Below are 288,358 nucleotides of genomic sequence, written 5' to 3'. Positions count from 1 at the left end.
GTATTACAATCCTGTCTGTTCCATTTTCTGTCCCCGATCACTCCTTCCAGACAGTCATTCTTTCATGCTGCCAATAGTTCTGATCTGCTCAAGACTACTACTGTCCCAGTAAATGAATATCTTAACCAATTTCTCAAGACTGTGTGACAATAAGAAGTAGCTTTTTGTTCTCATTCAATAACTATTCTTCCTCCAGTCATCATTCCTACCTACCATTGAATAGAGAGACTCTGGAGCCAGTGTGTGTCAAGACTTAGCAGAGCTGTGCCAAAAAAAGCATCATGCAGGAGACACAGGCTAGTTCTTCATTGAAGAAGCCATACCAGAAAGAGTATAATGAAAGCAACATCCTGGAATCAATAAAGAAGAACTGAAGTAGCAGAGATATATGATGAGAAGAGTTATTAGACAAGCCAAGAAGCAGTCTGGGATTAGTAGAAATAAGAAACCGTCATAGAGAGCATTAAAAGGACTTTCCCAGCTGCCTGAGGCTGAAGGACACAAAAAATGGAGAAAGCAGTCATGGTTTAGAGAGAAGGAAATTGCGAGGAAAAGACAGGAATCCAGGAAGGAAACTGCATTTTCAAAAGGTGTTAGGTTCATTGTTTATTTTTTCTTCAAAGGATCATTGAAATATTTTATATGTGTATAGGTGAATTTGAGATTATTTTTCTGTGACTTTTAGTTTGATCCTGCTCAGAAATCATTAAAAAATTGTTAACCTAAAATCTATCAGGCTGTGTATGTGAACCCTTTGTAGCAAGAAGCAGAGGAAAAGGTAACCTCCCTTGAACGGGCAGTGACATACAAGCCTTGTTAAAGTGTTCAAACTCAAACCTCAACCAGAACCTCAGGAAGTCTCTTCTCATGGACGAGAAGGTTCCTTATTCTTTAGGGAAATTTAACTGCCATCTCAGCAAAGGTTAAAATTTCCCAAGTCCAGTCAATTGCTACTGTGTGGAATGTTTTATCTTTTGTAACATGTACAACTGTTGGTATGAAATAGCTTTTCAAAGCAAGGAAAGCAGTATGTTGACATTGAGGAGGTGATTTTCTTGTAGAAGACAGATGAAAAGAAATAGTAAAGCATTATTAATCTAAAGCTATAAGTTCCAATGCCTTCCGTTTGCCACTTCTACATATAACAAATTTAGAAATTAATTTTGATATAAATTCAGGGTAATTGCAAGACTATGTTGTCAGCATGCATCATTTCCATCTGCTGTTCATATTGCAACTAAATGATAGCAGACTACATGTTTCTGCAGAGTGGCTGCAAATCCTAGTTATATATTGGCCTTTTTTTTAAAAAAAAGAGTCATATGGTTTGAAGGGTTTCAAAAAATAGTTCAACCATGAAAGTTATATTCGTCAATTTAGACTAATTTAGGACCTGATATTTTAAACTGCTAAAAACAAACTATTAAGTAGAACTTCAGTCAGAGAACAAATAGCATTAGTCAGATTTACTGAGGATGGTAATTAATAGTAGCTATGCTGCATGATACCCAGTAAATAAATTCCATGCCCTATACACCACTTAGGGATTTAATTTATCATGTTGCAAAGTAAAAAAAGACAGAGGGAAACATACAAACCTAGAATAACTTACACAGCATTTGTCTGAAGTACCATAGACATGACTTCTGCTTTATGTTTTCATTTAAACACATTAATTGCATGTCATTTGCATTTTTAACTCTTGTATGAGTGTTGCAGTACAAGCACAAATATTTAAAAAAACCTCAGATTTTTCTGTGGCACTGTTGGAAAAACCTTAGCAGTGGACGATACCAATGCCTACAAGCAGTTCAGGGGTGCTACCTGCTGGATCCTACCAGTGGTTTTGAGGACAGTCATTGCAATGGATAATCATGGAAGAGCCCAGCTACTGGAGCACTTAGCTGCTTCTTAGCTTCAGACAGTGTACGTCGACAGTGTCATGTGAGCATTAGAAAGGAGAAAAAATTACCAAGGAAGTGTAAATTCTTGTTTTTCAGTACCACAGAGTTACTAACTGTGCTGAACCTACTCTGACACATAGAATATTAAAGACCTATAATTACTACTAACAGTGTCATGCCTTCAATGATAAGAGTTCATTCAAGATTCTGAAGTTTTCGTGGTTCAATTGTTATATATTGAAGATAGAATGATACGGGGCTTTAATTACTGCATTTGTTGTGGAAAGCCCAAATAATGGGATCTGAAAGACCTGACAAACTTCTGATGCCTGTTCTCTTAAAATTTGATAAAATTGTTAAGGGTTTTTTAGCTTATGAAAAGTCTTTTAGCATTTTTTTCTGCTACAGTCTAATAAGAATATTGTAAACAGCATCAAAGTTCCATTTGCTAGATCAGCTTAATCCACCTGAAGGTAAACAATTACACTCAGTTAAAACTCACATTCTTTTAAGAAATCAGAATATATTAACATGGAATAACGCATTTCAGATATTATATTACAATTTTGATCAATCTTGATGGCAGATTACTCTTGGTACCTTCCTGTTTGGAATCTGACCTACTGCTTTTTAATTTACAGGCTTCTGAGAAGAAGCCAGCATATTTACATAATAAATCCATTGCAGTCTTGGACCTGCCAATATTGTAAGTATTCAAAGATTAATTAAGGTATGGTAGTGATTAGAATCCTACATTGGAGATAAACTTTGCTAGAGATACAATTATAAAAGAAAGACTTCCCACTCCCCTACAGATTCCTAATCTTCTTGCATTATAAGAGACCACAAATCAACATTTGAAAATAAAAAAATAAGAAAAATAAAGTGGCTTTACATGGGAAAACTGCAGTAATGCATACCTTACTGAAAATATCTCCCAATGGAAAATCCACTCTGGTAGGTTTGTTTGTCCATCTCACCACCTGTCCGCCCACCTTCCCACCCCACCCCCATTTGAAGGGATGTGGCACATTTCTCTGTTTCTATTACAGATAAGTAAAGTACAGATAAGTGAAACGTAGTGAAATGTTTGTAGTTGTTGTTACATAGAAGAACAAATGGCTTTTAAAGCTCAAATTAATGAAGGTTCTTCGAGATTCAAATCTTAGAAAAGGTAGACCTCTTAGCCTCCAAAAGTCATCCCACTTTTCCTAGCCAATAATGTTGTAGTTGCCTTACTGAGCCCAGGATCAGACCTGGCCCCTGCTGAAATCTCTGTGAATGATGTACCCTCCTCCTTACCTAACCTTTTCTTTGTCTGAGAAACAATGTTAAAAATGCTGCCTTTTAACCAAAAGAAACTTAATCTAAGTTGTATTTCCTGAAGTAAGGCCAAGAAACAGCTTGACTGTGATAACACACTTCCTCACTTTCTCCTTATTATGGAGTGTGAGTGTGTGACATTTAGATCCCCTTTGCTTTAGCAATACATTCTGAAGACTGTTAATTAGTCAAGCTAAATTAATTATCCAAATACATAATATTTGCTACAGCCAGCAATTTTATGCCTGTCAGAGTCTTCCAAGACTAACAGTAACAAAAAAATCTGAAATACTTTCTTAATGGTATACGATATCCTTTAAGGGGAGCTCACAACCTTTAAATGCTAGATTCAGAGGACCAACTCCAGCCATTGGGTAACATTTGCAGCAGGCTCAATAGTAACAAAGAAGAATTGACCATTTGTATTCAATGTTAGGAAAGCCAACATCTTTCTGGATTCAGCATTTCATTATTATTGGATAAACATTAAGGAACAATAACAAAACAATTTACTTTAGCTGTGTTTACCTGAACTAACATTAAGGTTGCCAAAGGGGAGAAACTTCCCAAAATGGAGAGATCCTGATAAAAAAAAATTGCAGAAGACAAACTAGTGGGCAATATTTTCTCTGATAGTCAGAAAAATAATAGCAATTATGACCCTGGCAAAAGATTGCAGATAGAATCATGATCCATTCCTCACTGACTGATCTCTAGCCCATCTGCAGCTTAACAGCACGTACTCCTCAACTTGTTTCTTGAAGCTGTTCTGCATATATATGTAGAACCATTTCATTATTGATAGAACAAAACACCAGCATCCTGAAATTAAACAATCCTCGAGCCAAATCCTGAGGAGAGTAGCCTAGCAAAGTCTCCCAAAGCATGCCTACCAGTTCAGGATATCTTGAAAAGAAATTCCTAAAAAGTGATAGAAACTGTTATTTGCTCTGAAAGCATCCTGGCAGCATGGTCTATGTCCCTTCTTCCATAGTCCTATGCTTTGTAGAATCATATATGTTGTGGGAGATCCAGCTCCAATTGCTTTCACAAGGAAGATCAAATCCTAAACCCCACTTATATGCCTTAGCAACAAAGCAATAGGCTGTTTCTGGAAAGGAATTAAAAAACCAATCTTAATCCCTTCTATTCCACATCAAAGGATTTGGAATTAATTGGCAGAGAATAGACTGAGAAGAAGTGTAACTGAATGTCTAGAGCAGTTTCTTGGAAGATAAAGTCAAGTAAACTACAAAGGATGTATTTTGAAATGCACAAACAGATTCTAGAAACCTACTCCCATTTCCTGCCAGAAGCCAATCATTAGCAATAAACTCAAAAGAATTATTTCCTACTTGGGTTTTGGAATTTTGTTTGTTTGCTGGGTGAGGAAAGAACATGGAGTCAATCCTGACTCTACAAAATGTCTAAACTTTCGAGAAGACAAGACCGAGCTGTATTCTCAATATTTCCTATTGGCCACCATTAGACAACCTACTTAGCTTTTTTGTTCTGTCTTGTGAAGACTGCCTGGTTTGATCCCAATCTTCAGCAGTTACCTCTCTATTCATGCATTCTGTAGGATGCTCAAAGTGTTTAATTTTTGAGATTTTATCTGAAACAGCATCATTGCAATTAGACCACTTTATGAATCCAGTATCAAATGTTCCACCAAATTTGCTTTTGTCTTCCTTATTTCTAACCAAATTTCAAAATAGTGAGATAAAGGTAATCCAGATGCACAGTGAGATATCACAGGCTACACAGAAAGTCGCCATAAAAAGACTTTACTAGGAGTTCATTGCTTTTATTTAGGCCTGTATACACACTTGCAGCCTATAAGTAAAGAAATACATAACCCATTTTTTCTATCCTCCCCAACCAGATTTAGGAGTATTTTACTCTGCTCAGTAGCCCATGTAGCCCCGCAGCATTCAGACTGACCCAATTCAGACTATCACTAGTTATAATGAGGAGCAATGCCTCTGCTGTACTTCAGCTGTAGACAGCAACCAAACAACTCCACAAATACAACTGTAAAAATACCTGACAAAACCAGTTTCATTTCTGTATTAGTGCCTTTAATACGTCACAGCCAACAGCACAGGAACAGGAGCAAATGGTGACCAAATTCCTACTCTGCCTTAAGAAGGAGAAAGTACTATTGAAAGTTCACTTAGTAATCTCATAGTCAGCAGATTTACAATGTGATCATGACAACAGAGGCATGAGAAAAGTCATGGCATCCCTACTTCCCTTTCTTCAAATCTACTTTCCTAATGCATCCTGTAGAGATAAAGGGTACTTGTCAGGATTCTGTAGTGTCAGAGACTGCTGATACCACAGGACAAGCCTCTGCACAGCAAAAGAAATATTCATAGTTCACTTTTATAAAACCAATATAACATTGGTTTCCAAAATAAACAGTGCTTGACAAGCCTGTACTCTGCCTAAGTCAAGCTCATTCTTATGAGCTTATGCCATGACCTATTACCATTCTATGTATAATATACTGACCTTCCTTCAATGTATTACATAAAGGAAACTGCCTCTCTCCTAACCACATTTCTCTACATTTCCCTAATATGTATATTTCCTAAACTTCTGCTTCCTCTGGTTTACTTCAATTTTTGTAAGGATTTTTGTCCTTTTATAAGCCAGCTTCCATCCTATATTGTTTTAAATAACATCTAAACTTAAAATACATGCAAGGATCCAAGAATTCTTGTCTGATATTTTGACACTGGGGACGTGGTCACTGTTGACTGTAAGTGAATTAGTTTCTGTATGGATACTGTCTAGATGTATCATCCAGCTATTGCAAATCTTTGCAGGCATGAAATCTAAATATGCCTGAAAGTGTCTGTCAAACTATCTCCGTACTCTTCATCCACTTGTTCTAATGCTCAATAAATGTCTTCCCTTATCACAGAAAAGAAATTCGATGCCATTGCATGACCTTGCCACAGGCAGAATATCTTTGACTGCTTTCACATTAAAAACAGCCTTGTAAGATCAGCCTCCTACATACACACAGAAGCCTTCTTCCCAGCTAGTTAGGCACCTGTTCACAGTTGCTATCCAGTGCAAGTTGAATCATCCCAAAACCACTGATAGCAAAAGTGCATTGTAAAGGCATGGTATTAATCAACTGCCTTATTTTGGTCATGTCACAAATTGCTTGGAAGGGGAAAGGAAATAATTTTACGGGTATATATTTCCTATAGGCAAGACAGCAAATTCTATGAAAAAAAAAACAAAAAGCAAAACCTGCAAATGTCACACCTTCTTTTTCAAGCTATAAAACAGACAAAGCTTGTCAGTTTACAATTCAAATTCCTTCAACCTGGTGAACCCATACTTCATCCTGAACATTCATACGGGACATAAATAGCCTAACCCTGCCCCTGCACAACCACTGTTTTATCTTTTAATTCTGTTTATCCCAGCTAAGCAGTGTTCCTCATGTTGCTTTCACCAACAACGTCAACATTGGTTCCTACCTAATAGCTTCTAATGGAGTTGGAATAGCCAGAAGTCTTAGTCATGGGTTCCTCAAATCTAAAAAAACCCCTGTTAGATTACATAATTTCATGTGATTACATAGTGAAATCCTCACTCTGGAACTGCTTTCACCAGTGAGGTTGCACCACTAAACCAGTACCACCACTATGTAATAGAGACACCCTCACTACAATCTATTACTGTAACTACAACCCACAACCTGTGCAGGCACCTTGCCTGTGGCCTTCTTTCTTGGCAGATACTGCAGGTCTTTGCAACTGAAGAATGTACTTACCTGACAAATGTAAGCTTCCAGCACTGCATATAGCTGAGCGTCTTGATCAGTTCCTGTCCTCAGATCTGTCAAGTTATTGTCTGAGACCAGTAAACCAAATATAAAGTTATTTGTGACTCAAGTGGATTCTCACTTTTTTATTTCTTGGGAAAAAAAGCCTATTTGCTTAATGCATTAGAACTGCCACATCCTTCTCAAGTTGGGGTTTTAATTTAATGTTGTATTAAATAAACTGCATGATTTTGTACCTTTGGTGGTGCTGCCGTGAAGAATTTTATGATTGCCTCTGAATGAGTCAGACTCCCTTTAAACCTTTCTCCCATACACATATCACTCATTTCTCTATATATTATTCACATATTCTATTAACTTTTGTGCAGCCTATGCATAGTTTTTTACCAGATATGACTCAAGTGCATTAGCTGCTTCCAGGATTTTTACAGCAACATGATCTTACATCCTGTCTCTTTCTCTGTATACTGCTACATGCTCTCACTTTTTAGTGAAGCTACTGATTTCATTTAGATGAAGGAAGAAATTTTTTGGCGTCCCATTTAAATAGTAAAGTCACAGTTCAGAAGAGGTGCAAAATATAGCAAATGTTGCAGTAACCTTCATGGCTAAATCTGCATGTAAATGAGACATTTGCAGAAATTGAACTCAAATTCAAGGGAGTGCTATTTGTTCTAACTTCCATGCTTAGGAACTGGCAAAGGATATAAGAGGTTACTGCTTTTAAACCAGATCATTAAAGAGAGCCTAAGAGCCTCTTGCATAATTTCTGCATTTGACCTCAGTCTCCTGTTTCATAAGATCACTGCCAAAATTCAAGCATTATGAGCAGAAACATTTGTTCACAGCAGGAAGATGAATTTAGGCTTCTCTAGTTAAACAAAACATGATGAAAGAGCAAGGACAGAAAACTCATTGCTGTGGGACCCATTCACCACCCATTAGTGATATTTCTTTACAAACATTTACATTTGGGGGTAAAAATAAAAATGACAAATAAAAAAATGCCTGGAAATAAACAAATTATTGGCAAGGAACTAAACAGTACTACCTCTGGGGATTTAAATGAGAGGTGATAAGGACATCAGCTGTTCCTATTCTGATTTTCCCAAACATGGTTATGTTTAATTTTTTTAGTATTCCTAAAACCTTTCAAGCACATAACACAGTGAGCTCCAATGAGTTGGAACCTACTGTTTCATCATGTTGTCCTTTTTTTCTTGTCTCCTACCACAGGGCCAGTATTTTTTGGCTTTGACAAAATGTACAGTGTCCACTCATTTTCTGTGACAAAGGTACCATTTCCACTGCTTTCCTATTATGCCAAAAAGCCGGTGATGAAAAAGAAAGTAGTGTATGTACAGGTGCAGCATTAAAGAAACAAAAATTAACTCAAGCAGTGTGCAGGTGTATTCTGAATGTTAATGAATGGATTTTTTTTTTTGTGTCAAGACTTCCATACAACCACTGCTGTTATAAAAATTGGCAACTACAAGATAGAGAAAAGCCATTCCTGTCTTTCATTATGTAAGTCTTCATCTGGGTCCACATGGAAGAAGAAGGTTGTTTTGCCTCCACACAAGTGTTTTCAAAGTCTAGAAGAAGGTTCCAGTTAAAAAAAGTTAAAAAACAATGATCACACAATCCACATGAGTTCTATGCATTTCTCCTTAACAGCCTGTAGCTTGTTTCTGCAAGCTATAAATGGAGACAGAGCAGAAAACCACACATATCTGATGTATGTATGATGCAATTTGCTTCTACTTTTGGGTTTAGGCAAGAATAATTTGGATTTGATAACTCTCCCTTACCCCACAATAGGGTTCACATTATTTTCCTAGCTCACCGCTTCCTTCCATCTGTATGGTAGGAAATTATGTGTTACCACTTCCTAGAAGGATGCTTTGGTATGAGAAGGAACATGGTCCTTATAAAGCAAGACTGAGATGGGATTGCAGCAAAGAAATACTAGGCACAATATGCACTGTTACAAAGGACTGGCCTCAGAAGGTACTGGGAGTTTGGTTTCCTATAAACTACCATCAAAGTTTTTAACAGAGTATTTATTAGATGAATGTTTGAGGATCTAATCTTTACGTGCAAAACCACTACCATTCAGAGATTTAAAAAAAAATTCTCAAGCCCGGCTTAATTTTATGTTATAATGATGGGATTTATCTCACTTAGTATTAGATATCTGCATTCTAAGCTTATTATATTAGCTTTCCTTCAGTCAATTATGAGAATAGGCACATTTAAGGCATAAAGTACCTGGTCTGTCAAATGAACTGTGCTTTAGCTTGTCTATAGAAGTCTCCAGTATAAACAGAACCTCAAAAACTAAATCAAATATAGACAATCTACATTTCATCAGATGAAACCATCAAATGAGATTAAGCTAAACACAGTATTAGAGGAAACAGATGTTGAAAAACAACTGACTGGAAAGGATTCAGCCTCAGATTCCCTGGTTTGCTAGTCTCAGGTATCAGTATTCCAGCCTTACTCCTAACATGTAATTCCAGCTACCTCCACTCATGGTGTGAAGCCAGTTCAAGGGGAAGGGAAGTTCCATGAGTAATCTGAAAGCTGATCTCCTAAATTTCAGGGTCAGTCCTCTGTTAATTCTTTTCTTCATTCACCTCAGGGTCTTTAACTCCACTATTTCATGGTCACTGTAGCCAGTGCTACCATTATTTATTCTATCCCCGATTAGTTCTTCCCTTTCTGTGAATAACAGATCCACCTGTGCATCACTCCTCAGTCTATCCAGTACCCATGTTGAGAATTCATCCCTGACATCCTCCAGAAATCTCCTGGCTTCCTTATGTTTTGCTGTTTTGCCCTTTCAGAAGACACCAGGGAAAGCACAGCCCCCCCATAAGAGCCAGAGACTTCCAAGTTGTTTAAAGAAGACTTCATCTGATTTTTCATGCTGATCAAGTGGTCTGAAACAAACTTCCATCACAATGTCAACCTTCACAGGCTGATTTTATTAGTAAAAGGTACAGCACTAATAATTCCAAACTAATGAGCGCAGCTTTGGGAAAAGGTTTACCGTGATTTATTAGATGATATACAAGACCGCATAGCAGGAAATCTGGACTCTATGCCCAGTTCTGCAATTCATTTGCTGTTTGACCTTGAAAAGTTATTTTGTATACCTGTCTTTAACTTCACAATAAGAAAAAAAATTTCCCCTCTTTGCTCTCAATTTAAAATAGCACTCAGTGAATCTGACTTATTTTATTTGTTTGAATATTATATTGGAGCAGCAGCCTTATTGAAAATTTAAAGGAGTTGTGTTCAGTGAACATTTTCAAAGCTTTATTTGTTAGAGTACATTTCGTTCCTTCTAAGCTTAAGTGAGTACAAAATGTTAGCAAATTTGTGTTCCTGAAGTCTCTCTAGTAAATATGCTTGCATCTTTTCAGACCATAAAACTCCTTCTGGCTGCTAAATTAGCAGGATACTAGAACAGTACAAGAAAAATGTTTTCTTTTAAAGACTTTCCTGGAGATAATCAAATATAGGTTTTATTCCTCTCCAGGTGACAAACGTAACAAATGTCAGTTTATTTAAAGATGGAATAATACTTATGGAAAGCAGATGTTTCTTTGTGCTATTTTCTCATTAAAATATGCATTAGAAAATGAATACATATTTTAAATTGTATTCTTATATATACATATAGACATTTGGATCTCCATTATGAGTCCATGTAAACAACAAAGGCAATGCGATGCATTCATGAAAGAAGCCGCAGTCTCAGTTCAACAGTGTAGCAACAAGCAACAGCAAAATTCTACTTAGTACATGAAGAAAGGTGAAAAATAAAGATTAGCCAGTTTATGGCAAACAGTTACAAGAAATTACAATGACTAAAATACAAAAGAAAATAAACTATTCTACATGCCATATTATTGAAAAACAGTATTTGAAATAGATCTTGATAACCAAATGCCAGTATATCAAGAAAGTGTCACTTTATTTTGCTTTATTGTACGTGGGTATTTTGCACTTTTGTATACCCAATAAGGCTTTTCTTGCTTCTGATCGGTTTTCAAGTGGATGTCTGATCAGAAACCAAATATTACCATCTCTGAATATTACCTTTCTTTCTCAGTCCAAAATTCTGTCTGGATGGCTGAACTTACTTAGTCCAATAACTCTTGAACCTGGCATCATGCTTACTTCATGTATAGAACATATGGTAGAGGTTTATAAAAGTTAGATGTTTAAGTAGCATGTTATCTGCAGAAGACTGTGAAAAAATTTTGAAGGATTCCGCTTTCACTTACCCAATAGTTACAATCACTTTTGTGGAGACACCATTAGTTTACTCTCAAAGAATGTGTCTCCTGAAACAGTATCAGTTTTATAAAGTCTTACCTTTCTCCACAAAGTATATTAGGACAAAATTAAGTTTAGATCAAAATACCAGCAATATTCCTAACCAACCTTTCTGGAAAATCTTTAGGCAAAACTTAAACCAATTTTCTAAATTTTATTTTAGTTTTGAAAGCCTTCTTCTGAGGAGCATTTAGAAACACTAGTATTTAAAATAACAAAAGAAAAAAAGTATTTCAAGAGGAGACTTCAACCTCTTTAGTTATTTGCTTGGAAGGATCTTAATGAATATGGTCCTGGATGTAAGAAGGTTGCAAGATATATGGTCCTTCAACCTCAAGAAAGGTTCATCCTAACAAGTAGAAAATCAAGCAAAGGCATCAGGAGGCCTGCATGGATAGCAAGGATGTCCTATTTGAATTCAGACATAAAAGGAAGTGTGCAAAGATTGGAGGCAGAAGCAGGTAGCCCAGAAGGAGTGTAGAGTTGCTGTCCCATTGTGCGGGGATGAGGTTAGAAAAGCCAAGGTTGACCTGGAGTAGAATCTGGCAAGGGATATGAAGGACAATAGGAAAGGGATTCTGCAAGTGCATAAACAGCAAAAGGGAGTCAAGTGAAAACACATGCCTGCTGCTGGGAGCAAGGGAACTGCTGACAAATAAAATGGAAAAGGCCAAGGTACTAAATGCTGCCTTTGCCTCAGTCTCCAGTGGTAAGACTGACCTTCAGGAATCCCAGACTTCTGAGACCAGAGGGAAAGTCTGGTACAAGGAAGACCTACACTTGGTGGAGGAGAACAGGTCAGGGAGCACTTAAACAAACTGTACATAAATATGTTCATGAGGTCTGAGAGGTTGCACCTGTAAGTGCTGAAGAAACTGGCTGATGACTTTGTGGGGTCACTTTTTATTGTCTTTGAACAGTTATGGCGACTGGGAGAGGTTCTGGAGGACTGCAAGAGCGCAAATGTCACTCCTTTCTTCAAGAAGGGCAAGAAGGAAGAACTGGAGAACTACAGATTGATCAGCCTCACTTCAGTAGCTGTGAAGGTGATGATGATAATCCTCCCGAAAAGCATTTCCAAACACATGAAGGACAAGGTGATCAAGAGTAGTCTGCATAGAATTATGAAGGGGTAATCATGCTTGACCAACCCATTAGCCTTCTACAATGAGGTGACTAACTTGGTGAATGAGAAGAGCGTAGTGGATGTTATTTACTTTTACTTTCGTAGGGCTTTTAACACTGTCTTCCATAGCATTCTCTTAGACAAGGTGATGAAGTACAAATTATGTGAGTGCACAGTGGGGTGATCGAAAACTGGCTGAACAGCTGAGCCCAGAGGCTTTTAACCAGTGGCACAAAGTCCAGTTAGAGGCAGACCACTAGCTGTGTACTCCAGGGGCTGATATTTGGACCAATACTGTTCAACCTCTGAATTAATGACGTGGACTATGGGACAATGTACCCTCAGCAAGTTTGCAGATGATATGAAATGGAGAGGAATCAGATGATTGTGGTGGGTTAGTCTTGGCTAGTGGCCAAACACCCTCCACCCCCTTTATTGCTCAGTCCCCACAGACACACACCCAGCAGCACAGGGGAGAAAAAAAGAGAGAGGAATGAGAAAGTTCATGGTTCAAGATAAAGATAGAAAGATTACTTCCCATTACCATCACTGGCAAAACAGACTTGACTTTAGGAAAAATAACTTATTGTCTATTTAAATAGATATTTAACTACTGATTTGGGCAGTGGGGAAAAAAAAAAAGGCAAACATTAAAACAGCACCTCTCCTCCCTCCTTTCCTAGGCTCAACTTCACCCTGGACTCCTTCCCCACCCCAAGAGGCACAGGGGGCACGGAGGTGGGGGCATGGGTATCAGTACATACTGGTTTCTAACCACCAAGCAGCTGGAAAGCAGCTTTGCTGAGAAGGAACTGATGATCCTGGTGGACAACAAACTGAACATGAGCCAGCAGTGTGCCCTCTCAGTAAAGCAGGCCAACTGCCTCCTGGGCTGCATTAGGCAGAGTATTGCCAGCAAGTCGAGGGAAGTGATCCTTCCCCTCTACTGAGCACTGGTGAGGCCACACCTGAGTGCTGTGTCCAGTTCTGGGCTGGGCTCCCCCGTATGAGAGACATGGACATACCTGAGAGAGTCCAATGAAGGGCCACTAAGATGGTTAAGGGACTGGAGCATCTCTCCTATGAAGAAAGGCTGAGAGAGTTGGGACTGCTCAGCTTGGAGAAAAGAAGGCTCAAGGCAGGGGGATCTTATCAATATGTAGAAAAATCTGATGGGAGGGAATGAAGAAGACTGAGCCAGACTCTTCTTAGTAGTGCCCACTGACAACACAAATTAAAAAATATGAAAATCTGAACACGATAAAAGACTTTTTTACTGTGACGGTGGTCAAAGATGGGAACAGGTTGTCCAGAGAAGTTGTGAAGTCTCCATCTGTGAAGATATTCAAAAGCCATCTGGACATGTTTCTGGGCAACTTGCTCTAGCTTGAGTAGGGGGTTTAGACTAAATGGTCTCAAGAGGTCTCTTCCAACCTCAACCATTCAGTGATTTTGTGAATAGCCCTTTTACAAGGCAATATTTTTAAGGCAGTAGGTGTTATACCTGGGACATTTGTAGTGTAAAGATGATCAATAACACATATCAGACCTTTTTGTGTTACTACATAAGGATGCTTTTGTGCTCTTTCATGCATCTCCCATGAACACTTTGAAACAGTATTTAAATACCAAAACTCCTGTTAAATGGATCAGCTATATGACAGCAGAAATACTCAATATTGCATTTTCAGATTTGCCAGATCAAAATAATTACTATTACTGATGTGTATTTTGAAGTAGGACCAAGTTGCAAAATAAGGTTCCATCAGGATAAACTCATTCTGAAGTTTAACTTTGCAAAAAATATTCAATTTTTAGAAAACAGTTTATTCTATTCAGCATAAACAAGACCACTACGTATATCCTTCCATTAGACTACTCACATAGTGTGAAGAATCCTGAGCATAAGACTGCCATCCCCTAAAACAGTTTAAAACAGTGGCAGAATTAACATTATAAATGATGAGTTATAGATTCTTCTGCTTTTATAGATAACTGTACACCTATTGAGCTACACCTTAGAAAGAGCAGTGTTTCAGAGGTAGCATGTTTAACCTTCATCTCATTCATATAATATTGGCCATTGTCAAAGATGCAATTTTCAAACTAGCTACCCCATTGGTCTTTTCTGCTATGGTTATAACACCTTTATGTTCTTCTATATTAGAAAAAGAAAAATGGTGATAACATGGCAGCACTGGTAAACTCTTCCCTGGGTCTATAGTGATTTAATTCTACATGGAAGGTTGTATTTATCTGGATAAATTATGTAAAAATGAAACTTTAGCTTCCTAGGATATTGAGAATTTGTATTTTCAGACTCCTTAGCATCATTATATCTTAGTTTCTTGATGATCTGAATTTCATTAACCAAGCTTTTTTTTAATGCTGTTTGAATTGTTGACTCTTGATTTGTACTCAGCTATATACCTTAGTTAATTAAGTTTGTTTCTTCATGCTGCAAGGACTTTGCACTGTTCTGAAGCAAGAATAGGTAAAAACCGGGGATGCTCATTCAGCTGGTAAGCTGTCAGTCCATCATAACTTGAATATTGATTTTGGGGGATTGGTGACATTCCCTAGATGTACGTGTCAAGTTTGTTGACAGAGAGGTCTATACTTAATTGAATGTGATGTCTGTATGTGAAGTGATGAAGTATGTCAGTGATGTATATGCTCTTCCTCCCCTCCAGCCCCTTCCAATATATTCAATGGAGTGTTATGAAATTCCACATTGTTCTGAAAAAGCTTTCTTTAACTTCATAAATTCAAAAGCTGGGTCTGCTCTCAGGTAATTTCCTCGCAGGTACATCTTAACTGCACTGTGAGACGACAAACAAGTCCTACCCTTTTAAACACTCATTCAGTTCTCCTGAATGTTTATGTGAAGGGTAAAGATGAACTAATAGGTAGCAAGGCGCATTGTAACTTTAGTCTTATCTAAATCTTAATAAAAGCTTTGCATGTTCTGCAGACCACTAAAATTCACCCACTAGTGAATTAATAATCTTATGCCATTTTTACTCCACTCATCAATACTATGCTAACTAAACAAAATATATTGGTTCAATCTCAGGTGGTATAAAGCTTATAATATATATATTTTCCTCAGTGTTCCTAAATCACAGATAATCATCTTAATATCCATGTCATACCTTGCCTATTTCAAGCATGAGAAAGAAATAAAAAGCCAGGGGATTTCCTATCGTCAGTTATCATCATATTTGATACTGCAGAGCAACTCAGAGGGGTCTTTCTACCACACTTTTTTCTGTCAATTACCTTGACTCCTGTTCATCTAAGTGGACTGTTGTTCTCAACTGTGAAAAGCAGAAAGAAAACAGTATCTCATAAAGCTGCTGGGCTATTCCTGTCTTGTAACCAGTCCGCCTTGACTCAAATAACAAACAAACGCATATGTTTATAAAACCTGGTTGTCAGCTTTCACTTTGTCTTCCTGTTTATCAGAGTTGCCTCTCACAGATTTCAGAGATTAGATTTTTTTCAAAAGGAGCTCTTGATGTTAAATTTTTAAAAAGCAAAAATGTGCATTTGCAGACATGTGCAAGGGGAAAATAGTGATGCTGTAACATGCCATTAAGTAAGAGATTATATGTATCGGGAAAATACATACCTAAGTGGAAATTTGGAGGAGGCTCAGCAGGCAGGTGCAAGGCATTGGTTAGGACAGAAATTCACACCCTTTCACCAGCCAGGAAAACATGTTCTTGTTCCAACAGAGGGGTGGCAGAACCAAGGACAAAGGGAACTGACTGACTAACCGAGAGTAATGAAGATAAGGAAAGGAAAAATATTCCCACCAGACAGAGCAAGGCAATGACTGCAGTCTGCTTCCAACAGAACAGGTATCAGCACAAGCCAGAAGCATTGGTGAACAGCTCAGTGATTGGGGTTAGGAAACAGTAGAGAATAAGATAACATTTCTAAATTAACAATGAAATTGTACAATGCAATGGAAGCACCAGCCTAGCAACATGAATTTCCATTTGAAAAGTTCATGTAGCTGTAATAGCAAATCAACATGTCCATCAGAGTCATCTTTATTTTGTTGATTTCTCCAAATGGAGAAGGAACTTCCCCAAAACAGGAAGAAGTCACAATGTGGCTCTACTTAGCAAAAATATAGTACAAAAAGGAAAACAATAGTTCTTTAATTCTTTAATATGAATTTGATTTCTGAAACTACACGTTTGAACCACTTCAAACATAAATATCATCCTCTTGTTCAAAATTTCCATTAGGATTTAGGGTTTTCAGCAAAGGACGTTTGAGTCAGACCTTTTATGTTAATGTGTTTTCCTCTCTCTGTCTCTACATTAAAACATCATTATTTACATGAGAATTTTTAACCAAGTTCGTCATAAACATGAATTTACCTTTCTGGGGGAAAAGAGTTAAATATTTAACATAGTGGAAAGAAAAAAACCCATCAAGAATCCTTCATCTGATGTGAGCTTGGAAACCCAAAACTTACCTTCTTATACCCAAAACCTACCTCATTATACCCTTGCTGGCTGAAATTCTGTGGGGTTACATCTGAACAGGCAATAACCTGCCTCAAAATTTCTCTGATGGAGGCTGCACCAACTCTCTGAAGAAAAAAAAATGTTTAAAAAAAAAAAGATAGTGACTGTACTAAGTTTTGTACTAGGAATCCAAATAGACTTTCAAAAATCTTTCTGCTTTAAAGACAGTTTGACATTCAAAAATTGAAGTCCTTTACAAAGTCACATATTTTCTGATGTGTTTAAGTACTTCATGTGTTCAGTAAATGTCATAATGCCATTAATTCTCTTTGCAGAGACATGCAATTTTTTCCTGTTATCAAGGGGATTGCACTGTAGTGCAACCAGTGGAGTATTTTGCTGAACACTGGAAGTCTGGAGTGGTCTTGTCTGTAAAAAAATTCAAAACTAATTGCTTGAAATTTGGGGTTCAGTGAATGTTTGTACGTGAAGTATCTGAGCAAAGTAAAACTAAATTTAAATAAAATTTTAAAATTTTAATAAAATCTAGTTTTCTTCTTACCTAGTCAGTCATTTTGAAAAGTATACTCTGTAAGTGAAAAGTAACTCCCCTCTTTTTTTTATAATTTTAATGTGAACTTTTTTTGGCATCCTAGTACTTTTATCACATGACTACACCGAGGAGGTTGCTAAGCAACCTTCTGCAGCCAGGGGAAAGCACAGGCAGTCTGAACAGAAGATTTATGTTAGTGACTGTAATACTAAGAAAAAAAATCAAGAGAATATCTAAAATTCTCCATTGTTTTTTTAAAACCCCTTTAGCCAAACATCAATAATTTACTAAGTCAAGAGTCATTTGAGAAAATGCTCCAGCCACACAACATTTTCACATAAAACTTCTGGGCAAATAAATGGGTAAATAATACTTTTATATCGCACTATTGCAGCCTTGAAGTATTTCTGCAATAGTTGTTACGGTATTTACAGAAGCTTTTGAACATGATGGTCCTCCTCGGTTAAATAAGGGCGTGGTTAGATGCTCCTTCTCGCAGTGATAGCTGAAAAAACGCGAACACACCAGGGGTCAGCCAGCGCTGACACGGAGAGAGAGCTGGCACCATGCACACAGCCCTGCTGCAGTACCCACAGCCTCGGCCCCGCCTGGTGTCACCAGAGCTGCCTGGACAAGGAGAGGGTGTCTGCAGGCAGCACAGCAGTAGCAGTGCTTGTAGTGCTGCTACTAGCTCCCAGAGAACAAGGTAACCTGGCACAAGTCCTGTTCTGCTGACAAACAACCTCCACGCACACACACAATTTTTTTGTGCAGCACTAGCATCCAAGCAACGGGATTTATGGCAGGACAAGGTTAGTCTAAATCCCCTTTTAAACAGCCATCCAGGTCTGTTCTGAAGTGCAAATCCACCCATCATAAACACTGTTAATGCACCACCACACATTCAGGTGTGTGTGTCTCCCATGCTCTGGACCATGCTGGGCCGAGATCCCTGGCTCGTGGGGGCTGAATGCATTAAACAAATACATGTGCCAGTATCCCATCCACCCCCTGACCTGGAGGCAGCCTTCACCTGGGTACCGATCTGTGCTTTGAATTAGAGCAACCTACAAGCAGTACGTGTCGAAAACACAGCTCATGAGATCCAGATCCTTCCATATGCTCTTCATATTGTAGCATGCACTAGCAGGTCATTGTGGGGACAGCCAGACTAGATCCCATGCCGACTTGGGTGGTGGGTTTCCTATCACTCTAGTAACACCTTAATAGTTAGATATTAATAATAGGACCCTAGGTGGGTAATGAACTGGATTGCAATTTTACAAGAGTGCGACAGGTGAAAAACAGCAGAAACGCAAAGAAACAGACATTCAGTGAATGGTAGAGGCAGACAAACCAAGCTTGTGAAACAGTGGCCTGACTAGATAAAAGACATCTGAAATTTTAAACAGAAACATTTTTGCTGTTGTTCGTTTCCTGCTGTGTACAGGAAACAACAAATATATAATTACATATGTAAATATTAGCTCCCTAGCTAATCTTTGAGATCCATTATTTATACATTTTACTTATTTCCTTGAATTTTCATTACTTCTTGTTTTGCTGATCATTTTTTGGCCATTGGAAATATGCTTTTATTTTCCATTACAATTTAAAAAATATCTAACTAGCTGCAGATTTCTCTTGTAAACAAGATCTTGATGTAACTCATGACTACTTTAAAAAACAAAGCACGGTTTCTTAAAAAGGCTTAGATACATGTTCTTCTACCCTAGAGAGTAGCTTCATATTTACTGGGGCAGTTCCTTTCCAGCTATAATTTCTGAAGGAACTTTAGCATATTGTGGACCACTCTGTAAAAGGGCGATGATGACAAGAGAACCCTTGACCTGCTTCTGACTTGTACTGCACCTTACTTCATAGACCAGATTATCCCATGAAGTACCTCTGCTTTGTGTAAGAAAAGAGAATTCTTCTTTCAATCTCTGTAGTAGATGAACACCTCACAGAAGTTAATTAATTTGTCCTTAGAACACCATCGTTTAACAGAGGAATGTGCCTCAAAACTAGAACACAAAGAGAATGTGTGACTTTCTCAAGGTTATCTTCAGAGTCAGTGACAAGGACAAGAACTGCTACCTCTACCTCTCCTCTGTTATCGCTGTCTCCAAAAACTGTCACTTCTCTTATATATTTCAGTGTTTCAGCCAGAACCCATTCTGTCACAGCTCTACCCGAGGTAACCTAAGAACCAGCAGTTCTTTTTACAAAGAAGCATTATTCCCTTTCTAAACATTGGGGAAATTATTGAGGTGAACTAATTTGCCCAAGTTCACAAAGGAGCTCAGTGACAGAAGAGGAAAAATAACTTTTTTCTCCCCTTCTGGGTCCAAATCCAATGCCCCACTCAGCTACAAAGCATAACTTGTTATAATGGTATCAGCTCTGTTCAAAGAAAAATCACCTGGAGGTATACACAGAGGCTTGTTTATAATCATCAGGGACGAGGAGGCAGACCGCTAAACCAGCTCTGTACACAGAAACCTGAAAGATAAGAGAGAACACAGACAAACTTCATATCTGTTCTCAAGGCCACTTGGCTCTTTAGAGGTTTAATTTTGCAGATTACCAAGAGGGTGTCCTGCAAGCTGGGGTCACTTCAACTTAGCTCCCAGCAGTGTGGTAAATCAGATCCTGCCCATGTAACTGCAGTATAAGCTCCTGTTTGGAAGAAAAAATCTACACTTAGGAATCTATTGTGGTGAAGAAAACACTGCAAAAGGAAATGCACACTGTGGTGCCTGCGAGAGCTGACAGTTCAGCCAGCAACAAAAAGTAGAGCTAGGAGTGAAGTACGCAAGTCCTCCATTCATCTCCCTGAGTGATAATTCTAAAACCTATTTTGCCACCAGTGAGTGTTATTTCCCTGCTGAGCAGGGAACAAAAGAAAAAAGGAAGATATCACTATAATAATCAGCAACCTGTTTCTCCCCATAAGAGGCACAGACTGAACTTCAAGCAGAGTTTTTAAAAATGCTTCCATTCTGCTGAGTGAAACCCTGAGTTCACTGAAATCAAGAGTATTTTTGCCACTGAATTCAGTGGGGTCAAGGTTTCATCCACGATTTATCCAGTTTAATCTGTGCAACGAACAATAGAATGTGTATTTTCAAGAGCTCAGTTCTAAGTGCTGATTCTCCTTAAAATATGGCACTTTATTACAACACTTAAGTAGGAATTAAGCCCTTCAGAAAACCTAGCTAAAATAGTCCATATAGTTCAATTTGACAAAATCCTTTTGGCATTTGGATTTTTAATAAATTAGATTAGATTGCAAACTACTGGGATATGAAGCTAAAAATGCCAAGGTAAATTCAGTGACAAGTATCTTGTGCCCAGGCTTTTGATACTTAAATATCTGCAAATAGTAATTAAGTATTAGAATTTCTTACTTAACAGAGTTGTCCATCTACGGGCCACTGTCAGCTTGCTGAATTCCCTCCTGGTCTGTGAAATTATCTGAAGGGAAGCTGATCTTCGCTGATCATCAAGTGAAGTGAATAAGCATTAGGATTTCTGGAATGCAAGGCAGGGGCAACAATTAAAAAAAGCAGCAGCATCAACAAATAACCATAAGTAATGTTCATAAACCTTTTAGGAAAGTTCTGTTATGCAAAGAATAACTGGTATTAGAAACAGACCCCTTATCTCTGGAAAACACATTTGTTAGGCTTATAAACAAGATATAAATTATGTATACCCTTGCTGCTGTGACAAAATACAACAAATGCATGAAAAAAACATTTCATTAAATTTTAAATAAATTGCAGTTTTAACTCATGAGGAGATTGTTTATTTCAATAGTTTATTTTTTTTAACTTTTTTATTCTTATATGGCAAAAGTTGTTGCTAACTCCTTCAGAAAAAAAATACCATTATTGCTGTGAAAAAGAAAAAATAATGACTTGCATAACCACGAGAAAAAAAATTAATGGCTCTGTCCCCTTGCCCTTCTACAGTGTTAGAGAAGCAAATTACAACGTCAGTCACCAAAAATTTTGCCCACAATTTTGGAAAGAAAAAAAGTACTTCTTAATAGTCCTCAAAGACATTTCAGTCTTCATGATTTCACCAGATTGTTGAAATTTTTTTCTCCAAAAACAGTTGAGCTTTCCTCATTGTTGCTGTGGCCTTTGCTAGCATAAAGAACTGTTTGTTTCTGTATCATTTCAAGCTTCTATGACAGTGATATTTAGGTAGCATAATGCTTTATGCTTGTTTTTTCTTTTGGCTGATCTTTCTGTGCTTTCCCTTTTCTCCTCATGTTCATCCCTTCTTTTCATCCTCCACATTCTGTATCACTCCCCGCCACATCAGACAATATTCTCCTCTCTGCCCATACTTCATAACATCTCTTTTTAGGTAAACAAGGACTTAAGAAGAGCATTACTAAAAGTGATAGTGGCAGAATGTGCTCTATAATGACATGTTTTTTGCAAGGAAACCTCAGACAGCACAGCTACCTATCAACAGTATTACTATCAACATACCCTACCTAGAAAATCTGTTTAATTTAGGAGGAAAGCAGGCAATAAGTGGGTTTTGCGTGTTGCATCAGTTAACAAATCATTCTGCTGATCAATTAGGTGCATTTGTGAAAGGTCAGAGTTTGCTAGGGTAACAGCTGAGTGGATTTTCAGTTTGTAGAAAAGTATGGTTGGCAGCATCAGCAAACTGAAGCCCTTTGAATCTTTTGTTCTGACAGATACTCTGAAAGAATTTCTATAGCAGCTGAAGCAAAGTAAGGTAACAGGTTTTGTTAGAAAAAGTATAGCTGATCTAAACTATGCTTTCAAATATACAGAAGGTTTATCCATTTAATCTTATTGACTTCCCAACAGAACCTTTTAAAGGAGGAAAAAATTGCAGAACTGTTCAATGGAGTAAAACTCTTTCTCTACATGAAAGTATAATAATGTTTTATGCTTCTCATTGTTTCAGTGGTCATGTGTATAACTGAAGAGGGCTAAATACAGTGTTTGAAGCAGGTCCTTTGTCATAAATCTGGATCAATCAGGTAGAATGAAATTCTCTTCAACAGGGATTTTCAAAACAACTAACCATTGGCCACTGCTTTAACTGAAGCTAATAGACACTGCAGACAGAGCAAAAGCCTATGGTCTCTCAGGTAATTTAGGCTGATAGGCTGAAGAGAAGCCGAAGGGAGAGTGAAGCACTTAGATTTCAGAAAAGAGGGGGTGTTAGTCTCAAGAGAAATATTGAAATAAGGTCCCAGTTATTAAATTATAAATACTTATCTGACAGAAACATATCTAAGCATTGCTGATATAGTTCAAAAGGAAAATGTGTTGACCTGGTCAGTGGGTATTAGTATATATGAATAAATGAGTTATGGGTAAAATAAGGTGTTCCTACATTAATTGCAGAAATCCCTGGTGATTACTACAGGGTAGTGACTGAGAGCCTTTTTCTAAGGTGAGACCACTGACATATTTCAGAACTCAGGAAAAAAGTGGCTCGCTTTTATTTCCCCAGTTAAACTTTAGTTTTCAGTTGAGGTAATTTGATACTTTATGCATTTGTTTGGGTTTGTTAAGAAAGATGGACTGCAATGTATCAACAGTTGAGTTTTGGACAGTTAAGGTACTTTATACTAATATTCTGAATAGTTACTTTGAAAGTTTCACTGCCTAAGGTCAGGGAAGGTTTTCTGATAGTTTTCTTGAAAACAGAATTAGATTTTAGACTGAAGGAAACTATGAGTTTGGAGATTTTGAAGAAGGGGAGATTACAGCACAACCTATCTTGTGGAATAATAATTCCGACTTTCAGTTTGACCAGTGGTCTAAGAAACCTCATTCTTTGAGCCTTCATTCATTTTGCCTAGGGTTAAAGAAAAACCTTTATATATGAATGAGAGACAACCTGGAATTATTACCAATGTTAACACCCTAATAAACTGAAATCCTATAGAAGATTGGATGTTCTTTTTCATGTGAAACTCCCATTAAAAATTTAATTCTTCTCCTGGACAAAAAAAAAATTCTTGCAGAGCAATTCTAATTTTACAGAGTAGTTGAAATTTCTACCTGTGATAGTAACCACACTGACCTCCCTTCCCTTTTACATCCTTCAGGCATTACCTCTTACAGGTCTAACTAGAAAATACATTTTGACATGACATCATGCAGTCCTCCTACACTCAAATGCAATACACCAGAGCAATCTTGACTTACAGTCGCAACATGGAACAATGAATATTGCTTAAATTATTTATTTAGTACAAAAGCATACGGAGAAGACAGACTTTCTACCAACAGAACAGAAAGAAGCCATTGACCAAATACACAACGAAATTCATGCAACGAGTTGCCCAATATGTCTAAAGTGGATGGATGGATCACCTGCTAGGTCCCATGTTATTGTCCTTGATTTAGAAACTATTTTAGCATAAATGAGGGTGAGAGACTGAGAGAGAGAGAACTCTTCAGAAACTGCCTTTTTGCTCATCGAACTTCTTCAAGGATCACAGCACTTTTTATACTTTTCCTGCCATATAGACACTCATTTTTTAGGAAAAAATTTAATATCATAGGAGACAACAAAACAATCAAAAATAAGTGAGGCTTTCCATTGCAGGCGTATGGGTCCTCATCTGCAACCACCATTATCTCTGTACCATGGAAATTTAGTGGCATAGGTTTTTAACCAATGTCTCGATTTGTAAGATCAATATATTTGCAGCGCATTCCTTATGTTTAAAAAAAGTGGAATTTGCAAAATTCTAAGGCTACCACACAGTTAAATAGTGATTTTATATAATTCATAAGGGCCAATAAGAGATTCGTACAAATTTTAAGTTGCTATATATCAATTTTATTACTAATGCCGACATGTTTTAAGAAGACACATGCAGAAAAATTATTGAGGTGGTTTATTACTAATAGCAAAGCAGATAAGAGCAGAATGCTTACTTTTATTTGGGGTGGATTTTAAGAAGAGTATCAAGAGAGCAGCAGTGCTGCAATTGTCCAGCTGTTTGTTCCATGTGCCTCTCTTCTTCCCAATCAGAAAATCCATATCTGTACATAATAAGCAACAAAAAATCCATATCTGTGCATAGTAAACAACAAAAGCACAGCGAATAGCATAGTCTTATCAAACTCATTTTCCACCCAGAGAAAGAGAATATTGAAAACTTTCTAACCAAGTTAGTAATTTCACAATCGTTACAGTTTCAACTTGCAGAAATAAAGTATTTTTTCTTCTGTTAACAGTGAGGAAAAAATGCTCCTGGAGTGTGTTTCCATGTGATTTATTTTTTCACTTTCTATAAAACCTCCTTTCTTTCACATCAAGTTAGGTATAGATCTTATTTTTCATTAACAGATAGTTTCTGGAATTTCTCAGATTGAAACTGTAACATTTACTTACCCCAAAGCCTTCCCTCCACCTCCCTGATATTGATCTAGTTGCAGTGTTAAAATACTAAAATCTTGCATCACTTTAAATCTAATTTCTTCCACCATCCAAATAATTACAGAATCATAGAATAGTTTGGGTTGAAAGGCACCTTTTAAAGGTCATCTAGTCCAACCCCCCTGCAAAATGCAGGGACATCTTTGACTAGATCTGGTTGCTCAGAGCCCTGTCCAACCTGATTTTGAATGTTTCCAGGGATGGGGCATCTACCACCTCTCTGGGCAAGATGGCCTTGAACACTTCCAGGGCGGGGACATCCACAACTTTTCTGGGCAACCTGTTCCCGTGTCTCACCATCCTCACAGTAAAGAATTCCTTCCTAACATCTAATCTAAATCTACTCTCTCTCAGTTTAAAACTATTACCCCTACACTCCCTGATAAAGAGTGCCTCCAGATCATTCCTGTAGGCCCCCTTTAAGTACTGAAAGGCTGCAATAAAGTCAGCTCAGAGTCTTCTCTTCTCTAGGCTGAACAACCCCAACTCTCAGCCTGCCCTCATAAGGGAGGGGCTCCAACCCCCTGATCATCTCTGTGGTTCTCCTCTGGACGTGCTTGAGCAGGTCCATGTCTTATGCTGGGGAACCACAGCTAACACAGTACTCCAGGGGGGTCTCACGAGAGCAGAGTAGAGGGGCAGAATCACCTCCCTCGACCTGCTGGCCATGCTTATTTTGACACAGCCCAGGATACAATTGGCTTTTGAGGCTGTGAGCACATATAACTGGCTCATGTCCAGCTTTTCATCCACCAGTACCCCCAAGTCCTTCCCCACAGAATTGCTCTCAACCCAGTCATTGCCCAGCCTGTATCCATATTTGGAATTGTCCCAGCCCAGGCACAGGACCTTGCATGAGTTGAACTTCATAAGGTTCACATGGGCCCACCTCTCTAACCTGTCAAGGTCCCTCTGGATGACATCCCTTCTGTCTAAAGTATCAACCACACCACTCAGCTTGGTGTCATCAGCAAACTTGCTGAGGGTGCACTCAATCCCACTGTCCATGTCACTGGCAAAGATGTTAAATAATACTCGTCCCAGTACAGACCCCTGAGGGATGCCACTCATCACTGGCCTCCACCTGGACATCAACCTGTTGACTGCAACTCTTTGAGTGCAACCATGCAGCCAGTTCCTCATCTACCAAATGGGCCACCCGTCACATCTATGTCTCTCCATTTTAGAGACAAGGATATTGTGCAGGACAGTATCAAATACTCTGCGCAAGTCCATTATCCACCAATGCTGTAACCCTGCTGTAGAAGGCCACCATATTTGTCAGGCATGATTTGCTCTTAGTGAAGCCATGTTGGCTGTCACCAATCACCTCTCTGTTTTCCATGTGCCTTAGCATAATTTCCAGGAGGATCTGCTCCATGATTTTGCCAGGCACAGAAGTGAGACTGATGAGTCTGTACTTACCTGTGTCTTCCTTTTTTCCTTTTTAAAAATGGAGGTTATGTTTCCCTTTTTCCTGTCACTGGGAACTTCACCAGTCTGCCACAACCTCTCAAATATGATGGACAGTGTCTTAGCAACTTCATCTGCCATAAAAACAACAATGGCAAGTTGTTCTTTGGAGTTCATGGCCTGGATGCATCAATCCACTCCTTTGGCTTCTCTATCCTGTCCTGTCACTACACAGGAATTACCATTGTAGTCCTTATTAATTTCTTGTCCTGGCAGGTGTCAAGACAAATTCTTTAAAAAATAATATAAAAAATTACGATACACAATCTAATATACAATCATATCATGCAAGGAAATTTTTCTCTGATCTCATATTTTAAGATAGTGGATTATTATTTTATGCTTTATCCTAAATCTTATGTATCTTAATCTTCAGTAATTTTAATAACCAGTGACAAAGTTTCTGTTATCCTCACACTTAAAAATGTATATGGATTAGTGCAAGCTAAGAGCAAGCCAAAGATGCTCAATATTTTGATCAATAAACAAATTTGATATTAACTTCAGATTTGATTTTTATCTTTTTAATGACTTTCTGAAAGCAAGTTAACCTCTCTCTGGTATTTTTTTCCCAGATCTATAGTGAGTTAAATCTACTTTTTGTCTTCAGCCAAAGAATATTGCAGAACTGAGTACAAATGATGAATTACCATATTCTGCAGGAAAATAATTTTATGTGTTATATTTCCTGCTTTGTTGATATTGTACAACATATAACTAAAAGATAAAACTACATCTTAATGGCTGTATGTTATCCATTACATCACAAAGTTTCTTTTTATTTCAAAAGATACACCAGCATGTGTATTACCCTCATTGCTGAAGTACCTTGTTAATTTTGCAGCTGGAGACATTGAACCATCTCAAAGATGAGAACTGTTCCAGCTATCTCAAGAAAGTTGTGGCAGAGGATTTGGAATTGCTCAAATAATAACTTCACTGTATAACAACTTTTCTTTCTTCAGATATTCGTTCAGATTTCTATTTGGTCTCCCTTTTCTGAAACAGAACGACAAATCAAATTTAGAAATTTAGGTAGTACTAAGCAAAATAGTGTAGCAGCAGCACTACACGTTGTAGATCACAACTATCTCAGAATCATCACTTTTTCCTGGAGATGTGAGCACCCTTTTTTTTGAGCATTTCATTATCATAGATACGTTTATGTCTTTTTCATCTATCATCAGTTACCAAATTATCTAGCTTTAATATTTCTTTCTAATATTTCCAAAAAATCTCCCTAGTTGCAGGCAACTTGTATAAATGATAATTTTAGTAAAAGTTATAAGTTCATATTCACCCCTTTTTTAGCCCATTGGTACTGATTTCTAATCACTGTATTATTTCAGGCTTTTTCTGTGATAAAAATTCATTCATATATTTCTTGTTTATCTTCAGGCTTTTTTTTATTTTTCATATTCTTGCCTCTTTGAACTCTCTCACCAGCAAATTAGTCTTCTTCTGAAACACTGCTAAACAAATATGCTGCTTGAAAAATATATTTTTATTTAATTTATTTCTTCTGTTGTTTGTTCGTTGCCCTTGTATTAAACAGTGCATTTTCAAAAAGTGGGTATTTGTCTAAACAGAAGAAACTATGCTGTATACATAAAAATAAGTACATAGCTCTTTTGACACTTCACAAATACCTCTACATTTTTCAAAATATGCTAAAGACACAAAAAAGATCAATGAAAACAAAACTAATGATGGATCTCCAACAAAATATTGAAGGCAATTTTTGAATTGAAAGAACACTTTGACTATACCCTAGTTATAGTTTAGAAATTCCATTAGCAGTACTATACCCACAGCCTTCCTTTAAGTAACTTTGCTGAAGCTGACAAACCTTTAGAGTAAAAGCACTGGGAAAATGCTCTATTTGCATGGGAATGTTGCTTTATAGGAATATTTACCTGAAAAACAGCTCATAAAACAATGCACCATACAGTAAAGGTGTGTGTGTGCTTCCTAACAACTCATACTCTCTTGTAAAGTTCTATCTATTATTATTCCTATTAAGAAGGTGGATTCATATTTGTAGAGATTGTACAGTGCTCCAATCCTGTGGTTCTTCAAAAAATTAATGAAGAAAAAGAGAGAAAGAGAAAGGAAGAAAAAGAATGAAAGAAACAGAAAGAACCAAATAAAGAAGTACTTTTTTTTTAAAATCACATTTTGAATTGTGTTGTTTAGGCTTCCATATCTTTAAAAAAAAAGTTACACAGAATGCAAAGCAATAAGATGATGTACAAACCTGGGATGCAGGTGGGGGATAAGAAAAGGGAAAGGAAAAAGAGTTTATCAGACTGGAAAAATGTCAGTTGTATTATTATTTTTTCTTAGCAGTAAGTATGCTGCAAAAAAGTTCGTAAGCGTTGTAAGAGTTCACAAACTAGCCCCAATGTGTTGTCCAGTTTCATGCATATTATAGTGCTGAAAGGAATAGGGCATATATAAATAAATTGCCTATTCAAAGAGTTGATGTATACAGGTTTCTGAGATATGTCCTTTGGCATTCTTAAAGTATTTAACATTTTTTTCATAAAAATCAGTCCTCTATTCTCATATAGTTTTAGGTGCCTTTTTGATCTGATTAAGCTAGCAGATAACTAGGTGCAATAGAGGTAAGGATATAATTTGCTTAAAATGCTCCTACATGTCAAATTTGCTGAATATTTATAGAACTGGTTTACTCACCTTCTGAACATGCATCTTTTTTCTACTTGCCATGAATTCTTTGCTCATTTGGAAAAGATTGTGTCATGCCTTGGTGAGGATTTTAAATGGAAACACCTAGATAAAGTGAATGCCACTAAACATTCAGCTGTTTGCTGTGTGTTCTTTTCTGAATTTATGACATTTGACTTCTATAACAGAACCCTGAAAACCAACCTTCCAATTTACATGAATATAAAAATCGTTAACATTTTGAGTTATCCTGAGGACACAAACAGAAAACTTTAAGCTGGAGAAAAATATTATACTTGAACAAAGCAAATTTCCCAGAAGTCTGATCAAGGAGAAAATGTCAAAGTCATTGAGAAAAGTCAAAACAGGAAGTATATTTGACAACTTCCACTGAAGTAACTTTACAGTATCCATTCTGCCATTTCTGTTGTTTTCAGTCTCACAAGGGAACAACAAATAATTACCCATTCTGTTAAAAAATCTCGGCAAAAAGGAAGAGTATGTTTCTCCATTTTTACACATTATTTAACATATTCAATATTATATCATATATAGGTAACTCCACTGCCCTCAGTTTCCTCTGCTGTTTGTGTATGCCACACTCCAAACAGCAGCAGGAAAAAAATCTGGTAAAACTAGGGCCTGTGTTTGCAGTACCACAAAACTTTATCAAATGCTGTTATCATAGGGTATAATATATAAAAATATTTTTCCTTTTTAGTTTTGACTCTGCTAGATTTAAAATTCAGTAGATCATCCGTGCAATCTCTACACAAAACACCTAGTAAGCCCAGTTTTAAACTCAGTTCCACTTTTCCATTCTTATATATGTCTCTGGTGATGTTAACTAACAGCAAAGGTCGGGAAGAGAGAGAGTTTTCACCAGAGAAGGGAAAAAAAGAGAGAGGAAGAAAGAAAATAGTCTTTTCCCATAATCAGACACTCTTCTTCTCTGTAGGGATGTTCAAACAGTTAAGAGAGCACCTGCTGTTCATGGGACGAGAAACATTTGTACTGCCAAAGAAAGGCTTTTGTATAAAACCGCATGGATCAACAGTGCCCCCCAGCGGCCAATGCTTTTGCCGTAGCGACGCGTTTACTAAGGCTGCATTTCCCTGCTCTTTTGTCTAGTATGCTTTCTGCATGTAAGGAACAACTCTTAAGCAAGTCTGGTTTAATAGGATTAAGCCAAATATTGTTTTGGGTTTTTTTTTTTATTTTTTAGTAAAAAAGCATTTTTTAATATAATGAACAGTATGCACTGCATGATGTTTGCAAGTGTGAGTTTTATATAGGTTTAAGACAGACTTTTACTGGTTAATGCTGAAAGTAACGTATGAAGCTATGTGAAAGAAAAATGAAGGCAATTAATAAAGACAAAATAGCATCTGTGCTTAATACTGTGAAAGCTGTTAAGTTTAAGGCGTGCTTACGTGTAACACATTATACTAACTTTAATTAATATTATAGTAAATAAAATAAACAATAAAATTAATATTAGAATTATTAATTTTAATATATTATTAGAATATTGGAAATATTAAGTAAAAAAATCCATTATCTAAAAAAAAGCACACACATTACTTCTAGTAAGCAATTACCTATATGGTTGCACTCACATTTCTTTTTCTTAAGCCCTGCTCTTGCCAGTGAATCAACACAAAAGGACTGTAAATTCTTCCAGGCACAAGCTGTGTCTTAAGGTTTGTAGGCAGGATTAACTGAAATAGAAGGAAAAGAAAAGGGATCTGTATTTAAATGTTGTACTTTTCTTTCAAAGTTCTAGGATATGGCCAACTAAAGTGTGTTCCCATATGGCATATGAGGGAAGGAATAATATCTAAATTACCCTGCCTGTAGTTTTCAGGCTAATCATTACACAGATTTTCTCCTACCTGATGTTGTGGTTAGGAGTTTCACTTGCTATAAGACAACACAGTCTACTGATTTCATTGAAGATGAAGTTAATAACTTCTTCACCACAGGACTAGTGATATGTATACAAATAACTATATAAGTTTATGTGTAAACATGTCTTACTCTCCTTGCATTATTATTTATTATCCAAAGAAGGTAAATACTACCCTGCTCTAGACTGATGAACACTATTTGTTTAATCACTGCCCTCACATGCAATTATGGTAGCATTGATGGTAAAGCCTAAATAATCACAACTGAAAATCTAGTGTTGAAAATCAGAACCCAAACTTTGAACTGAAAGTGAAAAAACACTTAAGTCTACCACTGGAAGGACTAAAACTGCAGAGCAGGTGGCCTAATCCTCAGATAAATTAGGTTTTCTAAAAAATACAGATGCATTTGAAAACAAAAAAACCCCAAACTTGTTTTCTTCTAACTGTAGCTTTGTTAATACGCTGATGCTAAGGAAAGCTTTCCAATAGGTTTTCTAAAATTTTCCTATAAATATTCTCTTCCAGTAGGATTTTCAAGTTCAGTCATGCAGTCTTGTTTTTTTCAGAAGACAGTATAGTACCCTTGTCTAATTGAAGTATTAACAACTTTAAAAAGACAGTATGGAAACATGAAAAATAATGCTGTCTGCTTTTTCCTCTCTATTATCAGTCAGTTTTGGAGATACCACTCTTTCTATGAAGCAGATTCTAGTGTTCTGGCTGAGATTCCTAAAAAGTAAGGTTACCTGTGTATTTTCTATTCCTTCTTTTCAGAACTGGGAACATCAATACTGCAAGGCAGACTGTACTGGGTTTGAGTGACAAGATTCTGGTAGCAGGGGGGCTACAGTGGTGGCTTCTGTGAGAAGTTGCTAGAAGCTTCTCCTATGTCCAACAGAGCCAATGCTGGCCGGCTCCAAGATGGACCCACTGCTGCCCAAGGCTGAGCCCATCAGCGACTGTGGTAGCACCTCTGGGATAACAGGTAAGAAGGGGGAAAAAGCCCAGTGCAACAGCAATTACAGCCAGAGAGAGGAGTGAGAATACGTGAAACAACTCTGCAGACACCAAGGTCAGCGCAGAAGGAGGGGCAGGAGGTGCTCCAGCTGCCAGAGCAGAGATTCCCCTGTAGCCCGTGGTGAAGACCATGGTGAGGAAGGCTGTGCCCCTGCAGCCCATGGAGATCCACGATGGAGCAGATATCCACCTGCAGCCCATGGAAGACCCCACACCGGAGCAGGTGGGTGCCCAAAGGAGACTGTGACCCTGTGGGAAGCCCACACCGGAGCAGGTTTGCTGGCAGGACTTGTGACCTCACGGGGGACCCAGGCTGGAGCAGCCTGTTCCTGAAGGACAACACCCCGTGGAAGGGACCCAGGCTGGACAAGTTCATGAAGAACTGCAGCCTGTGGGAAGGACTCATGTTGGAGAAGTTCATGGAGAACTGTCTCCCGTGGGAGCAGTTCCCCACTCTGGAGCAGGGGAGGAGTATGAGGAGTCCTCTCCCTGAGGAGGAAGGATCAGCAGAGACATCATGTGATGAACTGACCACAACCCCCATTCCCTGTCCCCCTGCGCCACTGGTGGAGAGGAGGTAGAGAAAACTGGGAATGAAGTTGAGCCCAGGAAGAAAGAAGGGGTGGGGGGAAGGTGTTTTCTAGAGTTGGTTTTATTTCTCATTAACCTTCTCTGGTTTGATTGGCAATAAATTAAACCGATTTCCCCAAGTTGTGTCTCTTTTGCCAGTGACGGTAATTGCTGAGGTATCTCTCCCTGTCCTTATCTCAACCCATGAGATTTTGTTGTATTTTCTCTCCCCTGTCAAGCTGAGGAGGGGAGTGATAGAATGGCTTTGGTGGGCACCTGGCATCCAGCCAAGGTCAACCCAAAATATCCATATTCTTTTTACCAAAAAATAACTTGCAAGCACTCAGAATCTACTACTGCTTGACAGATCTTAAGTACAGAATGCTATGGCATGGTTATAAGATTAAATTCTATATAGTTTCTTAATAAAAACATCTAACAATCTACAAATTTCTATTAAAATCTATATATTCCAAAGTACTTTCTACAAAAAAGCTGTTTGCTTTCATACTTAAAAACTTAAAACCAAAAGGTTTTATGATGTTACCATTACAAGGAGACACTATCCTCCAAGCATTCTGTCCACTGCCCTTCTACCTGCCAAGGGTAGTCTGATTAATACTTCCCTCTGGGAAGCATTTCTGCTAGACCAACACTCTGCTTTATCAGCTCCTTTGTAGCTTAGCGAAACAGCATCCACGACCTCTCGAAGCCGCCTTGACCTTATATTATAGTTTTCCACAGCTGAGAAATGTGATCACTTCTTCCAAAAGAATATTCAACAGCTATATTCTGTCACCCCAGAAACACTGTTGTCCCAGTTATTACTGGCAAATAAAAATCCATCAGCTAGCTGGTATTTGATATAAACAAAGTTATTTACCCACGGCAAATTTCTTCTGCAGGCCAGGAAACAGAAGTTTACATTTTAGTTCATAACCACTTACACTAGAAAAATTACACTTCATACAAAGGGGGAACAATGAATGTGGCTCATTATTAACTCTTAAGAGAAGGAAAGATGTAGAAGTAATAAAACAACTACAATGGGATAGTTCAGGATGAGTGGACTCTAAATCTTGCTTGCCATGTTTCAGCAAATGAAGGCCATCAGATTGTTTGAGGACCAGTTCAGGATTTTTTGCATAAATCTAGTAAGAAAACATTTATTAAAAAAATAATATGCAGAGTCAGATCCTAAAAACAATGAACCGTTCATTGTGATACAGTATTTTAATTACAGAAAATTTAAATTTAAAATGGAGATTAAAAAACCAGAACAGGATAAATTATTTTCCTCTCCTTAGCAGAGAGTTTTCTTTATAACAAGAATATGAGAATTTTCATATACATTGATATTTGTGCTATAGCTATTATATATGTAAAACTAGAAAGAGTTCATTTGTACATGTTATTCTTGTGCTTCAGACAAGTTATTCATTAACTGACATATTTATTGCATTTAATACTGTTCCATACGAGTTATATGGGAGGAACATACTGCATGATTTGCTGGACCAAGGAACTGTAATTCACAATCTCATTTTACAAAAAATACCATTTTATGCAGTCCTCAGGAAGGCATTCTTAGATACCTTGTTTTTGTCATCACCCACTTGACAAGTCTTTTTATCCACAATAGAAGACATTTTACCACTGATATTTAGTATCATGTCATTTTGATACAACAGAGCAAATTATATACTAAAATTTGTCTGAGTGACATGCATTAAGTAAAAACATGCAGTCTTCAACTGAAAAAAAGTATTTTATTAGTGAAGTCTTGGTTTCTGGGCATAAACACACAACCAAACAAAATCTATGTTGCAATACTCCAAAAAAATCTACACTTTATAGCCATTTACCTATACCAGTGCGAAGAAAATGTATGGGCGTTTTGCTCAGGAAAACCTTATTCTATCTCAGACACTACAGAAGCTGTTTAATTTGAAGAGGGAGGATTTATCAGTGGAGAATAGGAAGTGTCTGCTCTCATTTCATAGCCCTGCAGTGCTATCGTCTCCATTTTCCTGTGTAGGAAAAATTTTAGAAAATGCTATTATAGTAATCATGGTCTTCATACTTCTTTCCAAGAGCTTGTAAATTCTGTTCCTAGATCTTTTCTCTCATCTTATTCTATTGCATGGATCCCAACACCAGGTCCTTTCTCAAGTTTCAAATTATGTACACAGGTTCCTTGTCCACCTCCTTTGCACATGGTAAGATAAGGAATTTATAGTCCTCACCAAGAAGTCACAAATCCATCTGACTGTTTGCCAGATGACTTTTATAAAACACTGTACACTGTCTCTTCCTTTCAGGTGGCATCTCTGGGAGCAGACATTTTGGTGTTATCCAATGGGGCGTACCTTTCACTGCCACCATTTCTCCCTTTGCCTGTCAGCCATTTAGCAGAACCTACAGTTCTGGCACTCGCATCACTATGAAATACAGTGTTGTATGCTAAACCCTCCTTTTGCAACAAGAGAGGCGCGTGTCAAAAAAGTGGCTACAGAGGATGCTTTACAACTCCAGTAATAACCGTGTACTCATTAGAGCAAGTACTTCCTCTCTTAGCCTCTTGGTGAGTCATACTCTTTCTCTGGTTAATCCACATCCTGTAGATTAATCAATTTTTAAAAGTGGCTTTATAGTTGGAAATAAAGATTTAAATATTGTTATGACAGACATGTTTTTAAGGAAGTATTCAATGCTTGGAAGGCACTGTAATCATCAGTGATAGGCAAGATAGAAAAGTAAACACATACAGAATAATGAATTACTTTCCAAATATAATAGTCCTCATGCCCTGATCACAAGACACAAACTCAGGAGACTGAGTGACCTCTGGCAAATCAATGATAGTGCAAAGGAAGAACCCCAGGATTTCATAATTGTATTCTTTTAGTCTTATCCCAGAAAAATAGTAGTCTCAATATTCTCCGTTATTCATTAAATTTCAGAATAAATTGGAAGAGGGAAATATGATATTCTTCATGGAACAATACCTTATTCAATCATACCAACATTTTGTAACTACATAGGGCAAACTTTCCATGATGGCTTCAGCTCTGAATTTTTTATTTCTATTTTTAATCTAGTTTTCTGTAGGCTGCTTTGCATTGTCACATTGTGATTCAGCTGAGCTCAAGTTCAGTGTTGAATAAGCCTCCCAAGCAAGCTGAAGAATTTTTATGTCTTAGATCCAGTTGAAAAGGTTGCTGCATTAAAACCATTGATGTGTGTGAACTAAACATTCCTTCAGTGTTGGTGTTTGAATGAAATATTCAAGACCATAAAATCTGGTCTCAAAAACTCTGGAATCTGGTTTAACATTAAAAGTAGTATCAATACAATACCATAAGATCAATGATGCTTTTTTAGTCTTACTATTACTATCTGTAAGTCTGTATATATATCTATTTTTCATATAAATTCCTTACAAAATAAAAAAAGAATTTGACAGTCTCTATCAGCAACCTAAAGGCAAAATCTTCTTGAAGGCTGTTGTGACATACCAGATGAAAAAACCCAAACATTATGGAAGGACAAGAAATTTACATATACAAAATGAATTTTCATCTGGCAGTACAGAAATAAAGAACTGAGATACCTCTTTATTTTAATATCACACCAGATTAATATTCTACCTGGTATACTGGTATAAAAAAAAGTGCTTATAGAATAGTGAGAATATGTATGAAATATCGAGTGTCTAGCTACACAGTGTCACAGTGTTGTTTACTTACTCTTCAGCAGAAACAATAATTACATATAGGAATTACCTTGCTTTACTAGTAGCAAAGTATTTGCAGCAATTAAAGGCCATTATTCACAAGGAAGACAACAAAATAGAAATATTTGAGCTCCCATAACAATACCTTCAAAAATTCTTTAAAAGTTGTTTTGTATGCTCTGTATTGTCACTTACAGATCCCAGTTTTGTTTATTTTCTGAAAATAATCTCATCCTACGTAATGATAAATGAGGTAAATGCCCTGGAACTCCAAAATCAAAGCAGAGAGGATTTTTGTACGTAATTTTCTTAGTTTTTGGAGTCTAGCGAAGTCAGAGAAAACATCTTCTGTTTTCACTGACAAGGATGAAATCTGGCCTAGACTACTCTCAGAAGCAGAGCAACTGTTGATTTCAGTGGGGACAGAATTTCACTCACCCCTTAGTGTTCCAAGTTGCAAGTTCCTTTTTCCTGCATATTTACACAAAATATAAATAAGCATTGTGGTTTAGACTTTCAAAGAAAGCCATGACTCAGAAAGAACACCCTTACAGCCACAGGAAATTTTAAAAGTTAAAATCAAGAAGGCTCACAGAGATGAATATTTTTAGTAACAGCACAGTCCTTGTTGGGCTATGTTACCACAAAAATTGGAGAACACCGATTTAAGGAAGTTCAACATGTTACTGATAGCAACTGGACTTTCTGCATAAGCATGCAGTTTAATCAGCCCAGGTTCATATTTAAATCTTCAGTTATATCACATTTGTTCAGTCTAGTGGTATAATTTGTAGGAGTTGAAATAACATCACACTTACAAAAAAGAGGAAAAGAAAGAATTATTTGCATGATTACTTTGCTTGCTATAAGCATTAGGCTTCTGCCCTCTGGAATCATAAGGGAAGTGTTAGATTCTTTTTCTTTCAGACATAATAAATTTAAGATGCAAAACAAATTTTAATCTTGATTCTCAGGTATTCTGAACCCTATTCAGCACTGCTCCCAGAGAGATGGAAAGATGTACATTTGAAACGTACGCTTCTCAATTCCCATCTGAGCTTCATGAGCTTTATCTCTCTTCTACCTCATATCAGAGATCTTTACCTCTATTTTGATGTCAGTCAAGATAGTTGTGACACCAAGGATCATTTTTAGAAGATGAATAGAATGGCCAGGCTAGCAATGGATGTTCCAGCTTATTCTCTTACCTCAGACAGCAAAGGAGAAAACCTTGGGAGAGACAGCTGGCTTTGTCTTTTCAAGTATTTTGTTTAAAAGGTTTCTGATTGCTGGGCCTGCTGATGTTGCAGCCTTTTTTACAGCACAACAGCCACTGAAAGGAACAGAAAATTTTTGATATAGTGTTTTTCCACCAAAGTGTAGTAAACAGCTGAGCCAAACTGAAATTCTATTATTTGCAGATAAAGTGAAATCTCTAACTTGACCAGGCATATACACCTTTAATATGCTTGGGTTTTTATTTTCCAATATACTTTGAGTTAAATATTAGTTTGGGGGAAAAGGTAACATGCATCATAAAATAGAGTTTAAAAAAAAATAAGAAAAAAAATTAGGTGTCATCAACTGTGACTGAGTAAAACTAAAGATTGTGCCGGAGAGCTTCATAGCAGTGCAGTGGTCACAGAAGCCTGGTGTTTAAAAATTAATTTCTAGTTTGAAGCTATTACTGGCCGTGCCAAGAGCATACAAAGTACATTTGTTCATTACCAGAGCTAGTTTCAGAGTAGAAAATCCAAAAGGAAGACAGTGAGGTCTGTCCAGTTTCTAAAATAGATCTGGGAAATATGTAAAATCTCCAGGCAGTGAAAAATAGATTTCCACAAAATAAGAGCTAAAGGGCAAATTAGAGAAATATCTCATCCCCACATTTTACAAGGCTATAAACTTGTCTACTTCACAAAGTATGGTCTCCTATTAATATGATAAAAAGCTAATCAGATGCAATTTAGGTTTCTCTAAAATGGATATTTAGGGAACATCTGCTGTCTCTGCTCCCACTTGAAAGGAAAAAGATGTTTATCAGACCATTGACTTCTTAAAACAGAAACAAATATTACACCACTTTTCATGCTGTAAATGGAAAGAGAAACAGATTTGCAAATTCAGTCACTGAGCTGTAAATATATTCCTGCAGCTACTCACAAGCGTAGCAGAAAGACTTTATTGTACCCATCAAAGATGTCACTATGTGCACCAATATCAAATAGTTTGTACCTTCATCTGTGAACTGAAAATTCCTGAACAAGACTGAGCACTCCTGACCATCAGTCCTAATATTTTAACAGAGGTACTGAGAATGTGTTCTGTCTAGCTAAGCACTATTACCTGCTCTATTTCCAGCACCTCAGTGAATGAAAGTGATGACCTAAAGAGATAAGATTGCACACTGCAGGAGCACGGAAAGCAAGCAAGCAAGCACCAAAATTTGAAAGCCAAGACAGTTCTAAAGACCAGCTTTTGATGGTTAATAGCATTCTTCCAGCATCAGAGGTAGACAAAAATCATTTTGTCTTGAGGAAATTACTCATAGTAAACAAGTTCTGTAGTGAGTACTGTTCAGTAAAAAAAGATTTATTTCTGTGAAAATGCTTATTATTTAGACCTACTTGACAGATAGCCAAACAATCCTGAAACATTTTGTGGATTCAGTTGTTTGCCATTTCTATTCAGGGCATGCCAATGGTCATCTAACAGTTACAGTTTTTTTCTGTTCCCTGACTGGCTGGTTGAAGTGCTTTAGAATGGAAAAATACAAGGACTGAATAATCTTTTTATTGCAGAAATACTTATTTGCATGCAAATACATGTCTCTATATGTAGAGTAGCTATTCCCCAAAGATTCTTGGGAACAATAATATGTTCACATGAATATTTGTAAATAGCAAATAAAAAGGGGGAAGGAATATGGTCAAAGATGACAGCTGTTCAGAATTTAAATTCACGATTTCCAGCATCTAGACAAAAAAAATTCAGTGGATCTGATTTTCCACTGAATGTAGTTCATTTGGTCATTTACACTTGTGTGAAACATGAACAATGTAGGAGTTACTCACTAGCAGACTGGACTCATCCATTCTTGTACTAGTTACACTTTTTGCACATCCAGTTTCCCAACGTTGGGGGAGAGTCATGCCCCAAATGACTGTCTGCGGCGAGTAATGTTTCACATGACTTTACAGCATAGTTAGAAATGCCAGCTTAATCGTGAAGGAGCAGCAAAAGATCAATTAAATTGATAATGTTATTGATAACAGGCTTTCAGCCTAGCAGCTGGCAGTATAACAAGATCCTAAGGCTGGCAGCTGAAATGAGACAACTCAGCTTTTTAATCAGGTGCATATTTTTAACTGTGAGGGGAAGTAATTAGAACAGGTTACATAGGTTTCTGTTGGCAATTTGAAAATCAAGACTGACTATTTTCTAAAAACATATGCTTCAATTGTAAGTGGAAAGTTCAGGATGACCTCTACCCTGAAAAGGAGAAATTAAATGATCACAGTTTGAATGTATCTGATCACTTATTCAGGAACTCCTTCAAATTAACTGCTACTAGTTTTGCCATCCACTAACTACCATGGCTATTGAGGTTGTAAAGCTGCTGGACTTGTGACAGCCTAAGACCCGAGAGAAAGCAAGGCTTAAAAGGAGATGAAACTTTTCTGAAAAGGTTATATGAAAAGGGGAAACAGGAATAAAGAGACAAGATTTGGGGTCACATAAGTGATTCTAGAAGTTGAAACAGAAGCAACAAATTCTGAGATTGAAGTTAGGAATAGTTATTCTGAGTTTAACTTATGTTATTCATTTATGTAGTTTGAAAGGAAAAAGGAGGTCAACACCTGCAGAACAGATGGGATTTTACCAAGTATCAGAAGAACAGAAAAAAAACATTAGGCCCAAGGTTATGTTTCCCCTACTGTGCATGACTAGTGCATGACTATTCGATGAGCACTCTACAAAAACCAAATACTGCTTCTGATGGGTCTTGTAATGCCACAAATAAATAAAATAAGGACCTTCTTTATTCATTAGTTAAAAATATCATCCTTATTTCAATTTTAGCTGTACAACCTTAATGGAAAGGACAAAGCAGGACAAAGAAGTGCCAATTTTATTCTACACTGGCTGTATCAAGGTTTAGTACACATGCTGAGGAGAGTGTAGATACCTATTAAAGATGCTGACATTGGCATAAAAAGTAATTACAGTATTGTGCCTCCCTTTATAGCAAACAACTCTACTTCCCTATCTTAAAGGTGACTTAAAGCCTTAAATTAGAAGTCTCAGGGTTTCCCACACAGGCAAACACTGCAGGATTTGAACAAGTGGATATGCTTCCTGCTCATATGGCTTACTGCTAACTATAATTATAGTGTTTATGAATTTAAATCTTAATGACAACAAACACAGTAGTTCCAGTGCTTTTGTACTAGAGACGTCACTTTTATTTTTCTCCATAGCACTATATTAAAAATGGGGGAACATTCAGAGGGTGTTAGAGAGAAAGATTTTTTCTTCCCTTTTCCCCTGCTCCTTTTTTCCCCCTTTTCACCTCAGATGTAGGGATGCTTGGAGAGATTTCCATGTAACACATGGACACACTGATGCAAACCCTTAAATATTTGTTAAATCTTTCCTGAAAAATAAATAAATAAATAAATAAATGAAAAGGAATGGTTTGCAGCAATTTTTTCCTGTCTCAAGATCTGGATGGGGTTTCTGGAAACTATAAACTGGTAACCTTGACTAACATCTCTGGTAAAAGGGAAGATCTATAATAAAGAAGAGCTCTAGAGTCAGTATGGATTTTGTGAAAGACAACACTGTCTCACCAACCTCCCAGCATTTTATGAGCATGTAAATACATGCATAGATAAAGAGGATTCTGTGGACATAAAGTATTTGGATTTTTCGGTAGCGTTTAGAAGGTTCCATGCTAAAAGCTTTGACAGGGACAAAGCTGCCATGCTCATGGTCTTTGAATGTAGGAAAGGTCATTTTATGAGTTGAAAGCTGGCTAAAAGATAGGAAACAAAGGGTTAAGACTTAATAGTTTCTGTCTGGGATAGAGAAGAGCCAGAAGTGATGTCGTCTGGGGGGTACTGTCTTTGTTCTCTAAATAACATCACTTTTTTGCCATTACAAGAGGCAGGCCAGATGAGCCATTGGTCTGAGTTAGTAGGTTGGTGTCCTGTACAGTGATCTTCTTACAGCTTATTATCTTTTTTCCAATACTTTGGTTTTATGCATATCTTTAAGAACAAAAAAAAAAATTCTGGGGTAAAAATTAAAAAGAAATTTTATGAAATGTTGTAACAAAGTAAGGACAGATCTGAAGCAGCAAAAAAACCCACTGTCCAAGTGTGGGCATATGCAAGTTATGTGGCCTGACAGAGGGCATCCCATGCTTGGGATAGCTCAGCCTACCTTACTTAGGATATCTCTGAACAGTTTACAGCATTGTTCATAACATCTTGTATTTTAAGTTGGTTTGGTTTTTGCTTCACTCCTGACATTGTGTCTGTGAGAGAGGAATATCCATTTTCTGTTTGCTTTATTTTGTTCTGGTTTTTAAGCATCATCTCTTATCCACCAGTAGCACTTTAGTAAGGCCTATTACATTTTGACAGTTTGAAAGATGAAGCTGTGAAGATAAGGTGATGCTATAGTGAAAAGGGACATTTTCTAGCAACAGAACAGCTATATATTTGAATAGTGAAAGGAGAAATATAGTACAATCCAGTTTTCCCCCCTAGTTTTTGTTTCTGTGATTGTTATCTCCTTTCTAATGAATTTATCCCTTCTTTCTCTTGTCATATTTACACATTGTTGTAGGTCCTATTGAGCAAAGTTAACTTAAGCATATGCATTAATCCCGAGAACAGCCCCACCCAGCACTAACATCAACGTGGGATGATCTGATGTGATGTGGCACTACCTGAGATAGTCCTCATAGAGGCAGCCGCAGTATTGGGAGGTGCAGATTCAGTATGCTTTAGCTAGTTTTATACCTTATTGAAAGCATCACTTGACAAGATAAATTTCCAGTTTGTCTGAGATTATTACTCCAAGGACAGTACAAGTTCACACATTTAATAGTATTCATAAAATATCTCAGGTTCCTCTGTCTCGTAAATGTCCTTTATCTCTCACACTGCAGTGTGATTTAGTTAGGTTTGGGGGAGAGTCACTGTTTTGTTTGTTTGTTTTTTAATTGCCAAATAAGTACATAATCATATTATAATGAAGTGGAATTTTAAAAAGTTCTGCAAACACTTTCATGGCTCCTTCTGGAGAATCTCTTTGCCATTTCTTTTCTCCTTTCCTTGCTCCATGTTTGCCCACGTATCATGGGCAGCCATGGGCAGCCACTTACAGTAGAGGGGATGTGCAATGAGGTCCCCTCAGAAGATCTTTTGCTATCAAGATCAGTGAATCCAGGACTGCATCCACAGCCTGAAGCCTACAATGGATATGAAGCACCTCCAGACTGTGAGGGGTGTTTGCTCAGTGATGCTGTCACTCTTACATGAAACGTATCCAGGATTTAAATATTTTCATGAGTTCTGGCAGGAATATTTACCAGTTGGAATGAACCTTTTTAGTTAAAAGAAAATCTAATTTCCTGGAGATCTGAGATTGCCATTCTACAGCACTAAATAGGAGCATCTTCTATTCCTAAAAGCTCCCAGAAATAGAAGTTATACACAGCACATGAAAAATAAATAGAAAACCAGATTTATTTAGAATGTTTTTGTTATATCATTTGTATAGACAATAGAGTTTGAAAGCAAAAAATAAAGTATATGATTTAGAAAGATAATTTTCCTGCATTTCCTTAGTAGTATTATAATTCCTTGTCTTTATTTTGCACTTCAATTGATTACTTCACTTTGCCATGACTTTCAATGCATCAAAACTTTCTCATCCAACTTTTGCTAAAGTATTTTAATTATATAGGAGTCTTTGCAGTTGTTATATCATATTAATATTCCAGTAGGTTTAAAATTTTCACTAAATAATATTGAACAATTAAGAAGGAATACATTATTGATCAGATAAGAACAGTTTCATACAATATAAAATGCTATTGTGCTTTGTTTTTTTTTTAATATCTGTTATTGAAACCTCAAGTTGATATCAGTAAATGACTTTCTACCATACAGACTAAGCAAATTTTAAATGAGCATCAAGTAGTGCTATACAGATATAGAGGACATTATCTAGTGTTGTAAATATGAAAATGAACATCAGACTCTTGTTTATTCCTGCCTCAAAATAGGGTTTTAAAATACCCAAAGATAGTAAAAGTTAAATTTTTTACTTTCTGTACTATTTATTAAGTTTCCTACTTACTGTATCATCTCACGATTCCCTCTAGGTTGTAACCCCAAAGGAATACCTTATCAGGTAATTTATCATGTATAAATATTTTTTTTTTGTTATATGCCTTGTGCTATTCTTCAGAATAAGCCTGAAATAGGTATTATGGGGAACCTGATAGTGATTATGAAAAGGAGACCATATTGTGAAATGAGAGTACACTGAGACATTTCTCTCCTTCTGAAAATAGTCTGTTGATGTAGAATTTCACAGTTTGAATTTTCTGTGCAGTCTCATGGTTTCTTTTCATAAATGTTTAAGGGATAGTTTTTGAAAGTGCTCTCACACAGAAACTTTTCAGCCTTCTTTTCATTTTTTACCAGTTTCTTGAAAAGAAATCTTACAGAACATCAAGTAACTCTAATACAAAGGTGATGCACAGTCTATATTTTAACTTTGTTTCCTCAGGAAATTAAGTTCTTGTAACATCACTCACTCTTTCTTTTCCCTCTCCTTTCACACATTTTGATCTTGTTTTCCAGGTTTAACTCTGTTTGACAGAGGAGTCTCAAAGGCTTTATCCAAACTAGAGGACCTACACACCAGAGCGCAGCCCAGTTGCCCACTGACCAGCCACATGTTTTCCAGCTGCACAGCATCCTCTTCCTCTGAGAGTGAAGGAAAGCTCCTGCCCTATGCACTGTAAGGAGCAAGGAGACAGCACATTGCCGATGGCCCTGGGCTGCAGATGCAAGAAGCTGCGAACCGCCAGCTGCACTGAAGAACACAGCTCAGGGGCAGCCAAAGGCATGAAGGTTTTGTATTAAAGGCAGAAGATGGACAAAGGAAAGACATTCAGGTTAGTGCCCTACCAAAGAAGAGTCTGCATTGTGTGCTTAGCATTGCTTATGGTATTTGGAAAATCAACAGGTCAGTCAGAATGCACAGGCTCTGCCCCAACACAGAAGCACCTGATAAGTGGAATCAAGCAAGAGATGATGGATGGATATAGCAAGTGACTGGTGATTCAGCGAGATGGGCCAAAGAACATGAGCAGGATCCAGAACTATCACCAGAGGGAATCAATGAGGAAGATTAAATACATCATGGACCTGGAGAGAGCTGGCTGTATCATGATGGGAGTATGGGAAGTACATAAGACACAACTTGCTAAGAAGCTAGGGTTTACTAGTTTGGAACTGTTGAATTCATGGAATTGTTGTTTCTGGGTCAGTTATTGTTGTTGACACTAGTTATTATTGACTCATGGAATTTTTATTTAATGTCTACTAAATTATTTGTTCAAGAGTTTCACTTCGAAGCATAGTTCATATGTTAGCACTCACACCTGATCATTGGTGAAAGGGCTCAGGTGTGAATGGTTATGTAGATGTACATCCAGCACATAAAATATGAGAAAATGTGACATTTAGACCTAAATAAAAACAGCCATCTTGCTTCTATCCTCCCACAGGACCAGCAGATACTTTAAGGAATCATCTTACAGTCTCTAATTAAGCATCATAAAACCTAGAAAAATAATGATGTACATTAAAAAAGAAGCTTTTTCTGAAGCATATTAGCTGCTTCACTTCCACAGGCTTACTGAAGGACTACAAGAATAGGGAATGGCAATTACGTCTGGCAGTATTTATATTCCTACTGACAGACCCATGCTTTATTACCCAATTACCATGTGCCATAGGCCATGGTCTGGAATGTGATCCTCTCCTAAATCACCCTTCCCGAGCACAACTAACACCAAAAAAAGTCTTCAGTTACTAACGCAAATCTATTAGGATTGAGTGTGTAGGAAAAAGAAGGATGATAGTTGAGATGTGTTGAATCAATTCATCAAACAGACGCACCCTGAGAACAATCACTCCAGCAATACAAAGTACTCTCAAAGGGTAAAAAGAAGTCCTTAGCTTGTAAAGCCTGCAGAAACCCTTTATGTTTCTATACTTTCACTTTACTATTTGCAGAGTTCACCAACCTTGTTGTATTTGTAGCTTATTCTACAGTGAACAATTTGTAATTTTATATTTATTCACCTTAGATCTCCAAGTCCCTGATATACACGCACACCACTTCTAAAATGCAACCATCTCTATTGTATTTGCAAACTATTCAGATAAATTCGTTATATGAACCAGAGTAGGAAAGATTGGATTTTTATATGACAGAGAAACAAGAACAAAAATGGAGCTGTATGCTTCTACCTCTAAGACCTAATGGCCTACATCACTTTATCCTACTAGCTCTCATAGATAAAAAAGTGGTTTTGCCTTCTCTTTTTCCCGTGCCACTTAAAAACACGTTAGTCCAGTCGGAGTTGAGGTCCTGTAGAAAACAAACATGACTGACAAACCTTTGCTGTCATTACTGCAGAAGCTGAAGAGCTGAGCTGAAAATATTAAAATTCTTTTATTGTCATTTGCTATTGCTTCCTCTGTCACCTAGTCAAAAAGAGCAGTTCAGCTTTGAAAGCTTTATCAGGTGCTGTGCACTTAGCTAAGTTACAGATCAGATCAATATTTAAAGCATCTGACTATACTCAGTAATGATCTTCTCAAAGCTGCAGAAAATACTATGTTTGGGGCCTATTTAAAGTGTAAAATGTATGCAATCAGATGACTAGGTTGTTTTTCAGTTTATTAGATGATTTACTATTTCAGTTTAATGAAAATTGATAGTTCTCATCACCTTGGAAATAATTTGACTACCTCTATACCCCTCTAATTTTTCTTCAGCATGACTATTTTTATTTTTTTTTTTTTCCTCTACTGGCTATGTACTTTTTCGGTCTGTAAGCCAAAATACTATGTATGAATACCACTAACTTGATTTTAGAATTGGTGGGTAATAATTTCCTCAAAATGTTATTCTTTTTCCTGCAAAGATTCTCCGCTACCAGTGCTGAGCTATCCCTCTCCTTGACTAAAGCATCATCTAATACAAACAAGTATCTAAGTACATACAATACTGACTCAAGTCCACCAAGCAGCAGACTTAGAGATTTGTCATTCAGTTTTGGATGAACAAGGTTATAGGTAGAGATACAGACAATGAGAGGATTTTTTTTTTTTTTTAAAAAGGAACCCCCCATACATGCACAAATAAGACATACAAAATGGATATTTGTAGCTTTGAGTTCTTATTCTTAAAAACAGGTAGAAATCCTAATTCTGACACAATCTTTGATATGGTCAAGTGGCAGAGAATTAGATGCATGAAATAACATAAACACCAAAAAATTAGTCAGCACAGTATATTGCCAGCAGTCCAGCTCTAGGAGGATTCTAGGATTAAAAAACCCTGAGATGCATTAAGGGCCATCTGCAGTGCACAGGGAGAGTTAAGCTGCATCTATTCTCGACATCCAATGAGCACTTCAGCCCAGCAGTGTAGAGATGATGCAGACTACCGCTTCTGTAGAGCATGTTACTGCTCCTAGAGCACTTTTTGTGTAAACGTAGAGAAGCAAGCAGCATAACCATGCCCGGGTGTCCTTCTGACGAGGATATGTAATGAAACTACAAGACAGTGGCTGTGGCTGGGATTAGGAGACAGGGAACAATCCTTGCTATAGCAGTATTCAGCATAACCTTGGACATCACAAATGGAACATGAAGTGACCTATATGCTGATAAAAAGTACTTCTTGCTAGACAAACTAGAAAACGTTAGAAACAGCTGTTCCTCTGAAAGCCTAATACACTGTGTAGCTTCAACACCACATAAAAGCAATGCAAAGGTACCTCAATTCCGGTCCAGAAGAGTGGTGATACAAGTAATTTTATTTTCCACTCACTTTTGCCTGAAAAGAGAATAATCTGAATTGCTCTTCACCCTGGAGGGAGTTAAACCTTCTACCTAGAAGTAAATGACATCAATAATAATGACAAACATGCAGAGGTAATTATAATTCAAAACAGAAATATTCATATATTTTTAAAAGCTTTTAAAAGGAAAGTGAACTTCCTGGGTTTTGAGTCACACAAGTACTTACATACTTACCCTCTTTTCACTAAAACAAACCATTTTTCATTAAGTAAGATGGCAGCTATCTTATTTTAGGGCTACTAGTTTTCTCTGCTTTGTTAATGATAGAATTCCATTTAAAATTCTGATACTTTACAGAAAGCTTGATTTGGCAGATACAGAGAAAATGTTTTTCTACTACCTAAACTGCATACAACAAAATAGTTTTGATCTGTACCTCACACAATATATTTTTTTCTTTTTTTCCAAATTAGTTAACCAGTCATGTTATTCTGTTTTGAGACAGGCACTTTGTTTACACCATGAAACTTGTTTTGGCAGGAATTACGTACCTACACTAGGATTTATATTACAGAGTCTTAGCACCTAGATCGATAGAGTAAGTCTGTAGGGGAAAGGAATGACATTTATGAATATGTTTTTGGTTTTGTTTCTTTTTTTCCATTTTTGTTTATTGCCTTACCTGGTGGAAACCAATAGTCTTTGGTTTTCTTGCATTTAAGGAAACACACGAGTCAAATTTCTCAAGATGACATCAAACATATGAAAAATGTATCAGGAATCATGCAAATACTTGGACTGTGATGGAAATAAATCTGATATAAACTATAATAAAAGGTTAAACTAGATTTACAGTATCAAATCTATAGAAATTAGAGTTATGTCTCATTTCCTATTCATCTGAATTCTTATATTGCCATAGTACCATTAAATAAAATATGCACAACTTTTTCAAAAGCAAAAAAGTAGGTGCCAAGAAGCACCAATCAAAATACATGCACTCCTATTGAAAGAAGTGGTGTAATTTGTTAAATAAACTTGGGAATATTATTTCCTATCATACCAATAATATAACTTTATTTTAATCCGTATAGATATTTTAAAACTTACAGAAAGTCCAGGGAATATACACGGCTACAAATGGGAGTATTCTAGATAGACTGGGTTACCTAGTGTAAAATTGACTGCAGAGAAACTCCTGGAGATCTTTGCAGCAAGGCAGTCTTGGTGCAGGGGTGCTGGGGAATCATGCAAGTGTTTCTAATAAGGCATTTGCAGGTGCTGAAATGTTATTACTAAGCTACCAATTGCTTTGAGGAGTCAGATGTGAAAAATTCATTTCTGGTATCAGAGGAGACACCACTGAAACAAGGTGAGAAAGGGTTTATATGTGAGGGGCTTCAGTTTCTGCAGAAATCTTTTGAACATCACAAAACCTGAAAGGCGCATCATTAGGATTCATTTGTAGATAAATGAACATGTTTTGCATGAAATCCAAACAGAAACTCAGTGAAAAAGCTGCTTTTAAAGAGCCTGAAAGTGATTCCACAGATATTGCAATGCAGCACCTTGCAAATAATTTATTTAAATCTCTTACTGTAGTTCACATTCTCCTCTAATTATGAACTGGAAACACCAGTTTTCAGCACGTCTTGGTAATACTGTGCTGAACCTGTAAGCTATTCAGTATGAAATTATAATGAAACGATAGAATATTAAGTATAATCCCAATTCAGCGGGAACAGAATAACCTCAGGTGCTGGAAGAGGACTCCACACCCTCTCATTTCTCAAGAGGCAGTCTACACTCAGCCAGGCTGGTAGCAAAGGAGTTTTAGCATCTAGCCAAGATTTGACCAGGGAACAAACTAGCAATCTGTGAGTGCAGAAGAAACCTCACTGGTGAGGAAGCATGGCGGCCCTCTCACCTCTCCACAGCGTTATGCAGTATTGAGCAACAGACAAAAAAAATAGAGGTCCCTGAAATAATAAACATATTTTACCATTAAATATTTAAGCAACCCCAATGAAAACAGGGAATCACACATGAATAAACTTGACTAAAAATATCTCTGTGCTTACCTGCCCTGCATATGGACATCAAAGGCAACTCGGGATTTGTCATTTCAGAGTTTAAGGTTAGTGGGACCACACTCCTTCCTTCCTAGGAAGGACATTCCTGTAGGTGGTGGCATTTCAGCCTAGACTGCAGTCCTTGGCCTTTGTGAATTCAGGCATGGGTGCCCAGGCGCTGGCAGCAGGGGCGGCCTCTGTGAGGAGAGGCCGGGGCTGCTCCGTGCCAGACACAGCTGGTTCTGGCTGGTTCTAACAGACCCGCTGCAAGGCACAGCTGAGGCCCTCAGGCAAGATGGTGGTGCCCCCTGTGAAAAAAATATTTTAAAATAAAGGCAAAAAATGCTGCATGGCAGCTGTGAGAGAGAGGAGTGAGAAAAATGAGAAACAGCCCTGCAGACGCCCAGGTGAAGTCCATGAAGGAGGAGGAGGAGGCACAGGTGGTGCAGAGACTTCCCTGCAGCCCATGGAGGACGCCACGCCAGAGCAGGTGGACTGCACCCTGTGGGAAGGACCCACTTTGGAGCGGTTTATGAAGGACTGTCTCCTGTGGGAGGGACCCCACGTGAAGCAGGGGAACAGCCTGAGGAGGAAGGAGCAGCAGAGACAGTTTATTTTAGTTTCTCAGTATAAACCAATGTTTCGCTTGCCATTTTCTCTTCTGTTTTGCCATTTTGCAGGAAAACATGACACATGAAAATAAACCTCTCCTTGTTGGTAATAATGAAACTTCTAAAAGCATGTTAGCCCATTCTAAAATGCTGAATTAATTTTGTTTCAAATCATCATGTTTTCTAGCAGTTTTGAAGTAATACATGAGAAGATGATGACCAGAAATTAGTATTTAAGAGGATCATCTGTGTAAATGGGTTAATAATTTTACACCTCTAATGGGAGAAACAGAAATTACTTACACTCTATCCATTCCTCTGGTTCTTCTATGATCCTTAGTACTTGCTCTGCCTTGTGGGTTTTGGGTTTGTTGTTTTTTGTTTTAAATTTAATCAGTAGCATCACTGGACTCACATCTGTTGGTTAGATCTTAAAAGGTATCTCATCTATCATTTCTGATGTTTGGTGCTTGGCAGATCTATGTGCAAGCACGGGGTGAATCAGATGATAAATGTGGTATAAGTATTTAGAAAAGCAGATGTAAATATAGCTCTGTTTAAATTCATTACTTTCAACAGAGTACTAATCCTTACAAAATCATGTGGATGGTGTTTTATGAATACTGTTAACACAAGTTTTATTGTACAAGCCAAAAACCCAAATTAAAATGAGAACTCTCTCAAAGCAATAAAGTTATTTTCTTCTAACCGAAAGCCAAGTTCAATGGTTTCAAGTGCAGCAAAGTTTAGCAAAAAAAAAAAAAAAAATTATATGGGCCTTTTTTAAGCACCTAAAGACATATGAAAAAGTTTTCCTAAGAATTTTTACTGAAAATAAGATTTCCTCTACCAGTAGCCTTGGCCCATATGTCCAAGTTCATAGTAGTAGTAGTAATAGTAAAGGACAGGTAGTTTTATGCATAAATGAAAAAAATAATTGACAAGAACAAATCTTGGCTTTGGTATGAATTTTATGTTGAAAATTGCATGAAAATTTAACTTTCAATACTGCTGGCCAACTCATTTGCTGTGCGCTTCATGTGGATACTAAAGAGGCTTCAGTAAAGCCCTACAAAGACATTTCCTTTGTTCTTAGGTATTTCCCTATGATATAGCTGAAGGACCAATTGAAAAAGAGCTCTCTGTTCATACCATACATTCATGTAAATTACATTGTCATATTGTGTTGCTATGACACATGCTGCATTCATTAACTTATCCTACTGATTAGTCCTCTCACACTTTCTATTTGTGGTTTATTCCAGCTGCAGAAAATACAGTACACTTTGTGATGGCACAGATTAGAGTGAAACTACTTTTTTCCTTTTCACTTTACTCCTCCTGGACACATATAAAGTGGAAGTCAAAATCAGGTCCCTGGTTAGGTCAATGCATAAACTTCAACCAGCTTCAGTGGAACCAGGATTTCATCCCAAAGGACGACATTCAGACTTCAGTTGCCTTTCATCTCTGAAAACTGGCAGGTACACACACGGTAAACTACACTTTTTATTCAACTGTTTCTTGAGAGGAACACAGACACCTATATTTCCTCAGTTTGGTGTTCTGCCAATTCCCACTGCACACTGACAACAATGAGACAGGAAAGAGCAAGACAGGGCTCAAAAGCTATGATTTTGTAAACCTAAGGACATACATCCAATAAAGCTTATAATTTAACTCACTGGACAGGATAAAGAAACTAAACCAGCCAGCAAAGAACAAGATGTACAAAGGATGGGGTTGTGTGTGAAATACTGCCTTTCTTGACACTGATGATTTAAGGCTCGGGGAACACCTTGAATTCAGAGCTTAAAACTCTGACCTGGAGCAGGATACCCCCACTGTCCTTCACACAGGAGCAAACAGATCTCAGATTTTGCTTTTAAGAAATGACAGTAGAGACTGAAGTTTAGGTGTATATTCAAAAGGAGTCAGAAAGGAAGCAAAAAAATAGAGAAGGAAATACTAATGAAAAGTACATAATTAGGTATGGAAATTTAAAGAGAGACATAAAAATGGTGGCAGTCAATGACAAAAAAATGAAGGAAGGGAAATAAGAAACTCAGAAGAAAAACACTGTGAGAGAAAAATAACCCTTTAAGGAAAAGTAATAGGGTCACAACTCCTTAAATATCTCGAGAGCCCTCTAGAGGTACGTACTGCATGTTGTGCTTTTGAGGTTATCAATCAGCACCACAACACGTACACAACCAAGGCTGTGTCACTTGCATATTTTTACCAAGCACAATAATTTGGGGAGACAGCTGTGTAATTATTGCATATTGTTGAAAGACCAGCTGCATTGCAATAACAGATGAAAATGCTGCTACTTGACAAAAACATACGATAGATAAAAGTACAAACATGTCAGAGAACTTGAAACAGGAGTCAATATTATTTATATTGCTGAAGCTAAATGACCTTTGTGGGTTTGTTTTGTTTTTAAACAATAATGAGAAGTATAATTTCTTGCATCTCTGAACTTTTTTTAATATAGTGTGCCATTTTTAGACTGGTATGGTATCTTAATGTCTGATAAGTGTGTGGGTTTCTGCAGGTAGAATTTCACTCAGAGAGTAAAGCCAGCAGGTGAAAATTTCTGATTCTCATTTAACCGCTCTGTCACATCTGACCATCTTTGGAAAGCACAAGGAGATATTTCACAGTTATCAGTACATTTGAAAACTGACAGTTTTATTTTCACAAGCCTTTCTGGTCATTTTGTTTCAGTCATGACTTTATGCTTCTGAAATATTTTCAGAATACTTTCCTCATTCCTCCTCTTCAGATCCACTTTTTGGTTATGTTGATCTTTTAGTGTTATCTGAGTGTTTAGGAAATGATCCATCAGACATTCAGGTTACCACTAAGCTTGTGTAACAGGTAATTTTGCGTATGTCACTACATAAAATCCAGACTATAAACTAGTCAATGTATATTATATGAAAAGCAAGGGTTTAGAAAACAAGTGAATCACTTTGCCACTGTTTAGTGTACTTTGTAAAAAGCTCAGATTATATCCCCCTGTATCATTCTGAAAACATGACGACTTGAGGAATCTTACACTGATGGCAACATCAAACCTTCCACCACTAAATGTGCCAAAGCATATCGGAGAAAAGAAATGGTGAAGCTATTGTACTCAGCAGCATAGTAGAGTTCCTGTGCTCCAGCAATGTAATAGGGCCATACGTCTTACAAACCCTGTTCTCTCCTGTGAGTTCAGTTAATAACAGAAGGAACTTTCTTTGGGTTTACCTGCCAGATATATGATACATATTTCGGGGAGTGGAATTTTTCTACTTCATTCTACAATGGTGGCTTCAGAAGGATTATTTCTAATTCGTTAGTCTTGTGGAGATGAGTCAGAAGAACCAAAATGTAAATCTCGTTATAACTAAATTAATCCAATCCTTTTTCATTTGTCATCACAGTGACAAAGCTATATTGTCAGCTGAACAGATGTACTAAATGCTTGTCACTTGCATGTGGTTTTTAAAAGAGCAACAACTAAAAAGAGATAATTTCTCCTGACTAATATATGTCAAAGCAGAAGGATCTTTTTTTGTTTAGTAATTTGCTTGGGTGTTTTGTTTGCTTTATATAAGGTATGAACTTCTAGTACCACTGGTATATTGAAAAAGAATCATAAATATATTACACCTTTTCAAATTCCAGGAACCCGTAACTCCTTTTATGCCTTCATTCTATCTTTATATCAAAATGCACAGTTTATGATCTCATAATGAAAGAACAGTTACCAAAATATTCCTATTAAAATGCAAATGTTGACCTTCCACCAAGCCTTATGTTAGAACTTCTTTCCCTTTAATTTTTGTGGAATAGACATTCTTTGCAACAGGAGAACAATTTTCTTGGTATATCATGCTGCTTTTATTTTTCTAATGATTTAACATTCTTTAGAGGTTTTGTTCTTGATTTTTTTTAGAAAAGTGGAATATAAAAATTTCTTTGAAACTGAAAAGAAAGCATTACATTTTATTATTATTAGAAAATAAAAGATGAATAGATTAAGTCACTGTTATCATAAGAAAATCAAATATAATTTCTCCTGTGGAAAAATAACATAAATGACAAAAATAATGTGACAATATAAAAGCAATAAAGATATTCAAGGATCATACTGGAATTCCTATCTATAAATTATGATTTTTGTATTCTATTCTTCTACCTTAAATCGTTGGCAAGCTATTCTAATTCTGGGGAGATGCACTATGAACTAGACTGCTGACTTAGCTTTGTTCCCATTGAAATACAGTAAGAATGAAAATTACATCATCCAAACTAAGATGCCTAAAATATGTGAAGATATTTTAGTCTTGGAAATACAATACTTGTACTTAGGCAAACGAACAATATTGTACATTTTGCAAACATTCTTCAGAGTTCTGGCAGAAAGAAAGGGACCTTATCTGCCCAGAGCTGTTATACCCAAATTGCAGTTTAGGTTAAGAGGACCTTCAAGAAGAGTTCTTAAGAAGTCATTTCCTAGTGAAGTGTTCACTAAGACAAGAAGCAGCAGCAGGCATTAGGTCTAAATAACTGATATTTTCAAATGTTCTCTCTGAGGGTCTAAAGCCAATCTTGTATCCTGAAAAAATTGAGCACTAATAACACATGTCCAGAATCTTACACAGGCTGTCTTCCTTACCTGTTGCAGGCTGGCAATCCCTGGTCTTTTCTGTAAAAATAATGAATAAAGGTACTTGTATATTCACCAAGATCTCTCTCAAAGAACAAAGCAAATGCTAATAATGTTGACAAATAATTAGCATTTGGGGCTCCAAATGAAACTGTTGCCTATTCATTCCCATCGTGAGCAGCCAGGCCTTCTGTTTGCTTATAGTTAGAAAAAAAGAAGATGGCAATCTTAGTTGCCATATATAAAAAAAAAAAAAAGAAAAAAAACATTGAACAAGAAATTAAGGCAAATCTCTGGACGAATGCTGTTTTGTATTATTTTTCTTGTATTCCACAGATGAAATACAGTTTCTATAATTTGTATAATGACTTCTATCAGATCTAGGAAAACAAAACCAAAGCTGTGCAAGTTGTACTTGCAGTCGGACCACAAACCTCTGTTTCCACACTAATCTGCACACAGACATAAATTCCCTGTGCATGTGTATTTGAAAGGATGGGGGGAGGATGAAATCAGCCAAGGAAAGTTGTGCTATCTCATGTGTTTTTGCAGCATGAAGATGAACCTCTTTTCTGTGTAATGCCAGAAGATAACTGCTTTCATTGCAGGAAGGATTACCCTCCTCTTCTTGCTCTCCTCCAAGAGAAAAACTTCTTATGAAGCACCAGAGCTTGCCCGTAGCTAAAGGCAGGCCAAGATCCATGGTGCTACTGGTGGTTTTAAGATATCTAGGTCACTACTAAAATTCCTTGGGCATTTAAAATTTTAGTCTGGAAAAATGTTTCCTCCATCTCAGAAGAAAAGGAGTTTTAAATCTCTCTTGGTCAGACGTGGTACATTATACTTCCCACAGTCAACTCAGCATGCGATCAACTGGTAACACATTTCATTTTCTTTCTCTTCCCTGTTCCCATTAAATTGCTACTTTTGGTTAAGCAGCACTAGTCTTAGGTTTTCCATATAGTGCGGCCAGTGTGTGAACTCTAGTGCACGAGGAGGGGAAGGTGTTTTATTTTGGATTTTGGTTTTTTTTGTTCTTTGCTGTTTTGTTTTTTTTTTTTCCCAATTTTAGGTGGCTGGACACAATGATGCAGGAGGCCCCTTCCAGTTCTACAGTCCCGTGTTAGACGTATTTAAAAATCAATAGGATAATACCAGTAAAGTGAATTCATTTGACTTGACTAGCTTTCCCTCTATCAGAGAGCAACTTTAGCATATCTGTAATGCCGAATTCACCTTTCATTATACATTACTGCTGATTTTTCCACCACCACCATCATCAACCCCCACCCCCATATTCTAGAACACCAAGACTGACATTTCTGGGTAAAGCCACAATGTAACTAATAATAAAAATAAATTTTAGGTAGAAAGACTACCCATAGATAAAATAACAAAACTAAACACTGGTTGTCAGAGGCAGACAAATGCACAGTTTCAATCTTATATGGTCACTTTGGATAGACAGGAAAAATAAAAGATTGATCAATTTTATTTGTAATCAAATAAGTCAACAATACATTGAAATATCTAATGCTTGTATGTTTTTTTTACCACCTATTCAAAGTGAAAGCATACAACTTGGCTATAGTTTTAAACTAATTTTCACTGGGCTTAACAGAAGGAAAAGGAAGAAAATTAAATGCTACTGGCAGACCATCCATAAAGTACACTAAGCTCATCAGTTCTTTGAAAAAAATATTGGGAAATGGCCAAGTTATTTAACTTTGCAAAACAGCTGCTTAGCATTCACAATACTCAGTATGACTAATGTTATGAATGCCTCGCAGAAGCTCAGAATACTTTTATTTGGGTTAAAAGAATGTCATTTGCAAAAGCAGTTCAGAAAAGATGCTGTCAAAATGCCTTTGAGAAGCCTCAGACCCAGCTCTGATGAATATGCCTTGATTTCGATTTTAATCTAATGCTAAGTATGAGAAATATAGAGAAATGAGAAATATACCTTCGAACTAACAGTTCATTTCCAGTGCAACTTCGTGAATCTAGTGTAAAGCTGGGGGCAAAGGTCCACTGTTAACGTCACCATTTCTGCTATCCCAGATTCATGGAAACAACTTAAAGCACAAAAGGAAAACTATAGTCCCACTACCAAGTTTCTACCACAGGGATTTTTTTGTGTGTGTTTTTTTTGGTTCTTTTTTCCTTTTTTTCCTTGAAATTCTGTCACTGATCAAGACTAGCAGAAGAGGTGGGTAGAGCAGTGCAAAATTAACCATTCACACGTGGCAGGAGCAGGGAGGAAATATTGCAGCAGATGATCTTGAACCTTCTTGAGCAAACTTAGGAAGAAGGAGTGGATGTAGAGTGTGGCGTAAGAGAATGGTAATGAGTGGTAAGAAAGGCATTTAGCTGAAAATCTGAACCTGGGAAACTTGCCTGATCTCACACTTGTGACTGTGATTTTCATCACTGGCCCTGCAACTTTGTGACATTTCTTAATCCTGCCACTAGAATCTACGATTTCCAGTAAAAAACACAAGAATGTCTATATTGTTCTCTGAAGTAACTCAATTCTCTCTCTTTTGAAAACAAATGGATGTTTTCATACTTCATAAAAGCATCTCTTCCTCCTAAAATCTTCATCTGAGCTAGTCCTTTTAGCAGAGCTCTCACATTGTTAAGAATTAGATACAACCTCTTTTAACAATTTCAAAACTTACGGTATTGTATTTCTATTGAAGGATCTACTTTTCATTCCATGGGCATGAAGCTTACCTTTCTTCTCCTGCGTGGACAGACCTGCAAAGCCAGATCAAAGGCAAAAGAAGTCAAGCCTGCCACAGGAACTGGCTATCATTTGTATAGGAGACTCTGTAACACCTGGAGCTGTCAGTCTGCTGTGAAAACATGACTAATTTCTCACCACTAAAACTGTGAAATATAAATCTTCATATATCAAGTCTACGGAAATTCTCTTGTTGCTCCATTACAAACACTTCACTTCCTTTTTAACCTAGATAGCCCAAGACTTCTCAATGACTGTTTCATGCTTGTATAATGCCTGTACTCTTCCCTTAGCTCTGTTAATGATGGTTTTTTTGCCTCAGTATTAGTTAAGCAAGCACTAGATCCATGGAAAAGCTGTCAAGTTCATTTTGTGGCTACTTCTTTTTTCATTTTGTTTTGATACATACCAACATTTTTGCTTTTTTGAGCAAGGGTGTATATTAAATAGAAGCTTATTATTCTCATTATATCACCAAATTGGTTTCCAGAAAGGCCTAGAAGGTGGCTGGCTGCAATACATGTGAATCATTCAAACTCTTTCAGTATGAATCACCTTACATTTATCCAAAACGGTGTATCTGAACTTACACTCAGCTTTTTCTAGCTTTGGTTAACCTAAGTGATTCTGTCATCTGCAGATTTCCTTCCCTTTTCCCATTGTCTCTGCCAGTAAATCTGTAACTGAATGTGTATTTCAGAGTGCTCAGTGAACAAAAACAGTCAGGACAAGTTTCACAGATTTCTTTTTCATTGCTGCTGGTCCTAAAGATTTCTGCAGTGATTACTTTTCATAAACAAAGTCAAGACAATACATATATGGATTATTTATTCACTCCACAATACTAGTCAGAATAAACATAGGCCACATTCATATGGACTGTACACTGCCTGGAAAAACTAGACTTCAATCTGAAATAACAACATAATTTCTCAAAATATCATTAAGCAGTAGGAAGTTGCTGTAGGCAAACTGCTTCCTGCATCCAGGAAATGTATCTGGTTTTCTGCCTAGTAAACCTTTTCCTAAAAGAAAGTCTTTTAACTGCTAGTAAACTTTAAAAAAAAAAAAGTAAAAAAACACAAGGTATTGCAAGCTGCCCTGAAAAAAATAAGTGAACATGATGTTGGATTCTTGTGCTAGTCTCAAGGAATAGCATTCATCAGAGCCAGTCAATATGACTAAAATGTGCATTTATAAAACAACAACTCCAAAAAGACTTCCATGCCAGTGACAGTAGGTGATTCAACTAGCTGGCTGGCAGTAAAGGTTGTTTACCAGGTTCTGGATTCCTAATTGATGCCTAACTTGCTAAGTAGCAGCTGGTCTTTAATTAGTTGAAAAATTATTATCACTAAAAGTTTCCATAAAAAGAAAGAGAACAATATAATTAAAGTGTTAAAATCCATATGGTGGGATACGTATCTTCTCTTGTCAATAGCTGGTTTTCCTCTCTTTTCTACTCAGCATTAAGGCAAAACTGTTCATTTGCCAAAAAAAGTCTCCTTTTTCAATTTGTATTGAAAGTAATATTAAAAATGAAGTGTGCGCTGAAAGACTGTACATAGTGTAATGTTTCTCTTTGACTGTCAAATTATCCAAGATGTTATTTTCTATAAGGGTGAGTTAGGATTGATGAGTCACCCTTGCCAGTACACCTAATCATGGTAGGACAATATTATCTCACCTTCATTCATTAATTATAAAGTAAAACTAGATGAAAATCTCTTTGTATATAAGACTTAGCAAAATACAAATTTTATGTCTGTGATGTATTAAGTATGACCATAGCCTGAATGCACATTGCAATCTGTAACTGGAAATCTGCAAGTGGTTGCACTATAACCATCTGAAAATATTTTATGCACCACTATTTCTAGAGGTTTACAGACCTTCTCTGCACTTAAGGAATTTTTGCCAATGCATGTGGAATGATGACATGACATGTGATGAAATATGGTGTTAATATAAAAGAATGTCTGGGCATACTTTTTTCTAAAATATTTTAAGCACCCGTGCTATCAATTTTAATATTATAGAGTATTACACTATTTTTATACTTACTGTACTTACGGATTTGGTCAAGGGCAGAGGGAGGAGGACAGTATTACTTGGTTGTGTAACAGCTGAATCCCCTCCAGTTCAAAACTTGACAGAATCATCTCATCCATTAACCCTTTTTGTGACTGAAAAATTCAGTTGTTGGGAAAGGTATTACTTATATAGCAGTGCAGTATTAAAGAAAAAACAGAGGAAGAAAGTATTGACTCTCTCTAGTATCCAGATCAGCTGTGGAAAACGGATAAACTCTACATTGCTTATGTTAGCAGCAGCATAACAATTGTTATTGTTTATATTACAGCAGAGAAATCTAAGAAATAAAATTATCTTCTGCTCTACAGGAGTAGATTGACCATATTGCTAATCTAGAAAAATCTTTGTCAGCTGGAGTTAAAGACAGGACATAAAAGTATAAAAGAAAGGAACTGTTTGAAAGCCTAAATTTCCAAGTGTCTCAATTATCCTGAAATCTACCTCTGCAGCAGGTGGTTGAGAAAATTAATTTTAAAATAACCCTTCACCATAAAATCAATTGCTCTTGGCAGTAACTACATACAGTAGAAACCACCTCTCATAATTTTACATAAGCCTTCCTTTAAGGTTAGAAAGCTGCAGACAGCAAAGAAAATATTCATCAGATAAGCTGCATATAGCAATATGCATCAGCTTCAGTCCTTCACTATAAGGCCTTCCAAAGGCTAAGTCATTATTTTTTCCCCGCTGAACTGTTGTTTCCTATCTAGATTGTTCTACGTTCAAACCTCATTCGTATTAGGCCACTGTAAGGCACCAGAAGAGATGAATGTGCCCTAAGGCAACTATAATACAGTAAAAATAAATGTATCAACTTTCCAGCTTAAAATATATTATCACCACGTCTTCAAATTACATTGCTGGGATGAGGTAAAAAAAGGTTTATCTAGGAATGCCATTTCATTTTTCTCTTGAACTGATTTTAATAGGAGGCTAGTGCAATTTTCAGTAATTTAAGATACAAAGTTTTTTTTGGTGAACATGAAATTATATAATGAAGATATGACTTGGCAGAGGGAGGGTGGGTGGAATTTGGTTTAATATATTTAGGTCTTCTCCTGTCCTTAATAACAAAATAATCCATTAATGATGGTTAACACTTTTTCTATCTCACTGTCACCCACAGGTCAACAAACATCTCTATCGGACTAGAAACAGGAGTTATATCCTTGACTCACTGTACATTGAAGAAAATCAACATACTCTGAAAAGACAACGAAGGCACTTGTAACTCACCCCCACATTACTTTTTAAAAATATCACTGCTAATGGTTGTGCCCCATAATGTTCCCACCAATGTTTTAGTAACTCAGCTACTCGACCACTTTCCAGTGTGAGTAGAACAGAGAGGTCCTAATTTACTCTGACAGTGGAAATGGATCAGTGGGACTGAAGGGGCCTTTCTCCCTGTAGTCCTACAAAGCACAAGATGATGGAGACTGGAGAAAGGGGAAAATGGAGCCAGCACTGAAGATCAGGTTGGCATTCCACGGGAATGCAATCCACTTGGCTTGGACAGCAAACCTGCCATCAGGACATGACAGTGGCTTTGAAATATATTTAATACAGACATACATGCCAACTAACAGCAGCAGAAGAGGCACTAGCATTAGAGAAATACTTGATGAACTGCAAAGGGAAGTGCAATGAATAAATACTTTCACTCACAAATGTGCATGTACAAGCACAAAACTGTGACTTACCAGCCTGGTATACAACCATTTTTTTCAATTTTATAATACATATATAACAGCAGACTGCCATTTGTTTACAATTACAGACAGCTTTGTTCTAATCAGGACTCCATAAGTTTTCTTTCAATTAATTTGAATCCATATTTATTTATTTGAGTTTTTCTCTATTTTAAAAATAATTTTTATTTGATTTAGTGTGGAAAAATGGATCAAAATAAGGCATCCTAGCTTTCAGACTGTTGCATGGACCTTCATGTAATTTCCAGTGGCAGGTGATAAATGAAGAGATGGAAAAAGAGAACTGTTACAGAATTCTGATTACCAAGCCCTTTCTAACTTCAATGAGAAAAAATGAAGACTATTTGATTTCCATGAAACAGACTGTATATTACAAGCAGCAGCTGGAAAAAAGCTTATTAAAAATGTAACTGTTAAAAGATGACACTCTTATGGTATCTGTTTCCTGTGAGGGCTGAGCCACCCTGACCTGTGTCATTGAAAGCTCCTTAAACTCACTAAAGCTTCCAAGGAGAGCCAGACTAAATACAAAATAACAACAGCAAAATAAAAAGCTGAGAAAAATCTTTATTTCTCTAATCACAGTTATCAAGTAAAATGGTTTTAAACCAGCATTCTGCACTGCAGTGTAAAGACTAGTAGAAAGGATGAAAAAAGAAATTTTTCATTCACTAATGTACAACAAATTTCTGGTTAATGACCTGATATTTCATTTTCTGGAAACTCAGCTCATACTTAAAACTGAAAAGAGTGTTTCCTCTTGGTAGAGTCCCTAAATATAGTTTCAAGAAGCTAGAAAACTTTTCATTATTTTTAATCTTATATCCTATACTTCATAATTTCATTAGATATTACTTACAAACGTGGACAAGTTTTGCCTTGATAAATAGCTATGAAGGCCATCTGCAAGACATTTAGATGTTAAAAACTTAAGCAGTTTAGAGAGGTGTATTTGTAAAACAGTCTAATATATATCAGTTGAAAACTCTGCGATCTATTATTTGCTAGACTGCTTTGGTATAGGAAAAAACAACAAAAAGAACCTAGTTGATCTTTTTGCTCTTCAGAATTTTTTCATTGTTTCTGGGTTATATGCTTCAACAAGTGAGCTGCCTGGCACATTTCTCCCTCACAGCTCCATGTTAATGCAAAGTTCTGAGATCAAGAAACTACAAGGGGCAAACATAAGCAACTTACAATAGCTTGCTTACATTATTCAGCATGTGGTATATGAGCACAAAATATTTACAAGGTTCATTTTACATGCACATTAATTATGTAAAATTAGAGACACCAAGAGAGAGCCATTAAGTGTCGATTAGACAATAAGATCAAGAATGCTGGCAGTGCTGGTAATAAGAAACCTAGAGTTTACTTCCAAAGGGAAGACAGTTCATTAACATTTTAATTTGTTTCTCAACAGTTCAATTATAACATGCCTAATGTACTGGACATTAACCTTTGGGGGCCTGAACCAAATTGTAGATCACAGTAAAATGACCTTACTCTTTTCATAAAGACGCAGATGTGACTTTTTTGGGAACTTTTATTGCTGCAAACCAGTTGATCACCTTATTCTGAAATGTCTTTTAAGAGGCACACCTTCACCTTTAAATGTTTAGGGCAACACAGTAAATGGATGAGAAATTTTTCTTTTCCACTGGAATCTGGAATTCTCCAACTGAAAATATAGTGCACACGAATGTCAGGGAACACAAGAGCAAATATTTGGTCTTAGGAACATAAAAAGTGGCAACATGATGCTTTTTTCAGTACTATAAAATGTACAGCACACAATGTGTTGGGTACCTTAGTCTGTGTGGTAAAGCTTTCTCATGGTTCAGTCAATTGTGCAAAAGAACTTAAGTTAAGACATACTTTAAAAATATAAATCTAGATACCAAAGTTTGTTCCAAGAAATCCATGGCAAAGAGTTTTGATTCTGGGAAAGAAAACAGTTTCCGGTGTACATAGTAGTTCAGAAGATGTTATTAAAAGCAGATAGTGATGTAGACTCTAGCCTCTTAATAAAACTAAAGTTATTGTCTGAAAATGGAGTATATAAATAGGAAGGTTAAAAAGAATTTTTTTCTCAGAGTAAAGCCTATATAATTTTGCTTGCATTCAGAATTTTTCTTCCTCTGGGCCTAGTAGACATTTTATCTTCATAATAACAAAAAAAAAAAAAAAAAGGGAAAATAAGTGATTTTTGCAAACCAAGTCGCATATAAACTGGCTCTCCATTTAGGATCTAATCATAAATACAGCTGCATAGGTAGTATCCTTTTACTGTGCAATTTCTTTTCACAGTTCATTAATTGTGAAGAGATAACTTGAAGGAAAAAAATGATAGTGTCCTATACAGCCATGAGGATGGGATACATTTTTATGTGTCCTTCTCACTAATGATACATCAGGGAATTAATAGCTAAGAAACTGAAAACATTTATAAGAACGGGCAACATACTGTACTTCTGGAGGCAACAAGGTCTGGCCTGCCTTTAATTTTTACTACTTGTTTTTCAGCTCCGAATAGCTGACAACAGGCAAGGCTAAAGAAAATTCTCATCATAGATATTAAGTAAAAAGAAGAGAACCTGAGTGCCACAGAACACAATTTGACCACAAAAACATGCCTTCAAAGGTAGTGAAAGAGTAGGTAAAGGGTAAAATAATACATATACAGCAATGATAGTTCATATCTATCCATTGCTTTTGCTTAGGACAATCAGGAAAAAAATTGAGTCCTGTACTTGTCTATTAAAATGTCTTCTTAAATAGCCAAAGCAGAAGCTTGAAAGGAAAGCTTGAATGAAATAATGTTAGTTAATTTGTAAAACATTTTTGAATTATTTTTATTTGCTATAAAAGATTTACTATGAAAACCAAAGCAATGTAAATGCATTATTGAAAAAGGTTACCGATTAGTGACAAATGTGTGATGCTGCTGACCACATACTTTTAACAACTTTTTTTTGTTTTGTTACATACCTTCAGACATACCAGATTACGTTCTGCCAGAGATCTAATACTTGGCTGCATGACTTCCATTGCTTCATTAACAAAAAAAACCAAATCACATGAAACCTCCATGTGAAGAAGAACATTCTATTTAATGTAAACACCCAAAAAGAGTATTCACCCTAATACTCTGGCACAGTTAACTAAAATCTGACTATAAACTTTGTCCATTTAAAGCATGGCTGCTCATTTTGGAATATATCAATGACAGAAATTAGGTTAGTTCCACAAAAATCTTATTTGGCTATAGATTTCATTAGCCTTCACTGAAAAGTCCAGCGTGACAATAAACTCTAACAAAGACCTTTTACAAATAAGATACGCTTTTTGATACCTCTCAGGAGCACAAATCCCAGATACAGGCCAGAGCATATGCTCAAAGGTGGAAAAACAATGTTATTTATAGAGCAGGGGTTTTCACCTTTCTTGTTCTAGTTGTGTATTCTAGGCATCCCAGACAAATGTATAACTGTGAAGACCAGTTTAGTCCTATAAACGAAATTTCCAAAAGCTGCAGCAGAGGAGTAATTAGCAATAATCAGTAAATAATGCATGACCAGATGCATACCAACAAGGCCTAAGTCTGGACTACAGTATCCACAAGCTGGAAAGGTGTCCTGGTTTCAGCCAGGATCGAGTTGGTTTTCTTCACAGAAGCTAGTGTGAGGCTGTGTTTTGGATTTGGGATGAGAAACTGTTGATAACGTGCTGATGTTCTGAGTTGTTGCTGAGCAGTCAAGGACAGTCCAGCTTCTCGTGCTGGCCTGCAGCGAGCGGGCTGGGGGTGCACGGGGAGCTGGGAGGGGACACAGCCGGGACAGCTGACCCAGGCTGGCCAAAGGGGTATTCCATACCGTATAACGTCATGCCCAGTACATAAACTGGAGTTGGCCGGGGGGTGGAAATCGCTGCTCGGGGATGGGCTATCGATTGCCGAGTGGTGAGCAATTGCTGTATTGGGCATCCCTTGTTTTTGTACATTCCTTTGTCAGTATTATTATTGTTGTTATCATTGTTGTTTCCTTCTCTCTTGCTGTCCTGTTAAACTGTTTTTATCTCAACCCACGAGTTTTTTCCCAATTCTCTCCCCGTCCCACTGCAGGAGGGGGAGTGAGCGAGCGGCTGCGTGGTGCTTAGTTGCCGGCTGGGGCTAAACTATGACAGTCCCTTTTGGTGCCCAATGTGGGGCAAAAGACTTGAGATAGTAACAGTTGCAGGTCATGGTATCAGTTAATTTGATTTGCATGATGCTCTTGTCTTTGCTGTACATGTTAAGGATCGGTGTTGGTTTCTGCGGGCTGCTGTACTCTGCGATGATTAGTAATGTCTCGCCTACAAGATTTGTTTTTAGAGCACTGACCTTGAGCTTAATGTGGTATCTGAGCTCTGTACTAAAGCCGTTACTGTATTTCAGGTACTATCTTGTGGAGACAATTAGCAATTACACTTCTGCCTCCAAAAGGCTTTTTATGGAGGAAATCCAGAACGGTACCTTCGCTACCCTCTATCATAATGTTTCCTTCTTCATCACAATAACTTTTCCGTATTTTGAACACCCTTGGGTAGTTAAAATACCTCTATTGCTACTTCTGGGGAACACTGTTTCAGTTTTGTCTAAGGTTGGCAAGCGATTTAAGAATATAATCCAGAGATCTGCCCCAAGGCTGGATAGTTATGAATGGCAGGGCGTGTGGAACAGCATGGGCAAATGCCTGGGGCGGTGGGCACCTCCGGTGTTTTGGAACTTCACTCCCGAACAAGTGCAGAATCCTGATAAACTAGCAGAATATTTGGAAGAAGTATGCTGTCAGCCTGGCAGCTCCAAGGAGACACAAATCATTGCAATGTGCTGGGGCCTGGCCCATGCCTACCGAGCTCTATTTAACACTATTCAACAAGGAGAGAGAGTCTCTGCATCTGATGACAATGTGACAGGCACTGCGAGTACTCCAACCCCTGTGACGGGCACTGTGACTATTCCAACCCCTGCAACAGGCACTGCAACTACTCCAACCCCCGCGACGGGCACTGCCACTACTCAGACTGCTGCAGCTGAACCAGAGAACCAGCCCATCCTGGTATCAGTTGCCCCTGTACAAAAGAAGAAATTTTGGAAGCGGAAGTCAGCTCGTTTAGTAAGGGATGAGGAAGATTCTGCTAAGAAGGAGGCAGAGGAAGAGAGTGAGGAGGCAGAGTGATCCGAAGCAGGGCCATCACAAGGACGAAAGAGGGAAGAGAGCGAGTCGTTGCTTGAAGAGGAGGAAGAGGAAGAACTCATAAAAGAGATGGTAACTACCCGATCTCTATCCCTGAGAGAACTGCGAGATATGCGAAAGGATTTCAGCTGTTGTCCAGGTGAGCACATTGTCACCTGGCTGCTCCGATGCTGGGATGATGGGGCCAGTAGCCTGGAATTAGAGGGTAGGGAAGCCAAGCAGCTGGGATCCCTTTCTAGGGAAGGGGACATTGACAAAGCAATTGGAAAAGGTGCATGAGTCCTCAGCCTCTGGAGGCGACTCCTGTTGGGTGTGAAGGAAAGGTATCCCTTCAAGGAACATGTTCTATGTTACCCAGGCAAGTGGACCATCATGGAGAAAGGTATCCAGTACCTGAGGGAGCTAGCTGTGCTGGAGGTGATTTATGGTGACTTGGACAATGGTCGATCATCCAAAGATCCAGATGAAGTCAATTGCACGCGACCTACGTGGCGGAAGTTTGTACAGAGTGCACCATCATCATATGCCAACTCATTAGCAGTAATGGCCTGGAAGGATGGAGAGACCAACGGTGGATGAATTGGCTGGCCAACTCCGGCAATACGAAGAAAGTCTCTCTTCCTCCCTACAGGCCTGCATCTCTGCTGTAGAGAAACTGTCCCGGGAGTTCCGGCAATTCAAAGAGGATATGCCCTACCCTCCACCCGTACGGACCAGTGTCTCAGCCATTAGGAGTAAGAGCTCTTCTGTTCAAGAGAGAAGATATAGAGGATACACACCACGAGCCACCCTGTGGTTTCAATTGCATGACTACACAGAGGACATGAGGAGGTGGGATGGAAAACCTACCTCGATCCTAGAGGCACGAGTGCCTGCAAGCAAAAAGGGGGGTTCATGTTCCTGCAGAAAAATCATTGCTCCATTTTCCAGTGGGAAGTTCCCCAGAAAGAATAGAAGACCTGATCTCACCTCTGATCCTCTTGAAGAGACTTCTGATTCATATTTACAAGAAGTGGGTAACGAGTACTATGAGCAGGATTAGAGGGGCCCTGCCTCCAGCCAGGCGGAGGAGAGGGATAACCGAGTTTATTGGACTGTGTGGATTAGATGGCCTGGCACATCAGACCCAGAGGAATATAAGGCTTTAGTGGACACCGGTGCACAACGTACCCTGATGCCATCAAGCCATATAGGGGCAGAACCCATCTGTATTTCTGGAGTGACAGGGGGATCCCAACAGCTGACTGTACTGGAGGCTGAAGTGAGCCTAACTGGGAATGAGTGGCAGAAGCACCCCATTGTGACTGGCCCAGAGGCTCCGTGCATCCTGGGCATAGACTACCTCAGCAGAGGGTATTTCAAGGACCCAAAAGGGTACCGGTGGGCTTTTGGTATAGCTGCCTTGGAGACGGAAGAAATTAAACAACTGTCTACCTTGCCTGGTCTCTCCAAGGACCCTTCTGTTGTGGGGTTGCTGAGGGTTGAAGAACAACAGGTGTCAATCGCTACCACAGCAGTGCACTGGCGGCAATATCGCACCAACAGAGACTCCCTGATCCCCATCCATGAGCTGATTCGTCGGCTGGAGAGCCAAGGAGTGATCAGCAAGACTCGTTCACCCTTTAACAGCTCCATATGGCCGGTGCGAAAGTCTAATGGAGAGTGAAGACTGACAGTAGACTATGGTGGCCTGAATGAAGTCACGCTGCCGCTGAGTGCTGCCGTGCCAGACATGCTAGAACTTCAATATGAACTGGAGTCAAAGGCAGCCAAGTGGTACGCCACCATTGATATTGCTAACGCGTTTTTCTCAATCCCTTTGGCGGCAGAGTGCAGGCCACAGTTTGCTTTCACTTGGAGAGGTGTCCAATACACCTGGAATCGACTTCCCCAGGGGTGGAAACACAGCCCTACCATTTGCCATGGGCTGATACAGACTGCACTGGAACAGGGTGAAGCTCCAGAGCACCTGCAATACATTGATGACATCATCATATGGGGCAACACAGCAGAAGAAGTTTACGAGAAAGGGAAGAAAATAATTCAAATGCTTCCGAAAGCTCGTTTTGCTATAAAACAAAGTAAGGTCAAAGGACCTGCACAAGAGATCCAGTTTTTAGGAATAAAATGGCAAAATGGACGTCGTCAGATCCCAACGGATGTGATCAACAAAATAACAGCTATGTCTCCACCAACTACCAAAAAAGAAACACAAGCTTTTTTGGGCATTGTGGGTTTCTGGAGAATGCATATTCCAAATTACAGTCTGATTGTAAGCCCTCTATCAAATGACCCGGAAAAGAACGATTTTAAATGGGGCTCTGAGCAATGACAAGTCTTCGAACAAATCAAACAGGAGATAGTTCATGCCGTAGCCCTCGGGCCAGTCCGGGCAGGACAAGGTGTTAAAAATGTGCTCTACACGGCAGCTGAGGAGAATGGCCCTACCTGGACTCTCTGGCAGAAGGCACCAGGAGAGACTTGAGGTTGACCTCGAGGGTTTTGGAGTCAAGGATATAGGGGATCTGAGTCCCGCTATACTCCAACTGAAAAAGAGATATTGGCAGCATATGAAGGAGTTCAAGCTGCCTCAGAAGTGGCTGGTACTGAAGCACAGCTCCTCCTGGTGCCCCAACTGCAGATGCTGGGCTGGATGTTCAAAGGGAGGGTCCCCTCTACACATCATGCGACTGATGCTACGTGGAGTAAGTGGGTCATGCTTATTACGCAGCAGGCTCGAATAGGAAACCCCAATCGCCCAGGAATCTTGGAATTGATCATGGACTGGCCAGAAGGCAATATCGCCAGAAGAGGAGGTGGCGTGTGCTGAAGAGGCTCCACCATATAATAAACTGCCAGAGAACGAAAGGCAATATGCCCTGTTTACTGATGGGTCCTGTCGTATTGTAGGCAAAGATTGAAGGTGGAAAGCTGCTGTATGGAGCCCTATACGACGAGTCACAGAAGCTGCTGAAGGACAAGGTGGATCAAGTCAGTTTGCAGAGGTGAAAGCCATCCAGCTGACTGTAGATATTGCTGAACGAGAAAAATGGCCAATACTCTACCTCTATAGTGACTCATGGATGGTCGCAAATGCTCTATGGGGGTGGCTACAGCAATGGAAGCAGAGCAACTGGCAGCACAGAGGCAAGTCCATCTGGGCTGCTGAACTGTGGCAAGATATTGCTGCCCGATTAGAGAATCTTGTCATAAAAGTATGTCATGTAGATGCTCACGTACCCAAGAGTCGGGCCACCGAAGAACATCAAAACAACCATCAGGTGGATCAGGCTGCTAAGATTGAAGTGGCTCAGGTGGATCTGGACTGGCAACATAAGGGTGAATTATTTATAGCTCGGTGGGCCCATGACACCTCAGGCCATCAGGGAAGAGATGCAACATATAAATGGGCTCGGGATCGAGGGGTGGACTTGACCATGGACTCTACTGCACAGGTTATCCATGAATGAGAAACGTGCGCTGCGATCAAACAAGCCAAGCGGTTAAAGCCCCTCTGGTATGAAGGACGATGGTTGAAATATAAATATGGGGAGGCCTGGCAGATTGACTATATCACACTTCCACAAACTCGCCAAGGCAAGCGCTATGTGCTTACCATGGTGGAAGCAACCACTGGATGGCTGGAAACATACCCTGTGCCCCATGCCACCGCCCGGAACACTATCCTGGGCCTTGAAAAGCAAGTCTTATGGCGACATGGCACCCCCGAAAGAATTGAGTCAGACAATGGGACTCATTTCCGAAACAACCTCATAGGCACCTGGGCCAAAGAGCACGGCATTGAGTGGGTGTATCATATCCCCTATCATGCACCAGCTTCCGGAAAAATTGAACGATACGACGGACTGTTAAAGACTACACTGAGAGCAATGGATGATGGGACATTCAAACATTGGGATAAACATTTAGCCAAAGCCACCTGGTTAGTCAACACTAGGGGATCTACTGATAGAGCCGGCCCTGCCCAATCAAAACTTTTACGTACTGTAGAAGGGGATAAAGTCCCTGTGGTGCACATGAGAAACATGCTGGGGAAGACAGTCTGGGTTACTCCTGCCTCAGGCAAATGCAAACCCATTCACGGGATTGCCTTTGCCCAGGGACCTGGGTGCACTTGGTGGGTAATGCAGAAGGATGGGGAAGTCTGATGTGTACCTCAAGGAGACTTGATTTTGGGTGAAAATAGTCAATGATTTGAATTGTATTATGTTAATTGTTACACAATACAGTATGACATTACTACTATGGCTGCTATCTACCATACCAATGGTATTACAGTAAGAATTACCCAGACTGATGAAGAATGAGCTTCACTGAAACCAAGCAACGTGCAGCAGTGATGGAACTAGAACTGGCTTCAGCAGCTTGCGCCCAACAATCCCCTCAAGACCGACATCTTTGACCTGCAGATCATGGACATGGACTGTGCCAGACAACAATCCAACACCACATACCATCTCCCCTGCCTGAGAGACTACTATGATGGATGAAGCCGAGAGTCATGGACCGAATGAATTCCACAGACTTTTTAAAGTGATGGCCCATGGACCAAGAGAATAGTATCTGTGTGTATATATTAAAAGACAGGAAGAGTAATAATGGATTGGAATGTATTGAAAAGTGTAGGACCCGAGCATGACGTAAATGGTATGGAATAAGGGGTGGATACTGTCCTGGTTTCTGTCAGGATCAAGTTGGTTTTCTTCACAGAAGCTAGTCAGAGGATATGTTTTGGTTTTGGGATGAGAAAATGTTGATAATGTGCTGATGGTTTGGGTTGTTGCTAAGTAATCAAGGACAGTCCAGCTTCTTGTGCTGGCCTGCCAGCAAGGAGGCTGGGGGTGCACAGGAAGCTGGGAGGGGACACAGCCGGGACAGCTGACCCAGGCTGGCCAAAGAGATATTCCCCACCATACGTCATGCCCAGTGCATAAACTGGAGTTGGCTGGGGGGGTGGAAATCGCTGCTCGGGGATGGGCTATCAATTGCCGAGTGGTGAGCAATTGCTGTACTGGGCATCCCTTGTTCTTGTACATTCCTTTGTCGGTATTATTATTGTTGTTATTGTTGTCTCCTTCTCCCTTGCTGTCCTGTTAAACTGTTTTTATCTCAATCCATGAGCTTTTTCCCAATTCTCTCCCCCGTCCCACTGGGTAAGTGGGGAGTGAGCGAGCAGCTGCGTGGTGCTTATTGCTGGCTGGGCCTAAACCATGACAAAAGGGAATCAGAGAAACTCCTAAATTCCACTTCCTTGAGCTACATTTGAGGTCTTCCTAAAACAACTGAAATAAAAATTTTGGTAAAACCATTGAGAGAACATTAATCTTTGAAGTCCTCAGCACGACACAGGTGCAATTTCTTGCCAGTGACTTCTGATCTTGATTCAGGCCATTCAAAATATTTGCTTGATCACCTTAACCCACCTGATGGAGAAAGAACTATTCTAAGGCAAATAATATTTACTTATTGCAGAACTGGTTCGTATTTCAGTAGGCATGTCACCCCTCTGTTTGTTATATGCCTCTCAAAAATCATTTAATATAGGAAGTTTATGCAAACACATTAAGGAGGAGGGGTTTTTTGTGTGTGTTTTTTTTCTTAAAATAGAATTTTCAAGATGAATGTCTAGCTGTACGTTTGGAATTCTGAACTAATGCTTTTTTTTGAAATCCAAGGAGTTTGGAGAAAGAGGAGATGGCCACAAGAGACTCAGTTGGAGATAAATTAATTGCTAACTGCAGAAACGTCAGATCCCCTGTAACTACTTCGTCATCATTGGCCATAACAAATCAACATTGTATTATTCAAGTAAGCAACATATTCATGGCTGTTGAATTTCATTGGCAATATTTTACCTAATGCTGTCAGGTTGTTTTGACAAATTCCAATAGTAAACAGTAAATATCCTAAATTTGCATTTTTTATTAATTCAGTCATATATAGGAAACTTTTGAATTTTTTTCATGAATGACATTAAAAAAGATTAATAATCATCACAGGATACCTATTTATCCCAGAAGTACTACTCAGAGATAACTAAACAAGTTAATGCTGCTATGATGTGGTTAGTTTGTAGGAAACCAAAGCTTTATAAAAAATCTTTTAAAAATATTTTACATTTAGTAAGTTCTCTCTATCAAGATTTAAGTCTTGGAAGATAAGCTTTCTAGGATGAAACTCAGTTACTAATATTGAAAATTCACAGAAAGTTCAATTTTTGTTTAAAAGCTGGGAGGGACAAACAATTAATCTGAATTTACTTCTATTTTGTTATTTAATGAGTAAAAAAGAAACTTCCTTGAGCTAATGGTGGGACTTCTCGCTATTTTACAGATATTTCATATTTATTTTTCTGTTCTTAGGACCGATTCTATGCCAACATTCTGAAAACTCGTTTCCCTGTCTAAGGTATGCTATACAAGACCAAAAAGTGACAGAATGGGAACGAAACCAAGACTTTCCAGAATATGGATAAAATGTACTGTTGTTTCACTCGGTGATTTAACCAAGACACCAAGACACATTCTCCTACATGAAAGTTGTGTAATGTCCCATGAAACCTGATTTCCCCTGGAAGTAAAGCCTGTAAGGATCCTCATATAAAAATGTTCTACCTATAACAGCCTGGGAAGACCTGAGGATTGTTATACGCAGGTTATGATATTTATCATCCAATGAGCTTGAACAGTTCCAACGTATAAGATGAATGAGTAAACAGCGGAAAAGAAACCAACCCTGAAAACAAACTTAAGTGCTGCACACCAATCACAAGTGTAAACTATTAAGACAAAATAAACAAAAGGCTAATGGCTAACGCCTATTTGAAGAAATTATATTTCAATCATGTTGTAATTTAAACAGAATTACAAAGCAAAACTAGTCAAATACAAACACATTATTAGCTTTGAAATGGAACATATTGGAAATGTAGATAGGGGAGAAAATGACAAGTTATAAAACTCATATGTACAGCAAACCTCAATTTATTCAGACCTATTAGTTCTTAAGCAGTCTGCAGTACTGGACAACCAATGCTAATTAAATTTTGAAAGAAAAGGCTTTGCTGTTTATGTAACCAAAGGTATAATTTGCAAGAAATTGCATTCCTTTATTACCCAGGCACAACACATACTATAGGATCATTAAGGCACTGAACTAAAATAATTTAAAAAGGCAAACAGAGTACATTTGCTTTACTTTGCCTTCCGATTTGCTGAGGACTACAAATGTAAATATGTAGAAGACCTTCGTGTCATTTATAGAAATGGGTTACAGACTTTGTAACACCTATTTGTCAACATCTAAACCTCTATCTCCCTTGGACAGTTCAGTGAAATCCTTCTCTATAGGGAAACACTGAGAAGATCTCTACCAGGATTTAAAATAAAGGTTAAGGCAAGCTTGACATAACAGGTTTGCCCATAATGCACATACCATCTGCAAACCAAGCCAAAGTCAATAGCCAGACATGTCATGAGATCTAAACAGAAAGCATGTCTAAAGTTTGAGTCATAAATTAGAAAAGTGGAGCAAAACCACATTGAGCCAATGAGGAGAATGGGAGTGTGTATAGAAGACAACAACATCAGGATGTTACAGAGTCTATGACACAGAATAGGGTCCAGAACAAAAAGCAGAAAGGGATCAAGTAAAGTCAGGTAGGCTAAGCAAAGCACTGCAAAAACATGAACTGCAGTGCAAGAGTATAGCTATGTAGGAAGATAAAATTGCCTACTGCAACTGTGGCATCAACATCCACATTCTTCTTCAATATCACAGATCGCCATGATTTTCTAGTAAAACATGAGCATCAAAGTGTAACAGGAATATTCTCAAAGAAACTTCAGCAAAGACAATAACCAGACAATTAACCTATAGCAGTGGTAAGAACTAAAAGAGCAGGACTCTTTTCCCCTAAACTGAGCTACAGATGGATCCCATTTGCAGCGCAGCAGTGAGTAGTACAACATCCAAATCTAGTGTGAACCATGAAGAAAACTTTGCAAAGCTTCCTGACTTTTTTTTTTTTTTTTTTTTTTTTTCCAGAGAACAATCTAGCCTCAAAACCCACTGAATTTGACAAATACTCCTTTTCTGACAGGGCAGAGAATATTCCTGGCAGGTCAGAAGCAGGAATACTGTATAGATCGTATCCAAGCATTCTGAATCTTCCCAGTCAATCTTGCTCTGATAGGCTCAGTTTTGGCAAGCTAGTACATACTTTTTCAAACAATTCAACTTGGAATACATTCCATCTATCCATCAAGGTAATCTGTTTCTACCCCACACATACATAGTTCAGGTTTCCTAATGTAACTTATTAAAACTGCAGATTTGCCTTAAGTAGCCCAGATCAAATTATTTTTTTAGAACATGCTATGCTCACAACAAGGACTTCAAGTCAGTACTTTTTTTAGGCACAGCTGAAGTTGTTCTAACTGGGAGGCCAGCAACAGTCTGATAGCTGATTCTCTCCCACTGAAACAGCTTGCACTGGAAAATGGTAATTAAAAATCAGAAAGTTGATATGACAGGGCAGGCTCATAACAAAAGTGTCTCAGCCAGTAAGATATGTACCTCTTACCTCCTGACTCCTTCAGGCACCACCAGCAGCAGAGCATATAAGTTTTTTCCCCCCAACTCCTTAATCTGGAACTTGAGACGTGGAGCTGGTGGTGACCTGGCAGCACTCAGGAACGCGAACTGTGCCAGCACTGGATTGGGGAGAGAAGAATCATAGCCGTGAGATAAAATTCCCGTAACTTTCACTCTCTGATAAACCTGTATCTGCAAAGCAGTCCAAAACTACCTCCACATGTGACAGTGGAAGGCATGCCAGGAGTGCCTCTGGCAGACAGAGCCAGTGGCCTCCTAACAACTTGCTTTAAGTGCAACAGCCCAGAGCTCTTCATAAGGAAGAAACAAAAACCAACAATATGGCCAAGCCCTCCCTGTCAACTGAAGAAATCTTTGGGGATATCCTTCACCCACTGGACAGATTCTTGGACAACATTTGCAAAACCTTATAATGCAGAAATTGTATCTCAACCTGAGTCACACAGTAAAAGATAAGCTCTGCATGAACACACTCTGTAGATCTCAGCTGGTCAAATTGACCCCACACTAAAGCAGTCTCTGCTGAGACACAAAACCTATTAGTCAAACTGCTCTTTTGAACTGGTAGCCCAAAATAGCATCTTGGAAAAAGGTCTGTTTCAGAGAAAAATTCCAAAAGAGTAGTCAATATTCATCTCAACTAAAGGAAAAAAGAAAACAAAGAGATTCTAGCTTGTATTTTCCTTTGGTTTTTGGGTTGTTTCCCTCCCCCACCCTAATAAATTTGAAAAATCCCCCACAAACAGAAAACAGGCATTATATTAAAGCAGTTAGTATAAGCAATGTTATCAGCTTTACACTTACGATGGTTGTAGAAGTCTAACAAGGAAATGATGAACCTGAGAATTACTGAGATTTTAATCTTAGTCTTCCCACTGTTGTAAGTCCATACATAAAATACCTGTGTCTCATTTAACTTCATTTTGCAGACCAGAAAGTAAACACTTACCAGATTATTCAATAGCTCTCATATGGAAAGACATACATAAATCTTTGGGTTTTAAACATTTTGATGGATTTATTTTTCTGAAAAAATCCATCACCTATTTTAAAGAAATAATAATATTCAAATAATAAGATTCAAATAATTATCATTTATATTCTGAAAATTACATTCCATTTACCATTCCACAACATGGCACAGGAACAATAAAAGATCAGCAGCCATTAAGGTATTGCAACAAAACACATTTATTCTGCAGGTCTTAAATTAGTCTGTGTAGTGCAACAGTGATATGTCAGATAATTGGTCCAAAACTGTGATACCTATTTTAAATAATTAATTGCAAATTTAATTTCTACTTTACCAAATAAGTTTTCCTTGGGTTAACTCTGTCACCACTCAGTGTGTCTCTGTGGATGGGTACATAACTGTGTGCACATATACACATATATAGTGTATTTGTGTATATACACATACAAAACCAGATTTAAACATATTTTAGTAAACATCTTTTCCTCTTGATTTTTAGGGTCTTTTAACAGCAGCCATACAGATACTTTATCTGTGAGATGCTTTTGAAATAGAACAAATGTTTCTGTAGCCCTCAGATCCAACAAAAATACACAAAACATTTTCTTCACAGCCATATTCACTTCAATGCACAAACCCCTTCCATTGCTCCATTTATTCCATTAGTGTAGGGGCTTAAATGATGCATGAGGCTTTCAGCAGCGAGGTGAATGTCATTTTTAAGAACCCAATAAAAAGATAAGCAATACAGCAACCATAACTCAATACTGAAAAATATTTGCAAATAAAAGTACAACTACAAACAGTACATTCAGGTCCAGCCTCAGACAGAAAGTAATTTCTCCTGATGGCATTAAGCCCCAATTCAAATCGGCATTTAAGAATGTGCTTATTAACATTAAGCACAGGCTTTAGTCAATACAATTTAAGTTCAGGCTTATATGCTTTCTTGAGCCGGGGCCTCAATGATTAGAAGAGGCTCAATTACAAATTAAAGGTAGCAAAACAGTCAATAGTGCACTGGGAAAATTAAAATCTACAAACTTGTTTCAGATTTAACAACTGGTCAAATATGGTAAGTGCAAAGCTGGAAAGACTAAACTTGCTTTGTCAGTGCTACTTTCCAGACGAATAAATACCAAAGTATTTGAGTTTCATCTTATTTTCCCTGTACTTCCTAGCAGAGTTGCCAGACACATTATTAGAGTCATTCGTCTAATTTCTTCAATCAAACAAATTATTTTTCCAATTAAGCTGCTCAATACAATCAAGAATAGAAGTAAATGATGTGAGAAAGGTTACGGCACCCGTGACTACCAAAAATAGAAGAGGACATAAGTGAACATACTGCTTCTGTATGGGAAGAAATTCAGTAGCAACATAAAGCATCCTCAAAACTATCCATTAATAAAAATCAAGTGTCTTTGACACTGATTACATTGAGTTTTTCCTCTGAAATTTTAAGGAATTAAGAGTCTATTTAAAACAATTTCCAATAAACAAGAAATAGTTTAAAATTCTCTCTTCTACCCTAAGAGGTCTGGCCCATTCCAATCAAACTCGAGGAACACTAACAGCATCAGTAAGTTCTTAAAAGGCTGGTGAAAACCTGGGGCAGAGTGACTAACCAGACTGCAAAAGAGGCAGCAGCAAAACAAAGCAGATGTTGTCATTAACGCCTCCCCTGAAGCAAAGGTGCAGTGTGAGCTCATTAGCTCTCTGCTCTGTTGGTCCTGCTGCTTAACCAGGATCTGCAGCACCTGGAAACAGCCTCAGCACAGCAGTGCCTTTTGCCTATCCAGCTGTTATGGGACCAAGTAAAAACTGGGATATGCCACGAGGGAGGAAAGAGGCAATCCCATGGGATAAGTGAAAGTGAGATCCACAAAACAACTGAAGAAAACCAGGTAATTTCATTGCTCACACAGGTTTTGTTTTGAAGCCAGATTCCAATTTTTAAATTTAAGGAACTCGGGGCTTAAAAACCAAAGTAGCTGCAGGGTACTACATCATGTGTCTTCAGGAACTGCTACCTACATACTCAGAATGCAGAAAATGAGGCTGTTGTCCCAACCTTGGGACCTCTCCTCACACTCAGAAGAGCCGCCGCACTACAGTTGTAGCCCAAGCATTTCCTAGTCCCTGCAAACAGTGTACTGTTCACCGTTGTCCTGATGTGGGTTAGTACCCTTCTGATAGATATGTTTGTGCGGGGACCATTTTTTCTTAAGGAAATTTCTTATGTGACTATTAAATATTAATCAGATGCCAGCAGCTTTGCCAGCACCAAGCAAGCTCTATCCAGTGATAGAAAAGTCAGCCTTTGTCACCCTGAGCTAACCAAGGTCTGCTAATAAAATTACTTCAGCCTGTTAAGCAAAAAGAGATGATGCTACTCTTCCAGTTCATATAGCCTTTTAAGTTAGATGTTGCTTTGAAGACTTCTTTTTGTCATCTGCAGTATTCTCTCTCATTGCTTAGATGTCATAATCAGATGTACACGATACAGACACAGTTTTGAGTTACAAGAAATAATACACTGTCTTATCTACTACATACCTCTCCCTTTTGATTCTTTCACATGCTGCTCTGTCAGAGGACAAATCTATGGAAGCAGATACTAATTTTATTCTTAAATAAAAAAAAAACCCAAAAACATGCAAAAATCACTTTTCAAAGCAGATGTTACTAATTTTTATGTTAGACAATTAAAAATATAGCAGGCCAACAGGTTGAATTTCAGTGTATACCTTGTCTTCCTTCCCAAAACATCTCTCCAGTACTTACAAGATGATACAGAGAATAGACAGAGCAAAAGCTTTTGATAGTGCTTAGAATTATTATATCAAACAAAATCTTCAATTAAAAAATAATTGACAAAACCCTGGTGTCATTGCACTTCACAAGAAAACTTCCAAATTTCAAGAGTTTTACATAATCAGTTCTTCCAGTTCAATCTTAAATTATAGTATGTGGCATATGTATATAGAAAATCAACAGCTGCAATATAAAAAAATTATATTTCCTCTGCACTGTACAAACTACACACATCAAAAAAGACTACTTTTGCCCAGAAAACACACATACACACATATATATGTATATACATATGTGTTATGTATGTGTATATATATGTATATTAAACTTCAGACTCAGGAAATCAGCTGGAGGTTTCATCGTGAAGTGCTCTGTTCTTCTGCAGCACTGTATTTAGTTCCTGAATCACATTTGATGGCAATTTGTTATCTAATTCCAAAGTAGTTTTGTTTGTTTTGTTCTTATTTTTTTTCAGTGCCTTAAGTGGTCTTTGGTGTAGGTCAGTCATCCCTGCACTTCCATCCTCAACAGAGATCGAGCTCCAATGTGTTTTTGCATGATTTCGCACTTTCTCCTCCTTCCGTTCCAAACATTGTGCCACAATAGATGCTTTTTCTTTCAAGTTTTTTCTTTCCTCCAGAAAGTCGTTTTCATGATGCTCACCAAATTTTGGTTTCACAGATTGTGGTTCTATATTCTGAGCAAACAAACAAAGAGAAATAAAAGCATTCACATTCACACAATAATAAATAATATTTACATTGCAAATTTTGCTTGCTATTTTCACATAACAGTTTAGAAGAAAAATCAATTTTACTCAAGAGCTGAGACAGCACAGTTAATAGTTTTGAACAGCACAATTTGTGCTATCATTTAGTAAGCATTTTTATAGTGAGCATATTTTCTCAATTAGTGATACTTCTGAAAATTACATAAATCTTTCAATTAAATGTACCATGACAATCAAGACATTCATTTTCATATATTCACAATTTGATTTTTTCATGTTACCACAGTAGACTAAATTTTAATGTTTTACAGCAGATCCATATATTCTTAAACACTCAGAATTCTTGAACTGAACAAATACAACTGAGAATGTTGCCATTTTGATAGCTACATGAATGTACAAAAGATAATTTTAAGTGATCACATGAACATTTTCAGCAGCTATTCAGTACTACCTGGTAAATTATGAAGACTGCTTTTTCAAATTTTGGCTAGCAATTTTAAGTACTGGGAACTCAGATAAAACAACAAACTGATGGCAATGCAACTATTCCGTATTGGTGGACTGTTTTCAATTTCTTAAGCTGTAGACAAGGAAAGGTAAATCAAATGCTGCATCTAAATTCACAAACTGATGTGGCCCATTAGGAACACATCTGTACAGTGAAAGAAAAAGTGCTAAGAACCAGCCATCCATGCTAATGCTATCTGAGGGCTGTTGCCTTTTTTTTTTTTTAAATACCTTTCAAACTAGCTTTAGCTTTGTCCTACTGGCAGAAGACCTATTTTTGGCTGCAGTGCATTAGATGTGCTCCTGCAGAACATCTTCAACTTCAGTTTCGTCTGAAAGCAAGCAAGCTCCAGAATGACTCCACAATACGAAACAAAACACAGTGGTAACTACTGGAAGAGTTGCTCCTAAACTGCACTCCTGAGCCTAAGTAGAACACTCATGTAGGTGTAACTAAACTAGCTCCTCTCTAGTGTTTGAATATTTTTTAATGTTTGCTTTAACATATAGGAGGTATCAAGATTCCATGAGACAGTTTGCTCGTATGCTATGGTTGAAGACCTCCATAAAAAGCCAGCCAAACTGAACAAGTACCACACAGGAAAGACAAAGAGAATCAAAGTCTCCCTCAGCTTTGAGCATCTTCTAGCAGTCAACAAAGATGTCATAAATGAAAGAAGCATTCCAAGACCTCATTTTCTTCAAGAACTGTAAGGCTCTTGCACAAAATAAATAATCTGCTTACTGCCACACCAGCTGAGCAGACAGAATACAGTAAACTCCTCTACCATTCTTATTTGCCTTATGTTTTACTGTGACATTTCCTTCTTCATGAGGACAGCAAACATAAGCCCATTACAAAAATGTGTGTTGATGCAGCAAATTAGTTGCTGTGTAGGAAGAAAAACCAGTAAATATTGAATGAGTTTACATTGAAGAGATCTAAGCTATAAAACAAAGTCTAAATTTGTGCAGTTTTTTGAAATTTCACCTGAGTTAGCATCTGTTCAATAATAAGAGAAACAAACATTTGGATGACATAAATCACAATTTTTAGAAGAGCAGATAAAGGGGTTATTTTATTGGTATCACTCAGCATTAAGAAGGTTGGTATTTCTATTTGTGTTCAACATGAATGAAAACTACCCATTAATAACAAAGCACCATTGGCCATAACATGCAAAAAAAAAAAAAAAAATCAATCCCAGAACAGCAATGCACATGACAGTTCATACTGCTGCATGGTTTACCACTGGTGTGTGCTGTGGAGCAGATTTTAGCTTGCCTGAAGACTTTTAAATTCTACTGCCATCAGTAACAACTGCTATCAGTTTAGAATCTCCTGCTATTACCTAAGCCAGCAAGAAGCATCTTAATATTTAACATGTTCAGCTATATTCAGTGAAAGAAAAGTTCAAGGCAACTGAGGAACTGTTCCAATGAGGAGATCTGTTCTGCCAAATATCTGAAAAAGCTATGATTTTCCATTTAAAATATTTTCTTTTCATTGAAAACAATGTTCTTGCATGAACAACAGTGAGATTATCACCAGTCATTCATGTTCAATTAATTAAATAATAATAAAAGGTCTATCTGTGATAATATACACGCAATATGTGAAATGAAAATTGTCATGCAGTACCTTTCAGAAAACACAGTAACACACTCCAAGCTATTCACTGTTACTCAGCAAACTAAGGTAAGAATTACTCATGAAATTCAGTCAGGAGCAACAATCTTCTATTTACAGAATTTTTGACGTCATGTTTCCATTTTGCATCTTTTGAGAAGAAAAATCCTAACTACACTTCTGAAATCAGTATCGTTCTCCTGCTAAACTGGGTATAGCAGGAGCCCTTTATATAATGAAAGTAGGAACAGATCAAATACAGCACTCAAATTTAAACGTTGCCTGCTTCTCTGAAACAGTCTTGTATGTTTTCATGTAGCCCCTTAGACTACTCCTCAACATTCTGAGCATTTAAATTAGATTCAGTATATACAGGAAACCTAATTCCCAGATATTTGCATTCTAAGAATATTAAATTGATGGAGCCAAATTCTGTTGTTTAAACTAGAGCACTAACAGTTACTGTTATAAACAGTTTCCTTTATAAATAACATATCCAAATGATGTGAGAACAAAACCACCACATAAAATTTCTTAATAATATTATTTCTTAGTATTTGATCCACTGCCCATTGTTAGTCACATGCTATAAATTACACCTAATGTAAAAACCAATAATTTCATGTTAGAAGCAGCTGTTTGCCTCTAAACCTCAGCCCCTTAATGAAGTAATTGGTGAATATATTGATAATAATATGTACAACTTATCTTTTTTATTTTTCTGCACATGACCAGCAAAAAAATATGGAGTAACTCTATATGCATCCTCCACTATCCCCATGACATACTGCTCTTTTCGAAATGGTACAAACTTATAACCTATTATAAGTCAGTATGGTATTTGACCATGCCTTGGAAGAAAGGGAAGGTATTTCCTCATTCCTCAATCTTCCCATATTTTGAAATGAATTACAGCCTCACTGCAGATATACAACAATGTATTTATATTTCAATTAAGCGATTCTGTATGAGAAATATGCATATTTTAAATGCACTATCCACGTATGCAACAAGTGGTACAGAAATAATGGAGATCTTAGGATTTTATTTGTTATTAGAAGGATTTTTAGTTATACAATAAAACTAGCACACAATAAAACTACTTCCGATAACGGGAAGAAAGACGACTTTCAATATAGACTTTTTAGCACAGAACATTAAACTTGTTGGTTTCTGGGTATCTCTGAGTTTGGGGTTTTTTCCCCCCACTCATCTCCACGTCACAAAGACGTCATTTTTTTCACTGCTTGGAAAACTTTCAGTCTCTTTTCCTGCTTATATGAAGATAACTTTGACCAGATTTCTACTACAAGTTTACACATTGATCTGTAAACAGGCCTCCATTTTTTATAAACCTACAGCTTTCAGAAAATGCTTGCTCCTGTTATTAATCTCCAATGCTTTAAAATGGAGATATTTTTGCTTATTGGAGGAGTACTACAAATCCATGGAAAGACTGGAGGCATGGTCTCCAAATGGATTTCTATTGCTTTACTGACTACACTGCTGTACAATATTTCTCCTTAATAAACCATATCATACACTTACTTTCCACCACTATTTTACTGTTCATTCCAGTTTGGGCTTTCCATGTAAAAAAAAGTGTTAGTTTTTATGTTCCATTATATAATTTTGTGTTAAACTTCCTAAAGCAGGCAAATACCCTGCGCATAAAACTTTCCTAGGTCTATTCATAGCACAAATAATGAAGACTGTGATCTTCTATTTTTAAGTTTAAATGCGGACTTTCTCTAAGTCACAGTGTACAAAACATTAGAGTCCTTCCAAATGAAGCATATTAAAAACAAAAATAGTAAAAGGAATAATTCTAGTACTATACAGTATTAAGGATTTTAAATCATGAAAGCGCAAAATCCAAAACCTTTACCCTAGAATGTCTGAATTTGTAGCCATCTCAAAGAATGTATTAGAGATCTCAACTGTACCTGCACAAAGGACAGGTAAGAAACATATCTAAGGGTTATGAAGTTTTTTCAATGAAAAGACCTATGATCTATTTCATCAAAAAAAATTTAAAAATGCAAACATTAGAAGGAACTTACCAAAGAATTGCAAAAATACATTCTGAGAGAAGGTTAAAACAAAAGGACAAATTGAACAAAATAGGAAAAACATAACTGCATTACTCATTTGGTAAGGCAGAGCAGAAATGCCTGAAGAAAGCATAATAAAAAAAGATGGAGTCGCCTTTTAGATAAAGCACTACTACTACCACCTTTGCTTTTGGTTTGCTATGGTACTGAGTCAGCTTCTCCAGTCTGTACCTGAACCACTGTCTCTGTAAGTGGAGGTAACACATGCCATATTATCTACCTCCCTTCAAAATCTTCCAAAACATACAAGAAATAAGACTGCGTACAGTCAACACACCAATCTGTTTTGTTTCAACACTTAGTTTCTGCTGCATTCGGATTAGTTACCACTATTTTTCCCAAGCAGAACAGTGCATCCACAACTACCGCTGCTTCTCAGCTGGAAGTGAGGCCAGTAAGTCCTCCCCACAGGCATCAGTATCTCTATGTGGATACCAGAAATTCATCTCAAGCTAATATGATATAGTTGAGACGTATCACTAGTGCACGTAAGGTAGTGACACAGTCCAGTCTCTGCAAAGAGTTGTAACAAAACCCTCTTGTTCTTCTTTGAGACTAATATTATTACAACTTAAATGTATCACAGTTACTTCCATCAGAGCTTTTCCATTACATTCACAGAGCAGATAACTAAAACAGTGCAGTTATTTTAGACAGAAGAAAAGATATCGTAGAATACATATACAGGACAGTTTTCAAGGACCTTATTAAAATAAAACCGTTATAAACTGCACTGTAATATGCATTAGATTTCCAGGTCAAAGTCCTATTTATGTCTAAGATTTCCAGGTCAAAGTCCTATTTATGTCTAATGAACAATCATTGCTCAAAAAAATGCCAAACTCAAATAAAAATCCACTATTGATTTACTGAACAAAGAGGTGACACAAGTTTAGGTCACATTTTTTTACCTTAAATTGTCCTAACTGTTCCTTTAATGACAAAGCAATGAAAAGGACACTGATAATAAGAGCATCTACATTTTATAGTATCCAGCTCTAGAGAGTTCATTAATACTGGACTTCTTAAAAGTACAGCGTTGTGGTTAGAAGTTATACACACCAAGTTTAAGCTGCACTTACTTCTGTACTCCCTCTGATTTTACAGGTGTTCTCCTGATGAATGGGAATTAGTGGTAAGCCTCCGATCTTTGGACTTTTAGTTATAGACTGTTTTCTTGCTTTTCCAGCAGGTGGCCATATATCTGCATGCTGAAGAACAAAACAATTCCTTATTTTGGTGTGGAATTTCATAAACACACAACATTCTTTTGTATGTAAAACTCTTGGAAAAAGCCATGCCCTCCTCTTGTGGGGAAACAATACGGTGCTTAAAATTATGTTAATATTTTGTAAGTGCTGCACAATACTGAGTGAACAGAACCAAAGTGTCTCCATAAAATTTTCATGTATCAAACATCTTCCCTCCATATTGTTATTCCAATTATCTTCTAACAACAGAAAATATCATCAAGACACAATTTCAAAGTTCCACATAAGCATGCTTTCAGGAGTCCCAACAAAAGCTTCTGAAATAAAGTAAAATTACCCCAATTTGAAAACAAGCATTTCAAAATTTATATTAATAATTTAGCAGAAAAAATCATTGCTTAACCTACAATAACAACATGTGTTATCCAAAAGGAAATGGCTTGACATTCTGTCTACTCCAAAAAAAAAAAAAACCCAATCTACAAATAAACAGATCTGGCTTGAATAATAGATTTTGTTTTAGCTCTACTGAAACAGGCCAGTTTTGGGGAGAACGCCAAAGTGTGAAGCTTCGTTCTCAGTGAGAGACATGACTGGGAAGAGAAGGGAATGAAAAAAAAAAATCATTAACTGAGAAACTGACATGAGGTCAGCTGTATGAGGTTGAATGAGGCCAAATGCCAAGTCCATTGCCAGCAGTGACTGAGTCCCAGCACTCGGGTCACAACCACCCCAGGCAACGCTACAGGCTTGGGGAGGAGTGGCAGGAGAGCTGCCCAGCAGAAAAAGACCTGGGGGTGCTGGTTGACAGCCGGCTAAATATGAGCCGGCAGTGTGCCCGGGTGGCCAAGAAGGCCAAGAGCATCCTGGCCTGTATCAGCAATAGTGTGGCCAGCAGGAGTAGGAAAGTGATCGTGCCCCTGTACTCGGCGCTGGTGAGGCCGCACCTTGAATCCTGTGTTCAGTTTTGGGCCCCTCACTACAAGAAGGATGTTGAGGTGCTTGAGCATGTCCAGAGAAGGGCAACGAAGCTGGTGAGGGGGCTGGAGCACAAGCCTTATGAGGAGCAGCTGAGGCAGCTGGGGTTGTTCAGTCTGGAGAAGAGGAGGCTGAGGGGAGACCTCATTGTTCTCTACAACTACCTGAAAGGGGGTTGTCGTGAGGTGGGTGTTGGTCTCTTCTCCCAAGTAACTAGCAATAGGACGAGAGGAAGTGGCCTCAACTATTAAAAAGCCATCAGTATCAGTGATTATTGACTTAGAATAGCAGCCTAGAAATCAGAAGCCCCAATTCCAAATTTAGAAAAAGTATTTTATAGATTCACAACTTTATGCAGTAAAAACTTCTCAGCCATGGTGCTGACCAGCATGATATTAGAGTCTGCTGTAAGAGTTCTCCTCAGTAAACACTAAGAACATTATCTCCCAAAGAAACATTGAGAAGGTGTTACCTGAAAGAGCAGGTCTTGCCAACCAAAATCAGCTTATTGTGGACCGAGACACAAGAAAAAGATGCAGTTCAGAAAGTGACTAAGAAACATTAAGTCAGCTTCTGAAGGAAACTGCCTCCCTTAACTCTCAGCAAGCTTAAGGAAACCCTCACTTGTCAGTTAAGCAGCCTGATTTCCCTTTTATGTCTGTAACATTTCTTAAAATAGAACTCTGGGAAAGTACATCAGAAATACTAGCAATGCATTAGGGCACGTAATAAATGTATTTATTCATAGTTTTGTCCTATCTGCTCAACTGCACCTCATGGTAATATAACGGTTCTCTAGGTAATCAAAGGCAATGGAACTGGAAGAATATTATTGTGTCCATCTTCATATCAATTAATTACTTCCAACTGTATGCTATGTATGCTATTAAGTGATTTTGTAAAAAACTATTACAGAATTCAAGAATCAAGTTTCAGCCATACATTTCAAGATGATTCTATGTAGAAATGAAAGGAACAATGGTCCTCCTTCAAACCCTCTTAATATTTACCAGCTAGAAGTACAAGATTAATAACCTCTGGGCTAGCTTGGTTTTCTGTACCAAAAGTACTCTTGTTACGAGATTACAGTGGTAACTACACTTTGCTATTTATATTCCCTGCACTATTTATACTACAGGAGTAAATATTATCAGAGAATGGGTAGAAAAAAAAAGATAGTACTACTATCTTACTGATATTAATTACCAATAAAGTCTTATTCTGCTCAAGCACTGAGGAACACAGTAACATAGATTTATCTCCCTCCTAATTGCACTGGGTCACTAAATGTCAATGTCTTAACACTTCAAAACCTACTTTACAGCATTTTTCAATTTGTAATCTAAGCTATTCCACTGACAAATAAGATGTGCTGCCTGAAGTCGAACATAAAGGTGTTCAAATACTGTGATAACAGATAAGGTAAAAGACAAGCTATCTTCCCTAAAGATGGCCTCAATTTGAAAATTCTAACTGGAAATAACCTCAGTTGACATTTACCAGTTTTCTGGTTTTGAAATGGGATAATGTGATAATTGTCTGCTGCTGCATGATACAAAACATTTGGAGATCTTATAGTAAGCTTTAGCAACATGAGCTGCTGCATTCTCAGGGAGATTTTCACTTTAAATTATATTTAAAGCAGTAGATTATAATAAGAACAATACAGCAAGTCTGCATCGTTAGCCCCTAATTTCTCATGTAATTCAAAGACCGACGATTTTACTGATGTCCAGAATGCTAATTAAAAGAAACAACAAACCGCACAAAACCAAAACAAAACCAAAAACCTCTCCTAATGTAGCTCATTAGTACTGCTAATTCATTGGACTGTTTGTTCATTGGAATAAAGTTTTTTAAAAACAATAGTATTGATTCACAGCATTTTTTTTAAATGCATGTTAAATTATTTTTATTTTTTTGTTAGAAAAAATATCCTGAACATTGAGCAGTGTCTCTCCGTTTTTTATCTATGTTGTCAGAGGAATGTTCTACATTCCACTCTAGCTCATCGGAATCCTAATAGATTGCCCCTCTTACATCAAAAGGACTTCAGCAGTTACCAAGCTTGTATCAGTTATTTCTAAGTAGCCTACGTCAATAACCTCTGAGCCTATTTGTCGTGACACCGCTTACGTTATGCCCATGAGGTGTATGCCAGGACTGGTGGCTGTTTCCATAGAAACTACAATAGTTACTTCAGTTAAAGAAGCTGAATAAGACAAAAATTTGGAAGTCTTACTTACAATGCATGCATTATACTTCTAGCACTACTATCTCTGAAGGTCAGATTCTGGTTTAGAAAGCCTCTAAGAAGTATGTGTTGCAATGATGTTGTGCCTAGTCCACTTTATGTAATACCTAAAGCTCACAGGTAATCATAAATCTAGTGATGTTTATTCACAGTGATATTCCCCAAAGTTCTTTGAACATCATGGCAAAGACAAGAAATATCTGACATAAATACAAAATCTTTGTAAAATCTTAAACTGTGTTCCAGTCTCCTGTCATGTTGAATTCTTCCCATCTCTCTTACTCCCGCTTCCTCCAATGTAAATATTAAACTCTATTTGCAAGGTGTGTTATATGGCACTCAAATGTACAGCCTCCTTACAGCATAGTAGCAAGGAGAAGATTACATAATTTAAGATAATGCCTATCCATCACAATGAATTGTCAGTGTTAACTAAGCTAACATGGATACTGGAGAGATACAGCTGTATTGACGCTGCTCTTCAACAGGGCTAGTACATACCACTATGTTTTTAAAGAGGACACCCTTCTTTCATGACTACTTTGCATGCAGCACCCAAATCAGTGAGCAGAGAAATAGCAGTCAGGCACATAGACACACCCGTTAGGTCAATGGCCAGAATTTCACCCAGAAGAGGTTTATTACTGCAAAGGAAATAAGTTGTCTGTCTTTAACCAGCTTCTCTACAACACAGCAGGAAAAAACCAGCCAGAATGTAATGATGTTCTTATTCTCAAAGCACTGAGCTTTAATATGAAAATGACTTTATAAATAATAGTCTTCATAGACTGAGATCCACCTTTTTGCAGTTTTATTACATTGAGTATTCCAGAAACTTTAACGGCATTGCAACTTTATCTATAACAGATCCATAACGCATACCTATAATTGTTTAACATGATTTTCATAACAGCAGCAAAAGTTACATTTCTTTGAATCCATTAGTACCTGTGCAGTAAAAATGCTGATCATCCACTCCATCTGCGCATCTTGTCCATCACAACATATATACCTAGAACGCAATATATAATTAACCATAAAAAGAACAAAAACCCGTTACAGTTAAACATATTAAAGAATGGGCTTCTAAAGAACGTCAAACAGTGCTTACATTCATTTATGAATGCTGTCTATATTTATTATCGAGAGTCCCATAAAAAGATAGGGAAATAGAAATACTTAAAATTATCACTTTACCCTACTTTGAAGACAATGCATGTGTTTCATTTAAAGCATGTGCATAGGTTTAAAATCTACCATTCTAAATTTATGAAAATCATTTGCTTTATGCCACAGAAGGGAGACAAGACACCTAATCCCGAGACCACCAAAACATATGAATTAAGACTTTATTTAAGTGAGAAAACATAGCAAAAAGTCAGCATGCAAACAAAATAATGCCCATTAGTTTTTAAGCATTCTTATTTTGAAATTGAACATTTCAACAAATATTAAACACTGATATTATTAAAATATTAAACCAATCCTGAGTTCCATGTTTACCTACCACTGGTGTTTTTCAGAAAATACTGCAAGTCCCCAGCTGAAACAAACAAAATTTTTAAAAATTAGTTCCAGAAACTTAAGACAGGGACATATTCCTCAAACTGCAGAGCCATTACCTTTATATAGTGCTTTTAAGTGGAAAAAAAAAATCAGGAAGTTTAAATGTGTACTGCAAAACTAGAGAAATTGTGGGTTTGATGATGGATTTTGGTCATTTTGTCACAGTTGATTCACAGGTAATGAACATTCTGTTCTGGACAAAAGGTCCAAGCCTCGCAGATGACGGCTAACTACTTGTCTCATTTTGGCTGTGGCTGTACTTTCTGAAAGCTGCTGGAAGTAAAACTGCTAAAATGTTGCCCAGCAAAGGGTCCACTGCAGTGTGGAAGTCACAGAGGGAAGAGGGGTATGCTTGCACTACAAACATAAGGAATCACAAGAGTTTACAGAGATTTAAAAATTGCTGGGGAAAAAAAAAGGGAATAGGTACAATGAAGCTTCTGAGGTCAGAACAGAAATAGAAACACAGAGACTCCTGGAGATCCAGAAGAGACTTTGCAAAGTCTGGTTTTGAAAGTAGACTGAAAATAAATCTCAAGGAATCTCTACCTGTGAAGACTCGTTTACATAATGTTTTTACTCCTATTTCAGACTAATCTTCTACTCATTCTATTCTTAACTCAAAAAAAACCAAAAACAAGAAACAAAACCAAAAACCAAGCCCACTCCAAAAGAACGAAAACAACCCCAAAACCAAGCCACCAACTTTTTCTCTAGTACAAATAAGCTTTGAAATGTATAGATCTTTTTGGGGTGTTTTGATGTGCCAACTGTAAAGGAAAAGTTCAAGTAGATCTGCTTAAAGGCTGCAGCCATCTTAGAATCCCCTTGGGATAGGATCCTATGTGCATTGTCTCCGTGTCTCAAAGTTTTGACCAAACAAGTACTGGAAACATCTGAGAAAAACAGGTGTCATTTTTCACTGCTCTCTTCCAGAGACATAGTCACTGATATTTGTAAAGGGCACTGTAGTGTTCAGCTAGAAAAAATATCAAAGTAACAAGGATCCTGAAAAGGAAAATCCTCTACTGAACAACAGGGATTGTCACTAAAGGCCACGACTAGTTGGTTTTCTCTTCTCTGTTTTTTCTTGGTGCAAAGAAAGCATGTCCACCAATGCAGGGGACATACTACAAAACGAAGTAAGCAAGCAGAAAGCATATCCACAAGAGATAATACACTTAAGATTAAGAAAAGCCAATCAATAAAGTAATTTCCTAGCAAAGAAGAGTTAACATGGAACACAAAACCAGAGATAGAAACAGAACAATTAATATTGTAGAGGGTAATTTAATTCAGCATACTTCAGTTGGCTTCTTGACTTCTCCTTGTTCCGCAATGTTTTATGTTCCCCATTCTTGACAATACTAGAAGTACCATACTACACAGTGTTTAGCTTACTATCTTTTCTCTTCTTACCTTGTTGGTGGCTTCATTTTCTTTTTCACTCCAAGATAAAGCTTCAGGGAATTGACAGGCAACACTTTTTCAGGTTTGCTAGCCTGCAAATAACATGTGAATTATTGTATCAGGAATGTGCAAAAAAAAAAAACCACACATGACTATCTTCACAGCTAGGCTTCTTTCATGGGCTGCACCCCTCTTTTCTAACAGATCATTAAGATTGTTAATGGGAAAGAAAGAGGGTAAAAAAGTGTGCCAGTCTCCATCATTGGAAGCAGACTAATTAAGAATTTGAGGTCCATGTGAAGTCACAAAACTGTAACACAACTGTAATCATGAATATGTAGTGGTACAATTCACCGCTCCTTGAATACTGTGTTCAGTTTTGGGCCCCTCACTACAAGAAGGACATTGAGGTGCTGGAGCATGTCCAGAGAAGGGCAACAAAGCTGGTGAGGGATCTGGAGCACAAGTCTGATAAGGAGCGGCTGAGGGAGCTGGGATTTTTTAGTCTGGAGAAGAGGAGGCTGAGGGGAGACCTTATCGCTCTCTACAACTACCTGAAAGGGGGTTGTGGTGAGGTGGGTGTTGGTCTCTTTTCCCAAGTAACCAGCGATAGGATGAGAGGAAGTGGCCTCAAGTTGCGGCAGAGGAGGTTGAGACTCCCTATTAGCAAAAATTTCTTTACTGAGAGAGTGGTCAAACATCGGAACAGGATGTCCAGGCAGGTGGAGTCACTATCACTGGGAAGTATTCAAAAAACATGTGGACGTGTCACTTCAGGATATGGCTTAGTGGGCATGGTGGTGTTGGGTTGATGGTTGGACTTGATGATCTTAAAGGTCTTTTCCAACCTTAATGATTCTGTGATTCTCTATGCTTACAAGACAGGATTCAAGGAGGAGAATAATGACTGCACTAGACGAACACTGGATCAAGTCAGGAAAGACTTGAGAGAATTTAAGTCATGCATCTCCAGTGGATCAGATAGGCTGCATCCAAGGCTTCTGAATGTGCTGGCTGACATCCTTGAGATGTTGTTATGTGTCATCTTGAAAGTGTCAGAGATAAGGGGCAAGTGCTGGTAACTGGAAAAAGGAAAACATTGCATACACCCTCAATAACAGCTGAAAAGATGACTGGAAGAACTAGTTGCCTGCCAACATCCTTTCAGTCCCATTTCAGGGAAATCCTGGACTAAGTTTTCTTGGAGCATGTTTCTAAGCACATGGAAGAGAAGGTGCTACTGGGAGCACGCAGCATGACCGACATGATTGATTTCTAAATAAAATGGCTGGATTTGTGGATGAGGGGGCAGTGGTGGATGTCATTTACCTCAAGGCTTCTCACAGTCTCTCACAATATTCTTCTACACAAGCTGGGATGTTACGGCCTGGATGGGTGGATGTCTATATCAGTAAAAAGCTAGTTGCATGATCAGATTCAGAGGGTGACAGTTAATCAGACATACTCTAACTGCGGACCTATGACAAGGGGAGTACTGCAGGGGTCTATCCTGGGACCCGTCCCTTTTAACATCTTCATCAATGACCTGGAGGAGTCAATCATCGGGTTTGCACAATGACCCAGAGGACGAGTCAATATGCTTGGGGGCAGGGCTGACTTCCAGAGGGTCCTATACAGGCCAAAGAAATAGGCCAACAGGAATGTTATGAAATTCAACAATGATATAACACCAAGTGCTGCACCAGGGAAAGAAAAAAAAACCCTGCAATGACACAGACTGGGGAGCAGCTCTGCTGAGGAGGATGTGGAGGTGCTGGTAGATGGCAAGCTAGGCATAAGCCAGCAGTGTGTCCTGGGCAGCAAAGAAAGTCTCCTGGGCTGTGTTAGCAGAAGCACAGCTGGTAGGATGAGGAGAGTGATTTTCCCCCTCTCCTCAGCACTTGTGAGACTGCATGTGCAGTCCTGCATGTGCAGTCCTGCATCCAGTTTTGGGCCTCCCCGACAGAAAAAAGGGAATCAATAATCTGGAGTGAGTTCATCAAAGGCCCACCAAACTGGCTAGGGGCTGAAACACTTGCCCTGTGAGGAGAGGCTGACCTAGCAGCAGCCCTCCAGCACCCACAGGGAAGTTATCAAGACGACCAAGTGAGGGTCTTTACATTGTGAGAAGATGACAAGATACAAGGACAAACTTCTTCCCATGAAGACAGTCAGGTACTGCAACAGACTTCCCAGAGAGATAGTGCAATCTCCATCCACAGGGGTTTTCAAGACTTAACTGCATCAAGCCCTGAGCAACCTGTTCTGACCTCAGCTGCTAGTCCTGCTGTGAACAGGAAGTTGGACTCGCAATGTCCTAAGGTTCCTTCCTTCCTTGTCGCATCTTGAACAAACTACCTTTAGCCAACCTACAAAAGACATATACCCACGCTAGGTATGAGAACTGAACATGACTGGAGGACAAAATGCTGAAAAGAAACAACAACATTCTCATGAACACTATTCTACTACAGAACGCAATTAACATCTATCACAACACGTCAACATCCCTTTAGCATTTTCAGGTCAAGTGTGTTAGCTTTCTATTTAGAAAAAAACAACTCCAAACTTAACAAGTCTTATAATCCCACTACATAAAGCTTCTCCATAGTGTTTACTGTCCTGCATTCTCAATTTCTCCCTCTACAGTCTTCAGTCTCTAACACTCCAGTGTGGGAAAAGAGAGACAGTATCCGAGATGGCATAAACAATTAAGAAAACAAAACAAAAAACGATGCAACAATTTTATGGTTGGTATTCTGGTGTAACTTTACACTCAAATGCAAGGGTACTGCCAGGATGACAAAACATCCTTACAAAACATACTATTTTGTTAACTGTATACTTCTTACAAAAATATACCTGAAGGAAGCCATTTGTCTGCGTGTGAGCTTATCTCTTAACAACAGTACATTAAAGTTGTATGTTATTTCAGTCAAGTTACAGTATTGTGCTAATTAACATACAGTATAATGGAAACTTTTCACTTTTTTGATAATTGCTCTTGAACAAGAGAAACACTTAACAGAATGTATCCCTACTTGCATATATAAACTTAATGTGTTGTTAATGAGAATTTATAAATTAATTAGTACGTGCAGTCTTATTAAATACAATTTTCCATCTGCAATGTCAAGCTTCCCTACTCTTCATTTCTAAATATGACTAAAATTAAACCAAGATTATTAGTGGTAGATGTACATTTCTCAAAAGAAAATAAAACAAACTGATATACACTATTGTGTCAGAATGGTATTTCCATTTGCTTTTTAAAAAAAACCACTAATGTAAAGCCATTTAAAAGTAACACTGTTCAAAATTCCACCCCAGCTGGGGAATTTAATGTTTTATAATTAAGAATGGCTTAAAAAAGCAGGTTATAAAGTAGTACAACAATCTTATCATAAACTCTTTCCAAGATACTAATTAAGGTTTTATGGCCATATTAATTTATTCTCACATGTGCCAATTTGCATTTTAGCACTAAATTATGATACTCTATTTTTGACATCCTGGGGTCATTCTAATTAAGATTATACCCACAGTATAACAAGACGACACAATATTTCTTTTGCATTAGCTTGAGCAATGGATCTGTCTTTAAAAAAAGGACTTTATGAAGGTCAGTAAGTATACATCTATATGTGCTGGATGGGCAAATCCACCAGTCAGCAAAAATAAAAGCACCTTAAACTTTAAGAGGTTTTTGGTTTTTAAATCAGAAATTATAAAAACTAAAATGAAAACATAGTTCATGATGCATATTATTTAGTTTATACTTTAATAACAAGCTGCATACACCCAAAAACACTTTTTAAAGAAAACTCCAGAGAAATGTTTAAAATTGAACTCATCATGCTATTCAGTATGCCTAAATTTGCTGCTTCTGTGGATTCTGAGGTATACCTAATTATCAATACTAGTTTTTGGAGGACTAACAATACATCCGAAAACTGTTGTTGGGAAGCAGGGGAACATTTTGCAAGTGTATTGAGAGTTATTGTTTCCTATAATCTCTTCTATCATGATAATTGTAGGTATAAAAACCCTGTTCCTTGTAATTTCTAATGGCTTTCTGTGAGACACCAAGAAAAAAACGGTATGCAGGTCACAAGTTCCATATTACTTCTGCTACTGCCTTCTACAATAGGTTCAAAAAACTTAGTCACAGCACAAGCTGTACGCATTCCTAAGCATTAGTTTATTTTTATCTTTTAAAGCTTATAGTAATGCGTAATTACAATAGCTAAATGAGCAACTGAAACAAACTGCTTTTACTAAAGCATCTGTGAAATAGTAAGATAAAAATTTGTACTTCAACTCCAGACTCTAGAAGTTGCCATTTAATATCAGAAATGTTGATCTGTTTGCCTTCTCTTTTTGGTATGAAAAAGAAAGCTTAAGTGAGTGCTTAAGAGTTTAGTGAAGAGTTTGTCTGTTGTACCTTCATATCCTTATAAAGAAGTAAGTTTCCTTCCTGTAACACAAAATAACGCTCTTGAAATTTGTTTCCGGACAGTAGTTTCGATGGTTCTTCTTTGTACTTCAGATTGCCTGCTTTCACACTACCTTTCTCATTTTTCTCTATTAAGAAAATAAAAAAACATTTTGTTAGAAGATTTTACAACACCAGAAGCTGTTAGATTTTACGTGCTCCTAGTATTACTGTTTATTAAAAGACTAAAATTACAATTTCACTGTTATGTATTGGAAATAATAAAATTAATTATATATAAGTATATAATTATATTATTTAAAAATACATGTTATTTGTTAATATAATATATATTAATAAGAAGGTATTATTAAATATTGACACCATTATGATTTTGATTACTGGGGGGAAAAAAGTCTTCTCTGTTTCATTTGCAAGATAACATAGAAAGAATCCACAAACACACTTTGATTAAAAGAATCTTTTCAGAATAGAATGTGTAGTTAATTCCAAAAGTATCACATTGATACATTTAATCTCTGTGCTTCAGAGAGGCAAAAATTTTCCATAAAGATATGATCTTGTTATGAATCTGTCTACATTTTTCTGTTTGAGTCAAAATAACACACAGAAGCACACATATATTTGGTAAAATGAAAAAAAAAAACCCCCACAAACCAACGAACCAGAACAAAAAAAAAATCAAGCAATCCCTGCACAAAAAAAAAACCCACACAACTTTGCTGTCAGCTTTATAAGCCATTTAACTTTGTACCAAAAAAGCTTTTATTTAAAAAAAAATACCAGAACCATTGGAGGTTTTTAGTGTTAGAGACTAGATTTTTCAGTACATTCTCACCAATTTAAAATTCTAAATAAAATACAAAAAAGTATTACTAGTACACTTAAATCACTGCATCACCACTTTTAAATGGTTTTGGTTTTCCTATTCTGCCAATATATGTGTGGGTTTTTTAAACTAGTTTATCAGCTTCTCCCAGCAAGTCCACTTTCAAATAGCAAACATTTCTGACCACTAATTTCAGCAATTACCATGCTGATATGACTCATGTATATAAACTCAAACCAAAACAGCATTTTAACAAAGTAAAGAACAACAAAAGAAAAAAAAATTTCCTACTTATATCTTACGAAGTCTTTATGAAAGAGAACAGAATTAAGAAGAATTCTGAGGTATTCTTTTCTCCTTGAGGTAACTAGTGCTGAAAGCAGACTGCCAGCATGAAGAGAGAGCAGCTGGCAGGAGATGAACTCTTCTCCTCTATTCCAGTCAACACCATTTTACCTTGAAGAGGAAGCCGTACTAACAGGGCTCATAATTCCTTTATCCCAAAACAATACAAGCTTACTACTTATGCCATATTTTGGCTATCATCATCTCTTTTCTTTTGCTAAGTGTAGATGTTTCCTACAAGTCATTCACTTATTTAGGAAATACTGTATAAACTCGTTTTGGAGTCCCAGAATGATACCACTATTTTTTTATAATATATTAATTTCAAGATAATAAATAAAATTGTGGTGTAAAAGGAGTATGCGATGTATGGAGAATAGCATCCTTATATAACTACTCAGTTGGCTCTTTTCATTAAAATTCCACTTAGGATTTGAGCATCTGATATAAAAATTCTATTATTAAGAAGCAGCACACGATATAGTCACACAATAAAAACAATATATTTTAAATAAATCAATAATAAAAAGTAACATAAATATATTTTCATTTGGTCAGGGAAGACAGTAATACAGAAAAGACCAATTTTCATTGTCTGCATAGTTTTTTTTATTTGTGAAGAGAGGTATTTCACAGTCATGCTTTGGAAGCAACACTTGCTGTAACGTACTAATCGAAATTATGTATTTTTTTCCATCTTCAGACATTTTACTAAATGAGCAGTCAATATCTTCAAGTACTGCCTGACATGCAACAAAGCAAGTACGAGAGTTGACAAGGGAGAATTAAGAATTTGCAGGAAACATCACTAATGAACACAAAATGCAGGGTCTAATACAAATATATTGCACAGCAATGTTTACAACTACCTGCATTTCAGTATTTATGGGTTTTGTTCTTCTTTTAAAGAACCTGTAGACAGTTATTCCACACATGACTGTTTAGGAAAAAACCCAACATTTAGTAGTGAAAAATATACTAATGCATTAGATGCATGGTTGTGCATGTACAAAAAGTACATGAGTGATATCCAGTTTCAAACACCCAATTATGCAAATACACTTTAAAATGCATACAAAAAAACAGCTATGTTATATTTCAAAACTCGGAGTCAGATTCTACTATTGTTTGTACAGTGTAGAGAGAATTTGGGACTAACTTAAAAAGTTGTATCTCAATCTCATCTTTCATACTGGCTGAAACACAGTTGTTTAAAGAGTCAGAATTAAATTATTCCTCCTACCAACCCCAATTATTTGTAAAAAGAAGATAATTAAAAATTGTGAACCTAATTCCATCTTGCTTTATATCTTAGTGCAAACTGATGCTATGAAAAACATTTTAAAATATAATGGAAGTTTAAAAGATAATAAGCTTCACTGATTTCATCAAATAAACCCATCTACATTCTAATTAGCATGCTTGTTGTGAAAGGAAAAGCTCAAAAGAAAATTTCCCGCTATTTTCATTAGAGTTCAAGATAGAATCTAAAGCCAGGATCAATACATTTCTACATTAAAATCAGAAGTTATTTGGATTGCCTCAGTTCTAAGTGCAAATATACATACAGATTTTTAAAAAGCACTAATGCATTCCCTCTTTGCCAATAAGAATGTTTGTTTCATGGTCAGAATAGAATATGAATCTTTATCCACACAATCACAAGCTTTGATACAAAATCAGAGTACCAGGATACTTCCACATCTGTATCAAATTGCAAGATTTTTTAAATTTCTGCACATAGCTCTCTACATGACAAAAACTCATTCTAAACTTCACAGCATTGCCACCACAGCAAATCTATCAAACACTTGATACTTAACACAGATCTTAGAAAAGCCTGAAGGAGGAAAAAAAAATCCTCTAAATTGATGATGTTCTATAGTATTATCTATATTCTAATTAATTATTATCTATAGTCTACAGATAATAATTAGAAGCCAGTATTTAATAAAGTAAATCTAAAATAATCCAGAGATGTCCTAATCAGAGTGATTTTTCAGATAAAAACTTTACAAAACATGCAAAACTTTCTAGAACTTTGCAACTACTAGGAACTAGATGCACTCAGTCCATTCAGGATTGATCCACCTATAGTTTAGATGTTTGTGTTTGAAGAATATGTCTGAATAATAGCCCCTGTTCTCAGAAATCAATACTTCCCACTCAAATTATACAACCCTTTACTGGTAAATTTTCAAGGACCTATATATGCACACTTTAGAGTGGATCTATTCTCTCCTGTTTTTCTAACAAATAAAACTTTAATGTGGGAAATATTCAGGTAAGGAGAAGAAAAAGGGTCTTGAAATAGAACCAAGCTGTACTGAGTATCTGTTAGACCAAAATATAATGCACACCTTGCCCTTCTGAAAAGCACTTGAAAGGGTGCTCCTGCAACAAGCACGTAAAGCTGTGGAGTAAGTTGTCAAGGGAGAATAACTAAAGAACTAGAGGAAAGTGGAAAACTCACCACCAGTTTACTGAAACATATCAATACAAATAAACTAATACTTCAACTTGAAAAAGAAAGTTGATTTCTAGACAAACTGAAATATACATCTAGACCTCAATACAATGTTTGATATTGCACAACATAAGAAATTCGTTTAAAATGGACAAAATGAGTATAATATTATGAAAATGGAGAATGTACTATGTGTAAGGAACATGGGAAAAATTGCAGTGACAGGGAAGACAATAATAAGTTGCCAAGATGAAACAAGGCTAATAGAGTTGTTTTTTTAGGCTCACTATTGAACCAACACTATTTCAAACATCACTGAAGTCTCTGGAAGAAAAGGGAGAAAAGTGTTGATGACATAAAGCTCTGAGGTAACATTAAGAGAAAAAAGGTCAGGAATATCGTAATTTAGTCTGTAAGATTGTAACATAAATCAGAGAACCAAGGGAAATTCATGGAATTCAGTGATAAATGTACTATGATCACAGCCCTATTAATTTTGCTGTGGAGGAGAAGGACATCCATCCACACACTTGTCCATTTGTATGGGCAAGTTGTTAAAATACATACTTCAAAAACTAGTGGTTGGATGTCTGGCCTCAGCCCTACTACTCAGTGAGGAGGAATTATCCACATAAAGAACGAAGAAGACTGAAAAGATGGTGGTCTCCCCTTCCTCCTTCAAGCCAGCAGTTATTTCTTGTGCTCTTTGAGATGGAGAACTCCAACGTAACCACAACTGCCTCCTCCTCTAGACACTGGGAGCATCCTTTCCCCAATGACCTCATCCTGTATCTTTTCTCACTCTGACACTGTCTAGTGATGGAAGCACGACATTTATCTAAAAAAACCCTGTATCTTTTTGTCCTGAAGTAGCTGCTTACTTGTTTTCACACTGTGTACAGATGCAAGATTAGAAATAGATACAGCATGTAGATTCCCGCAACTACAAAATGTGGATGAATGGTGCAGATTTTCTGTGCATTTTAGCCTATACTTAATATACACACTGTTTTGCCGAAGCTAGTGAACTTGCTCCTCAGTCTTGCTAATGTTTCACAGTAAATGTACAAGCTAAAAGTGGACTCAAAAACTCTAACGAGATGAATTTACTACAGAACTGTGTTTATTTTAAACATTATTTTATTATAACAACATCCAGTCACAAAAAGCAACATTTTAGAAATTAAAGTATGTTCACCATGAAAAAGTTCCTTAAAATGACAATTCCAGTCTCAAGAAAAAATTTTGTAATACATGAGACTGCCATGTAGAATTTGCAGAGATCAACACTGTACGTCTGCAACATGGCAGAGATTTTTTCCCTTCACACCACTAAGAAAACCAATATAGCTTATTAACTATGGTTTTAATTATTTAAAAAACCCAACAGTAGACATAAACATTCAGTCAAAAGCCTGTGTGTGTAGACTAAGGTCAAAATGAATAGAATTAATGCAAACAATTACTGTGAGGGGTTGAGAGAACAAATGGATGTAGAAATTAGGAGAGAAGTAGGAGGGCAAATGGCAGATCTCCCCTTTAAATAGTACTACATTTTGTGAATTAACACTAGCCTAATCCTTATGTGTTTCTCAGAGCAGCAGTTCACACAGTCCTTATGATGAGAGGTGATGGGAGTTCATTTATCAAGCTTTTAATGAAATAGGCCATTTCTCTCTTTTCACTATCTGCTATGAAACGTTTAGAGACAGTGAAACTCAAACATAAAAGTCATGAATAGCACACCTGTTAAGGTTGGTTCATATTTGTGGAATATAGGATGAGAGAAGGTTATTGCTTTCAGAAGAATAAGCATAACAGCATAACTTTTACTTCTTGAGATAAAGACAGAAGAGATACATAGATGGAGAGATTAATACCTTTGTGTATGGGCAAGAGAGGAAAAGTTTACATATTTGAATAAGTCATTAGATAAAATCAGATGGGCATTAAATCAGGCATCATGTGTCACCATCACATGTTTTACAGTGATGGCATGCAGGATTTCAATTGCTTGAAAACAGTATAGTTAATTTTGGACATGTTTAATATCTAAAGTCCTGCTTCCCTCAAAGCAAATACTACATATTATTACATGGGATACTTAAATCCAGGTATTATGTAAAAAAAACAAAACAACAAAATAGGACTGGGGCAGCTTGTAAATCATATTTTTCCACTAAATATTTGAGCTGTATTTCCTTTCAAGTGTCAGATCTTAATTCCTCATCCTTTTTAATGGCCACATACTCTATAAGTTATTCAGTTGCTTATGTCATTCAAATTAGCTTTGTAGTTTGGAGGCATCAGATTATATAGTAGAAATTATTATTTGTATATAACATACTTACATAATTTTATAAAAATGTACATTTTATATATATAATGTAATCATTCTATAGACAAGATATGCATATATGTAGTCCACAGACAGTATAGTGTAGTATGTATGTGGATGGACTGTGCAGAGCTGCACTATGGATGAAAAAGCAGTCTCAAGCTTCACAGCTTCAGAACACAGAACTTCTGTATACTTTTATGTTCAAATGGGAGAGCTTATAGTTTGTAGAAACAAGAACATCCATAATTTCTATGTTTTAAAAGGAAGTTGGCACAACCCTCAGTAAATCACTACCCGTCATAAAGTAGTAGTAATTCAGATGTTCTGGGAGACTTTGCCCCAAAGAAACAGCTATAAAAGAATTGCCATCCTCATGTCCCCATGTGAAATATCTAAGTTTTAAAAAAAGATACGTACCACTATAGAGTTTTATCATGTCTGCTGTTAGAAATCTCTTTATTATCAGATATGCAGTGCCAGGCTCTGGTAGTGAACTCCAGTGAAGAACTTGTTCTAGTACATTCTCTGTATAATGCAGAGGACGCTCTGAAAAGTTCCGGAGAAAAACAAAAAACAAAAAACATTGAAATAAAAAAAAAAAACACACCAAGATTGGAGGCCCTTAGAAGTTACACACACTTATACACAACACTGTCTCATTCACTTTGAGCTATAAAAGAAAACCACTGCTTTCAAAATAAGGCAACTAGGCACTTCAATGACTTTCTGCAGCAACACCTTTGCTGGCAGGGTCTGCACAGGTAATGAGTATCAAGTTAAACAAGCAGTAGTTAAATGTTCAGTGACTCTTTTGTATTTAGTTATAAATATTTTCTTACATAAATACTTTAAAACACTGCTTTCAAACTGAATACAAAAGTTAGGAACTGCCGTAGAACATTCATAAATGTGATCAAACAGAACTGAGACCTGCAGCTATACTGGGCCCCTTTTGCCTAGGCTCAATATAAAAATGAATCATCATAGCTACCAATTCTCTGTAATCAAAAACCAAAGAATTTGGAGCAGTTACAGTGAAAAAAATATACAAACAAACTGGTATAGATCATATTGTCTGTTAATGATCAAAGCAGACTGAGACAGAATCTACATTCCTTTTACTAGAAGGGAAAAGTATGTGGTCTTCCTAGGTCTTCACCCTGTTGCTGTGGTCGGGGAATTTCCAGACTTCCACTTTTATATTCCAAACTCATACAAAGAGTACAGCAAGATTAAAATGCCAGTAGATGAAGGCATGACTAGACTTTATGTGTGCGCTTCAACGCTTCAGTTGCTCAAGCATACATTCGTTGATCAGTAACACATCCTAAAAGAGAAATTCTGAGACCCTTTCACAGGATTGAAAAACTGCAGTCATAAGGAATTCCAGACAATACCCCATATAAACCCCAGTTCATATGCCAAATGAAAGTAGCGAAGAGCTTGCAAATAGTCACTAAATCTGCATTATCAGATCAGCAGAAATATGAGTGTGACACGTTCTGCAACACGGCCTGAGGTATCATAGAAGGCAACACTGATGTGGATGGAGGGAGATCGCACAGTTCCCCTCTCTGCTAATCCTTCTTCCACACACACCGCACTGAATGCTTTCACCTGCCCAGCAGTAGGCACCTACTACAATTCATGAAAGCACAAAAAAATTAATAATGGCTTTGCAGGCTACAATTTAGAGCAGTGGATCCAAGTGTCATTTTATCTCCAAAGAGAGATTTTTCCAAAAGGTCTGTGTTGCCATTTGCATACCAACTTATGTGGGTCAGGCCCTGAAAATAGCTGGGTACAGCTCCTAGAAAGTCACGCTTGTGTGACACTGTCATGTTGGGTCAGGCAGTCTAGCCCTGTGTCTCTTGAGTACTGAAGGGAAAAGTATGCCGCCATAATCTCGCTTTTCACTTCTGCTAGGGTAGGTGAATATGAAATGTCAACAGCTGCTTTGGGACTGTCCAGCACTACACTCTGGCAGAACATATTTTCCTGAACACCAGAGCTTCAGAAAGCGGCACCTACAAATAACATATTTAAGAGAGAGAAAAAACTACCATTGTTTTGGGATGCAAAAAACCTACCTTAGCTGCAAACTTGCTATACCAGTTATATGAAGATTTTATTATTCAGACATGACAACAAAGCAGTCTAACAAAAATACTATTATGTAGACAGCAGCTCAATCCCTACTGTATAACATCATTTCTTCTGGCCCTTTTGTTTTAAATGGTAAAACTTTTAAAATACCTTTTCAACTTTTGGAAAACTGTGGACTCTGATGTGATAAAGTTAAAACAACTTGTTGCCTTTGTACAACAGAGAAAAATCCGTTTTAAGGAGGAGAACTTTACAAATCAAAAGCAGGCAACACTGGCAAATCACCACATCTTCCTAGAACACCAGCACTCCTGGAGTAAACACCTACTGTTTCATTTATAGTTACGTTTAAGACCATCTGTCAGCATGGATTACACGGTACATAAATCATCATGCTGAAAAGCAGTAGCTATTTTACTGGTAACACACCTCATTTACAAAATATCCATCAAGCACAAATTACTAAGAAAAACCCCTATAGACTCCATTTTGTACAAGCATATGGTATTGAATGTTCTGCATTTGGTTAGATAGAATTATCAATTATTGCAACTTTTCAGTATGTAAATAATTTAGTTGATTTTTAATATTGCAATTTTAGTATTTTGGACAGCAAGCAGTCAACACATATGTCCAATTACCCTTTTACTGAGGTCATCATATGCTGGTAAATATCCAAATCCAGTCATTTTCACCTTAAACAACATTAACTATCAGGAGAAAATTACTTTTTAGGAAATGTAAGATTCTAATTTTCTTGCCTTCTCAGGGTTAGTTTTCAGGGCAGTGTATCTTAAAAAGTAAAATAACTTGCAAAAAAATTCAGGATTGAGTATAACAAACTGAATACCGCCATGCATTGGACAGGTACCAGACCCATGCCAGGAACACAAGCAGGAAATTAATTTCTGTCAGAAAGACACCATGATCATTAACATGCATTTGAAACAAATAAGCAAACTTTTTTCTGTGATGACATGTCAGAATCTCAACTTACTTGTAAATGCCTTCAATTACAAATAAAAATAGTAAAACTTGATGAACATGTGTAACTAAGTTTCACTAACCCAGTTCTCCATTTTCAAGTACTTCAAAAGCAGCCCAGATATCATCTTTGTTGGGAATAATGTTTTTGATTCCTAAAACATCATTAGTTAATTCTTCTGCTTCCATCAAAGGTGATACCTGTAATACAAATTGAGTCAGTTTATAATATATTACAATTACTGATTTCTGATTTTTTCAAAATCTTCCTCCCTGCAGTTTTTAAGTTGAATTAAAAACAAAAAACAACAACAAACCAAAAAAAGAAAAAACCAAACCAGCAGCAGATATATTGAGTTGGAAACCCATAAATGATTTGTCAGACCCCAGTATGCTTTCCTTATTTTGTTCCATGAAATCGAAGTTATAATTTTTAGTTGACTGATAACTTGGTAATTTGAAATTCCTTTTCTCTACCCTTGAAAAATTAGGAAAACAAAAAAAGCCTTGTGTTTTCTTGGGTATGGGAAGGTAAATATCACAACAATATTAGACAACACAGCCAATTAAAAAAATACCTAAAAGAATAGCGATAGATATAAATTCATACTTTCATTATGTAATTATATAAAAACATGTATGAAAATAAATTTGGTATACTTAATGTGAAAGTGCTTCGTAAAAACACTGTATCACTTTTATACACTAACCCTGATTATAATACTACAGTCTGGCTCCTTTCTTTCCACGTAAGCTTCAATAAGCAAATCTCCAGCCTGAGAAACCTAAAACAAAACAAAACAAAAAATCAGACTGTCTTAAAAATATTTGAAATATCCTTTTAAATAGGGAAAGTACAATTATTATCTAGTAGATGTGCGAGAACCTAGTAAACTCAAACTTTTTTTTTCCACCCACTCATCTACAAAAATAGTTCAAATGTTGACTCTAATGGGAAAACCTGCACTGCATTCACTTTTATTTGACTAACATAAGAAAAAAAACAAACCTTATTCACAGATTCAGGAGGAAAATCCAAACCATGACTAAATCCAACAGAATCATATCAAACAAAATGAACACAGTTTACAAATATAAATTCAAGAGCAAGAAAGCTAGGGGAGACATGAAATAACTTAAAAATTATATTTAAGGCTGCAAAGTCTAAGATATGAGTGTACCTTAGTATCTTAAACTGCCAGAACCATAAATCTGATTTAGAGCCAAGCTCAATTCAGAGCCAAAACAGATGAATAGAATTTAAAACGATAAAAAAGGATAGAACAGGAACCCCCAACTAAAATGAGTTAGTTAAAAATGAGAGAAAAAATTACAGACAACAGAATATTTCAGCCATATAGCCATATGTACATATCCAAAATTCATTACTACCAAGACTACATTTATGATTATTAATCACAATGACAACTTGTCGTTACATATTTAAAAAAGGAATCAAAATAAATGCTCTTGATATTAACCTCTGCAAAATATAGCTCTTCAAATTTGTCAGAGAGATATCTAAACTTTATGTACAATGCTAACATGTGGAATGATTAGATGAGACAGTAAATACATTATATAACGGTTTAATATACTCAATACCGACAAACATAATTAAAAATGTGTAACAATATGAAACTCACAAAGAAATTGGAAAGTCAGTAAATCCAACATTTTATGACTGAGGAGAAAAAAAGTCTAATTCATGAGAGGGAATTTAGTATTTTCCATTGTTACTAGGTTTGGCATTAAAATTATCTTCATGGATGAGAAATTACTTTACTTTTCTACAGTTAAAAAGGTCTCACGTTTTTTCCTGCTCTAGTTCCTTTGCAATACTGCGAAGTATTTGCAATGTTGCAAAGTCGCAAGTATCTTAAAAAGATTGTCATTCATCCCAGTACCAAAAATATTTTCCAAAACTGAATACATGATGACAATCAGAGCATAGGAAGAAAAAATAAGGCAGAAAACTGGACTTTTCAGGAAGTATACCCTTTTATTAATAACCCAATATTAAGAATTAATAATCAAATTAAAATCAAGAACAAGAATTTGTGTCTTAATTTTGAGAACAGTATTCATAGTGATGCTACTTATTTATATATTAGTACAAAGGAAGAGGTTAAGAACAGTAAAACAACTTCATCATATACTGAATAAGTTATGGAGAAAATGATAGAAACAGGTGAGCTTTGGGATACATTTTGACTAATTTACAGAAGGTAAAACTACTTTTCTATAGAAAAATAAATCGGAGCACTCAATTTTAAAGAACATTAACGTCACGAAAAATAGTGACTTTAAAGTTAGTTTAGCCTCTGAGAATAGAAAACTAATGGAAGCATTTGTGAGGAAAAACATTACAAAGCTACTTTGAAGAAAACTGCTTAATTATAGTGGCACAGACTCAAAAAAGCTCATTTAGTTGTAAAATTTGCTTTTCAGATGATATTACAGAATAAAGGTTGGAAATAAGAATGAAGCTGACATTTGATTTCTACTGGGCTCATGTAAACAACCGTATGGAGAGAAAACGTGATGTAAATTAAAACAGCAAACAGAAACAGCTGGCATAAGTATATGGTGGACAGAAAATGAAGAGCAGCTAATGAAGTGCCACCTGGAATGGAACTTCAGTGACATTTCAGACATGAGAACATCCAGGCCTTCAGTAGAAATTTGGTTCAGTTGTTCTTCTCTGAACACTCTGCATCACCAGCCTGGAGATAATACTACTATAGCAACCTATATACTCAAATGTATTAAGTATCCACATCACTGATTTTCCCACAAATACGCACAGGTTTTGATGCAATAATGTCAGACTATCAGTTGTTAAATGGAAAGGATTCTTACACACAATTCTTAATTGTAGCCACTTGAGGTCTAAGTTACCAATCACCCATGCTGTTACATCACTCGGTCTGCACCGTGTCATCAGTTTTAACAGTAACTGGAAGACCATCCAGAAAGTTTCCCAAAGAGCTACCTCTCCTGCATGAGCCTGAAGTCCAATCTCCATGCTACATGGTCTGCATATGCAAGTCTTCCATATGCATGGTCTTGCAAACTGCTTACAGGCTGTATGATGGTAGTTACTGAGAGACGAAGTAGAGCAGCTGAAAAAGAGTATGTTTCAGCATACCCCTTTCTTTCACTGAAATAATGGAAGATAGCAAGTCAAAGCTACACCATTCCAACTAACCACTGTTTTTATTCTGAAGATGTTTATCCTGTTGCAGGTCTGTATTGGCAAATACAGCTCATGACAATTGGCTGGGGTCTGGCTATTCTTTACATAGTATTATGTAAAACATCAAATGCTAAGTTGGACTTAACAACAGTAGTATAAAAGAAGTTTATATGGCCAAGCCTAGTAAAATATATAAAGTGTTGGCATCCATATAATCTAGTCTTCCGAAATGATGAGTAGTATGCAATTTATACTCATGACAGAAGTTACAAATATAACATATAACAAAGAGTAAGGTCAATTTTTTCAAAAGCACTTAGCGTTAGTCCAGGTCTGGCTCTAATATATTCCCCCAGCAAAACCTACTGACAACACCATGCATAGTTATGGAAAAGACATTAGACATCCATGCCTTTCACATGTTATATGCACATGGAGTTTCAGAAAAACATGTTTTTAATTTGAAACACTAGTTATATTAACCATGTCTGCTACAGAAAAATTGGCATCTAGCAAAAAATGTTCCACAGATTAATTCAGAGGGGAAAAATGTTCATAGTTACAATCAAATTGCCACAAACAACAGTCAGGCTCTTGAGAACTCTATTCCTCAGTTGTTATATTCAAGGGATAATAGGCTGACATAACAGAGAGAATGCATTCCCTATCCTTAAAAGTAGTTCAAACTTCAATTTATCAACCATTAAAACATAGAAGTTTTGTTCCAAGGTCCATTACTTGTTTAGAAAGCTAAAAAGAAAAAGGCCGTTATTTCTGCGGCAAATGCTCCCAAACTACTAAAGTCTCCTGAGTTCGTATTTGCTATTTTGACTTCTGGTGACTCTTTTTCCAGGAAATGACATACAGAGTAAAGATACCAATGATTTGATAAGATCCAAAAAACACTTTCTAACTTAAATTCAGCATTTTATGATGTCTTCAGATACAATATTGGCAGAGATTAATTAATAAAATCCAGCAGCTCAGTTACTATTTTCCTCGTAACAGGTTGTGAAAACTTATACTGACTATTAAGAATTTATGTTTTCCAAGCAGGAATCTGAAATCACTTCAGATGATACACAATTTTAAAATGCCCCAATGACCAAGTTTGTTCTAGGAGTTTTGCATTACTTATTTGCTTTATAGGGAGAAGAACATCAACCACAGCACTAAGTTGAGATCATTGTCCTGTTTGGGAAACAGGGAAATCAATAATTCTGTATACTATTTTCCATTTTATGCCATTCAAGTCTATAATAGAGAATAAAGCTATAAAACAATGTGCACAATTTACAGTGCAAATCCATTTTGCCCACACAAAACAAATAATATAGCATAAAATATTTCATTAGATCTTAGTAGTAAAATATGTCTAGAAGACAGTGAAAAAGGTGGTACTCTACTACAATAATTTTTCAATAATAATCAATCTTTCTGTCTGTCCTCGTTTCAGGATTTCATTTTTGCATTGAGATTTTCTAGCATCCAGATATTTCTGATATATTTTTCCTTTATGTAACATTTCATACAGAATTCCAAAGTGTTTGGTCACATAAGGTCTTCAGCAATGCAAAAAGAGACAGAACAGATTTTTCTGTTTAATTTCACAATAGCAATCCTCAAAATAATCACTTTTGTACATGGGTACAAAACAAATTAGCCTTTTCTACTGAAACATTCTTGGTACCTAAAGTTTCTTTTCTTACTTAGGACTGATGCCATCTTAGTAAAGCCAAGGAGCACAATCCATCTAATCAGTAAACTCACTCAGGATACGCTCTGAATGAGCCCACTGCCAAACCCAATAATTTGAATTCACATTTCCAAGACAGCGCCATAAGAGAGGCTCTAAGTTATTCCAGGTGATTGTAAAGTTGTGGAAGGACTGTGAACAGGTGGAATGAGATACAAAGGAAGCAATACACTCCACTGCAGCTAATAAAGCTGTACCACACTGTCACCACAGATATACAAGAGCAGGAAACATGCGTTCAAGGTCAGCCCTTATGTTGGCTCAAGGAAGTATTTAGCCTCCTCATTCCTCATCTGCATGTTAAAATGGAAGAAAATGTTCAAGTTCTCCTTTAGAAAGTACCTTATCTTAAGGTGATGGTTTGGGTCTGTGAATCAGCATCTGACACACACATGTTCAGCCACACAAGAAAGGGAGAATTTGAGAGGCTCCTCTTCCTTCAACATCCTAGCTACCAGCTAGGGTCAGAAGGCTTCCTATGCAGCATGATAGCTGTTAAAGAGTCTAAGTCTCCCTCCCCCACCCATTTCACAAGTAACTTAAGTGCTTAATCTGGGGCAGAACAGTACATCTGGGATCCAGGAGCCTTGCACTAAATTCTTAAAATGGAAATACTGCTTCTTACATGACACAATGCCTGAGTTCATCCCACCAGAAGCCTAATAGCATAGGTCTGGAAAGAACCAGGGCACACTCTGGTCAGGCCTCTGCCCTGAGCAACTGGAGTCCCAAGATCACAGAGCGAGCCAGGGAGGGCTTCTGCACCTCGGATAAGTTTAGACCTCATGCACTTAAGACCTTTGGACTTTCACAGGTCTTTGTGGTATGCAAACACAAGACCTCTTGCCAGGAAAGGGGAAAAAACAAAACAAAACAATGCTGAGATGGAAATCAGAGCTGTGGTGTAATAAATTACTCTAGAAATTCTCTGAGAAGCACTTAATGAATACCGCAAAAATTTACAGATAAACCCAGGTGATAACATGATTCAGTGACATGTCATATATAGGAGACTTAGTAGGCAGACTCCATAGTCCAACTGAGAGTCTCTCATACATTCTATCTAAGTATTTAGAGCTTGTTTATCACATTCTTTGGAGATCTTTTTTTCCCATGGAATGAAAAAAATAGATTTTCAAACGTATACATTTAAGTACAGTTCCTAATGCATTTCTTTTTAGCCCTTTCTCTTCCTTTAAACTAAAGTAGGAAAAGAAGTGCCATTTTCTTCAATTTTATAAGTTCTACTTGTACAAGTGTTCTCTCTGAAACTAAAAGTAGTCATTTCTAGCAATGTGTTAAGAATGAATGAGAACAAATTTGACAGTTGCTTACCATTTAATAAAAATAAGAAGCTCTTTCACTGCTTCCTTCCAAATTTTAAGTACTATAAAGCACTGCAAATCATTCCTTTCTATTTATGAGGCCTGGATGGATGAGCAAAGAGCTCCTGACTGAACTCAGATGTACAAACCAAGCATAGAAGAGAAGGAAGCAGGGGCAGGTGACCCAAGAACTGCACAGAGCTACTATCCCATTGTGCAGGGGTGAGGTTAGAAAAACCAAGGCTGACCCCAAGTTGAGGCTTGCAAGGGATGAGAAGGGGAACAGGAAAGGGTTCTGCAAGTACATAAGCAGCAAAAGGGAGACTAGGGAAAAGATGGGCCTGCTGCTGAACAGGGCAGGGAACCAGGTGATAAATCACACAGACGGGGCCAAGGTACTCAATGCCTTCTTTGCCTCAGCCTTTACTGATAAGGCTGACCTTCAGGAATCCCAGGTCTGTGAAGTCAGAGGGAAGGTCTGGAGCAAGGAAGATTACCCTCAGTGGAGGAGGACCAGATTAAGGAGCACGTAAAGAAACTAGATGTCTGTGGGGCCTGACAAGTAGGACCCACAAGTGCTGAGGAATCTCACTGATGTCACATCTTTGAAGAGTCACGATGACTGGGAGAGGTTCCCAAAGACTGGAAGACCACAAGCATCAATCCCATCTGCAAGAACAGCAAGAAGAAAGATTTGGGGAGCTAAAGGCTAGTCAACCTCACCTCAGTCCCTGGGATGGTGATGGAGAAAATCCTCATGGAAAGCATTTCCAAACACATGAACAAGAACAAGGTCATTGGGATTAGTCAGCATGGACTTACGAAGGGGAAATCATACTTAACCAAACTGATTGTCCTCTACAAAGAGGATACTACTGGATGACAGGATAGCAGTGGATGTAGTTTACCACACTTTTAGCAAAGTCTTTGACCGTGTCTCCCATAACACCATCATTGACAAGCTGATAAAGTACACGTCAGCTACATGGACAGCAATGTGGATTGAAAATTGGCTGAAGAGCCAGGAGACCATTAATCTTCATCAATGACCTGGATAATGAGAGAGAGCACATCCTTCAAGAAGTTTGCAGATGATACTAAACTGGAAGGAGTGGTTGATACATTCAAAAGGACTTCGACAGGCTGAAGAACTGAGCAGAGAAGAATCTCAAAAAGTTCAACAAGGGGAAATGCAAGTTTTGCACCTTGGGAGGTTGCCAACAGCTTCCTGGGCTACATTAGGCAAAGCACTGCCAGTAGGTTGAGAGAAGTGATTCTCCCTTCTGTTCAACACTGGTGAGGCCACATCCGAGTACTCTGCCCAGTGCTGGGCTCCTCAGTACAAGAAAGAGATGGAACTACTAGAGAGAGCCCAGTGAAGAATCACCAGGACGATGAATGCACTGTAGCATCTTTCATATAGGAAGAGGCTGAAAGAGTTGAGACTGTTCTGCCTGGAGGAGAGAAGGCATGGGGGAAATCTTTTCCACATGTACAAATACCGGATGGGAGGGTGTATGGGGTTTGCATGGCAAGGTTTTGGTAACAGTGGGGTTACAGGGGTCGATTCTGTAAGAAACTACTTGAAGCTTCCGTTACATCTGATACAGCCAATGCCACCTGGCTCCAAGACAGACTCACCACTGGCCAAGGCTGAGCCCATCAACAACAGTGGTAGCACCTCTGGGAGAACACAGTTAAGAAAGAGGGAGAAACACCTGCACATTTGAAGCCAGAAAAAGAAGTGAGAATATGTGAGAGAAACAACTCTGCAGACACCAAGGTCAGTGAAGAAGAAGGGATAGGTTGTGCTCCAGGTGCTGGAGCAGAGATTACCCCGCATCCTGTGGTGAAGACCATGGGAAGGCAGGCTGTCCCCCTGCAGCCCATGGAGCTCCATGGTGGAGCAGATATCTACCTGCAGCCCATGGAGGACCCCACGCCAGAGTAAGTGGAGGTGCCTGAAGGAGGTTGTGACCTCTGTGGGAAGCCCATGCTGGAACAGGCTCCTAGCAGGACCTGTGGACCCTTGGAGACAGAGGCGGCCACATGGCCACATTTGAGCAGGTTTGCTGGCAGGACTTGTGACCCCGTAGGGGACCCACAGTGGAGCAGTCTGTCCCTGAAGGACGGCACCCTGTGGAAGGGACCCATGCTAGAGCTGTTCATGAAGAACTGTAGCCCATGAGAAGGACTCACATTGGAGAAGTTTGTGGAGAACTGTCTCCCATGGCAGGGACACCACGTGGGAGCAGGGGAAGATTGGGAAGAGTCCTGCCCCGAGGAGGAAGGGGAAGCAGCAGAGACATCATGTGATGAACTGACCACAGCCCCCATTCCCCATCCCCCTACACCACTGGTAGAGGTGGAAGTAGAGAAATCGAGAGTAAAGTTGAGCCCAGGAAGAAGTGGGGGTGGGGAGAAGGCGTTTTAAGATTTCTCATTACCCTACTCTGATTTGATTGGTAATAAATTAAACTAATTTCCCTGAGTCCAGTCGCTTTTGATCATGATGGTATCTGACGACTGATCTCTCGCTGTCCTTATCTCAAACTATGAGCTTTTTGTTGTATTTTCTCTCCCCTGTCCAGCTGAGGAAGGGAGTGATAGAGCTGCTTTGGTGGGCACCTGGCATCCAACCAGGGTCAACCCACCACAGGGGAAATGAAGAAAACTGAGATACTCTTCTCAGTGACACTACAAGAGGCAATGTGCACATATTAAAAACACACAAAAAACAATCTGAACACAAGAAAGCAATTATACTGTGAGGGTGCACAAATACTGGAAGAGGTTGCCCAGAGAGGTTCCAGCCTTGGAGATATTCAAAATCTGACAGGACACAGTTCCCAGGCAATCTACTCTAAGAGGGCCTGCTTGAGCAGCAGTGTAATTAGAGACAATCTCAAAAGGTTCCTTCCAACCCAGACAACTGGAATAAAGCTGTGTCAGGGGCAGTTCAGATTGGACATTAGGAAAAGGTTCTTCACTAAGAGGGTGGTTGGTCATTGGAACCATCTCCCCAGGGAAGTGATCATGGCACCAAGCCTGTCAGAGTTCAAGAAGTATCTGGATGATGCTCTTAGTCATATGGTTTAGTTTTAGGTAGTCCCATGAAGAGCAAGGAGTTGGGACTGGATGATCCTTATAGGTCCCTTCCAACTTGAGATAGTCTATGATTCTATCATAATTCTGTGATTAGGTAGCAGTTTTTGTTCCATTGTTAAGGTTAAAGTGATATTACTATTTTTTTGTAAAGAATTTAAAGCTTAGCCATGTGTGTTATGAGAATCAATCAGTCTATTAACACAGTAGGTATAACCATCAATTCAGAAAGCTGATTGTTAATGCTAGAGACTTTGCTGAGAGCAAAATAAAAACAGTTAAAATCCCAGTTCAATCTTTGTATAACTTCACCTCCCAAGAACCTGGAAAGTCCCAGCGAAACCAGTTTAAAGAGGCCCAATTATTCATGAAGGTTCCAATTTGATTATTAAGTTTAAAATTTGGAAGACTAGCTTTTCAGGTGCAAGAAGCTTTTTAATAAAAACCTCACCAATTTTAGAAAGCCTAGACTTTTATTTAACAAAAAAAAAAACAAAAGAAAGTGTCTCTCTCTTTCTTCAATAGGCAGTCTTCTAAATACAATACAGCTCATAAAGGTGATTTCGCAGCGGTATCTGGAACAAACAAAACTGTTGCTGGAAGGGGGAAGGCAGCCAACAGACAAAAGCATTATAGATTTTTTCTGCTAGCTTTCTATTAGTTTCTAAAGCCCTATAAGCTCCAAAATCACTGAAAGCTTCTCCTCCACTACTTTAGATTTCTGAAAAATCTTCTAAGCTCCCTACATTTCCTTTTACCTCTCTTAATTCAACCACCTTGGAAATGTTATGAAACTTAAAAATTTTTGGTTTAATTAGGACTGTACTCAAATACCATTTTGTGGGACAGTGAAACATGCTATCACTTCACTGTTTCTTAGCACTCCGAAGTTATTGAAAAGTTGTTACAGGTAAGACCAGAACTCAAGATGATAAATAAGTGGCGTAAGATCTCCCATTTTCTTATATTGTATCCTGAAGTTCAGTTTGACTGTTAGTGTGCGTCTGAAGCTTCCCCAAATAATATTTTTGCTCTGGGGTTCTAGAAATCATCACAAAACAGGATGCAGCTAAAGATTCAAATGCTTTAAACTCAAAGGGATGGCGAAACTCTAATGAAAAGAGACCGTGTATACCCAAAGCTCATGAAATAATAAAAGTATTAATATACACTTGAAGGAATTTAATACGCATGTTTAAAATTAAAAAAAGACAGATCATCATTTTCACACTTGCAAATGTTGACCATTTCCTTCTAATACAATTTATGATGCTTAGTAAAAGCATGTAACAACCTGTAAGTTATCCTGGTGCTCAGGCCAGAACATAATATCACACTATGCTTTACACAGAACTGTTTTGCTTTATCAGTTGATGCTTCCTCTTTTATTCCATTTTATTTCCCTCAGCTCTGTAGTTAACACCACCAGTCACTACACAAACTTAGAAATTTACTTTTAGAAATCTAGGTATAAAAACCTGCGAACAACAAAGTAGTCTTTATTAAAATTTTTTTCATACCAGTTGATATCTGCCACTTACCTGAGTGTCTTTCCACCTGGTAATAAAGCTGTTCTCTATGTCCATTTGTTTGACCTGGTCTTCATTTACCTGTTTAAAATGAATCATTTTTGATCTAGTAAGTAGAAGGGAGCTGGTATAAAAATTACAACATAAGCTAGCAAACACTGATTTATTAAACTAATTTAATAAACTAATTTCTTAAAATAAACTAAGATAAATAAAAATATAAATATAGAGGAATGCTTACATCTAAAAATAGTTAATAATTAATAATAATGTAACAATAATAAATATCATAACAATTAACAATACTGTTAATCATGTTCCTATAGAGGCAGCTATACTAAATATTCTATCAGTCAGAAACAGCACTGCACTGATGGGATGCATTAGTACAAACTCTATGAAATAAATATTAGAAGAGAAAGGACTCCATGAAAAATTGCCAAACAACGTTATAGTGGCACAGTAAACCAAACTGGCTAATACAAATTGTTGCTAGTAGGATATTTTCTATCCAGTTGGATTTAATGTTCTTTCTAGTCCTAAGGAACCAAACACTCTCTCTAGTCTTTATTGTAACCACAGCTCAGATAGTAAGAACACAGAATTCTTCCATGCTTCAGTTCTGATCAGGCCCATAAAGTTTGAATAGAAGTAGTGTTTTTAATAGTCATAATCTTAAAATTTTCTTAAAGTTGGTATGCTGGTGTCAGCAAGAAGAATGTGCACCATTTTGGAAAACAGTAGCTCACAGTAATCCTATAAACATAGTCTTTCCTACACAGGCTAAGCTAGCTTAGAAATAAAATTTAAAGCAAACAACAATGTCCACTGAATTAGAGTTCAAAGGCCCTGCAAATCCTCAGACAGCATAACTAATAACAAGATCATCTTTAAGAAGATTTCTATATTTCAGCTGAGCAATTAGGACACTTTTATATAAAGATACCTACATCAAAAATTTGTACATAATTTTTAATTAGATCTTCAATTACATTGACTTCTTCACTAGTTTGGCCTTTAGTTTGAAATAAGCATGAGGAAAAGACCATGGCTAGATTGTGAGGGTTCATATGATTGATTTCAGAACACTTCTGCACCCTGTTGAAGGAAAAAAAAAAACATATTTAGAAAGTTTCATTGTTTCTCTCATTGTCTGAGGCTCCTCTACAGAATATGGACTGCACTTCAAAAAGAATAACTACATTAAATGCAGTGAAAAAATATCTAATATTATTTATTTTTTAATATTTATTTCTTTATATTCTTTATCTCACATCTCAAGTGATATCAAAATTATTTAGATTACAATAGAAAAAAAATATGAAAGAATAGTTCAGTTGGAAGGGACCTACAACAATCATCCAGTCTGACTGCCTGATCACTTAAGGGCTGACCGAACGTTAAAGCATGTAATTAAGGGCATTGTCCAAATGACAGGCATGGGTCACCAACCACCTCTCTAGGAAGCCAAATTCCAGTACTTGGCCACCCTCTTGGTAAAGAAATATTTCCAAATGTCCAGTCTGAACCTCCCGGATGCAGCTTTGAACCATTCCCATGCGTCCTGTCACTGGATACCAGGGAGAAGAGATCAGCACTTCCCTCGCCACTGCCCCTCCTTAGGAAGCTGTAGAGAGCAATGAGGTTGCCCCTCAGCCTCCTTTTCTCCAAATTAGACAAGCCCAAAGTCCTTAGCCACTTCCCATAGGACATTCCTTCCAGCCCTTTCACCAGCTTTGCTGCCCTCCTCTGGACGCATTCAAGGACCTTCACATCCTTAAATTGTGGGGTCCAGAATTTCACACAGTACTCAAGGTGAGGCCGCACCAATGCTAAATACAGCTTCGCTATGTTAGGTTACATAAGTATATCCTCCAAACTTAACGATCTAAGATCAATCCAAATGTGGAAAGAAATTAGATCCTTCTTAGCTTCCACGCTTATGGTAAAGTTTTCATATCAGTTCTGTTGCTTACACAATGCATCCTCTTTTAGAAGCAAACACTTTAAAGTATCAGAGAACTTTGGCTGTTATACACATGAATTTAAACTACTTTCAGAATAGATGTAACAGCGTATTTATATATCTAAACTGGATATAATCTTTATCCCAATAATGGCACCAACAGATTTAATAACCATATAAATAGTTTTTAAAGGACATCTGCTAGGTACTTGGCTATGTAATGTAATTTCTAAACACAATATCCTGTAAAGTAAAGGTTCTACACATTCTCTACCCACTACAATTTACCAGGAATATAATTTGTCTTGTTCAATAGATCATGTAATACGATATAATATAGACCATTACTATTTCACCATAACATTGCAGAGTCATCCAAGTCACACGTTTTTTATACACTTGCTGCTGCTTATTTGATCTAGGAACACAAGTTGATTAAAAACGTTTATATGTTGGATATTCTTTACCAATACCCCAGTTGCAAAATGAAGCATTGATGAAAAACGGAAAGGGTAGCTAATTCTCTAAGTTATTATGTGCAATACAGATTGGGGAGAAGGACATTTTCCCTGAAAAAGTCTTTTAATTTCAAGAACCATTTGCAATAAACCTCTGGAAGATTAGCAGACTGGGGTAAAATGGGTTTGTACAAAGAAGCTACATTAAAGATTACCCTACGTGGACACATACGCTGGCAGCCCTGTCTTGCTGTAAGGCTGTTCCATCCCATTTGATGTTTATAGATACCTACTGCTAAAAATACAACCAAAGAAAAAACAAATTATAAAGGGAATCAAAAATAACTGTCACAACTAGGCAAGCTTTTGATGCTTACTAATTAATGAAACAAGCCACATTTCATTTATGGTAGAGTTATACTGAGAACACAATACAAGAATTTCTCTACTACAGTGCATCATTTGCATTGACCTGTAAAGATGTTCAATTAAAGCAGCCAAAGTTGCCCTATTGACTGGTGGAAGCGTCCGAATAAAAGCTCCATACTTCCTTACCCGTTCCTTTTCATTCTGTGTATCTGCCAGAAAATAATAATCATTGAGCATTAATAACAATGCACACTAAAAACCAACAGCAGCTCTCTAACTATATTGGCATCATCTAGTCATTTAAAATTACAATGTACCCAATCAACCCCTTCTTCATAAAGGCAATACTCAATCTACTATTAACAAAGTCTGTTATTGTACACCAGTTCAGGGAAACAGTATCAGCAATAAAGAGGGCCAGTTCTATATTCAAGCACCATTTGCCACAGTTTAAGACTAAATCCCAGGATAGCAATTGCTTTTCCTCTCAAAGGATATTTAATTTGCAGTTTGTGTGTGGACATGTGTGAGTGCATCTGTGTATGCACAAGTGCAAACGTACTTCTAAGAGTTCAGAGAACAAAGGAGAACAAAGGAGAAGGGGTGGTTGTACAAAGTTTTATAGCTGAACAGTGGCAGAGCCAACGATAGGAATTCCAGTCTTGGGAATTACAGTATCTGAGGCACAGCCACAGCTCTTTACCTCCAAGTTAGGACTGCCTCCCTGTGCTCCATAGATACTTTAGAGCATAATCCTGCTTGGGGCATGAGCAAAGTTAATGTAAATTTTATTTATTTCATTATGACACAGTGCAATATTGGTCTACTGTTTATATTTTCAAGGAAACATTGCTGCTTCTTCTTATTATTATGGTTCACTTAAAGGCAATCAAATAATCTCTGATTAACATAAATCTATTGCAGCCAAGCTCAAACATTTTCTTCCTCACTACAATTGTTTTATTGATTATCAAATAATACAGGTCAACACAGGGCAAGTAATTAACCCCCCCCTCAAATTTGATACTGAAAATCTACATACAACCTTTCTTGTATTGAATGCTATGGTATATATTACCTAATGCAGAGATCCAGAATGGATAAAGTTCTTTAGTGAGAAGCGCATCATCTATCTGCGAAAGAAAACTTTTCAATACATCAGTCACATCTTCAAGCTGATGTTTTCCTGCTCTTAGTTTAACACTCCTCGCATCTTTTTTGAAGCTTTCCAGCAGTTCAGCCACATTGGAAGAATTGCCATTCTTAAGGTAGATCTGCTTGCTACCTAAACCTAAGTTACAAAAATACAGGACAGAAAAATAAATAAATGTAAAATCTAGTTCTCATTTAAAAATTCCAAACATTATTACACAAAAAGCATATCTGGCTGCCAAACACATCATATTTCCTACTAAAATCTCTCTGACCTTTTGCACATACTCACTTTGTTAGTAAAAATACTGCCAAGTCTGCTTGCACCCAACCAGACCTCTTTGCAAAAATACACATCATAATATTAAGCAAGCCTGGGATCACAATTTCAGGAATACTTTACAGGCATTCAAATCCCCAAATCTCTTCAGGACTTCTGAAAACAATAGTTTTAAAAGGCACAGTAAAGGAAAGAAGTTTTGATGACTGGTATTGTATTGCACATAAAACACAGTCACTTTCATGAGCAGAACTACCACTATTTTATTACCCTAGTCAACTTAGGACTCAGTAAAGTATTATTGTTTTCATCCAACCTGAAACATTTCACTCTTAAAAGCCTCAAGATTAGTAGAAAGTATTCCTTTTTTCTGATTTTTCTCACATTCAGGAAGATATCAGGCAGCCACTATTCTTGTATCAGTCCAAAGCCAACTTAAATGAAAATTCATAGTCTAAAACACAGGCAAGACTACCTTCAGTTACTGCATATGAAAGTAGGCAAAACTTTTTTTTTTTTTTAAAAATGTGCAGTCCCATTGTTTTTCTTTGCAGGGGTGTTTCCTGCGTTCCCCATATTTCTTGAAAGATAATCGTATTTTATACAAAACCCTGCTTTTCTTATGTACCTGTCAAATTAAGTACTCTGTCAAAATCTATGAAATCATGTCTCATGTTCTTGCAATTCAGCTTTCCTGTAATGCCCACAAGCACTACCATTTGATACTGTCTTTGTGCTGTTACTGTCAGGAACAGCTGTGGGACCCGATAGTGTCTGTCATCTGTAGACCACAACTAAAGACAGAATCTTTTACCATGATGACACAAAAACACGTATGCACACACACTTCAGCTTTCAAATTAATATTTTAACATCCAGTAATGCTGATCCTGAAAAAAGATATTTTTCAATAAAGATCTAACTTATTTAAAAGACAGTAGGAAATTGAATTTTAATTTAGAACACACACGAGCAATTGTTCTGAGTGGCCAACATAATTACCCTGCTTTAACAACATTTCAGTACATGAAACAGTGTACATTATACTTAGAATAATTCCAATTGCTAATGATTAAAAAAATAATTTAGTGAAAACATTGTTTTTCCTTGGTTTTAGGCAATAGTTGTAACCCAGACACAACAATTTACTGTAATGCAGTGTTGCCATATTCAAAAATTATTTAGTTAAACTTCAATCACTCAAATGTAAATTAGGCACTCTCATACTGACAGGGGTTACAGACACATTTATCCTGAAGACAGATTTGTACAGGGTTGATATGTGTTTAGCATTTCACAAGAAAACTGATGAATTTGCAGTAGTAAAAAAGACAAAAGACACCATCTGCATATGATCTAATGCTATGGAAAGTTACACTGGCAAAATTGACGTAAACAAACGGTAACTGACTGTACATCCTTAGGCTATTATGAGGAAAAAACAGCAGCCTTAAGACTGAACTCAGTTCTACAGTTAACATAAGTTTCCCAGATGTGCTGAACAGTCCAGGCCATAGCCTTTCCTGGTTCACACAGCTAATTTTCAGGGGTGAAGTTTTCTGTACTGAGGCACCAGACCCCAAGGCTGAGCTACATCAAACAAACAAGTCAATTTTTAAAATAGGAAGGTGCCTATAAAGGGCACCTGCCAAGTTGTCTTTCCCAAATCTGCCCTTTCTCAGATGTGTGGCAGTGTACTTCACCATCACATCGAAGAGCAGTAAGGCTAATGAGGGACATGGTTTTAATGTAGGTAATAGATAAACTCATTCAATAAGATCTGATCGTGTGGGAGCTTAGGTATTATACAAATGATCTCATGTTGAATAAAATCCACTATACTTACCATACTGTGTAACAAATGCTATACAGCTGTTCACTATAATAGGAACATCATTTTTGCTGAGCTGCTGATCTTGTAATGCATTACCATCTGTACCTGCTGCTTTTTCAATTGCAGTATGCCAGACCATGAAATCCAGCTTTGTATGGCCATGGATGTATAGCGTTCTGAAAAGTATAAAAATATTTTGAATGCAGGAAAGAAATAGAAAACTGATGTTGTTATATTACAGCAACATAGCAGATGTCTAGAAAAAGTAAGAAATACTTAGAATAAGACATCAAGGCACCTTCCACCACATAAAGCTGTGGTGGTAGCCTACTGTTACAACATCTTTTTTTTTTTTCCCCCAACTACATTTGTACTAGCAGTGTCACAATAAATGAAAGAAGATCCACCAACACTGTCACAGGTCATTGGAAAGACCTGACCAACATTTTAATTACTCTTCTTCAATCTTGCTCCTACACTGTGCATTCATAAGTCCAGTGGGAAACAGGTTTAGAGACAACTTTCAATACTGGAAAAGGTTTCCCTTCTTTTCTATTCCCCACCCGCACACACACTTCTGTAGAGGAGCTGAGACATATTGAACTTCCCTCCTTCACATGTATCAAAAGGATCACCATCAGGAAATCACAGAGCTAAGGGAACATGTATGAAAAAAATGAGTTGAGGTAGAATAAGTTAATGCAACACTTCAATCACACCTGTTTATCTCAAAGCATGGTCCTGGTCTGATTTTATTTTTTAAACATGCTACAATAATCTCTTCTGTTTACCCCTGACAGTCTAGCTTCTCAGAAACAATTCCAAAATTTAAAAGTTTAAGGCTGCATGTCCATCCATATACATGTATGTAATAAACAACTGTTTTAAGAAAAACTTGCTTGCTATTTTAACACTATGTACATACTCTTTGTCTCCCGCTAAAGAAATGTAAGGGATTTATTTTCTTTAACGACAATTTATTTGCTAATTAGGAAAAGTAAAAATGTTCTACTGAACTTCTATGAAAATACTTTCATCAAAATATAAACAAACATTAATTCTGATTATTTTATTTAGAAAAAAACAAAGCATTTTATATAATGATGGAATATTTAATTTCAAATTTTGTTTATTAGCATCTTTCAATTTTGCTTTTATAAACATTTCCATTCTAGCATTCCTATCTCAACAGGAAGAGAGGATGCAGTCAATGTACACACTCAGAGACAGGATCTGAAATATCCTCAGGGTGCACCACACAGACTTAGCCGTTCAGCAACAGAGTAGGAGACACTAGCATACTTCATCTTCCTGAAGCCCCTTTTTAAAAAATCTCTACTTCATGACTTTGAGAGTCATATTAACCACCACACATGCCTGGCTAGTAGAAATACTCAGCCTCTCTCTCCCATTAAGAAAAACCAATAATTTGCAAAAAGCTCACAAATTTTTACAGCAAAATGAGTGTGCCTAATTCAACACTTTCAAATATTTTCTGAAGACCTCTCAGAATAGATATCCTATGTGGGTCGTTCTCAACCAGCGGCTTCCGAACAACACCTCCCTGACATCCTCCAGTATTGCTGTATCCATATATAAGAGGAAATTAGAAAATTTCATTGAGCTGAATGAAAAAGAGTCTGACAATGCATGTTACGCTATTCCTTTAGTACCATTATCCACAGATCAGCAGAGGTTAGGACTATGATTTATTTTATAAATCTTGCTTCTATTGTGGAACTTGGATTGTTCATGGAAGGCAACTGATTATTTTCCCCCAAAAATTATTATTTGCCCAGTCAAAAATCTCCAGAGCTGTCACCTATGAAAATCAGACAAGTCAGAGAAGCCATTTCAGCATTTACTACAACACTGTAAAAGACAAAAAGGGAGAAAAGGAAATGAAACCAGTTCCAGACATGGTTCAGAATTCAGTCAATTACTGTGGAAGTGGCTTAGAAAGTTCATCTCAAACAGCAGTATTTTAGGCAGAGAGAGAGAGAGCACACCTAGGATACATTTAAATCATAAAAACATACAACAATGTTGTTTCAACATTCCTTCTAATCTTAACACTTTCAGACAAACTTAACATTTTTTTCCCTAGTTAGAAACCACTTTTTGACCTCCATGAACTCAGAAGGTGGCATGAAAAGGAAAGGGGAAATAGCTACCAGCAGAAAAGCAGAAGTTTCCTCACAGCACAGTAGAAGTTTTCTACAGAACTTCATGAAGTAATAGAGACAGCTTTGCAAATCTAACTTCTGCTTTTCATGTCAATGTCATCACCTCTTCAACACAGTTTTCAGAGACGGTAGTAATAATAAATACATGTATTTCTCACTGAACTAATTGCTATTATAAAGTTACATTAAATGCAAGGCTTAAGACTAAGCATATAAATACAGGCTGAAGTGTACTGCCATCTCATGTATCACAAAACTGAGCAACTTCTAAGCTTATAGAAGTAATCTTGTTTGAAAGAATTTTTACTGCAATGTTTACAAAGATCTACCTATCATGCAGACAACTACTTTGCACAGACTCCGAACCAAAATGCATTCCTAGAATATACATTCAGTGCCTTCTACAGTATATACATATGTGCTGCTACTTCCTGTTCAAAAAATTGATAAAGAGCATACGCTTCATAAAAAAAAGTTAACAATAGTGACTACAGAATGAATAATGGCAGAGTTTTTGATCTGTTAAGTGTGAAGCACGTACAGTCCATACCCAAGAAATTAATAATTTAAGTGCTCAAACAAACAAGAAAGCCCGCCAACATAGATTTCTGCCTTAGTGAATTGAGGCAATTGAATTGGCACAAGTGACTGCAGCAGCCCAAGATCACCGAGTCTCAACATCAAGGAAGCTATCGTTAGCTTTTCAACTTCATCGTGGACTACCATCACATCCTTCTGCACCAGTAGTCAGACAAACAACATACGTGAGCACACCTCATCCACAACAGGGCAAAGGCTCATCTTACCTTTAACCCACTTTGCAAAGTTCACTAGCTTTAGCTATCTGTGTCTATGCTTTGTTGCACAACTCTGCTTTGGGAAAGCAGTGATACTATGTGCTTCAGGGTAAGGGTTGAGGGGAGGAAGGGTGAAAAACAGGCATCAGCACAACTCAGTGCCCTCTGACAATTTGAGCGATTCTAATAATCTACATGTCTGAAAACAGAAGGCATGCATTGCTATGAAATTATATTGGAAACAAATTGCAACAAAAGCATGGAAATTCCACTAATAATTACATATATATATAACAGAGGTCAGCAGTATTTCTTCAAAGGATATTAAAGGTCTTGTGTCCAGCACATCATACTGGAAGCACAAGTCTTTTCACTCCTCTGAGTCTTATGTTTGGATTATTTCTGGATTCTAGAATTTTGTGCTCATAACTGCATTTTATTTGAAATCTTATTGCTATCATCAAAGACTTAAGAAAAAAGCATTGTAATTAATGAACCATCAGCACAAAGAAATTGTGCCAGTATGTAGGGAAGGTTTATTATCTATACTAAGAAAGAGCAAACTACAAGAGAAGTGTAACAGGGGGGGAAAAAAAAAAAAGGCACCATCTGGATTACATTATGGTCTGAAAACATTCACTGACACCTAAGAGAGCTTAAATGATTACAGAAAAAAAAAAGAAGAAACGTTTGAAACTGAATTGTCTGCATAACTTTTTTCCTTAAAGTATGTCATTAGAGATTTTGCATTACATTTTATACATAGAAGATACATTTAAAAGTTACTGTGTACAGTTGTTTTCAGACACGTTTCCTCTCTTCAGTGTACAGATCCCTCTGCTGAACTACATAGGAGTAGCTTCTTCACCTATCTAGTATGCAACCGCTGTTTGGATGGCAACAAGAGATCAAGTATCACCACTCACTTCACAAGTTTTACAAATAGATAGGAGAGATCAAGGGGAAAAAAAACCCCAAACTGAATACAGAGCAAACCAGAGGACATCTCTGTGTGAGATGGAAGTCTCAGCCACAGAAATCTGTAAAAAGGTTTGCCACTTCTAGCAAGAAGTCAAGAAGCATTTTAACTATGAAAGCGAAACATAAGAGGAGGCAAATGACTATCTGATTATGGCATAAGAAGACAACATTGTGAGAAGTCAGGATCTCCAGCTGGGTTGGAGATAGCTCTAACAGGTTGAACAATATGTCCCAACAGAGATCAGAGTGCAATAAAATATCAATAGGTGCTACAAAAAGGAGTGTGTGCCTCTCTAATTTACTTTAGCAAAGATACCCAGAGACAAACATGAAACATTTTTGAGATCTGAAGAAAAAAATATCTAAAATTAGAAATAGTCTAGAATTATTGTAAAAATGTAGGAAGTGCATTGAGCTTCAAAAACAGCAGCAATCTTCAAAAAAGAAATAGTCTTGTTGTTTTGACAATGTTTAGTCGGGTTCAACCTCTCATGATATGCTCTTACTTTTCAGTGTACAGTACGATTACTGCCTCTTATTTCAGAGCTGGTAGTCTTCTGTCACTGAACATGTTAGAGAGAATAAATGAACAGCAAGGTGCTAAGTAGAGGAAGAGGTGAAAAAAAGGGGGGGCAGGAGTGGATTGTATTCATACCTAAGACACTTCAGAAAAATCTTACATGCCTTTTATTCTCTCTGAATTCTTGTATTTGATACAAGCTGGAAAGTATTATGCACCTTGCAGCCCAAACTAAATTGTAAACTTTTCCTCTGAGTAGTTATGGATCAGACGAAAGTTAAATTTACGTACCCCATGAATTTAACATACACATAAATTTACTAAGTATTTTTTAAAAGTCCAGAATTCATAGGTTCATCACATTATAATTATTTCAGCAGTAAGGCTTGAAGTTTTTATAGTTTCGAAACCGATTATTTGTGTACACAATCATTCTTAAGTGAGAAGTCCGTTTGTAACAACTTAAGTCATTCTTTTGTCTAAAGTAGCCAATGGAAAAAGTGCCAAAGAAAAAGGTATACAATACACGTAATGTATGATTTTCCATAACTAATCAACCGAATAACTGAGGTGTGAATAAAAGGCATAAATACTTGTAAGTGATGGGAAGTCAATAACAAAAACAACAAAACAATATGAGTTTCAATAGGAAAATATTCAAGGTATTTTCATCATTTCTTCTAAGAAAATTTATCAAGATGTTGTAAGACATCAATCACACTTATTTCTTTATGCAAAGAAGGGTGGCAGGTTGTTTTGGGTTTTTGTTTGGTTTTGGTCTTTTGCTTTTTTTTCTCCAAAATGTTCTTAATTCTGGAAGAATATTACTTGTTTTGTTTCATTCTTGTAATACTGTTGTCAATAGATCAGTATATAGGGTCTCTTCCAAGTGATCAATCTATGCCAAAGTTGGCATTAGACAAGCACTGCTATAAAATAACATACAAAATAGGAAAACCTAGAAATTATGATATATCATTTAATTGATGCTGATGACGTCTCAAAAATATTAATTTATCTAGGGGACATAAGGAGGATTGCTGGTTTTGTTCCCATTTACAATAACTGAGTCCAAAGATAAAGGTGATTTTATACTTAATCATTTTCCACACACACATTAAATTTCTTATCACTGCAAGATGTAATACCATGCAACTGTGCTGAACACCTGGATACTTTTGGAGTAATATTCTAAGCAAGAATCACTACGCCAAAGTTTATATACCCATATGGCTTTTAATGGTTAAGGTAATGTGAACACCATGCATTTAAATTCTTTATGTCAGACTTCAGTGAAGAAAAATTAAACATATTCATGGCCACCATAAATCAACCAGTGCCCCTGTTGAAATTATTTTCAAATAGTTCAGGATTTCCATTAAACTACTAAAGCAGTTCAGGGAAAACCTACCCTCACTTGACAGAAATATTATAATGAAAGAAATAATAAAAGCTGACTTGGAGAAGTTTTGCTCGGCATTGATATCTATGAAATTAGATGCACAGTTTGTATTCATCTATTGGACTGCACCTTGAATAGGATACATCTTGTTCCCTGGGTGGTCTATGCAACTTACTTAACGATGAATCTTTCATATGCTGTTTTCAAAAAAACCAAACAGGAAAAAGCGTTTGTTTCTGATCTGTATCACTTTACTGTTTAAGTTCCAGAATTCAGTATCTTGGGAAGAGTTAAAATTCAGAACACACAAGTTACAATGAGTTTCTTCAACTCTGAATAGATGTCAAAGGTATCTGTGGGTTTTTGTTTTGTTTTGTTTCCCCAACAGAGAAAAACAATATTCCTTTATTAATCTATTATTAGCTGTTCAGAAGACTGTGTAAACACTGCACCAGTTCTTATACAGATGTTTGCCTAATAATCTATCATTGAAATAAAAAAAACAACCAACCTATTACAAAGTAAAAATTATTTTCAATAATGTTACTTTCATCTTTAAATTTGTACCCATATATGAGGCAGAAATACCCTACCTCACTTCAAGTTTCAACTTCCCATATTACTATATTTGACAGAGTCATCTCAGCAAAATGTTACCTACTTGGAAGCAGATGCAGATCACAGTTTGTTTTTTTCTAGCTAGTATGTTAGTTAACTGAGATCAGACATTACAATAAGACTAACCAGGGGACTCATACATACCCTCTTAATCCAGACCTACACAGACTGAGACACAGAATTCTGAGACATAAGAGTGATAAAAAAATTGAGAAGTAATTGGTAACTGCTCCAAAGAAATACTCTTCATTTGCAGGGTAAAAGAAGTTAGGTGCTTTTGAAGAAGCCATTATTGGCAGACTAATCTGACTGGGAATAATTTTCTCAGTAGGAAAACTGCTTTTAATTAAGCACTACTTGTTAGCGTTTCCTGACACAGACATAAAACATAATTAATACACAAAGACTTTCCCTCCTTTAGAAAGTCTGCAAATTTACTCTCTTTAGCAACTGCAAGTGAAAAAGCTCCATGACTGATCAGCAAGAATTCCAAGACATCAATATAAAAGCAGATCAAAGCTTTATTCAGATGTGAACCTTACCTTCCTTTTTCAACGAGAAGCAGGACGTCTATTTTCTCTCCATTTTGCATCACACTACTGATTGCTGTAAACAAAACACACATTCATATGATCTACACAGACACATATATATAGAAAAACCCATACATGCATGCATATATAGGCATGTTTTTTCAAAACTATCTGCAGTGACAAAAGGAGCATGGAATTATTAAACATTTCAAATAAAGAATGCTGCTGATAATAGAAACAAAACTCCACGAAATACCACAATACACTCACATTTACAAGAAAGATTATTTCAGAAAATTACAAAGAAATATTGAACACGTACTTTTTAATGTGAAAACATGCTACAGTGTTTTCTTATATTAAAATTAAACTTGTAAATACAAGTTCTAGAAGACATAATGATTCAGAATTAAGCCGGATTTTTTAATCCATTAATTTACTTGCACCCTAATGGCTGCAGATATTTACAATAACATAACATGAGTTATATGTTATACTGTGATGAACACTGCCACCATTCTTTATGTTGCCTTATGCTATTCCTACTAAAAAAAGCACCCTGCAAAACACCTATATTATACAGAAAATATATCTGAATAGTTTCCAGTAACAGTGCTTATAAAACTACACTGTGCGCTATACTAAAAACGGTAAATTAAACGTAACTGTTCACTAATTCAAAATACTGAAAAGTCAATTCTTTCAAAGTTTAGGTCATGTATATAATCCATATCTTATCTCTACTAATTCCCAGAGACAGGAAAGTGATGAGTATCAGTGAAGCTCAATAAACATATTCTGATGTATATTATACGGTGGTTTTGTTATCACACATACTCCTGGCCTCATTTACTTTTACTGAGTCAAATATCAAGAAGGTAAGTGACTATACTTCCACTGATGATTCATTAATTGGCAAGTTTCAGTTATACAATTCAGTCTTAATAGTGGAACAGATTTATTTTGGGGAAACCAGAAATCAAAGAAAAGATAGGAGTATGGATATATATTTCCAAGAAATACAGCTCTGTTATACAACTAATATTTAAAAATCAAAACCCAAGGAAAAACGATTTTCAACCAAAAGCTAAATGTGTGTTTCATTTTTATACTTGAGCTATACACAGATTTTGGATGCTCATATGATTACGGTAGGAGCAATTACAGTTGCATTATCAAAACTAATAGGAGAAACAGTTCTCCTACTGTCTAACATTTAATTCTGAATGAAGATTAAAAAGTATTCACAAGTTAAAAGATAGCTAGAGGGATAAAAATATTCATGATTAAAAGCCACCTTCACGGTGTTATTCACAGCAAATGTAAGGTGGCAGTAAATAAACAGTAGAAAGCCAAATGGCATTTAGGCAAGTTCTTGCAAAACAGTCCACAATCTGACAGCATTTATAAAGATGATGATCAATAAAGAGCTAAAGTATCTTCTCTATGTTACTTTAATATAAAAATCTCAAATTATTTTTAGTTTTCTACATAACATAGTGCCTTGTTTAATATAAAAACAAGTAGGGCAGAGATGTTTAAAGAGGTTTCAGAGCATAATTACAGACAATGATGTAAAATTGGTCATAGAAGACCAATTGTACACATATTCTCATCTTTCCACGTCATGATATTGAGCAAAGAGTATTTTTAGTATCAGAAAAAGTCTATTATTCTGTGAAATAGCTTTCCAAGAAAATCATAATTTTTACAGTACATTTGAGTATTTTAAAACTAGGCCTGCCAATCATCTCAAGAATATGTTTTGCAGTGAGTATTTCTGCTCTGTCAAAAATATGAGACAATAATCCCAAAAGGTTATATACTATTATCCAATTCTGTATTCTTGTAAGAAATATACTGCTGCAACAGGAACAAAAATTGTCTTCAGTCATTATGAAGCTGTGAAAAAATATCTCTAGTGTGTGCCACTAAGTAGGGAAAAAAATCCAAGGCAGAATTTTACCAACTCCATACTTAGATGACAGTTGGAAGAGCATCTGGCTTGCGCAAAAGAATAGTTACTGAGCTCCCTAATGTTTATGACTTTAAAATGTAATGGAAATGTCCTTAACAGTGAATTAATACCATAGAGTATTTCCTGAATTCGAGATGTTAAGCAAAATTCTTACTTAGTTCTTGCAACCGCCTTAGATATATGGAATCTTCTTCAGCACTCTCCATTTCAAGACAAAAATAAAGGCTTGACTTCTCTATAGCAAACCAGCCTTTTCTCCACTGATCCAGGTTATGGCAATCTTTGTAGTACAGCTGGCCAATCAGGTCACAGTCTCTCTCTAATAAGCATTCAGCCACAGGGGGAACAAAATGCTACCAAAGAAAATGGGGTGAGTCAGATGAAGAAAAAAAACCCTCTTCCCCTAAAAAAAAAACAAATCAAGATATTGCAAATCTATAAGAGTCAAGGATGAAAGCCACAGTAAAAAAAAAAAAAAAAAAAAATCAGATTTATCATTCATAAACCCATATATACACTAAATTTAAATTATAAGAGCAAGTAAAACATGTTTTTTCCATTCATAGTCTACAATTCAAGCATTTTTGCTTTTCAAGCTACAATTGATTTAATTAGTAATGTGACTATTAGCATTTGGTACTGTATAAAATATGGTACTGCTTTATGAATTCTGTTTCAGCAAATAAAAGAACAGAATTGCAACCATAAACAACTTCGATGAAATAAATTCATATAGTATATGTCTTTATTCTAGAGCACCTTTAATAAATTCTTAAGGTCAGCATTAAAATGTTGCTTCAATTCCTTTTCCATTTAATTTTATTATCTTGTTTCAAACATTAAATCACAGAAGTTATTTCTTCCCACTGCACACGAAACCTTTACACCCAAGATAGATCAGTATTCATCAAGAATGGCTTCTCAAAGGATTTTAAGCTAACAATGACACTTTATTCTTTGTGCAAAGGCTCCTGGCCTAACTGGAAGAGATCATTATCAGTATTACCTTAGCTATTGCCCAAGTCCATTTTCTTTGTGAATATGCAGTTTCAGCTCCAAATAGAAAAACACGTTCTGACATTAAGTAGATTTCAAAGGTAAAGATGTCCCTAAAGCAAGCAAGAAAAAAGGCAGCTGTATTTAGTCTTCGTAACAGTAGACACAAACAAGTCCCATTTCTCTATTTTTCCATTATTTCATACCTATGGAATGGAATTCATCCGCACTTCTCCTCCACTCTTACAAGTACAGCCCAGCTAATAAGAGAGTATTTTATGACACAACATGACCAAAGTGCTTTTCAGGTCTATTATAGAGTGGTTAGAGGCTACTGCATAAGTTTTTTCAGTAATTCTGAAATTAATAAAGATGTTTACATATAGTCATTAAAATTGACAGGGAATTTTTTGCATTTGCAAGTTCATGTGATTTCAGCAAGTGTATTTTTATGATGCATTCAAAACATTTTGTTTAGGTTTAATATAAGCAGACCAACTCATTGAATGGAAAGTTGCAAACATATTATCACAGCATCATAAAAATGTTGGTTCAAAGGGACTTTTTGATGTCACTTGGTCTAATCTCCTGCTCAAAGCAGGAATATCACTAACCATATATCAGAACAGCAATGAAAAGCCTTGAAAACCTTCGAGGATGCAGACTACTATTTCTCACAGCAACCTGTTCCTGTTCTCCCCCACTCTTCTAATGAAGAGACTTTTCCTGTCATTGAGCCTGAACCTCCTAGGGTGAAATGCACGGTCACTGCCACTCCTTTTATCACCAGCCACCCCCAAGAAGTTTGGTTCTGTTGAGTTAATGTCTACCCTTTGAAGTTGCTGTAGCTCAAGAAGTTCTTAAAGTTTTGGGTGGGGCATTTTTTTGTTTTCTTTTTAAAAAAATATATCATTATTTAAAGAGATGGATCCTGTTTTTCCATTTTTAACTGACAAATAATAAGGATAGTAAAAGAAGAAAAAGCAAACTGTTTGAAATTGGGGTGGAATTTGGAAAGTAAATATCTTGTTGGATTTAGGGTTACTCTTTAACTTACAAATTATGGTTCACCAATTTATAGTATGATTTCTTCTGTGACCTCTCCGTAGAATCCAAATAGATGGAGTATGCTTTTTTCTTTCAATGTTGGAGACTGAGATTTGTATAAAACTGGAGAACTGACTGTGAGTCAGTTCTCTCATTTTCAATAACCACTCTGAAAATTATATGTGAATACTTAATTCTGACTAATAGAATAGACAGTTTAGGGGCCGACTGTTTCACTACATGAAATATCAAATTTAGGGAAGTTTATCATAAAACTATGCAATTGCAGGTAAAGCACAGCAGGAGGTTAGTCATTCCCTAAAAGTGAAGTATTCAGCCAAGACATTTTTAATTTAGGCATTATCCTGAAGTGGAACCATTTGGAGATGTAGCAAGCAAAAGTTAGATTTGACAACAAAAGAAGAAAGTGGTATTTTTCTTTTTTCTGGATACCACAAAGCTATGCTACTGCAGAGTAGTGAAGGCCATCTCTAATAAGGGATCATCATGTTTCAGGATTTCTCCTGTCTGAACACCCTTTATCTCTGTGGTAGCTAAAGTCCTTTCTTCCTGTTATCTTTTCCAGAAGCTTACCAAATAGATTATTTTCTTTGCAGATACTTTTGTTTTGTAACTAGAAGCATTATGGTATTATACTGTAGAAAGATCTTGTTACTTTACATACACACACAAAGAAATTTAAAAGGAAGTGTTATGGAGTTTGTTAGACAGATTCAAAGTATAAACAAAAATGTTGCTTAGGGCAACACTGGGATGCAACTCAGATTTAGGTGAATCTCCACATCCTGTTTTCAATGTACAAATGGGATGTGAGCAAGTTATAAAAGAAAAAGAAGACCATAAAAAAAAGTTATCTTCAAACTAACACAATGTTCAACAGTTACACTGTTGTCTCCAGCTGCAGAACAAAGAATGGGTTTCAAAGACTGATAAATCTGTAACCAAAGCATTGTGGAGAACTCTAATCTGCTGCAATATTATCAAGAAGAAACAAAGCAAGAGTTTTGGCTTGAAGCAGAGGCCAATCCCAGAAAGAAAAATGAGTATTAATTGTTCAATTTATCATCATGCAACCTTTTAAGCGCTGAAAATATGCACTACAGTTTTAATAAGAAACAGATGTATCTAATTTATGCTGATCTTTTAAATTACCGTAACATTTTCATTATATCACTACTTAAAAAAAAAATTCCCCAAATACCACTTAGCACTTAGTTCTTGAAGTCAACATGAAACGATTCAGCTTTTTTCTAAATTGCATGTTCAAAATTCAGGAACAAATGAACAGCTCTGAAAACCCAGGATAAAGTCTTTGAAATACCTGAGTTTGTTTATTGATATATTAATTTGGGAACATACCCTCTATTTAAAAAGAAGTCTGACTTGTGCACTACAAGACAGATAACTTCACTGATGTCAATCATACCATTGGGAGTGGTAGTTTTATCATTTTCATAGTAGCTCAGAAAGCCACTTTCCAAAGTGCACCATCTTTTGTTGCAATCTGTGATTAAAGAAATAATAGAAAAGTCAGTGTTAATTTAAGAAAAGAACATTTCAAATATAACACACTTATTTTTACTTTATGAGTGTATTTAATTGCTTCATAAGTTAACTTTACCATTGTATAGGGCTTTTACTTCACTTGCTATGGAACTTGATGGGGGAAGAGCTAGTACACAATACCATGTTACATGAAGAGAGTTAAGGAAGCAAAAAGAAAGCATGCTGCGAAGTTAGAAACACTGAAAGCCATACAAACAATATATTCTGACAATAGCAAAATGAGTGAGTGAATTACAGTATGGAGTAGCAAAAAAGGGCTACTCTTTCTTTCACGATACTGGAACTAGAGGCCAAAACCAAGTCAATCTGTCTTCCATTGTTTGGTACTTCTTGGGTGTCCACTCATTGTCACAAGATCAAGGAAAATAATTTAAGTCTTTCAAATAGCCTAGAAAAAAACCAATGTCATATATGCCAGAGCTTGTATCCATTGCACAGTACTAGAAAACACAAGGAAAACACTATCAGAAGTTGTGTTATTTAACATGATTTTTTTTTTTTTTTAATATGCTACCAAAATAGTAGATGACAACAAACTGAAGAACAGAAAAACTAGCAGAACAACCCTTTCCAGGTACATCAGCGGTTGAGCTCAATTCTCTCCTACTGCAGGCCCAAGTGTCAGATAGTAATGAAATTGTACAGAATTTATTTCTGTATACAGGTGGAGATAAATGGATACATCTTAGACAGGCGGTAGCTATAGCCATTTCAGGATGGCATGTTCACTTTAGGAGGAACTGCAGCTCTCTCTTGTTGCTATTCACATATATACACAGCATGGGTAAATTCATTTAGCAACACTGTAGTTTACAGAATGCTAACATTTGTAGGGTGCTTTTAACGTGTGACAATTTATAGGTGCTGAGCATGGTTAAATTACATAGTTGAGAATTCTATCTTCAAATAACTTTGAAGATATGTGGGAGTATCCAGTAATTACCATCTATACTTTAAAAAAACTCAACAAATAAAGAAAAAAACAAAAAAGGTGGAGAAAAAAATCTGCAGAGCAACTTAAAAGTATTATTTGGCATATTTAAATAAGACCAAATGTCTACTCCCTAAAATATGAATGCAGCACATGATATAGCATATTAATGACAATTTGCTACTCAAAATTTTCATACATTCATTCTAGTTTACATCTAGTTCTTAGAATATAATTTGAGATGCATCTATTCCCACCACTGCAGAGAAGGAGGTCCTAAGAGAAAATACGCTGTTTATTTCTACAGTCTTAAAATTTCTATACAGATGCAGATACCCTAACAAAGTATTTGTGAGAATTTGGTAAAACAACTCTGGAAAAAACAAACAAACAACCCCCCCCCAAAAAAGCAAACTGCAGTTGTAGTTAGCCAATCCTTACTTAGTATATTATCTGATATTTTAATGACTTATTTTTTCTGTTATTTCCTATATGATTTATACAGAGTTTATAAATATCTTGGTACTATTTTATCAGTATTTATTTGTATCATGCTACTTGCTATCTAGTTCTATCTATATTCTGTCTAAATATCCATTTTAAATACTAAAATAAACATACGATAAAGGGTTTGAAAATGTATAGGTTTACAGCAGTTGAGCACCGAATTTGGAGGTTTTGACTGTTCAGGGTTTTTTGGTCCCCAGCTTTTCACCTCCTGTCCCCCAAAGGCAATTCTAAACAATAACTCACTGTTTCAATATTCATTAAACTGTTACAGCGCTCAAGGAAAATTTTGGAATGTCTAGACTTTTAACAGGATGCCATAAAACCTTTTACACTAAAAACAAAACAAAACAATCAAACCTGAGCCACTAAACCTCTAACCTTAACTTTTTGATCTGCTACATCAGAATGGCACCAGTGTTTGAGCTCTCTTCTTGCTGATCATCAACAGCTGATAATTAACAAAAACTTTCCTCAAAAGTTATGCACCCCTGCTGAAACCACTGATGCTGCTATAATGCGAAGTACACACAAAGTTGGCTTACTCTTTCCTGCAGTATCTGAAACGCACATAATGAAAAACTGGACAGTATTTCCAGGTGTTCCACCTGGCTGTTCAATTCACAGCACTGAATGATTTCTTGAGTTTCCTTCTACCATGAGGGTTCATCCCACAAAGACATAAGTTTTCTGTGACAATAAACACAGCTCTTAAATTTTCAGCCCTTGGCACTAAAGGAAAGGCTGACAACTGCCTCAGAGATTCGTAACACTGAGGAAGAACTTAACTCTAGTTTAATGGTTAGACAGCTTAACAGGATTCTGGCTTGCAGCCCTTTCCTCAAACAGCGTTTAAAAAAAAAAAAATCAGTAGATCAAAAACCCAATGTACTTTGGGACAGGGCCCAAAATTTAGACAAGTGCTGTAATCCCCAGTGAGAGAAAGGTGCTCCCTCTCTGTCCCAGTGAGAATTCAATTAGTTCACAGCAAGTCAGAACTGCTTCAACAGAAAAGCTTATTTCTTTTCCCTACAACTAAACAGCTAGGTCACTTTTTTGGGTAATGTGACCTTCTTATTTGAATCTTTACAGGCAGAGAAGGGAACTGAAACTGTATCTCCCACACATCAGTACTCTAATCATCAAATTATTTTCTAAAGACAGTAAAAAGGAAAAAAAAATATTACCACCTATTGCCAATAATCTGTGATATGCATATCCCATATTGCTTCATGTTAATGAGATTTTATAAAGGTAGAAACAGTTCGTAACTTAGGGGGGGAAAAAAAAAGCAATACAGAAGGGAAAAAGATTACATTTTCTATTTTAAATAGTAAAACCCCCCACTTTTGTCATAACACTTCTTACACATGGCTGAGATATATTACAGCCCTCAGGCAAGAGCAGTTTCTAATTCAAAATTGCAGGGTTTTTTTGTTGCTGTTGAAAGGATGTTGTTATTACACCTTCCTCCCTTGTCCCATTTATCATTTGTCTTCTTGAACCGCAAATGGTCAAGGAAACCCATCTTCCTACGTACCTGTAAAGCACCCGTACTAGAAACATCTGTCCTGACAAACACATGGGTAATTCAACGTTAATGCAAAAAGAAAGCAAGCGCCGCCCCCCCCCCCCCCAAAAGAAAAAAAAGCCCCCCAAAACGAAGAGCAGAACATCTACCATCTACAAAACACTACCACAATTTCAGGGGCCAAAACCTGAGGTGAGGGAGATCTGGTTCCTTTCCATTTACTGCACATTCCTGCAAGTACTAAGTGCAATGAGAAGCAATACACTACAAACTTCCAAAGCAGCTTCATTTCTGCCCACTAAAAACTTACGATGGAAGACAGTCAAAATTCAGTTGTTTCTTGTCTGAGGGCTTTCTTCATAAATATTTTTAAGGCATCCTACTAATGATGTTCATTCCCATTGCATCTCCACAAAAAGTACTACAGAACACATTCTGTGAGCATTTATAGCTAAATCTTCAATCTATACAGGTATTTACAATCTATACTGCACTTCTAACATACCATTGTGTTAGAAGAATCCAGTATTGCCTTGTATCTGCTCTCTACTTCTCTTAGTGGGTTTTTTTGTTTTGTTTTGTTTTTTTTAAAAAAGGGAGTTTTAATGAAACTGGATGTAGATACCCACAGCACAGAAGACAGGGTCTGCACTGGGATCAAGTAGTAGTGAGGTTTGCAGTTATTCCTTTCTTTCCTAAATAAACTCAGTGCAGAAAGTCCTGTACAGCAGCAGTCCTCTGCCACAACAGGTGTCTTTGTTAACAAGTGCAAAGTTGCGGGGGAATGTCTGTGATCAGGAATTAGTTCTGTGGATCACCCAATGCTTTCAAGCATTTAGACCCACACTAAGATATAGGTTTTTCAAAAGCATATTTAAAGAGGAATAATGTGCTTTAACATACTTTAATCTCCACTAAGGATATTAAAGGCATACACCACAAGAATATGAACATAATCATATGTATATACCGACACAGGATGCAGTGTCAAGATTTTAGGAGCAATAAACTCAATCATAAGTCAGCCCAGATTTTAAAAATCCACATCATTTTTTTATTTAAATGGAAGAAAAATATAGGGACACAACTGGGGAGAAAAAGGAATAAAAAAAGCTAAGAAAATTATCTGATAACATCCCTCAAAAAAAAGAGAGAAATCACAGAAGACTGATATACACAAAAGGCAATGTATATCTACTGTGATATACACACATTTTCACCCCACAAGGCTCAATTTGTTGTAAAATTGTTGGAAGTGCTCATTTCTACTTGTAATACTTTTCAAGTTTGTGAGCTTGAGAAACCTCCTAGGTGTTTGCCATTTAGACTCTTAATAAAGAGTCAGTGATACTTTTAAATCATTTCTGGAATATCATCATTTTAGATAGAAACTATTTTTTGGCAGTTAGCATTCATCTAAATAAAATTAAAGTGAGAAGTGTTTTTAAGTGTTTATTTATCAGTAGCTCTTGTTAACTGAATAATTTTTCAGCAGTTTAGTTTTCTTCCTCTGTTAACCACTGAATAAAGAGATCAAGACAATCAGCATTTTCTTTATGTGAAAGAGGTCTGCTGAATCAAAAGAGGATATGTCATATCTGAGATATTTTATCTTTTAAAAAGTAATGGAAGAAATTAAAAAGAACCAAATTCATCCAAACCATACATATTCATGTATATTCAAATGCATAAAGTAGAAGTGAATACCTTCTTTTAATTTCTTCTCTGTAAGAAGCTTAGCAGTATTAGAAGAAACTTTGTATAAGAATTCACAAAGAAAGGTGGAATGTGAAGAATCTTCAGAGAAGCCGCTTTCAAAACAGGTATCATAGTTCGGGAAATCTATTAAAAGACAAAGGAATAAGTAACATACAGAACTTCACTTATATCAGTTATAACCATTTCAGCACATACCTTTCTAACTGCCTATCTGTAGATAGGTAGTTGCTCTGTAATATCTTTACTACAACACAGACACATCGATTTATTTTTATAATTGGAGTAAAATTCTTACCTATTCATCAAAAAAAATTGGTTCACATTTGTTACAACACTGCCATGGTCTACCACTGCTTGCCAATGTAATCTAAAATACAGTTTTCTGCTGTACTAAGCTTTTATTTTCATCTCCTATGTAACATACTTCAACAGAAGGGAACTGTTTCTCTTAAGGGCTTATCTCAAAGTTTACCACCAACTCCAGCAGCAGATAGACTATGATTCAGAGAATCACTGTCAACCTGCAATGACCTCCCTTTTTCTGAGGCAAAGAACAAACACTAGCACCAGCACATGGTGATGCTGCTTTGGCTGGAAGGCTAAAAGTAGAAAAGACAGAGCCAAGACAAGCAAAATTCTCTCTATAGCCTTAGGACTACTTGGGAGCATAGCTAGCAAAAAAAAAACCACAGCTGCATGTTTGCACAGTGACTGAGCTCAACATCCTACTGGCTGGCTCTTGTGACAGAGCCATGCTCAGGCAGAACTTAAGGTGCCATGTTTGCTCTAGAAAACCCTGAAACATTCCTGCGTTCCCCACAGAAACCTTTGTTTTTCAGCCTACACAGTGTTACTTTGCAGAGTGGCAGGAGACAATGGAAAGTTGGTCCACAAGTAGGTCCACAATACTGGCTCAGGTACAGAATAGCCTGTAGTGTAAATCTGTGTATGAACTTTCATTTCCCGACTGCTTCAGATAGTGTACAGCCCTTTTAAAAGATAAGCTCACGCACATCCATACTCTACAATTTATTTATTTTTAAGAACAGCTTTCTGTTTTTAAGAGCCTCATAACAGTCACACGCTGCAACCAGAACTGTTGACATTCAAGACCAAAGTTTATCACATTCTCCAAGCTGTAACTGAAGTTGTGATCTGAAAAAAGGTTGCTGAGATAGATCATATTACAGGTTCAAGAGGTGAATTTTATTTTGGGAGGAAGTTTGTGAAAAAACAGGTAGGTCTTGTGTGCAGTACAGACAGATATGAATTTAAATAATATTTAAGAAAAAACAAAGCCCCAGAAAAATACTTTAGACACATAGAATCATAGAATCTTTGAATTAGAAGGGACATGTAAAGGTCATCTAGTACAAGCCCCCTGCACTGAGCAGGGACATCTTCAACTAGATCAGGTTGCTCAGAGCCCCATCCAACCTGACCTGGAATGTTTCCAGGGATGGGGCATCTACCACCTCTCTGGGCAACCTGTGCCAGGGTTTCACCACCCTCACTGGGAAAAATTTCTTCCTTATATCTAGTCTAAATCTCCCCTCTTTTAGTTTAAAACCATTACCCCTTGTCCTGTTGCAACAGGCACTGCTATAAAAAGTCTGGTCCCTTCTTTCTTATAAGCTCCCTTTAAGTACTGAAAGGCTGCAGTAAGGTCTCTCCAGAGCCTTCTCTTCTCCAGGTTGAACAACCCCAACTCTCTCAGCCTGTCCTCCCAGGAGAGCTGTTCCAACCCTCTGATCATTTTTGTGGCCTCCTCTGGACCCGCTCCAATGGGTCCATGTCTTTCCTGTGCTGAGGACTCCAGAACTGGATGCAATACTGCAGGTGGGGTCTCAGGAGAGCAGAGTAGAGGGGCAGAATCTCCTCCCTTAACCAGCTGGCCACACTTCTTTGGATGCAGACCAGGCTAAAGTCGGCCTTCTGGGCTGCGAGCACACATTGCTGGCTTATGTCCAGCTTTTCACCCCGCAGTACTCCCAAGTCCTTCTTGGAAGGGCTGCTCTTGATCCCTTCATCCCCCAGCCTGTACCGATAGCAGGGGTTGCCTCGACCCAGGTGCAGGACCCTGCACTTGATGTTGTTGAATCTCATGAAGTTCACACAGGCCCATTCTTCCAACTTGTCCAGGTCCCTCTGGGTGGCATCCCATCCCTCAGACATGTCAACCACATCACTCAGCTTGGTTTTATCTGCAAGCTTGCTGAGGGCACACTCGACCCCAATATACATGTTAACTGTATATCTTTTTCTGGTAAAAGCCTGACAATACTGGCAGAGCAGATGACTTATTTCCTCTGTGTTACAAATAAGGGTATGAGGTCTATGACTTATCACTGTCTTTTTTTTTTTTTTTTTTTTTTTTTTTTTTTGAGTCCTAAACTTGATGTCAGAGCAAAATAAAAGTAAGTTGCACACAATTACATACACTGTCTGCTGAAATACAGTTAACGTCATCACAACTCCCCCTCCACTATACCACTGTTGTTCAAATCAATACTAATATTTCTTCTGAATTCTTTCATTCCTTTTCACTCCGTATAAGATTAGAAGATCAAAACAAAGAGAATGTATCCTACCTGAGAACTTATTATGGTACAGGAATTCCATCTGCAGTCTTTGTCCAGCTTTCTTGGCTAATAAGTATGGAGTACTGTAAACAGGGTCTCCAGTGGCACACATAGCATCAGCCCCACTAAACAGCAACATCAGAGTTTCTAGGACATCTTGTTTAACTACAGCAGCACACAGGGCCTTATCATAGAGAGGGAAAATAAGAAGTCTGTTTAAATTAGAAAGTTATTTGCAACAGGTACATGTAATTTAGATGCAAATCCTTTCACCTCTAATACAGTTCCCCTGCATTTTCAAAGACCATAAACATCGAGGAGCAGGAATTATATTCTGAATCTAGAAAAAAGCAGCAACAGTAAGAAAAGAAAACCCAAAACATCATCAACCCAAACCTTGCAAGATGTTGCTGCCACAAGTTTCACTTGGAAAGGATAATATGAATTAATACAACTGGAGGGGAAGGTCATTGTTTTTTACATGAAAAAATTCCCCCTCATTTTCATTCACACACCAAACTTGTAAACAAAAAATTCTTATTATTTCAGACCTCAGAAGTTGAACCAAAGAGACAAGATTTGATCCTTAAACAATATTACTAAGAAGCAGACTGAAATTCATAGGTAGTTTTTCAAAATTATGGTCAGAGTCAATTAGGCAACTATTCTTTAGGGTATCTTCATACTTGATCATCTTCCTTGAGACTTAAAGATCTCACCACATCCTAAAACACCAGTCCCCTTTCACTTTTGTCTAGATGAAGACAGAGAAACATAACAAACCTTTTTTTTTTCTTTTCCTTTCAAAAATCTTTCCTTTGGTCAAAAATCTTAAAACCAGGAGTAGCTACACAATTACAGCAATCTATTGCATAACAATGTCTATGATTTAATATGTATTTAAATTATTTAGTTAATGAGTTTTTCTGAAATGATTCAGGCAGAAGTCACTCAAGACAAGAAGAGTACTACTCTAAAATTCAGCTGCTCTAATAAACATACAAGCATCCAGTAGGCACAAAATGACAGGGCAGACAGCTCAGTAAAAGTTCTAGAATTACATGACAATGATCACCTTATTACACAGCTACTTCATGTCTCTCTAAGAGAATTTGATCATTCATCTGATTTTTTTTTCCCAGTAGTTAAATGATTAATTGACAAACACCATTCCCCCCGCCAACAAAAAACACAGACTTCAGAAAAATCAAGCCTGTAAAACACAGAGCTATTTTCTGTGGTCCACAGTTACAATATTAAATAAAGTCTCTTGCACAGATGCTACCAACAAACAGAAAACAATTCAAATGTTTTATTTTGCAAAGACATAAAGAGTTCCCCATGAAGCCCCAAAACGTTTCCTAATTCCAGGGAAATGCAGAAAACCTAAATTCAAGCTCTACAGTGAGATGGTTCTATACTTTGGCCACAGGTGTTTTAACAACAACTATTCTTATATGCCCTTGTTTTAACTTCTTATGTGTATAACTGACATACAACTTATAACATGTATGGAAAATAATTTACATGATAACCACTGAACAAATGAGGGCCTCTCTAGTTCAAACCACAGTAACTCTTAAATGCTACTGCCTCCCCACAATCTCTGCATAGCCTTTGAGAAAATTTGACTCATGTAATTGAATGCATTAGCATTGTAATACATATGCATTTAAACTCTTCTATATTCATAAACCCTAAACAACCATGACTCTGAAAACAACAGATATTAGAAGTCAGTCAAATGGACATAAAAAATTAGAGAAATCGATAATTATCATTTTCCACTTTATAACTGTAAATATTTTATTTTTGTTATTTTTCTAAAAGGAAACACTGACAATACACATTTTTATCATTAGTTTTAGCTTGTTTTATTTCCAATTAGCTACAAGCTAGTATAAAAGTGTGCATGAGCTACTTTCACCATTGATAACACTGAATCATCTAATGTACAGGAATTTAGATGTCAGACATATAAGATACCAAAAAAATACATAAAGAAAGAATCTAAAGAAGTGAAATGGGAATTTGCATCTCCAGAGTGTGCATTTGAAGAAAAATAAAGTTCCATATTCATTGATGGCTCTGGAAGATACATTGCAGGCACCATATAGATACCATAACCTTCTATAAACAAACTAACTGGAAAAAAATAAGAACTAAGAAATCATTAAATGGCTCCTATGAAGGCTCCAAAACAACCCTTATTCAGTTCTGTGAGAATGCCACTCAGGATTCTGAATTTATCTCTCAATAGTTTAACAAGATTATCAAATTGCACACAGATACAGTACTATACAATAGATATGGCATGGGCTTACCCATCCTGGTATTACCTTGTTCAACTGTTCCTTAGTTTTGTAGGGAAAAGGTGTTTTCCTGAATTTTCCCTCTTTGTATTTTTGTGTAATGAATGCTATCCTTTTTTCTGCAGGGGCATCCATATGCAGCTCTTCATCTGGAGGAAGATTTCCTGCCCAAAAACTGTTTGCCCTCTTATTTCCAATGATGATAAAGAGCTGGATGAGGTGCAAGAAAAAAATAAGCTTAATATCCTTCATGCTATTTTGCTTACCTTGGAATAGTTTTCAGCTACTAAAAGTTGAAAAAGAAAGTTATTAAAGAAAATTGACTGCAGGAGACAGAAGCCTTTCTCAGTCACTGTCTGTGGTCATCTATAAATGAATAATAAAGTCTGTAGTCATCATTTACTATCAATAGCAACTAAGTTTTACAAGGCTAAGCAGTTACAATATTTCAATATATATTAGAAAATACCACTAAAAGGTGAGAGAAGACTAGCATATGTTTTAAAGAAAACACTGATGATTCAACCCTCTCCATCAGCACCACTTTTTAACACCCCAAACAACTAAACTGGTAGTGAGAAGTCTCCTTTCTTTTCACCTTCCCAGTACTGCCCATCATGATTTCTCTCCAAAAGCATCTTATTTCTTTTTTCCCCAAAAAACCCAAGATGCTTGGAGAGATACTAAGAGAAATTGTACAGATGGTTATCTGTCGTGGTTTAGCCCAATCCAGCAACTAAGCACCACACAGCCACTCACTCACCTCCCCCCTCCCCATGTGGGATGGTGGACAGAATCAGAAAAAAAATAATAATTCATGGGTTGAGATAAAAACAGTTTAATAAGATAGTGAAGGAAGAGAAGATAATAATACCAAAAATAATATTACTAATAAAAGAATATACAAAAGCAAGTGCTGCCCAGTGCAGCAATTGCTCACCACCCGATTGATAGCCCGTCCCTGAGCAGCGATTCCCGCCCCCCAGGGTCAATTCCAGTTTATATACTGAACACAATGTTATCTGGTAGGGAATATCCCTTTGGCCGGTCTGGCTCAGCTGTCCTGGCCGTGTCCCCTCCCAGCTTCTTGTGCCCCTCCCGGCTGGCAGAGCATGGGGAGCTGAAAAGTCTTTGACTTGAGTATAAGCACTACAACTACTTAGCCACAACTAAAACTTCAGTGTGTTATCAACATTATTCTCATGTTAAATCCAAAACACAGCACTATACCAGCTATTAGGAAGAAAATTAACCGTTTCCCAGCCAAAACCAGGACAGTATCAAAACAAATGTTGAGTGACACAAAGGTCCATTATTCCCAGAAACATCAAGTTTACTATAACAGCAGCATGCTATTTGGCAGCTATATGTTCAGTTTTCTTGTGAGTAAACCAGTAATTAACTCCTGTTCATACAGTAGTTTTCAAGATGGAACAAAGAGTTAGAATATGTCAGAACATACCTCAATAAGTTCACTGCTCCAAATACTGGCATCCATTTTTAGACTCCGGACCTTTGAATCTCTTGGTCCTAAAGATCTGTGCTGTCCTGGAAATCCAAAAGTATTATTACTTAACTAAGGGCCTTAAACTGTGTTTCTCTTCCACTGAGATAACAAAAAAATTTAATGAAGACAAATTTATTCTAACTGCTATTTTTCAAAAAGGCTGGGTTTAACATTTGAACATAAAATAAAAGCACCAAAAAATGCCAAAATTAAAAAAAAAAGTCTCAATTGCATTTGACAGTAATAAATAGAGTAGGCCATCTGATGTGGAATATTTTTGAGAGGGTTTGTTTTGAAAGAGAGGCTAGAGTTAGAAACTATTGCCCTGAATCTACTGCTTAAGCACTTATATTTAAATATAAAACATGATAGAACTACGTTTTTAGTAGTATTTGAAAAAGCTATCCCTATGGGCAGTAAAACATGCCCTGATGTAATAGAATTAATACCCCAAATTTATACACTGAGAATTGTTATCCATTGGCATTCAGCCTTGCAAAAGCCAGCTTTTTCCCACAAAGTGCTAGTGTGTCTTAATTTTCACTAATTGTGAAGCATTATTCATCTGAGGGAAAGCAATCACCTTACAGACCTGTCATTTATGCATGGAAGTGCTTTAGAATAAGGATGACCTTGATATTAAAAAAAAAAAGTTATGTTCACTTTTTGTTTATCACAACTTTCACAAGGATGGCACTATAAAAATAAAAAAAAGCCAATTTAAGGACATACACAGATATGCAAATATAATATTTTGTAGAATCCACACAACCTGTCATTAATTACTCTACCTGCGCACTTCTTACAAATGACAACACAGAGATTGATGGATGCCCAGTCAGGACTGGGAGCTTTACAGTCAGCACAGCTCCTGTTGGACTCATTGAACCAAATCTTCTCAGCTACTTCATAATCAGACAGAGTTTCTGCTATTGATTGCTGCAGTACTTCAATCCAGTCTTGTTTCTCTCTTTCCGACTCTGCTGTAAAGCTGAAACAATTGACTTTTCTGTGTTATTGATCTTTATTTTAAAGCCCAATTAAACATAGTCCATAGTCTCTCATTTATTACATTTACACCCAAAATCACAGTAAAAAAAAAAAAAAATCTTCTTCTACACAGATACAAATACTAAGATGGAATGTACTATTTTGTATTTTTAGTCAATGAAAACTCCTTGTTTTTGTGTTCAGTTTTCAATAAAACCACTACTAGCATGAGCTACATAGGTTTTGTAACATTCAAGTTACGTTCCTGAGGTACTCAGTGTTTGTGTTACCACATAACAAACTTAAAGCCTGAACTTTAACAAAAGCATGGAATGACCTAAGCAAACGTGGAGACTTACTGAGGACTAAAAACAGACCTGCTAACTACAACAGCCAAAAAAACACCTTTCACTTGAATTGATCTTTTCGAAAATATAAATAATAATAAGCAAACACTAACATGGTGATGGCTTCAAGAAAGTCAAAGAACTATCTACCAACTAGCCACAGATTCAAATCACTGATCAAGACTAATTTCCCTGCTACTCCAGTCAACTGAGAATGAAAGGAAATAAAGGAAATCCTTTGCTAACATTTAGCAAGCCCAGGAAAACAGTGATTTGTTCTATCTTACTGAGATTTCATTTAAGAACTACTACAACACTTACCAAAAGGCTTTTATTAGCATATACTTTTATTTTCTTAAATATAAGTCACAGCATCAGCCGAAGTGAAACTTTCTATTGATTTCAATGGAAGATTTCTACAAGAGGTGGTCCATGAGTGAATCTTTTCAAATAAAAAACTTAATATTAAATGGATGCAGCATTATTTCCCTACTGCAATTTATTATTCTTTAAGATAGAGTCAAGTTGTTAAAGTGACTTTTTTTGCCCTTGCACAGAATGAACAAATGTGACACTGTAAGAATACGAATCCGTGGGCATAGGATGTCTTCTGAAGGAGGTAAAATGAAGCACATTGCTAAACAAAGGAAAGAAAATCCTCCTGTTTTTAAAAAAGATGCTGAGCATTCTTAATGAAAACATTACCTTTTCATCCAAACTAGAGAAGTCACTGTAGGATGAAGCAAGTATTTCTTTAATACATTAGTTATTTGCATATTTTTTAGTGTAAATAGTAAAGTTCTCACCTAAAGCTTTTATAAGGAGTAATTATTTCAAAAGATTGCTTTGCAGACCGATCCACTTGTTTTACATTTGCCACGTTCATAGGGATTAAAGTGATACCAAATCCTGTCTTAAAATCCTAGGGAAAAGACAATAAAAGTTCAGGGTTTTATCATTCAAGAATCAAACGTATAGAACAATTAGATCAGCATGGTCCAAAAAACCATGGTCAGTAATACATGTTTTGGCTACAACATGCAAGCTCCTTCCAATTCATTAATGGATGAATAAACCTATACTAAATTTCCTCCAAATACTATGCTTCTAATTGCTAGAATGACCTTACTTGATTGTTAGTAGGAAAAAAAAAATGCACATTGTAACTATTAATAAAAGGAAAAAAGGTTAAATAACAGATTGCATTAAAAATGTAGATCCAAAACTATGGAATTATCTAGCTTAAATCACGCTTTAGTGACTAAATATTTAGACATCTAAATCCTTCTCATTGACAGCAGTTTTATCTGCTTTTAAACAGACTGTTTTAACAAAATAAAATATATTATGTATAAAAATCTTTCTTAAACCTTTGGTTGCATATGCTTCTGAGGTATTACATGAACTGAACATGTCAAACGTCTTTGAAAAAACATGTCCTATAGAGCAGCTAAAATAGACGAAGGGTTATCTGTGACTCAATTATTAGAAATGATAAGCATTTTTACCTTAAACCAAGAGAAATTATTATTTTTCGACTACATGGGACAATGTACTTAAAGTAAAAGTCAATCTTACATTAACACAACTGGGAAAGAAAATGGTCAGTGAGCTCTTGTGAGGCTCTCTCAAATGCATGCATATTAGAAACACCGATAGGTACATATGTTATTTCTGATCTATTCAGACCACCACCAATATCTCCTTCTTAAATTGATTTAGATGTTCATTTAATGGTAGCCACTTCCACACGTTAAATTTCTGGAAATATAAGCATACTTCTTGGAAACAGTACCTGCATCAGAAGCAAAACCAAACTACATCACCCAAGCAAAAAGCCAAATCCACGTATGTTACCATCTGCAAGATGTTTATTAAGTTACCTCCCACATAGCAAGTAGTTGGGTATGGGCTGATAAAAATACAAGCATTGGAGGGGAACAACTTCAGAGTTACCTGCCTGTGCAGAGGGGATTGTTTTTTCTAGTAAATACATATTTAAATCTGCATCACTGACAAGTTTCTCTTCATAACACTTTCAAATTTTGTGAGCATTAAAACTTCCATGGAAAAGATACTTCACAAAATTCTTTTCACTTCATTCCCTTATTTCTGGTATAAGTAAATAAAAGTATTGTTTTAGCCATGATTGATAAGGCTAAATCTGACATAACACACACGTATGCGTCTACGCACAAGTGGAAGTACTAATTATATCACAAGGCATTGAAGAGAATTATGCCCTGAAATGCATTACAGTGTCCATTTTAAGATAACATTTTTAAAATGCCATTATTTTCTACTAATTAAACATGGTGTGGGATAAATCAGCTAATGTTTCCTTGCCATACTTCTTCAGAATCCTTTGGTTTTTTAACTTCTGTTACCTTTGACAGTAACGGTGTGGAACCCAGGTGTGGACTTCAGCACAAATCTTTATAAAAAGTAGTAATCTTCCAACAAGTACCCTGGCTTAGCCACTCCTCATATAATGTATTTTTTAATATTTCTACTTTTTTTCTACACTCATATCCTGTAACATACATTTTTATTCTCCCCCCTCATCTTTATCCCCCACCCCATTTTCCTATAAATCAATGTTTTTTGTACTGACACGTCTGCCTTAGAAGAGCAGAGTTCTATGAAGCCTATACAGTCCCTAATTCATCCTCAAAGATCAGTTCTATGGGAAAGGAGTGGGCAGAATAATCTCTTTTTGAGTATGAGCTTGACAGCATGCTCTGTAGCAGTGAAGCATTCTTAAAGTCAGACATGACCAGTGAGAAAAAAAGAAGCATTAAATATAGAGGGGGAAAAAAGAGATTGAGGGTAGAAAAATACTAAATTTTTATTTCTATTAGTAGCAGTATCTTAAATCAAATGAGCAAAATAAAAAAAAAAAAACAAATCCAACCTTTTAACATTCTAGAATTAAATGGTTTGTGCTTCTGAGATGTAAACTGGATGCAGGTTTCATTTGTTAGTTTCAATTATTTCAAATAAATGGTGTTAAGAAGTTCTAATTTTTGAAGGACAGGTAACAAGACTATATTTGTACCTGAACAACAGTGCAATGCATTCTTCGTTTATTAAATAATAGCTGAATGACTGCTAGAAGCCATGCTTAATAGGAGTCCAATATCATCTTAGGTCCAGATTAGAGTTTACTGAAGGTAAGCGATGAGTAATGAAGACTACTGAAATAACAACTACCATATTGAGCCACACCAGAAGTTCATCTTATGCAGTAGCTTCCCTTTAAGCGCTTGCTACAGGCAAGAGTCATAAAAAGAATGTAAATAAGAAAAGGTACATTCTCATCTTCTCAAATAAGCTTCCAGCAATCTAAAGGCTTCCAGCTCGGAAAGTCCCTGAACAAATAGTTGCAGCAAAGCTGTTAATACTTACTAGCCATTGACAGATAAATACTCGTAGAATTTAAACAAATTCATGCTTTGAGGCCTCCACAGCATCCTACTTCATAAATTGCTCAAATACTAACTGTGCAAAAAAGTAGTTCCTTTGGTGCATGTATGTCAGGGGTTTCTGCCTGATGACTAAGAACTTCATAACTTGATGTTAGAGAAAAGAAACAGTAACTAAACTTTATTAATCTAACTATTCCATACTGTTCCTTCTTGAAACTGCCAAGTTCTCTGACACTGTCCCACACGACATCCTTGTCTCTAATTTAGAGACACATGGATTTGACGGATGGACTACTCACTGGATAAGGAACTGGCTGGATGGTCGCACTCAGAGTTGCAGTCAACAACAAGATGTCCAAGTGGAGAGCAGTGACAAGCAGCATTCCTCAGGGGTTGGTATTGGGAGTGGAGCCATTTAACATCTTTGTCAGCAACATAGAGGGATTGAGCGCACACCTAGCAAGTTTGTTAACACCACCAAGCTGCATGGTGTGTTGGAGGGAAGGGATGCCATCCAGAAAGACTATGACAGGCTTGAGAGGTGAGCCCCTGTGAACCTCATGAAGTTCAACGAGGCCTAGTACAAGGTCCTGCACATGGGTCAGGGCAATCCCAAGCACAAATACACGCTGGGCAGAGAATATATTGAGAGCAGCCCTGAGGAGGAGGACTTGGGGTGTTGGTTGATGACAAGCTCCTGGGCTGCATCAGAAGCAGCATGGCCCGAAGGTCAAAGGAGGTGATTCTCCCCCTCTACTCTGCTCTCCTGAGACCCCACCTGGAGTACCATATTCAGCTCTCGGTTCTCCAACATAAGAGGGACATAGACCTGTTGAAGCAAGTCCAGAGGAGGCCACAAAAATGATCAGAGGGATGGAACACCTCTCCTATGAGGACAGGCTGAAAGAGTTGGGGTTTAACCTGGAGAAGAGAAGGCTCCGGGGAGACCTTACTGCAGCCTTCCAGTACTTAAACGGAGCTTATAAGAAAGAAGGGGACAGACTTTTCAGTAGTGCCTGTTGCAATAAGACAAGGGGTAATGGTTTTAAACTAAAAGAGGGCAGATTTTGACTAGATATAAGGAAGAAATTTTTCCCAGTGAGGGTGGTGAAACACTGGAACAGGTTGCCCAGTAACATGGTAGACGCCCCATCCCTGGAAACACTCCAGGTCAGGTTGGACGGGGCTTTGAGCAACCTGGTGTAGCAGAAGGTGGCCCTGCCCACTGCAGAGGGCTTGGAACTAGATAATCTTTAAGGTTCCTTCCAACCCAAACCATCCTATGATTTCATGAAAATCTCTATCTTATATTCACTTCAGTCTCTTTTTTTTATGCCTTCAAACAGCTAGCTGCGCCAACTTTCCTTGGAGCAAAAAGGGAGCAGGATACATGGAAGCACCCTGTGAGCAGAAGATCACACACGTTCATGTCTGTGAACACAGACATGAAACTTTGCTGTACAGAACTTAACAATGCGAAACCAAGAATTGAAAACCAAGAATGCAAAACAACAATGCGAAACCAAGAAAGCACTCTAAAAATGAAACACATTAATTTGAAAGTCTTAACCTTTCACTGGAGCACCAGCCCTCCAAAACTTGCACACGTACCCAGTGTGAGAGCAATCCCACTGAAGAGAGAATAACTATTTATGTTTTAAATTCAACAAGCGCATAAGAACTTACAGTACTGAATTTCAGTGTGAGGAATGTCAGAAAGGTTAAGAAATTAGAAGTGAGGAATATACTTTTCAGAACTGAAGATAGTGGTAAATTAACCAATTTCATTGGTACATTATAGTGAAGTTATTGCCGTAATGGTCCAAACAAACTCTTTACGGTAACTGTACAACACGCAGCACAAACCAGTCCTTGTGAGTGACAGGTACACTGGAATCTAATTTTCAAGCTTCAGAATTATATGCTTTCAGGAGTGCAGTCTTGTTCTCTCCTTCAGAAACAGAAGTGGAAACTGGTACAGGTAAGAAAGAAATGCTCCACTTCGAAAGATAAATTCATTCACTTTGAGTGCACAAGAGGGCAATAGGGCCATTCAAACACTATACAAAATGTACTGACAGCAAGACCAAGCAGTACCTTTTCAGAATAAGAGTTGTCTTGCTTCTACAGCTTATTGTTTCAGCTGGAATAAACTTTGTTAGACTTTCTGACAAATGAAGATTTTAAAAGATTCAAAAACGCACAGAGAAAGCTGAGAGTTGTTTGCTTTGTTTCTTTTTTTTGTTTTGGTTTGTTTTTTTTTTAAATATAGGTATGTCTTAAATGTCTATATTTACAGTATCGTCATGAATTTGCATAAAGCTTGAAAAATGGCTTGACAATAAGAGCTTTAAAAAAACCAAATTCTTTACGTATATAACAGATCAAAAGTACTCACTAAATAACAGTTTTATATTTTAGCAGTTATAATCATGTCTTTGGATGCACTGTCTTCTATGACTATAACATTACTTCCACAATACATAAAGTTGATTAAAAAAAGCTTGCTTCAGGAAAAATCTCGGGAAAAACCCAACCAAAAAAACCAACGACAATTATAAGTTTACCCTTACCCCTTACATAAAATTTACTGGAAATAAATCCCAAGTTTGACTTTAAAGGTTAATTAACTCTATTATTTTCACATTAGAAATATCATTCTGTAGTTTTATCTTAATTTTTTTGCCAGAGGACTAAGGGGATAACAGCAACAGCAGAGAAAAAGGAAAATTGATCCCATGATTTCGAGAGAATATATTTCTATATACACACACATGCATTTACATACCTTTGTAAATATATATTTGTAGCATATTTTGAAGCACAGAAAATACAGAAGTAGAGAACTCTAGTATAGAAATAGTACTGGTGTATGCTGGGAGCATAGCACTTTTGGAAATCACTACATCAACTGAGTATTCTCACTGCACATCAGGTTCCTTCCTGTGAATTAAGAGAGCATGGTCCCCTTGCTTTTTTTGTCTTTGGCTGTCAGATCTTGAGGTCATGAAATATTTAAGAGCGTGCGCACACACACAGGTGTGTGTATACATATAATAGGCTCTAATAATGGTAAGAAGTACCACATAACACAACAAGAATATACTACATATAAACATGTATTTACACACGCGTATATGTGTGTGTGTTTAAACATATATATGTGTTTGTTGGGTTTTTTTTTACCATGCATCTCTCAACAGCCTAGCACTAATTTACAAATGGCCCGTCCATATTTCTGACACTACTCTTGTCCTACTGCCTATACACAGAAGGTTCTTGACCTTTAATCAAAATCTCTCTGATCAGAGTTCAAAAATACAACCTTACATGTTTCCTTGAATTTACCTTTGCTATTTGCAATAGCTCTTTAGGTTTACTTTGGGGAAGTTACCACAAAGTTTGTGACAATTAGACTAAGACTTATTTCTGAAAGATCTGAGAAGTCCCTTAACAATTTAACATGATTTAGACTTTTCCTTCATTCTAGCCCCATGGCATTTGATTCTTTTCAAACAACTAAATTATTCCAGACAGATTAAAAGCCAGTAACCAGAATCCTTCAGATAAAGCAATCATAGTTTCTCTTCTCTCTTCCTTAATTGGAGGTATATATTTCAGCCTTTCCAGCTATTAAGGAAGGCTAATTTCTGTAACAGAAAGGTGGGAAAAATTTATTTCCATGTTAATGAAAAATTAACACATATTTATGGATTAGAATTTGAGAAACAGTGACTGGTAATGCAGAAATTGCTTTGATGATATTAATCCTTCTCCACAAGTTTGTATTGATTTTGTCTCCTTTTAAACTGTACTTAGGCTTAGCCTCCCCAGTTACCTTTCAAATCTTTAGAGACTTACGTCCCTCATCACAGCCTAAAATCTTTTAATATAGATTTTAGGTGATAGTTACATGTCATGGATTGGAATAAAAACCTCCACGAGTAAAGACATAGGTACTCTCTACAGCCTTCCTAGTGAGGTCTCAAAATGAAATAGCAATGAAGCATATAGTATATAATTACACACAAAAATATGATGTTAAAAGAACATGAAATTTGCCAACTGATGAGCAAGAAGATGCTAGAATTCAAGTTGTCTGTGCATGTTAACTCCGCAGCTTTGTGCTTATCTGTTATGGTTTGTGAGGTAGTTATATCATCAGTTTTAGGTTCTTAGTTAAGCAAAATTCCTGCATCCCATAATAGAATCCCTTGAAAATTATTTGAGCTGTTATTGCAAAACATTTTGTAATGACAACCTGACATCCATAATTTTGGAGGTTAAAAAAAGGAAGAGAGTAAAAGGCAGGAAGGGCCACTTGGATTAGCTCTAGTCAGTGCCATGCATTAGGCTTGGTTGCAGTGGAGTGTATTGGGTATGCTACTGGAGTATAACCTGCTCCACATCACTCCACATCATTACATTATAAAGAAATTTAGTACATGTACTTTGAGATGGCCCTATGATGAAAGCCAACACATACGAAGTGGGGACAACTAAAAGATTTGTTTCAAAAATGCATTCCTGACCAACACTCTAAGGTAGTTACAACCTTAGACGTTATTTTTCATATAAGTTACAAATCTCTCCATTTACTACAGAAGTAACTCAGAATCCTCTTTTCAGCAGCTATGTGTGTGTATTTTGCAGTATCAATACAATTTTAAAATCACTTGATTGTGCACCATCAGGCCCACGCTTTGCTTCTTGTATGGGATGGATCTAGGACACACGGAAGATGAAAGCCTGTATAGGCTGCAAAATACAAAAAAAAGGAGGATCACATAATTAAAGTGACTGAATACTATCCTGGAGAGTTAGCTCTTATCTTTGCCTTTGCCAATTTCTATCTACTCAGTGTAAATCAAAAGCCTTAGCATACAGTCATTTCACCGTACATTTTTCATTTCCTAGTACCTGACTTTATGCTTTAGGGTTTGATTTGCAGAACTGCTGAGCAACTGGAACTTCAGCTGAGACCTATGAAAGCAGTATTTTGAGCAGGTATAGTTTCATGGAAAACTATTCCCTCCCAACCCCCCATAACAGACAGAGAAAACAGAGAATGCAAAATATATGGATATTTGAATCATTCATTCTGTTTCTCGTAAATGTGTGGTCATATGGAGGAAACAATCATGTTCCTTTACCTAACAGAAAATGATGAAAAATAAATTAATCATTGTTCCTCAGATAACCAAAGACAGCAATTATTGATCATTTCCTTACAGAACATTCCTTTACTGGTGAAAAATTCTTTCTGTAAGGCACTCTTCAACAGTGTGCAATAAAAAAGGCACAAGTTACTCCATGAAAAGAAATTAAAATTATCAGTTACTAAGTAAACAATGCACTGAATGAGGTAGCGAACCTGTGGAAGAAAATAGCATATCATAGTACCTACTGCACAGTATTAAATTGTATAGATTTAATTGGATGAAATTAAGATATTTAGAAATAAGCCCAGTTTTCCCATGTTCAGTGTGGGTGCACAAATCTGTAATTGTAGTAATGTTATTTCACACAGATCTTTGAATTTTCACACATTTTCAATTAACTTCTCCCCAAAAATGAAGTTTACATAATCACAGGAACATCTGTCTCCCTGTGTAACCCCAAGTAAGTTTTTACTCTAGATAGATGCTTGGCTTCAATCAAATTCAACATAATAGCAGCCACTGAATACCTCGTATCTTAAGAAAGATTTAAGAAACATAAGTCAGAGCAGAGGACATGGACTCTAAGTTTCCCCACTCCCCTCCTCTCCAATCGAGGAGGAAAGGCTTTAGTGTATGGTCACAGTGAATTAAGACAAGATGGTACAAACTGGAAAGTGATGTTCAAAGACAACAGCTACAAATATATACATACATAAATTGAAAAATTATATTTCCTACTCCTCAAACGCAAAGGAAGAAGATGACAGAGAACTGAGAAAAGTTGTAATTTCAAATATTCACAAGTTTCTCACTAGTGCAGAAGCATGCTGAAAAGGAAGGGGGGACGGGAAATCCATGCTGCAACCATGCCTTGCCATTACCAATAATTTGTATGCATGCCATTTAATGATGACCTAATAATCTTTTTGTTATTTCTGAAACAATTTGTGTGAGCTGTTGCATCAATGCAAGGAACTGACTCCACATAAAGTTTTACAGTTTTAAAGTTTTTTTTACATTTTAACACAAAGAAATTTAAAGCTCTTACTGGAAAGTAGAGTTCATGACTTAAAGGTACCAGAGGCATTTGCATTGCTGCTTTAGAAAAATACTGAAAGGACTGAATTATTCAACTGTTCTACAATTCAGAGTTCAGCTGAGGTACAGAAAGTGTGATTCAGACCATACTCTATCCTGCATGCACATGCTCTCTTTTTCTTGTCACTCAACATACTAGGAAAGCATCAGTCTCACATCTAAGGCACACAAGACTGAAGCAAGCATCAAAAGTAAGCTGGTAACACTGCATACAAAACCTGCCTTGCTATCTTCCCGAATACCCTGACAGATACCAAGCGAGACAGACAGAACTGCTCTCTTTGTTGCCAAAGCCCCCCCCGCCATGTGAAAGACAAATGCAGACAAAGCTCCAATCTGAACAATGACGGTAACTCCCTTCCAGCAGGGCTCCTCTGCAGCATGGAGCTCATTCACAAATTAGCCTCTGACTAGCTACAGAGGCTGAAGCAACTGCAGCCTGCCTGGGCTATGTCCTTTACTTCTGCTGCTTCATGAAACACGAGATGACATAAAGATAGTCCAGCTAAGCAAACACGTAAATAAAATTCAAAGCCTGTCATGAGCAAGTACAGCCTAGACTAAAGGCTTTCATCTTTATTCTTTTTCCGATGGCCATTTATAACATTGCCTCATATTAAAAGATACATAACTCGTAACACATGGAAGTTCATTCCATTTCAGAGTTCGTTTCTTGCTCCTCGCTCCACACATTTTCCATCCCAAAGGGATGCCATTTTAACATAAGCAAAACCCATTATTACCTGGAAATTCCTCAATTTTCCTCACTTTTATTGTTTGACCCCTTCCACCTGCCTATGATTTTTTTTTTTTTTTCATTTAGCTGAAACAGGTATCCCTATAGCCACCATTTCAAACTCAGATAGTTTTAAACACTTCCCCTGTAACAAGCACCCAGAGCACCTCTTGGTGATACACAGAGATTTTTAAACACAGCTATTAGTATTAAAATTTTAAGTAGCCATCTGGACCCTTCTTTGGAAGTGCTTCACAACTGGAAACTTTCTTGGAAGATTTATCAAGACTGTTCTCTGGAGACCAGAAGGATCTGTGTATTTTAAAAGTACCATGTACAATTATGGTTTTCTGAATTCACATCTTTATAATTTTCTTGCTGAAGCTTTACATACATAGCAAAGATCTTGTTATGTATTCATAGTCCAGACAAACTGCTAACAAAGTATTTGAACTCCTAGAGGAAGGACAGATTGTGAATATTTTTGAGGTATTTTAAAATCTAGAATGGTGGTCATGCAAAATTGATGAACCTCTTTATAGACCTTTTTGTACTGTTGTCACTGGACAAAACAGAAAACTGGTACAATACCCCACTTGCAAAGATCCCCTAATGCACCAAGAAAATCTCCAAATAATTGAGTTCCTGCTTTCCTCCAAATTTACCTGTGGAGATAAATAAATACGACATTTAACAGTAAAAAGCATCACTGACCAAGCACAATGCAGTGGTGGGTTGACCCTGGCTGGATACCAGGTGCCCACCATAATTGCTCTATCACTCCCCTTCTCAGCTGGACAAGGGCAGAGAATATATAACAAAAAGCTCATAGTTCGAGATAAGGACAGGGAGAGATCAGTCAGCAGTTACCTTCATAGGCAAAAGCAGATTCAACTTAGGGAAAATTAGTTTAACATACTGCCAATCAAAATCAGAGTAGGGTAATGAGAAATAAACCCAAATCTTAAAATACCTTCCCCCCCACCCCTCCCTTCTTCCCAGGCTCGATGTCACTCCTGAATTCTCTACCTCCTCCCCCTGGGTGGCACAGGGGGACGGGGAATGGGGGTTGTGGTCAATTCATCATACATTGTTTCTGCTGCTCCTTCCTCCTCAGAGGGAGGACTCCTCACCCTCTTCCCCTGCTCCAGCATAGAGTTCCTCCCACGGGAGACAGTCCTCCACCAACTTCTGCAGCATGAGCCCTTTCCACAGGCTACAGTTCTTCATTAACTGCTCAAGCCTGGGTCCCCCACGGGGTCACAAACCTGCTCCAGCCTGGGATCCTCTCTCCATGAATCCACAGGTCCTACCAGGATCCTGCTCCAGCATGGGCTTCCCACAGGGTCACAGCCTCCTTTGGGCACATCTACCTGCTCCGGTGTGGGGTCCTCCCTGCGCTGCAGGTGGAGGTCTGCTCCACTGTGGAGCTCCATGGGCTGCAGGGGGAGAGCCTGCCTTACCATGGTCTTCACCACAGGCTGCAAGGGAATCTCGGCTCTGGCACCTAAAGTACCTCCTCCCACACCTTCTTCACTGGCCTGTGTGTCTACAGTTGTTCCTCTCACATAGTCTCACTCCTCTCTTCAGCTGCAATTGCTGGGTGCCATTTTCTTCTTCTCCTTCTTAACTATGTTCTCCCAGAGGAGCTACCAGATCGCTGGTGGGCTCAGCCTTGGCCAGTAGCCTGTCCATCTTGGAGCTGGCTGGCACTGGCTCTATTGGACATAGGGAAAGCTTCTAGCAACTTCTCACAGAAGCCACCCCTGCAGCCCCCCGATACCAAAACCTCACTATGCAAACCCAATACAAATCTTTTTACTTATTGAGTACAAACAGTTCGGTGCTAAGACAATTAGTTCTCACTATATGTAAAAACTTATTTTCTGTACTAGTTCCTACTTTAATAAAATAAAATTTAATCAATTTAATCACAAGTAAAAATAATTCATAACTGCTCCTTCAATAAGTATTCACAAAAGTAACATTTTGTGATGGAGAAAGATATCCAAAGCTTTTTTTTACTAATTAATCTGATCTTCAAGTAATCTGCAAAATTCAAAATATTTACAAAGGACAATTAATTAAAAAGAAAGTTTCAACACTTTTTAAAGTGTCATGCAAATGAGATTAACTATGATGGACATTTTTACATCTTAAAAAAAAAGTATTTATGCCTTTCTGAATACCCTATATTCCAAACACACCCCATTTTATCATAACTGGATCACTACAGGATTTCCCCGCTGCCGTTAATAAAACAGTTCAGATTTCTGATCCTATCAAACTGAACAGCTCTTCTGAGATGATGCAAACTGCAACAAAACACACACAAAAAAACTTATAAGAAGTATTTTAATGAAATATGGAGAGCTCTGGATTGCACTAACAGTATTTTTTCCAGCTACACCTGCTGCTCGCAGAACCATGAAGAGAAAAGTTTCACTTTAACAAGTAGCATTATGATCTTCAATTTAAGAAGAAAAAATAAGTTAAGGATAGTATAGACCCACATAGAAGCTTCTGGCCAGATGGTAAAAATTATGCTGAAGAATTATTTGCCCTAGCAGAAAGGAGACATTAAACCCCATCAAATATCAGAGTTGCTTAAAATTTGAAATCCAGAAACTTTTCAAATATCTGAACCAAAATAGCAAAATAAATGTTGTTCTTATGAAAGACATAAATACGTATTTAGTAGAAGAACTATATTTTGAGTGTGTTCATGCATGCCCAATAACTTTGAAGAATGTACCTCAGACTCCATGGAGGTACAGAAATTTTCTAGAAGCCAGTGTAAAGTAGCAACTGCCCACTAACGCCTAGAATCAGAAACCTAAGGAGACCAAACTATGATTTGTGAATCCTTCCCACTTCTGTAATATTTACTCTAAAACAGTAAAGAGACAGCAGCACCAAGTTTTGCCCTACATTCTTCTGTGCCTGGACGAAGAGAGGGCTGATGCCATGACAACAGCAACGCTGCACAGTGGCTTCTGATAAGCAGGAATCTCTCCTAACCCAGCCAGTCATTTCAGCATTTTCTCTCCTGGGAAGACATCCGTCTTACATTTAGTTCAACCAAAAATAAAGCGGGGTTTTGGGTTGTTGTTTGTTTGTTTGTTTTACTTTGTTTTTTGTTCTTAAGTAAAATATTTTCTTCTGCTGGCTTTAGATTCACACATACTAATTTGTCTTTATGAGACAAAGATGAAAAAAGCTGATGAATGCACAGAAAGTATTTTGATTTTTTGTAAAGTAAAATCAGTAATGGACACACATACAGCTCCTGCTTAGAAGCTATTCACTTTCATATTTATCTAGGCTTTTTGTCATGAAGGTAATAATTCCACGTAAAGAAAATACCATTAGCATAAAAGTAAATATGTAAAAGTTTCACAAATCACTGCAGTTTACAAAAAAGCAATCTCCTTTTCGCTACTTAAATACTGAAATGGCTAGGGTATTAAATGCTTATAGTGTTTACTGAACTCCTAGTAAATCCATGATCAATAAGTTTTATTATGACTTCATATAAAAAACACTGCCATTTGTTTCTGGTGGTTTTTTTTTTTTTTTTAGTTTTGATTAAAATTAACAATTAAAATTAACGATTAAAGCTAAGAAGGGCAAATATCACAGCTACACAATTTAACCAAAGGCATTTACAACCCAAATACAGAATAACCAATAAAGAATAATCCCATATAATTAGAGAGAAGCTATCAAAATATTTTTATGATAGTCAAAAATAAAACAGCTCTAAAACATCTGCACTGCACTCCTGTTTCTGAATTGGGTCTAGAATTAATATAGTCTTACTAAACCAAAATGCCTTTGTCTTAATTAACATAACAGTCTACATCTTTTATGAAGATGCCTTCCCAAACTCAAAAATTATGAGCTAGAAGCACCTTATGTAAAAATCAAGTAAATTCAATCTTGCAATGAAATTATTTTCTGCTAATGAGAAGCAAATGCTGACATCCAACAGAAAAAACAAACTGTTTGTACAAACAGAGAGCAACCATGCTGTAAAGAAAATACTATGACAAAGTTAAAAACAAAACAAAAAAAAATCCTTAAAAAACCCCACAACATACTCCTTTCAAATAACCTTCATACTCTGTGTTACTAACTAGAGAGCTAGTTGCTAGAAAGAACACTAAAAATTACATGGTCTTTAACAAACTATCTCCATTTACAATTTCTACATTTATCTTCTGTTTGTTTCACTGAGCTTCTTGTTGTCACACAATGAACAAATACAGGGAGGTCTTGCAGGACCCAGAATAAGTTACAGACATGTGGCTCCCTTGTAGCGTAATGATTCCACCTGTCTCCTGTATTTTCACTTCTTGGGTCTCTCACTGCCATCCATCTCGTTACACAAGGAAGAAATAAATCTTGCTCATCTGAATTTAATGAAAGACTGAAAAAGCAGAACTTGCCAACAGCAACATTAACTCTGTTTCAGTGCACATTCTCAGGGTGGGGCAACGGTCCTTGACCTCTACTTGAACTGTTATGTTAAAACCAGTAATAAACTCTGAGTAATGTAGCAAATTGTAGCTTAACTTTCTCATTTTGCAAGTTTACACATTTGTTTCCTTGATGTTCTATTAAAGCAGCCCTGAAAATAATGCAATAATAAAAAAATATTTGGAAACATACACATATTACTATGTTCAGATGAGCCAAGACGCCTTACAAATCACAGATTAGTAAGCAACAGCACATAGAGTACCAATTTACACTCTGATCTAACAGCAACATCCTGGCCTAGACACTCACAAACTGAACCCACTTCATGTCATGGTGAAGCACAGCTATGCAAAAGCTGTTCTGGCTCAAAACTGGAAGTATGAAGGTGCATCTCCTCACACAGAAGTTGCATCAAAATTGCAAAGGCTTGATCAAGGTAACACTGTAAAAGAGAATCTCACGAACAGTAAGAGAGCTAGAATTAGAATTATAAAATTGCTCCATTTCAAGATATTCAGAAACACAGCAGCAGCATTTTGTACCAATTGTGAGTAGGGAGGCTTGTAACATGCTACAACGATTTTTGAGAACAGAAGATCTTCCCTAAAATTCTTCTATATTAAAAAGAATGGGCAGCTGCAATCTACAAACACACTGAAGTTAGAAGGAGGCATATTTTCCCAGCATGACCATGCCACTTAAGAAACTAGGACGAACAAGAACTCAGGAATGAAAGAAAATACTGGACTAAAATGAAAAACTGGCAACTCTGACATTAATGGCAAAGATCCAGCTGACATTCACAGAGCTGGGGATTCACCCCAGGTATCTGTGCTTAGATCCTACAAGCAACAGCTTTCCTTAAACTGCCCTACATACACTGAAAATGCATCCTAAACTTTTCCATTTAGAAGGACAAGCTGCTAGAACGAAATCTGCACAGGCCTCTTCAGGTTAATTTTAAAATACAGCTGCATGCAATGTAGGAGCAGGAAATTTAGATCTGCGGATGAAAGACCTGCACAATTAGAAAACCTGAACCGCCAGCACCACAGAATCATGCAGAACTGTGATAACATCTTCTGGTTTTGTACCTACAGCGCACTCTATTAACCTTTATTTTTTCTTCTCCTTGGTCCAGTACAGCTCCACCTGCATATATTAAGAGATATGTTTCTGATACACCCTGCCTCATCAGTGAGAGAAGGATGAACAAACAGGGATTTGTGTAGATGTAACCCTTTTATTTCCACATTAGCCTTTATTGCTGAGAACACCAAGAAAGTCACACAAGTTTCACATCTAAACTGCTAATTGTACACACTTACCATAAGCAAGTGCAAGTACTGAAGATAATCCTCAAATCAGGCTTCTAAGTTTTAACAACCACACATTGTCATTAAATAAAACAGAAAGGATGAAGCAAGTTATATATCCTCCTTACTTAGCTGTAGAAGGAAAGTGAGAAACTTATAAATACCTAAGGCACAGGAACAATTACAGAGCACACAGAAAACACCCAGAGAAACAGCTGATGTATTTATTCAGGGTGAAATAAGCCCCTTCTAGTTAAGTCACATAAAAATGGCAGGTACTTCTGCTGTGTGATTGGTTTATTTTAAACAAAATAAGACAAAAGATGCTAGAACCCCCATCGCTTCGGGGCAGGGGCAAGTGCAAGGTGAAACAAACCAACCTGGAAGTCAGAATCCATCTCCCACCTGGGCATCAGTGATGACCAGTCAGCACTGTCTCCTCTTCTCTATGGCTACTCAGAACTAATGAATTTTGCCTTGATCATTTTCTGAACTTTCGTTATGACCCCCATCTCCTGGCTCATCAGTTTTCTTGCAGCCCAGTAAATTGGCAGCTGCTCAGTTCCTTCAGGGGAGAGAAGCGAGAGTCAATTGTAATAATGGGCTGCAATTACCCCTGTGTTGCAGGAACTGAGCTGCTGTTGCTGACTGCTGTCATTTTATCTGCCTTTGAACTCCTTTATGACCCCACGGCAAGGAATTACAGCCCTCGGCTGGAAAAAACATCACACCTCTCATCATCACACAACGTCCTGCAGAGCCTCTCAAACGAGTGCCAGACAGGCTGATTGTGGCACAGGAAGCAGCATACAAAGCCATATTAATTATACCAATGCAGCCACACTGCTACAAGACCGTTCTCAAACCTCACTCAGGTACCTCTAACACAGCTGTGCATACTGGACTTACACTGTAGACAAATGCAGTATAGTGGATATAGACTCCTCTCTGCCTACATGGGAGTATAGAAAACTGTATTAACTTGAAAGCATTGGATGGTACAAGACAGAGAGAATAATTTTCCCATAATCAAAATGCAGTCATATCCAATGGACAGCAGCATTTTTTGTTACTTTTTTTTTAATAGTCTAACTCACCTTAAACAAGGAAATGGACAGTAGCTGTATTACTCAATTAAATATTAAATATCAAAATGCCCAAAAGGCTTGGCGAAGTCAATAATTAAAATGTTTATCTCCATGAGTAAATACACTCATCAGTCATTGCATTCTTTGGCTCAACTTTTTTTTTTTTCCAAAGCAACTTTTATTGGAAATACTGCAGCTGTACAACATAAAGAAAAAGACAAAAAAAAACCCTCCAAAAAACCAACAACTACATAAAAGTTGTTTGAAATGCTCAAAACATACTAATGTCACTAGGCATCACTTAAAATACAAACAAGATTATTTCCACCTTTTATTTCCTGAATCATTGCTTTCCATCCTCTCTGTTATTAAGCTGAATATATTTTCCCTCTCAATCACTGGTCAGGCTTGTTCACATGATCCTCCAGCTGCTCACTGCCAATTGTTTTGGCAACCTTCCACCTTAACTGAAGATAACAAAGCTTGATTTTTGCTACAATTCAGTGCATGTAACATTTTTCAAATGTTTCTTTAAAAATGTTAGATACCAGCCAATCATTCTGGCGGATCTCAGGTAGGGGGGGAGAGGTCTGACCCACATGCTGAGATGGAAATAAATTTTGAGTGATATTTTCTGGAAATATCTGCGAGATATGGATTTTTAAGTAATGAGTTTTAAAAGATGCCATCTCTAACAAGATATTATTTTGCATGCAAAATATTGAAGAGAAAGAATTTAATTTAATAACAATGGCATTAAAGTGTTTCATGAGGCAATAATTCAGTTTGAGTTGATTAAGTTCAAATTTGTTGGCCTAGCAATTTATTAACCAGGGACAGAAATTATTGCTGAGAAAGCACACTGGGTATTCCCCACATTCTTTCTATGCTGTATATCATAAATTCCCTTCCTTTTGCTGTAAGGATGGTGCATTTATTTAGAATAAAATTTGTAGATATAAGATAGTGGAGTAAAGAAAATAATGCTTTGTTATTGTCTGAACAATGCTCCAAACAACATAAAGGAACCACAACAAATGTAAACCAATTTATTTAAGGTCCAAAAGATTAAAATGTCACTTAAGCTACAATAATATTTAAGTTCTCAGTATTTTAAGGATCATCTTTATAATGCTTATTTTAAACCATCCACTTGCATAACTGATGAAAACTGAAATGGCCTAATTATTTCAGTAGTCCAATAGCAACTCCAACCTGCTCTCTCTACTGTCAGTAAAGATACTGTTCACATTTCCAGAGCACACTGTGCAGAAGACAAAAGTTCTGGAGCAAGTGTCTACTGTTTCATTAATGGGTTCTGACAAAAACGGGTGGAGGGTAAAAGGGGGGGGGGGGGGGGAAGGAGGGATGACTACAAATTCCGAGCATCTTCAAGAAATTCCAATGGTTTCTACTCTGATGAACTCCAACAGAGACTGAAGTGAGACCACCCAGTCTTGAAAATCATCATGAAGTAACAACAGAAATCCATGAACATCAAAACAGTTTTCTTTATGAACACTGCGCTTTTCCTACTTGTTCAGCTACTGCAAGCTAAATGCATTATCATCAATCACCTGCTTTTAAGTGCTTGGGGTTCTAGACATTACAGTGTCAGTTACAAGGCACATTAATGAATTGTAGGCATACTCTTCGGTCTCCTGCTGGTGCATGCTAATCCATGTTATTTAGTATTGCAACCAAGGAGAACATTTTAATCATCATAATGTGACTGCTAGTGCTCATCTGATCATACTCATCATAGATTAGGCAAATTCTAAGGTCTTGAAGAATACTACTTTTCCACTTCAGACTGGACAAATGAATAGCCTCACCCCTCTGTTAAAGTTTAGCTTTCACACAAGGATATCCACACAATTTAGCTCGTTATCATATAGGCAACGTCACAAAAAATAAAAAAAAAAATCAATCTTTTGGTGACATTATTTGTCACACTAATTAAAGAATAAATTCATAAACTGCATTTAGTTAATTGAGTTGTAACAGATTTCAAAATAGCAAGTCAATAACAGAAGATATATGCTAAATAATTAAAAATTTGCAATGGTATATCATGGTATCTTGAACTAATTAGGAAATAGACTCTATGCACACTATCATAACATATGTTTGTACCTATCTTAAAGTTTGTAGAATGAACACTTCAGTGAGGATATGTTGTCTACACTGCCTCAGAAATGCTCTGCTTTTCACTGTTGTAACAGTTTTGTAACTTTACATAAATATTAATATTTCAGCTATACTAATTAGTTTAATACCTGAAGTAAAGGATGCAGGCTGAGGAAAAAAAAGTAATCAGTGTTGCTACTGGTATGTTTAAAGTTACTTCTGTCCCAGACATGGCAAATGCATAGAAGTAACAGAGGGATAGGAAAAATGTGTTTTAATTTGCGCTCAATTTAAAGGAGAAAAAGCGAACCAAAGCTACTGAGTAGTTTTTCAGTATGTCTCCTAGGAGAACTGACTGATATGTTTACAATTAAACTGCAATCAACTAGGTGCAAAATAACATTCTGGCTGCATTTAATTCCACAGTATACTAAGCTACTGCAAGAAGAGAGGTCTAACTGTTCTTGAAAAATACTTTTTTTTCAGTTTCATTGTCATCTCAAACCTTCTTGCTGCACACACAAAAAAGAAAACACTCCATTATTTAAGTGTATATACACATATATATGCACACACACTGATTATACAAACTCAGGTTCATTGAATACAGAAATAACTTGTTCATGTTATTTAAAATAAATAAATAAATACAGACCTGGTCTACCATTATAAATGAAAGTACATACAATGATGCTCTGCTTCCTATCTGTAAGGTTTTTGATCCAACAGAGTATTTTACCATGGGATTTGAAGCCAAGATAGTAGTTCTTAAATGTAAGTAACAGGTATAGTGATGGATAATGGTCTCAGGAAATTCCATTACTCTTAGAGGAAAACAGATTTCCCCAATACTGCATTAATAACTTTATAACCTTATGACAAGTAGATCTAAAACTTTCTTCAATTGTTTATGCATGTGCTGTGTCACTCAAAAATCTTTTTCCTTCTTCTTAAAACAAATCCTACTTTTCTTCACTGTTAATTTTTACATGATCAAGGCAGCTGGCTGTATACATATTAGCCATCCAGAAAGCTTGATTGAGGCATTTCTAAGCAGCTGATAATTTTGTCATTTTCTTTCCTCCTTCCCTACCCTCCACCTCAAGCCAAATTAATCATGAACTTTTTGCTCATGGAAGCATTAGGCTTTCTACCATGTTTCATGATTGCTTTAGGTGTACTTACATCTCAATGAGAACTAATAGCATAAACATAAATTAACAAAAAAAAAGAAAGTCCTCACAGAGCCAAAGTTTAACAGCAAATAGAAGAGCTGAACTTCTTAATTTTTCTTTAATAGAATTCTGGTTTATGACCTTTTCCATGTTCTTTAATATCTTCAACAAGCTAGAACAATATCTCACAAAATTATTTTTGAATGTAAAACGTAGACCTTCCCTGTCACTGAATCAGGCAAGAAAAATGTGTCAACCACCATACTTTTAATAGCATAATATTTTAAATTCACTTTCTAGTCTTTTTTGGAATAGGGGTGCAGTCAGTTTAAAACTGAAGAAGTAATGGTCAGAACAACCACCCTTTGCCCCACTCAACATAATTTCCTGTAATTGTTCATTTTGTCCTGGTTTGCACAACAAGCAAACAAGGAAGTTTTTAAGTGTTCTTACAGAATTAAAGTTATTTCCTGTTTAGTTGTTTCTGATGTCGTGCACAGCAATTGATCTTTGCCATGGCTTTGAGTGTGGAAGACTGGAATGAAAGAAACTGCGGGAAAATTATGAATATGACCTTAATCTATCATCCCAGCTACAGCTTGATGCAAACAGCTGTATTTGAAAGAGGCTGGATCATTTGCTTCCACTTCAAGTCACCCATGTATCAGTATATTTGCTCTTAAAACACTTCTTCATATTAATCTAGTCCCATGCAATATATTTGATTTGCATTGTTTTGGTTTTGCTTTTTTAATATCTTGCTACAGATTTATATTGTTCTGAAGAAGTAAAGAGTAAAGCCAGGATAAATTAAACAAGGACAAAGGAGGATAAACATTCATCTGTTTTTCTGTCACTGCCACCTGTTTAAGGCATTCCAGGCCAGGCTCATTCATATGTTTGTAAACATGTTTGATCATAGTCTCCACCAACAATCAAGTACAGAACTCTTTCTTTAGAGAGCTTCCCAGTCATTATTACAAATAACAGCCTATCACCACAACATCACCAAAAGGATATGTGTTCTTGGGGCAAGGGGGATGAGAATGGGGGACATGGGGAACACGATGACACTTTCTTGTATTCTCATTCTCAGTAATTTCACCTTCCACTGCCCCATCCCAGTGCGTATCAGGCACTTCTTTCTCCTTTCACTACTTATCAACTACCTGAAAGCTTGTCCCATTCCTCCTCCTGCTTTCTTTTGTTGCCTTTAATCCCCTACCTTTTTCCCTAGTTTCCTTTCCAAACCTGTCAGTTGCTTTGTTCAGGGTTCCTCATTAGATCTCAAAGTCTTTAAGCAACCATTTTGCTTACTACCCAACTTACATTCAACTCCTCTCCCCAACTCTTCTTTCATATTGCTGTTGCCATCACCTTAGACTCATTTCATATTCACTAATATTATCATGATGATACAACAAAGAATCTAAATATTTTTAAAAGGCTTTCTCATGCTGCTTTAGCATGATAAAGTGGTGAAACACTAGAACAGGTTGTCCAGAGAGGTGGTAGATGCCCCATCCCTGGAAACATTCAAGGTCAAGTTGGATGGGGCTCTGAGCAACCTGATGGATTTGAAGATGTCCCTGCTCATTGCAGGGGGGTTGAACTAGCTGATCTTTATAGGTCCCTTCCAACCCAAACTATTCTATGTTTCTATGATCTTCAGGACTTCATGTAACTACTCTTCTCTGTTCACCTTCCATTGTTAGATACTTTCTACAGTACTTAATAGATCCTTTACTTGAAAGGGTTTGTCTTTCTTATCCATCATTTTATTAATCAGGATTACATTTTCTCCAGGGAAAAACAGAACATTTCCTAATGAATAACTCCCTTGCAGAGGATCATCACAAATTCCCATCCTTACATTCCAAAAAGTCACAGATTTCTAAATCTACCCCTAAATTCCACACCACATCGTCTCTGGCACGGTGTTTCACAAAATCATAGAATTGTTTGGGTTGGAAGGGACTTTTAAAGGTCAACTAGTCTAACCCCCTTGTGTGGACAGGAACATCTTTCACTAGATCACGTTGCTCAAAGCACTCCCCTTTAAGCCTGTGTTTCTTAACAGAGATAAGAACACATCTCTGTTCATACACAGATACATGCACACATCCCTTCTACTTCCCTCCACTGACATTCACATCACTTCCTCTCTTTCAGAACATCTATCCCAAGCATCATAATTGACTTGTCCTTCTATCTATCCCCTTACCGATTCTCTATGTTATCATATCTTTTCCCACCTTCTACCTGGTTAATATAATTTCCTGTAATACATCTTTTGATATTGTCCAGTTTTGCTTTAAGAGCATCATTAGCATTAGAGAGAAAATGAAAATTACTAGGTACTCTCTTACTAGTTCACTCAACATGAATAAACATTTCCATCTGCCACAGAGCAAATCATTTCAATCTTTGACAAAACAAAAAAAACCTTCTGAAATCAATAAGAGCACTGAGCCAAAAAGAAGCAAGAGGTTTTTGATAAGAAATGGATACTATTGCTTGTACATAACAGAGAGAGAATACTCATCACTATTCAAGCTTTAACTTGGAGTCATGCATGGAGGAAGAAAATCACAAATAATTATGGCACACAGCCATAAATACCATTTCCCAGTCTTCATATTTGGCAAAGTTTCCTCAAATATCCCAGGTAAATACACTATTTCAGAACCACCCAAAGCCATAACAAAGGGGATCCCAAATTCTCTTTGTCAAAGCCAAATTCTAGTGCAAACACTGTGACACCTAGGCCTTCCCTGACTTTAGATACCAGTGAATCTTAAATACACCCTAACAAGGTGGGTATATTCTAGCAGACCAGGCAAGCATCTGTCAGAGCCCTTCTGATGTTCAAAGAGGGGAGGTTATCACTGGCACCACCACAGCAGACTGACATTTCAAGCCAATGTTTGAGCTGTCGTGAAGGATCAGACAACATGTTTTTATTTAAGCACGAATGATTTTGAAATAGAAATGGGAATTTCAGCAAGTTGCAGGTTGAACAAATTGATTCTGTACGATCTATTTTTCACTTTTGCTCCAGAGAGGAAGTTTAAGAAATTCACACTACATGGAAAGTCAAAGAAATTGATGGTTTCATACTAGCACTATATCACTGCCAGAAGCTCAAGCTAAACCAATCACTTTTTAACTAGAAATGGGCCTGAGACACGATGTTCTGATCTCAATCTGAACTTCACGAAGTTCATGGCGGTTATGTTCAGATTTGGCATTTGGCTTAGGATCTTCTCCACTTTTAACAATGAAGAAAAATCTTTTAAAGTAACAGTGGACTCCCCTCTATCAAGTTTAATAGAAATCAATGAATCAGCTTGATCCAATCTCATTTCAACATTGTAAGATATCTAAATAGGTGTCTTTTAGCATTGCAGTTATAATAATAACCTCTAAGTCTCTCTGGGAGTCGTTCTACTATGGATGTGAATTCCAATATGAACAGGAGTTGAGGACATTCCTGGGCACATTTGCCTGGTAATTACTGGCTAAAGCACAAACGTGAGACAGAGGAGGATTTTTAGAACAACAGAGCCCTCTAATGGATTAATTCTGTATTACAGTTTTTTCTTCAGTGCTGCAGTAAAAATAATTCGGTTTTCAACTTGAAAATAAAACACAAGAGGTACCAAAAGAAGAATTATAGACTATGAAAGCTTAAAGACAGAAACTATTTCTTCTGATTACCAAATAGCCGGAAATCACATAAAGAAAGAGACATTGTTCAAATGGAGGGTCTAAGAAGAAACCTCTTAGGACCATTTGATATTTTTGGTTTTAAGTAAATAAGCTTTGGGAAGAAATTGGTTTTGCACCATTGTTTGTAATATTCATACACGCAGAGGGAGCTGACAGGCTGGCAGCATGTCTAACCTTCATTCTGTTTCAGGGTTTGATTTTGGTTTGCCTTCTGCTGCACTGCAATCAGTGATCTCTGCAGAGCATCAAGGGAATAAACATCTAGTAGAAAGGCTGTATAAGGGTGTGCTTTCATGATCAACTAAAGCAAATCTGAAATCAATGATGTTGAAAGGGCAGAGCTGATACAACTTACCATACAGCCACACAAGCAATAGAACAAACACACATGTGCACACACAAAATAATACTTTAAAAAAAATCTCTAAGAAAGGAAAAAAGGAAATGGGGGGGGGGGGGAACAGTCTTAGATTATTTTAGATAGTCATAATCTGCACCATGAAAACATGTAACAGAGCAATCAAGAACCCTTCAACATTGAATGGCTCTGGTACAGTATTTTATCAACATACAGAGTCAGAAAAACTGACTCGGCATAGTGGGCAGAGCTGGGAGTGCCCCACATCAGAGAAAGATCAAAGGACTATTCGAGGTAAGAAAGATGCTCCCAACACTTATATGCAGGTAGAGTAAGAAAGAATGAAGCAAGCAAAAATTGGATACCTGGTACTGAGACTCTCAAGAGCAACATAGCTAGTTTCAAATTACCTATCACTCTGGAAGAGAAATTCCTCCACGAGTCTGTATACCTCACTGAAGTACCACATTTGCCCCTTTATCAAGAAGCTCAGACCATTGTTAAGGGAGCACTCAAAAGTATTCAGGGACATAACATGAATATAGTATTGATTCTGAAGGTAACAGTGGCTCATTACAATGAACATCCACAGAGAGAGGACTCTCATCAATAAGAATGCATTCCAGGGATTCTCACTGATGAAATACCTGGAAACGTCATGACAGAACAGTAACAATGAGCATTGCAGCACAGTGTGGGCCGTCCCACAGGCAGAGACTGTAGAGTTGGTTGACTTCATTCTTTCTACAGGAACAATGCAAGAGAACCTCAGTGAAGGGTCTCAGGGTGGGGGGTGGCATTTGCATTTTGGTCCCCCTTAAATGCCCCTAGCTGTAAACTTTACTTGAACAAACTAACTGGCAGGTCATATATTCATTAAAATAATCAAGACTGAGGACTTCAGTATAGCTAAAGAGTACTGTGCTCAACTATGAAGACCAATTTCTCTCCATGGTCCTCATTCAGCAAAACACAGGCTGCAGGCTTAAATTCAAATGACATGTAGCCAATATACTTTTGGTAAAATATTACATGTCTAAACCATTTGTAGAGTTTTGCAATAGCTACAGAATGGTATAAATCCATAAATTGTATCACGTTTTTGATTAGCTGGTTGTTGACTGACCTCAAAGAATGTACCTGACAAGTAAAACTTCCTTAGAGCACAGTGAGTAGAAATAATGAAAAAAAAAAAAAACAAAAAAAAAAAACTTTCATAGTATCAAATTTCTTGCCATACCTTGGGAAAGAATAGAGAATAGTAAGATCTAATATTGAACATTAAGTGGTCCCTCAAGCCCATCTAAATAATTTCACACTTAAGAGGATAACAGGAGAGGAAGTGAGACCAATTCCAAAATGACAAGTCTTATGAGAGACCATTCACATTTGAAACAAGAGTTCGTCTGTACACAAATTTGAGAGAAAATGAGAACAAGGCAGTCATGTAACAACATCTCCCTCACATGCCCTCCCAAGTTCCAGCTACTTGTGGGTCATCAATTTCCTCACACAGAAATAATAGCTTCAATTTAATGTCCTGCAATAGGTCTGTCTTCCTCTAGTTCACACAGGTATTCGTTGAACCCAGTTATCCCCATTTATCCCCTACCTACAGCATTGTAAAGAGTTCCACAGGTAACTACTTTATATCATAATATAGTCATGCCCAAAACAAAACAAAAAGCCCTGGATTTTGGGAGCTGAAGTGATAGACCTACTTCATGTTTTTTAATACTGAATTTGTTTAAAATGTTACAGTGCACAACAGGAACTGGCCAATCTAGGTTCTTAAAAACACAAAGGACATCGGTTTCAAATATTTAGCTGAAGTATCACTTAAATACCACAATCTACTTCTGTACATCACACTTCCCAGAATGCTGTATTGTAGGACAGTGAAACCAGTGCACAAAATAAGCCTTCTGATTCAGCAGAGTGCTTATGAAACACATTTTAAGAGTGAATTAATCCCACCCCTGCCACTAACCCGTTGTGACACTCAGGGCTTTTCACTTCACCTCACTATATGTTCGTTTTTTCCACTGTACAATAGACATAATAATACTTTGCCTGCTTTTTGAAGCCTTCTGAGAATTGCAGCAATAAAGTACTACATAAAAAGAGATATGCATTTATATTGAAATGCGCCTATTCACAAAGAGCCATAAATTTCCAACTCAACTATTTAAACCATCTTTATAAGCATTCATTCACAAAAAGCATATGAAAAATTTACCTGCTCATTTTTGCAGATCCACACAGTATTCCCCTGAAGTAGAATAAAGATTTTGGCTTTGTATCCTTTCAGCTCAAGATATCCGCTTTTCTCAGGGGCGACAGAAGTTCGAGACTGAGAGTTATTATCAGACTGCAATTTCAAGGCATTGAGCATCGTATTAACCCAGTCATTCCTTTCTTCTAAACAAGAAAAAAAATTAGACAAAGACATATGGTTAAGTAGCAGCTCCATTCTTCTCTACACATTGGGTTTCCTGTTCTTCTTACTATGCTATGCTGGTTGATGGTATAGCTATACCATATTAGAGAGAACATCCATCTTGAAGAAGAGCTGTAAATAAAAATAACTTATGAATCCATATCTCTAATGTTGTGCTGGTTTTGGCTTGGATAGAGTTAATTTTCTACACAGTAGCTAGTATGGGGTTATGTTTTGGATTTGTGCTGGAAACAGTATTGATAATACAGGGAAAATTTTGCTACTGTTGAGCAGTGCTAACACAGAGTCAAGGCCTTCTCTGCTTCTCACCCCACCCCACCAGTGAGGAGGCTGGGGGTGCACAAGAAGTTGGGAGGGGACACAGCTGGGACAGCTGCCCCAACTGACCAAAGGGATATTCCATACCATATGCCATCATGCTCAGCTTATAAATCTGGGGGATGAAGGAAGGGGGGAACATTCGAAATTATGGCATTTGTCTTCCCAAGTAACCGTTATGTGTGATGGAGTCCTGCTTCCCTGGAGATGGCTGAACACCTGCCTGCCAATGGGAACTGGTGAATGAATGCCCGGTTTTGCTTTGCTTGTGTGTGCGGCTTTTGCTTTACCTATTAAACAATCTTTAGCTCAACCCAGGAGTTTTTTCACTTTTATTCTTCCAATTCTCTCCCTCATCCCACCGGAGGAAGTGACTGAGTGGCTGTGTTGTGGGGCTTAAATGCCAGCTGGGGTTAAACCACAACAGATGTTAACAATGACAGCCATTAAATTAACTCGCAACAATCAACACACAAATTGAAAGTTATACAAACTAACATTCAAGAGTCTTAAAATCATGAGTACTAGTTCTAAGATGCTTAATTCCAGACAGCTTGAAGACTGAGATGGTAGACAGGTGACATGTTCACCTTCTTGAAGCCAGATCAATGGGAAAGAAGTTATGTAAGCAAAAACCAGAGAGCCTACATATCATCTGTCACTAAAGAGGCAAGCCATCACCAATGCTATTCTATGTTTGGCCATGCTTTTAAGCAAAAGCATTTGGCAATTTACAATCTATTCCATTAAGGTGTAGTGGTTAAGCTTGATATTGTCAAGGGTACCAAGTAATTAAGAAAATGCACGTTTGAATATCTTTGCATGAATTATTAATTCAACATCTTACAAATACATGAACACAAGTAGGTGAAGTAATAAAGTTCCACTCAGTCTCATTCACTGTGTTCAGATATTTCACCAGACTAAGATCAATATACTTCAATGCTGAATACTCTGAATGAATTAAGACTTGTCCCATGCAATTGGAACACCATGAACATTTCAACTCCTTGCTCTGAAAGATTCATACTGTGAAATATACTGGGGGGCAGGGGGTGGACAGAGAGGGAAGAAAAGTTTGTCCAAAGTGCCTAACATTGCAAAGAGCACCATTAAAACAGTAATGTGCTTACTTCATTAGTGTCATGTGTGCAACAAGAAGGAACAAAGAAACGAATTTATGCATCAGAAAATAGTTTGAAGAGGAGGAAGACAGCAGCCTGACAGACTAGCGCAGGGAAGGTGATCGAAATGCTCCTCTTAGAAGTTTTTTTTGAATACACACTCTTTAAATGAGCTTTGAAAAGATCACTGGAATATTTCTGTATAGTTGAGGGCATTAAATTACTCTAGAAGTTGAGGGTTTTTAATGGTATTTCACCCCAATTAAACAAAATCTCTCTGCATATAAGCAGATTATGCTCGAGTTCATTGCTATCCCCTAACTACTTAATTTTTTGTCCCCAGGTACCCCTAAACTTTCCAAAGCATTATATACAGTTTTTCCCTCTAGACATTTAAATCAATCTAAAAATGGTGTATTTTTGATATACCAAAAATAATAAATCAGAACACTGAAAGCAAATAAAATGAGCACTATAATCCACTAATTGCAGACCAACATTGGTACCAAGGGACACAGGTCTGTGAAGACAATGATAGCACTCTGTGTTTTAATACTCCAGCAAAAAGAAAGGAAAGTTAATAAATAAGGTCCACAGAATGAAATATGTATAAAAGTCTCCATTTCAAAGTCTTTGAAAAGAAGTTAAGTACTCTTCAAATAGTTGCAGAACAACTCCCAACCACAAATCCACAGAAGGGATAGCATCAAGTAACAGTTTGTGCACATAACAAAGCAAGCTGGGTTATTTACATAATTTACTATGAATACATCATCCAGCTCTGGACACAGTAAGGAACAAATTACTCGTACAACACACATTTCTAACCTTAAGTGAACAGTTTTACAGACAGGCCACTACATCCAAAGATGGTTATACACTAAATGAAAATGCAATTTCATGTATAACAAGTGGCTGCTCTGAATATATTTAATAAGTCAGTATAAGATGCTAACACTTTTTATAGTATTCAAAGGCAATGGTCCATAACACAAATTACGGCCCTATAAAATGTATTGCCCTAAGATAGTTATGTTCCAATTGATAAAAAAGTGAAAAAATAAATTTTGAAAAGAAAGGCAAAAATAATAAAAATAGACATACTTTTTAACTAAGCTAAGAGCATAAAAATGCCTGAAGTGATTTGAGCCAAACCTGATAAGAAGGATTTGCTCACCAATGCTGCACTCCTGCTACAGCCTGCAGAGAACGTTTACAACCAAGCTATAACCCTAAAAATGGGATTTGATAATGGAAACGCTGAGAGACCCTTAGCTATAATGGGTCTGGCATGTACTGCTGTAAATACATATTGCATTTTTTTTTTCCCCTAGGTATCCCATTTTATTTGATTGTTTCCATAAATAATTCATACATGCACTGATATTGATTCCACATATTACAGCTGTAGGTTGATAAAGCATTAAATTAGAAGGCATACTAAGTTCCCAACTACAATTTACATTTGTATTCTCTATCAATACATGGCTGAAAATACCGTATAACACAGTAAATACAGACACACAGAAAAACCCAGATTTCCTTTGATCACAGCATTATATTCAAGCCATCAACTTCATTGCTGTTCTTTGTCAATTTTATATCAAGTGGTGACTCAGAACAGATGGCTGAGAGCACACAGGCTGTAAAAGCTGCTAGTGAGACCTGAGGAATGGCCAGACAAATTCACCTTCGGGAAGGATGGGGGAGGAAGCAAAAGAGTTGGAAAATAGTATCCTCGTTCTGATATTTTTAAAAGTCATTCCCCAACCATTTCAGTTGCTCTTACAAAGCTTACAGTTATCTCCAGTTTCACTTCATGAGCCCTAAACATTTGGATTCCAGAAATATTTCTTGTAATATACCAAGTTATATTTCACAAACAAATTATCAGCAGAGATTACATGGCTTTTTGGCAATCATTAGAATTACACATGTTTTACTTACCTTCTTTATCCACACGAAACACAAAAGTCCTATGGGATGTGACAATTTCAAATTTATTCTCCCCATGAACTCTTACTGTTGCTATAGCAGAAAGCAGTATTATTCCCTTTGAGAAAACTTCCTACAATAAAAATGCAATAGGAATAGTTAATAACTCTCATGCAATGTTAAATGTCTCTCAGATAATATTACTTGCCATGTTGTTCAGGAAGTTCACATACACAGGCTGTGCTCCTAAAAATTTCACCACATTATTAATAAAACTGCAGCAGTAAGTAAGCCACCTCAGTACCTACACATCACCAATTTCAGTGTTCTGGGTCTATGCACATCTACTGCCTTCTAAAATAAAGTAAAATCCCATGGTGAGATAGAATACATATATTTAAGATACCACTTCATAAATTGCTTCATTGCACTAATATTGCAAAATATCACACCCTCTTAAATTTACAATTTTATGCCAAAGTAAATTACATTTACTATCTCACAGAACCATAATTTAAAAAAATATAATTATTATACTTGTAGAATAGAATCAGACAAGGGAAAAAATTGTGCCTTCTCCAGGCAGAAAATTCCCCAAATTTTTTCTGTTCCTCCCCAAGTCCTTCAGTGGCTGGCCAATAAGAAAAATAAATTCACTGATTTTATCCTTAATTTTGAACTCAAAGGCGGTCATCACTCTCTGGAAAAAATCCATTGGCCTGTCATTACTAACAAGGATCCTCTAGCTTGGATCAGGTACGTACTTTTCTGCTATATGAGGCAGGACGAGAAGGATACCCCAAAAAGATCATTTGGTATCAGAGGAAATTTTCCCAAAATTTGCTTATTTCCAACAACTGAAATGAACAGAAAAGCAAGACAGGCAAAGGAATTGCTATGAGTACTTTCTACAGGTAGCTCGTCTTTTAACCTAATTAACCTAAGTATTCTGGGGCGAGAAGGCAAGGAGGGTAAGGAAAGCTCAAGCAGACACGCAACACTTCAGAATTAATCCTGCACAATTCCAGGATTCCAGCGTTAACGCTGCTGCTCCTGTCCCCACTATGCTTTGATCAATTGGTTTTCTGACTAAGACAATTCAGATATACTGCTAAGATTTATGATCCAGATGCAGTAATAGTCCAAGAGTCAGCTCCCCATAAAGAATTTGTACTGCAGTAACTTTCCTCCCAAAGTATAAATTATTATAATAGACTTTATACAAGGACTTAAGGAACCACTGTGAATGCTAACCATGAAGGATACACAGGATCATTTTTGTGTTTGTTTACTGAGTTTAATATACTACTGATTTTCACCAAATTCACACTCTTATGTTGTTTCACTTCTAGGTACTAATATACATCAGTGAATGTAGTTTAGCAAATAAATAGAAATATCAAGATACAGCTGAAGTGAACATGTTACTATAAATACACACAAGAACTACTCTGTCACTCAGAATGATCTTACTATTGCACATCTACTTTCATTATGGCTATATTTGTTAGAAGAGAGATCTTAACATATTTGTTAATAAGGTTGGATATTATGTTAACTACTGATCCTTCACAATGGCAAAGCAAACTTATTACAGATGCTATCTGAAGGTGTTCAGATATAATTATATTGTGGTGTTTGCAGGCATCTACTGGCTGTATTTGGTACTGTAAGGGAATAATTCAGACTGCTGGAAGCCACAGCTATTTTGTTTTATTTGCTTAAAAAAAGTCAGTTTCCTTTTAAGCTAAGCATAGTTTTGATTTTGCTATTTAAACAATCATCCTTTTTAAAGCTTTCTTCTCCAAGGCAAACATATTTTCAAATACAGTTTAAACCATAGTAATTTCTCAATCTTTTTTCTGCAGCAGCTTCTCTTTCACATGCAAGAAATAACACCTACTGTTAAAAAGCTCTTGTTGACCAAGATACAATTTCTCTCTTTGAAATACTCCAGATTAGAAATCAGGCGAATTATATAAGACTATAGAAAACAAAATCAAATAAACACAGCCAAGAACCTCACAGATATTTCTTCTGTTACTGAGAGGTATACACTAGTTTTAGGGGTGCTAAAAAGTTCTTTAACAGAACCATTTTCTTGTAGGGAAATAAAACGGTTTTTTGATATCAACTGCTTTCATGAAAACTTTTATTTTCAAATACAGCCCAATGTCACTCCTTGACAGCTGTGTTTGAGAGTTCGGCTAAAAGGTCCCGCAAAACACCATTTTGCACTGCTTTGTCTTTCCTTCCACAACAGATTAAATAAGGCCTGTTTCAATGATGAAAGCCCTATTTCAATTATGACAATGATTCACCTGTTTCGCAGTAAATTTTGTTGTTATGCTCACATGCAATATAACACAACAAAATATTGAAGTTCTCCACATAAAAAAGCAAGACTTTTTCCTAAATCGCTAATATACTTGTCAAGGACCCTAGGAGGTTTTAAATAAAAGATTCCAACATAACCAGCAGTTTTTGCCTTACTATAAAGTGCATATTAGAGCACCAGAGTTCTCTTGCCAAAAGTAGGAAGAAATTTGAAACAAAATCATGCATATTGGGTAAGCTGAAAAGAATTCTCAAATTCTTCCTTCCCCTCTTCACTTTGCTCTCACTTCAGTTATCCACATTCTGTTAAGACAAAACCACACAGGATGTTGCTGTGACCACATCAACTTGCTCAGGACCATGAACGTAGAGGAAATGAGCAGCATCACAGATTCAAACAAAAACTGTTCCTAGGTCAGATGCTGTTTGTAGAGATCTAAATATTTTTTTCATATGTGAAAATATAAAGCAAAGAAGAGATCTCCAACTGATTAGAAGTTGACACACAACTAGATCAAGATTACGGAAGTATTTAAAAAATTAAGGTTTAAATCTTTCAGAGAAGCGTTTAGATGGACTAAGTACACATTTTCAGGAATACTACCCTCTTTGTCTTCCCTCCCCATCCTCCACTTGTTTCACTCTTCATTAGCCATGTAGCACACTTCCCCTTCTTACGAACCTCACTCATCTCAAGTTCCTAATTTGAAGGACAAATAGACCTATTTAATATCAATAGTGTTTCTGGGTAAAATAAACAGTTTCATTCCACTGAGTCTACCCTTTTCTGTTTGTAATAATCAGAAAAATATCTGAGTATGGATTGGTTTCCTTTTGAGAACTGCTTTTAATTGATATGTGAAACCAAAAGTCTAACTACATTCCTTTATAACATGCTTGTCTGTGTAGGAATGTCCTTGGACAAACACACATTAGAATAGACAGTACTTGCCATTAAGATCTGAAGTTAAAACAACTTCCCCATATATAGCTAGCCATGCAGGTAGGAGGAGGGACCCGCTGCCTTGCAATGAACTGTATAACTATCCCTATCTTTTACCAGAACCAGCTTCTCAGCTGCATGCAGGTCTGCATGGGTCTGCAAGTAGTTGCTTACAATGTCAAGGTAACAACACACAAGCAACAGCAAGAACATGCTGTTATCCATCTAGCAGGCAATATGAATACTCTGGGTATGAGAGTTGTGATCCAGCAGAGACCACTGTTCCAAAAACTCATGTTCCCCACTGACACCACTGCTCAACTAACACAATCCTAACGTGCGCTGAGAACTATTGGTAGCCAACTATGTTTTCCTCCTATCTGCAATCTAGTCCAAGAGTTTCACCAAATCCTCAGTTCCCAGAATTTGCTTCAGGCCTCACAGTTCTCAGACACACAGAGTTCTTAGCATATGTGACTCATCAAGGTAACAAGTCAGACACTGAGATCTGGTCAAACTGTATACACACACAAAACAATCAACATCTCTTTCAATCCCAGGAGTGAGGTTTTGTACTCCGATTCCAGAAAAAGTGAGAAAAAGAGGCTTCAGACCAAGCCTTTTGCAAGCTCCTGTTAGTGTAACCTATCACAGAGACCTTTTAAATAGAGGATGCAAAGTTGGTAGCTTTCTATGCATTGTGTGACACACTAAATATTCCCCTGAGCAGAAGGAAAGATTTCTGGAATCCCCTGTGACAGACGAATGTATAACAAGTGCTATTCTAGAGTAATTAATTGACCTCCTAGTAACTTTTTCAGTGACACTAAAAAAAAACAAAGAAGAATCCCTAGTGCAGATACAAGATTTAAAATTCTGTATTAGCATTTCTTTCCCTAATTATGCTACAGACAGTGTTAAGCAAATCCCAGTGCTGTATTTTTCAAGTCTTTCTTAATGACTAACCCTGCTTTTCTGCTCCTCTGAAGCCCTGGGATGAACACCACAAAGGGGTAACATTTTTTGTCACTGCAATCCAAATGTTATTCTATTGTTCCCTTCATCTACAAAATCATGTCTTCTACTGTGAGTGAAGCAAAATAAGCAAGTAAAAACAGATTGTTTCATGTTCCTAATCAGTAGGCATAAAGATCAATGTAAATAATTTTTTGAGCTTGTTCTTATTTCCTGAGGGGCCAGAGAAATTAAACAGTCTTTTCCTACTTCAGTTCTAACCACCCTCATAATCTGCTAAAATAGGGCTAAGAGCGTGCATATTATAAAGGATCTACAGGACTTTTGTTGATTACCACCATCCAGCATACCACTTGGGAACTTTTACCTAAAATTGTATTTTGTTCCTAATTTAGTATGGAACATATTAAACAAAAAAGCATCTTCAACAGAAAATGCTTTCCAGTATTTCAAATAAAACATGCATATAACCTCATCTCCACCAAATATGCATACTATGCAATCATCTATCACTTTTGAGTTTAAGAAGTTCTTAATTTTTTCTAAGAGAAGAAATTAGTTAATCACAGCGCAAAAGAATAAGAATTTTTTAGTGGTCTAAAGTGTATTAAACAAAAAGAAAAAAAAAAATCCTTCAAAAAAAGAGCCACGTTAAAAGACGGGTCACAAAAACCAACCAAACGATGTAGTTTCTATTGTGAAAAGTAGTATAAAAAGGTCAAACAACTCTTTTGTAAATCTCAATTTCACAAAAGAAATACACATTTTGTTGAAAATCATGGTTCACAAATCCATTTTTGCATCATATATGACAAGTAAACTACTTAAAGCAACTAATGAGACTCCAAAGGTTTCAGCAAGATTCAATCCTTAGGTACAGAAACAAAGAACAGCCACTGGCATCACAGTACTATGTCGATTTTAAAAAGACCCATTCAAACGTAACCTAGTCCAATGATGTGTGATTACTCCCAGAACAAAAACAGGAAAGAGACATTTTTAATTAAAGAGTAAACAAGTGTATGGGGTTCTGTGTTTTAAAAAGGTCTGGAAGTCACATTTAATTTCTCTCTCAATCTCCAACATGCTGCATTCCCATGACAAGACACTTTGCAACCACCACCAAAATAACACTGGATCTCTTAAATGTGTTTTTCATGATCCTGTTCTGTTTTGCAGAATGCAGCAGTGTCATTCTTTCAATAAAGTAAGAATTTCTGATGATATCTACCTGAAAAGGTCAGGAATACAAGCCCTTCTAGAAAACAAGAGGATGAACAATACACCCCTTAAAATATTTAATAATGTCTCATCCTAATACTTTGCAACTGAAAATTAATTTAAGATAAATACTAATTTGTAATTATTTCTGAATTTCTTCATGGTAATACGTGTATTACACAGATGTATTTTGTCCCAAACATGAGCAAAACATGTCACTTACCTTTTCATTATTGTAATAAGAAATGCTGTCTCCGTCAAACTTAACCCAGCGCTTCTGAAACACACATTTGCTGTGAAACAAAAATTAATACAGTTAAAATTACAGACATAAGTTAAAAGCTGCTTTTAAGACTATCTCAAGCAACAAATTATAGAAAGGTCAAATAATGTTTAGCTACCTGTGTTTGGGCCTAAACACTTTGCAAACTGAAATAAATCTTATCTCTGTCATGTCTTTTCAAAAGGAGAGTGCTGATTTCAAGTAGACTAAAAATATCTGGAAACAAGAAGTGCAGTATGACTGGACTTTTTCTAAATCAGTGTCTTCATGTTTTTAATTAATTCGGTTTCCTTTCTCTCTATTTCCTCCTGATAGGCTCTATATCACATCTGAAGTGACAAAGGAAAAAGAACTTTCAATAACGTAATTTTGCTTGCAACTAACAAGGATGAGAACTGACTATTTTTATTGGAGGTAAAGGAATACTCTGAACACAGAATATACGTTAAGTGGTACAAGCTCTGTAAGATACTGTCCAAAAAGGAAAGCTGAGAACGTAAAATGACCATCTCATTGCCATGTTTATGAGAAGGACACCTCTGTTTACAGGCTATGGTATCTCCAGTCATCAACATCACCTGAACACTCTCTTCCCTGGCCAGTGAATAAATAGCGGTCACACCAAATCACCCAACAAGTACAACATAAAATTTAATCTTCAATCTCTGTTATCAACTGGACAACACTAATGAGAAGCTCATTTGATTATTTCACTTTGCCATTAACTCATGCTCTATAAGGACCTCTTAAAAAAATTATTTTTATATGAACTTGAACTAGTCAGTTATTCTCATTAAAAATGTTGACAACGTACTAGTTATCATCTATGAAAGTTTAAATATTAAAATCTACTAAACAAGTTAATTAACCAAGAACAAGACCCCGCTCTAACATCTTTTTTCCGAACATTATTTCCTTTTCTGCTAAATGAGTGCTCTGCTTTAGGATTAGAAGACTGTGATAGTTTATCAAAACTTTAATCAAATAGCAGCTCTGGCTTAATTAACTTTTATTATATGACTATAATAAATCATCATTTTTCATAACCTGGAAAGGCCAATGTAAAAATCTATTTTCCATTAAAATGTCAATAAACTTCAAGATGATGCAGGGAAGAAAAAGTGAACCTAAGTACCACATACAGTGTGAATAAGCTGAATGACTTTACAATTTGTAGTGAGTTAACTAAAAAGTGAAGCTGTACTTTAAATGCATTATTTATAGCAATTTAAGGAAAAGGTATATATATTTGTTATAGATATTATATCAATATTTATTACATATATATTATATATTTTTAAGAAAACAGTATATTCATTCCCCTGAGGAGACACAAAGTGCCAAGTGTAAATGGGAGCTCTAAAAAAAAAAAAAAAAAAAAAAAAAAAAAAGGGAGCGGGTTAGAACAGAAAGAAACATTCAGTTGGCGGGGACTGCAATAAAACATGACAGTGCTTTAACGGATAAAAAAAAAATTATTGGGGTTTTTTTCCCCTTTCATTGGTTTCTTTAAGTCTGCAGATATTTGAGAAATGGCATTGAAAGAAAGAGAACCAAAAAAATGTAGCATTCATTAAACCATGCTTAAGAAAAAGTCCTTGAAATTTAGCCAAGGACTATCACTGGCTCAAGGCTAATGACCCTGCAACTGTTCTACCTAGTCCTAACCAGTACTGATTTTGTGCTTAACTCATCTTTTCCAAATAATATATTCTCATACAGTACTTTACTTACAGCCTTCACACTTTGTTTGCAACTCTACTCCTTTAAATAGCACAAGATGAGTCAACTGGAATCAAGAACTATACTTTTTATCATTCTACTATCTGATTGGAGAAGAGGAGGCTGAGGGGAGACCTTATTGCTCTCTACAAATCCTTGAAAGGAGGTTGTGGTGAGGTGAGTGTTGGTCTCTTCTCCCAAGTAACTAGCAACAGAATGAGAGGAAATGGTCTCAAGTTGTGCCAGGGGAGGTTTAGACTAGATATTAGGACAAATTTGTTTACTGAGAAAGCGGTCAAACATTGGAACAGGCTGCCCAGGGAAGTGGTGGAGTCACCATCACTAGAAGTATTCAAAAAACGTGTTGACGTGGTACTTCAGGACATGGTTTAGTGGGCATGGTGGTGTTGGGTTGATGGTTGGACTTGATGATCTTGAAGGTCTTTTCCAACCTTAATGATTCTATGATACTAACTGCCAAAAAGTGTTCTTTAAAAAACAAAACAAAAAAAGAGTCCTGTAAGTGAAATAAATCTTTGATTCTTTAGCAAAAGTAAACAATGACAACCAATAAATGTGCATGAAACTTCTGAAACAATTAAAAAAACAAACAAACAATCATTTGAGCAGATTGAAATTCCATGGTGGAATAGGTTTATTAATCCAGGTTTATTCCTTCTTATTATTCAGCTTCAACAATATATCACTGCATCAACACAAAAAAAGACAAAAATCAAAGAAATTAAAACTTACTAAATCAGAACTCTTAAAAAGGAACACAAAAAAAGGGAAGATCTGAGAATAGAGTGCTCTTTAGTGTAAAGCAATCTAAGAGGAGCTGGAATTTAAAAGTAGGTTAAAACAATTAAAAAACTTTCAAAAATATTAGAAATTAAACATTTTTTTTTAACTACAAAGTAGGTAATGAGTCTGTTCTCCTTCTATTTTGCTCCTCTCTCCTCCTTATTTTTTTGAAATCTTAAAGGAAGACTTGGGCTCGGAGTTCTCCCATGAAATTTTAGGCACATCAATAAATTAAACTCAGAGACAAGTCACCCTAGATGCATTTCTAAACTCAAAGCTCAACTTTTTTACACACAATTCTGAAACCAACAGGATCTCCAGTCACACTAATTATTAATTTATACATCCATGGCCAAATTGTTAAAGTAGTATTTCAGAATCAGAATTTGTTTTCACTTACTTTGTGGCCCACAGAAAATCAGCAAAAATGTACAAATTGGAAATATTGGTAGAAAAGAATGCTGTATTTTTCTGCTACATTTCATGAGTGGTGAACGACATTTTTAATAAAAATATTTTTCCTGAGTGCACCTCCTAAATAAACTTCAGAATAGGTAATGTCATTAAAAACTTAAGAATTCAGAAGAGCCCTATGCTCTCGCAACAAAAACAGTTCCCTTTCCCACCACAAATAGCAAGCAGTGACCAAATACAGACTTAACATCTCTCATGCAGGCATACATCTTAACAATTATACAGTAATCACTCTAAATACCATACCCTTGAGGCGATAATTTATCCAGCCATCCTGCTTTAACCTTCTTTACTGATGGTCCATAAAAACAAGCATACGGTGTTATTGATTCATTTCCAGTCGAAGTTTGTTCCCCATCAGATTGCCAAAAATGCACTTGTTCACTGACCAAGTGATCCGAATCTCCACTTTGTAACTTACTACAAGATGCTGAGTGTGTTTTGGTTTTATTTTTCTTTTTCTTTAAAGGCAGAGAACATTGTTCCACAATAGAATACACAGATTCACTTTCAGATTCTTCTGGTGCTAATGATTTGTTTTCCTGAGACAGGGATTCATTTTTTGCAAATTCATTTGTCTTCTCTTCCTGATTATTAAAGGAACTAGAAAGAAAAAGTGCATTTTGGTAAGACATATTATAAATACGTTTATATATTGTTTAACATGTCTGTGATTATCAAAATGTGTCTTGTAACTATGACCATACTGAATCCTACTTTCTCCACTCAACAGGTCTGGTAGCAAGGTAACACTTGCTGGTTCCTTTAGAAGTCTGAACAGAAATTTAAAATTAATTTGCCTTCCTCTGAAAACTAGCTTCACTGAATTTAATACTTTGGAGGACTTGTAGCATCACCTCTGTCTTCCCTCTCCCACCTCAATAGAAGCCAAGTACAGACTGGAGACTTAAGGAGCACATTAGCTCCCATTTCATCAAGCCACTGGCCACTCCCTCATGAGGGGAGTAGAGAATGGTTTTTAGTTCTGTGTTTGGTTTTTGTTTTGTTTTTCCCTAATGAGGCAGCAGAGTATGAGAGTACTCAGAAATGGTTAAGTAGCAGATCTAGAAAAATAAAACTTGTGTCTTCCTTGTTCTGAGTGAGGAAAAGAGGGACATCTTCCAAACCCACAAAAGATTCTGCAACCTGGGTTAGGACAGTCTCAGGACAGCCACAGAGTCAAACTTTGCCTCCTATAGCATAGCGCAAAGGCTCAAATAGGAGGAAAAAATAAACACACAGAGTCATGGTTGTGCCTTCAGAGGCAGAGATCTACTTGTGTTATCAGTAAATAACTCTTTCCTCTTTACATTTCGTATTTCTCTATAACTCTTATTTAATACCATAGATTCTTGTAAGAAGAATACTCTTCATTCTTTCCTAGATCCAATTTATTTTCACAAGCCAGGAATTCATTTCCATGGAGTTCCTAGAAAAGAAATATATTGTAACCAACATTTGTACTGAAGTAGTAAGTGATGTTGAAATTACTGTAGACATAAATCACACAAAAACAACAGCCTAACTAGCAAAGCCATTCTTTGCCACATTTGAAAGACTATGTTTTTGAAAGTATTCTAAGAAAGGTTATTTTCAGTATTTCCATTTTAAATAATACTCAGATAAAATATTTGAGGATAGTCCAAAATACCTGACACAAACAAATTAGATAAAGAAATTCAGTGCATAGAAATATCAGCGCTCCTATTTTTATTGAGGCACAACTGAACATTATTTCTACCCTGAAATTTTCTAAGTTGAAGACCCACGTGTTGCATGCAGGTTAAGTATACCATTTATGATTTGCCACTGCTGGCCTATCTTTCATATCAATACTTCTATGAGTTAAATGTACAGCCTTCACTATACAATAAAGATAAAATCATGGTAAATTCAAATTCCTAGAGTAACACCGAACTCGGCATTATTGAATATATCTCACATTTTCTTGTCAAGCTCTTCTTCCTAGAAGGCACATTTATTAATGTTTGTTTAGAAATCTTCATCACAAACTGCTTACAGTGCACAAAATGTCAAGGTTAACACTGTTCAAGAATTTTACATTTCACACTTCCTAAACTTGATTTGACAATTATATTGCATTACTAAGCTTCTCAATACTCATCTTTCTTACTTAAAAAAAAACCCCAAAACTAAATTAAAATTAATATCTTCATGCTTTTTGATGGAAGCATTTTAATTTACTCATTTAAGCTTTGACGTGTATATCATGAAGCTGAAGGGTGGCAGAAAGAACAGTGACTTTCACAACAGTTGCCATTGGTTTTCTGAGGAGCAGTACCTCATCTTGTACTTGAGTGTTGTACCTTGGCAACATGAAAAGGCAAGCTGTCCTGGTTTTGGCTTGGGTAGAGTTAATTTTCTTCCTAGTAACTGGTATGGTGCTGTGTTTTGGATTTGGGATGAGAATAATGTTGATAACATACTGCTTTTTTCAGTTGTTGCTGAGCAGTCAAGGACAGTCCAGCTTCTCATGCTGGCCTGCCAGCGAGCAGGCTGGGGGTGCACGGGGAGCTGGGAGGGGACACAGCCAGGACAGCTGACCCAGGCTGGCCAAAGGGATATGCCATACCATATGACATCATGCTCTGCATATAAACCGGGGAAGTTGGCTGGGGAGGCACTGCAGCTCAGGAACTAACGGGGCATCAACGAGCAAGTGGTGAGGAATTGCATTCTGCCTCGTTTGTTTTGTACATCCTTTTATCTCCCCCCCCCCGCCCCTTCTTTTTCTGTTCTATTAAACTGTCTTTAAGTCAACCCACAAGTTTAACTTTTTTTTTTTTCCCCCCTGATTATCTCCCCCATCCCACCGGGGAGTGGGGAATGAGCAAACAGCTAGGTAGTGTTTAGCTGCCTGCCAGGTTAAACCACAACACAAGCTGAAAAAAATAAGCACATAGCCCAAAGCTGAGTATGTGTACACTGCAGCAAAAATTGCTGAAATCAGTGTGCTGATAGCATAAGTCTAGGTGAACAGTCTGCCTTCCTCGGCCAGCCAGATCCATTATAAAAAAAACAACACAAAAAAAACAACCACTCCCACACCACACTATTAACTATGTTGTAGCACCAAGGATTAGGCAAAAAAAATTGAAAAACAAAACATCCACACACCTTGCAAAGAAGATAAAACAGAAAACTCAAAAGCAACTTATCCACTGCTTATCAAATGCTTGGGTTGACTGGAATCACACAAAACGACGGAAATGGCAGTGTCCCACTTCTACACAATAGTGAAGAGGCTAATATCACCCAGGAAGCATCTTCAGAGTAAAAGTGGTCAGTACCTTTACCTTCATGTGCTATACCCACTGAAGTTATGTGGTAGTACCTCTTTCTCCTTCTCATGAACCATTATGGAACAGTTTTACATACTGCTTGTGCCCACTCCACAATCTTCAGCACTTGGGCAAGTGAATTCAGGGAGCCTGAGAACTTCCAAGCAATAACCAAGAAATGCATTTCTATTGTTAGTAGATTTTAAAATGTAGAAGTCCACAAATGGAGACAGGTTGTGGGGACAGTGAGTTCTATATGCTCACAAAAACATATATTTCACCCAAATTAAATCCCAAGCATTTCCAATGTATTGTTTACAGTATTACTCTACAAGATGCTCAGACTTAAGATGAGACAAAACCCCCATTTCCCACAAATCTCTGAAGTATTATACAAAGGTAGTTAGCAGCAGCATTTTCTCCTACAGACACCTTTATAGAGAGAATTATTTCTTATAAGATAGGTGTATATATATTTCACAGAAACAGTCTCTAAATATGTCCTGTTCTTATGCATAGGATGAAGCTACCCTTAAGGAAGAAGTCTGGCTTCTGGATCCCAGACAGATGGAACTACCTACTTGCAGCCCTGTATAAAAATCCTCTACCATCAATCAGGAAGTAATTCAGATACATTTTTAGTTTTAGCTTTTTCTAACAGGCAGTCTTGCTGATCACAACAGCAAGTCAGGAAACCCAAGTGTTAGAACACAGACTGGATGAAGAATATTGGGATTGAGGCCACGTTAAACAAAGACTCAATGCCATTCAGGACAGGCATCTTCTTTAAGAGATACTACCTTAGTCTCAAGAATTCTCCTCAGGTTGATTCTTGAATCATGGTTTGGCAATACAATTTTATCACAGGTCCATAAAGATAAATTCCTTTTAAAATATTAAGGGTTCTTAATTTAAATTGGTAAAATCTGCAATCTGGCCAGCATTCCACAGTATCACAATGCTTAGGAGCTCACATAGTTTACTGAACTCAATATGCATGTTTAATTTAGTCTGACAGTCTACAGAAATTAAAAAGCAAATACTTCACTCTAGAGGCCTGAACTCATTAGAATTCAGTTTTTCTGTGAAGGAATTCTAATATACTTGACTCTTCAGTTGGACACAACAATAAATCAGCTCTAAAACATTTGGATTTTATTTGTTATTTTTCTATCAATATAAAAAAAAAGTTCATTCTTCAGGTTGCCCTTTAGAGGTTTCTGCTTCTAAGTTGTCTTCCTTCCTGACCCAAGTCAAAGGCATATATTCTTTATAACCTCAATTCCCTGCTCTCTTATGCTTACTTACCTCCAGTCTGTAGTGACTCATTACTTATTTCTACAGACACTCCCTATAGAAGTGTTTTCATCTTTACGCCAATGAAACAGGAAGAAGGGTAATGACCAACTTAAAAGTCCTTTGAACAAACTTCTGTCAGTCAGTATAACAATTTGCTACATGTTCTTGTATATAGACAAACTATATTCTGATGTGAGGTTATCTTTTAAAATGAAGCAGCAGTTACAAGCCCTAAAATCTCAGATACTTTACAGTGTTATCTAAACTGTTGTCTTTGTTCCTAGGATACTTGATGCCTACTGAAAAAAATCTGAAAGCGAAATGTATCTCAGGACCTTTGTATTATGGTTCTTCTTCATGATCTTTGTCTGCAATTAAGTTCTAATCAAACTAAAGTTAACTATGAAGTTTCCAACAGTCATGTGATAAATGTAACTCAAAAACTGTTCATTTACATGAAAGTGATAATTAAAATACAAATCTTCAGATCAGGGAAAGTATATTATAATATACTGCATTAATCATGATTCTAAAGCCAGCAGAAAGAGCAATTTTATTTCAATCAATTAATTCAGTTTAACAGCATGGTATTTTTGTATCTATCGCCTTTAAGATAAGAAAGATGGCTGACAACCTTCCTGGGTATGCTTTTTTATAATCAACTATTTCAATGAAATGTACAGAATGATGTTAAATAACAAGAAAGCTCAGAAATTTTTTCTAGAAAATTTGCTTATGCCATTGAACTAATTACAAAGAAATTAAATTTTGAATTTTTAACAACTTTGGCACAGACAACAGTAACTGGCACAGACAAGACATTGTACACAAGGAAAGAAAACAAAAGCTTGAAAGTCACTTTTCTGTGCAGTTAACAAGAACTAGAAGAAGAAACAAGACATGAATTTATGTGTACCTGCTTAAAAAGTCAACAACAACAGAAAAAAAGCACAACATATTTCCAAAGACAAGAAAGTACAGACCAAAACCAGAGATCATTCTTATGCTCAAAACCACTCCCATTAGAAGATGAAATTTGAACCATTTATTTCCACTGACCAATTCTTAACAAATTAAAATTGGGGAAAAAGAAAAATCCTAGGCATCCATTTGAGTAACTTTCATTTTAGGCAACAGTTTACAATAGTTTAAAAAGTGAAACATTAGAGTGAAGAGCAGGACAGAAATTAAGAGTAATTTACTGTTTTCTCTAACTCTGTGGCTTGAGATTGGATGGATAAGTATAAGCAATCACAGAATCAACAATTTCTGGTCTGCATCCTGCTGAGACAGAAGGAGGAGATGGATTTGGCAGATACCTCACCAAGCTAATTTGCGTCACTAAGCTGATTTACCTCCCAGATCTCCACGTGATTCAGAAGTCTGTCCACATGCCATCTGTGGCATTCACACCATCAATTACCGACCTCAGCAAAAATGTTAACTTCAGAGAATCCTACAACAGTGACTTTCCTACTATATAGTCTATATATATATAGATTATATATATATAAACTATATACCCAGTCTATATATAGACTGGTATACAGCAAGTTTAAGGGATGCATGAAAAATATCAGAAGTCCTGAGAACTTTCACATACAGAAATTAAAACTGAGTATGGCAAAAGTGACCATTATATCATCTAAGCTAACATGTAAGCTGCTTTCACAGGATATACACAAGCCTGTGTAGAGATGCTCAGTCTTGATCTGCAAGTATTAAAAGAGAGAAAAGCCACTTTTACCTTTAGTAGTCAATTCTAATGGTTATCCACCACTTAACCTCACTTAGGCACAAAGTATTACAATATAGCACTGTACCCAAGAGGGTAAAAGGCAGGCATCAAGGTAGTCTGCAATTGCCTGTAACTGACTCTTTTGCATTGATATGGCAGCTCTGGGCATTAAAAAAAAGTAATTATCTGTCCTATGTTGTTTAAAAAAAACAAAAAACAAAAAAACCACAACAACAAAAACAAGGAAAACCCAACCAGCACACACAACAGCTTCCTATTACTATTGAACAGGACAAAATGTATCTCAAGATGAAGAAAAGTCACTAGTCCACAACTACTTACACTATAAATCTTCTGCATCTACCTAAAGAGACAGAAAAGGTACTGGAAACTGAAAAAGCAGAGGAAAAAAGAATTAAGGGCAATATAAAATGCATAGCATGAAGATTAAAGTGAAGGTAGACCATTTATATCCAGACTTCTCAACTTACTTCAGCATCTTTAGGGTTGTCACAAATAAAGGTTTCCCCATATGGAGAGATGATGGGTGGCTTTTCTTCTGGCAAAGTTTCTTAAAGCAAAAAAAATAGAGTCATACAGTGCAATGCTCTACTAAAGTACTAATAAATATCAATGGGGGACACAGATTTTTCTGCTTGTGATTTCTCTGTTCTTCTCAAAAAAAAATTTGAAGAACAAGAACAATTTCCCATTTCTAACTGAAGCCTGACACTAAAAAAACCCCACAACTTTTCTTGCATACTCTTAGAAGCAATAGCTCCAAAGTGTCCTTTATTCTGACTTAAAAAAAAAACCAAACCAACACCAACCAACCAACACACAAAAACTCATTTGTGCTCAACCCGCATTTTGTCACCAAGTACTTGCTTGAAATTAACATGCATAACTTCAAACAAGACATACCTCAATATGAAAGAACTTTTGTTTACAACTGACTGCACAAGACTTCTAAACTCTTCCAGTAAACTTTTTAATACAATTAATTTCCTGTTATTTCCCAGAGCCATGAGCACTAACAAACAAATTAAGCAGCACTACACAGAAATACACTCCTTATATTGTTCCAGAAAAAACTAACTCTGTTTAAAAAAATCTGAATCTAATCTTAGAAACACAAAATACTGTAGTCTAAAAAAGTATATTAAAGTTAGGTTTAAACATTGGATTTTCTAATTTTCATTTTATTAGTTCATAAACAAAAACTAAGTAAAAATGCAGAAGTGGTTAAGTGCTCTGCTATTACATACATCACTTTTTCCAGACCTTCCAGATGCCCAATATTTCTTAAAATAAGCAAGTCAATACTCATTTCAGACAACTTCAGAGGTTTCTTTTTTCTCAATATTCAAGATGTAAGTATCAGCGTGCTGAACTCACTGTTTTGTGAAATTTGCCTCCCAGTGCAAGAAATATTTACAAGATCCACATTTCTTCTTTTCTGAAGGGAACTTGAACAAAACAAAGACATTAAGTGAAATTTCCTAGAAATGGAACAAAAACATCTTATGCAATTAAACTATTAAAATTATATACAAATACAAAAATCATCAATTTTAAGTCTTGGGAAAATTTCTGATTTAAAAGTCACAGAACAATATGTTTTCCTCCGTTTACGACACTGAATACTTCTGTGACCTTAGCACACATCTTGAGTTTGGGTGGTTGGGTTTTTTTTGTTTGTTTTGAATTGACATTATGACACATTTAGATTTCTGGGAAGAATGGAAATCCCTCACTCTTCCCCCATCCTCCACCTCCTCTTCTCCCTAACACTGATTACCAATGACTATATTTAAAGAAGGATGTCCTATGAAAGCCTAATTTAACATTAAGCTCAAAGGGAGCCCGAGCATAGGAATCCAGACAAAATGCACTCTCACCACTGAAAAAAATTGCTGTAAAGTTTTAATTTCCTAAGGTGAATTTTTTTCTCAGAAAGTTTTCAACCCAAGACATAAACTGTGTTACATTGCAACTGCCTGTGACTACCACTGCACATTTTGTAGACAGATAAGAATGTATACCCATACACAAGAGAAATATTATTTTATTATTGGTGTTGTGCTGGCTTCTAAGTATTTCATCAATTTCTTGTATAGAGGCACTCATCATGCTGCTAAAGATCACATTTTTTTAATTATTACTATTGAGATTTCAGGCTGAGACAGCAGCTTTAGAATAACAACACAGGAACAAATATGCCTGAATAAGTACATTTCTAACCCATCTTCAGTACTCTAGCAGTCTGTGTTAGAGCTGTTTTCAGCCAAGCTCTGATTTCCCCTTTTAAGATGAATAATTAGTATTTTTTCCTCTTAATTTCATTTTCTTTGTTTGAAATAACAGTGATACAGATCCTCAAGCATCCTTATAAAATATTCAGTGATGGATAAATACCATACAAGATCCTTGAAAATTCTGTAACAATTTGCAGGTCCTCCATCCTTCAAAGCCAAAGATAACTATGTTTTAGGAAAACTATGAATATTTCTAATTTTTGTTTCCCAACTTGACATATTGAGAAATTTTATTCTTTTAAGATTAGTTATATTCAAAATTTTAGAAATACTGTCCCACAAAGTCCAAGCTGACTTACTCCATATTACAGGCTGATGTTTCTCTATGACAGAAGGCATATATTTATGAACTACTATTTAATATAATTTTTAACCCAGGCCTAAATCTGCCCCAAACAAATTAATAGATTAAATTCAAGACAGAAGCTGCACCTTACAAAGCTACTTGACATTTCAAATTTTATCCAGGTTATATCAATTAAGTTCCTCAATGATATTTTGTAAAATCTTGGTTTCAGAAAACACAGGGTGAGTTTGGCCGGTTATAATTACAAAAAATACATGGCAAATACTTTAAAAGTCTGTGTTTCTTCATACATTTTACTAAAATTGATGTAGTTACATCTTTTGAAGCTACATTAGCGAACCAACTTCATGCATTTGTACTAATCTAGTCTTAAAGAACTTGGTATGCTTAAAAAAAAATAATCCTAACTTTCTCAACACAGACCAGATTTTTTTATTGCAAGGTTAGGGGTTTTTAAGTGTATTAATACCATTAAAATAAATTAGAGATACAGACAAGCAGCTTTGACTCAAAGAGCTTTTAAAATCATGGTTTTCTTCCTTATGTAAAAGAGTGAGTCACTGTCTTAGTTTCAGGATGGATGGATCTAAAAATGGGTAATGGTAAGAGCAACAAGCAAAGATAAATTCACCAGGAAATGAAAAATAACAAATCAGCTTATAAAGACCCACATTTTTTAAATTCATATATTTTTCAGGACTTGTGCATTCTTTTTTGATGATGTACCTACATGTATGTATACATGGCAAGAAAACTGCTAATACGCAAACTACAGTCTTTTTTCCCAGCAACCAAAAATAAAACCTTTTTGTCATCTTTGGAAAACAAAGTTCTAACTTATGTTAAGTAAGAACTACCTCAAGATATAAAAGAAATGACACAAGTTTACTTTGAATATCTGCTTGAAAGATTATGTATAACAAACAACATACAGTGCAAGCTATAAATGGTAATAATTTATCAATGCTCAATAGAACAGACGAGTTGGCTCATTATTGTACAAATGGAATACCTGGATTAAAAGACAGAAAAATACTGAAGGTTTCTTTCGGGGTAAATAAGATTGAAAAAAATCTTCTGTCTACACCAACCTATGACTTTCCTTAACTGTTTCCAAAACTTAATACCTCTTCAGATTAGTGATCTTCTTCATTTTGCTCTTTAAAGGAAGGTTAGTGCAAGTAGTCTGCCAATCACAAAGTACACCAATTTTACAAAGATATAATAATAATTTCAATTATCGCTTTGTTACAACTGTGGAGATTAAGACCCACTATTTTCATATATTAAGAGGTACCGAATGTGGCTCAGGCTGTACACCCTTCCCCACCATCCTTTCTTTATGCATGAACAGGATGAAAGGGTGTGATGAGGCAGCGACCGGTCTTGCTAAAGGCTGAGAGACTGGAAAGGTAAGAGCTTTGCACCGGGCTAAGCTGAGCTGTTTTATTCAATATACTCCTGTCAAAGTGAGGGAGAGAGGTCAGTGGAAGCAGTCAATGCTTCGAAGTTTTTACTGGCATTCACCTGCTGAGTGTTTCAAATGAATGAAGCTTTCATTTCCAAACTCATTCAAAACATGTTTTCCTTTCTATCTATCTCAAGACCTAACCCTCCCACAATGTAAACACATCCAGAGCACACTAGCATGCTGTGTTAGAGCTTTGGGGTTCATAGACTACTCGCAATGGCAAATTAGTGTTGATGCTTTGTGTGATAGAACGTGGAGTACAGAGACACAGCAACACCAGCTCAGGCACTTCGTTAGCAATCTTGACCACTTACATGTTAAGAAATGGAGTCTAAAGAATATCAGCACCAAGCAAGAAATTTCAGCCACAGGATCTGCCAGTTGCAGAAAACAAATGGTGCTTGGCCTGAGCAGGCGCTACTATCTTTCATTTATTTATATTTTCCCCCAAACACAGCATGCTTTCCAGGATTACTTTTGGTCTATTTCTTCTTATTTATCTTATTAAAGAATCAGATCAACTCCACTACTGAACAATACAAGTAACAAAGTTGGTGGATATGAAAAAAATCTAAAAGTATATGGAGTTCATCAATCTGAAATTTTAGCAGTGTAGCATTCTGTAAAACAAACAAGTCTGCCATGTTATAAATCTGCTTAAGCTTTTTCTTTTAACAGATTGCTGCTCTGAATAATACAACAGTAGCTATTTCACCTAAGAATGACTGCTAAATGACATGATCCAAAGCCTCTAAAACTATCTCTATACTTACTACCTTTAATCTTGCGCTAAAGGCACATCAATGGTTAGCTCCAGCCATTGCATTACTTTCGCTATTTTGTCTTACAAAAGCCTCTGTTTTCACTCATGTCGGTATGGAAGAAGTCCAAGTCGGTATGGAAGAGTATCAAAGGAGACCATGAAACTTCCAATCCACTGTGTTTAACCCTTTATTCTGTTCCACAACATGACTGGATGACTGGGGAACCATATTAAAAATTTGACTTCTCACTTAAATACAGAATGCAGGGACTCAGAAAGGGTGATGACTCTGTCTAATAAGGACATTTTGGATGCAGATTATTTCAGTTTTAGAAGAAGATCTGCAATCCCCTTAACAGCTCCAGTGCTTTTAAACACCTTGAGAGTGATCTTTACTAAATCTGTATTGACAGAGAGCTCATGATGTTATGATAAGAAGGAAAAGTCTAGCTGACAAGGATCTAGCATAACTACACATCACTTCAGTATAGATCAACCAAAAACACTACTAAAATCCGCACAATAACCCTACTGTGAAGAACACTGGGTAATTGTCACTTTTCTGTAATGTGGGGGGGTTTTATGTGCCCCTCAGTACTACAGTGATGCCACATATACTTCAAAGAAGGAAGAAAACAAAAATATTTCCAACATCTAAAATGCTGTGGTGTCTTACCAGCTGACAGCATGTTTTGTTATAGGCAAGAATCAGAAGCACAAGTAAGGCACACAGAAGCAGATATAATTGCAGAGGCAAGCACATTATTAGTAATGAAAAGTGACATCATCACAGCACTGCTAAGGGGCACAAGGAGACCCACTGTATGAACTTTCTGTGCCAGAAGGCACATAGAAGATCATGAGAAAAGCATTTCCTTGCATAAAAAAATAAATTATTAATATCCATGAATGACTAGAAGGAAATGTTTCCCAAAGATTTTAGCAGGATTTCTCTGCCTCTATGGAAAAACCTTCACACAATGTAATAAGGATGAAACCAGAGTCCATCAATAAGGCAGTTGAGAATGTTTGTCTATGCAATTCTGTAAGAAAGACATGATCTTTCCTGAGGTTAAAGATGATGCAAGCTGCCATTTTAAAGTTCTGTGTTAATACTTTGCCTCTCAAAAAATACCCAGTAAGATTATCAAGAATGTTTCTGTGAAATTTAAGTTCTGGTTTAGCCTTGATCTTCCTCAGACAGACTGCTACTAGTCCTTCAGGATTTCCATATTGTTATAACTGGAGCATAAAGATGAAGAAAATAAGCTGGAGCTCACAAATCAAAATGGTGGGTAATGAAGTTAGTGACCCAGTCAGGTATCAATCAGTAATAGACTGAATTTGGAGGATTTACTTCAATGGTGGGAAGATTACAAATATATCATATTCTCTCTGCTGGATGACTGTTTCTCAAAAGACATTAAGAATACTCTTTCAGTAGCTAGTTATTTTTATCTTTTAGGATGAGATTCCCATTTCAGCTCAGCAGGAATAGCTTTATTACATGAAGTAAGGGATAATTACTCCACAAAAAGTAGACCTGCTTCTCACTGGAAGATGTTTATACTTAAGTTTCAATGAGCACAATTTTTGGTGATTTAAAAAAAATGTTTCATCAGTGCCTTCTAAGGCACACAAAAATCTCTTAATTTTTGCAAAGAATCTTTGCCTCTTCATCTGTTCAGTCAAACAATTGTACTACAACACTTAATACTGACTTCTTTCAATAACCTAAAAGAAAGTCATAAATGCTGGGAAAACTCTGCATTTAGGGCATGTATAGACTCGCTACTGATGTTTCTAATTGCTGAGATATGCAGATGAAAGAGACAAGATAAATACAAAACATTCTCAGACATGTCCCTTCCAGGCATAGCTAGTGGTTAAAAAAAAAATTGACTAAAAAAAGTACAACTTAATGATTTGGATATGGCTACAGCAACAAAACTTTGCATATGACTTTGCATGAATTTTTCTTCACTTTTTAAGACACTTAAACCAGCATGATGAGTAAAAGCTTATAGTTAATAGAACCAAAAATATCACAAATTAATCTGTGGGGTGATATTCTTCATTTACACAGCCTGTAATATTGTGTTCATATTCAGTGCCTATTGTTCGAATGTTAAAAATATTATTAATTTTATTAAGATAGGCCTGGAGTTAAGTTCTAACATCAGACCTTTTGTTCTACGTTCCATCATACTTTTGCAAGACAAGCTACAACAACTAATGCTTATTCAAGGCAACAAGTGCTACTCACTGATCTGCGGATTCAGATTATGAACTTAACCATTCTGAAGGAAGAAAAATCCACGCATCATAACAAACTTTATCGGACTCTATCCAACACTACCCTCAGCCGTGCTACACAGAACTATCCTTACAAATATTCCATAAACTCTGAAAACCTCCCACATCTACCTTTTTTTCCCCTTCCCTTTTTCCACATCTTTTTTCCTGCTGGAATGCCTCAAAAATATGTTTATACTACAAACATCATTAAAAGTTAAGGTTTTGTTCTTATGAGAACACCAGCAAAAGCCAACACCTAATATGACAGACTGGTTGCATTCATTCTCTGAGTGAACAGTTAAGGGACAACCAGTTTAGAAATTAATCTAAGAGCCATCTTGAAGAAACTCCTTGCTTTAGACTCACAGTATAACATAATTTCCTCCTCCACAAAATAACCTATTCTAATTTAAAACAAAAAATTTACATCTTTATATTTATATATAATTTTTATATGCTTTAAGGATAAGACTTCAGATTCTCGTGTAATCATCTTGTTTTGTCCATGTGTCAACCATAGCAGATACATCCTGCTTTGTTTACAGGGTCACCACACCATACGATGCACAAAACAGATATGAAGATTTTCTAAATTTTGCCCCACTTTTTACATAAAACTACACTAAGATCCGTAGGTGTGTAAAACTTCCTAGATCTTTCTTGTAAGTTCCATATATAAAATAATAAACTTATATTTTCCAAGAACAGTATCTCTTGAAAGGTATGACCTTGCAAGTTACTAAGATACAACCCAAACACTTGTGTTTCAGAGTAACTGTTGTCTCATCATAAAAATAAGATTGTTATACTTAGGGGTGATGTTTTAGCCCTCTTGAAATCATCATTTTGTCACCATTTTCTTGTGATGAATCAGAATTTCATCAGAAACACTGCAGATAAGGTCTAGTTAATATTATTAGCAATGTTTTGGTTTATAATAGATTCAACAGCTTTTTCCTATTGACTTTCAACCTTGGTTTTGTAACACTTGTGTAGTTCCATTCTTCCCCATCTTAACAGCATACAGATTAAGTTTAAAAAATGCTTAATACAGTTTTTAATAAGAGTTATATCTAAGGCAATAAAGATTCTTTTCTTTGAAAATAAGTAGACATAGATGATTCGGGAAGTTATAAGGAAACACTGTTCTAAAACCTCCCTTTATACTCTCATTTGCGCTTTTAACTTGCATTGAAACTTAATCCTCCTTCAGTTAATTTGGCAACATTCCTATCAGATCCAGTATGTTTAGATTACATATTTAAAAAATCCGCTAAAAATGACATAGTAAACCTGTGAAAAACCCCAAACCATAATTTCTACAACGACAGTGACTCTTCATTAGAAAGAAACAGCAGTTACCTTGACAAAGCTTGAACTTTACTTGATTCAGGAATTTCCGGTACAGGTCGATGCCTTAGTATAAAAGACCGGCTTGCTCTTGGAAATACTTTCATGCAGTTCTGCGTATAAGAATCATATAAGTCATTGTCTATCATTTCTCCTTTAAACTTAAAGAATGGAGAATTTGGCGCTCTGTCAGTTAAATCATCCTCATCTGCAAACATCAGATGCTTGTCTTCATTGTATTTTGTCTCACATGAATGAGCAAACGAACAAGGAGGATCACGAACAGCCGAACAGCCAGCCAAGTGCTCATCAGCTTGGTATGCAGCAGCTTCTTCCAGTGATGGATTGGGCTGAGTATTTGCCTTAATACCTCCACTTAGATTGATAGCTTTTAGTATACTGTCTGAATTCTGGTATAAACTAGAAAAATCCAAATTTGTAGAGCTATCATCATTTGCCTCTGATAAGTTTTGCTCTGCAAGTTCAAACCTTTCTTTGTCAACGTAACCTTTATTAAGAAGTTGTTCTGACAATGTTGCAGGTATCAAGCTAGTCCCATCTACACTTGAATTGCTTATTGGAGACTCCTGATCCAAGGATGAATATTGCTTCTCTTCTAAACCTTTCAAGTCTTTGAATTTTAAATTTTCACAGAAAAGATAATTTCCTTGCATTTTTGAGAGAGTGGTGTCTAATTGCTTAAGAATCCTTCTGCGGTGCCCTGTAGGCAACACTCCCATTTGCTGAAGCACACTGTTATTTATTCCCACGCAATCTGTCACCATGTTATATCCATAGTCTTTAAAGTTAGGAAGATACTGTCCCAAGTTAATGTTGACCAAGAATTCTTCAATATCAGTGCCATTGCCTGTGGATGACATGATGGCAGCTTCATTCCGAATACTGCCCCACACAGTCATGTACAAATACAGTCAGGATGCATGTATATTCATGACAAACAAAGCTCTCTAAATTTGGTGTCAGCCAGCCAATGGAGAATATCCGTTTCTTCAAGACACTTATTCAAGTTCTTTCAGTTCAAATTGATTTTTTTTTTTTTTAAAGACTGCAAACCTATGGAAAAGAAAAGGGACATTAAAAAAAAAAAAATCATGTTAATCACTTGAATTCACATTAATCTTGGATAAAATTCTGAAAAGTTCCCTGTCATTTGTACAGTAATATTTTTAAATTGTTTATATATGAAAATTTCAAGGAGGGTAAACAGCATAACCTCTCCATCCTTTTATCTTGGCCTGCATAAAGAGAATAGAGAAATCAAAGTCTTAACTCAGCACAGTCTTAAAATATGTAATCCAGGTAGTTAACGTTAAGATGAACAGTTAAGAGATGAGCCACTTATCTACACACACACACACACACACTCTTATTATACATTAGTTGGATATAAAGAGGAGAAAACGTGATCTAAGACCAGAGCTGGAACACAAAGCTTTCCTATTCCCACACTAGCACCAATTAACTACAATGTAGGGCTTCTACTCCCTTATCTTCTGAGCCTTAAACTCTTTTTAGCACAGAAACACACCTTCAACAGGGAAAAGGAAAAATGATCGGCTAGGGCATTTGATGTGAACTGTGTGTTCAAGCCCTCTTCAACTGAGAATCCAACTGAACAAGTACCATAACCAACAAAATAGTTGAATCGTAGAATCACTTCTGAGTATGTTGGGGGCAGGAAGTGACCTAATTATTTAAATAACAACAGTCAGAAAGCTATGGAGGTGATCCAAATACGTCTTGCAGCTCAGGCCCTTCAAAGAACTGTCATGAGGGAAAACAGGAAGCAGGTAACTACTAGTTTTTCAACTCTGTCAAGGAAGCAGTTTTCCCTCGGCCACAAACAGTAGCAAAGGCATAACCCCAAAGGCAAGTTCTGGCCTCCACACTAGGGACATTTGGTATCTCAAGTGCTCATTACAGTTTTTCCTCAGTATTTTCCAACTCAGCTCTTGCGTTCTCCAGATTCCACCTATTTGAGTTCTTCTTTCTTTCAGGGCCATATCCAAATTCATGATTTACAAAATCATGTGCAAAGCAGACAGAGAAGCTACTATTCTGAAGGTGTTTGAGACAGCCTGAAATCACATCCCTTTAAAGAAGGTTAAAGATCCGTAGCAGTCAACAGGTTTTTTCACCTCCCTGTATAAAGAGAAATTTGGCCTTAGGGAAACCTGCTGACTGTAGCAGCTGTCCTGGCATGCAGGTACTAGCCTTTAGCAGCCTGGAAAAGAACGAACAGCTTCAGTAGAACTTAAATAACAATTAGAAAGGAAAGAAATCATATGCCCAGGATATATCCATGGTATATATAATTCTTCAAAAGATTTCCTGACAAAAAGAGCACTACTTATGATCTAGAATTTAAGCTTAAAAGATTGCCTACTTTTGTACTGTATCAATTCCTCCAATAAAGGATAAAACTTCTTCCTGTAAGATTTCACCAATGTCTTTTGAATAAGTCATTATTCAGAAGAGCAGTCATAAAGAAATTTTTATGCCCCTCCTCATGCCCCAAAGCCACATAAAAATAAATATAAATTTAAAATCATGTACTGAATGGAACACAACTGTTATCACCGTTATTGGTGGTTATACTTTTTTATGATTATGAAATAAATGATTAAATAATGCAATCATTAGAAGTGTTTTTTTGCAAAATTTTGTAAATATCTATATTATTCCCATACTTTCAAAAAGCGGTAAACAGAAAAAACCAAACTTCTTTATACTTACACCTTATGTATATATGCGACATAAGAAGAAGAAAAAAAGAAGATGAACAACGTACATTTTTCTGGAAGATGTAAAAATCAACACAGCACACTTATTATAAATGTTCCATTATTTAAAATAAGTCTTTGGATTCTTGCCAATGTCTTTAACTTCATTTTTGGGGCAATATTTTTTATCAGCTTTCATCACTGTCCACAAGTCTGAGAAGTGACTTCTTATCTTGAATATGAAATTCGTATAATTAATACTTTTTAGAGAGAGAACTGTACAGGCCAACCAGGTATAAACCTTTCAAGACAGATGAAGTTTGTTAGGGAGTTAACCCTCACTAAAAGATTCCCAAGTCATTTAAATTCAAAAAGCCTTGGACTGAGCTAAACTGGTTAACAATCAGCTTTTAGATTTAACTTTGTCCTTTCCCAACCTGTGTACTTATCTAAACCCTCATCATTCCTTGAAAAATTTCAGACATCAGCATTTCCTCAAGCTTTTCACGTAAGCCTCTAGCCATAAAAGATAAAATTCAACAGTATGGCCTCCACCCATCTCTAAACCCTGGAAAATACAAACATAAATGCATAGGCTTTTAAGGAGTAGTATATATTCTGAATACAGAATGAGAAATAATTAGCACAGAAATTACTAATATGGGCAAAAAATATCAGGCAGGCACTGTTTGTGCCAGAGTAGTTTTTCAGGTACCCATTAATGAAAAAAAAACTAAAGAAACCACACATGGTCAAGTATATAAAACCCCTACAATGTCAGCATATCAGTCTAAGTGTTTTAAAGTTGGAGTTGGTTATCTCTGCCATTTCCACCTTCCCCGGCAGTTCTGGGGTTCATGGTAGTGTTTGAGTGTTTTTTCCCCTGAGGTGTTAGTGTTTATTTTCAGACAGTATCATTCTCTCAATCTCTCCACCTTCAGCAGTAACAAAAAAGACACTTAGGAAAGTAGCTTTTAGTTACATATTTATAAATAAATATATTTTTAATATAAACATGTACATTTATACACACACACTCTTTTCAGTGCCTAAATACTGTTTTTTCTACGTGCAGTAGCTTTGCCCACACCATATTCTGGAACGCCTCCAGTGTTGTTACTTCAGGAACTCAAATAGCCATGTATTATCAGTTATTTGGATCCTAACCCATCTCTGTATGAAAACAATGCAGAGGATTACCTAGCATAGAACAAACTTAACTTCCAAATTTGCAAGAGCCATTACATTTTGCAGTGTATTTTATAAATTAAACACGTAGCAGACTGAGAAAGGAAGAAACCGCTCACTGAAAAGATATTTTGACCACAAAACGCCAGCACTGCTAAGAAGCTGAAGCCCAAGCCATTTTCTGTTTCTGTAGTAATCTACGGCAGAAGCTGTCAATGCATCCGTCAAGATTTATAAAGACATACTATAGATCTGGCCTAGCTATACAGCCAGTTAGATATCAGCAAGTTCAGTCACACATATTTTGTGGGTCTGAGCGAAAGGCTATAATGACACCTGTTTTGGTTTGACAACTCAGACAAACATTAAAGTAACAAACAGCTAAACAAATCTACACACAGTGGTGAATGTTTGTATCACAAGCTAGCAGATAAATACCGAATCATTTCTTACAATGTTTTATCCTCACTAAAGGCTTAAGCTCAGGAAGTACCCAGAAAAGCAGGACTCAAGGACCACCTTATCCAATATATTAATCTATTTCAATGTAATTAATATCAAATAATATCTACCTTTAAAAAAGAATTTAATCTCCTCCATAGCTTTAATTGCTGAAAAACTCATAGCAAACCCAAAAGAATGTTTGTACAGCATTAGAAATGTAGTGCATACATATTTTATATATATATACACATTTATATGCATACATCCACTTTCACATCCATATTTGTACCACTACAGCAACTTTAAGTAAACAATAGTCTTCAACATTAGTGCACATGGTTTCATACATCCTGTTAAATAAAACTTTTTCTCTCAGCAGCAAGGCAAAATAAAATTTTCCTACAGTATTTGATAGAATATCAAAAAAGAAAAAAAAGGGGGGGGGGATTTAGTCTTGCTTTAATAAATCTGATTCTTGTTGTACTATCATATTCTCTGATATAGAGTCAGACAAAAGTCATCATTCAACATGGTTACTAAACATGGGAAAATGCCATAGCAACAACTCGTAAGTGGCATAACAGTGGCATAACAGTTCTTTTGGTTTTACTAAAAGTGACAGCTAAATAGCACCAAAGAAAAATGACAACTCTAGCACAGAAAAACATACATAACTTTCAAGGACCTTTCCTCACATGGAGGGTAAGTACCTGCATCTAACATTCTGAAAAGCCGTATCAGTTGATTCTATGATTCTTCCATTCTATGATTTTCAAGTTGAAAAGTCTTCATGACAACACTGACTGGAAGATAGACAGCCGAATCTATGTTGAAGCAAGCAATCCATCCAACTTTTAATAGTGAAATGTGTGAACAGTAGGGCACGGCTTAATACAGAAACACTCAAGGGAGACTCATTTTTCCCTTTTTTAGATAACTACAGATATTAGCCTGAAGAAAGCGTCAAACCTTTAGAATTGCATGGCAAGATAATCATACTTTAAACAACCAGTTCAACAAATACAAGCAAGTTCAGGCTCGTTCCCAGCTTCTGCTAAACCACATACCAAATTAAGATCCAAATAAACAAGTAAAAAACTCAAAGCAAAACAAAAAAAACGCTACAAGAGTGACCATGGAGCACAATGAAATCTGCCAGTAGTGAATTTCATCTTCCCATTGTACTTGACTGCATACCAAGTGACAAGATTAACAAGCCAGAAAACATTGTTAGATCATTAAAGATCTTTCCACAAAACCAAACCAAAAAACAAACAAAAATCCCAAACCACTCCTCTCAAATGACGTTTTTAAAGTGGTTACTTCATGAATTAACTGTTGGGTCAACTCAGAGCAAGATAACTGATTGCAACAATTCTGATAGAACTGTTCCCCTTCCAAATGCAAGAAAGTTACTAAGTGTAGTTCAACATAGTGAATAATTACGAAATATCTTTAATCACATCCTCTGTCAAAACACTTCTTTATGTATTGTTTTTTTGGTTTTTGTTTTGGGGGGGTTTTTTTTGGGGGGGGGTGTTGGTTGGTTGTGGGTTGTTTGGGGTTGGTTTGTTTCAGAAGATTTCTCTTCCAGAGAAAAGTTCAGCTACCTTCACTAACTCAGAGTCAAACCGCATACTGCAAGAAATTCCAGTGGAACAACTTGCAGAGTCTCTGGAGTAAGGCACTGCATGGCATGAATAAGCAAGCTAAAGGTGGAATTGCTTGAGTACACTTTAGCAAGTTACTGTGGCAACACCGGGTGCTGTATCATTGACTTAGTCTTTTCTATCTAGGACAACCTGGCGGCTCTTGGACTTTCTCAAAATGAACTTCATGCATTTTCTGATAAAATTTCGAGAAATATACTGGCAGCTAACAAGAAGTCTGTTTGTGTCTCACTTCACAAAAACAATTCATAGACTAAATAAATACACAGTAATAAAGAACTGTTCCTTGGTATGACATTTACATGCAGACCGTTAAAATAACTTAAGCTAAAAAAAAAAAAAAAAAGAGGAGAGGAAAAAAAATACACGCCTTATTTTCTACCTGCCTACGAGCTATTTCTTGTCAGATTCCAACTTCGGTATCGGACGCTCATCTAAGACATGCCCTGTACCAAACCACTCAGCCTCGCCCCTGAACTCGTCGGTAACGATAAAGTTACACTTCAGCAGCGCAGTTTTCGCCGGCCGCTGCGGAGACCTGGACCTCCAGCATCACAAGCTGCGCCCGCGGAGAAGCTCCTTGTCCGCAGCGGCCCAGCCCGGGGAGCCGCCCGCGCAGGCCGCCGCGCACAGGGCAGCGGGCGGGCAGCCCTTGCCCTGTATCTCGCAAACTCTGCACCCCGCGGAGGCTGGCTTACCTCTGGCAAAAGGCGGGGGGGGGACAGAGAGAGGCAGAGGGGAGGAAGAGCAGGACTTTAGATTGCTTCAGCTTTCTTTTCTCCCTCCGGCTCTCCGCTCGCTCGTTTTCTTTCTCTTTCTTTCCTTCCTTCCTTCCTTCCTGCCTGCCTCCACACACCCCACCCCACCCCCGCGCTGACTCCCCGGCAAGCCGCGCCCGCGGCGCGGAGCTCCCGCCCTCCTTCGCTCCCGCGGGAGGCGGCCGCACCTGGGCGCGGACGGGGAGCGCCCCTCGCTCCGCGCCCCTCCGCGCCGCCGCTCCGCGCGTGGGCCGCCGGGGCGGGTGCTCTGGGCGTGCTCGCCGAGCGGCATATTTCTTGAGGAGTCGGGAGGAAGCCGCTGGCAGCCGCAGGCTTGGGCACTGGGAGTGCTTGCTGCCCCCCGCACAGCGCTCCAGCAGGCGCCCGTGACCCGCCCCCCCCCCCCCCCCCCAGCCTGGAGTGGCTGCGGGTCTCCCTCCCTCCCTCCCTCCCTCCTTGCTTGCTTGCCTCCTTCCCTGCCCGCCCGGGAGCCGCGGGCTGCGAGCGAGGGGCTTCCCTCTATCCCCTCTGGCTCCAAACAGAGCCGTGCTCCAGGTGCGAGGAAGCGGTGTTGCCTTACGGTAGTGGCACAGCTGTTGAGTGATCACTTGCTTTAAAAAAAAAAAAACCAACACCCCCCCCAAAAAAAAAACACAAAAAACAAAACACAAAACCAAACAAATTACTAAGCTTTCAGTAATGCATGTAACTTCCCCACTTCTAGGAACTCGCCCACATCTGTGAAATACTGCTACTCAGCTGACGCTAGCTTTTTGTTGCACAAAATGAGACTGAAAAGTACTTTCATATACTCCATCGGTATACGTATACGTCTTCCTCTTGATTTTTTCTAATTAAATCCAAGGATGTACCAGAAGGTCCACACTATTGTAGCTGAAGTCTGAGGTCTGCCACTCTGGTGAAGCAGAAAAGAAGCAGAGATTTACTGAGAAAAAGAGGCTAGTAATTAAAGTGCTCATTTAGGAGCAAGTAAACCTGGGTTCTTTTTCCTGCTTCAAAGACTGCTTGCTACATGCTACGTATAGCCTTACTAAATAGCCTTACTAATAGTAAGGCTGTTAAAAACTGTTGGTGCCATGGTAGTAAAATGAGGTTTTGAGATCACAATTTTGAATTTAAACAACTTTTTCACTCTCCAACCGCCAGTCAAAACAACTAGAAGTTTGAAGTTCATCATTACAGAACCAATTCCATCAGTGCCCAAACACTTCTGAAGTCCTGCTGCAAGTCCTCATTATTAGATGCCTAAATACTAGAGTACCAAAAAAATGCATAATAATTTTACCTCCTAAACTTGCATTATGCAAGCAAATTTTGTGGCAAGAAAGTCCCACTCCAGTGCAAATTTTTGATTTTGCCTTTTTAGATAACCTAAAGAAATTCATTATTTTCTTGCTTGACTTTTTATTAATGCTTTTGCTGAGTCTGGCTCAGGGTCATTCCCAATTATTTGCAAAGGAGCCCATATGTTTCTAAACCAAGTTAGTGCACAGATGTGATTCAAGTAAGTATACTAACCCTTTCTGGTCATAGCCATTCTGGATTGTAACCCAATGACTCACAGAGTCATCCAATCACAGACTTGCCTAAGATTTCCAGCTTCCTTTCAGAACAGCAAGAATGCCCATGAATGCTGACTTAGAAAAGGAATTTTAACCACAGTAACTTAAAAATTTGAGAGATTCAGGTCTTGTAAACAACAAAAGACCTGCCCCTTTGTAAGGCTTACCTTGCCGTGCAAAAACCCAATTAATTAGCAGTTTATGCTGGATTGAATTTCTTTTCTCTGCAAGTCTTAAGGTGTGTTCATTGATTAATACCCTCGAGCTCTTCTCACTTCTCTGTCAAGAAACTCCCAAATCCTTCTATAAAAAGTCCACCTTTCTTTCTCTTCCAGGAGACCCATGTGTTTGCCTATGTAAGTGGGCCAGCAGCCCAGACCATAGATGATGGTCCCCTCAGTGTTTGTCCTTAAAACAGGTCAGACTCTCACATGGAACTCACTAAAAGAGATTGCCTTCAGCACGTTTATGCTTGTGCAGTAGTAGCACTTCGCCTCAGAGCATAACATGACACTGCACCCTGACACACTGTCTCAACCAGAATTATACTTATCTACTTTTCTTGACCACAATATGAGACCACAAGATTTGAGAAACGTTTTTTCTCGGGGCTGGGGGGGAGGGCGGGTTGGGAGTGTAGAGAAATAAATGTTAAATTCCTGAAACATCAACTCAGTTATGTTTACGTATTTGTTTGCATTATGTCCAGGAAAAGATGCAGTATACATAAGCTCTTTTTAAGCTGTGTTGTGATTTTGGGGGTTTAGGGTTTTTTTCTTGCCTTTTTGTGCATGTCTAAATGGCATTATTAGTATCAGGGAAACCTATATGCTGTTTTACTCTTTGTTAGAAATAAAGTAGCATAATTTATCAGATTCTAAGAAAGCTCTCAAGTCTTTGGTTTATCTACAGCATATAGTCCTCTATCTGAGCATGGAATGGCATCTTTCTACCACTATGGTAAAAAAAAAAAAATTACAAAACGCTAATAGGAAATTGAATCTTACTAATTCTGATGCAATTCAGATATGACATAAGGCACAGTACTATTCTATGGCTTGTTGTTATTCTTGAGTTTTGAAAATCTGCTGACAGGCTTGAAAACTGCAGAGATTTTACTATCCGATAATTTCCTCTTCCCTTGAGATTCTATGTTGCTATCATGAAAAAATATTAGGTAGGTAATGTTTTTTAGTAGGCGAAGATAAAATTTCAGTTTGTAAATTAGTTATAAAAAGAAGTTGCAAAACTTTAGCTATATCCTCTGAAAGATATTAGGGCCTTGCGTACCCTAAAGTACATTTGCCTATACAAGAAGGTCATTCCCAGCAAACATCCTAAGATTGCCTTCCAGCTCAGATTTATGGTTACAAAATTACCTTTAAAATAACCTTGTTTTCAAGTAACAGATATTGGCCTGATTATTTTTAATCTTATCAGCCCATAAGAATAACCATGTAAGTCTGTGTTTAACTGAAGATGGAATAATAACATCTAAACTGTACAGGAACTGATCCTTAGAATATGACACTACCCCAGATTTCCACACTCTATCTCTGTGGTTTGTTATAAGTCAAAGTAGATGTTTGCCACATTTTTTTATTGTTCATTAAGCTAGTAATGTAACTGATTCAAACTAGTCAGCCATTTTCCAATTTTCATATGTTATATTTTTTGGATGTGTATATGTTTAAAACTGTGGATCACTTCTACTTGCTGCATATTTATTGTATTTAAGAACTCTGAAACTAGCTGCACAAACAGCAAATTGGTGAGATAAACTGGGGGAAACATCTGCTACTCCTTTATGGATGGCCTACAAGTAGCTCTGATATTTACATGAAGTTTGTCAGCTATCTAAAAATACACAGAAGAACTCAGTTTATTTGCTTTATTAAAGACTCATTAAAAGTCTTTAATGAGATTATTTCTCTCTCTGCTGTAAAAATAGCACATATTCCCATTGAACACAGTCCAAGCTATGTAGCAAAGGTCTAAGTTGTAAATTTGGTCTTCTGCAATCTTTTCAGTCTCATTTGCTCCTCTCTAAAGCAGAGGTAATAAAATTCATACACCAGTCTCCTCAAAGTGTTGAGAAGGTTAAATGTATTTAGTTTTTGGAGTTTATGAAGCCCTGTAAGAAATGAAATGTTAGCTAAATCTCAAACAAGCAGCAGATGAATAATCTAGGCATTTTATGATTTGAGTTTCACTACTATTGTTATACTATAGCATTGATATTATTGTTAATAAAATATCAGGAAAACTAACCCTGAAAATTAAATCATGCATTACAATTTTTGCAAGCAGAGTTCTAGCATGAAGTAACGTATTTCACTCAGGGTAAGACAAAAATGCTGCAAAGCTTCAGAAAAATGATATGACTGTAATTAAGAATAAACATAAGAGCTGAGATGTCTAGGTTCAGTTTTCGCAGTTACTATCAGCTGTTTATGTGACCTCGGGATTCCTCTCAGCCAGTTAGTTAGTGCGTTATAACTCAGTTACTTTTGTATGTCTCGCTGGAGACATACAATCAAACAATCCACCTACATTTTTACTCAGACCTGTAAGCCAATTTGACCCATACCCCATATTTTAATGTAATTGTATGATAGTCAAGTCTCATTTCCAAGAAGCATCATAAGATAGTTGCCTGTATCATATGATGGACTTGTATTTTTAGACTGTCTCTTTATAAACTAGTTAATATTCTTCTTTACAGGTATGACAACACAATGGTCATGGCTTTTGCCATTTTATTTCCTTTAATGGCTCTATGTTTGATTTAAATGCAGTCTGTTTTCTTAAAACTACTGACAGACTCATGAGGTAGTCCCTTTAAGATGTTTTGATATTGATACATGACTTTTGGAACAAATGACATAAAGCTAGAGTAACAGAGTGATATACCATTTACTGACTATTTTATGATTACTGAATTTTTTCTTTCCCTTACCAATTCTGGTGATAGTAAAGTCAGAGTGGATTTTCTGGCTTATGTATTGTATATTGCACTCAACTGCACATGCAAAATCCTCTAAAGGCAAGAAGTTATTCAGATGAACTGAAATACTCTTTCCGAGAATAAAACCACTTATAAACCGATAGTAATGTTTGCTCTAAAAGCACCTCTCACATAGTGGTGATGGGGGAGTCAGAAACATTGAACTTTACCTCACTCTGAATGGGAGTCTGTAAAGATGGCAGTTCAAAATACATCCCTGGGACAATGTGAGGTTTCTGGAAACCAAGGAGGGTCTATCTACTGCCTTTTGCCAAAGCACACAATACAGTACTTCCCTGGACTAACCTGCTCCATGTCCTGTCTTGAGCCAGCACGCAAACCTGTTGATACAGCCCTACAGGCTGGTGATGCCCCACTTTTAAATACATTGATATGTGTTTCAATCTGCAGACAACCTGAGAATTTAGTCTGCAGTACTGCTTTAGTTGAATTCATTGCTTTATGGGGAAGTAAAAGCATGTCCTATGTATAAGATTCACCTGAGTTCACAAGCCTAGAAGTGTAAACAGCAAATTTATTCTAAGAAGGCAGGGGGTTAAGGTCTTACTTCAAACGAAAGGCATCTAACCAAATAAAAAACCCCCAAATTTAAAAAATACCTGGCATCAGTCTCTAATTCTAGGTGCTGCTTAGGGTTTCTCCAAGAAATCTGTCACTAGAAAATCTAAAGGGGTGACTTCAGTACTTAGTTTTCAGAGTACCTGTATTCCGTGTGGGACCATATCCGAGCACTTGTGTCTCTCATTTATATTGAAAGATCTTCAAGTGGCTTTTGAATAGAAATGCAGCTTCAAAGAATGTGGTAAGTTCCATTTTATTTCTCTACTATTGCTCTCATTTAGGGGACCTAGTTACCTTGACATAACCTCCTGTCATCTTTGAGAAGTCTAATGGAGCATTCTTAAACTTATTTGAAAATAAATCCCTCTGAGAAATTTTCCTGCACATCAAAGTGCTAAATTTTTCCCATATTCATCTTTTGCACAGTTCATTGAATTGTAATGAATCACACATCATTAAGGTTTTATCTACACAGCATTGGCTTGCTCACATTCTACAGAAACCGCATCTGACACATTTAAAGATGCTATTAGTTTTAAAGGTCACCGCCTCAGACACCTCCTTCCCTCTTTCATTTTACTTGTTGCTTGAGCAAATTTGGCATGGAAAGTAATGACACATAATAGACATCACAGAAGTATTTTTAGAGGAAAAAATTTCCAAAGTACAATCACAGTTAAAATTGTGTATAGTTCAATATAATCTCACACACTTATTTAGGTCTGGTGAAACACATTACCTCTCTCCCGTTTTCTCTTTTCCTCATTGCTTTCTGCCCAACCAAAGAAAGCAACTCATGATAGTTGGCTCACTCCCGAGGATTCTGATGCTGTTAAAGGGACTAAACTGGAGGCTTACTGTATATACAAATAATACTTTAATAGAAAACTCATAATGAAGATACCTCATCTGGTCATGAATAATTTCTTGAGAAGTTACTAGGTTAAGTTAGAAGCTGAGAAATTTCAAGTCTTCGAAGTTTTACTACATACATGCCATTTCACATACGGTTTCCTTAGTTTTCAGTTCCTTGTGTAAACAACAAATTGAGAAACAGCCTCAAACGTAAAATGCTAAAAGAAAAGCTACTTGGGGAGTACCAGGTGGTACTGGAAGTACCAGTAACCTTAGTTATTTTAGGTAAACAGAGGATGGCATAACTATTCTGTCTGCAATTTTGAATCAGATTACCATTTAAGAAATCTCATTCAAATACTCATCTTATGTTACAAGCTCCGCTGAAATTGGTCACACCACACCATTCTATATCCAGATAGTTATAGTTCTCACTGTCTTTTTCACCTTCTTCTACTCTGAAATTTTCATACTTCCATCAAGAATTGCTTTGTACCAAGGGTGTCTCTTAAGAGCAATGGAAGTTTAACTCCATTGTTGAGGACAGCAGTATAACTGAGACTAGGACTTCATTGTTAGGAAAAGAAATACCATCAAGTAAAAACAACACTTTCATGTCATGTTTCTACAGACACTCCCTTTCTAAAATTTAATTAAAATTGCAGCTCAATACGTGTCACTTCAATATTGGATAGAAAAGCCTTATATAATTAAACAGTAACATTAAAACAACATCAATCAATCATGTTAATAACTACAAAATATTATTGCTGATCACATCAAAAGGCATTTTTATTTCAAGAATTAGTTTTTCCCAAAGGTTATAATTAGGTTATTACATAATCTTATAAAATGAGACAAAACAGCAGACAGCCTGCGGAAATTAGGATCTTCTCCAGGTAAACAGTTAATGAAGCTTCTGACCTTTGAGAGACACTGTGGCAATCTTGTCCTTTCCTTACAAAATAATTGGACAAATATATCACACAAAGGCTTGATTCAAGATAACTCAATTTTGTATGCACAAAGGAAAAAACACCACTATGAAAGTCCAAAACCTTGACTAAATCTTTTTGCTTTATGCACACTGGTATGGAATTCAAATTACATACTCTGTTCAACTACTGCAATACAAAACTTATCGCTTGTTTCTGGATGTTCAGAATCCTGGAGGCCTTCACAGTTCTTGCATACAGAACAAAATTAAAAGGAAATAAATTTTAAAATAAAGGAAATTCTAGTTTAAATTAATGCACTAAAACCATTCATTGCCATTTCTACAGTGCACCAAGGGTATAAAGGAGCATGAAAAAATGGTAATGAAAACTGATTAGGGTATTTCAGTGTCTAGAGAAAGGCCACTTTTGCTTCGTATCTGTCATCAAAACTCACTTTTGTGCCTGCAAGGAATTGTTCTTTGTAAGAGAAGCATCAGCAAAAATGGTTTGTATTTCTTTCACAAAAGAGAGGTGTAGGAAATGCATATTACAGTTCAAGCTGGATTTTGAGCAGAGTAGGTTTTCAGCTAAGTCAAGATTATCTCCTACAGAAGAATGTAAATAGCATAATATAGTATATGGATTTGAGAGTATATATTGATATTTTTATCTTCCCCTACATTCTTGCTATATGTTGTAGGTCTATGCCCAGGTAGTAAAGGACAGGTGAGATGGGCTAGGAGTTCCTCATGCTATTCCAAAAATGAGGACCTTGCCCACCAAAGATGAGGATTCATAAACTCCCAGCCTGCAATCTCTTTGTCTTTGATCAGTACATAGGTGATTATTTGTTCCCATGGAATGTTATTCAAGCTACTTACAAATAATTATCAACAATTAAACTAAGAGAACACATAAAGAATATAAGCTGCTTCTCCCCCCCCACCCCCCAGATCACAAAGCTAACCAAAAGCTGTACCTATGTGGTTTGGCATAGATTAGGCTCAGAAATGAGAAAAACACAGTTGACACCCTGATACCATGTTATATGTGTTAGCTCTACCCCAGCACAGCTCAGCATGGCTCTGTTTTCGCAACATTGGTTACCTGAAACCTCCACAGAAGCTAACTTAAATATAATGGCAAATTCAGGCCAACACACCATGCTGCATTTAAGTGAATATAAGCCACACACAGGGGTTTAGCACAGGCTCAGGCTTTCTTCCCTCCTACAGTCTGGAGCTTTGCCATTCCTAACACGAGGCTCATGCAGACTGATTCAGAGTTAAGATGACTTAATGTCAAGTACTGTGACTGCGCTAGGAGAGAGATACCTTTTCTAACCATTTTATTTCATAATTGTGTATTTCAAGGGGATTATGACTTTCTTCAAGACATTGAGCACTGGTCACTATGGTATAGTGATAAATGAACCATTCCCATGAGCATATAATTTCTATGGCCGAGTACATCTATAGCACTTTCTTTGCTTTTCTTATACTATTATTGTTTTCTCACTTGGGCATTAGAATACCAGAGACAAGAAGAAAAACCATTACACATATTTTCAAATATGAATAGATCAATAAATGCACCAAAATGCATTTATTGTCACATACTGAACTTTACATTATACACAGAGTATAAAGTTAGAACTTACTGGGTCTGCATCAGTCTAATCTCTTTCCCTAGCAAGAGCAAAGTCCACTTCCTTTGTTATCAGCTATGCAACAGTGTTAAGGTATTCTGAAAAGAACATGTACATGGTAACTTAATTTAAATGTATACTTTCATCCCTATTTTTCTAAATTTGATATTTTGTTCCTCCTACATCCAAGGCCACTCTTTAATATGGATGTGAAAACTCTCTTTTTTAAGCACTCTTCAAATAGTTCGAGAATATAGTTAAAAATTAAAGTAACCTGGGAATAGGATTTTTTAAAAACAAAATCAAGCACAGAGCCAATTTTCCACTTTGTTTTTTTGCTGATTTAGTTTTGCTGAAGGGTCACTCTTCAGAAAGGTGAAATTCAATGGAGAACTAAGCACTGAGTATGAGTAGACAGCTCTTTTCTTATTAGTTCTTTCACACAAGATAAATAAATAAAAAAATCCCAAGACCTGAAAAGATACAATCTAGTAACAATTCTACTATTACAATTGCTCTTGCACTTTTATTTCTCACACATTGTCTCTTACTTTTTTTCATTTTCTTCCCTGTATATTATCTATACAGGCATAGGACCCTAGTTTGAAAATAGTATTGCAGGACACCCGTGTCTGTTTTCCTGTGAGTTTGTTTTTGTAAGACTAATTACCTGTATAATTACATATATCATAGTAAACACAATAGCTTGTGTCTTCATCCTACCCCCATGGGCCTCATTCTTTCTTAGTTGAAGGACCTGTTTTAGGCAGGGATTTCTAGTGAGGCTGGGCATCCAGAGTTGCCAAATCTCCAAGTTTCTTCTGATACAATATCCCAGACCTGGTTTTCTTTGCGTGTCTCTGTGTCTCTGTATGTGTGTTTGATCAAACACAAACTGAAAGATCAAACTCTAGTTTCACTGTTAAAGTTGACTCTGCTGAAGAATGGAGCAATATTGTCCCTATCAAGTCTGCTTATTCCTTCTGCCTCAACCTCCTTTTTGCAGCTGGTGTGCTGCATAGTAAACTATCTCAGATAATTAATCCAGGCCAACTTTAACTTCACAAAATTACGAGCTTAAAGTGATTGTAAAACTCCAGCATTAACTGTATGATATAAATTCTATTTAAATAACCTTTGTACTAGATTCTTTATCTGCATTGAAAGGACTTCCTCTTTCACATACATCATCTATTACAGTATCTTATTTTCTTCAGCGTACTCTATACTATATATTAATATACGGAGTCCTATATTTTCAGAGAATAGACACTCATTTTTATGTAATATTTCTGAAAAAGTCATGTTCTCTCCTTTCTTTACGCTTCATGTTTTCTGGTTATATTTTACTAATTTCAGCAACATTTACTTTTACAATCTGCAGTGTTCAGAAAGCTTCAAACAGAGCCCAGCTAATCACTGGCACTCATCAGGTGAGTCTGGTCTGGGCCATGAAAGCCTAGGGGTGCATGCAGGGCCCTGAAAGCTACTACTGCAGTTGGATCTCTGGGCAAGATCTTGTGTCAAGTAAAAAATGTCTGATTGTTCCCAAAGACTTTATAGTTTTATTGTCCAGTACCTGCCAGTATAGTACATAAACACAAGCCTTAAATTGTAAGACTATCCACTAACTGGCATCAAAGATTAATAAATTCCACTTACATAATTTATCATAATTTTTCAAGTAAGGAAAAACTGGTGAGTTAGTAGCAAAATATCACAAAGAACAGGTTTTCATAGTCCAACAGTGGGACTGACATTAAAATAGAGTGTGGGATCTATTTTTGTTTAACCGAAACTATGTTTTTGCTATATGAATAGCTGAATTTAAAGACCTTCAGATGTTGATCATCCAACAACTTAATACACATTCTCTTTACTACTGCTGAAGAGTAAAAACCTGCAAGTCATCTGTAATTTCAGTGGCCATTACTGGCTATTTTCTGTCATGAAATCTGATATATAATCATGTGTTTAAAATTCAGATGTCTCCCAGTAGTAGTGCTTGTGTAGTAACTGTTTCAGTAAGAATGTAGCTAGCTTAATTGCCTCTACAACAAATTTTTATACAGACCAGTCTATAATTACAGACCCTTATACCATGTAGTTCTTCATATTTCTACAAAAGCTTATTTTTTTGCATGTTTCACTCGTGTTTACAGAGAAGACCAATATAAATTTTTATCTCTAAGGCTTGAAATTGTTTCAACTGTCCATTAAAAAATCAGAATAGTTCTTCTCCAACTGAATATGTTTCAGACAATTGTGTTTTCTAAACCATCTTCTTTCAAATATGCATAGACAATTTATACAGACAGTGTGTATTAACTGAAGCAGGATTTAGATACATGATTTTCTGACCAAAAAAACCCAAAACTAAACTGGAAAACTCTGGATGTGGAAAAGATCCAGAGCTGATGAATCCAGCTCGTTTTGGCTAGGACAGAATTCATTTTCTTCATAGCAGCTAGTTTGGATTTGTGCTGGAAACAGTGTTGATAATAGAGATGTTTTTGTTATTGCTGAGCAGTGCTTACACAGAGCCAAGGCCTTCTCTGCTTCTCACCCCACCCCACCAGCGAGGAGGCTGGGGGTGCACAAGAAGCTGGGAGGGGACACAGCTGGGACAGCTGACCCCAAGTGACCAAAGGGACATTCCATATCATATGCCGTCATGCTTCAGCATATAAAGCTGGGGGAAGAAGAAGGAATGGGGGAAAGTTCAGAGTTACAGCCTTTGTCTTCCCAAGTAACCATTACGCGTGATGAAGCACTGCTTCCCTGGAGATGGCTGAACACCTGCCTGCCCATGGGAACTGGTGAATGAATGCCTGGTTTTGCTTTCCTTGCATGCACGGCTTTTGCTTTACCTATTAAACTGTCTTTATCTCAACCCATGAGTTTTCTCACTTTTCTGATTCTCTCCTCCATTCCACCATGGGGGGGGGACTGAGCAAGTGTCTTACTGTGGTGCTTAGTTGTTGGCTGGGGTTAAACCATGATAGCTGTGGCTAGTGGAACAATATGGATTCACACCATGAAATTGATCTATGCTACACTATAAAGCAAACATATAATAATGCATTTTTGTCCATCTTCTTCTTTTTCCTTACATCTCCCAAAAATTTGGGGTAGGAAGATGACATTTTGCATTTCCTGTACATGAAAGTATATGTTCTTTTCAAACTTCCCTTTTTATTAGGAACAATTTGGAAAAATGTGGAGATACTGGACCATCAGAAATGGTAAATAGGTTAATGATTCACATATCTTCTTGTGTTAGCTGTGCAGTACTCTTTCAGTGTGATCAAGCAAATTATAATGAGTCTAAAGGAACTTTCCTTTTGAATTTAATAATTACGGCTGGTTTCAGTGCATATGTTTGATTAAAGACACTTTATATCTTTCATTGTTATTTTTAACATTTATACAGTGCTTTACATCTTCAAAGCACTCTGCTGACATTACCTTATTAGTTCTTGCAATGCTTAGATGCAATTTTCAGTCTGCTTTTATATCACAGTCCTATTTTAATTGCTATTTAAAGCTGTATTAATTATGTTTATAATGGTCCGTAAAGAGGAATGCTTAGTAGGAAAACCACTGTACCAAGAACTTGTGTTGTACATTTCTTAAACTATAAAATATTTTGGTGTATGTGATACTTCAGATTTAGCCCAGTACTGAACTCTGCTAATGAGGGTTTCAGGCTTGTTCTCCCCTAGCACAGCATGACGCTAACCAGCATCAGTAAAAGAATGCCAATGCTGTTCCTCCATTTGTTTTCATTGCTGTCCTGGTGAGGCTTCTTTTTCTGAACTTGCTAGGTGAAATGGAAATCATTGCAAATACTATCGCTGAGGTATCAGTGCTCACTTTTCACCCACTGAAGACAATGAACAGCACAGGAGCCCTGCCAGGCACCGTTCCTGCTTCCCACCAGGTTGCCTGCAGGAGCACATTGGTTGTGAGCCCCTACAAAAGCAGTGCTGCCTGCTTTAAGGGAGTACTCTTGAGGACAGTACTTTTTCCCCCATAAGCCCCCTGTTCTTGATGCCGCAGTTAAGTTTAGTGAGCTCATGTTTTTCTCCTAAGCTTGCTTCTCAACTTCCAAAGTGTCAAAAAAAATTTCAGTCATTAGTTATTTGAACTTTTAGCTGTTACTGCTTTTTCTTTATGTTTCTTCTCCTGTTATATAAACACACTCCAGAAAACATTGCAAGTTTCTTTGAATGTCTATTGCTAATAAATATTTTTGCCAATCACAAAATTAGATTTGTAGATTCTTGTATGCTGAAACCTACATAGAATTCAAATATATCATCCAGATTGCATGGAAGCTTGGACCTGTCCCACCTATTTGATGACTCTGAAGAACAAATGAAATATGGTTGTCAGAAAATGGTGTCAAGTGACCTATGGCATTTAATGTTAGCTTGCAATTGAAAACACTTCCTCATTGTTGGTGACTATATAATTATGAATTCACAATTATGCTTGATTTCATAAGTACTGATCATTTACAGCCACTGAAGTGAGAAATTGCTCAGAGCTCCTGAAATTTAAGTCACTACATAAGTTACATAACCTCCCTTAAAGGTGCATGGTGCATGTTGGCATCTCTTGGCAATCCTTGCCCTTAGTTACAGGAGAGCCACTCCTTCCTGTCACCTAGTAACTTCTTAATAGTCAACATCAACTCAGAGTTTCTGAGTTAGAGTATGATTTGTCAGTGTGTGAGTGGCATATAGGACTTTTTTAAACATTATTTAGGTTACAAACACTAAACAGCGTAGTCTGAAACAAGGACAACACCTGTGGAAGTGTTTGAGCAGAAAAAAAAATTGTGGTAGTATATTCTGAACATAAAATGGAAACGGCTGAAGTTAAGATTACACCTGCAGGCAATTCAGGCCAACTCCTGGAAAAAATCTGGCACCTGAACTTGCTAACGAGAGATGTGCTTCTGAAAAGTGAACTGGATAATGAAGGTATCACAGAGTATGTGTTTAGACTGATCACTTTAACAAAAGAACTGAGCAGATCTCTCAGCCAGCAGCTGGAGAATGTTACTGAAGGTCTTCAAGACACTTACCACTTGCTGAGTGCTCTCCATGACAAACACAAGGAATTGACTGCAAGTCCAGGCAAGTATGGAGGGAATTACCTGTAAGGCGAATGGGCTGGGTATACTGGATGTTAAGTTCTGCTGTGTGATGGTGCTGGGGGACCTTACTTTTCATTTGTTAGTATTTCAGTACTTGGTCATTCATTAGACCAAATGAATTCATATTTCAACAGTTGCATTACAGTGGTTTTTAGTCTTTTACATGAGATTCAATATGAGACTCATAATTGTCATTATGGAAAAAAAAATAAAATTAACTATAAAGAACTGTTTCAAAATTTTATGTATATTATACTTCGGTGGATTTATCTTGGCCAGACACCAGATGCCCACCCAGCAACTTACTCTCCCTCCTCAAAATGATAGGGGGAGAAAATAAGATGGAAAAGCTCATGGATCAATATAAAGACAGTGAAATCACTTACCACTTACTGTCATGGGCAAAATGGAATCAACTTAGGGAAAAAAATAATTTAATTTATTGCCAATTGCAATCGATTTGAATAGTGAGAAAGAAAGGCAAAAAATTAAAACAACACCTTTCTCCCATTCCTCCTTTTTTCCAGACTCCCCTTCACTCCTGCATTCCCAACTCCTCTAACTCCTCCCCGGCCTGGGAAGCGCAGGGGGGTGGGGAATGGGGGTGGCAGTCGGTCTATAACAGTTGCTCTGTGCAACTCCTTCCTCCTCACGCTTTTCCCTGCTCCAGCATGGGTCCTTCCCAAGGCCCACAGTTCCTGTCAGGAAAAGCTGACCTCTCCATGTGCTGCGCTTCCTTCAGAGAGTATCTACCTGCTCCGGCATGGCGTCCTCCATGGGTTGCAGAGTGGACATGGTCTCCCATGGTCTGCAAGGAAATCTCTGTTCCAGGCCTGGAGTACCTCCTCCCGCTCCTTCTTCTCCAGCCATGGTGTTCGCAGGGCTGTTTCTCGCACTTTTTTCTTCACTCCTCACTGTTGTCCGCTGTTCTTGCCTTTTCTTAAATATGTTTTCACAGAGGCAGCACCAATTTCGCTGGCAGGCTCAAATCAGTCCTGCAGTAGGCCCATTCTGGAGCCGGCTGGAGCCGGCTGTGTCCAGCACGGGGCAGCCCCGGCCTCCCCTCACAGAGACCACCCCTGCAGCCCCCCGCTGCCAGCGCCTCACCAAGTAAACCCAACAAACATAGTCTACAGTCCGCTACAAGTAACAGCATAGTTAAAAAAATAACAACAAAAATAAGAATGTGTTCTTCCATGTTAGCGTACAGGTAAACACATGAAATTCAATTTCTTGCATGTATAATAACGGTGTGCTTATAATAACAGTGTTACTTATTGTGAGGACCAAATCCAGATTCTTTTTGCTGAATGATTTTGCAACGATGAAACAACTCTCTTTCCTCAGAAACAGTATCTTAGCAAACGTGTGAAAGTAGAAAAGAAAACTAACATTTCTGCATTTAATAGCGGTCTAACAGCATGATGCATAGACAGAGAGAGACACTCCAGGAAGAAATTTTTAGCTGTGTCTGCATTTATGAGCCTTTGTTCTACAGGTTTATTAAGCATCCACAATAATAAAAGAACATTTTTGTAAAAATAAAAAAAAAATTTTAAAAATCCAGGCTCCAAGATCAAGCTAAATTCGCCCTGTCTGCCTCATGGCCTATATGACTTTTTTTTTTTTAATTTTTTTTTAGATTTCTAAGAATTCAATATAATTTTACTTCTAAAAAGCTACTTTTCCTCAGCTGACACTTTCTCATAAAACAGTCAGCAAAAAGGTTTGAAGACAGTTGCATATAAACTGCCACCATATTCCAAAGCCATGTTATCAAACATCAGAAAAGCACAGAGAAGCAAAGTGTTAGAAAAGCAGTGGTGGCAGAGCAGTAGCATAAAAGAAGGCTTGTTTCGAGGTTAATCTTGTAACAGAATGCAAAAAGTGTCTTTTCAGGCAACACACTGGATAGTGTAAAGTTGCAAGGCCGTGTCTTTGCTTGGCTTTAACCACTGCAGTATTAGAAAAGACACATTCACAGCGTATAAAAATGCCGTTGTTCTGAGTGACCCTGTTATCTTCAAATTTGATTTTAGGGAAGTCTGAAGAGCTGTACGATTTGTTTTTGGGTTTTTTGGGTTTTTTTACAAAATGCAAAATTCAGGGAGGAAATAGATTAATTTTGGCAGTTTTGTTGAAGCTTGAACTTTGCCTTAAAATGAGACTAGGAAACGGTCTTTTACAACCCCTTATGCAAACAAAGCAGTACAAGCTATGTTATTTCCAATCCTTTTGTTTTATTTCTCAGCTCTGTTATATTATTTAGAAGTTCTTCTTCACTATTGTAAAAGTGCCCCTGGAAAAACAGCAGTAATTTAGAACAAACTTTTTATTTTTTCTTTGAACTACCAGTGGCAAAAAAATATTAAAAGCGTGTTTGCTTCTTTTTCTTTTTCTTTTTCTTTTTTTCCCAAATATAGTAAAAATCTAGTAACAAGTCATTTGGGAACAGAGAAAGTATTGCAAAAGAATAATTTTTAGACTGAGTTCAACAAGAAAAATCTCTATTCCAAACTGTACTCTTTATAGGTTTAAATTAATCAGATGTAAATAAAGATGAAAGTGAAAGGTCTATCTAGACCATATAACATCCCATATTGATGTGTGATGACATTATTACTCAATAAAATTATTTTCCAAGTTGAAAACCTTGAGCTATTGATTTACCTTATGTTATTGAAAAAAGTGTATGTAAGCCAGTTGTTTCCCTTAAGACTTGTATCAGCCCTTTTTATTGTACTTCCCTTGTGTGTCTGTGTCCATTATACGTGGAGAGCACACCATACTGTGTTTCATTCTGTACAATTTTCTTATTTGTGTTGACTTTCACTGGATTAACCTGCAAAACAAAGCTTTTCAGGATCTCATGCAGCGAACAGGAATAAGAAAGAAATTTTCACAGAGGTTTGCAATATACCTAGCTAATGAAGACACAGTTCCAGTGATAGACATTGACAGCATAAAGTGAGGGGACAGCTGAAATAATACATCTGAAATCCTTGGAGAAAATATGTGGAAGGATTTCCAATAAAAAGTGTAAGATAAGTAAAATAAGGGATCATAAAGTAAATACATTAAAGATAGAATCTTACAGGAATGGCACATAGTAATTGTGTGCTTTTTGTGCATCCTTCTTCAAACACTGTTTTTAGTTTTCTGCACGAGCAACCTCCACCATTCCCATAACTGGATGCCACAAATTGCTGAACTTAGTACTGTATATGTGCCGGTGTTTTTGTATTATCCTCTATTCTCCATAGCAAAAATTCAAAGCTGCTAAGCATGTTTAATACTGAGCCCATGTATAACAGCTTTGTTAGAGACCCATGTGTAGAATCTTGCAGGATTCAATTTTAGAAAATACATATAATTAATGTTTAGTTGTAAAGCTCTTCCCAAATTGATTTGGCTATAATTTACCAATTCCATGCTTCAAATTGATTGTCATCAAAATTTAGGCAGTGTCTCATCACTAGCAAGGTATTCATTAGAGTTGCCACAGTAGTATTTTGACAAATACACAGTTGTACTTGGACACGTACACAAATGTACTTGTCTGTATTCAGTTCTTCAGCAATTCACTCAAATTGAATAGCAATAAATACAAAAATATTAAATGGAAGCCAGGAAATACATTGTGCTTCATGTATTGAATGGCACTATGGAATTAGGTGGAATTCATTAGGTATGTGTATAAGAGTTTTCACATTTTTCCTGGCTTTCATAGCAAAATTCAATTGGTTACCTTATTTTTTTTCCCCTCAGAGTACAAAGGAATTACAGATTGTCTTCAGAAAGTAAAGGATTATTTGATAAATACAGTCTCACACCTTCAAGAGGCAGAAGATAAGCTTTATGCCGCTAGTTGCAGACAAGGTGATGATTCTCGCTTCTAGAGAAATAGATGTGTGTTGTTCTGAAGGAGAAGTGACAGAGTATGTACAAGCATCTTCTAGTCCCAGTCAGCAATCCCAAAGAACTCCTTCCCTGAACAAGTGGGAAAGTCAGAATGTTGATCAAATACAGCCAAGTGAAACTAAAACTGTGGAAAAAGACATTATTGCATCATTAGCTGAAAATGTATCTGCTCAAGAACAGGACCTTAGCAGAGAACCTCCAATAAAAAAGGAAGATGGTGAATACAGACTACTAATGAACTCTGTAACAGAGAAAAAAGATTGCAATGGAAAAGATAAACCTCATGAAGGTAGCTCTGAAAAGTCTCCAGAACCAGCTTTTCAAGATGCTTTTACAAGCAGTGGGGAAGGCAGTCTAGCTGGGCCATTGAATGACATTTATGACAGAACTGTCAGGAATCTTTTTGAACAGGAAAAAAAGGCAGTAGTCAAAGAATCTTCAAAAGGGGTAGAAAGTGAAGACCATAGACTGACAGAGCAAATGGGAGACAGTAAAATGGAAACAAATAATGAGATTTGTAGGAATAACCTAATGACCTTCACGAATTCAACACAAACATGTGATATTACTGCTGTGAATCCTTCTATGAATGACTCAGAAGAAATACAAAAATCTAGGCATTGGATGAAGAAAGAGTAAGCATATATTATTTTTTTTAAGAACAGGTGTACATAAATATTGCTTTTTAGCATACATACCCTGCTGTCCCTGCTTGACCTGCTGTTTATGAACAGAGAAGGAATGGTGGGAGATGTGGTGGTCAGAGGCTGTCTCTGGCTTAGTGACCATGACATGATAGAATTCTCAATTCTTGGTGAAGTAAGGAGGGGGGTCAGCAAAACCACTACCACAGAGTTCTGGAGGGCAGACTTCAGCCTGTTCAGGTAGCTGGTTGAGAGAGTTCCTTGGAAGACAGTCCTGAAGGGCAAAAGGGTCCAGGAAGGCTGGACATTCTTCAAGAAAGAAATCTTAAAGGCGCAGGAGCAGGCGGTCCCCATGTGCTGTAAGACGAGCTGGCGGGGAAGACGACTGGCCTGGTGGAACAGGGAGATTTTGCTGGGACTCAGGAAAAAAAGAAGAGTTTATCACCTTTGGAAGAAGGGTCAGGCAACTCAAGAAGAGTACAAGGATCTTCTTAGGTCATGCAGAGAAAAAAATAGAAAGACAAAAGCCAGCTAGGACTCAATTTGGCCACCGTCATAAGGGACAACAAAAAATGTTTTTACAAATATATTAACAGGAAGAAAAGAGCCAAGGAGAATCTCCATCCCTTATTGGATATGGGTGGGAACATTGTCACCAAGGATGAGGACAAGGCTGAGGTACTTAATGCCTTCTCTGCCTCAGTCTTTAATAGCCAGACCAGCTATCTGCAGGGTATTCAGCTGGTGAAGGGTCTGGAGAACAAGTCTTATGAGGAGCAGATGAGGGAACTAGGGTTCCGTCTGGGGAAGAGGAGGCTGAGGGGAGATCTCATCGCTCTCTACAACTACCTGAAAGGCAGTTGTGTAGAGGTGGATTTTGGTCTCTTCTCCCACATAACTAACGATAGAATGAGAGGAAATGGCCTCAAGTTGCACCAGGGGAGGTTTAGACTAGATATTAGGAAAAATTTCTTTATGGAGAGAATGGTCAAACATTGGAACAGGCTGCCCAGGGAGGTGGTGGAATCACCATCACCGATGTATTCAAAAAACATGTGGACATGGCACTTCAGGACATGGTTTAATGGGCATGGTGGTGTTGGTTTGACAGTTGGACTTGGTGATCTAAAAGATCTTTTCCAACCTTAATGATACTGTGATTCTGTGGGCCCACAAACTCAATATGCATGTATTAAGTAGCTGCTGGTCATGCACATAACAGTTTACAACTTAAGCATGCACAATGAAGATCTTCCATTTGGTCTAAAGTAAACTGTAACTTTCTATTTGATTGCATAGAATTTTTTTATGCCAGAGAGGGGCTGACTCACAGCCAGTAAAATCAATAATTCCAAAATTGCTGGAAATCATTAAGAAATGACCCCAATTAGTCAGTTTTATAATAATTTGTCAGCTGTTCTGAAACAAGTTAAACCTAAAAATTTTAATGATTTTCCTATCTATTCATAAACAGATGTTTTTATGAATTATATGCTTATGCTACAGTTTAGCACATCATTATAGTAAAGTATATAATTAAAAATACAAGACACCACACCATTCAGAATACAAAGAATAATATTTTATATTCTTTTTCTCCAGATTTCTAGTGGAAGAGAGTGGTAAGAATGAACATGAAGTAGCTTGTTTTATTAAAGGCCCTGCAACTGCTCTGGAGAATCTGAAATGTAAGATAGTCAATGACAGTAGTTCCTTGGTGGTGGATGATTCCGAAGAGCTGGTCAGCAATGTCATCAGTATTGAATGCTCTGATTATAAGAAAACAATCCCTCTCCCTATCAACATTGCAATCCCATTTACTTCATGCTTCAGAGGAAATTATCGAGAGATTATGGTGAAGCTGACTGATGTGAACTTTCAATCAAATTACTTAACTCCTATTTCTTTGGAGGGACACCAAGGAAACCATAAGGTTGGTAACCTTTTATCTGTGCATTGTAAAAACATCATTCCAGGTTCCCAGTTAAGCCTCTGTGGAATTATACAAGTAAAGTTGTCATTATTAAGCCATATTGCACACTACGTGGGGTTAAATTGAACTTTTCTTCCTACTTCCTCAAGAACTAATCCTATTTGAAACGTAGTATTTAATGTTTCACTCATCATGTTAAGGCAAGTGCTTGATACCACAATATTAATGACTAAGTGGTTCATGATTTTTGTAAATAAATGTAATATGTTGCATTACTTGGTAAAAGTGAGAACTTAAGAAGAACTGTTTTGCATTCATATCACCAAGAAGTAACACAATTCTGTGTGTATGAGTCCAAACTCCACCTCAAAGAAACATGGGATAGTTCTTTTTTTTAACTGCTGATGAATTGCATTGGGCCAGATTCATCACCCAGTTTATAAGCTTATTTCATTTCACACCAGTCATATACTGTGATATTAATGACATTACATGATGACTAGAGATCACAAAATAACTGAGCATACAGGTGGCAATAATAATTAATTTATTCTCATTTCACACTTTGCTCTATAAATAATGTTGTTTTCTCAAAATGTTGATCCACTGTGGAAGACAGCTTCTTTTCCCTACGATTTACTCTAACCCCACATTCTCTTTGTGCAGGAAACCTTTGCCGAAGTGAAAATTTATCAGCTAGGTGTTTTTTCTGTGTTGTCATGCTTAAAGAAAGAAACATTTACTGTTCCAAAGGTAGGACTCTTACAAAAGCTGAGCGTGGATTCTAGAATCTCTTTCTATTACCCTCCAGAAACATTCAGTTCTCCAGCAGCCATGCAGTTAAAGGTGAGCTTGAAATAACAGACTTATGGAAGAAGTATTGTGTATCTGATCAGTTCTGAAGCAAGGATGCCAATAATGTTAAAGGGCAACCTGTTCCATTATTAGAAAAAGTGAAAAGCGGTTGCAGCTCCACATCCTGTATACACAGTAAATGGTTTCCTGTCAACTTTGTTAAAGCCACGTAATATTGTCAGTAGTCAACATTATATCTCTAGCTAAAAAGAAGAACCATCTATCTTTGATATTTCAACAATGACATAAGCATGAAATCAAAACTTCAATGCTTGGCCCAGTGTTTAAGTTAACAAAACAATTTTTCTCACCTGACCTTCCTCATTTGTACTAGGCAGTGCAACAGAAGGTTTTGTCACCTCTTAGTCTCATGCTGAGAATAATCTCAAAAATTGCTACAGTTATAATATGTTTCTCCCTTGCTCCATAAAAACCTTGATTCTGAGGTACAGAGCAGCTAAAACGAATAGTGAAAAAATATAGATTTGAAAAATCTTAGAGAATTTTCAAACTCTAAGGGAGCTCAGGAGTTTCAAAACTTGAACTCAAAGCAGGAACAACACAATCAAAATATTTTAAGCTGTAAAGGTTTCAGTTTTTGATGACTTTCAAGCATTTGGTTGTGCATTGTATGAAGTGCTGATACATTGATAGGGTTGTTCCTGGGTTATAGAGAGGAGCCTAAAGCTTCTGTGATAGTCTAATCCAATTCCAAAAGATAAATCAATTTGTAAAAAAATGGTCATGTAAGAGAAGATTTATTCATTTGCAAATTAATTGTACAATTGCTTTCCGTATTTAGGTTCAACCGATTGAACCATCATTGGTTTTCACATTGAAAGCAAGACACGATATGTACCACTCAGTGGTATCTACTAGTGCACTGATTTATGTTCAGCATCCTTCAGCCCAACTGTTTAACAGCTCAGTCACTATTACTTTACCCTGTCCTCCAAATCTAGAAAAAAGAAGACAAGGACAGGAGAAAGAACATGTGAGAGCCATTAGTGCTACAGTAAAGAGGGTTGCTATGGCATACCATCCTTGGTAAGAACAACTTCACTACAAATTCAGCATTTTCAAAACATGAAAATTAATTAATTTTAATAGTTGCTGATAATAATTTTTTATATTAAAAATGTTAGTTCCTTAATACAGCCTGCTATACTTAGAAACATTGTTAGAAATACAAGAGCGAATCCCCACAATTCTCATGCTATAGCTTCACTGGGAAAATTAGTATAGCATTTGATGTATAATCTTTAAATATGCTGACCACTGCTAAATGCTATGTTTCTAGCAGGAGTCAGGATGAAAAATTCATGGGTTTTTTTCTCCAAGAAATGTTAAGCCTTTTTCATCAAAGCCAAACATTGAACATAGAGAATAACCACCTCTCAAAGCTGCTGTGATCATTGTTTTACCAGTTGATGGCTTGGCTACCCTGGCCTTTGAATTTTCTGGTCTTTAGTTCTACACATTCTAATGGCTACCTGAGTCAAAATTTATGAAACAACAGTTTGGAGTAGGTCACTTTTGTGGTAACTGCCACACTAGATTAAAGACCAGATTTTTTCCAAAACACTTACCAAAAAATTTCTAAAATTTAGACCTTTTGGAATGTCTTAAAAAAGCATTAAAACATGGAAATTCCTAAAAAATCTCTAGATTTCAGTTGTTAACTGGCAGTTCAATGAAATTTATCCATCATGCACATGAGAATATGCATAAAACACATTGGTGAGAAAAAGGCCAAAACCGACCTCATCTATTTTAACAGTCAGTTTTTATCATCTCATGCAGGAAAAAAATCAGTCTGAACTTACCATTTGATGTCCTTCCAGTTCTGCTACCACGGACAACTCCAGATTCAGAAAGACTTACTGGGATTTCTTGGTAGGGAGTAGCTTGGGACAAGAGTCAGCTTTGAAGTACTTCTACTTTAGATCATTGAAGAATTAGCTCATTCCTGCTGTACTAAACATTATCTTTTTCAAAATTAATGTACATATATCATGGTTTAACCCCAGCCAGCAACTAAGCACTATACAGCTGCTTGCTCACTCCTCTCCAGTGGGATATAGGAGAGAATCTGAAGAGTGAAAGTGAGAAAACCCATGAGTTGAGATAAAGAGCAGTTTAATAATTGAAATAAATTTAAATATAATAATAATATAAAAATTGTAACAAAAAGGAGAATAACAAAAAGAGAGAGAAAAAAACAACAAGAAAGACAAGTGATGCAAATGAAAAAAACCCCAATTGCTCATCACCAACCAACTGATGCCCAACTGGTCACCGAGCAGTGGCCCACCAGCCAACTTTCCCCATAGTTTTTATGCTGAGCATGACATCACATGGTATCAAATATCCCTTTGATCAGTTGGCATCCACTGTCCCAGCTGAGTCTCCTTCCAGCTTTTTGTGTGTCCCCAGCCTACTCACTGGTGGGGCTGTATGAGGAGCAGAAAAGGCCTTGCCTCTGTGTAAGTGCTGCTCAGCAATAACTAAAACATCCCTGAATTATCAACACTGTTTCCAGCACAAATCCAAAACACAGCCTCATACTAGCTACTATGAAGAAAATTTACTCTATCACAGCCAAAACCAGTAGGACATGCCAAGATTATAATTATCTCAAAAATAAGCAAGGTACAGATGGAGAAGACAGACAGTGTGCTAGCTTCCATTTCTGAAAAACTTATCCAATGATGTTTTAAAGAGGTTACACTCACACTGATCTCTTAGATTATACATACACCTTTATCGCAAACTTCAGATTTGGGAAGGGTGCCAATGTCAGTTTATAGGAGATTCAAATTTAATTTCCTGTACCAGAAGCATTTCATTGTGTGGCAGTACCCTCATGGCATCTGTCTGTTCTTAATATAAGTTTAAAAGTGTCATAGCACTTCAGATTCTCAGTCAAAGCATATCCATGAAAAGACCATGGTTTGATTGCTTATTTCTATGTAAATTCCTTAGAAAATGATGCCAACATTTTTCTGTATTTGCATAAAGGCTGAGGCTGTAGGCTTGAGTAATGCTTAGGCTGTCCTGTCTGGAGTATTTTCTTTTTTGGATTGTACATAGGGTGTGCATTTGAGGTGAATGCGTTATTCACATCTAGTTTTTAAAAATTGATAAGGAGAGGTGTATGTGAGAGGAGAAGTATGTACTTCTGTAAAAAGAAAAACCTCGTGTTTCATTGGTTAGGATAAATTAGCCAGAGCATGTCATGGCACAGTTGCTTGATTCTGAGTATTAAGCAGTATCAACAAGATATCAAAGTAATCACTTGATATGAAGAGAAGCTACTTTTATTTTCTCTATTGAACAAGATAATCGATAGCAGTCATGTCCTATTTTCTAAACTCCTTTGAGGTTATTGAGCAATATTTGATTCCAGAAGAAAAGGTGGGTTTGTGTTTTTTTTCCAGATATCAACTTCTAGAGAAGCTAGATCTTGATGAATGACTCAAAGTCAATCCATAATAATGACTGTGCTTGATATTAAAAGATAGATTAAACTAGATTCATTTAGATAGCAATCATTCTTACCCTCCCTCCCCTTCCTGGAGAACTGGAAAAAATAAAATCTCAAGAATTCTATCACTTACATACTCTGGAGTATAGTTACAGATGTAGATTTTCAGTAAGGTGGGAAAAAAACATGTAGTCATCAAGGAAAGCAGAAGGGAAAGCACAGCTACAAATGCAAGCTTACTCTTTCTGCAGGATCTGTTTTTTATTGTATTTTTTCCTATAATTCCTTGGCTTTCCAGGGCTGTGAGTGCTTCTGTGAGAAAAAATGGGGAGAATCCCAGTGATTCTTTGAAATTATTGGGTCACAGAAACAAAGAAAAGGGATGGAAAGTGTTTGATGATGTTATCATCCAGAATGCACGGAATGGGCTTGTATCATTTGAAATAAATGAGCATTTAGAAAGGTAATGTATCAATAATTTAATAAAATTTTATTTACTAAAATATTTAATTCCAAGTATATTGATCCATGGAAATTAGTAGAGTTAAGAATCATCCACTATTTAATCATTAACTTTCCATCATCTCTTTCTTCCAATCTGCGGTATAAGATCATTTAGATTTGTCACTCATAATTACAGAAAGTATAAATTTGTTTAAATATTTTTTCATCTATAGACGGTGCACAATGTAATCGATACAAAACTTGAATCAGAAAATGCTGATATTAACCTTAATTTGAAAATGTAATCTAGCTCTCTACAAAACCATAATATTTTTTGGAACTTCTTATTAAGAAATATTCTCTTACTTTCATCTCAAATTCATATGTATTTGAATTCATAGATACAGAGTCAATGTACTCTACACTAACAGAAGAAGGCAAATTTCCACCCTTTCATGGATTGGAAACAAGAATGAAAAGGAGGTAGCGAAGGGTCCATTGGAGACTGAGCTCTATGTTATTTTGCATAATAAATTGTTAGCAGTTGATAAAATGATTTAAGATAGAGCTATTTATTTTCTTGCCTTTTTTTTTTTTTTTTTAATACAGCTTTGTTGTCATTCGTCTTTCATTCCTCTTGGAAAATGCATATCTTCTCCTCTTCGCTCAGGCTCTGGAAGAAGCTGTTTGTACCACAATGGCTAATGTCATACTGTATAGGAAAAGAGAAAACCCATGTAAAATACTAGTTTTGCTATCTCCATCCAAAGAATTGACCTGTGAACTTCAAAATCTCCATGAGGAGGGCTACTTTGGTCCCCCAGAACCTACACAGCAGTTCCCGTTAAGAGAAGGAGAGCAGATTCATTTTAGATTTAGAGGCAATATTTGTGCTTCAGGTAAGGTAATTAATACATACATCTGGATGAACATTATCAATCACCTCAACTGTTCAGAAATACTGTATGTGAACATTAGTAGATTGTGGTTCGTCAGAGCACATTTAGTTATTTCAGTGCTTTATTTCTTGTAAATGATAGGCGTGTGGAACTACATGGGAAACTGCTCTAACTGAAAAATAAAATGTACTTGATGAACAAGATTCTGAGCAACCTGCTCTAGGTGACCCTGCTTTGAGCAGCGGGTTTGGACAAGATGATCTTCAGAGATCTTTTTGAATTTCTGCCATTCTGTGAAACCTGGTCCCTCAGAAACAGCTGATATCTTTTATTTCAAAATGGCAGGATTCCATCAATGGCTTTTTAATATAAAGATTATTTTATAGGAATTAAACAAATTCCAAAAAAAAAAAAGAAACAATCTGCTATTTTGTCTGTGTAAATTCACTTAAAGTGAGTGAGACTAAACACCAAAATCCAGGGCATAATGTTGCTTTTTGTTAATTGCACTATGAATTGAGGTGATAAGAGAGTTGTTATGCTGTTTCTATTACCAGCCTCGAAAATGCTTTGCAGTGGCTGCCACCATTCAGAGATTTGGTTAAAGGGAAAAGAGGCAAGAAGCCTCAGAATAATTGTCACCCAAAATCACGTATAGTCTTTTCTGTCAGTTTTGGAAAGAATTTATAAATATATATTTGGTCCTCTGAATATTTTGTACATAAACTCCCACTGAAAACTCTGTTTACCCTAAAGAAAAGATTATTCTTCAGAAAGAGAATAGCCCCCCCAAGAAATGCCTGTTCATATATGGAAAGGATAGTTTGCATAAAGAGTTACCAATCAAAATGGAATTACAAATCCTAAAAATCCACCTACCCCTCCCTCCATTCTTTTTGTTGTTACAGATAGACAGTTCTCCATCATGAATAACCATAAAGCATATACTTCTAATTGCATTCAAAACACCATTTTCTTTTTATTTCTCTCTGTGTTATGTACTTTATCCCCTTCTGTCTTCCTTACTTTTCAACTTGTAGCACAGCCTTCACCACTTACTCTTATGCCAACAGTTCAGGGGTTAAGACAGCTAACTAGGAAGACATTTTTACTACTGAAGCAGGCTGGCAGGAATGTTTGAACATCAGATGTTCAATATAAAGTAATAATGATGATAAAGAACAACTGAATGTTATGTAATTAGTTTTATTTGACTCACCCGAATGAATTATTTTAGATGCCACACGTCTAAATACAGTGTAAAAAGATTTTTTTATTTTTATATGGCTTGCAGAGAATGGAAAAGATTTTGGAAAAGCATACAGGCTGATTTTTCATTCACAAAGAAAACCCAGGCTGGAGCTCGAAATTAAAGAAGTGGATGAATTCGGTAACCACAGCTCACCTCATTACAAAGGAACAGCAGTTTTTTATAAAATTACCAGAGAGATGATAACCAAGGAATTGGAACAATGCTTGCCATATGGTGACTACCAACACCAGTCTCCACTGTGTAAACTAGCACTAACATTACCAAAGGTGGGTTTCTCACTTGATAATGTTAGAGATCTTTCCTTTTTTTCCCTTACCACATATTTATTAGGCAAAAGGATCTTGGTATGTTTTTTTGCTTTACAGATACGCCTAGGAGTCACTGATGGAGAAGTTCTGATCTATCAGCAATATATAAACACCCTCATAATTTCTCTTAGCATGTGGGAGGGACCCTCATCCAAGCATGAGCATAGAAAAAATGTTTAGCAGAAGTTTTTCACCCAGTTGCTGTCCCCAGATGGTATGGCCCTGAGAAGTTATTACTTAAGTTTCAGTTATATACGTCTTGTATCCTTGCCTAGGAGTGCAGAATTGCAGATTGTAGGAGCATTAAATGGTTCATGTAACCTGTCTTTCTCCTATCACCTGATTTTTCTATTATGCCTGATAAGCCTCTACAATACAGCCATGTGGGCAATTATCTCAATCTCTGGTGAAAGCTATTCCTACATAAATTAATCTTTAATACTCCTGCAATGAAATCTCATTGTAATCTTTTCAAAGAGCCTAGGTATAAGCTCCCTATAATTGTACAAAAAGCTGCCACTAGATTACTGCTATCAAATTTGCATAAATTTTAATATAAAAATATGTACAGTAACCCTTGGTCTAAATCTCTTCTGACAAGCAGTAGCGTCTCTCTTTTTTTGAATTGAATTGACTTCACTCTTCCTTAAGATATCACCTGCAAATATATCTTTTATTTCATAAACATACCTCTTGATTTCTCTCTCATCTCCATTCTCCCAAGTTTTTACTTAAAATCTTCTTCACTTAACTGTTCTTAATTCTTAAGGGGAGATCTCTTTTAGTGACAAGCTCCATAAGTTTTCTTTTGAGAATCACATGCTTTCAAGCACTTTGTTTTTCCACAGGGCTAGCATTCCATGCGCAGTATTCACAGAGAGGGAAATACAAACTCTTGAGGTCCAGTGGGATGATAAAAAATAAAATAAAATAAAATCTGTGGCACACCCTAGACATCAGTTATTTTTCTTCCATCCCCCTGTCTAGCTTCCATCCAGTTCTTCCACTTTATTTAATCTTACTGCATAATAAGATTTAAAGGGTTGAACTGCATTTGTATTAAACCACAAGGGTAATTATCAAGGGTCTTAGTTTTGGGTTGGCATATATGGTCTACTGCTATACATATTAGTCCTTAAATGTTCTATTCAGACTTTTCAAAACAAATATTTCTGACTACTCCTTTTATCCTACTAGATTTAAGGCCATGTTTCCTCTTTCCTAATGTGGCTGAGATCTTGGAGTCTGGTCAGTCTGTGTAAGTGTGTAAGAATATATAATATATGTGGGTACACACCAGCACTCAGGCAGCCTACTCATTTAAATGGAAATAAACAGAGGATAACATCACCATTGCTGGTAAATTGTAAATATTATTAGAAATTAAGTCAAACCTCAGGAATTGTGATTTGGGAATATTGTGTTGTTTGGGGAATATTTTCTCTACAACTATTTTTTAGTAGTGGCTCTACTTCTAAATTAATCAGTCCAAGCACAGAGTACACAAGTTTGATGCAGAAAAAGTCTGCTTAGAGAGACAGAGTTATTATATCATTTCAGAAAATCACTGTTGCAGCATCTTGCAAATAATTTTTCTTTTGCCTCTGGTAAATATATTTTAAGAGGTGCATTTCAAAGGAATCCGAATCTTTGTTAAATGCAAATATTAGGCCAAAAAAAAAGCAATCAAAATGCTTGAAAGCATTTGCATATTGATAGCTTTTTCATTACGTGATTTGTATTTTCTGTCTTGCACAGAAAGAAATACCTCTCTGTACAATGAAGAATAGTATCAAAATAACATCTTCCCTTATGTTGCAAGTCATCTTAGTACATAAAATTTTATACTTTGCTATAGTTAGTGAACCCTGATACTTTTTGATCTATCTTCCATCCATCCAGTGTAATAATTTAAAATTGATGCCTTAATTCATTTTTTTTAGAGAAGAAATATTCCTTAATAATTTAGCTAGTTCAGTTATAATGTTTCTGAAGAATTATAAAACATTAATGAAGCTGATTATTTTACTTTAGTGAATAATTAGTAAAATAAATAAAATATAGCTTACTGTTAGTATACAAATACATAAGGCAAATGGGAATTTTACCCACACCATTGTCTGGTGGTATATAACATTCACTAACACAAGGTTACGATGTTGTTCACTGTTTTGCTCTTTATACCCTGTTCCAGCCAAGTAAATCTTGAATTCCATAATGACCAAACTCACATAAATTTTAAGAACAAAAAATGTCGTCTTTTGGCTTGTTTGCTGGCTGAAAGACAGGGGGGAAAATGTAGGAAAAAGTGGTTTGTTTTCTCAAGTAAAGTCCCACATGGATTCATGCTAACATGCTAACATCAGAAACTTTTGAATAATTAAGTGAAAAGTCTGATGACAGTACAAAATATTCAGAGTACTAAAGTTGTCTGTGAAGAATCACAGAATATGATGGTACTGAGCAACCAGAAAATAAACTAGATAAATTACATGCTAATAGGTGTGTTGTTGGGATGGAAGTACATATCTAATTTTATACCGATAGACTCCAAATTGCCTATTACCACTCAAGATAAAAATCTTTGGTCATTTGCTCTATGAAAACTTCCAAAACACTCACCAGCAAATAAAAAGGTAAGCAGAATGTTCCAAATTATTAGAGAACAAAAATGAAAGCAAGATTATGCAATATATCTATGAGGCATCCACATCATGACTGCACTCTGCGGTTCAGGTCGCAGAACTCAGAAAGAGGATTTGGAAGAGGAAAGAAAGAAGATGATCAGAAACATGGTGTTGTTCTAGGTACATTGACAGTACATAAACAGTACATTGATGAAAACACTTCAGGCAGTTTCAACAGAAGTTCAAATTTTGCATATACTTATGAATATTATGGAGGAACTGAAAAAGGAGTTGTTATATCATCTTTCACAGGATAGAACAATGATATTGGTAAGTGGTAGGTGTAACTAGTAATATAAAAGAACATATATTTACATACAAAAAATAATCAAAAGATGAACTCATTTTCACAGTATATTTGCAACAGTTAAAAATGTGTTTGAGCTAGAAAAGGAGTTGACTGGAAGAGAGACAGAACCATATATTAAACTTAATGGTCTAGATGCAACTAAGTGCCAGAGCAATGAAAAGGAAATTCTAATTACTTACTATATCTTACTATGTGTTCTAAAATTATTAACAATGATAAAAGCACTGACAGTAAAAATTAACATAAGAACTTTTATCCTGTTTTCACTCCCCATGATCTGATCAATATATTTGAGTCAGATATATCTTCACATTTAGGTGGGCTTTCTAATGATTAAAAGAAATAGAAGGAAATAGTTAAAATTGGATGAGAAAGCACAGTTATGGAGGAATCGAATGCACTAATTATACAACCAACTACACCAGCCATCTGTCAAATGCAACTGCTATTTACCACTTCATTAAACTACAGGTCTTGCATTAATGTTCATATAATGTGAACCGAGACTGGCACTGTCCATGATTAGTCATATGCTGATGCTATTAATATATATTGCCAAAGCACCGAGAATCATCTGACCACTTTCATGTGCATAGACATACACTCAAGCAATGTTTCTTCAATTTTGCTAGTTTCTACCACATGTATACTACTACAGTACAGCAATTAAGCTGCCACAAATCTCACAAGCATATCAAAACATAAAGCTGTGTTCATTATCTGACCTATTGGTAATGCCATGTTGTTTACAGTATTGCTTACACTAACACAGCTGCCTAGAGAATTCCAGTTGTCACAGTAACGCTCTCACGTCTTAATTGTGAATTAGTTGACTTTAAGTTGTAATGTTTTTGATGGACTTCTCACTTGATCCCAGTATGCTGGGGGAGCCTTGCATGGTTTGGGAATAAAATCCCCAAAATAGCAGTAAATGCAGGGCAAGAACAACAAAGGCTATTTACATTTCTACTGCTTTGTTGAGTTAATACATATCTTAAGTTTAGTTTAACAATCTTAACGGATTAGGCTTAATACACATGAGACCAGAAACACTCAGTGTTGCCATTAACAATAGCAATTTTCTCCACAAAATGAAATGAAGTTTTGGCTTTTGTTGTTGTTGTTGTTGTTGTTGTTGTTTGCCAGATGATAAAGTTAAAACCATCCACACAGTGCCTGGTTTTGGTTATGATAAAGACATATGGAATCTTTTTAAGGCAATCAATCTGACTACATTTTCACTCATTTCTGTGAAATTCCCACCTAAATTTATCTTGAATGGTGGAGAGAAGACAGTAACTATATGGATTATAAGCCATTTTTATATGTATGTTCCCACATTATCCACTATCTTACAAATATATTTCTGACAGTGGTGAAAGCAGGGTTTGTTTACTTTCTATGCAACCATTTAAATCAGTTTCTAGTTTAAACATTCTACACTTGTACAGAAGTAGCTGATCTTCACTAACGATTCCTATTTATGGAGCTTTCATTTCCTCAGCATTAGAAAACACTGGTTGGTCAAACTTGTTATTTTCAACACAAGTTAAATAGACTAGATCAGGTTCTGACATCAAGGTATGTATGTGCATATCAGTAATACTTCTACTGATTTCAAAGCAGTTGTATTTATGTGAAACTGAGCTAAAGAGTTTGAAAGCTTAATTTCTCGTTTTCTCTCTGTCCTGTTTGATATGCTCGTAGAGTCTGCTCATGTCTGAGAGGTCCATTTGACAAGGCACTTCAGTATTACTGGCTGAAATCAGAGTGCTTTGCAAAAAGACATTGTTGTAATACATACAAGCATTATCAAATTACTATTCTGCTGAAGTTTTATGTCTAATGACTGTCCAACAGCAAAATAGCATGTGATCCTCTGCTTCAGAAAGGCAGCTGCTTAGCTAATTGAAAGGCCTTACAGACTAGAAAACTGCTTTGACCGCTAAGAGTATTTTACTTACGCTGTCAACCAGAACAGTGGGGCTACATGCCAGTGCAGCTGAACTGTGGGTGAATTTAGCGCTTCACCACAGATATTTAATCTTTAAAGGCAGATTTAATGTTTTAGATCTAATGCATTGTATATTATTACACTATTTCTAGACAATACTCATTTTTAATTCTTATCATTTTTTACTACTATTTTAATGTTAAGTAGCATAAAGTGGTTCAGATTGAAGTCAATGCATGGGTAATAGAGTTCATCTACAATAACTTTGAAAATCTCATACAGACTTTTGAGGTGCTAAATTCTCGTTAATGAATGAAAATAAGTTTAAATACAAATGTATAATTAAACAAAGCCAAAGAAAGCTGTCTTGGAAGAAAAACAATGCCCCCTTCTGGAAGAGCTTTATATTCCTTTTATTCTGAGGGATTGTTTTAGCCATGTTATGTGATCTTCACGCTAGGGCACATCCAGTGACAGAATTGCTGTAGAAGCACCCAAGACGAGGTGGATTCAGATATCAAGATGAGTACAGCACAGGATGGTTTTGCACTGCCAAGCAGTGCATACTGTGTGCATCCTGTGCATGCTGAAACCCCCTACCAAGATGACTGAGTGCAGGCCTGATGAAAAGTTGTTAAATTCACAGGTTAATAGGTAACAGTTATGATTATATTGACCTTTTGGATATGTAGCTCAGTACATATGAAACACTCCAAATAGTATACAGTATATAAAATCTGTATTATAAAAGTATTTAAGCCAAGCTCGTCAAGGCTTAGTATGCCTAGCAGGAAAAGGGGAGTAATTTAGCCAGAGTTTCACGCTCTTAATTCACAAATGGAAAAAAGAAGCTCAGCGAATAAAACTGGAGCAAGTTTCACAGGGAAAGCTGTGCATAAACAGCCAGGTAATACAACTAAATGTGTGTGACAAAAGTAACATGAGCCCTAAAAGTGGACAATTACAGCTTTTAACAAGAAAAGAACTGACCTTCACTTGATACAAATTAATCTCTCCTCCTGCTCAGTGCTTATGTGATTTCTTGTTCTACGTGGAGTAGGAAATAACAGTAAAGCCCACAAGCCTTTCCTCTTTCTCAGTCATATGGAAAAAGGACAAAGTTTTGTTGGGGTTTTTTTTGCCAGTATTCAGAGGAAGAGAGGAGGAACTCTGTACTTTCTAATGAACTTGTCCTTTGAATTCTGATTATTATTAGTGATTTACAATTAAAATTGAACCCTGTAAAATTAGTAACTACAGCTACAAACATAGTACAATTTCTAGACCTAACAATAGCTGCTGCATACCTAGAAACTCTTATTTTCCTTGAAACAGTATGATATCCACACAGTTGTAACAAGAACACAGGCACAGCGAGGCAAAGTTAATGCATTATTCAAAATTAGAATCTATTTCATGTACACAGGTTCCATACAGATTTTCTATACACTCAATTTCTAAACACCAGTCATGACATAATGCTACTGATCAAACATTTATAAAATTGCATAAATTATTAACTTTTTAATAAGGTGCAATAAACATCCATTTGGTGTAAACATACTTACGTTAATTATTTTAATAGCTGTATACGGATCTTTACCTGCTGATGGTGTTAACTGTGTTAACTGGTTTTTAATAATGACACAATCCTCTGTGTAGGTAGGACCCATCTTAAATGCTGGTTTACTACAATCCACCCCTATGTCCTATATCTAATCCTTTACTCATTTAGTCATTTCTCTTTCCTCAACACATTTTCTCTGATAGCATGAAAAGTTGATCAACCGTCCACGAAGCACAAAAAGAATTTCTTCTGATTCATTGGGTAAGAACACATACATAATATATTAATATCAATAAAAATAATAGTTATATTTGCTATTTACTTTAATTAAATGCCAAGATTTGTTTCAGCTGTAACTGACATTTTAAAACGCCATATTCATGAACCAAAGTAGTGTTAAAAGATATTAAAAGAAAAATAAAATTACCTGTTTACCAGGAAATGCAAAAGCTCTTGTATGATAATGTTGTGGTGGGATGCTTGAGCACCGTATGATTTTCTGTATAAGGAGATTCAGTTTGTACTGGAAAGCTCTGGTATATGTTGTGTATCAGTCATAAGAAATGTCCAAATCCTTTTATTTTATGCTAGATTTCCCCATGCAGTTCCAAAAGTTATAGATCATTGCTGAATCTGCTCTTGACTAAACTAACTTGATGTATCAGTGCAGTTACTAAAAATTACATTAGAAATAAGAAGTGATGATGTTTTCCTTGAAGTAATAAACAAACCATATTTAGTTGGGGAGTTTACCCACTGAGCCTCCAGCTTTAGAAAGCTTTTCAAAAGGAAGAAAGATTTACATAGCAGAAGAATAATGCTCTTAATTTACTAATTTTTGCCCTTCAGAAGCCCTATGGGACAACTTGTTATATTGGCTTGCAGAAGAACTTGCAGAAGATAATACATCATTGCTTGCTTTACGCTTACCTGTTCGGCAGAGCGTACTTCAGCTTGTTAGGCTGAAGTGCCCTGATGATTTAACACAACAGATTTATGAGCTGCTTTGCTGCTGGAAAAAGACCCTCCCAAGGTCAGCTGATAAACAGCAGCTCCTGTCTCGCTATTTGCGGAAGAGTGGCAGAAGTGATCTTTCAGAGGAACTTCTTTTTAAGTGGCAAAATAAAGCGTTCACTTGATGGAATCACCGGCAGCTAACAGCCCTATTTCTCTTTCTTGTTGAAAGGTGTGAATATTTCTGTGATATCTTTGGATGAAAAAATGACAGAGATACCAGTCAGGGACCAGACTGCTTATTTATTTGTTACTCTGCAACCTCTTTACTAAAGCAAAGTATAATAGCAATGTCCTTCCTTGCTAAAAATGAATACTTCTCCTGTGGAAAAGTGAGATATTGAAAACACAGGTATGAAGGATTATCAACTGGTCTGTATAGGTTTCTAAGGACTTTACTCGTTTCCACATACCATACCCAATGGACATAGAACCATATTTCTACTTACTTTAAACACCAGGAATTATTTATTATACTTTATCAAAATCTTATGAATCGTTCCATGACATATAGATTAATCTACATCTAGTAATAATAGCTACCAGGTTCATCAGAGGAAAGCATAATAGATCATTATAAAGAACAGACAGAGGAAATTTCTTTAAGGTTTGTTAGTAATTAATCCTGACATTTATATTCTCAGTGAATGTTTTTTATCCTTGTGAATGTCATAGCAGATTTCAGTGTTACCACATAAGAATATTTAATCTGTTTCCAGAATTTACCAGGTTTGTTGCCTCACTTTTATCTATCATGGTAATGGGGTTTTTCAGGTTACCATCAAATTCGGAAAAAGGAGTATTTCTTCATATAAGTTTTAAAATGTAGTGCTTTGAAATGTCATTCATTATACTGGGTTCTTGTATTGAAGGTACAGATAGTAAACCAGGTGTATTTGTGTCATTCCTTAGCCATGTGTATTAACCTCTAAAAACTAATTTCTTTCCAGAATGCTAAGTAAGACTAACCTAATTTTTAAAAGTCAGAGCAATAGCAGAGTTGGACTTTTATAACTGTGTTTCTACTGAAATAATATTCTAATTGATGGTCTTCTGTTAGTTGCTGCTATATTGCAATGCACCCCATAGGACACACCACAAATTTATCCAAAAACAAACTTTGACATTTCTCTTAAAGTCTCCACGTAGCTGGCAAGTGCCAGTGAATCACATAATTCTGGGACAAAACTGACTACTTGGTATTTACGCATACAAATATCAGTTTGTGACTACACAGCCTGTCACATCTGTGTGGTTTCCCTACTGCTCTAGCAAAGTGCAATAGATGAAGTTCTTTCAAGTCCACCTGTGCATAGTTATTTTTCAGTTAACATTTTTCTTCTGGAATCAATGCACCAATTATTTTCCTCTTTCACCCCCAATAATATAGTATAAACTTTAAATATTAATCTAAATATGAAAGTTATTAATCTAAATTGTATTAATCTTTAGGCTACTTAGAATCCCTGTATGTCTTGCTGAAAAATCTTAATTGTGATACACATTGCTAGTCTGGATATTTTATTTTCAGAAGTCATATATTTGCAACATTTCCAAATTACTACTGTAAATGAGAAAATTGCATTGCAAAAGCAAAGATAAATAGGAATGAATTAGTTTAATTCATCTATTCAGTAATGTCTCACCCTGTAGGATTATCAGTTTTTAATTGTAAAGACAGAATATATGAGGAACTTAACCCCTTCACTGTGACATAACCATCCTTTCCTTTTAATTCTTTTTTCTGTAAAGATGTTTTTCAAATGTAAACTGGCTTCTTATTAGCAGAAAACATTATCAAACTTTTCTCAGTGCCCTAACACATTTTGTCATCAGATCTTTTGTCTTCAGTGCCTTCTCTTTAGGAATGGATATTCCACTGCAGGCTCAGCAGATACTGTCACAATGTGCGTATATTATGATCATGCTTCAGTGTATGATGGTACTACAAATAATACTGGAAATGTTGCAAAAATTTGGCTTAATTTTTCCATCTGAATTAGCATGTTAACAGAACTAACAACATTCTGCCACAAGATGGCCTCTGTGTCTAAGAAAAACGTAATGCCTGTATTTCACATGCTGAAAAATATGTGAATAAAACACTGCTAAAAACTAAAAGCCATCTATAAAGATCTGGATACTCCACTGTACAGCATCATTAACATTAGTGCAAAGCGTCAGAATTGTGGGCACTTCAGTAGCATCTATACAATGGGAACATTCAGTCTCCTCTTCTTAGGAATATAAGATTACTTTTTACATTGATCGAACGATAAAATTATATTAAATTTGCTCATGTTAAAAGCTCATTTTTATTAGTGGAAAACATTAGTCAAGTGATTAAACAAACAATATATTTTATTAAAGAGTGGGAAAAGCCTAATAAGTTACACTAAAAATGTTTTTTTTTTTTAATCTAACTATACAAATTCATCTTGCTCTTCTCTCAAGAGGTAACCATTAGGCCCACTAGTCACTTTTCTCTTCTTGCAGTAACACTCACAGTCTAAAACTAGTAACTAGTCTTACTGTGGCCCAGCAAAGCTGAGTTGGCTGGTGATGTGCTTTTCCTCTGTTCCCCTCCCTCTTCACCTCCGCCACCAGTTCTGCCTTGTGCTGGGCCTTTCCCTGTTAGCTGTGCTCAGTAACCTTCATGGCTTCTATTCCCACTTTTTCGTTATTTCAGCTCTTGGAAGAGCATGGGTAGCACTGAGCACACAGTTTCTCAGCTTACAAAAACTTAACAGAACAGCATATTTAAAATGCACATTTTAACAAAAAATATGTCTAAACAAGTCCTGCAAAGCAAACATGCTTATGCCTGCCCACTTTGATTCCTTTGCACTGCCAGGTGCCCACAGACAGCATGCTCCTTCTCTAGGTCTCCCTGACCCCAGGGACTCCTGGTAGGAGGACGGAATATGGGGGATTTCCCTTCATGTTAGGTCTCAACCAAGAGGTTTATACACAGAGATTCTTCCCCCTCTAAAGTTCATAGTCTGTAAACAAAGCCTCCAAGCAAAAGAAATTTCAGACCAAAATATGGCCTTCAATGCAACAGAACAGTGACAGCAGCAGCAATTAGATCCCGAAGTGTAGCACTTTCTGGCTAAAGTAAATTAAATCAAGCTTTAGCAGAATCCAAACAGACCTTGTTGAAACAGGAGGAGCAATGGAACGTCAACCGAGACAGCTCTCAATCCTTACAGAAGGATGAATATCTGACTGTTCTGTTTCTTTCCAAATAGCAAATGCCAGTCACAGGCTGATATGTCTGGACTATTGCTGTGGAAAATCCAATTTCTCATCTAGCATCAAAGCTGTATTTGCTTTTCATTCAATCAAATATTGTCTCCTAGATGAAAGGGTTCCCTCAGTGAGATTTAGACTCACTGAAGTGAAATCAAAATGTAGGAAAGAATGTGGTCTATGTGGGACAAATCTGCTATGTGTTTTTATTGGCTGTAAAAAATATGCAGGACAGAGGAAAATCTGAGCTTTATTGCTTAGAATGGGTATGTTTTCTACCCCTGTATAAAAGGTGGTGCTGCATATTTCTGCTAAACAGTGAAGGCAACTGAATGGAAAATGAGCTAAGATAGGAAGCCAGTTGCTCATGAAGAAGCCAGTTGCTCATGAAGAAACCACCTAGACAACTCTAATTTGGCTGACTGAATACAGAAGCAAATTATTTAAATACTGAACAGTTAAGCAGAAAAGAAAGGAAGGAACACATATATTCCTTTTGCTTCATTGTTACAGGATGAAGCAACAATGATTGTTGCCAACAATATCTGAGACTGATGGAGTGCAAAAACATAAAGCAGACTTTGCATATTCAACATTTAAAATACAAATTCTCCTTACTTAGTGAAACAGGGCTCAATAAGCAGGATCAGTAAGCTGTTGTATTCAACAGATGGGTTTAATTAAAAAAATATTAAGATGGTATTTATTCAATCTCCCTTGGAAAAATTAGTTATTTTATCCTTTCAATGGTCCTGGGAGAAGTAATGTTTTCATAGAAATAACTATCTGTAGCAAAATCATCTTTGAGCATGAGTGTCTTAGCTTAAAAGCTGCTTCCAAGCGAAGTGCGAGGGAGCTCACATGCCGAGCTGTTTGGTGGGGGGCCTCAGTGGAGGCTCCTTCCAGCTCTTCTCAACAACTCGTTTCAGTCAGCTGATCTTAAGTGCAAAGAGGTAAACCCCTGAAAGAGCAGGAGCATTCAGGAATCTGGCATAAAATAGCCCAGTTGAAACCACTCCTTTATTTCCATATAATCATTACTTTAAGGAACAACAAAAAGTCCTTGAGCATCTCTGACGCATCTCAGAAAAGTTCTCAACCAAAAAACCACATTATCTGCAGTTCCTCTGGTTCTAAGCAGTAGAGGAGCTTGAATGTATGTCTGAATACCAGCTACCAGCCTGTTCTGAGACTCCTTTAAAGTTGTCTTTTTCATGAAGATGCTAGAATATTATCTTTAATGACTCTGCCTACCCGTTAATTATGGACTCATTAATATATCAGTAGAAACAAGGTCTTTGCATGATGCTCTGAAAATACACTTAGGAGGTCTCCTAATAATTTTAGACAGTGTAGACATTTGGAAAAGCACAAGCACACCTATTTATTTCATCTGAGCTGAAATTGGGTTGAATAATATCATACACAAAGATTGTTATGGAGCTGAAAGAATTTAATGGCAAATTTCCTTGTAAATAGACATAATTCTTTTCTTCAGAAAAGAAGAATCATTAATATGATTACTAGATAAACTCTAAAACAGAAAGTGCAACTTTAAGGTTGATTCCTCATATTGTATTTCATGTTCTCCCAGGAAACACTCAACAGTCTTTCTCAGTTGTCACAACTTAATCTACAGAAAAAAAAAATTCCCAAAGACCTCCCTCCCAAATACCCAACTCAGTTTTTGCAACTGCCTGCATCATTACAAGACTCTGATAAACTTAAAAATGTCACCTTACTACTTCTATTACTTTATTAATGTCTTGTTTTAATATAAATTCATTTATAATCTGGCAATTTGAAGAGTTCTCATTGTTAATACAGACTGATATAAGAACAATTTTCCCATATACCATTAGAGGTTAACAAAAGGCTTGTTATGAAATAGTAATCTACTGTAATACTGTAATAAAAATAGTAAAGCTCACAAGAATAGAAAAGCAGCAGAGTCCATATTTCATCCTTTCTCCCTGAACAATGAAAGTATCATAAATATAAGAAAAATTATTCTATAATACAATACACAAGTGTAAGATTTTGTCCTTACTTATAGTCTAAGTGAAAGACAAACCTTCATCATTACTATTGTAACCCTATTCTTAGTCATTCAAAAAAATTCATATGCTTTTGAACGCCCTATTACATATATAAATTCTTTATGTCACAGTGGGTATATCCCCTTGATGGAAGATTTTCCAAAGCCACAGATGGGGTTTTACATGCTTAGATCTCACTGACCTTTTTTGTCCACTGAGCACCTACCACGTCATTGTTCCCATTCAGACCGTTTGTGCTGTACCTTCCCAAATGAAAAAATGGTGGCTCTTCAACTTGCTAACAATACTTCGAAATCCATACATAACCTTTATCACCATTGCACTCTATTTAGGAGCCCAATTTTGACAATATGACTTCCATAAATGTTATCACCTATTTTAATTTTGGCCTTTCTTCAGATTATGGCCAGAGCAGACTAATTACTTACCAGAAGCTGAAAAAGCTTAATAGAACTGGAAGGATTCCAGCCAGGATTAATGGTATTCCATGCCAGCTTTATACTGCAAGTGCCAATACCACCATGAGATGTCGCAGAAGAGCTTCTACAAAGGTACTATTGCTTGTATTTTCAAATCTGAACTCGGTATCTAAAGTCACTTCAGTCAAAAATTGGAACAGAAATTCCTGAAAGATTGTGCATTATTCACTTTTCTCTTATTGAGTTACCCCCTTTTAGAGTCTTTTGAGGTGAAGGGATGCAAATCATTTAAGATGCAGATATTATGCAATCAGAAATAGGGAAGTTTTCTTTCTAAGTTGTTAACAGTAACACTTTGTTAAGATTCATGTCCGTGCCTGAGGAATTAAGGAAAGGAATACAAAAAAGTTGAAATGGTATAGAATCAAATGTGTAAAAATATTTTGGAGTATTTTATTTCTAGAAAGAAAGAGGAAATTATTCTGTACTGAAGAAACTCATAACAATATCAGAAAATACTGTATACAATATCAGAAGATATGTTTCATATACTTCCAAACATTTAAAAAAACTAGCAAAAAACTACCCTTTTCAGGGTACATGAATAATTACTAATGGAGATAGCAAATTTATGTTCTCTTTTTTTTTTTTTTTAATAATGGAGATTCAATGAAATGTCATTCCTCAGAGAAAACAAGATGCTACAAAAAATCTGGAAGTTTTTCTGAGAGCATCTGTCAAGCATTAAATTAAGCTGATACAATAACAGATTTTACAGTACTTATAAACCTAAATGGAAATGGTTTCAAGAATACTTCAGCTCATTTCTCTGTTTACACATACAGGAACTCCTAAAAGGCTTAGATTTTTTTCAGTCTGCAAGTTAAACAGTGAAAACCTTCTGCTATTTTTTTTTAACTACATGGACATCTTCCGAAATCCTCTGGCAATAAATGCTACCAAGAGCTGTGCATAGACCTCAATGGTTTAGAACAAAACAGGAGGGACACAAGGTAAAACTACATTGGCTCAGCATGCAGACTCAGCAAAGCTACCGTGGGTTTACTGAACCATTTCTGATCAACTTATTCTGCCTTTAGGCTTTGCTTGGGAGTCTTTTTAATTAATTTGTTACATACTGTATAAGTACTGCGAGTTTTAATCAAAAGCTTCACATTTTTCTCACCATTGCCATGCTAAATGTAAGTACAATCTCAGTATATACTGAGAAAATATTTCTAAGAGGGACAGCAAACCGCCAATACCAGTCTAGAAGAGGTTGAGGAGAACTCTGCGGCATGGTGCATAGTTCTGCTCATGTGTGTTCAAAAAGAACTAAAGTGCTGAATCTCTTTGCTGAGCCCTTTTGCAGAGAAGGAATAGTTAAAAGATCATGGAAAAGGAAGAAGGGATCTTGAAAGGAAACTAAAAAAAAGCTTGTCTAACCAGAAAAAAGGAACATTTGAAAAATTATTTTTAGTTAGATAAACATAGTACTAGTTCCTGAACGTCAACACAGATTGGGAATTAGAAGCACTTTTCCTAATCCCAACCTTCCAGCAGGATTAATAGGAGAAAAAACCTACAGCATTTTAAAATGCAGCTTTTAAGGTTCATGAAGTATCTTATAACAGCAGTCTTCAACAGTGGAGAACTGAAGTCACAAGGAGAGGAATTCTCTGTCCATTTTTGTGTTCCTAGATTATACAGACAGATACAGACTGGACAGGAATTATCAACATCTCCTTTATACCAGTTGCTCAACCCACCCCACCTTGCAAGCGGGCTCCTGCCACTCCTTGTCACATTACACTGTGTACACGCACAGACACATAGATACACACCTAAACCTGACAAGCAACTCATATCCTCGGTTCATGTCTAAAAAGGTATAAAATTAACAATAAACTGCTGTCAAGTCTTTGTCTCTTTTCTTTGTCAGTGACTGGTAACCATGGCTACACAGCGTAATAAAGTTGAGTGATCCACAATGCTGTAATACCGGGTGTGTTTGTTGTAACTGATTTTGTTATGAAACCCCAAGAAGATAAAACTAGTAATTCAGGGTGAAATGGAAATTAGCTACTAGTTAAAATTATGCTTGTATTTCAATGAAAAATGCATGCGTTGTTGAACGGCATAATTTCTTTTCCTGAATAATTTATGACAGCGCGTCTGTCCCATCGAAATGTTCATATTAATTTTAATGAGCTTGTCAAAGCTATTCTAGCCATTTTATGTTTAATAGATTTAGCTGGGATAATATTTTAACCCCTTGCTTCTTTGACATAAAAAACATCATTTAAGTTTTATACAAAATAGCATCTTTATTTTTTAATTTATAGATTAGCAATCTATAGTTCATTCAAATAGTAGTAACATTATGATTCTCTATACTACAGCTTATATTTTCATATCAATTTAAAGTTTTCCTCAGCAGGAAAAATTAATAGAAACTTGGAAAAAAGGTATATTTTTAGTTAATTGTCCTGGGGGGGGGGGAAAGTGTTTCAGTTACAAGGTTTTAGAGGTAGTATTTGCAATTACATTAATGTTTTTCTCCATAGTTTAAATTCAAGGTAGCTAAACCTTTTGACATTATTCTGAACAGGCTGGGACACATTTGATGTGCATATTTTTGTTCTGTTTCCCATTGTGTAGCTGTTTATGCTGCCATCCAATAATTATCTACTTCCAACTGCTTTTTGTCTCTAAAATTAATGTGAACTATTGATAAACAAGAAGTATAGAAATTGATGGTATGGATACCATCATTCCAATTTCACCTTTTCCTTGAATGCCGCCTTCACCGGATTCATGCTGGGCCTCTTAGAACACCAGTATCTCCCTGCAAGCCTTTTGTTCTCTCTACTTACCTGGGTCAGGGCCAGGACCAGGACCAAACTCTGGTGTAAAAGATACAAAAACTGCTTAGGAACTAACCATAGCAGGTTTGTGTAGAAATGTAAGGAACAGTAAATAAAAATGTTATTCCTGGTACATCCAAAGGGACAGGAACATGCATCCATTGGCTGAAACATGATCCAGTTAGGATTAGGTGACTCAGTTCTTTTTGATGATAATTAATCCATTTTTGTCAACTATTTCTGAACTACAGAAACATTTTAACATTTTGTTTGTTTGTTCATCATTCTGGTTATGAATGGAAATAATCTAAGCCCACAAAACTCTCTAGATGTTTCTATATGGCTTGGCTGAGCTAAATTTCCATATCTAACACCCTAAAAAAAGGACAAGGAGCAAATTTCCACTAATTCCTATTTTATCTATAAGAAATTAATTCAAAATCCTCTATCTGTACTAGTCTCAGAACTGCAGTCTTAAAATCTGAAGCCAAGTTTTGTAGATGGTGTCTACCTCTAGCTTATTCTTCTAGTGCTAGCTTTTAAGATTTTCTTAAAACTCATACATTTAAAACATATACATTTATGATATTAGTCTGTGATAACAATAAACAAATGTCTGGGATATGAAGACTCATTCAGCAAACGGGCATTCTGTTACCTAAAAATAGACAGGTGAGCAAGAGCGCTATTCAAAAATTATATTATATAGAATATTAGTCTGAAGTTTTTAAAGATTTTTAAAAAAGGTAAGAAGATTAAATTAAGTACAAAGAATGAGTACATTTTTAGATGAACTAATATTGTAAAGTGACCAAAAAATTTATTAATGTTACTCCAGTTTTAACAGGTTTGGTAACAGCTTGGTACAGGCTCACATACCAAAAGTGGAAAAAACTTCATATTTTCAGTGGTCCAATGCTGTGCTCGGCAATGGAATGCCTTCAATAAGGGGAGATTCTTAAAAGGAAGAAAAGTCTTTCTATCATCCATGGTCAGAGAAAATTATCTGTGCTAGAAGGAGGACAGGATATGGTTATAATACAATACATCTGCAATCCCCAGTAGCCACAAGGATTGTTGTTGTTATAGTACAAGCCATAAGTACTTGATTTTTAATTTTTTTTTAATTTATGTAATAGTGGGAATAGCTCTCAGAACCTGCTTCCACTTGTGCTGAAGTTCAACTACTGTGAGCTGTGAAACAGGGCAGAATCTCTTACACAATCACAGAATGGTTAAGGTTGGAAAAGACCTTTAAGATCATCAAGTCCAACCATCAACGCAGCACCACCATGCCCACTAAACTATGTCCTGAAGTGCCACGTCTACACGTTTTTTGAATACTTCCAGTGATGGTGACTCCACCACCTCCCTGGGCAGCCTGTTCCAATATTTGACCACTAAATTCTTAGTGACACCAAATAAATTGCTGACCCCTTGACAGATAATTTATTACAGTCTTCTAGACACCTGAGTCAGGGAGAACAGAGATTAAATGTATTAGACAAAAATGCCTTGTGAACATGTTTGGATGAGATTCTTGAAATATGCATGTGTTGTTATAATGATTTTAAAATAAAGAAAAAGAATTATAACATGCAATGGGAGGGTGTTTTTTTCCTCTTTGCCATGATACTATTACATTGCAATAAGGAGTTTAAAGATATTGTGTCTCCATAGGCCTCTAAGTCCACCTCCTGGGCTACAGGAGGGTTTCTTAATGTAAAATGAAGTACAAGAGGAAAAAACATAGATGTACAATAAGTTGCCATAAAAGTCTGTATGATGTGAAATAAGGTGAACTTATCTTCCACAAGAATTTTAAACTTTGAATAAAGAAAAAGAAAAGCACAATTAAAGCATGCAGTTCTCTCCTTCTCTCTAAAAAAGAAATTAATTTACATCTTAGAATGTAACCTCTATAAGACAAAAAAGTTCAAGTGAAATCTTTCAAATGAGCTTGTAAACAAAAGCAGAAGTCTTTTTCTGGCAATTTTTACATTTGCAATATTTTTTGTAGTCCGCTAAAGCACAATTCTGGCTTACTTTTTTTACTCATAATTGATGTTGTTGGGACTTCAAAATGTGTTGCAGAATTCCTTCTTTTACTAGACACAAAATTATGATGGGATGGCATCTTTATTTTCTGCAGTGGGTTTCTCTTTTTAACCTGCATTTGCAATTTAACCACTAGCATTCGATGGAGCTCAAATACCACAAAACCTCTTTAAGTCTTACTACCTAACCAGAACTACAGCAACTGTGAAGCTGTAAAACAAGAGCAATTTTGTGACTTGCCTTAAAAAAAAAAAAAAAAAACAAAAAAACCCCAAAAAACACTATTACCTGAGAAAATTGAAGTTTAGAAATTCTGGAATTTGATTTTCCAGTGCACTGAAGACACTTGGTACTTGGAGACCAAGTGCTCATTTCGTCAGTCTTTTTCCATCCAAGCCTCATGTTCGCAGAAGAGTGGTAATGCTGTGGAGCACGATCTGAGGCTGTAACTATAATTGGGACTCTGGGCAAACTCCATGTGCCTGTGCAAGTTGGAATTATATTTGTTTGCACTCCCATGATGTTGCTTAGAAGCTTGAAAAATTTAGCATTTGCAAGAAGTAAATGATCATTTTTATTTCTTTTATGTACCCATGGCACTAGAAATAGTAAGAAGGGAGCATTTTCAGACAGGTATTTTTTGTTAAGGGGAAGACAGGAAAAAATGAAAAAAACACCCCTAAGCTTTAATTACCACAATAATACTCTGCCAGAGACAACACTGAAGATCTACAGGCTTAAGATGACCACATGAATAAAAGCATCGTACAGAGTTACGTTAGAGTAAAATACAATAGGCTAGAACATGGCTAGGCCAGGCTTCAGAGCATAAACTGTACCACTCACAGCTTTGCACTAGGCAAAGTAGATCATCACAACATGCCATAGCAATTCTCTCCTGGAGCAACAGGTTATGGGCACTGTCAAAATAGACCAGAGGGACATGTTGCATGTCTGACATTCCTGAGTTCCAGACAAAACTTAATGAACCTGTAGGCTCAAATACTCTAAAAACAAAGCTGAACTACACTATATTTTGTACATCCTCTTACACAGCCAGGCAAATACTATCATTCAATTTAACATTTCCCTCAGGGAAGTGGGATGCTACTCATGGAATAAACTGATGGCCTTGCCATGAGATCTGTCCTTTAGCATTTGGTCCACAACATCTGCACTGAACATTTTTTTTCTTTCCTGAACATTTTGCCTGCATTGCACTTCACAAGACCAGTACAAAAACAGCAGCATGGTTTTGCACACCAGGATTGCATAACACTGGATATGCTTTAAAAAAACAGAGTAAAGACTGACAGTAAAACGTTAGCTTTGTCACCTTCTGGCTTGAATGTTTGTCACAAAATGCTAAATATACCACAAAAAAAAGGTCTAATTAAAAAAAGTGGAGCAAGGAGAATCCACTGTAGAGTGTTACTGTAAAGCTACCTAGTCAGTTAATGTCTAGGGGGGCTCAGAAAAAGAGAAGGACAGTCCCTAGGAGAAAAGGAACTGCCTAAGGGGTAATAATTGACTTGGAAAAAATTCCTAAGGTAAGAGGGGAAACTAAAGGAGTATAAATACAAATTAAGATGAGGAAAAAAATGGAATGTGACAGGGAGCAAGAGGAGAAAACAATCAAGGATCAAATTCTGTTAAACACTTTCATTAATGTTCTAAAGTACATAATAAAAATACACTCTAAAAGTGGTACATGTCACCAAGACAGGAAAGTTTATATGAACAGCATCAGCATAAAAAAAAGACCTTAGAAAAGGTATGATGGAATCAATGCACAAGTATTATATTTCATAAAAAGAAATAAAGTGCAAAAATTTAAGAATGGGGGGAATAGCTTCTTAGGCATATAAATTTAAATATATATATTTTTTGGTTGCTATTTTAATTTTTGAGTGTTGAAAGGAAGCCTTTTAAATTTCAAATCTTATCTGGGGCAAGCAATTCTATTACATTTTTATTCTGAACAATTCAAAAAGTCTTCTCTTCTGAGAGAAATGAACAAAGCAGTTAGGGTAATAAGTTTCCTTGTTCATGCAGAAAAGAACCTGCTTTATGGAAAATTCCATGAGCAAGTCTAATACTGCCTCTTTCTGATGGTAGCAATGACTTCAGCCTTATTTTGCATATCTTCAAATTCTCTCATTCAAGTCAGTCTCAAAAAATAGCTGAAAGCTTCATTTAAACATACATGTTTACAAGGTGGACAACTGTCAGCAGGTCGTCATATGGCACTGCTGTAGATTAAAAACATTGTGCCTCTGAAACAAATTCCTTCTTCCTGGAATTTTCTTTTTGAAAATACAGCAGCTTTACTGAAAACTGCAGTGAAAAAGGCTTCTCCAGATGGCAGTCCCGTCCATGTACAATATCTCTTCCTACAGTGTGGCTCTTAACTTTCTACCACTGCTATATAAGGGTATAAACTAAGGCTTGTGTCTGGAGAACTGATTACCTGGTATTCTGCAGTATAAACACAGATAATCCCATTTTGAATGCTCCTAATCTCCCAGCACTGACCCAGTTACCCTGGATGCCAAGATTAGCACTGGAAAATATTCACTGAGAAGCTCAACCTTCTGCTGCTTCTTAAGAGTAAGTGATATAACCTAAAAACCCTACTTCTACACATAGAAAATTTTATCATCATCATTGACATGCAGATATTTTTCCATGTCATGATGCTGTCACTTGCCAGTTCAACTCACTTTATACTCTGGTTGAATTTAGTAAGATGCATGAACCACTATGACTCAGCACCAGTTGCCTTCCATCTTTATACAGTGTTCAAACACTTAGTAGAGGAATGAATCCTCCCTGTACACCCAATTCTGCCACCCAACTAAAGGGATGTTCAAAATACATATGAAGGATGATTCAAGATGCATCATGGGTTATTCAATGACATACAATTCATCTGCAACTGAAGTATTGGATTTTAAGAGCCGTTGCAAAAGTTCAACAAATATTTTCTTTCTTCCGCCCAGTCATTTTCCCATCAGAAGTTTTGCAGGTAAAACATAAGAAAAATAATGTGTTAATCACTAAATAGCTCTTTTTCTATACAAAACATTCTATCAGGCATAAACTTTTTTATTTTACCTTTTGGAAGCATCCCAGATAGATGTGCTGGATCCCAGATGTGTGCATCCCAGATAGATTCTGGATTCAGAATTTAGAAAGATCAACACGCCTCCCCACCATCTTCTGAAAACAATTATGTGAAAAATAAAAACTTTCCAAATAGTATTTGGGAGAATATACATCCACTCACTTATCAGACATATATATAGGGGTTTTTATTTATGACCGTGTCCCTGCCTGATATCAATCACTGTGCTCCACTGGTAGCTAAGGATCTAACCCACAGCTCTTTTTCTTTGTAATATGCTCTACATTTTGCTTCCTACATATAATCGTAGGTCTTTTGCATCTACAACCAGACAGGAGTTCTGCCTTTGCATGTGAGAAACTTAGCTGTCAACTTAATTTCCTATGACACCAAACCACTAAAGATCAAGGAAGATTAACCATCAAAACATGAATATATGTCATCCTCAGTTCAAAATGATTACGCATCATTATCTTAGAGCACTCACATATTTCTCACCTTCACCCCAAGCTCTAGTTCACATGTATCTCTCAAAGATTTCACTGAAATACAGAATGTTATAAAAAGTTCTTAGTCAGTGAATACAAAGGTGATATAAAATACTACATTTATTTCTTCCAGATAAAAATCCAGCAAATCATTCCCCAGGTAGCAGTACCAAAAAAACACTTATTTCCTTCTTTTGAGAAAATTATGATCATTAAAACCATAACAGCTTGACCAGTGATAACCACATGACACAAGTATGGAGATCTTTCATTCCTTTAATCATATACTTAAAATCTATCTCAGAAAACAGATTGATTTTCAAGAAAATCTTCCAAAGAAAAAAAGCTACCTAGCAAAGGATATAAAATATTCCCTGATCTTTAAACAAATAACTTTAAACAAATTTGGTCAGAAAAGAAACAAGTATTCCAGAAACAGCAGCAAAGTTCCTGATAAGCCGATAAACATTCAGGTAAACTCAGAAATTCTTTTCAAAAAGTCAGGGGACATGCACAGGTCCAGTATTAAGTGTTTCACATTTATTTTGGCCTTTCAGATCTTATAAATAGTGTATAAAATCAAATATTGCTTAGGGAAATAAATGTATTAGATTCAATCTGCTTATTAGAACCCATGAACTTTGCAAAGAATTTCATTTATCCTACAGATGCTGATTCTCCACTGTGCTTGAAGGCTTCTTCTTAATAAAAATTTTATGACTTCATTAATTAAAATTAATGAAGGAATGTGATAAACAAAGAAAAATTAATCATATTGTGTTATTAAAATAAAACCATGCAAAACGAGGCAGAAGTATAAATTCACTTGAATATCAGTTCTTCAGTCATCTGTGGACCTAGGATATTGCAAACGATTTTACTAACTGGAAACAAAACAATATAATTGTTGGACCAAATTAATACCAGTAAGTACACGGAGGATAAAAATGTCCAATTGACAATGTTCATGAATTAATTCATGAATATATTCTTCATTGTGTCATTTACACCAGTGTGCCTTTGCTATTTTGAATACCAGAAATGGATGTCTGCTTACAAAAAGATATAGAAAAATATTTTCTTGTCTAGTGGAGGTGTGAAAATATAGGTAATTCTTGTTTTAAAACATGTATCTCATGCACCTGTGTTCACTGAACTATATTTTGCAGGCAAAACATACCAGGAACCTGACACTTTTTAGGCAACTAAAGTCAAATATTCAAAGTACGTTCTACCTACTGAATAAATGAAGATATTAAACTATGTATGAAGTCCAATAGTGAAAGTAAAATAAACCTTAAATTCTTAGAAAAAATCTAGAAGGAGATGATAGGTAACCAAGATTCCCTCCATCCCCCATCCTTCCCTTACCCCCCCTGCTTTTTCTGGGAGGTACATCTGAAAAACACGAAGGGTCAGTTTGATTTGTAGTCCTTACAGTAAGTGGGGCCCTTTTGTTCCTTATGTAATACGTGCTTGCATAAAAGCTACGTATCTAGTCATTGACTCTTTCAGATTGTAACATCCAATACAGCAATGTAAGAATCCTCAGGAATAGAGAATAAGGCCTGTAATTTATTCTTTTGTTAGGAAAAAAAATGTTTAATGTACTGAAATCTTGTAGAAAGATTTTTAAATATGAAAAGCGGCAAGTTTCCAGGGAAGTGACAACTCAAACTAAAGTAATTCTGAACCTTCTGGTCAAAGCTTTCATCACATAAAACATGAGACGGAGTATTATTCAGTTCATTATTATGTTCACACTATCACAACAGTTTAGTGTATGGTATAACTAGGTATTTAAGCATCTATCTGGAATATAAAGGAAAAAAAACCACCTCACATTATCATGGGAAAGATAATCTAAGTGTCATCAGGGAAAGGTCTCATGCTGCCAGTATTAAGAGATTGTTGTAATTATGTAAAGCCTGATATCGGATTCAAGTAATAAGCAACTAAAGGAGGATAATATAATTACCGCTAATCAACATGGGTACATGGAAAATAGATCTTGTCAAATTAAGTTGGTATCATTTTTATGAAATTATAAATTCAGTTGATAAAAATCATCAAGGCACATACTAATGGGATTAAAAACTGAGTAACAAATAGATCTCAACATGCAATGTAAATAGGGAGTATCACCAAGTGGCTATTTTTCTTTCATCACCCTTTTCCAGGACTGATTTTACATTTATTCAGTCAATGTTGATAAATTTTGTTGTTGACTCAATGCATAATCAAGGAAGGCTGGTTCAACCAATGAAGGACAAATTCAATGTGGTAATACGTGCATTTGGGAGCAGAGGATGAAGGTCTGCCTTGCCGTATGAAAGAAAGAGTTTGAGATTCCCCAGGCAGGACTCAGATAATGGAGGCACAACTCAGTCTCTTCTCCTTTGGCATCAGCCTGAACATCTGAATACTTCCCCAGACATTTCAACACATGGCACACAAGAGCAGTTCATAGAAACATACTCGGACCCTAGACCCAATGATAATAACAAAAGGGGGTGAAATGGTGACTGCCAAGGAAAAGAGGTGACCCACCAGTCACCTGCTGTGGGGCAGCTCCATGGGGCTGAGAGGCTGGAAACATGCAATTGTAAGGCTCCCACATCCAGTGGGAGAAGCTGCTATAGTACTAAGTTGAGCTCAAAGCCCTGATTCTGAGTAAGTTACAGTTGTAAGGATGACAGATGAAAGAAGCACTAAAAGAATTAAAGCAGTAGAAGACATAAAATGTGTTATAGGAAAAAGAAAAAAAACCTCAAGAAGCTCTGTTTATCTTAAAGGATGGAGATGAGTTGAGCCGCTAGAAGAGTGCTTATATGGCTCTTCAGTTTAATTCACTACAGATGAACACAGAGAAATTCAGAAGAAAAAAACGAATGCCTTTGCAAGTGAGGATGTTAACCACCGGAACAACTCCTGCAAGAACACTGCAGGGGAATATCATAGTGGGTGCTGAATTTTGCCTATGCATGGAAAACTGTGATTTAGCTCTAAGTTAACTATTGTACCTGAAGGAATGTTTCGGAATCCTAATTCCAACATTACAAAGAAAGTTATGAAGCCACAGACTCTTCTGGCTAGAAGCATTTTTGAGCCAAAAGAACCTTTTTGTCAGCCAAAGAACTATGTTGTTTTATATGCATTTTTTAGGTATATTTGTCATATTCCAGATCAGAAAATATCTTATCCTCTCCAGTCTATCCCAGATCATTTATGTGAAGTGATCCCATCCTAAATTGTCAGAATCTACTTTAACCTTTAAGCATGAGTATTAACAGAATAATACTTATGTCAACAAAAATATTTTCTTAACTGTCATTGCAAGTCACTGCAACACCATCTGAATGTATTGCGTTAGACTACATAAAGTGTGTTTGCTTCAGCATGTAATCTGGACTAAGCATGATTCCAGACTTTCCAAGTTCTTGTGAACAGTCAGCTATAAAAAGACTTTTTATCTTATTTTTCGATGTATTTTGTAGAACTACTTGTCACAGAAATAACAAACAACTGAAGAAACTTACAGGTTTGTAGAGTCTTTCCAGGTTACAAAGCAATGCCAGATCCTAGGAGGCATTATTATTATTATAATCACTATTAATTAAAAATGGAGTTTTAAAAGAACTTTTAAAATATTTCATTTTTATATAGTTATCTTCCATTGGCTTTAGAAGGGAGTAAAACTTCCTGAAGGAAATAGGGCTGGAAGGGACCTCCTAAAAGTGTGATGTGCATCATGTTGCCTGCAAGCACTCCTAAAGGGCTGAAACATCTCAGTAGAAAAGAAATAATTTGCGATTCTACACCCCCATCTATGTTTTGGAGGAATTGGAGGTGGAAAAATGTGGTGGAAATTCTCTTCTTCAGGGAAGGAAGTATTAATTTTCTTTTGTAGAAGAGACAGCTTTAAAATTATCTGTTAATTTTCTCTGTATGATTAGATTTTAATTCCCCTTTCTGTTTCACCACAGCTCAGTCCCTACCAGAGCTGAGCTAACAGTTTATTTTTCTCTGTAATGGCACTTCCCAGACATTCCTCCTCTTGTGGGAGATGTCCTCAAGGGTGTCCACAAGCTGTACTCATGACCAAAATCTGGATCTATTTTTAAGGGGAAGTAGGCAAATATGTTCTTTTATACAAACACTTTGGCTTTTCTTAAACCATTAGAATTATTATCTGTGAAGTAGGAAGTATAATCACAGCACAAGGCAATATGTGGAGTGGAGGCCAACAACATTGAAAGATGGATGTACCAGCATAGTATCTGTGGAATTTTCCAGCCATATGAATGCCACAGGAACAACTTTATCAAGAGCATGGAAACATGCTAGGAAGCGAACCTATCACCAGGCTGAGGCTGACCCATGAGCTGATAAAACTGGTTGTACAGCTTCTATAACTTTGGGAGAGATTCAGCAATATATACCACCAATAATTTTGCAGCAGCGAGTTAATCTGTTATTACTATTGAAATGGATGTAATGGAAATACCTCAAGGAACCAGAGCAAAAAAATTATTTTCAAGTGTGCTTGGAAAGCACAGCTTGTTCAGCATAAGGTACCATCATGTGGTTTCAGAACTGTGAAGAAAATTAAAAACTGCAAGGTGCTTTATAGTCACTGATAATGTGTCCATGGTATTAAAGGTTTTTCTGGGAAATTACAAACACCCCTCTCACCCTACACTTTCCCCCAAAGACATACACACACACATGGAGCAGCACTGGCAGGGCAGGATCTCACCAGCCAAGGCCTGTCCCACACCTTCCCTGGTCATCAGGGATGCTTGTGGTGACAGAGCAGGGCCAAGCTCCAGCTGGGACATCAAGTCAGTGGGTCGGGATCTGGATCAACAGGGCACAGGCACATGGCTGCAGCATAGCTCAAGCATGGGTCAACCACAAGAGCTTCAGCAGCTCCAGGTGAAGGAGGAGAGAGCCCCAGCTCAGTATTCCTAGCAAAGCTGCTTGGAATAAGCCTCCAAGGATACATCTGCTTACTCTGTCTTTCAAGACCTTCAGCTGTACTGAAGTTGTCCCTGAGCTCAGGCAGCCAAGATCCCAGGAAGGTCAGGGGAAAATCACTCAGGGCCCTGACACTGATCCCCTGAAGTGACTCATGACTTAGTACAAATGTTGTCTCAGGCTTTACAAAGGGGTGAGCAGCTCTACTGCCATTTTGTAATATTTAGCTTAGGCAGTAAGGGTTGTGTGGGAATTGCAGCATGCAGCCGTACCTGTCTCCTGTAAAGGATTTTCATTAATTTTATTAACTCCTACCTTTTTATCTTCTTTTCTAGGAAATAGTATTTTTCTGAGGTCGTTAGACTGATGACATCAGTAAAATATTGCAAGTTTAGGGCCACACACACAGGAGTTCATTTATCAGCTGCCATTTTCTTGTCATCAAAGGTCTTAGTCTAGAAAATGTTTCTATTAGCAGGTGGGATCTGAATACTAGATGTAACGTTGAATAGTCACAGTTGGGACTGATACCACTGTTTGTCATTAAGAGTCTCTTAGGTCCCTTCATTATAAGAGCTCATCTTCTCAGTTACCAAGCTTCAAACATCAGTGTGAGCTGGTATTTTGCTTGTTAGATTTACTGTCACTGACAAGTACTATTTAAAAGTATTCTATGTTTTCTGGCCAAGTTATTTGAGAGGCTTTTTGCTATTGCAAAAATAACTGTAATTTTCAAGAATTCAGAGAATAAAACAAATTCTGATGACGTTTTCTTTGAAGTCTGGAATCATTACACTTTGGAGGAGAGAACTCAAAAGCTTGGAGTTCTGCCTTGGACATAAAAAAGCATATTTCCCTTCCAACAAAAATGGAAATGTGCTATGAAATTCCATGTGATATAAAATGTGTGAGAAATGAAATCACAAAGGGAAATGCATGTGGTTAACTGGCAGCTGGAATCAATGCTTAAACCTGTGGGGAGCCCAAGAGTAGGCCCAAATCACCCAGTTTGGCTGAGTTTGCTCAGCTGTGAGGAAGATACTGTCTACTGTTGCTTAGTGGTTCCTAGCTGGTATAGTAATATCACATTAAAACTTCAGGAGCAGAATTGTGAAAATCACAGTGAGACAAGTTGTAGATGTTGTTTGGGAGAAGGAGTAGACTGCAGCTTTCCTGGCAATGAGGGCATTTTTTTTGTTGCAGTATTACATGTAGGAGATCACGTATGAGGTGGGAGTTTGCTGGAGAAGAACAATAAACCCATTGATTAAGAAGTTTTACTGGCAGTTTTGGAATCTGTTTGCATCTGAGAGTGGTTCTCACATGATACTAGACAGTTTATTTAGACTAGACTATTATAGGCTGTGTTAATTCTATCTTGCCTGAGTAGCACCCATAGTTAAACTCGCAGGGCTGCTGAAAAGCCTGAAATCCACCTGAAGCCAAAGAGATTTCTATTTCAGCTTTACAGAATACACGTACTCTGAAAAAAGTTACATCCTAGACATGTCAAGTTAAGTATTCCTTCACCAAATAGATTTGACACTAACGCCTTTGTGTCTTTGATCCACAGCCATAAAATACCTTTTTCCTTTATCATTGTATGTGATCATTCAGGAAATACATATTCTCTAGTGAAGTCATTCATAGAAAAGGAAGTTAATAATAGCTGTTTTAGAGGCAGATGTTGAATGACGTATGATAAATAAAGCATGGGATGCTGGGCTGTAGAATGAATAAGCTAAACTATAGAATAGCTGCTTGTTAAGAGACAACTATGAACAAATACATTGCAAAAATATCAAGCGTTATTTTAAAACAATATTGTAATGCACACTTTCAGTGTTGGCTTGTGCTAATGTCTTAATGCTGGAACTTGCTGATTTTGACAGGGCTTTACTCTGCAACCTCCTAACACTTCGTTTAATGCAAATGTTATTTGAACAAGATGCAGCACACTTACAGCTTTATTCTAGCTGTTGTGATTATTTTAATTAATACACTGGGGGAGGAGGAGGAAATGAAGCAATCAGTGGATTTTAATCACTTTTCTGTTTGTTTTGACAGACAGCTGAGCTGTTGACAGCTCTGTTGACTTGGCCTCAAGTAGTCCAGCGTTGCTTAAGGCATCAAGTCTCACTGTTGAGGCAGGTTAATGCCAAACAGGGTATGCTCGAGTACAATAATTAGGAAATTAGAAGGAATTAAAAGATTAAGATACAGAGAAGGTACTACCAAGCACCAGACAAATTCCTTCTCTGTTTAGATGGATCAGTGACTTATAGCTGGATTTTGAGTTTCACATTACTCATTCTTCCTCCCTACCCCATTTTACAGGGATTACAATTAAACTACCTACACGTACAAATTTGTCAAGATAATTTTTTTAAAAGATCTTTATGATACTCTTGTCTAAAAATCAGATTTGAAAAGAATTGTTTATAAATGCTCTGAATAACAACCTGGGAAATCACTTTTACAGAAGTGTGCACACAGTTTTATATAGCAGCCAAAAGCTCCAAGAGTAAAAGAACAAAGAAGTTGAAAGTGCCTTGCAACAAAAGATATATTAAATAAACTTAATAACAAGTTTCCAATGTTCTTTTCTCTCAAGTGACTAATTATGTTCCTTTGAAATTGCTGGAAGCCATGCAGAAGGTAAGCCCCAGACTAATCTACTAGTATCTTCAACTTTAAACCTACATGCGTACCAGCTGCTTGAACCACATACATAGATGGAGAATTTTTCCCAGGAGCAAGTACAAATGTGGTATTTGAAGACTATTTCTAACCTTAATCTTGTAGCAGAACAACACATAACAGCACACCTCTAAGAGTCTAAACAAGCATCTGCTATGCTCTATGAACAAACAGTACACAGATGCTGGAAATCATCTGGGAGGCACGATTCACAGCTGATAAACTAAAATAGAAATCAGCCTATAGGGAAAAATAAAAAAGTATGATTTTTCCAGAGCAACTCCTTAGAAACTACAGTGAAAAGGGTTTGTCTTCTAAGCCCCAAAGAGCACTGATACCCAACTCAAGATTATCGGTTTAAGACAGAATATTTAGTTACTTTTATTAAAGAAGAGAGAATATAGTTTGTCTGACAAACTGATAAAGGACTGCCAAAGCCACATTTGTTACCTATGCTAGAAAATAATCAAGAGATACTTGATTCTGTTTTCCAGTAAACCTATTAGCCTGACACAAAAACCAGCTAACTTATCACAATTTGTACCTGAAAAGTAACATGGATCTGTTAACTACAGAATTCTTCAGGCCTATAAATTTTGGTTATGTTGTTGCTTTTTAACAACTAGAATCCAAACACCTTCCCTCTTTCTTCCACCCAACCACACTCACTTTTAAAGAGGACATGACTTCTCCAGCCTTTGATACATTTCCCAACTTTGCAAAGATTCTCATGGATATCCTCTTACTGCATTAAAAAACACTTCATCCCTTCTTTAAGCACCCTGCAGTAAATTTCACCAGGCCTAGACTATTTAAAACTCTCTGACTTTAATTAGTTTTTTCCTGGCGCTGCTAAATACTTCACCTGTTTGAAATATCTAAGCTCTCTTTTTTGCAGCTGTATCTCAGCAGTAGTCACTCCATGACTAATTAGTGCACAGAGATGCTTCCAGCTGCTGTGCTCAGCTGGGAAGTTTTGATGGCAAGGCTGCTCCTCACTGATCTGCTAGTGCACCACCTTGTACTTTGAAACTCTATACTCATTTCCTCAATTGTATTATTTCTGTCTTCTCCAGTTCTTCTTGACAGTGTTCTTTTATTAGTGGTATTTGACAGTAGTCCACGTCTAATTTTTCTGTTCTATTCTGGAGCCATCAGTAGAAATGTTAAGATCATTATTCAGAATGAATACTGATGACTGCTCTTGTGATGGTGACAGCATAGTGTAAGAAGTGCCTACTTTCTCAGGAATTTACATTTCTTTGATTTGTGTGTGTGTGTATGCACGTGTATATGTGTTAGCCTTTGCTACTATCCACAGCACAACCAGTCTATCCAGTTTCCTGCCTGCCAGCTGCACAGCTGGCCAGGCTTGATGTGAGATGGTTGCTGAATCGGTCAAATGCTTGAAGTCGATACAAAATGTACCTTAAGACCTGCCTCATGGCAGTGCTTTCTTTACTTACTGACCTTTAAAGAGGTCAAGAGTTGATGCTGCTTTGCTCCTCTGCTCCCATGGCTGCAGCCACTGGGGGTTCTTTTAAATTATCCCATTTACTCAATTTCTTTGTTGTACCGGATCAGACATGTTTTTCTGAAATGGACTGGGAGTTCATATAAGCAAAGGTCAGTAGCAAGTGTGCAGACAACCTTTCGTGGCTGTGCTGACTCTTCTATAAATGTGTGGCTGGATTTTTTTTCTTTGAAAAGTGGATTTGAGGCACTAAGCCTGTTCACCGGGGAAAGAAAAGATGATAACAGCCTTGAACCCTACACCCTGTCCTGGAATTTATTACTTCACAGTGAGGTTGGTGCTCCACCACCCTTAGTTGCTAGGAAGTTGACTTGTTTGTTTGTATCCCACAAAACTGCTGCCAGTTTTTACGCTCCTTGGGTAGCAGGAATAGAACTCTGGCACTGGATGAGAACAGCTTATATTTATTTTAATATAAAACAGAAAAGCCTTTTTTTAGGCTTTTTTATTTATATACTTTATTTTAGTATCTTGGCAAGATGTAATTCTCCTTGAATCTTGGCAGCTCTCATATTACCCTTACACATAACCTCTGAGAGATAGTATTTTTTCTCTGATCACATGACTTTTCTGTTCCATGTAGGTTATCAGCTTAATTGTTTGGCACTTCATAGATGGTAATTTATCAGCTTAGACCCAATTTTCTTATGGTTCTTATCGCACCACTTCTGCTCGAGATTCTGATTACTCATAGTTTTATCAATTTTTATAGTCTTGTAGAGCTTCTTTAACTATTTGATTCTACTAATTAGTTCCCTTGATGAATGAAAGATTGCCTTTTGAAATTAAGAACCTCATGGAATGGGTATGTAGATAATTATAAATTATGCACTGAAATCCAGCATGTCAGCTGCTCCACAGTAACCACCTGTACAGTCTCTTGTCCCTGCCTATTCCCTCACTGAAAGAAGACTAAACTGACCTGACTTTACAAACAGCATGACCATATGTACAATTGACTACTTTGAAAGTTTTCACTTCATTCCACCATAATTTGTATATCACGGATTTAAAGACCTTCTTTCATTTACTGTTCCAAAATAATTAATTTGTATGAACTCATAATCATATTCATATCATCCTGTGATGTTGTCCTCTCATTTAAGTAATATTTAATGGTGAATTTTGCTGGAAATGTCATCTGTATCTACACCTACTATAACATTACTAATTTTACTACCTATGCAATGCTGCAACATAAAAATTCCTGATAATATTTCTCAAATAGAACTACAGAATCATTTGTTATAGCCAAAAATGGCACTGGAACACCACAAGAAATCTTCAGGTTTAAGTACAATTCCTATCAATCCTGTCCTAAAATGGTATTAACCTGAAAAGATCTTTCTTTATCCCATTCTGCCTTATTTCTTCAGTAGGTTGTTGCAGTCTTCTTAACATCACCTTTATTTTTCATCTTTCCTCCAAGTGGAACAAAGGCTTTAAAAGTAAGAACGATGATTATCATTCTGTCACATTTTATTTACTCCTTTAATAAATTTCTTGATGTTCTGCAATATTTCAAATTCTTCCATGTTGTTTCCTGGATGAATGTCCTGGTTTCAGCTCGGATAGAGACACTGTTCTTTCTAGTAGCTGGTATACTACAGTATTTTGGATTTGGGATGAGAATAATGTTGATAACATACTGATGTTTTAGTTGTTGCTGAGCACTGCTTATACTAAGTCAAGGACTTTCCAGCTTCTCACACTGCCCTGCCAGCAAGTAGGCTGGCGGTGCACAAGAAGCTGGGGGGGGACACAGCCAGGACAGCTGACCTGAATTGGCCAAAGGGATATTCCCCACCATATAGCATCATGTTGAACATACAAACTGGGGGGAGTTGGCCAGGGGGTGGCAGTCACTGCTCAGGGACTGGCTAGGCATCAGTCAGCAGGTGGTGAGCAATTGCACTGTGCATTACTTGTATATTATTTATTTATTATTATTATTATTATCCCTTCCTTTTCTGTCCTATTTAACTGTCTTCACCTCAACCCACGAATTTTACCTTTTCTCCAATTCTCTCCCCCATCCCACTGTGGGGGGAGTGAGCAAATGACTGCGTGGCATTTAGCTGCCTACTGGGTTAAACCACAACAGTGAACTACTTCATTAAGATGGAACTACTGCTTTCATCAATATTAGTACCTTTTTGGCTGATATCTGGCCATCTACTCAGGGAAATTCACCACCCATTTGTTAATTCTTTTTAACTCACTTTTCCCTCAGACTATCTTTCAACTGCTTTAATCTCTGAGGCTAATGAGGGGAAGGCAGCTGGAATGTGCTTCTTAGTTCATACCTCTCATAACTTATGCAGGGAAGTGAACATACATGCAACGGTAAATATGGTCTCAACAGGTCATTGAAGTACACTGCTAAGACTGAAGGGAATAAGAAAAGCTTTACTTCAAACTTACATGCTTACTCCTGCCCACATGCAAAATTAATTGAATAGTTGGGGTTTGGCAGAGGCTCTTCTAATTGCTGGGCTCTGCAAGACCAAGAGGGGTAAACGGTGAGCTGCTGCCAAGTGAGAGTGTGATGGTTTCTGTGTAGGTTTATCTGTAGTGAGCACCAACATTGCTAAAGTTGGACTGAAAGCTAGAATGAGGAGAAGGCTGGAGAATTAGTTTTTTTACTAAATAAGGTTACTAAATAAGGTATGGCCATGTTTTGTAGGAAAAGAAGGAGCTGACTGATACCAGTATTAGAGACCTCATCAGTTCAGGCTCAGCACTGTGCAGCTGTAATGATAAAGTTGTGATAACTTGCTAGGAGAGCAGCTTTAAACATGCAGTAGTTTGGCTGCCCCATTTCCCAACATCATTTAAGACCACTGAACTATCCTTTTGGCCACTGCAATGACTGTGCACAGACAAAACAGGAAGGTGGCAGGCACACAGATACTGCTGTATAGCCCCTGGGTGTGTTGCAGACGTCGTTACATGATCTTTGCTCTGTATTGCCTTTGAGTGGCATACTTGTGCACATGGTACCTATATAGAGGAGATGCAATTAATCTGATTCTCAGGTTTCCTGTACTTTCTGTGTTCATCTAAACCAGGAGCAAGTGTAATATTCAGCTGAACCTGAGAAGCAGTGTTTAAATCCACTTGTAAAGATTTAAAATTATTACAAAAGCCCCAGAGCAAGGTCAAATTTAAAAAAAAGGTCAAGGTAAAGATTGCTTGATTTTTTTTTAAATTAAGACACTTTAAATCTAAAATAGTATTAATAAGATGCATAATAAATACCTTTAAGAGTGAAAGATTACTGGCCAAAACTGTGATTCAATTATAACATTATTCTCTTTGTATATATAGAAAAGGTAGTTTAAAACACCCTTTTGGGGGTTAATGAATAGTGGCGCAATATTCTTTATTACCACAAGGTGTCACCTTTATATATCATGGATTAAAAACATCTTTAACAGTAAGTTTAAAAGCAAACTATTAGATAGCATCATTCCCTACTTTTCCGTGAACTTTCTATGTTAATTTCTCCAGTTAATTTACTTAATTTGTTATGAGAATTGAATTAGTTATATATAAGATCTGAGCAGACATCTCATAAAGAATAATCTATTTAGTTCAGCTACTCTTTCTGCTTTTGAAATTTTAGCAGCAAACTACAATTTCCTTCAATTTGCTAGTTATTTAGATTTGTATAATAGCTGTCATACAAACATTGTGAATAATTACAATAACTCCAAATTTAAATATTGCACACTGGATATTGGCTAGGTCATACTGCTAATATTTCTGCTCTTTGGCTAAGCACTTGTACATTTATAGAAACATAACTCAGAATATTTTTAGGCATAGCTTTGAATATTGCTCTTTATAAACATTTCAGCACTAATCTTTTTTTCAATACACCCACTGTACAAAGGCAAGTATATCACTATTGTTGCTGTTAGAAAACAGTTAAAGGATATGTGAAATATGCAGAACTATTTTCAGGGAAGGCCTTGATCTTAAGTGGTGCTGTTACTACAACTTCAGTGGAAAAAAACAATTTAATTGTAAGTTCTTTCCTGTGATTTCTCACTCAAAAAATGCAAGTAAGAAATGTTTTGAAGAATTTAAATGTTCTTGTTTTTACTATGAGCATATCTTGTTAATTTTCTCACTGCATACTTCGTAAAATTATCAGCTGCAGTGATACTTTTAACAAATCATGTATAGGTATAACATTTCTCATCAATTTTAATAAGCTGGTGTGATTTTATAATTGCCTTGTAATCACTGATATGGTAAATATCACTGCTGCAATGCATTTCTACCTGGTAAATGAAGTTCAATTACTTATGAAAACATTTACTGTGACTTCCTCTTTTCTAAACGAGAAAGGATTGTCCTTTCACATATATAGAGGTAAAACCAGTTCATTACAATAGAACTTTTAGCTTTAAAAAATCCCACCATCATTTGTCTTGGAAGGTGCCACTTCATAAAAATTTGCCCGAATATTTGACTGAAGTCTCTGAGGGAAAATGCAGACTAAATAGTACATATCATAAAATAGTTAAGCATTAATAGTGCATATTAAGTAAAACAAGTCAAGGAACAACTCTCAAACAAAAAGAGTCAACAAGGACCATGAAAGAGGAGAGTGGTCAAGTCTGGTTTGTTGATCACAAATCATCAATGCATTTAAGCATTTTTTTTAAACAACCACTTCAAAATATTCAATTATAAGCTCCCCTTAATTATTTGTATACCTTGGGTATCACTCCAGGGTGACTGAGATCCTTAAATGCACTGACAAAGACTTTGGGGAAATTAAATGAAACGGACAGTTTTTCCTTAAGTGACCATCTAAATTTATCCACAAAGGTCATTTAGCAATATGCGTATCTGCGTAGTGATGCATCGCCCCAGACAACAGGCAGCTAATTCACAAGTTAGCATCCGGTTTCAACATCTGACTGACAAAGTAACTATTTCTAATTGATAAAGCTATGCCTTCTGGAAGAAAATAACTGCTTTTATTCTGAAATTGTTATTTTTCTGCTCTTTAATAGAAGAGTTAAAAATACAGTGCACAGGAAGACCTTTTTTTAAAAGCATGATGGTTTCTATGAAGGTGTTGCTGGAGAGAAACTGCGAGTAAGTCTCAGACTACACTGTGTGAAACTGTGTCTTTGAGAGGACACAAGCTTTTAATTTTTCCCCAATACATATGTACTGTGTTCCTGTAGGCTTCAATGTACACTGTTAATACGTTATACATTACAATACACAAAAAGAAAATCGGTGGATTAAAACAAGGTGTGCTGAAGATCCTCACATTTGTATTTTACACATTTCACAGGAATCTTTTGGAATAGATGCAGTCTGGTTCTTGGACCAAATGTCTCTACCACACTTGTCATTTCAAAATTTCAAAAGCCAAAGACGTGGATTTTGTGACTGCAGGCCACTGGCAGTGGAGATTCCCTGTCCTTTTCTCCATCTCACACATGTTATTATCCAGTTCCGTGCATCCCCCATGACTTGTATGAGACCTCACGTGTGAAGGTTATCATACAGTGATTTCATCTCCAATAGCTGGTATATGTTAATCACAGGTCAACACATCACACTGCTGCCTACTTAAGGCTTAAAGGCTCGATTGTCCTCCTCTCCATGTCCTCACAACTGAACATGGGACTCAGTTCCAAAACAGAGATTAAGATCTTTTATGGGTTAAATAAATGTTGACTTAGTTAAGTCAGCTGGTTTGGGCTGGGATAGAGTTAATTTTCCTCACAGTAGCTAATATAGGGCTGTGTTTTGGATTTGGGCTGAAAACAGTGTTGATAATACAGGGATGTTTTTGTTATTGCTGAGCAGGGCTTACACACAGCCAAGGCCTTTTCTGCTTCTCACCCCACCCCACCAGCGAGGAGGCTGAGGGTGCACAAGAAGTTGGGGAGGGGACACGGCTGGGACAGCTGACCCCAACCAACCAAAGGGATATTCCATACCATATGCCGTCATGCTCAGTATATAAAGCTGAGGGAAGAAGAAGGAAGGGAGGGAAATTTGGAGTTCTGTCTTCGTCTTCCGAAGCAACTGTTAGGCGTGATGCAGCCCTGCTTCCCTGGAGACGGCTGAGCACCTGCCTGCCCATGGGGAGTGGTGAATGAATGCCTGGCTTTGCTCTGCTTGCGTGTGCGGCTTTTGCTTTACCTATTAAACTGTCTTTATCTCAACCCATGAGTTTTCTCATTTTTACTCTTCTGATTCTCTCCTCCCATCCCACCGTGGGGGAGTGACTGAGCGGCTGTGTGGTGCTTAGTTGCCAGCTGGGATTAAACCACGACACTAAGGGAAGATGTAAATAAAAGTTTTCTATTTAACAACATTTTTTTGAATTAATAGAAAATGTTATTTTTTTCACATCATACCTTTACTGAAAAGATAGAGATGTTTTGCTGGGATTTTTCATTACATTGTGAAAGATTAATATCAATTCGGACGACAAGTAATGGCAGTAGCAGCTAACAAACTCACATTTTTAGTCAGATAAAACATTTCTGCCAGCAAGTACTCTACTTGTTGGGCTAGGGGAGTTGTTTTTTTTAATCCTATGCTTTATATTGGAGAGCTAACGGACAGAGCAGTCAGAGGAACGACTCTGTGACTGAGATATTAATTCAGGAATCTTACATCTTTTCCAATCCTCTGTGATACGCACCTGCATCCAAAAAAGTGCTTATATACATGTATAAGTATATTCTCAAAACCCGCTATAGTCGATGGGACTTCAGCGTGCATTTGCAAGTGCCTACTTGATAAGGGCGACCAGGTTCATCGTCCCTTTGAAATACGTAGAAGTCTGATGTCAATTAGACTTTGTCACATCTACTCCTGTTAGCAACATTTTTATTTCTATTTCACAGAGATATTATGAGCATAAACTTGATCCTGTTTGTGAGGAATTCATATAGAATGGTGATAAACACATTAGAAGAGCCTCTGGAAAAATAATTCTTATTTAAAGAGAAAAAATATGGTCACCTAATGGTAGTTATATCTAATCTACCATGGGATAGTAATAGATAAAAACAGATTTTTGAATACTATGCTCTCGTGAGTCTACTATGCATGTGGATAAGAAAACAAATACAATGGGCCACTAGAACACCAGATTGTGTCTGTATGTACTCAATTCTAGTGTGTGCTTTCTGTTGCCTATGCGTTACTGATTGCAGTGAGCACCTTTGCTCTGAAAATGTGTGTGTGTTTGCATTTATTTTGATCTACCCCATGGGGCTTTCCTTCTGCAAAAAAATATTTTCTTCTCCATAGAGGTAGGGAAAGGAGAGATAGAAGGACTGAGTTAAATGGTTGTGATCGCACCATATCTGTAAACATTTTTTTATTTTGTAAATTGTTTCATTGTATAATTTGTGCTAATCTCGGTGATATTGTTAAAATAGATTTTTGCACCAGTTTGGTCATCTGAGTTTACCAGATTCCATTTATTAGGCTGAGGATGGGATTCATCTCTCAGAATCAAATTCTCTGAAAGTTACACATCTAGGCTAAACTCAACATCTGGATACTCTATAATCAGTGGAAAGAGCCAGGCACACACAGGAAACTTACAACAATTATGCCGGCTTTTGGAAGATGGTTAAGTGTTCTTTTTAGATAGATATTTTTAAAAATATATTTGTTTAGATACCAATTTCAGTTCTTTCAAGTGTGAAGAAACAACAACATGTATTTGAACATTGAAGTTTTCCATAGCTTTACATCAAGTCCATATCTCTGGGAAAAAGGGGGCAGGGCATCTCACTAACTCTAAGTTGTGGAGAGAATTCAGGAAGAGGAGAAAAACCATTAAAGAGCTGGAGGATTTTATTTGGCTATTTAAGACCAAACAATAAGCATGTGTGTCTTTGCTTAACAATTACAAAGGACAAGGTAGGAAAGACTGCATTTAATATCTAAAGTGCAGGACCTCCAGAAGTCTTATTATTTCTTAGGGTATATCACCAGGTTTAGATATAATAGCTCAAAACTTCAGAGCTAAGTTTTGATTTACTAGATATGTAAAAACAATCTCTCAATAAAATATCCAATGAATTACTTTGTAGGCCCAAGTGTCCACTCACATTGTCAGCTGGAAGACTGGCAGCTAAGACTTGCTTATATTTCCCTGTGAACACCTTATCAATGATCTGAGATATTTTTGAACCATGATTTGCTACTGACACTGGGAGCTATACTTTAGGGCAGTCTTTTGCCCTTCGAAGGATGAACTCATTGCCAGCCCTCTTTATCACTAACTTTTAATATTTTTTAAGTTTATCCTTTTTCCTTTCTTAGGATATGTTCTATCCATGCTATTGCTAGCAAAGATTTAAAGGAGTCCATAGTGGCTTGTTACTTTCGCAAGAAAATGTGTCCATCCAATAAGGCTCTCTGGATCTGTACTCCTGTCAAACAGTGGGATTACATTGAAGCTGATGGTTCCTACCTACTCCTCTACTACTTTGTCTAAATAGCAACCCAATGCTATCATCCGTTTCTTCTCTTCCTCCCTTCATGCACAGAAATCAGTCAGTTGTTGTTGTGCTTCAGGGATGAAGCACAGAGTAATTTTTTTTTCATGATAATACTTATAAATTAAAATAGTCTCTTCAAAACCCATTTGTGAGTTTAGCTGTATTTGTTCTTAAATAATTCTTGAAACTGGGGATACCACTCCAATGAATCCAATTAGCACAGTCAAAGCATGCCAGCATATCTACTGTACAGAACAGTCACTCACATTCAACTCCCTGGTGTAAGGATAAGATTCTCTTACATCCAGGCACAGAAGCTATACAGACCCTACACAGGGCAGCATAAGAAGGAGACATAATACTTAAATCTGTATTAAGACAACTTAGCCACTATAGCTTCAGGTTACCTTTTATCCTTCAAATGTAGACTTAGATACTCATCCCCACCCACAATTTGTTTCCTGTAGCAAGCATCAAATAGGTTTTACATGAGTGTTGTGAATATAAAATATTATCCACTAAACCATAAGGATTGCTCATCTGTAGGGCATAAACACTTCCAACTAAATGATGAATTCAGCCTCAAGATCTTTCCTTCCTCATCCAACAAATGATTTACAGAGGGTTTTACACCCTAGTCTGTGGCTTTATTGACACTGCTGAAATGATGCACTTCTCAAAGTTGTTATACTGGCATATAAATACTGCAAACAGGGATCAGCTGACTGAAAAATGCATGAATTAGAAAGACCCGAGAACAGTTTTTCATGAGTCTTCTCTTTTCTCAGTAATTCTTGTTTTAGAATAGGTTCTAATAAGATTAACACTTTTCCTGAAATTAAGATGGTAGCAGGTGATTTCCTTTCAGGCTTGTCGAGTGTCACAGCATAGGGACAGATTCCTGATTATGAGCAAACTGGGACATCTGAGCTTGAGCAAGCAAAATAGTTTTATATAACAAATCTGTTGATTCCATCATATGGAGAAATAATTTTAGTGTATGCTAAAAATAAAATGACAAAATGTAAATGCTGATTTTACTCCATTAAATTGTACAAAGGCAGACCTATATGCATTTAATCTTATGTAGGCAGCATGAAAAAATAAACATGAGCTTTAAAAACAAAGATAAGGCTTTCACAGTTAGTAAATCTCTTAAAACATTTTAAAGGCATCCAGGTATTTGTATTGCAAAAAGCCTTTCATATTACAAGATAAGAAAATGCTCTTTTGAAATACAATAAAAAGCTATTATAAGAATAGAGTATATGAATATGCAGGCAGGAAAATCTACCTTGAAAAATATAAAATAGGTCAAAATATATATTATGGGGTAAATTATATCTATTTAATCCTAAAGACCAAGCAAGAGATTTTTCCAGCCTCTGACCTCATCTTTTAAAAACAATTTAGGCAAAACTATTTTATATCATCCCCAAATTCTTTTGTATGTTTGAATACAGAAAATATTTCATCATAGTATTATGAAACTAAATTCACTGATGATGTATTCATAATGTAAAATATGCAGTTTTTATTTTGTAATGTGGCATTCAGTAGTAAGTGAATGAAATAGCAGCAATGAGAAAAATGTAGAGGAGTATAATGCCACTAGTTTTATTTCAAACACCATTAAGTGTCTGTTGTATTCACTGAAGTCAACAGCAACACTAAAATGTTCATCTGTAACATATAGTTTCTTTGAATTTGACTGCTATCTTGCTTGCTCATGTTGTGATTCTGCCATCAGTAAAATTAAACTTGTGAAGTTTACATGTTTTCATGATAAATATTTCTGTTCATCTTCTGCTTCACTCCTGAAGGTAATATTTCCATCTGCCTCCTTCTAGAGGCAACAGAAAAAAAGTCTTTTTTCCACAGATGGTCAAGAAGTAATGCAATTTGCATCTTAAATCCTGGAATTCTACATCTTTATAACTTCATATAAAAAGTCCTCAAATCTCTCTGATTATTTAATTTGCAGCTGAGCATCCTATCACCAGTGGTGCTGCTACTCCTGTCCAGCTTAAAACATGGGTTTGGTTCCACAGTCTTGTTGAGACTATGGATAGTTTTCAGCTTTGGTCCATCTGATAAATAATTGCACTCAATACTTTTTCATCTGGTACCCTTTTTGGCCAGCTGAATCATCTTGCTCATGGGTATTCAAACCAGGTTGTTGACCTCAGAGGAGCTTGTAGATCCTCAATAGTAAGACCAAATTAGCCCTTTTCTTGTAACTTTGGCATCTATTTCATTCCAAAGTAAGCATGGCTGATTTATGATAGCTGAAGATTTGCCCTGTAGCATCTATTAAAAGCTGTGCAGAAATTCAGACTCCTTACAGTCTGCTGTATTTTATGGCTACTGAATTCATCCATAAACTTTGACGACCTACATTTCATATCCAAGTCTCAGATACCAATTGATTACTGGAATTATATCCTCCAGCATTCACACCCAAAACCCCCAAATCCCAGACTCACAGAAATTACTTCACTTTGGTATTTGGTTTTTTAGGTCTTAGATTTTCTGGTGTCTTTGCAACTAACAAAATCTTTACAAACTGATGACCAATTATTTCCAGGGAACAATATGAGTAACTGTAAGACAGGTAATTGAGTGCAAGTTATTTATGCTTTTTACAGTAAGAAATATTTAGATAAGATGTAGAAACAGTCCTTGGAAGACAGATTTCAGATCATGGACTTGAAGTTAGGAGTAACCTATTCACTAGGCTACCAGCTGGAGCTCCTTCATCCAAGCTCTTGTTTTGGTCCCAATTCTTTGCTGCACCATGTTATACTGAGTACCACAGGGCAGTCATCACTGTACTTCAAATAAGAAACAAATCCACTGTTTGCAATTCCAACAGAGACAGAAGATTTAACAAAAGAAAGGATAAAAGTATAACTTGTTCTCCATCTCCAGCTGGTACCTTCACCATCCTTTTTCCATACTAATGTCTCCCAAAGTTTCAGACATTTGGGGGGGAAGGGAAAAAGTAAAACCACATCTGTTTCCCATAGAAACAGACTATTTCCACTTTCAAAGGATGAATGAATTATAAAATGAACAAAGAAAATTAAAAAAACATAAGCCAGAGCTCCTACAAATAGTTTTGCATTTCTCTTTTACATTAACTTCAGTTAAACATTTCATGTTTAATTTAAAAGTGTAGACATTTTGTTTTAATCCTCTACAGATGGAATTCTTACTGTGTATTTAAAATGCTTCGTCACCTTGCATTTGAGCCAATGTTCTCTTCTATCTCTGATTCTACAAAAGAGTTAGAATTTTTGAAAATTTTTTTTTCATCTTTTTCCTCACTCTATCTTTTATTACCGTTTCTTCAACTCATAAAGATAAGAGGCTCTACAATTTTCTACACCTACATCTGAAATAAGATGCTGAATCGATCTAATAGCTTGCTGCTAACCAAAAGGCCATTGTACTCCCTCCTCTTTGCCAGGTACTCTGCCCTGGTGCTCATCCAGCCCCAAGCTGATCTGATGCTGTTATCTACTAGTTTATCTAGGTGCCTGAAAACTACTCGTGGCACAAAAAAATAGGTTTAGGCAGCTGACAGTGGGACAGGAAAGAGGTTGGCATAAGCTTCCGGTTTTGGTATCAGTGAACTCTTAGATCAGTTCAGCCAATCTTAATTAGTCACACCAAAAAACAAAAGTTTCTTTTTGAGCTTCTCCCTGGCTCCTGTACTTCAATCTGTGCCCATTGTCTTTTGTCCTGTCACGGGCACCGCTGAGAATTTACATCTTCTCATTAGGTATTTATATGCGTTGATAGGGTCCAGTTTGTTGGTTACAAGGTCTGTCTTGCCTGCATCATGCTGCATATTTTCTTGACAACCCAATCCACCTCTGTTTCTTTTTACTCTTAAATTTTAATTCTCAGAAGTCTTACCCTTAAAAATCATTATTTCATTTTACTCTGGAAAAAATTATGACAACTTTGTATTTTTGCTTCTTAAAAGCTCATTCATAATGGATATCAGTAAAAGGCTTGTACTTTTGGGACTAGAATAACACTGTTGTCAAAGACATAGGCCATTTGAATTTGATAGAAATACCTTACAAGTTTGAATAAAAGAAATTCTCTTTTGCATGTTTGATTTGACACCTCCTTCATGGGTTATTCTCCTATGTGTTCCCATTATAGACAGCTGTTTATTAAAACTTTCTATACCTTTGTTGGTAATTCCTTCTCCTAGGAGTCACTGAAACAATGTATTTGCCAGAAAGGCAAAATCAAGTTCTTGCATACAAAAGGATAAGAGCAAAATAATTTCTAAGTTAATGCAATTCATGAACTTAACCTGTAAGGGTTACTGATAATACATGACCTTAGACTCTTGCAATTTTAATTACCTATGTAAGTGATGATCTCATTTTGGCCAAGCAGAGGGAGATTCAGTTTCATTCACTTTGCTTTCCTCTTTCTCCTTAACGTACAATTTTGTTTAAAATTTTGAGCTATCACTTTTCTTCTCCTCCTCTTACAATAACACAGCTACCATCCAAGACAAACAGTATTTGTATAGAATACATCAAAGAAACACTATCTTAACCCGTTAGTTGTGATAACGAATATGAATGCACAGCCAGCAACAACGATAGTAATTAAAAAAAAATAATACAACCCACACTTTGCATGTTACCCCAGTGATATCAGGAATTAAAATGTTTTGTACTCCTTATCAGCAAAGTACAAATACAAGCACATTATTTCATCCAGTGACATTTATATCCCAAAGATTTTCTAGTTTTAGATTTAATGGAATTTCTTCCCATAGCAGCAGTTTTCCTAAGTTCAACCTAAATTATTATTGTCATTTTACCCATTCTATGCAAGTGTAGCCAAAATCTTCCCTGCTAGGAAGGAAAGCGAGGTGTGGAATCCAGCTTCTTTGTAAAGCTGTGTAAATGACAATGTTTGAACCCAAAGATCCATTTCCTAGGCTTTTTCCAGACAATACAGCCGCACTGATATGTAATGTGTTAAGAATACCGTACATTTTTAGCTACATGCAAAGTTGTGCTCTTCATGTGAATATACCTATAAAACTTTTTGAAAAGCAATAATAAACCTCTTCAGTTAGAATGCTCAAACATCTGGGCAACTTTGCATTTCAGAATCTTTACTGAATTAATGGTATTCTTATACACACTATCAACTGTTTCTAATAAATTGGCCTGTGCCTTGTAGAACTGGTTAGAAAGCCACCCACATATCTGTTGTCCCCATACGTACCACCCAACTTGCTAAGTTAAAGAGATATGGTGAAATAGCCTCGGGGCTCCTAGTGCGTAATAAGGCACGTACAATTTAAGACAGGCCAGGCAGAAGTTTTGATGGCTGTGATCATAGGGAGAGAACATTCGGGCAGGGTTCCCCCCACTCTGCATCCTTGCTCTCTGCCAAGTTGTTGCGGAGACCCCACTTACATCGCGTTTCAAAGAAAGGAAAGAAGTGAGGAAAATCATTCTAATGCTGACAAAGCTACATTCATAGAATCGGAATGGTTTGCGTTGGAAGGGACCTTCAAAGGCCATCTAATCCAACCCCCTGCAATGAGCAGGGACATCTTCAACGAGACCAGGGTGCTCAGAGCCCCGTCCAACCTGACCTGGAATGTTGCCAGGGCTGGGGCATCTACCACCTCTCTGGGCAACCTGTGTTTTGGTTGAAACACAACCACCATCATTGTGAAAAATTTCTACCTTATAGCTAGTCAAGATCTACCCCCTTTTAGTTTAAAACCATTACCCCTTGTCCTATTGCAACAGGTCCCGCTAAAAAGTCTGTCCCCATCTTTCTTATAAGCCCCCTTGAAGTACTGGAAGGCTGTAATAAGGTCTGCCCAGAGCCTTCTCTTCATGGGAAGGATGGACTCCGGACAATAATTTACACGTTAATAGGGCCAAGTGCCCACGCCTGGGCGGGATGGACTCCTTAAGGAGCTTGTTAACTGCCACAGTGAACACTATGGAGAGATGGCTTTTGGTGAAGCCTGTAAGAGGGGCACATCCAGCATTATTTTAGCTCGCAGGTGGGGGTTCGAAACCATCAGACACTGCTGGCTTTCAGGTGAAAGGGGTTTTCCTTTTGTTAGGACAAATTTAGCCAGATCTCTCAAAAAAATATTAATCTTCCACCACACTTGGAAAGTGAGTTTTTATTGGAAGATTCCTGTGTTTTGTAACTGTGTTTTGTAAAACCAGGCTCAGGGTTGTTAGTAGTCCATGTATATGTGTATATAAATATCTGCCCTTTAAGCCTTTTATCATTATTATTTGGTCTATTGGAACATGTATTAATAATACTTTAAAAATGTATTTATATTTAGTCAGATATCAACCTGTATGAACAATCTGGCGGCTTTTTACTTAAAAATGAACAGATTTAATTTGTTCTACATTATGATACTAGAATGGATCCTGTTTGAAAACCAGTGTGGCATTCTGCCTGGACTGAGGTAGAATTGGTTGGAGTTTAAGGATTACATAGTCAGAACATTTTATTTAAAGTTTACATACAAAATTACAGATGTAATTTTCTGCATAGTTTCACACACACTTTTTGACTGTTTCAAACACAAGATTTGGACTACTTTGAAACCCCAAGCGCAAGCTGATGAATGCTTAGTTGTTGTTATATTCCAGCCAGTATTCCAAGACAGACAGACTGAAATATGCGAATACACTTTCCAGTCTCTTTCTCTGTGTGTGTGACAAGAACTCTTTCATAATGTTTCTGTGAAATACCATATTCCCACCCCATTATCCTCATGAAAGTATACACAAAGTGCTCTCACATTTGAGGGGGAATAGTTGTCTGCAAATGACATATTTTGGATTTTATCACAGGTCGCCTTCCCTGCCTCACTTCCAGCCTTTTTCATGATTGTGAGAGGTTTTTCTCTGTTTTTCACCAGCTTGGAGCCTACAGATCTGTTGCTTTCCCTGTGTTCAAAGCAAGCAGCTGCAGTGATTTTTATTCCTTATTCATCATCGTCTTCTCCAAAGGAGTAGCAGTTTCACCTGTGACACAGAGTTACAAAGCAACTACAATTTCTGTCCAGCACACGGTTTTTATTTATATCATAACGACCTAAGTAAAGGAGTGAAGAGAGAGAAAAGCAGTGTCTGGAAAAATGGAAATTCTTAGAAAAGTTCCTTTCAAAACTGGCATTAAAAAGATTTGGAGAAAGAATCTGTTGTCAGAATGAGGTTACACAATCTGACTTCTATAAGAACACAGAAAAAAACCTGTTGTATTGAAATTTGATTCTCCTATAAGAGGCTAAGGGTGCAATTACATTAGTGTTTTAGTTTGCATCAGCAGTGTACTTTTGAATGTACTAACCACCTGCACTTACTGTGTTTTTAATTTACATTGTGGAGTGGCCTTGGAGCAAATAAATGATTTTCTTTCAGATGAAACTGGATGAGAAGGTATGATCCAGGAGCTTACTTACTGCATTCCAACCTTTCAGTCCATAAGATCAGACTAAAGCTGGTCCAGAATAAACCCTTTTGTCTGAATGAGGCCCCTCAGCACCAACTGTTTCACTCTGCAAATCTTCTCCTGTAGGCAGAATTATTGCTAATGCAGACATAACTAAGGTGAGAAAGGTCAACTCAACTTAGCAACAAAGTCTCCAAAAAGCTTTTTTAGTCACATATACTTTTGGAAAAAAGCAATTCCAAACCTCATGGCATTTTAAAATTGTTATTGAATCTGAGATGGGCAGTTAATATTTTATTTTACAAATTTGGAAACTGGAGCTCAGTAAATTAACTGTCTCAGGCATTTCTCTGGCTGAGCTGAGAATTAACCTACTTCTTCCAGCTCCCACTTGTATAGTCAAGGAAAAAGTGGTAGGTGGTTTTACCACAGCATTAGAGAATCGAATCTCTGGCATGCAAAACATACTGTCTTAGATTAGTAAGGAAAATGCATTTCTGCTCCACATACAAAAGGAAGAGATATATAATAGTTGTTCCACCTCAAATACATGTACAGACTTCCAAAAATCAGAAAAAAGACCACTAAGTATCGTGACATAGTCATATTTTAATACTGCAGGAAGGGAGCAAGACACAAGTAGAGCTTTTACTTTTGCAGCCTCAGAGACATTTGGCTTGTTTTAAGAAGTCTGATTCAGACTGGTTTAATATAGATCCAAAATATTAGCTTCTGTCCCAAGTGGTGAAGAAGTATGGAAGGGAGAAGGAGTGAGAAAATCATGACAGCCTGAAAAGATCCACAAAGCCCAGTCAAAATACTCCCTCTAGGCATTTTATCCTGTTAGAAGTCATCTCTTTACAGAGTAAATATTTAAATGTACTGTATTCTATGCAATAAAATTATTAACAGCTTTCAGTTCCTGAAAATAAGAATACAAGAGAGGAGCAAATGCTATGCTACTATAAAAAGATCTTTGATTCACCTGTAACACCACAGTTGATACCCTTATAACTTTAGCTAGGAGGGTATCAAATGAAGAAAGATTCACTCTGAGAAAGAGTGCAGTGATCACACATACCTGAATGTATCCTTTGGTCGGTAAACAGGTGTTTTAACATTTCAACTAATATTGAAAATTCCTATTCACAACACAGGTTAATAATGTAGTTTACCTAGAAATAACGACCCACGATAAAAAGACTCATACTGAATGTTCTTAAGGAATAAGTAATTTCCCCCACTAAATGCAAACCTAAAAAAGCATAATATGCCCATTTCATAAGTTGTGCCATAAAGTACTGACTAAATATAGGAGTACAGCGTGAACAGTCAGCAATACTCAAAGCAAGATGGACGACAGCATTTCTGTTTGTAACCTAGCGATGTATAATAGACAAGTCACGTATGTTGGCTGCACAACCGTATCCTGAAAGAATTAGAATGACTGACACTGTGCATAGCAACAGAAAAAGTAATTTGTTAAGGAGGGTGATTTTTAAGGGAGCATACGTCCTAGAGACCATGTACTGCACAGTTGTGTGACATTCACACCTTGGACACTTCCTTGTTTTGTTGCCGCTAACCTCCCAAAAAATATAATACATACAAGCAACAAAGATTCCTCAAATTTTTCCCAAGTAAAATTGTCTACCGAAGATTTGAGGCTGATTAAAGGTAACGTACAGGGACAAAAACAAGTGACACTTCAGGAATTACAATATAGGTAAGTCCCATTCTTTAAGCAATCTTCAGAGAGTACCCTTTAGCTCATAGTTGTCTGAAAAATTCAGTGTGGCGAAAATAACAAACAGAAAGTTAGTAGCTACATATGAAAATAATTTTGCAGCCGAGACAAAGACAGACTCCTGTTCTGTGGGCCACTTCATTCTGACACACATCTTCCTCTTCTTCTGTAATTTTCCAAGTTCTCTAAATCTCTCTCAGGACCTGTAGTTAGTAAAGCAATAGGAAGAACCTCCTTTACTACCACTCTCCAGGACCATTTCTTCCTGCCTTTAAACCTGCTTTGAGCAGTGGACAGTACCTGAGGAACAGGGACTCACAGTAACAACATAGTAAAACAGAAGGCTGAAAATCATCTCCGTTAGAGAACACCATCTCTCCTGTACATTGAAAAAGGAGTGCTGTCAAAGAAAAGGTATGATGTCACGTAACAAAGGATCCGTATCATGGGAGTTCAAGCCACACAACAGTAAAAACTGTTGTATCCCCTCCTCATTGAGGGTACTGAGGAACAGATATGTCTACAGCGAATGCTCAGAAGGGAGGCCCAATCTAGAAGATGAGGGATAACTACTTGAAAACAGTGTATAAGAAAGGAAAGGAGAAGCATCAGGAATCTGAGAGAGTGAACATAATTTTCTCATTATCAGAGCTCCTGGGAGCAAGCCCAGGTATCTGGGGTAACTGTAATTGAGGTTCAGCACACTTGGAGGAGTACTTGGATCCTTCCCATCCACATTCATAGAAGCTATTTTTCTTCTACACCAGCTTATTGGCTAAAAGCAAGAGTCAGCTATTCCCTTGTAATTTACTGCACTGCAGCACAACTGATATTTGATCACAAAGGACTAAATGAAAGTCGTATCATCCTTCTGATATAACTGGAATCATACTAACATTCTTTTCAAAAACAGGAAAAAAAAAATCCATTTTCTTTTTGCAAGCATTCTGTATTTAAGTATGTGGAACTTGAGTTTAGCTATTCATTCCATGGCATTCCAATAGTTCATAGTTATTTCAATGCACTGCAGAAATTCCTGATTTTTCCTGTTTAGGTCTCCCATTCAAAGAAACAGAAGAGTCTATCTAGAAGGCATCCACACCATCTCCATACTACCAGCTACTTTTGTATCTGTATTAATGTTACGAAGAAAACAAAAATAAATTCCTGAGACTGCATTTGAAACTACTTTCTAATAACATTTCTTTACATACACTTAACCAAATACTGCGGTGTTCAGCCTTGAGTCTAATCTGTAAAATCAATTTCTTCTAGGCTCAGGGCTCCCCCAAGCAAACACATGATCGTAATAAAAAGATACCAACCCTGAGGTACTTGAACTGTGCTTACAGTTAGTTTTTTGTCTGGAAAGAAAGAAGTTGTAGGATTCAAAGTGATAGCTAGGAAAAATGTACCTTAGGTGTCAAAATACACAAGCAGAAAGGATGGAAAATGATTTAACAACAGATAAATTACCCTTTTTGGAAGTCAACTACAGAAGATATAGGTATAGGTCTTCAAAGACAATGAAGTCTTTGCTTTAATACCTGTCTATGTTTAATTTCAAATACAAGTTATTCACCAGAACTGAGGGTCTCTCCAGGCAGCTGCGGGAATTTTTTATTGTAGTATTTGAATTCTGACAAGCTATGAGGCACTGCAAGCTCAGCATCAGAGTCAGAGTATCAGAGACAAGGTACTATCCACCGGTTCATCAGTAATACTATGTGAAAGCAAACCTTCTAACTCTGAATCAGCAGAGATACAGAAAAAAGAGAGCAGTAAGAAACGACCATTTTGGAGTCAGCCTTCAAAGACAGTAGAGTTGGCAAGTACATTCTTTATCTCCACAGAAACATGACTGCAGATGAACTAGCAAAAAGTTAGTAGAACTTTGTTTAATTCAGTTCACTGATTTATGAATTTCTATAGATGTCTTCCTGATACAGAAATGTTAAAAGTTATAAGCCTTACAATAATAGTTGTAAGCCTTCAAAAAGACTGTAAAAGTATTCTTAGAGAGAAAGAATACATTAATATTAATCTAATACTGAGATACCTTAAGTTTAGAAAATATTGTCTTTATGCTATGTTGCAGTCCTTTCTGTAGGATAAATAAATAGATGTTCCTCTGCACAGATTTCTCCACTGAGAAATCTAGAATAGAGTGAACTGGTTTAAGACAATTTCAAGGAGTCATTTATTTCTGAACCAGTCTGTAGGTACACCATAAGTATGAGCTCCAGCTTGGAGGTCTGAATTCATATTTTGGTCTTCTTTTCAAAACAAGTTCAGAACTTTCCCCTTGCTCCTTGCCTCCCCCTGACAGCTTTAAAGCTTGAGCCTACCAGAGCAGGTGGCAAAACATTTTGCTTCCTAAGCTACAGTTTTAGCTTAGGTTATCAGCATTCAACCAGAAAGATATAGTCCAGTGTCTAGATCCAGGAGAAGAAGTAGCAATATCCACAAGTACCTGATGAATGCCTTCATTGTACTACCAACTCTCCTCTCTGCTCTTCAATTTATTGCCAGGTTAAGAGGTTGCTTAATGAGTACAACAGGTCAGCACAATCAGTTATGGCTGAGTCATCTATGTGGAAGAGGGAGAAAAAAGTGACTTGTGAGTTTTTCAACCAGTCTTTGTTAAAAAGAAAGGTGATTCTCTTTGTCTTTTGCTACATAGCCAGCACTTTACTATCAATTTTATATAAAGGTCATTTCAAGATTAAGGAGATTGCTTTTTTAGTGCTTTTATAGACACTTGCAAGTATGTGAAGAGATGGACAGGTACTGGAAAATTGAAACCTCTTTGTTACCCTGTAAATGAGTTTGGTGGGAAATAGGAGACAATTCACAGCAAAAATAGCTAGTAACTGTCGGATAACAAAAGCACCTAGATTAAATAGCCCTTGGACTAGCTTGCTCATGGACATTTTTATTGCTGTAGGACCCATCTTCAGGACCCTTCCGAATTTGGATGCGTTGGTAGTTTTCAGGGTTTATATGCTCAGGCCTAGGCTTCAGTTAAAAGATGTAAAAAGAAACAATTTAAAGGTTGAACACAGGTTCAGTCTGAGGTTTAACATGCAAATATAAACCCTGATTCTTTCCACAGTGTTTAGTCAGTTCAGCACCTCCTGTTTAAATTGCTGATTTTTACTTGCCTTCATTTAGTATCCTGATCTCTGCTGCCAGCTTTTCTATTCTAGAACATCTTTTATTTCTGGTGTTTTCCAGCACTCTTAGGTATTTGTTCCTAGTTAAAACTTCAACAGCAAATATCACTGAAATATATTTTAGCATACAGACCAAGTTCCAATATATACTGCTTTTAATTAACATTCAACAGTTAAGAGAGAGGAAAAATGTAAGTATGCAGAAAGTGTCTCCTTTTTTTCTCCTTCTTGATCCTGACCTTTCATTTTTTGTTCTCCCTCAGCATCTAACAGGTAAGTACAATGTAAAATGAAGTTGCATTTTACTAACTTTCCGAAAGACATCATCCTAATAATTAAAGTGCCATCCCAAAAGTGTTGGTCTTAGATTCTCCATAGCCTGAGGAGATTAACACATATCCATTACCAAGTAGATGTCTTACCCTCAGAGCTGCATGCTAAGCAGTGTCATCCAAGAGAGAAGAAAGGGAAACATAGGAACTAAGTTTACGTCCTGTCTGACAAGTGCTTTACCCACAAAGCACAACAGCATCACCACTTCCCTTTCACCACGTTTTAAAAGAAAACAGTAAGCCCTGGCCTTCTCTTTGTAGGAATGGCTGCAGATGCCTACTTTAAGGAGTGATTTTGGGATCTCAGGGGTGGAGGTGCTTTCTCAAAAGCCCTTCTGCTCTGCAGAGAATGGTAGAGTTTCAAACGCACCTTTTTCTCCTTTTTGTTTTGACTAGCTATAAGAGACTTGGCATGCAGGTTTTCTCTTCTGCCCAGAGCCCATCCCTAGGTACCTATCTTACCACATTTGAGAGCCTCATCAGTTAACAGAGGGAATAAATA

The 288,358-nt window shown here is 36.9% G+C and overlaps 2 protein-coding genes across 2 annotated transcripts; one reads left to right on the top strand and one right to left on the bottom strand.

Annotated features, from left to right (window-relative positions):
* Positions 1-79,455: 79,455 nt before the first annotated feature.
* Positions 79,456-202,158, bottom strand: ARAP2 (ArfGAP with RhoGAP domain, ankyrin repeat and PH domain 2; the record flags this gene model as incomplete). Its single annotated transcript, XM_081999433.1, has 32 exons — positions 79,456-79,809; positions 85,179-85,307; positions 89,488-89,551; positions 90,047-90,082; positions 91,525-91,607; positions 95,960-96,099; positions 102,371-102,499; positions 105,127-105,244; positions 105,754-105,828; positions 115,970-116,038; positions 116,908-117,055; positions 118,854-118,959; positions 119,829-120,041; positions 122,029-122,192; positions 129,063-129,126; positions 131,186-131,384; positions 132,038-132,140; positions 134,455-134,599; positions 139,338-139,472; positions 141,941-142,115; positions 144,271-144,453; positions 145,706-145,786; positions 146,537-146,741; positions 147,894-148,009; positions 174,035-174,216; positions 177,646-177,766; positions 183,333-183,402; positions 186,639-186,995; positions 187,736-187,821; positions 193,223-193,302; positions 194,130-194,200; positions 201,251-202,158. 32 exons carry the CDS (start codon positions 202,156-202,158, stop codon positions 79,456-79,458), a joined length of 5,109 nt encoding a protein of 1,702 aa, XP_081855559.1.
* Positions 202,159-222,585: 20,427 nt separating this feature from the next.
* DTHD1 (death domain containing 1) lies at positions 222,586-243,243 on the top strand (the record flags this gene model as incomplete). Its single annotated transcript, XM_081998914.1, is given in 11 exon segments — positions 222,586-222,932; positions 225,511-225,718; positions 225,720-226,378; positions 227,990-228,320; positions 228,987-229,166; positions 229,978-230,222; positions 232,961-233,125; positions 233,716-234,005; positions 235,300-235,544; positions 242,308-242,365; positions 242,954-243,243. Coding segments are annotated over 11 exon segments (3,018 nt in total).
* Between the last annotated feature and the right edge of the window lie 45,115 nt (positions 243,244-288,358).

The sequence above is a fragment of the Phaethon aethereus genome (genome assembly GCF_964289735.1).
Source record: "Phaethon aethereus genome assembly, chromosome: 4".
NCBI lineage: Eukaryota > Metazoa > Chordata > Aves > Phaethontiformes > Phaethontidae > Phaethon > Phaethon aethereus.
This window is presented reverse-complemented; position numbering and strand designations above follow the sequence as displayed.